Raw genomic sequence first — 288,358 nt, 5'->3', positions numbered from 1 at the left:
GTGAGGAAAAGCAATCAGTGCATGTGGGTACAATATATATTTGTTACTAGGGTAATGGTAGCATGACCATCTTGGCAGTGTGTGTTGGGGGGTTCTGTGTATGTGCGCATGTAGGCTTCTCTCTCTAGCCCTTTCCCCTGTCCTTCTGCTTTCACCTCCTGTTCGTCCCACCCTCTCTTGAATCCTTTCCTCGTATTTTTTGTTGGGCAGACTGGATGGACTGTTCAGGTCTTTATCTGCTGTCATTTACTATGTTACTAACGGGCTCATTTTCAAAGGAGAAAAACATCCAAAAAGTGACATAAGTCTGCATTTGGACGTTTTTCTCACAAAAACATCCAAATCAATATTTTTGTAACCTTTTTTTACACGTTTTTCTCTGAAGTCCGTAAGAAGTACATTTATATCTCAAAGGGGCATGTCAGGGCGTGTTCAAGGTGGGACTTGGGTGTTCCTAAGACTTAGACGTTTTTCAGCCCCCTCCCACCCCCCAAAATTGTGATTAAGAGCATTACTTGCCAGCCTCAGATGTCATACTTAGGTCCATTACAGTAGCATGCAGGTCCCTGTAGTAGTCTAGTGGTGGGTACAGTGCACTTCAGACAGGTGGACCCAGGCTCCTACCTCCCCCTACCTGTTACATTTGTGGAGGAAAATGTGAACCCTCCAAAACTCACCAGAAACCTACTGTACCCACATATAGGTACCCCCTTCACCCGTAAGGGCTATGATAGTAGTGTATAGTTGGGGGTAGTGGGTTTTGAGTGAGTTTTGGGGGGCTCAGCAAACAAGTTAAGGGAGCAATGTGTACCTGGGAGCAGTTTTTGAAGTCCCTATTGCTGTCCTGGGATGTCAGGGGGACCAGTCTACTAAAAATACTGGCTCCTCCTATATCCCAATGACTTGATTTTGTGCATTTTGTACTTGGACAGTTTTTTTTTTTCCGAAAATGGCCCAAAAAACCGCCGTCCAAATCACAAAACGTGCACAAAACAAAACACCCATAGTATTTTCGGGAAAAAAAGATAGACGTCTTTCTTTTTTGAAAATGACCTTCTTTCCTGTTCAGAATTTGGGCATTTTGTGTGAAACATCCAAATTCAGATTTAGACGTTCTATCAAAAATGCCCCTCTACGTTACTTTGCACCACTTTCCCATTGAGTCTCCTGCTATCCAACACTGCACTTTCTCCCTTCCCTGCCACCGGCTTTCATTCCCTTCCTCCCTTCTCTATTCCTCCTTTAACCATCCCTTCTCTTGTGCTCCGCTCCTCTCTTGTCCTTTCCTCTCCTCTAACTCCACTTATTCTCTAAAATCTGCACTTGTCTACTACTGCTCCTGTCTCCTTGCCAGTGGGACCCCGGGACACCTGCTGGTTTTTCTGTGCCACTGTCCTGTCCTGCCCTTCAGGGTCAAATGAAACCCTGCACCTCTGTTTGTGCATGCTCATACAAAACAAATTCATTTGTATGGACAGACTGATGAATGGACCCTCTCCAAAAGGCAATATTGCTTTAAGTGAAATGAACCTAGCAAATTGTTTTAATGACATTTCAAAATGAAAACACATCATTTCAGCAGACACTTCACCACACACACACACTGAAAAATTTTACATTCTCAGGAATCCATGGGCCTGATTTTATAACAGGATGCCTATGTGGGAAGAACAAAGAGGTATATGGTTTGTTGGTTTTAATTAATGTACTGCCTTTTATTGGGTAATGGTAAAGTGATTCACAATGGAATAGTTTAGAGATAGAAAAGAACTCCCAAAATGTAACAGAATAGTACAAAGAGCAGTGTGTTAGCTTAAAAGGCTTAAATGAAGATTTTTTGTGAGTCAATAAGAAGATGGTTCCAAGTATATATATCTAGACTTCAAATTGTAAAAACAACCCAACATGTTTTGCCATCCACAACGCTTGTACCAGGGGCAAATAATACATTAATAGTGAGTCAGATAATAGTTCAATAGCTTAGTAACTTGCAAAATTTAATATACCACCTTTCTTAGCAAATCGAAGTGGTTTATAATAAAATAATTAAAGCACAAATAGAAAAAGAATGCCATAAAATGACAGGAAAGAGCACACGTAACCAGATCTATCATTCTCCCACTCATCCACTAAGAGGCCTTTTTACAAAGGCATGCTGAAAAATGGCCTGCGGTAGTGTAGACGCGTGTTTTGGGCGCAAGCAGAATCATTTTTCAGCGCACCTGTAAAAAATACCTTTTTTAAATTTTTGCTGAAAATGGACATAAGGCAAAATGAAAATTGCCGCGCATCCATTTTGGATCTGAGAACTTACTGCCAGCCATTGACCTAGCGGAAAGGTCTCACGCGGTAACTAGGTGGTAATGGTCTACGTGTGTAAAATGCCGATTACCACCCAATTACCACCTGCATACCAGAAAATAAAAATACGTTATGGAGCGCGTATCGGACGCATGTCAAAAATGAAATTACCGCAAGGGCCATGCGGTAGCTGAGCGATAACTCAAAATTGATGAGCATTGGGTGCACGTAGGTGGCTTAGTAAAAGAGCCCCTAAAAGAACACACAGAACCAGATCTATCATTCTCCCTATCATCCACTAAAAAAGTTCAAGAAAAGTCTAAAAGACTATATTGCAGGAATCCCCTGAGCCATTATAAATTCACCTAAAAGCTTGCTGGAAAAAAAATGTTTTTAATTTCCTTTTAAATTGCTTAAAAGAAGTCTCCAACCACCACCTTTTAGCAAGTACCACTTGACATTAAAAAAAAGCCCTTAACAGAGTAGCTTTTCAAGCTTGTAGCAACGTGCCCAAGTAAATTGGTGTTGAAGTGTAGATATATATATATATTTGGACCACCTTCCTATTAAACTTCATTTGAGTCTTTTAAGCTACCACACTGCTCCTTTTGTTCTCTGCATTCTTTGCAGTGGTTACTGTCTTTTTTTTTTTCCTGGGATAGTGAAAAGCACATACACAGAAAAGGAAACAGTTAAAAAAGAAGAAGCAACTTAATCTAGGAGTGCTGTCAGTCAACTGGTTTCCAGTCATGCATCAAAGGCTTGAGAGAATAAATGGGTTTTAAGTGCAGCTTTAAATTTCTGGAAAGAAAGGTGCCTATTTCAAGCTATTTTTATAAAGACATCATTGAGATGCCTGTAAAAAATAGACTCCTAGAATCAGTCCCAGTAGCATATAAAATGCCCAGCACAAGCTCATTCCTGCATTGGAAAGGTGTAATTGTGGGCATGTATTAAATTTGAAAAAAATACATGTGTACTTCATAACTCTGCTTCACTCTGCCCTATGTTCTCACAAAATTTACACACAGATCACATGAAAAGAGATGCATTCGTTTTTCCACCATGTATGCTGTTGCAGAATTTTCTGTGTTTAAAACAGGCTATGCAGAAAACACTTTCTGAAATGATCCCCTTACAAGACAATTTTCAAACTATCAACTTGGATCAAAGTTCTTGGACACGTTTTAGTCATAGACTTTGCATTAGCTTTCAAAAGGATACATAGAGGGGCATAATTGAACGAGGATGGCCATCTCTAAGGGCACTCATCTCTAAGGATGTCCTGGCGAAGGGGCGGGGAAACTGCTATTATCAAAACAAGATGTGCGTCCATCTTTTGTTTCATTAATACGGTCGGGGATACCCAAATCTCAACATTTAGGTTGACCTTAGAGATGGTCGACCTAAATGTTGAGATGGTTGACCTTAGAGATGGTCATCCCCGGTTTTCGGCGATAATGGAAACCGAGGATGCCCATCTCAAAAATGACCAAATCCAAGGCATTTGGTCATGGGAGGAGCCAGCATTCGTACTGCACTAGTCCCCCTGACATGCCAGGACGTCAACCAGGCACCCTAGGGGGCACTGCAGTGGACTTCACAAATTGCTCCCAGGTGCATAGCTCCCTTACCTTCGGTGCTGAACCCCCCAAAACCCACTCCCCACAACTGTACACCACTACCATAGCCCTAAGGGGTGAAGGGGGGCACCTGCATATGGGTACAGTGGGTTTTGGGTGGGTTTTGGGTGGGTTTTGAAGGGCTCGCATTTACTAGCACAAGGGTAACAGGTACTACTACTCATCATTTCTATAGCGCTACTAGACGTAAACAGTGCTGTACACCTGAACATGAAGAGACAGTCCCTGCTTGACAGAGCTTACAATCTAATTAGGAGAGACAAACAGGACAAACAAGAGATAATGGAATATTAAAGTGAGGATGATAAAATAAGGGTTCTGAACAAGTGAATAAGGGTTAGGAGTTAAAAGCAGCATCAAAAAGGTGGGCTTTTAGCTTAGATTTGAAGACGGCCAGAGATGGAGCTTGAAGTACCAGCTCAGGAAGTCTATTCCAGGCATATGGTGCAGCAAGATAAAAGGAACGGAGTCTGGAGTTAGCGGTGGAGGAGATGCGTGCAGATAAGAGAGATTTACCCAGTGAACGGAGTTCCCGGGGAGGAATGTAGGGAGAGATGAGAGTGGAGAGGTATTGAGGAGCTGCAGAGTGAATGAACTTATAAGTCAATAAAAGGAGTTTGAACTGTATGCGGAAACAGATAGGAAGCCAGTGAAGTGACTTGAGGAGAGGGCTAATATGAGCATAACGACACTGGCGGAATATTAGTCGTGCAGCAGAATTTTAAATACATTGAAGAGGAGAGAGATGGCTAAGTGGGAGACCTGTGAGAAGCAAGTTGCAATAGTCTAAGCGAGAGGTGATAAGAGTGTGGATGAGGGTTCTGATAGGGGGGGGATGGGCCTGGGTCCACCTGACTGAAGTGCACTGCGCCCACTAAAACTGCTCCAAGGACCTGCATACTGCTGTGATGGAGCTGAGTATGACATTTGAGGCTGGCATAGAGGCTGGCAAAAAATATATATATATTTTATTTTTAGGGTGGGAGGGGGATGGTGACCACTGGGGGAGTAAGGGGAGGTAATCCCCGATTCTCTCCGATGGTCATCTGGACCAAGTAAAGTCGACCACATGCTCGTCAGGGACGCCCTTCTTTTTTCCATTATCGGCCGAGGACGCCCATCTCTTCAGCACGCCCCAGTCCTGCCTTCGCTACACCTCCGACATGCCCCCGTGAACCTTGGTCATCCCCACGATGGACTGCAGCTGAGGACGCCCAAAATTGGCTTTCGATTATGCCGATTTGGGCGACCCTGAGAGAAGGACGCCCATCTCCCGATTTGTGTCGGAAGATGGGCACCCTTCTCTTTCGAAAATGCTCCTGACAATGTCTTTTCCCTTTAAAACCTGCCATATTGCATTAGTTTCTTGTGTGGTAGTTTCTGTAAGGAAATTAACACATAGATTTGAAAATACGGTTTATGCATGCTTTTCTGATCCTTTTCAAAACATGTCCTTGGGAATATCTCCTCTAAATGTGTCAAAAAAATATCTGGCTATGGCAAAGAAGCATTTATCTAAAAGTGGATGATGGTTTATTCAACTGCATATGATGGACACATGGCAGCACTGGCATTACTCAGCTTCTTATTTTATTTTTTATGTGGCTGGGCACCTTTATTCTTTGACAGCTAGTCTACATGGGTAAATTGCTATTTACTTGTATAAATGGCTTTGAAACTTGTCCTCAATTTTTATTGAAAAAATATGTGGTAAACATAGGTGAACTTTAAGAGGATGGTCTGTAAATTTGGCTTTGACAAGTGGTGCTTACAGTAGATGATAATTGACTGAAATTATTGTGAAAGAACTAATGTGAAACCCTTTTTTCTTTTCTAAATATGCTGTTACATGCTTGTTTACACGTAAACAAGAGTAATCATAGCAATTATTAAAACAGAATTTTCATGACAGTCACTCAACTTTGATCTCTGGCAAACATTATATGACATTAGAACTCCACAGAGGATCAAAACTGACAGCTGACATGAAAAGCTGAATTGCAAATGTTTCTGTTGAACAAAAGGTTGATCTGTGTCTTAGGAATGGAGTGACAGTGTTCGAGCTATGCCTTTAAGTCTGGAGTTGCAAAGGTCTCAATAAGCACCAGGTCTAAATAAAAAAGGCATGGAAATTGAGGGGTCCTTTTACCAAGCTGCAGTAAAAAGGGCCCTGTGCTAGCTGGGGGGGGGGGGGGGGGGGGGGGGATAGTTTTTGCCATGCACTATAGCCCTTTTTACTGCAGCGGGTAAAAAGACCAAAATATGGCATGCAACAACCAAGAAAAAAGATCTGTAACACCAATCAAAATAGAAAAATCTAAAGTGCACACTGGTGTACTAACGGAAAATTACGGGAAATGTTGAATATACTTATTATCCTTATAATTATCTGTCTTGTTTCTCTCAAAAAAAAGTAGGAAAGGACCTCATAAATGGCCATTATCAATGATGCTAAGGCTCAAATTTGGATGTAGCCATTTGCATTATATACGGTCTAACTATAATCATAGGTCAAAAACCTCCAACCTCAAAAAAATGTTCAATAGTTACAAAAACATCAAACTTTAATTTTCCTACAAATAAACTATCAAACATATATTATGCCAAAAATCATAAAAATGAAAAAAGTGTACTTAGCTTAAGACACTGAATTGTGCTCTTTGGACGCTGCTTTATTTTTTATAGGTAGCACTTGCTCATATTTAAAAGATAATGAGGGGCATAATCGAACGTCGATGGCGAAATAGATCGCTGACGATCTATTTTGGCGGCGGCGCAACAGCTGGCCAGAACCGTATTATCGAAAAAGATGGCCAGCCATCTTTTTTTTTAATAATACGGTTTAGCCCGGCCAAATGCCAGAGTTCGCCAGGTTTGATATCACCGGTTTTGTTTTTCAGCGATAATAGAAAAAAAATGCCGGCCATCTCAAACCCGGCGGAATGGGAGGAGCTAGCATTTGTAGTGCACTGGTCCCCCTGACATGCCAGGAAACCAACCGGGAACCCTAGGGGGCACTTCTAAAAATGTTTACAAAATACACAAATAACTCCCAGGTGCATAGCTCCCTTACCTTGGGTGCTGAGCCCCCCAAATCCCCCCCAAACCCACTCCCCACAACTGTACACCATTACCATAGCCCTTATGGGTGAAGGGGGCACCTACATATGGGTACACTGGGTTTGGGGGAAGGGTTGGAGGGCTCAACACTTAGCACCACAAGTGTAACAGGTAGGGGGGATGGGCCTGGGTCTGCCTGCCTGAAGTGCACTGCACCCATTAAAAACTGCTCCAGGGACTTGCATACTGCTGTCAGGGAGCTGGGTATAACATTTGAGGCTGGCATACAGGCTGGTAAAAAAAAGGTTTTTATTTTTATTTTTTTAATTTTTTATTTATAATTTCACATATAACACATTCATTAAACATAAATGCTGGCAAAATAGGAAACAAATTACTGAGGAAAATTTACATTTTCTCTCCAAGTTTTTAGGGAGAAAAAGGGAAAGAAAAATATTTTAATACTTAGTCCACAAGTTATAGTCAAGATACAAGGTAATAATTATGAAGTAAATACAGAGCATTAATCTCTTAAACCATTAATTGAGAGGGAAGAATCTAAGGTCTCTGCCAGCGGTTTCAGCTCACCACTGGTGTACTCAAAGCACCAACACCACCGCTTTCTTTAGCAATAACAAGTTGCCTCAATTTATCCGGGTCAAAAAATACATACTGATTCCTGTTTAAAGATATATAACATCGACATGCAAATTTAAGTCTAAAGGTGCCCCCAAGAGAAAGAATTCGGGGCCGCAACCCCAAAAATGCTTTTCTTCTTTTTTGAGTTGCTTTACTAATGTCCGGGAAAACTTGAATTTTTGCACCGTAAAATTGAGCTGCAATTGATCTGAAGTACAGTCTCAGTATGTTGTTACGGTCGGATTCAAAGGCGAAAGACACAAGAAAAGTTGTACGCTCAGTGATAGCTTCTATAGAAGTTTCAAGCAATTGGGTCACATTTAGTTCTGGTTTCTCCACTGAGAGGGTTTTTACTCCGGTAATATAGTATGCTTTTATTATTGGTGGTATAGCTTCAGTAGGAATTTTTAATATGTCAGAAAAATATTTCTTCAGCATTTCTACTGGAGGTATCAAGGGCGTCCTTGGAAAATTTAGAAATCTTAGGTTATTACGTCTAAGTTGATTGTCCAGATATTCAAATTTCCTTTGAGCAATGTCTCTTTCTATAGCTATATTACCGACAGCTAGTTGTAATTTTTTAATCTCAAGTAAATTAGACTCACTTTTATCTTCCTGTACTTGCATCTTCGTTTCCAACGTCTGTTGGTATAATTTCAAGTCCTGTACTTCGGTTTTAAACAAAGAAGAAAGTTGGAGCAGGGACGTGTTCGTGGTTTGAATAACCTCCCAGAGGGACTCTACTGTTACGACCGCCGGTTTCACACTCACTCCGAGAACCGCTGGGGGAGACGCCAGGGTGAGGGAAGAGAAAGAGTTAACCTCTCTCTCCCTCCGTTGTGATGTCGTGTCCTCCGGCGTCGAGAATCCGATTGGTCCGCTATCATCCTCGCATAATCCTGAAGGAAACTCTCCAGTCGGGTCCGCTACTCCCCCCGGTCTCGGAGGGGCAGTCTGGTTGAGCGGGCTCAATGACACCGCCTCCAGCTGCACGCCAAGATCTCCAGAATGAACTGAGGATCCAACCTGGGCAGGGACCTGAGTTCCACGAGTCTGGAGTCCGAAATCTTCTAAAGTCGGCTGACGGAGCGCTAAGGTACTCACGGGGTTAGCAGCGGCTTTAACTCCCGTTTTCCCCTTTCTTTTCACCATTTTGAAAGTGAAAGAAAGCAAAATGCTGAGTGAGGCGGCTTGAGTTCCTGGAGCCTTCAGTCTACGCTCCCTCTCACGGACGCCATCTTGACAAAAGGTTTTTATTTTTATTGTTTTAGTGTGGGAGGGGGTTGGTGACCACTGGGGGAGTACAGGGAGGTCATCACCCATTCCCTCCGGTGGTCATCTGGTCAGTTGGGGCACCTTTTTGAGGCTTGGTCGTGAAAATAAAATGACCAAGTAAACCCGGCGAAATACTGCTTAACGACACTTTTTTTTCCATTATCAGCGAAAGCCGGCCATCTGGTAGCCACGTCCATGCTCGCCCATGTCCCGCCTTTGCTACGCCGCCAACACTCCCCCTTGAACTTTCGCTGGCGCGACAACGGGAAAGCGGCAATGGTGTCAAAAAAGCCACTTTTGATTATACCGATTTTGCCGCTTTTGAGAGATCGCCGGCCATCTCCCGATTTAAGTCGGAAGATGGCCGGCGATCACTTTCGAAAATAAGCCTGAATGTCTCCTGTATTTTCTCGCCAATACACAGCATTACAAGTTTTTCTCTCAAAAGTAGGCTTAGGTACCGACGGGGACCCGTTTCGCAGACTGCTTCTTCAAGAGACCTTGCTACAAAAAGATGGACTTTTGCTGTCTTCTGATTTAGTTTGTGCTGTTTTGGGAGGTTGAAGGTTTTTGACCTATGATTATAGGTAGACCATATATAATGCAAATGGCTACATCCAAATTTGAGCCTTAGCATCATTGATAATGATCATTTATGAAGTCCCTTCCTCCTTTATTTTTTAGAGAAATGATATAAAACAGATAATTATAAGGCTAAAAAGTTTGTGCAACATTTCCCATCATTTTCCATTAGTACACCAGTGTGCACTTTACACTCAAAATATGGCATGGCCGTGCAGTAAGATTTCACCTACCGTGTGGCTATGCGGGGAGGGGAGGGGAGGGGAGGGGAGAGGAACACTTAACACCACTCACTGAGGTAATGTTAAGGGCTTCTGTGCTAGCACATGGCGCTGCCCGATTACCGCTGGGTTAGCGCCATGCTAACAAATAGCCAGCTATTTTCCCTTACACGGTAATGGGTGTGCATCAGGGCTAGACCTCCTGCCGGCGTCATTGGGCAAGTGGTAGTTCTAGATTAGCATGTGGTAAGCCCATATTGGGCTTACCAGCGCTCTGTAAAAGGGCCCCTAAGTAACTTAAATGCTGTACATTAGTAACCATGAATGGGCCAGCTAACATTACCCAAAAGATCTACAAGTACTCAGGCACAGCATGAGTGACCTCCTAGAAAACAGTATGTTTTTTTTTTTTTTTTACCTCTGTGGACCTTGTAGTTACAGTGAAAGTTGGGTGTGTCAGGCATTTGTTAACATTCAGTAAGTGAGTTTCAAATAACTCTATTCCATGTAAGTTGTGATTTACTCATTGTGATGTATGCATGTTGTGCTTGTTGCAATACAGGCCTTGGATTTGAAACAACAAAAAGACATTGAGGGGAAGTTATCAATGTGGGCTACTGTTACGGTATGTTATTTTCAGGGCCAGTGTTAGGCAGGGGCAACAGGAGTGGTTGCAGAGGGGCCCACGCTCCTAAAAGCCCCACACTTAACCGAGTCAGCTTTGCAACTGGCGGCTGACCAAAAGTTAAAGCTTATTTTTTCTTTCCATCTCCCTCTCCACCTCCTTCTCTTTCCCTCCCCCTCAGTAAGCATGTTCCTCAGCACTGATGCTCTACACTCCTCCCACTGCACCAATGGCCAGCCCTTACATCTCTTTCCTCTCACTCCCCCTCACCCTTTGGTTTTGTGCTTCTCACGTTCTCAGAGGGATAGCACCATTTTATTGCCTTTTCAGCCTCACTTCCTCAAATGTGTCATGTGGATGGGCCCTGCTGTTGCACCAACTTCAGTAAATATAAAAATCCCTGACACCTCATTTGAAATCTTAAGTCCTGGATGGGAGGCCCAACCAAACTGGTCTGCACAGAGCCCCACAATTGCTGAGGCCAGCCAGGATTTTCCTCTTAACCCCAGTTATTAGTAACTGGGTCTCATTGCATAAAATAGGACCTGTGGTAACATAACACATCTTAACAGTAGCCTACTTTGATAACTACTCCCCAAAGTGGAGGGGAGTTGGGGAAGGGGGGAAGAGAAACAGACTAACTGGCAGCACAGGTGCTGAAGACAAAGACAATTTTTACTTTTCAGATATAGAAAATCACAACAGTATTCTTAAAAAGAGACTGCCTAGGTTCTGAGTAAAGGTGTGTATAGGAAAGTTTTTCCATTTCATTTTAGTTTTGGTTTCATTATTTTTCTTGTTTCATTTTAAATAGAGAGGTGTGGTAGCCGTGTTAGTCCACTCTTAAAGGTTATCAATAGAAATCAAACAAAATAAAACATGGAAAAGAAAATAAGATGATACCTTTTTTATTGGACATAACTTAATACATTTCTTGATTAGCTTTCGAAGGTTGCCCTTCTTCCTCAGATCGGAAATAAGCAAATGTGGTATCAGATAGTATATATAAGAGAAACATCAAAGCATTACTTTGACAGTCTGACAGAGTGGGAGGGTGGGGGTATGCATGGGGACATCAAAGCATTTCATTGATATTCTAACAGGATGGGTGTTGGTAGGTGAGGGGAGGGTGATAAACAGAGAAATAAACAGAGAAATACAACTTTATGGTTTATAATGGGCTAGAAAACCCAGATCCTTATTAAGTTGGGTGTCAAATATTCAATCATTCTTACTTCAAAGGTCTTACTAATCAAGAAATGTATTAAGTTATGTCCAATAAAAAAGGTATCATCTTATTTTCTTTTCCATGTTTTATTTTGTTTGATTTCTCTTGTTTCATTTAAATTTGTTTTATCATTTCCTTAAAGAAACAGTTGAACTGTCTGGACTCTAATACTACTACGGCTACCAGAATTATCATTAATTAATTATTTATTTAATTTATAGGTCACCTCCCTATACAACATGAAGAAATTTGCTGAATAAATATTCCTCCCACCCCTGACTTCCCCTGGATCATCCAACCCTTCTGTTCCTCCCATTCTCTGTCTTCTTTGGCAGCTCATATTCCCTGTCACTCCAGCTCTGCTGGCCTGGGATAAGCCATCAACATTTTGAGAAATAACGTTGACAGGGCCAAAGTGACAGAGGATCACTCCTGCCTATAGAAGATGGTAAATAGGGTAGGAGCAGGGTCTCTGGATCCATGGAATCTCAAGGAAGAGTGTGGGAGAAAGTGAGCAGAAATGAAAAGAAAAATTGTTGGTTGAAAATATATGAAAGAAAAAAAAACAAAACATGTCATTATTTCTTTTATTATGTTTTGGAAATTAAATCGGAAATGGTGTTCACATTTCCTACTCCATTTCAAATGACAGCATATCCTTAGTGCTGAAAACTTGTTAAATAAGACAGGTTAAAATAGGGAAAAGGTTTTATTCCAGTAGGTGCACTATGAAATGGCATTGATTGTACAGAGGAAAGAGCTCCTTCATTGCTGCCTTGGCCAACTAGGACTTACAGTCCAGTAATCTGCATCCTTTACTTGAGGACAAGGATTTGGGCTAAAGACTGAAGCTTCATGTCTTGTGGTTCTCTACTATTGCTTTGTGTTTTCTAATACACAACAAAAGCTAATCAAACTTTCCTTGGCCAAGGCTCAACCTTAACTCTGGTCACAGAGACAGACAGCCCTGGTAGACCTCTGTGGTGAAAACATTACATCCATATGGTAATAGGATAAGTGACTTCTAGTTTAGTTCACTGCAGTCCAAAATCCAAAAATCAGTTCAGCTTTAAAACAGCTTTCTTCTCAAGAGTTTCACCTCTGAGCACATTAAACAGCAGCACCTTTATCCAGTGTTGTTTAAAGTACTAGGTCAAAGTATTTAAGTAAAAGTAAGATAAATGCATATTTTGTTACTTAAGTAAAAGTAAAAAGTACAATGAAAATTACATTACAAATTTACTCAAGTAAAAGTAATAAAGTAACAGAATCGGATCATCACGATCATACCTAAACCTACATTACCCAAATTGCAAAGGACTTAAATACAAAACAACTTACACATCCTGCTTCTCCTACATAAGTGCACAACTATGGAATGGACTCCCAAAAGCTGTGAAAACAATCCATGACCACCTAAACTTCAGGAAATCACTAACAACCATCCTCTTCAAAAAGGCTTCCCCCACCAATCCACCATAAAGCCCCACACCCAGCAACACAGCATAACCAATGATTGTACTGGACAATATACAATCTTCATTCCCTTCGACCCTCATGGTGCCTGATACACACCTACCTCATTTAACCAGAACAAAACCTTGTATTTGTTATCAACCGACTTGGCAAACGCTTTTACGGTACTATGTAAGCCACATTGAGCCTGCAAATAGGTGGGAAAATGTGGGGTACAAATGTAATAAATAAATAAATAAAGTAAATGCCTAATATTATAATTTTGAGGGAAAAGTAAAAAGTAGTGCAACTACAAAATGTGTGTTTGTTTATTAGATATGATATACTGCTAATGGCAGTTGTGTCACAGCAGTGAACACAGTAAATTAACATCAGTTAAATTCAAATCAAACACTTAACAAAATGAAAGGAACACTGATTGAGAACCTGTGGCATGTTGCCAGTGGAAATGTCCAAATGACAGCCAACAAAAAAGTTCAGAGTCAATTGAATATCACTGTATTTTGTAACATTTTGTCAAATAGTGGCAAAATATGACAGTGCATCATCCCCTCCCCAGCTTTCACCCAGTCTTACTCTCACTTGTGTAACCCCCCCCCCAGCCTTTACCCACTCTCACTCATATAACCCCCCCCCCCCCCCAAGCTTTTACCCAGTCTCTCTCACTCATGTAACCCCCTCCTCAGCCTTTACCCAGTCTCTGTTGCTCATGCAACCCTCTCTCAGCCTTTACCCAGTGAGCCATAGGTTGGACATATCTGGTCTACAAAAACATTCTGTAATTCAAGAGGCAATATACTTGCTGGCATTTAAGACAATGAATGAATACAACTACTGTTAACATTTGTATCGTCTATGATTGAATCCACTTGTTCGCTTTTAGTAACAGTAAATTCTGAAAATGACTGTCACTCATTCGGGTGCGCTTGTGAGTCATTGTTAAACCAGCACAGCTAACAAGGCATTCAATAGCTGCACTGGCAGGAAGTGGAGTGTTCAGTCTGATAAAAAGTTCTTCAAATCAGGCCAAGCTGCAATACAGCTGATGTCATCTGGCTGGGTCTGCAGGTATTGATCAAGAGAATCTTTGTCAGAAACTTTGACTTCTTTATAGCAAAGAATGCTTCCTCATCAGCATCATCATCGTCATCGTCATCATCATCATCGTCACTATTATCTGCTTTAGAAGCAATCAAATCATGTGAAGATTGATTAGGAACCATATGAAGCAGGTGTCTGATATATTGAAGACTCTTGTCCAAAGTGCTCTGACTGTCAGTCCACACTATGCGAAACTTGGGATGCAGGATTGCTGCTGCTGCAATTGCTTCTGAATCATCAAATAAATCAGAGAAACGTTTATCAATTGCATTTATGATGGCATTCACAAGAGGCTTGCAAGTTGTTGATGCTTTCTTATCAGTGAGTATCTGATAAAGCCTGGTAATGGTTGGCAGCAAGTAGGCCATGAACATTTTCTTTTCTGATTGCAGGATGCTCAAAGATTGAGCAACAGGTTTCATTACAGAAATATAATCAACCAAGAAAGTCAACTCACCTGCAGTCAGTCTTGGAACTTGCAGTTTAGTACAAACAGCATTGAATATATCTTCACCATGCTGATGGATCAATTGAATAAGTCTCTCAATTGCCAGGTATACAGAGTTCCATCATGTCTGGCTTCGTTTCTTGAGACCCAGCCCAAATGAATCAGTTACTTTATCAGCATCCAATGGAGATTATCCGTATTTGTTCCAAAGTCCTTGGCATTTGGCAAATGCACTCCAAGGTATTTTCTTGTAGGCCAAATCACTTTCAGCTTTGTCAGCATCAGCATCAGTAGTAGACACCAGGTTTAATGTATGGCAGACACATCGCTGATGATGAGGAAGCTCATTGACATGATTTCCACTGGAGTTGAAAGTTCCATAGACATCCAATGCCTCAACTTCTTTGTCATGTAATTCATCACTTGCACTTGATTTTCATCTTCATCATCATCATCAGACTATCCAAATACAGAGAAGGCTTTCACAAAGTTGGAGCCATTATCTGTTGTTGTTCTAGCAATTTTTTGTCTGATGCAAGAATGGCAAATGTATGTGAAACCTTCAATCTTCTTAAGGCCAGACAAGCAGACTTTCTGACTCTTTATCAATCCAGTGGACAGTCACTCCAGTGTAAAATTTTCCATGGGATGACCAGCAGTCTGTTGTGGTAGAGACATATGTCTGTTCATGAAGAATTGCAAGCAGCTTCATTTTCATCTCTGCTGCAGAAGCTCAAATTTTCTGTTTCGATATGACCTGACTGATCACTGTTCTGTTTGGCTTGAGATCAGTAACCAGTTCAACACCTGCAGGCAACTCCACTATTCTCACAGGCTGTGTTTCCTGAACAGCAAAATTTAAGACAAGATGATCCACTGTTGCTTGCATGACAAGGTTTGTATTAGCAAAATGCTGTTCCAGTTTTTACTGCTTACTTCTTTGGTTTACTGAAGAATCATATTTTACTTTTTGCTTCCATGTTCTCGCATTTGCTGTTAATTTTTCATACGTTGCCAGTTGGTGAGGATGCACTCTCTGCACGTTTTTTCAAGTTTGATGCTGAATTACCAAATGCTTGACATTCTGTGTATTTTGGCGTACATAATAAGCATACGAGAATGATGCTATTTCCATCTATATTTTTCAACTTAAACATTGATGTCATATATGGTCATGGATGTTCCATATTGTCAAATGACTCTGAATCACTCATGATTAACCCGGGGGAGGAAGGATTCAAAGAGAGGTTTATAGAGTTTATGTTGTTATGTTGCTGGCAAAACTTTGTTCCAGTTTTTGCTGCTTCATTTGGTTTACTGAGAAATCATTGTTTACTTACAAAAAGCACTTGTCTGTCTGTATGATCATCCATTCGTATGCATCAGTTTGTTTGCACATGACCAAACAAAATCTATGAGTAAGGAACTGTAAGAAAAGTCAACCAATGAAGATCAGCAGAGCATAGTGTGCTATGGAGATCCCAAACCCTGCATTTGCACTTTTCAGCCCAAACTGATGCAGTGTCTGCCAGTGGGAACCCAACCCTTGCCAGCAGAAGGAAGAAGAGTTCTTGTTCTGCTGAAAGGTGAGACTCAAAGCTTTGGTGGAGAAGGTAGAGTAAGTATGAATGAGGAATGCAGAATGGAAGATAGAAAATGTGAGGGGATGTCAGAAAGATAGTGTGAGGGGAAGGGGTTTAAGGGAGAAGAGTGTGTAAAGGGATGAGACATTGAAGAAATTAGTACAAGGAGGCAGGGGAGAGGACATGAAGGGAGGGACAGGATGTTTATATGGCAAGAGGTGTGCACACACATACACTCTCCCTTCACCCTCACATACACACACACCCTCTATCCCCTGCACATACCCACTCACACTGATTCCATCCCCCCTTTCCTTGATACACACATCCATATACGCTTTCATGTTAGGTACAAATATGCATACATTACCACTCTCAAACACTCCTCATAGAGCCCCTAATACTCTAACAAGATACATTTTATCATATCTCTTACCACTGAGTCCCCCGTACAGGCAATTTTGGGTTTGTGAATGAAAGAAGGGGGAAATTCAAAACAAGAGGAGAAAAAACCCAAACACTCCCACAGGAAAAAAAAAATAGCAAAGCAAACAAAATGATTTTAAGTGGCCAAAAACTGAATTTGCTCCAGGATAGGATTAAATGAATACTTTATTGGCACATTTACAGTCCCAAATGAAAATGTATATGTTTTATAAAGACACATGTACTTTATAGGTGGGCCCAACATGGGTCGTGTTTTGGCTATCAAGCCTTCATCAGGAGTCCTCATTAGAAAACAAATTCAAAATAGAAAAACATAAGTACTGAAATAAATCAAATGCATACAATTATAAATACAATTATAGAAGCATAAAATGTATATGAAATAATGTAATTGAATTAAAAAATAGTATGGAAAAAGTGGTAAAGAAATGAATGGATATGAAATAAAAAAAATAAAAAAATAATAAATACATGAAATCCTAGCTTGTACTAACAGCTAAAAAAAAAGCTAAGTGAACTGATGAGCAGTTCTAAAGGGAACGAGTGCATCTCACATTGACCGTGATTTGTGATAAAATAAGTGATAAGCAATGACTTCTTGAAAGTACTTTCAAATATAAAATTTCTTCCACTCAACCAAGAAGTACTGTAAAGGAACTCTTCAATGACAAACAATTACCAAATCCATTATTGTGATCTCATGCATTTCTGCCTGTTGGTTCACTAAACGTTTTGAAAGATCTGGATATAATAGGTATTTTCACAGTGTAAATATTAAAGGTACAAGGTACATAGTTACATTCTATTGTAGTTGAGATGGTCTGAAATGTATTGTTATCTCTCTTACCAGAAAGGATTCTTGCCATAAAGACCAAATGTCACATATCCTTTTGTGAATAAGAACCATAAACCTTTATTTACCAGGCCATGTGAATATATTAGTGCAAGTAAGACACAATAAATAATGCAACCCCCCTTTCTTGATGGAACCTATTTACTAACTGTGCACTCAAGTCTCTTTAAAGTGAACTAATACATATTGAAGCATTTATACAGCTTAGTAAATGAAGAATTTAGTGTTTATGGTAACATAATTTATAAGGTAATGGAATCCTGATTTATTTTTATATTACTGAATTATATACATGTAAGCTGCTCTGAATGATTTGATTGATTTAATGCATTATAAAAAAATTTATGAAAAAATTATAGATTGCTCCCCAGTAATAGATTTTCAGAAGGCTTTTGACAAAGTTCCTCATTAGAGACTCCTGAGGAAATTAAAGAGTCATGGGATAGGAGGCGATGTTCTGTTGTGGATCAGGAATTAGTTATCGGACAGAAAACAGAGGGTAGTGTTAAATGGCCATTTTTATCAGTGGAGGAGATTGAATAGTGAAGTGCCACAGGGATCTATACTGGGGCTGGTGCTATTTAACATATTTATAAATGATCTAGAAATCTGAATGACAAGTGAAGTTATTAAATTTGCAGATGACACAAAACTATTCAAAGTTGTTAAAACACATGCGGACTGTTAAAAATTGCAGGAAGACCTTAAGAAACAGGAAGACTGGGCATCCAAATGGCAGATGAAGTTTAATGTGGACAAATGCAAAGTGATGCACATTGGGAAGAATAATCCGAATCATAGATACTTGATGCTAGGGTCCATTTTGAGAGTCATCCCCCAAGAAAAAGATCTAGGTGTCGTGGACAATACGCTGAAATCTGCTGCCGTGTGTAGCGGTGGCCGAAAAAGCAAACATGGTAAATAAGACCAAGAATACTATAATGCCTCTGTATCGTTCCATGGTATGACCTCACCTTAAATATTGTGCTCAATTCTGGTCACCATTTCTAAAAAAGATGTAGCGGAAATAAAAAAGGTTCAAAGACCAACCAAAATGATAAAGGGAATGGAACTCTTCTCATATGAGGAAAAGCTAAAGTTGTTGGGGCTCTTCAGCTTGGAAAAGAGATGACTGAGGGGAGATAATATTGAAGTCTACAAAATCCTGAGTGTTGTAGAACGGGTAAATGTGAATCGATTTTTTCACTCAAAGAATGATTAAGCTCTGTATCTCGTTGCCTGAGGATGTGGTAATAGCAGTTAGCATATCTCGTTTACAGTAAATAAGGTTTGGACAAGTTACTAGAGGAAAAGCCCATAGTCTGCTATTGATATAGACATGGGGAGCCACTGCTTGCCCTGGGATTGGTAGCATGGAAAGTTACTTCTATTTGGGTTTCTGCCAGGTAATTCTGACCTGGACTGGCCACTGTTGGAAACAGGATGCTAGGCTGGATGGACCATTGAGACTCTTGGCCCCAGCACACTGATTAAAATCAGTAATGATTACTATCAAGCCTAATACTTTGTAGTACAAATCCACAATGGACTCTAGGCTAACAGCTTATTGGGAGTAGAGGAGTGGCCTAGTGGTTAGAGCACCAATCTTGACATCCAGAGGTGGCCAGTTCAAATCTCACTGCTGCTCCTTATGAGCTTGGGCAAGCCATTTAACCCTCCATTGCCTCCAGTACAAAATTAGATTGTGAGCCCTCCAGGGACAAAGAAATATCCAGTCCACCTGAATGTAACTTACCTTGAGCTACTATTGAAAAATCCAAATAAACAAAACACATAGCCTTGCAGGCCAATGACTTGGTTTGAGGAAAGATAGCTGATCTATCCTTTCAATGAGGTATGAAAGGCATACAGTTTAAACCAGAGTATAGAACATCACTATGATCAGACTCAGAACTCTTGAACCAAAATCTTCTTTAATGTAATAATCAGACAAGGAAAAAATAACTTACAGTTCAGATGTGCTGGACAAGAGTTTTGCCTTGTAAACTGTGTGTACTCAACCAGCTCTCTCTCCCTGCAAGAGAGAAGCTGGGAGCAGTTCCATAACACGCTGAGTAGTAATGCTGTTTATACTTTTATACTGGTGAAATCTAATAGCGTCATAGTAGCTTGGGGGTCATACAGTATAGACAGATTCAGTTCATAGAGGAGAATGCTGCAGACTATCTCTTACAGACCCGATGGAGAGAAGGGGGGGCAACTAGCCCAGCATGTATAGAAGAACAAGGCAAGCCAATTGGAAGAGTCCCATAAGACACAGGGATCTGGGACATATGCTCAGGAAGAACCTGTCACAGAGAATTACTGAAAAGAGCTATTTTATAGGCAACAAACCTTTACGTTAAAAAAGTACATAAAATTAGGAGGAAAAGAAGGCTGCTTTGGTTCTCAAATGTAGTAGCTGATAAAAAAGGGGAAAAAGGTTAACCTTCATAATTTACAAGAAGACGAAGAAAGACGAAGACAGGCAAAAATATCTGGAAAAGCTTAGAGAAGCCGGAAAAGCTGTCAGGAAAGCAAAGATGCAAATGAAAGAAAAGATAGCCAATACAGTAAAATTAGGAGACAAGAGATTTTTTAGACATGTAAGTGATAGGAGAAAGTGCCAAAATTGCATTGAAAGGCTCAAGGGTGAAGGGGAAAATATGTAGAAGCTGATAAGGATAAAGCTGAACTGCTTAACAATTATTTCTGTTCCGTGTTCACAGATGAAGGGCTGGGGTGTCCCGTCCCGGGCCCTTACCGGGGCTCCCGCAGCGGGGGGCGAAGACCGACGGAGGCCGCGGGATCCAGGGCGGCGAAGACGAGCCGCCGACGGGGCCGGCGCTGCCGCGGGCCGCTCCGAGGCCGGCGATCCGCTGGAGCAAGCGTCGGTCTCGGAGAAGGGGATATGCCGGCCAAGATGGCGGCGCCGGCAGCGTCGTCTCCCTGCGCTGGAGCGGACCAGCGAGCCAGCCCCGCCTACTCGCGCCGGATTGGCGCATTGACGAGGAGACCCCGCCTGCCTGGCAGGCTGGCCAATCCAAGCCTCCCTTGCCTGCCTAGGCCGGGGGGATTGGCTCCAGCTGATTGAAGGGGATGGGCGGGCGGGGGATTTAAACAACGAAACGGGAAGAGTCCAGTGCTTCCGTTTCGTTCGTCAGAAGCCCTCACAGTGGATCAGAAGTGCAGCCACCTTCGGAGACTGTGTCCTCTTCAGCTAGCCGTCCTTGCTAGCCACCTTCGGAGACTGTGTCCCCTTCAGCTAGCCGTCCTTGCTAGCCACCTTCAGAGACTGTGTCCTCTTCAGCTAGCCATCCTTGCTAGCCACCTTCAGAGACTGTGTCCTCTTCAGCTAGCCGTCCTTGCTAGCCACCTTCGGAGACTGTGTCCTCTTCAGCTAGCCGTCCTTGCTAGCCACCTTCGGAGACTGTGACCTCTTCAGCTAGCCGTCCTTGCTAGCCACCTTCGGAGACTGTGTCCTCTTCAGCTAGCCGTCCTTGCTAGCCACCTTCGGAGACTGTGTCCTCTTCAGCTAGCCGTCCTTGCTAGCCACCTTCGGAGACTGTGTCCTCTTCAGCTAGCCGTCCTTGCTAGCCACCTTCAGAGACTGTGTTCCTCTTCCAGCTAGCCGTCCTTGCTAGCCACCTTCGGAGTCTGTGTCCTCTTCAAGCTAGCCGTCCTTGCTAGCCACCTCCAGAGACTGTGTTCCTCTTCCAGCTAGCCGTCCTTGCTAGCCCCCTTCAGAGACTGTGTTCCTTTTCTGCGCTAGCCGTCCTTGCTAGCTGCCCTTTAGAGACTGAGTTGCTGACTACCAGCCAGGCCGACCATCACCCCACGGTTCCAGCAGTCCTGCTGGCCGCCTGCAGCTGGGGGCTCAACCCTCGGTGAACGGCGGTCGCCGCGGGTGAAGATTCGGGGTGCGCGGCGGTCCTCGGAGGTCTTACCAGGCCTCAGGGAACCTAAGGGCTCACCAACAACCGCAACAGGACAGGAAACGGAAGCCATGAGCTCGCCTACGCAGCCCGATCTACGGGACCTGGCCAAGGTACTTCAGCAGCAGCAGGAGCAGCTGAACGCCCTGTCGGGGGCGCTCCAGAACGTATGCTCTCAACTTTCAACGCTTCAGGTACAGAACCAGGCCGCTGCGGTCCAGGGGGCCGCAGCGGCTCCCCGTTCGGGAGGGTTCCGCACGGGACCTCGGTTCCCTGAGCCGGCACGATATAATGGGGCCCCCGGAGGTTGCCGGGGGTTCCTCAATCAGTGCAACTTGGCCTTCCGGATGCAACCGGAGACATTTGCTTTGGACCAAAGTAAAGTGGGATATATCATGGGCTTATGCGAAGGGAAGGCCCTGGCCTGGGTGGCCCCACTTAACGAGCAACAGGACCCCATCTTGGATGACTATAATGAATTTCAGCGCCGGTTCCGTATGGTGTTCGACCTTCCTGGGAGACCATCTTCCGTGGCGTCGGAACTGCTGCGAATTCATCAGGGTGAGGGAACGGTGGCCGATTACGCCATTCGTTTCCGGACTTTAGCCACGGAGCTCCGTTGGAACCCGGAGTCCTTAATGGCCATCTTTACGGAAGGGTTACAAGAACGAATCAAGGACGAATTGGCAGGGCGAGAGGTACCAGGCCAATTGGACGCCCTGATTTCGCTCTGTATACGAGTAGATACCCGGTTCCAGGAGCGAGCGAGAGCCCGGGCGGAACGACAGAAGTGGGCACGGGGAACGTCCTGAACTACTAAGGGGCCGTCTCCTCGCCGTGGGAACCGGGACTCCAAGGAGAATGGGGAGGAGCCGATGGTGATGGGCCGTCAACGGCTGGCTCCTTCCGACAGGAAAAAACGCTTGTGGGACGGACTGTGCCTCTATTGTGGTGAGGCCGGACATTTTATTCGAGCCTGTCCCTCCCGGGCGGGAAACGTCTCCCCCAAGGCACCTTGAGGGGAGGGGTCTTGGGGCATTCCGCTCCCCTACCGGATTCCCTGATCACACTGCCAGTAATTCTACGGTGGCACGAGACCGCTATCCAGACCCGGGCCCTTGTGGACTCTGGGTCGGGGGGCAACTTCATCGGGCACGAACTGCTACAACAGATGGGCTGGCCCACGCTCCTGCGGTGGCCAGCGCTGCAAATAACCTCCATCCAGGGAACCACATTACCGCAGCCGGTCACAGAGATCACCTCCTTTTTGGAATTGCAGGTGGGGGAGGATCACCGGGAAGAAGTCCAATTCCTGGTACTATCCCGGACCATTCATCCAGTGGTTCTAGGATTGCCCTGGCTACGGAGTCATAGCCCTGTTATTGACTGGACCGAGGGAAGTATCCAAGCTTGGGGTAGTTCCTGTCGGGAGAACTGTTGTAAGGGCCGGACCGGCAGCTGCCCTGCATTTACTAGTATGCCCGGGGGGGGGCGCGGATAGAGCTGGGCTCCCTGCCCATGGACTATCGGGACTTTGCAGATGTGTTTTGTCCAGTGGAGGCGGAAGTTCTACCGCCTCATCGGTCGTTCGACTGTGCCATTAACTTGATGGCAGATGCCATGCCACCACGGGGCCGACTGTATACCCTGTCCCGAGGGGAGTCCAAGGCTATGCAGGAGTACATCCGGGAGAATCTGCGAAAAGGCTTCATCCGGCCCTCTACGTCCCCGGCCGGGGCCGGATTCTTTTTTGTTACTAAGAAGGATGGCTCCTTGAGGCCCTGTATCGATTATCGGGGGTTAAATGCCATCACGGTAAAGGATCGCTTTCCTCTACCGCTCATTCCCGAACTCTGACAGGCTGCAAGGAGCCCAGATGTTTACCAAGTTGGACTTACGGGGGGCCTACAACTTAGTGCGAATCCGGCGAGGGGACGAATGGAAGACGGCTTTTAACACCCACGAGGGACATTTCGAGTATTGGGTGATGCCATTTGGCCTATGTAATGCCCCTGCGGTGTTTCAGCGACTTATTAATTTTGTGCTGGAGGATTTGCTGAACTCCACGGTAATTGTTTATCTGGACGATATCTTGGTGTTTTCCCAAAACCCCGTGGAACATGTGGGTCATGTTCGCGCAGTGCTGCAGCGGTTACGACAATACCGCCTGTTTGCTAAGCTCAGCAAGTGCGCTTTTCATCAGAGGTCGTTACCATTTTTGGGACACATTCTGTTACCCGGAGGGCTACAGATGGAGCCGGACAAACTCCGGGCGATTCGAGAATGGCCACCACCGCTGGGATTGAAAGCACTGCAACGTTTTTTGGGATTCGCGAACTACTATCGCCAGTTTATTCCCCAGTATTCACAACTGATGGCGCCGTTGACAGCGCTCACTAGAAAAAACACGAAGGTCCGGGACTGGCCGCCCGAGGCGCAGGTGGCTTTTCACCAGGTAAAGGAGGCATTCAACTCAGCGTCCATTTTGTTAGCCCCGGATCCAGAAAAACCCTTTATTGTGGAAGTGGACACGTCCGCGTTGGGAGCCGGGGCGGTCCTCTCGCAAGTGAATTCCAAGGGCCGGCGCCAGCCTTGCTCTTTCTTCTCTCGTAGATTCTCCCCGGCGGAATGTAATTATACAGTAGGGGACAGAGAGCTCTTAGCATTGAAATTAGCCCTGCAGGAATGGAGACATCTGCTGGAGGGAGCGGAACATCGATTCACAGTGATCACTGACCACAAGAATCTACTGTATCTACAAGAGGCTCAACGGCTCAATCCCCGACAAGCCCGGTGGTCATTGTTTTTCGCCAGATTTCATTTTCAATTAGTTTTTCGGGCGGCTGCTCAAAATACCCCTGCGGACTCCCTCTCCAGAGCATTTGAGGTTCCAGAGGAGACTAAGGAGACCCATTCCATGTTGGATCCGGCATGCCTCAGCGCGGCCGTGGGGGAGGTGGCTCCTACGAAAGAACTAGTGCCGGCCGCTGAACAAGCGAAGGTAATGCAATGGGGGCATTCGTCCAGATGGGCGGGACATTTTGGGTATCAAAAGACTCTGCGTCTCATTACCAGACAGTATCAATGGCCTCAGATGAGGCGGGACATTCTTCAATTTGTCACCACCTGTCCTGTGTGCGCCCAGACCAAACCGGTGATCGGGACCCCCATGGGGAAGCTACAACCACTGTCCGTACCGACAGGTCCCTGGACGGAGCTTTCCATGGATTTTATCACCGACCTCCCCAGTTCCCGGGGACATACGGTGATTTGGGTGGTAATTGACCATTTTTCCCGAATGGCCCATTTCGTTCCCTTGCCGGGACTTCCTTCGGCGGTCGCATTAGCCCAACTCTTCATTCAACACATTTTTCGGCTTCATGGGCTGCCTCTTCAGATTATTAGTGACCGAGGCCCCCAATTCACCTCGCGTTTCTGGAGGGCCTTGTGTACTGCATTGGGGGTGAAGACCCATTTCTCATCAGCATACCATCCCCAAACCAATGGCATGGTCGAGAGGACGAACCAAACGTTAAAAGGGTTCCTTCGAGCATTCGTCAACAAACGCCAAGATAACTGGGTCTCCCTACTCCCTTGGGTCGAGTTTGCATATAATCACAGTGTCCACTCGGCCTCGGGAGACTCTCCATTCTTCTTGGTGTATGGACGACATCCTCGACTTCCAGCACCTTTCCCGTCTGGATCTCCGACCCCCATGGTTAATGAAACTCTGGCAGATCTGCAAAGAGTCTGGGAAACGGCCCGAGAACAACTGCAGAAGGCAGCCACCAAATACAAGGTCTTCGCAGATCGGCATCGGAAAACCGCTCCCGTCTTGCAACCAGGGCAGAAGGTATGGTTAAGCACGAAATACCTCCGGCTTCGGGTGCCCTCCCGTAGATTGGGACCTCGGTACATTGGACCCTTTGCAATCCAATCCCGACTTGGAGCTGTGACATATCGGTTGCGGCTACCTAGTACCCTGCGGGTGCATAACGCTTTCCATATTTCCTTATTGAAGAGTTTTCGAGGGTCTCGATGGCATCCTCAACGGCAGGAAACCGAAGATCTAGAAGCAGATCCCGATCCAGAGTTTGAAGTGGACGAGGTCCTGGATGCAAAAAGACAGCGAGGAAAGCTATATTACTTATTGTCCTGGAAAAATTTTGGCCCCGAAGACAACTCCTGGGAGCCCGCTGCGAATGTACATGCTCCAGAGTTGGTCAAAGCCTTCCACGCCCGGTATCCTTCCAAACCCGGGCCCAGGGAAAAGGGGGCATCCGGGGAGGATACTGTCCCGTCCCGGGCCCTTACCGGGGCTCCCGCAGCGGGGGCGAAGACTGACGGAGGCCGCGGGATCCAGGGCGGCGAAGACGAGCCGCCGACGGGGCCGGCGCTGCCGCGGGCCGCTCCGAGGCCGGCGATCCGCTGGAGCGAGCGCCGGTCTCGGAGAAGGGGATACGCCGGCCAAGATGGCGGCGCCGGCGTCGTCGTCTCCCTGCGCTGGAGTGGACCAGCGAGCCAGCCCCGCCTACTCGCGCCGGATAGGCGCATTGACGAGGAGACCCCGCCCGCCTGCCTGGCAGGCTGGCCAATCCAAGCCTCCCTTGCCTGCCTAGGCCGGGGGGATTGGCTCCAGCTGATTGAAGGGGATGGGCGGGCGGGGGATTTAAACAACGAAACGGGAAGAGTCCAGTGCTTCCGTTTCGTTCGTCAGAAGCCCTCACAGTGGATCGGAAGTGCAGCCACCTTCGGAGACTGTGTCCTCTTCAGCTAGCCGTCCTTGCTAGCCACCTTCGGAGACTGTGTCCTCTTCAGCTAGCCGTCCTTGCTAGCCACCTTCGGAGACTGTGTCCTCTTCAGCTAGCCGTCCTTGCTAGCCACCTTCAGAGACTGTGTTCCTCTTCCAGCTAGCCGTCCTTGCTAGCCACCTTTGGAGTCTGTGTCCTCTTCAAGCTAGCCGTCCTTGCTAGCCCCCTTCAGAGACTGTGTTCCTTTTCTGCGCTAGCCGTCCTTGCTAGCTGCCCTTTAGAGACTGAGTTGCTGACTACCAGCCAGGCCGACCATCACCCCGCGGTTCCAGCAGTCCTGCTGGCCGCCTGCAGCTGGGGGCTCAACCCTCGGTGAACGGCGGTTGCCGCGGGTGAAGATTCGGGGTGCGCGGCGGTCCTCGGAGGTCTTACCAGGCCTCAGGGAACCTAAGGGCTCACCAACAACCGCAACAAGACATGGGGTAGGACCGCTGAAAACAAGTGCAAATGGGAATGGATGTGTGGTACACCAGGACTGATTTTCAAAAGTCTGTGTTCATGATGAGCTAGCTAGCCTAAAAATAGACATAGTGATGGAGCCTGATGGCATACATCCAAAGGTACTAAAGGAACTCAGACTGGTGACTTTGTTGTCTGACCTCTTCATTGCTTCCTTAGAGTCTGGAGTGGTCCCGGAGGACCGGAGAAGGGAGGATGTGGTCCCTCTGCATGAGCAGAAGTAAGGAAGAAGTTAGGAATAACAGTCTGACCTCAGTGGTGAGTAAACAAATGGAAATGTCACAATGGTGACTGTTTTCTTGTCTGTGCTCGCCTCACCCTCTGGTGGCCAGAACCGGTGGCTGCTATGAACTGTCACCCATTCCAGACTTCAGCCCAGTCCAGTCCGGATCTTCCGGGCTGCCAGACTTGCTTCTCTTGTTTGTGCCTGAACAGCACCCGTAGCTGCCTTGTGATTCCTGCAGCTGAACTTCAGCAGCTGATGGGCTTTATTAATCACCTGGAAACTTCTGTGTTTGCCTTTGCATCGTCTAAGGCCCCTGGTTTGTTGGTGCTTTGTTGCACTTCTGCCTAGTCTGGTTTCTTGTTTGAGTTTCTTGTCCAGTTCTAGTTAGTCTGTATGTAGTTTAGCTTAGGTTTATTGCTTATTTCCTAGTCTTGTTTCTGGGCTGTATTCCTTGTCTAGTTTCTGTTTGTCTGTGTTCTTGCTTAGTGGCTGCTCTGCAGCTTTCAGTCCTGATTCTTGTCTGTCAGTATTTGTACCCTGTTTCAGTGGCTGCTTGGCAGCTTTCAGTTTCTGTCCTCTAGCTTGTCCATTTCCTGCCTTATGTAGTATTGTCTGTCTGTGAGTCCTAGCCCAGTTTCTTGCCTTGCTGCCCATGTATATTCCCTTTCTCTCTGACCCTCAGTCCCTGTTCAGCCTAGTGGGTATCCAGTTCCTGCCCTGTCTGGTAAGTCCTGCTGGCCGCCTGCACCCAGGGGCTCAACTCCTAAGGAACGGCGGTCAAGTGCAGGTGAAGTCAAGCTGTTTCTATCAGAGTTCTGCCTTGTCTCTGGTGTGGGGTGGTTTTGCCTGCCACTGCTGCTCCATGGCAGTGGCCCAAGGGCTCACGAACCTAGTTTCTGCCTTGAAAACCTGACAGGAAATGCTTCTAAAACAGAGAATTGTGAGGTTTCTAGAATCAAATGGATTGCAGGATCCAAGGTAGCATGGTTTCACTAGAGGCATGTCTTGTCAGACAAATCTGATTGATTTCTTTGATTAGGTGACCAAACAGCTGGATATGGGAGGGGCGCTAGATGTGGTAAACTTGGATTTTATTGGTGAAGTGTCCAGATTCTTCGCAGTACAAGCAAAGATTGTTGCGCCTTTGATGGTTCTTTTCTTTCTCAGAAAGTCAATAGTGCCCCAGGAGCATAGGTTCTTCAGTCCATTCACCAGTCATTTCTGAAGCTCCTAAGGGAACCAGGGGTCATAGAAACTGGGGAGCCAGGCGTTCTCATGCTCATTCTTAAAAATGAATGTCGATCCGAATACAAAGGGCGATGAATTCATGACCTCTCAACCAGCAAGTTCATCTTTAATTCTTTCTGCTACGCCTTGCCAGAACATAGCTACTAATGCCTCTTGATTCCAGTGTAACTCCGCAGCCAAAGACTGGAACCTAACAGTGTAGGCCCCAACAGAGAAGAATCCTTGATGTAGTCACAGAAGTTCACTGGCTGCTGAGGATAGTCTAGCTGGTTCGTCAAATACTAGCCGAAAACGCCTTAAAAAGGGGAGAGATAGAGAGAACTGGGTCTTGCTGTTCCCATAAGGGAGACACCTAGGCCAGGGCATGTCCCAATAGAAGAGAAATAATATAGGTAACCTTGATTCTATCTGAGGAGAAGTAAGCCGGTTGCATTTCAAAGAGGATAAGACACTGGTTCAGAAAACCTTGGCATGCTTGGAGGGAACCATCAAAATGTGGTGGGTTGGGTACCCATATTTCAGGGCTGGCCGCTATGGAGGCTGTGGGTACAGGAGCTAGGAGCACACATCTTGTAAAACCTCATAGAAGTGCTGAAGTTGACTATTGTTGTTGTAGGGCCTGAGCAAGGTCTGGAAGGGATGGATTGTCTAAGGAGCTGATGGCTTAGGCTTCCTGTCTTGATCCGGTCTGAAGTGGGTGTGAGCCCTTGGGCTGCCCCTCTAAGGAGCAGTGGTTGTCCAGCCAACTGGGAACTTCACCTATACCAGTTGCAGTTCCGCAGGAGTTAAGCCCTCGGGTTCATGCAACCGGCAGGACTTCAGAAGTGGCAGAGGACAAAGAACAGAACACAGGGCCAGTCAGGGTCTTGGTCAGGCGGCAAATCAGCAGTGGTCATGTCCAGTCTTGGTCAGGTGGCAATACAGCAATGGTCAGGTCTGGTCCTGGTCTTGGTCAGGCAGCAATTCATCAATGGTCAGGTCCGGTCATTGTAGAAAAAATCCTTAACTACAGAGAACAATATTGGATATTCTCACTGAGCACCATTGAGCCCAAGATTGAACCATGAGATTGAATGGATGACTTTAATCTGAGAGTGTATCTATTGGTTAATACCTTTGCAGTCCTTGACTTCTAATTGGAGCCCACCACATCAGATTATGCTAATAATCTAATATAATAATTCGCACCTCCAACGTTCTGAAGCTGACTCCGTGGCAGCGTGGCAGTGAAGCCGTGTAGTGTTCGTAATCGCCCCGCCCTTGAGGGAACTCTGTATAGTTTCCAGTCCAGGACCCCCTCCCTCCCCTCCGAGTTCCATGACCCCCCATTTTCATTCGAGTTCCACACCCCTGTACCTCCCTCCCTCCCTCCCCTTCGACTTGCAGGACGCCCCCTCCCTCCCTTCCAGGTCCACACCCCCCTCTCCTCCAACTTCCACACCCCCGCGCCTCCCTCCCTCTCTCTCTCTCTCTGCCCTCCAAGCACAACCTGTCCTCCGGCAGCCCCTCGCCTTCCTAAGTGCTGGCTGTATTTTAAAAATCCTTATCTTGGGGTGCAGCATCCACAGTGAAGGCGAGCGGCGCTTCACACTGCCTTCGCATATGTCTCAGCTTTGCCTCTGGTCCCGCCCTTCCGGAAACAGGAAATGAGGGCGGGACCAGAGGCAGAGCTGAGATGCATGCGAAGGCAGTGTGAAGCGCCGCTCGCCTTCACTGTGGACGCTGCACCACAAGGTAAGAATTTTTAAAATACAACCAGCACTTAGAAACCTGCCGGAGGACAGGTTGTGCTTGGAGGGCAGAGAGAGAGAGGGAGGGAGGCGCGGGGGTGTGGAAGTTGGAGGAGAGGGGGGGGGCGTGGACCTGGAAGGGAGGGAGGGGCATCCTGCAAGTCGAAGGGGAGGGAGGGAGGGAGGTACGGGGGTGTGGAACTCGAATGAAAATGGGGGGGCATGGAACTCGGAGGGGAGGGAGGGGGTCCTGGAACTCGAAGGGGAGAGAAGGGAGGGGATCCTGGAACTCGAAGGGGAGGGGAGGGGAGGGAGGGGGTCCTGGAACTCAAAGGGGAGGGGGAGGGGGCCTGGAACTCGGAGGGCACAGAGAGAGAGAGAGGTAGGGAGGGGGGCCTGCAGAGGGGAGAGAGATGGAGGGAGGGGGGCCCTGGATATGGGTGGATATGGGTGGATGGAGGAGAGGCCAGGGGAGAATGCAGAGGTGATGGCACATGTAGGGGGGAGGGCAAGGGACAGAGGAGAATTGCTGTACCATGATGGATGGAGGGGGCAGGGGAGAGATGCTGCACATGGATGGATGAAGGGGGCAGGGCACAGAGGACGTGTGCTGCATATGGATGAATGCAGGGGAGAAAGCATAATTGGTGCACACAGGACACACACTACACTCACTCACACAGACAGACACACACATTCTGTCTCTCTGTCAATCACACACTCTCTCTGACACACACTCTTTCTCTCTCACACATACTCACTCTCTCACACATACTCACTCACTCTCTCTTACACATACTCTCTCCTAACAGTTCCCTTAAAAACATAATTGCCATTAGAGGACAACCTTGCTAGCGCCTGTTTCATTTCTTTCAGAAACGGGCTTTTTTTACTAGTAGTATATAAGGAAGTTTGAAAAAAAACCACGGTGGCCATCTTAGAAGCTGTCACAGGAAAAAATCTGGTCAGTAAGAGATTGTTCTCTAGGCTTATATAAATAAATCTGTTGATATTAATACTATGGATGTTTATGGTTGTAGGAGACTATCTTAAAACAGCTATGAGTGAAACATGGATATTCGTGTTGGTGAAATAAGGTCTCCAACTCTGCTTGGGTGCTTTGACTGAAGCGGAAAGCTGCACCAATAAGCTGAAAAGCTAAGTACTTTCTTAAGAAAGAAGCCAACAGAGAGGTACGTCTGGCGAAGGCGCAAGCTGAAGAACAAATGGCTAGAAATGTAAGGAGGGGAGACAAAAATTTCTTCAGGTATATTAGTGAAAGGAGAATGACTAAAAAGGGAATTGTGAGACTAAAAGATACAGCGAAACGCTATGTAGATAACGATGAAGAAAAAGCCAATTTGCTAAATAGATACTTTTGTTCTGTTTTCACTGAAGAAAATCCTGGAGAAGGACCACGAGGGACTGGCAAAAGTACACCTGAGAATGGAGTGGATAAAGCACCGTTCACGGAAGAGAGTGTGTATTAACAACTTGGAAAGCTAAAAGTGGACTAAGCCATGGGACCGGACGGGATCCACCCCAGAATATTGAGGGAGCTCAGAGAGGTTCTGGCAGGTCCTCTTAAAGATTTGTTTAATAAATCCTTGGAGACGGGAGAGGTTCCGAGGGATTGGAGAACGGCGGATGTGGTCCCTCTTCACAAAAGTGGTGATAGGGAAGAAGCTGGAAACTACAGGCCAGTAAGCCTCACTTCGGTTATTGGAAAAATAATGGAAGCGATGCTGAAGGAAAGGATAGTGAATTTCCTGGAAGCCAATAAGTTGCAAGATCCGAGACAACACGATTTTAACAGAGGGAAATCGTGCCAAACAAATCTCATTGAATTCTTTGATTGGGTAACTGGAGAATTGAATCATCGACGTGCTATAGACATAATCTACTTAGATTTTAGCAAAGCTTTTGACACGGTTCCCCACAGGAGGCTCTTAAATAAACTCGATGGGCTGAAGATAGGTCCCGAAGTGGTGAACTGGATTAGGAACTGGTTGACAGACAGACGACAGAGGGTGGTGGTAAATGGAGTTCGCTCGGAGGAGGGAAAGGTGAGTAGTGGAGTGCCTCAGGGATCAGTGCTGGGGCCGATTCTGTTCAATATATTTGTGAGTGACATTGCCGAAGGGTTAGAAGGTAAAGTTTGCCTATTTGCGGATGATACTAAGATTTGCAACAGAGTGGACACCCGGGAGGGAGTGGAAAGCATGAAAAAGGATCTGAGGAAGCTAGAAGAATGGTCTAAGGTTTGGCAACTAAAATTCAATGCGAAGAAATGCAAACTGATGCACTTAGGGAGTAGAAACCCAAGAGAGACTTATGTGTTAGGCGGGGAGAGTCTGATAGGTACTGAGAGGGAGAGGGATCTTGGGGTGATAGTATCTGAGGATCTGAAGGCGACGAAACAGTGTGACAAGGCGGTGGCCGTAGCGAGAAGGTTGCTAGGCTGTATAGAGAGAGGTGTGACCAGCAGAAGAAAGGAAATGTTGATTTCCCCTGTATAAGTCATTGGTGAGGCCCCACCTGGAGTATTGTGTTCAGTTTTGGAGGCCGTATCTTGCGAATGATGTTAAAAAAATTGAAGCGGTGCAAAGAAAAGCTACGAGAATGGTACAGGATTTGCGTTCCAAGACGTATGAAGAGAGACTTGCTGACCTGAATATGTATACCCTGGAGGAAAGGAGGAATAGGGGTGATATGATACAGACGTTCAAATATTTGAAAAGTATTAATCCGCAAACAAATCTTTTCCGGAGATGGGAAGGCGGTAGAACGAGAGGACATGAAATGAGGTTGAAGTGGGGCAGACTCAGGAAAGATGTCAGGAAGTATTTTTTCACAGAGAGGGTGGTGGATGCTTGGAATGCCCTCCCGCAGGAGGTGGTGGAGATGAAAACGGTAACGGAATTCAAGCATGCGTGGGATATGCATAAAGGAATCCTGTGCAGAAGGAATGGATCCTCAGAAGCTTAGCCGAAATTGGGTGGCGGAGCAAGTGGGTGAAAGAGGGGTTGGTGGTTGGGAGGCGAGGATAGCGGAAAGCAGACTTATACGGTCTGTCCAGAGCCAGTGATGGGTGACGGGACTGGTTGTTGGGAGGCGGGAAGTACTGCTGGGCAGACTTGTACGGTCTGTGCCCTGAATAAGGCAGGTACAAATCAAGGTAAGGTATACACATATGAGTTTTGTCTTGTTGGGCAGACTGGATGGACCGTGCAGGTCTTTTTCTGCCATCATCTACTATGTTACTATGTAATTAAAGAGGTTCCTACTGCTAAATAATTCTTTAAAACTTTCTACTGAAAAAATTGAAAAAATAGAGAATATTGGGAATAAAGCATGGACTAAAAGTTTAAAAAATAAAAATGGATTAAGTGACGAGTACATGTCTCTCCGATTGAATGCCTGGCTCAAAGTCTTTAGATCTGTAAAACTGTATTTAAAGAAGTTGGGCATATACATGTGAGTGATAGATTTGCCCCTTCATGTGACTGAATGTAGATCTTGCAAAATGTGGCATCTCTGTGCAGGTTCATCCACAGATGTCAGTAAAAAAACAAAAAACAACAACAAAAGACTTTTGGACCATTTGTTCTACCCAGTTATTCTTTCCACACTGTTAAATACATATCCCAGCTGCCAGCTGTAGAAGCCTGACTTCTTCTAAGATAACAAAAACCAACTTGGATAAGGAATGATATCTTATTGGTTCTCAACCATTATAATTGGAAGAACATACAAAATACCCAAAAGGAGGAGTGGGATTAGGTATATTTAAACCAAACAAAACAAAAATTAAAATCTACTAGATTTGTGTTGATAAATATGACGACCTTTAGCAGAAACAATTTTTCATGCAAAAAAAAAGAAAATCAAATTTTTATGACAGGTTCATACATTTCTACTTGCTGTTATCAATCACTGACTTTAAAAAAAAACCTTCCTTATTTTATATAGAGGGGCATAATTGAACGAAAACGTCTATCTCCATGGGCATTTATCTCCGAGAACTGGTCCGTGAAGGGGCGGACCGAACCGTATTTTCGAAAAATATAGACGTCCATGTTTTATTCGACAATTTGTGAGCTGGGCGTTTTTGTTTTTCAGTGATAATGGAAAATGAAAGCGCCCAGCTCAAAAACGAATAAATCAAAGGCATTTGTTCATGGGAGGGGCCAGGATTCGTAATGCACTGGTCCCCCTCACATGCCAGGACACCAACCGGGCACCCTAGGGGGCACTTTTACAAAAACAAAAAAAAGGTAAAAGAGCTCCCAGGTGCATAGCACCCTTCCCTTGTGTGTTGAGCCCCCCAAATCCCCCTCAAAACCCACTGCCCACAAGTCTACACCATTACTATAGCCCTAAGGGGTGAAGGGGGGCACCTACATGTGGGTACAGTGGGTTTGGGGGGGTTGGACGACTAAGCATTAAGCAGCACAATTGTAACAGGTAGGGGGGGATGGGCCTGGGTCCACCTGCCTGAAGTCCACTGCACCCCCTAACAACTGCTCCAGGGACACGCCCCTGTCAACTTTGTACGCTTCCGTGATGGAGTGCAGTTGAAAACGTCCAAAATCGGCTTTCCATTATACCGATTTATTCGTTTTTGTGAGATAAACGTCTATCTCCCGATTTGGGTCGAAATCTAGGCATTTTTCTCTTTCAATTATAAGGTGGATAGTGTCACAATCACATATAAACTTAAATAGTGTTGAAATTGCAAACTGGGTTCCTTCAAAAATGTGGGACACAAATGTAAAAAAGAAATAAATAAAATAATATGTAATATCACTTAGCTTCAACTGGTGCAGACCTTTTTTGAGAATATCTGAGCCAGATGAAGCTAAGAGATGTGGAAGCGTATTTTCAAAGCAGTTAGACTTATAAAGTTACGTGGAGGAGCATTTTCGATGTGACGTCTAGTCCAACTTTGGATGTTTTGCTAAAAACATCCAAAATTCAAGTGGGGAATATAGCCATTGTGAAAACTGAAAAACATCTATCTCTTTTTTTAATGGCTATTTGCTAGATGTTTTTGTGCTCTGTGCATTTATCTTTTTGGTCCATTTTTGAAAAAAAATGCCCATCTGAAAAATGCACAAAATCAAACCATTGGGATGTAGGAGGAGTGAGCATTCTTAGTAGACTGGCCACACACACATCCCAGGAGAGCAATGGGGCACCCTAGGGGGCACTGCAGTAGACTTCAAATAAATGCTACCAGGTACACATCTCACTGTTGCTCCCTTATCTTGTCTGCTGAACCTCCTCAAAACCCACTGTCCCAACTGTACACCACTACAATAGCTCTTACGGGTGATGGGGGGCACCTATATGTGGGTACAGTGAGTTTCTGGTGAGTTTTGGAGGGATCACAGTTTCCACAAGTGTAACAGGTAGGGGGAGGTATAGGCCTGGGTCCACCTGTCTGCAGTGCACTACACCCAGGACTAGACTACCCCAGGGACCTGCTTGCTGTTCTAATGGACCTGAGTATAACATATGAGGCTGGCATAGAGGTGCCAAGTAATGTTTTTATTCATATTTTGGGGGGTTGGAGGAGGTTAGCGACCACTGAGGGAGAAGGGGAGCTCATCCCTGATTCCCTCCATTTAGGATACCTTTTTGTGCCTTATTCATCATAAAAGCAGGTATAGCTCAAAATGTCTTTGTTTTAGTCATGGACGGTTTCATTTTGTTCCATTATGGCTGAAAAACGTCCAAGTGCTAGGAACGCCCAGATCCCATCCTTAACACACCCCTGACATGCCCCCTTGTGATTTTAACGCAGTTCTGATGGACTTCATAGAAAAATGTCTAAAAATTGGTTTCGAAAATACCAATTTGGATGTTTTTGTGAGAAAAATGTCCAAATGCAGATTTGTGCCACTTTTTTGACATTTTTTTCTCTTTTGAAAATGAGACCCATGGAGGGGCATTTTCAAAAGGGACATCCAAGTTTTGATGAGGACATCCTCGCAAAACATCCCCATCCAGGGGCGGAAAAACCTGTATTTTCGGAACAAGATGGTCAGGGATGCCCAAATCCTGAAATTTGGTAGTCCTTAGAGATGGTTGTCCCTAGACTTGGTTGTTTCTGATTTTCGGCAATAATTGAAACCAAGGACGTCCATCTCAAAACCACCAAATGCAAGCCATTTGGTCGTGGGAGGAGCCAGAATTTCTAGTGCACTGGTTCCCCTGACATGCCAGGAGACCAACCGGGTACCCTAGGGGGCACTGCATTGGACTTCATAAATTGCTCCCAGGAACATAGATCCCTTACCTTGTGTGCTGAGCCCCCCAACCCCCCTTAAAACCCACAACTGCAAACCATTATCATAGCCTTTACAGATTATGGGGGGTACCTAGATGTGAGTACGGTGGGTGAGATGGGCCTGGGTCTGCCTGCCTGAAGTGCAATGCACCCATTAAACTGCTCCAGGGACCTGCATACTGCTGTGATGGACCTGAGTATGACATCTGAGGCTGGCGTAGAGGCTGGCAAAAAATATTTTTAAAGATGTTTTTTGAGGGTGGGAGGGGTTAGTGACCACTGGGGGAATAAGGGGAGGTCATCCCCGATTCTCTCCGGTGGTCATCTGGTCATTTCGGCCACCTTTTTGTGCCTTGGTCGTAAGAAAAACACGACCAGGTAAAGCGCCCAAGTGTTCGTCAGGGACGTCCTTGTTTCTTTCAATTATGGGTCGAGGACGTCCTAGTGTTAGGCACACCCAAGTCCCGCCTTCACTACGCCTCCGATACGCCCCCTTGAACTTTGGCCGTCCCTGCGACAGAAAGCAGTTGGGGACGTCCAAAATTGGGTTTCGATTATACCGATTTGGACGACCCTGTGAGGACGCCCATCTTCCGATTTATGTCACAAGATGGGCGTCCTTCTCTTTCGAAAGTGAGCCCATAATAGTAACCTATGGAACTTTGTAAGTCTAAGTGCTTTGGAAATGAGCCCCATTATGTATTATTGTAACAAGTTTTTGAAGGAACCCAGTTTGGATGTGAACACTATTTAAGTTTATGTGTGATTATGAAACAATCCAGTGCCAAACATAGTCATTTTTGAACCAGAAAAACATCTGTCTTCTTGGTTTGAAAATCACCTTATTTTAGATGTTTTTGTGCTCAGGGCATCTGTCACATTCACTAAACAGGAACTGGGTTTGTGAGCCCTTGGGCCACTGCCGAGGAGCAGCAGTGGCAGGAAAAAACCACCCCACACCAGAAGCAAGGCAGAACAAACGTACCGGCAAATCCAGGCAAGGTCTCTGGCGGTCAGCCAGCAAGCAGAAGACAGGTCCAGGCAAAAGTTCAAAAGGCAGGTGGCAAGCAAAACAAAGTCCAGGTCCAGGCAAGGTTCAAAAGGCAGGAAACCAGCAAACACAGAAACAGGTCCAGTCAAAGTCTCTCAGGCAGAAGTGCACAAGCACCCACGACCAGGGCCTAAGACATAATGCAAAGGCAAAGCAGCCAGGTTTCAGAATGGCTAATAAGCCCAGCAGCACCTGGAGCTCAGCTGCAACCATCACCAGGAAACTACGGGTGCTGTGTAGGTTCAATCCGAGCAAGCAAGTCTGGCAGCCCGGAAGATCCGGACCGGACTGGGCTGGGCTGAAATCTGGAATGGGTGACGGTCCACAGCAGCCACTGGTTCTGGCCACCAGAGGGCGAGGTGAGCACAGACGTAACAGCATCTTTCTTTAAGGGCCATTTTCAAACAAACAACATCCAAGGATAAAACACAGAAAAACAAGCCATTGAGATGTCTGAGGGCCAGCAATCTTACTAGATTAGCCACACAGACATCCCCAGCAGAGCAGTGAGGCAGCCTAAGGGGCACTGCAGTGAACTTCACATAAAAGGCCCCAGGTATACATCACATCATAACCCCCTTATATTAAATGGTGAGCCCTCCAGAAATAGCAAAAAATGTACTGTACCCAACTGCACATCACTACAATAGTCCTTATGCCTGCAGGTGTCACCTATATGTGGGTTCAGTAGGTATTCTGTAGTTTGGGGGGCACTCAAACTTTCCACTACAAGTGTACCAGTTAGAATGGGCTATGGGTCTGGGTCCCCTTCTCTACAGTCCACTGCACCAAACACTAGGCTACTCTAGGGACTTGCTTGTTCCTCTAACAAGAATGGCCATTATATCTACAGCTGTCATAGAGCCTGGTATGTACTGTCACTTTCACCTCTTTGGGAAGTATGAGGAGAATTAAGGGGAGGGCAGTGGCGTACCTAGGTTGGCTGCCACCTGGGGTTGGTCGCTGTTATGCCCCCCTTCCGGCACATCACCCCCTTCCCCCCAAAATGCATCACCACCCTCCCTCCCTGAAGCACATCATCCTCACCACCTGGGGGTGCAAGGAGCAGTCGCGTGGCCCATTCCCCTGCCCTGGAACAGGAAGTAATGTCAGAGGGGGCAGGGAACTTGCAGAGCAGACAGCCGTGCAACTGTTTTGTGCACCCCCTTGCTGCCTGCACCCGTGGCGGAACTCCCCCACCGCCCCACCCTTGGTACGCTAGAGGGGGAGGGTCATGCCTTTATTTATTTATTTGTTACATTTGTATCCCACATTTTCCCACCTATTTGCAGGCTCAATGTGGCTTACATAGTACCGGAAAGGCGTTTACCGATTCCGGTGTGAACAAATACAATGTGATGTAGTGGTGAGATAAGTTCATATGGCGGAGCCACAATAAGAATCGTAGAGCGGAAGAGTAGTGTTAACGTTCAGTACGTGCTTTAGTTTTCTTGTGTAGCCGAGGTCAGGCATTTAAGTTGGATCAGGAGGGTATGCCTTTTAAAACAGGATGGTTTTTAGAATTTTCCGGAAGTTTATGTGGTCGTACGTCGCTTGCAAGGCTTTTGGTAGCACGTTCCACAGTTGCGTGCTTATGTAGGAGAAGCTGGATGCATAGGTAGATTTGTATTTAAGTCCTTTATTTATTTTTATTTTATTTATTTATTACATTTGTATCCCACATTTTCCCACCTTTTTGCAGGCTCAATGTGGCTTACAATGTATCGTTCTTGGTGGTAATGGATTAGAACATAATCACTTATTGTTACATAGAGATTTTGAGTAACATGGTAGAAGTTTAAAACAGCAGATATTATAAAAATAGGTCTGTGTAAAGGTAAAGGAGATGCATGCATTTATATTTGTTGTTCTATGTGGTATGCCTTATTAAAAAGATGGGTCTTCAGTGATATTCGGAAGTTTGTTAGTTCGTAGATCTTTCTCAGGTTGTGCAGCAGTGCGTTCCATAGCTTGGCACTCAGGTAGGTAAAGTTTGCTGCATGCGTAAGTTTGTATTTTAGACCTTTGCAGTTTGGGAGATGAAGATTAAGGAATGTGAGGGCTGATCTTTTACGGCTTGGGTAGTGTAGATTTAAATATGTTCGTGATAAATCAGATGCGTTTCTGGTTGGCAAGTCGATTAAGTCTGTCATGTATCCAGGTACTTTGCTGTAGATAATTTTGTGAACCCTTGCCTCTGCTCTTAAAGGGAGTGAAGGGTGGGTGTGTTGTTTGCAATACTGTAATTGCCCAGTCCTGTTTTTACCACTCTCTATATATCTGTACAAAGCATGTTTCGTACATGTGACTTTTATCATTTCAGCCACTATTCTTGATTCCAGATATTTACAGTCTTCTAAATAATTTTTGTCATGATTCCTCTGAATTTTTCATCGACATTATGACCCCTTGGCCTTGAAGTTCCTTTCTTTTGGAAAATGTCCCCTTCCTTTGATTTATCCAAGGGTTTCAACTTATATTATTGTTTTCTATAAGATCCCACCTTTCCTTTCTTCCCTCTACTGAGTGTTCTGTGAGTATCTCAAGCCAAGCCTCTCTTTGTAGGCAGTGGCGTACCAAGAGGGGGGGGGGGCGGTGGGGGTGGTCCGCCCCGGGTGCACGCAGCTGGGGTGTGCCGCGGCGCGTGCCTGCTCCGAATTCGCTAAACTTCTTTGCTCGTTCGCTGCAGCTCCCTCTGCCCCGGAACAGGTTACTTCCTGTTCCGGGGTAGAGGGAGCTGTAGCGAACGAGCAAAGAAGTTTAGCGAATTCGGAGTAGGCGTGTGGCGCGGCACCCACCCCCCAGTGGCGTGCACCCGGGGGGGGGTCATTTCGCTGGAGGGGGGGAAGGTGTAATTTAGTGTGGGGGGGGGGGCGCATCGGCGCCCCGCCCCGGGTGCCATCCAGGCAAGGAACGCCACTGTTTGTAGGATTTGCATTGTAGATCCTTCATTAGTTCTATTGTGATTTTCTGAATTGTTTTTTTTTCATCCTTTTGATTTCCTTTGGAAGGTACAACTTCCAAAATTAGACATAGTGGGGTCTTACTAGTGACCTTTACAAGGGCAATATTAGCTCCCTTTTCTTGCTATCTTTCTTAGCAATCAAACATTAGGTTTCCTTGTCGCTTTATTACATTGATTAGCAACCTTTAGGTCATCTGAAATTATTACTCCTAGAGCTTTCTAACAGGTTCCTGTTCTTATCTAAATAATAAGTAGGAGTAGATTTTTTATTTTTTGCAAAAATCATGATTTTATACTATTTAGGTGTCTCAGTTTTTCCAAAGTACTTTTTCAATTTCTTCACTTTTTCTGGTATGTCTGCTCTGTAAGCTTTTTGTATCATCTACAAAAACACATACCCTTTGTAGAATTACTAACAAAACATATTGAAAAGAACTGATTCTAGCAGAGCCCCAGGGTATATCACTGATCACTCCATTGGCCACCTGTCTCTACCTTCTATCACAAAATTAGTTCCCCACCCAGTTTACCATTTTCTTCCCTACTCTGGTATCATCCCGCTTGTTTACTGGCCTGTTTCAGCTTTCGATCTGATATAGGAATACCTACAGCATCTGCACCAGTGTCACAAGTTGTCCCTCACCAAGCTTCTGCTATCCACCTTTTAATTCTCTCTCTGTCATGGACCCCACAAAAGCTAATAAGGATTGTTGAAATTTGTCCTGTTGCTATGCTTGAAAAGTCTGCCTTTATAAAGTGGCCTTTATGTTCTAGAAAATGTGACCTGTTAAACCTTTTCTCAGTCATTTTTTTTTCATTTCTATGTTTCTTTCCCTCAGTGCTTTTCACATTCATTTTCTGCAGTGACCCCATGGCCCCTTTTGGCTATGGCCTTATGCTCACCTTCTGTCTGCTATCCCTCCTCTTCAGTGTGAATACTATCCACTTGAGGGATTTTTATGCTGCTATGAAGGCCTGCTTGTTGTTCCTTAATATTCTTATGTTGTCTCACTGTGTTAACTGCTTTTTCCAATGTGAATCTATCATCTAGTTGTAGTTTTGCAGACTGAGGCCTCTGACCCCCACAACAAATTTCTGCCCTGAATCTTTTTTTTAATCATGGAGGGCACCTTATACCCATTGTTCAGCAAAACAATACAGAAAATTGATGAAATCATTTGCGGACTCCTTACTGTGCTGCACATGTGTAATTAAACTTTGCCCTTTCATAAATACTTTTCAACATTTTCCATTAGTTTGTCATTTCTCTTTAAAGTCTCGTTACTCAACATGAATGTCAGTAGAATACTATCTGTTTGTTTCTCCATTATAAACATCAGTATGTTGAGCTGCTCTGTTTTTTGTTTACCTTTAAACCCAGAAAGATGTAGTGCTGTTCAGATCTATGCCTTAGTAACCCCCCCCCCCCCCCCACACACACACACACACACACTCTCCCCATGGCCTTTAATTTCATAGCAAGTTTCCTTTGACAAAGCTTGAAACAGATGAGCATAGAATATGCATTATAGTGGTGTCTACATTCATTCCTCAAGGGTTGTAGATAGGTTGTATTTCTGGATTCCTAATAAATATGCACGAAGGAGATCTCTCTGCATACTACTTCTATTGTATGCAAATCCCTCTTGAATATTCATTACAGATATCCTGAAAACACTATCTATTTGCAGCCCTTGAGGAACCTTCGGTACCTTTTTTTCTAAATTTTTTAAATCCTTTCTTCTCCTTTTATATGATATTGTAAACTGCCTTATATAGGCCAAAAATCAATCATAATAACGTAGTAAATGATGGTGGATAAAGACCTGAATGGTTCATCCAGTCTACCCAACAGTCATACTCATTATCAATTTATGATTAAACCAACAATGAATGGGATTGGGACATAGACCGTAGAAGTCCACCTAGCCCTATCCTTACATTCCAACTACTGAAGTTGCTGTTGAAGCCCACTCCAGCCTATCCGAATCCATTTTGTCATTTGTGGGACACAGACCGTAAAAACGTCTGCCCGGCACTGTCCTCACATTCCAGTTACTGACGTTGCTGTCAAAGCCCTCTCCAGCCCATCCTAAACTGGATTGCCATATACAGGACACAGACTGTACAAGTTTTCCCAGTATCGGTCTTAGTTCTTCACAGCTGGAGTCGCCATCTAAGAGCCACTCAACATATTTAAGTTTCATTTTTTTACATATCATTTATTTTCTAATTAGAGATCCTTTGTGTTCATCCCACAGCATTTTGAATTCTGCCACCATTTTTGTCTCTACCTCCTCCCTCGGAAGTGCATTCCAGGAATCAACCACCCTCTCCGTGAAAAAGAATTTCCTGACCTTACTCCTAGGTCTACCACCCTGCAACCTCAATTCATGTCCTCTAGTTTTACTGTTTCTGTTTCTCTGGAAAAGATGTGTTTCTATATTAATACCTTTCAAGTATTTAAACATCTGTATCATATAATCATGAGAATAAACTAAACTAAACTTAGGCACTCCTAGTGTAAAACAACCAGGCTTAAAGGCAATGCACATGCCTAGTAGAGTTGCCTACTGGATCTAGTTTGGCCTGTCAAGGTTGACCAGTCCTGGGTTTACCCATTGGGGAAATCAAAATTACAAGTCCCTGAATGCAATAGGTTAAACCCAGGACTGGATCAACCCCATAGGTTGAATCCGGATCTAGATGACAACCATAATGCCTAGTAGTCAAAGAAATAGCAGGTAGAATAGTTGTCTATAGCCAGTAGGAAGAAAGGGTTTCCTCTGTCCTGCACAGAGCTCAGAAGAAACTGACCTATATATCAGCAGAATAGTTGGAGGCCTGAGGACAGTGAAAGTGTAGTGGATTGTAGGAATCAAAATTCTGGACCTTTTCCTTCCATAAAAAGGACAACTGGAAAAATACTCCTGCTCTCTCTATATTTTTAAAAGCAAAGCAATCCACATTTTTAAAATTTATAGTAACAAAATGCTGCATTCTTCGTAAAAGTACACATGGAGGAGCATTTTTGATATGACGTCTAAATCCAACTTTGGATGTTTTGCTGAAAACATCCAAAAATCAAGTGGCAAACATGGCCATTTTTGAACCTGAAAAATGTCTATTTTGTTGTTTCAAAAATGGCCATTTCTTAGAGGTTATTAGATGTTTGGTGCTCAGTACGTTTTATTTTGTAACCATTAAAAAAAAAAAAAAGTCCAAGGGAAAAACACACAAAAACAAGCCAGTGGGACAGTTTGGGGGGGGGGGGGGTGGGCAGCATTCTTTGTAGGCTGGCCACACAGACTTCCCAGCAGAGCAGTGGGGCACCCTAGGGGGCACTGCAGTGGACTTCACATGAAAGGTCCCAGGTAACATCTCAGGTTTTGGAGGGCTCCCCATACACTATAAGAAGGTAATGTAGTGTATGGGGAGCCCTTCAAAACCTACCAGAAACCTACTGGTCCCAACTGTACACCACTACAATAGCCCTTATACCTGTAGATGTCACCTATATAGGGGTACAAGTAGGCTCACACTTTCCACCACAAGTGTAACAGTTAAAGTGTGATATGGGCCTGGGTCCCCCTTCACTACAGTGTACTGCACTGACCATTAAGTTACTCCAGAGACCTGCTTGCTGCTGTAATAAAACTGGCTATAACAGCTGGTATGTACTGTTTTCTTTCGCATCTTTGGGGGGTGAGAGGGGGTCATGTCTTAATCTCTCCATTGGTCATCTGGTCCTTTAAGGCACCTTTTTATGACTTAGTTGTGATTGAAACAGGTCCAGACCAAAATGTCCAACTTTTAGCCCTGGACATTTGTGCTTTGTTCCATTATGGCAGAAAAACGTCCAAGTTAAATCCAGCCCCAAACACATGCACCTGGTAAAACCCGAACGTAAAGCACACATTGGTGTCTGTTTTCTGTGTCCTAAATATAATTTCATTTTTTTTTTTAGCTTGGACACTTATATTTAGATGCAGGAAACAGATGCCAATCTGTGCTTTCGACTGGGTCTGCTGTTTCTCATGACCAGCACTTAAGAGTTTGCATGGACTTCCTTCTGCTTCCAAAAGTAATCAAAACCAATAGATTTTGCAGAAAGAATCATGAGAGAAGCATGAGAATCATGAGACACCCTCTCTTCCAACACCCTATCACCTGCTCTGACCCAGCGTTATTTTTTTAATGGTAAGACACTTTTGTTTTGGGCACCCTTTTCTGAGCGTTGGGGAGGAATACAAAATGACCTCATTTACATGAGCTTGACTACATTTGCATGCTATCTGTGCTAATGCCTGTTGCGCACATTGTTTCCCACGCTAGACCCCTCTGAACATTCTGCGCAGGTAAATGCATGCACTAGCATGTCATTAATGGCCTTTAGCGCCTGCATTTACTTTTGAACATCAGAGCCCGTCACCTTGGGCAAGTCATTTCACCCTCCATTGCCTCAGGTAAAACTTAGATCTAAGCCCATTTGAGCAGGGAGTAACTATAGTATCTGAATTGTAACTGACATTGAGATTGGATCTGGAAACTAATTAAATCTGAAATTAAAATCAGTCTTCTTGGTGTGGCCTCCATTGCAGATTAACCCTTTAGTGTCCAATGTTCCCATCCATCTGTTCCCATATGGCTTATTACGGGAATATTGGACACTAAAGGGTTAAACTAGTTAAACTGGTATGGTGCCATCACCCTGTGCAAAAGGTTATAATGGTCTAGCCAGATGTGTTCTGAGCATGCTCCAGTAAGTGGCATTTTTCCCTAGACTGACTGAAATATCAGGTCTTACAGTGTTTACAAAAATAAACAATATTAGTGATATCTTCAAATTGTTAGAAAGCTTAGTCCATAGACAGGGCTTATGCAGGAGAAGACATGCTTCCACGGTTCACTCATACTTAAACCCTCAGGTCTTTCCGACAAACGTTTTGAAATAAGCATAAAGCCTAAGTGGTCTATACTGCTTGATACAAGCTGCTAGTGTCTCTGGAGCCAATCCTTGTAAAATCTTAAAGACTAAAAATAAATCATTTGTTATAAGTAGCCAATAAAGTTCCCATAAAACAGAATGAATATTTTCTTGTAATTTTGGTACCTGTAATCAATCTTGCAACAATATTTTGATCCAAATGGAATTTTTGCAATTGATATTTATATAATTCCACAAACAAAGCATTGCAATAATAGAGCTATATTATAATCCATGTATGGACTGATGTGGCCAACTCTACCTTCTCTAATAGGCATGTAGGTGATGAATATTTCATAAATAATATGCAGTGTCAAAACAGTTCTTTACTGAGAGCTAGACTTCCAAATGAGTCAGCAGTTGTTCTTGATGGCAGTCCAGCGAATCCGGCTCTCTGTACAGTACTGTAAGTTTAAGCTCCAGGGCGACTGACATCCATCCTGGACTGAATGCTACATCCATGGGGTTTTTCAACACAGCATCCTGATGTCTGAGTGCTATGAACCTGTCAGTATACCACTGAGTGATGGATAACCCAGCCTCTACTTCATTTAATTGTTCACTGCTAAATGCCCACAGGTTAAGTTCAATCTACAAAATGTTATCAGTTTCAGAAGTTAACATCAGTTAAAGGTCACATGATTATTGCTGTTGCTGCCTTGGGAATGCAGTACATATGTGAAGTCTAACATAAAACAAGATAAATTGGACTTCAACAGGAGTACTAGTCATTGAATTGCACAGCATAGACACAAGATCCAGAGATAGAAGGGAGCTTCCTAAGTAGACGGAAGCATGCTTAAGGCCTATTTCTACATCTGTAAGACCAACTTATTATCAAGAACCTCCAAATACTACCTAGCTGGTGTGTTAACTGAAAATGGAGGGTCAGGCTACCTGTTACACTGCTTCACTATAATTTATCTAACCATTCTTGTTTTGGTTTCAGGAATCTACTATGCTGCCACTGTGTCAATATGAGGGAGGCTTGATCCCTTGGGAAGGAGGTCATCGGTATATCAGGGTTCCAAAATAACTAAGGGCCTCTTTTACTAAACCATACTAGTGATTCCCAGCATGGCAATGCTGGCAAAGCCATTCACTTTGAATGGGCTTTGTCGGCATTGTCATATGGGAATTGCTACCATGGTTTGGTAAAAGAGGGAAGGGGTCAGGGCTGCACCACTGGCTAATAGAGAATCAAGGATATGAAGAACTGGAACACCAGTGTCAACCACAGGAGATGATCCAAACCTTGAATATTTGCCCACTTATATGTATTTTTGTCAATCATTAAGACAAGTATATTTGTCTGCAAGAGTCTCTTTGCCATGTTAGTATAGCAGCTGCTGTGTTTTTCTCTTGTTCGTATGCGTCATTTGTCACAACTTTTCCATCCCAATCTGTTGGGTCTTTATATATGTTTTTTATACTATTGTCACAGTTCAGAAAAGGTGAGCCCTTGGGCCATAGCTGAGTTGGTGCTACCTAGTCAACCTGAGTATTATCCAGGTCCCCACTGGCTGCAGATGAGTCACCTGGACTGGGCACAGGCCAGATGGTACTAGGTACAAGGCTCTTCTGGAGCTGTAGATAAGGCTCAACTGGAACTGAAGACTCAGCAGAAACAGGAGACAAGGCAAGGCTTGCTGGCAACAAGACAAGGTAAGTCTGTCTGGAGCTAGAGACCCAGAAGGAACTGAGGCAAGGCTGGACTGGGCCTGGAGACTTGGCAGGATCTGAGGCAAGGCTGGACTGGAGACAGGCAAGGCAATCAGGTTGGTAGGCAAGGCAAGCAGGTCAGGAGGCAAGGCAGGGCTGCTCCAAAGGCAGGTACTGGGCAAGCAAGGCTGAGACAAGACAGGAACTTGAAGCAAGGCTAGAGCTGGGAAACAGGCTGGAATGAGGAGGCAAGGCTGGAAGCAAAGAATCAGGAAGCTGCAACACACACTGGGAACAACTAGGTTACCCATTGCAAAGGCCATGAAGAAGACCCAGGACTTCCTTTAAATATCCCTTGGCAGGAAGTGAGATATCCTCCCATGTCCTGGAACTGTTGACCGCTGCCCCAAGCAAACCAGGATTGGCCAGCTCCTGAAGGGCAGTGGGAGAGCAGAGTGCACAAACTGAGGAGAGCCCCAGGGTGCCAGGAACGGGTGTGCTGACGGCCGATCACAAAGGACAGGCTGCCAAGGACCCCTAAGCCACCATAGGGCCCAGCCTTTGAAGGCAGAAGGTAAGTCTGGGCCTGAGGCATGAACACAGCAGTCATGGTAACTATTTTAAATGTAAGCACCAGAAGCTTGATTCTGTGCTGGTTAAGGTAGAGCTCATCCTTTTGGAATGGACTCCCTTTTGCCAAAATGTTGCCAAAGTCCTTTCAAATCTAAAGAAATGCTCCCTGCGCCATTATCTTATTTATACATTAAGAGTCTAGCTTGGCCTGACTCTGGGTCATGGATGTGGAAAGGGAAACACAGAAACGTACTATATTCAAAACAATTTAATGAGACAGAAATGGGTGCTGACAGTTAAATCGCTTGTTCAGGGCCATCCACTATTTTTCAGCAGCACTTAACTGGTTATCACTGCTGAAAATTAACAGTTAGCAGCTAAGTAAAAAAACAGCTATTTTTTTTAGCTTAAAGCAATCGATATTGGTGAAGAAACAGAAGGAAGAACAAAGTATATAGGGTTCAAGTACTTCAAGAAAACAAAAAGTACTCTAAACAGCCACATATACCCAGAGCCCCAATCCAAGTTCACCATTTTCTGAAACACAAGTCCCCCGGCCCCCCCACCAACCAGTCAGAATGACTACCTTCAACCAGGTTTCTGATGGCCTCTGATGATTAATAGAAAGAATTGTAAGAAACAAATCAAAAAGAAAACAATCCTCCCTCCCCTCCCTCAATATACAAGATCAGCAAGTATGTGCCATTCTTTTATATAGTATTCAAAATAAGGCTCCTCCCTCGTGGTATCATGCACTGAATGTATTTATCCCAAAACATAATGAAGTGCTTTTTGCTTTGAAAAGAACCACACGCTTCCCAAGCAAGCTGCTGATGGACTTCATTCCTCCATCGCCAATAAGCCAGCGGTTCATTAACCGTCCAGCACTGTAAGATGCTTTGCAGGCTACTAAGTAAAGTTTAAGAATCAGCAGTATCTCATCCCTTGAGTTCCCTCTGGTTAGCAAAGTCACAGGTGAGTACAAAAGGATCTTGCCAGTAAGAGTAGACACATACCGGATGATAGCAGTCCAAAACTGTCCAAACTTAGGACAAGCCCAAAGGGAGTGGAAAAAGTATTATCAGAACTCAAGCTTTTACTACATACAGGGGATTTTATACATGCAGATTTATATAGCTGTACTTGGTTAAAGTACACCCTGTGTAACATAGGAAAATAATATTCCCTAATATCTGCATTAGAAGTGAGCCCTGGAATACCTTTAGGATTATTAAGCATTCCCTAGTCCTTCAGACTGTGTCCAAGATCCTGTTCCCACCTGCGTCTAACCTCCCCCATGTTTTTGACAGCATCCAATTTGAAGAGACCCAAAGTTGAGATCTCATCCTCTGAAACAGCAAGAAAGAAAGCTCTCAATGTATCTCCCATTCGCAGACCAAGAAATTGCCAATCTAAGGAGAAAATGTAATGGTTGAGCTGGCAGTAAGCAAACGTATTTTCCCAATGGGCTCCAGTGCGCAATTGAAGAGCCTCAAGGGATAATAAGGACCTGTCTCCCATAATGATATATTCTAATAGAATAACCCCCATATTTTCCAAAGCTAAAAAGGCCACATTTTCCAGTCCAGGTACAAAGGCAACATTGCCCCTGATGGGCAATAAATTGGTGATCAAAAGATTGCCCCCCCCCCCCCCAGTAGTTGATTTAAGATTTTCCATATCTCTCTCAGGGGACACAAAAGTATACTACCACCCAAACAAAAGGGGAGCTCCTGCGCCAGGGCCTGTAGCAAAGAAAAATATGATAAGGAGCATAATACGCTTTCTCTAAATCTTGTGGGGGGGGGGGGGGTATAGCAGGCACCATCAAAAAAAACAATCTTTAATGTGTCATAACAAAGAAGGAGTATTATATTGACGTATTTTGGGGAGTCCCAAGCCACCTTGCAGCAGTTCCCCAGCAAAAAAGAGAATTTCAATTTAGGTTTGCACTTGGTCCAGCAAAATTTGAAAAACCAAGGGGTGTATGCGCTTCAGGTCTTTTTGCAGCAGTCACAATAGCAGTGTTTGTAGCAGATAAAGCCGTATATGGAAGATAATCATTCGAATAAGGCTTATTCTGCCAGACAGTGAAAGTGGGAGATCAATCCAACTATTTAAATGGTATTCCATGGCGTCCAATAATTTTTTAACATTTAGGGCTCCTTTTACCAAGCAGCGGTATAAGGGGCCTTGCAGTAGCATTTACATCTGGATTTGCCGCGCACTGAGGCCCCTTTTACTGCAGTGGGTAAAAGGCCCAAAAAAGGAAATTACCGTGCAGTAAGTAAACTTGCTGCATGGCCATTTCTGGGGAAGCCCTTACCACCACCCATTGAAGGCTCCTGCGTTAACCCAGCAGTAACTGGGGGATTACCATCGGGTAATGTCCGGTGATAAAAATACAGCTAATTTCTGGGAGTGCTGGAAATGGCGCAGGCTGGGGGCATCACTACCGCTGGCGCCAGTGTGAGGCTAGTGGTAGTGCCAGATTGCTATGTGGCAACCCTTTAGTAAAAGGGCCCCTTAAATCATAAAGGTCCCCGGTGGAAATGGGCAGATAGTTAAAGGAATGCTGAGTCCACTGTAGAGAAAACACACCATCTTACTGCCATTTCACTAAATTGGAAGATGGCAGTGCTTCCAATTTTTTGGAGATTCAAGTGGAACCCTGTATAGTCCCCATATTCCCTAAAAAGTTCCAAAAGGGCAGCTAGCGACCACTGCAGGTTAACTAAATGGACAAGAATGTCATCGGCAAAAGCCGCCACTGTAAACTGCTGTGATCCTACCACAATATCTTCTATTTCCAGATGGGAATGGATCTCCCTAATCAAAGGGTCTAACGTCAGAATAAACAGTAAGGGTGAAAGCGGATAACCCTGTCTTGTCCCTCTGCCTACAGCAATATTTTTGGATTTTAGACCATTAACCAAGATTGTAGCTTGAGGCAAAGTATAAAGTGTTTTGATCAGGGAAAGAAACCATGCAGAAACACCATAGGTGTGTAGAGTGGCATACATAAAGTCCCAATGGAGTCTACTGAATGCCTTTTTGGCATTGAAACTAATTAATAGAGATGGCCTATTTATACATTGCCAATAATCCAATGAAATCAAGATATGTCATAGGTTTTTAGAGGTCATTTTGCCTTTAACAAACTCAGCTTGGGAGTCATGAATCCCAGAGGGCAGTACTTTCACCAGCATGTTAGCCATAACCTTATCCAATAGTTTGACCTTGTAAATTAAAAGTGAGATAGGGCAGTAAGATTCTAAGACCTCAGGATCCCTTCCCAGTTTCAGAAGGTCAATGATCTGAGCCTTGTTAAGATGTGCGGGCAACAATTCCATATCCCCTACCACATTAAACACCTTAGCTAGAATTCCTACCACCTCCTCACTCACAATCTTATAAAACTTGGCCTGGAAGCCATCCAGCCCAAGGGCCTCAGCACGTGAGCTCTGCCAAATAGCCCACTCCTATTCATCTGGGGTAACCGGAGCATTAACATAGTAACATGATTTCTTTGTTTAAATAGTGTTTGGTATATATATTGTAATAAAAAAATAGATTATAAGCAGGGCTTTTTTTGAGGGGGTACTTGGGGGTACTGAGTACCGGCACCTTTTCCATTGTCTGCTAAAATTGATTCATGGTCCCCAAGTTTTAATGAAAGAGCTCAGGTTCTACACAACAATTCTGCCTTGTCATAGATTCTGTGACTGGATGCAGGGGGCCTGGTTGTTGTGGGGTGGGTCCCTCAGTGATCACCCCACCCCTGAAGGGTGGCCTGGCATTTGAGTACCGACTCCTTTTTCGCTAGAAAAAATGCACTGATTATAAGTAAAAGTTAAATTGGTATCATAGTTACTTGATGATTGTGGAGGAGTGTGGTAGCCGTGTTAGTCCACTCTTAAGGTTATCAATAGAAATCAAACAAAATAAAACATGGAAAAGAAAATAAGATGATACCTTTTTTATTGGACATAACTTAATACATTTCTTGATTAGCTTTCGAAGGTTGCCCTTCTTCGTCAGATCGGAAATAAGCAAATGTGCTAGCTGACAGTGTATATAAGTGAAAACATTTAAGCATTACTATGACAGTCTGACAGGGTGGGAGGATGGGGGTGGGTAGGAGGTATGCATGGGGACATCAAAGCATATCATTGATATTCTAACAGGATGGGTGTGGATAGGTGAGGGGTGGGGTATTTCTCTGTTGATCACCCCACCCCTCACCTATCCACACCCATCCTGTTAGAATATCAATGATATGCTTTGATGTCCCCATGCATACATCCTACCCACCCCCATCCTCCCACCCTGTCAGACTGTCATAGTAATGCTTGAATGTTTTCACTTATATACACTGTCAGCTAGCACATTTGCTTATTTCCGAACTGACGAAGAAGGGCAACCTTCGAAAGCTAATCAAGAAATGTATTAAGTTATGTCCAATAAAAAAGGTATCATCTTATTTTCTTTTCCATGTTTTATTTTGTTTGATTTCTATTGATGATTGTGGAAACAAAGTTTGGGAAATAGATCTACATTTGGGGATTTGCCAGGAAGTTGAGCAGTGGCATCGCTAGACAGAAATATTTGGAGTGGCAACAGGGAGGCAAGCCAGATTCCATACATTATAATCATCCTCTCTACACACACACCTTTAATTAAGCTACAAAAGACACTATAAGAAAGTCCCAAGGGTCTTCAATGCATAGAGAATCCCCAGCTAGTTATCAGCCACCCAGTAAAATGATCATGGTAACTGATAGCATTATTTCACAAATTCTTCCATATAGGAGTGAAATCTGAATTCCATACAAGATTGATCAGAATCCAGAGATGCCAAATCGCTCAGTCCCAGGAGGGAAATGAGATTTTAGGGCAATCCTAGTTTTCAACTTAAACCCCCAAAGCAATGTGGGATTTATAGTCCTTGATTCTACCTATTGAAAGCCATGCTGCAGGTCCTATAATGCATCATGATAGGGTTGTCAGAAAGCCAGAACTGGTCTAAAATCTCTGTGTTGGATGGGTAACTTGGCAGCTTTGAGAATCTCAGTATAAATCCTAAACTTCCAACTTCATAGCACACTCCACAGTCTCCAACAATGGAGCTAGGATCTTCCCCCATACAACTCACTATCCAAAAATAGGCAAAATTGTGGTATTATCTCAGGAACAGCTGCATAGTCTCTTTCTACTGCCAGATACTTTGTGAAATAACACAAAACCCTGCAAAGAGACACTCAGAACTTATATAGCAAACTAATCAAACCACAACGGCCCTAATTCCCGGGACTCAAACTGCAAAAATATTACCTATGAAAAGAATGCACTGTAAATATCATACTGGGTGCTTGATTACCAATATAGCTGCTATTGGAAAACTATAACAAGCTGGTTTACATATATAGTAACATAATAGATGATGACAGATAAAGACCTGTACGGTCCATCCAGTCTGTCCATCAAGATATGATAGAGGTCTATAAAATAATGAGTGGACTTGAACGGGTAGACGTGAAGCGTCTGTTTACACTTTCCAAAAATATTAGGAATAGGGGGCATGCGATGAAGCTACAAAGTAGTAAATTTAAAACAAATCAGAGACAATATTTTCTTCACTCAACATGTAATTAAACTCTGGAATTCATTGCCAGAGAATGTGGTAAAGGCGGTTAGCTTAGTAGAGTTTTAAAAAGGTTTGGACGGCTTCCTAAAGGAAAAGTCCATAGACCATTATTAAATTGGACTTGGGGGAAAATCCACTATTTCTGGGATAAGCAGTAAAAAATGTTTTGTACTTTTTAGGGATCTTGCCAGGTATTTGTGACCTGGATTGGCCACTGTTGGAAACAGGATGCTGGGCTTGATGGACTGTTGGTCTGTCCCAGTATGGCAATACGTATGTACTTATAAACTCATAGCATAAGGTATGATGAAATACTACAGATGCATATTTGATCTTGATTTGTCCTTGACATTTTCAAGGCACAGATCGTAGAAGTCTGCCCGGCACTGGCTTTGCTTTAGTCATCTAAGCACCTCTTAGCGTGTTTGTTTCCATTATTTGCATGCAGGATTCCTTTGTGTATATTCTACACATTTTTGAATTCCGTAACAGACTTCATCTCCACCACCTCCCACAAGAGGGCATTCCAGGTATCTACCATCGTCTCCATGAAAAAGTACTTCCTGACGTTATTCCTGAGTCGGCCCCCCCTGCAACCTCAGTTCATGTCCTCTAGTTTTACCACTTTTCCATCTCTGGAATAGATTTATTTGTATATTAATATCTTTCTAATATTTGAATGTCTGTATTATACCTCTCTCTGAGTGTTTTCCCTACTTGTCAGAATATCTGTTAGCCAATGAGACAACTTTCAACAAGTTGAGAAGATTCTATGTGTATGGCGGTTCATTAGGTTGTTCAGAGTGTGAATTTCTACAGTGCTTCATGAAGACATCTGGTACTAGAAGAGGGAAGATACAGAAAACAGGATAGCAAGGGTGTTCAGTGAACCTTGAAGGGATCTTTATAAACAGACCAGATCCATCTGAGTAAGACAGAAATTTCTGTTTTGTAGTTTGCAGAGAGGGAAATGTGCCTTTACACTGCAGTGGAAGATGGTGGGTGGGTGGGGAGTGTGGTAAGTACAGCTGTAGGCTATCTATAGAATTTTCTGGTACACATATAACTGAAACTAGTGTTCTAAACATAATTGAAAAAAAAAACAAAACCTGTGTGGTAACTATTTAGCCAAGGAAATATAATGTGTAGTTTTAAGTACCCTTTCAGGGGGTAATTGTTTGTGCATAAATTCTGTTATAAATACATAAAAGGCCTCTTCTACAAATTACACCATACACATGTACTTGTACATGTTCTGGGGCATAATTAGGGAGGAGCATTCTGGAATTATGAAGTATATGTGTAGGTTATAAATCGTGTAACCATACATGTCTGTATTTTAGCCACAATTTCAAAAGGTTCTTTTGAAGCTTCTTTTCTTTTTCTTTTTTTTAAATAAAGACACACGGACACTTTCTTTATAAAATTGCTTCAAAATAGGTGCCTACTTGGCCTCCTGCTAGGTGACTCATTATAAAATTATCTTCTTTATGATTTCAAACATAAGGAAAGTGCTGCTTGTTTTCTATATTGTTCTGACTTTGGCTAAGATTTATATTTCTTTGAAAAACTTGCAGTGGTATTAATCTGTTCCCCTCTATTTACTTCATTTTGGGACATCCAGTGCTGGAGTTCCTTAAGGTTTCCTCTTAAATCTGTCACAGTGTTTTGCTATGTCTGATCTAATTTACTTACCTTCAGAGAGAAATGTCTGCTTTAATGACAGGCAACTCTAGCTCTGGAGGTAATTGGGCACTTTATCTTAGTCATGGCCATCTGCCATTTTGAGATCTTGTTTCAGGCTGTTTTGACTATCTCTTCTTAATTTAGCAATTGCAAAAGCATATGTAGTGTTGATTCCTATGTTTCCACAGTCTGAGCGTAACATTATTCACAACAATAACTTTCAACAAATAAGGGGCCATCAATGAATTTTATTTGCTGTCTCAGTGTTCTGGAGTTAAATGCCTTTCCCACACAACATATTAATTAACAGAGCTTTCTCACTCAGAGAGCTTGATAAAGCATTGTCAGCCTCAGACAGAGAACAGAAACATGGCACATGGTCCGATTTTCCTTTTTCCTGTTTATACATGACTTCAGCTTCCTTCAGGAACATCTGCTTTCTGTGTTCAATTTTCATAGATTTTCTGAGGACACTACTCTTTCATTTTATATGGATGTTTTAAACCTCAAGTACATGAACTGTATCTTTCACTTGTCTGGAAGATAAATGATCTGTCAAATAGAGAAATTATAACTCATTGGCACTTTACTCACATTGCAATCATCATCATCTGTTAGTGTTCACATCTGCCCCAATCACATATGTTAGATACTACTGATAGGTTGACATTGCACCCAGTCTTATACTATGAACTTTGCTGCTGAATTTGCTAGTATTTCCAAACCACTACTACCTTTGTAGAGTCAGCTAACTGCAGGAGGAGTGGCCTAATGGTTAGCACAGTGGGTTGTGGACCTAGGGAACTGGGGTCAATTCCCTCTGCAGCTCCGTGCGACCCTGGGCAAGTCACCCAGCCTTCCATTGTCCCAGGCACAATGTACTACTTAGCAAGGGTAGACTGACCATTCGGGCAGTGCCCGAGGGCCCTGAGGCCCTAGGAGGCCCAGAGGCTCTGCCCGGTTGCCTGCCACCACCAGGAGTCCTACTTTGAAGGGCCCTGGTGGTCTATTGGCTTCTTTGGGGCAACCAGGCAGGAAAGAATCCCACTGTTTCCTGCCCACTGCTGCTAGTGTGCCTGGAACCATTGTGTTTTAAAAATGGCTGCCAAGACTCGCAAGACTGCCACAGGAAGTCTCAGCAGCCATTTTGAAAACATACCGATGCCGGCCCCAGGCACACTAGCAGCAGCAAGTAGGCAGGAAAGAGTAGGATTCTTTCCTGTTCAGCTGTCCCCGAAGAAGCCACTAGACCACCAGGGACCTCCAAGGTAGGACCTACTTGAAGAGGTCTGTAGTGTGTGGAAGGGGGGTGACAATTACAGTGGTGGGGGGTGGGCAGTGGCTGGGAGGGCCCCAATGACCCTTACTGTCCGGGGGGGGCTGACCACTGTCACTCCACCCCTGCTACTTAAATTGTGAGCCCATTAGGAACAGTGCAAGTACCTGTACAATTGTATGTAAACCACCTTGATTTGTGCTCAAAAGAGATGGTATATCAAACTGATAAACAATAACTCATCAAAAATTGCATCTGAAACTTTCAGACAGGCCATGTCTTAATTACAACTGAAATTGCAGTCTCATTATCACTGACAGAAGTCCATGCTTTTGATTTATAGCTTTAACATGATCAGGTTCTGCTTGAGATTTTACAGTGACCTAATTCCTACTGATGGCTCCAGAGCTGCCTCCCTCAGTGTCTGTTCAGCAGTAATTCATAGAACTGCTTTTGATCAAGCATGCTTACTGCAGACCTTTAAAGCGCATTTGACAGTGACACACCCATTCTGGTTATTCCTCCACATTTTGGGCCTTCAATTGTTACTGCTCAGGGGAAGCTTGCTTTTTGGTCCGACTATAAAATGCAGGCATTGAACATGTCAGCTTTGCAGTTTTGGTATGTTGCTAACAATCCGTTGGGGTTTAGTGTGCAAAAATCTCTCTTAAATTATAAGAGACTTGTTCTGAATGAACAGTATATTAAATTTTTCATAAATAAATACATTAGGGATATCCTGAAAATCTGACTGCACGGGCTTCAAGGACTGAACCTGGGTATCCATGAGATAGAGACGGGGATAAATACCTGAAGCACCTGGTGAAGGGTGGTACCAAAACACACCATAAAAGCCACCTCCCCCACACTTCCAAAGCTCCTCCCTACACACATCTACATACTCCACAAGCCTCCGTTCTCATGTCCCCTGCCTTGATATACATGTCACATGCACCCCACATATATAAACAACCCTGTCCCCCCCCAAATATCTTTACATCTTCATCTCATACTATATACACCTTCATATATCCCAACCTCACCTATCACATCCCACCACATATGAACCCACACTAACCCTCATACAGGGCTACATAGTCATCCTGTTTGATGGCTCTCCAGGGTTTCCACCCCCCCCCCCCCCCAACTCCAAATTGTTTTTAAAAGGAAGAAAAACACAAGACACACCATGCTGGGTGAGACCAGTGGTCTCTGGTAATGGCTCACTGGGTCATGCTGCTCACTCCCTGGGACATGTGGTAGAAACATTACAGTCTATCTAGATAATAATTGTTAATTCACAGATTTCTCACAGCCTTGTATAAATTTAACTATAATACTAGCTTTAGCCAGATTCTCAGGTGACAGATTCCATAGTCTAATTGTATGTTTACTGAAAAATATTTTCTTAAATTTGTTTTAAATCTGTTACTAGTTAAGTTCATGGATGGCTCTCTAGTATTATTTGATAGTATAAATAACTGTTCCCTATTGACTTGTTCCACACCACTTACAATTATATAACTCTATTATATATCCTCTTTCAGACTTCTCCAAGCTGAAGAGGCTTATAAGACTGTAACTAGTGATTGGCAAGAAGAACAGCAGCAAAAGAAAAAGTGATATTTTTAAGACATTCGGTAACTGTCAGAAAGCAACATGAAGAGGATTAACAGTAGCAAAAAAAATAAAATCATGTATTCAGTCGAGAGATATTGAGGTAGGACAGACAGCATTATGACAGCTTCATACTTCACACTCTAGTCAGCAGAAACTAATAAATGAATGAAAACATAGTAGAGCATGAAAGGTCCAGCCCATGTGACAGGAAACAGTTTAACTGACACTGCTATTGTTTTCTCATCAGAGTGATTTATGGGAAGCATACCCAGAAAGCTAGTACGAGCATTCCCAGAAGACTTTTTATCATTTACCAAGACAGAAAAATATTGTTATTCTCTTCTCTTCCCATAAGCGGAAACCAACGGTGGAAATGGGAGACAATTACAGGAGAAGTCAAATACATCTGTGGTGGTCTAGTTCATGCCTTTATTCTGAGAAAAGCACTTTTACACTTTAATGTGTAGGCAAAGTAGATTACTTAATTCATCTAGGTAGATTGTGCACGTACTGTATTGAGCCACTAAGTAAAAAGCAAATAAAAAGCCTTGAATAATTTATCATCAAAAAGAAGTAATTTGAAACATATGAAAACTTTTTTTCAACTTTTTTCTTTTTTTTTCAAAACATCACATCATTCTGAATTAGGACTTTTATTGCATTGTGTACATATCTTATATTCCATTTATTATTTTATATATGGCTCTGCTAATACCATGATTAATGATAGCAATGCACAACAAAAATACAATAAAATCTAAAACAGAAAACTAAATGACTTTATACAATTTTGCGTTTTAGAAAATTGAGTATGACAAAGTACCATCCATGTGGGAAGTCCTCTAGTGGTACTACCAGGTATAGTAGGTGGCATATTCAAAAATTCAGAACTTTCCAGAATTTGGAGGGCTCCACCTCTTAGGGAGGTAAAGTAGTAGGAGCCCCTCCCCCCCCCCCCCCCCCCCCCAAAAAAAAAATAAGGAAGGGAAATTTGAATAATATATTACAGCCCCAGGACAGTTTCTTGGCTTTGGCTTGCTAAGCTATTGTACTACTACTATGCTTTTTTGCTTTGGCTAGCCAAGCCAATATACTACAATATCTAAATAATCAAAATAAGGAGTCAGATGCAAAAAGGGGCCTCTGAAGAAAATGAGAAACAAGCGTTTTCTGATTCTAGAACAGAAGTGTTAGACGTGAGAAGAAATACCAGGAGCAGTATAGGAGAGCAAGGGACTCATTTTCAAAGTGCTTAGACTTACAACGTTCCATAGGTTACTATAATATGGATATATTTTCAAAGTGCTTAGACTTACAAAGTTCCATAATAACTTATGGAACTTTGTAAATCTAAGTGCTTTGAAAATACAACTCTGGAACTTTGTAAGCCTAAGTGCTTTGAAAATATGGCTCTATATGACCCAGAGATGAAGACTTATTCTGAAGTCTGAGACCAGTCTTCATCTGTTTAAAGATATTTGCCTGGTGTTTGAAGAGGATATAGAGAGTTACTTTATCTGGAGATGTCTGAGGTGCTGCCCTTTGGGGAGGAGTTGAGAGCCTGAGGAAGTTTTCTACCTAGAGGAGGAGACCAAGGTGATCTGTGATTTTTAATATTTTATACTCTGTCAGCTATTATTAACTTTTCACTTGTTCTAACTACTTAACGGATTTAAATTTTAATGGTTCAGAACAAAACCTGGACTGCATTGTATAATCGTTTGAAGTAAAAGCAAGTTAAATGAGTGATCTCTGGGCCCAGTGGCCTCCCAACTCTTGTTGGTCTCGACTCGTGAATCTTGTATTCCAACGGTGGTATCGCTATGTAAAACAGTTACCTCTTGATCTCATCATAAAGTATATAGAACCAGTGAGTGATCTCAGACCAAAGGGTGACATGCACTACACAATATCATCCTGGGTGGGATGAATCGGTGGTTGCAGGGGGTATGATCTTGTGTGTGGGGGGGGGGGGGGGTTGTGCCCTTTTCTTGTTTTATATTGTACCTTCCTTTGAACTTATAGGATGAGGTGTGTAATCAAATGTGATACATAAATTGATAACAAATGGCATAGGAGCACACCAAAAACAGGTCCTTAGGGGGCACAAAGAGTAATGAAGTTTTCATTACACTACAAAAACAAGGTAGTAGGATCAAAACAAATGTGGTATCTTCTGTACTATAATAAAAAGCACCTCCAACGTTCTGAAGCTGACTCCTTGGCTTCACTGAAGTGAAGGGATCGTAAGGTTCGTTACCTCCATAAAACTGTCACCATCTCTCTCGGCCCCGCCCCTGCAACTCTGATAGGTCCGCCACCCTCGACGTCAACACGTTTTGACGATCGCAATGTCATCTCGTTATGACGTCGAGGGCAGCGGACCTATCAGAGGTGTGAGGGCGGGGCCGAGAGAGATGGTTACAGATTTTGGAAGGTAAAGAAACTTACTAACCCTTCACTTCAATGAAGCCACGGAGTCAGCTTCACAACGTTACAGGTGCGTTCTCTAAAACTACACAGCTCACAAATATACAAATTAAAAATCAAAGGGTGCATAGAAGGGGGGGGAAGAGGGGGGCAATGATCCTGGAACTGGGTGGGTAGGGGCAGGGCCACGACACAGGAACTTGGAGGGGGACCAGGCGGACCCTGGAACTGGGTGGGGGGGGGGACCCTGGCACACACTCTCATTCTCACACACACACACACAATCACAGCTCCCTAATTTTCCAATTAAACATCGCAGGGTGAATGGAGGGGGGGGGGGGACAGAGGGTCAACTACCCTGGAACTGGGAGGGAGGAAGAGAAGGGGGCCAACGACCCAGGAACAGGATGGATGGGTGGGTGGGTGGGTGGGAGGGCTGACCCTGGAACTTGGAAGGGGGGCCGACCCTGGAACTTGGAAGGGGGGCCAGGCGGACCATGAAACTGGGAGGGAGGGGGAGAGGGGGGCCCCGCTGTCAGTGGTGACAATCTAGAAATGAAACAAGCAGTGTACAGCTGCACACTGAGCCAACAGCATTGAGCAGAAACCTGCTGAGATAGGAACAAGGAGTAAGGATCCCAAGCCATGGAGGACACCGGATTCTTCTGAGACCTTGAGCATGTTAACATTGGAGAGACCTGTGACTATTTCACTGTATCCCATTTCATAAGCCATGCGGTTTATTGAGCATTCTGTGTGTACAGATTGGATGAGATTGAGCAATCTTTAGGCACTGTAACATGGCAGATGGTTAAGATAGCGGAAAAGCTAGAAGATCATACTGGTAAGATCAGAGCTTTTGAAAGTAGTTGCTCCTTGCAGGCTTCATGGATGACTGGGTTACACAGTAGTACTGCTGTACATCGAAAGCTTGGAGAATAGACAATCTCTTTTCATTTCTCCTAAGGAGAAGTTTAAGATCTATTTGCTGGATATGTTTAAAATCTCAAGAGAGGCTTTGACTCTGCTTTTTAACATATTTATAAATGATCTAGAGATGGGAGTAACTAGTGAGGTAATTAAATTTGCTGAATACACAAAGAGGGGGATAATCGAACGGGGACGCCCATCTCTAAGGACGACCCTGTAAAGGGGCGGGGCAACCCGTATTATCGAAACAAGATGGACGTCCATCTTTCGTTTCAATAATACAGTCGGGGATGCCCAAATCATGAAATTTAGGTCAACCTTAGAGGTGGTTGTCCCCAGTTTTCAGCGATAATGGAAAGCGAGGACGCCCATCTCAGAAACGACCAAGTCCAAGTCATTTGGTCATGGAAGGAGCCAGCATTTGTAGTGCACTGGTCCCACTAACTAAATGGAAAAAGCCCTTCCCTTACTGATCCGGAAAGGAATGGGCATGCATGAAGGAAATTGCATGCAAATGAGCTGCTCGCTCATTTGCACACGATTTACTTCCTAAGGAGAGGAAGCGACAACAGTTGAGGATGTCCTTCCCTGCAATGGCAGTTGAGGACGTCCTTCACTGTGACAGTGTCCTTCCCTGTGGCAGTTGAGGATGTCCAAAATGTGGATGTTTGTGAGAAGGACATCCATGCCTGCAACACCCCCTTTATTTATTTGGATCACAAGTAGTAGCAGTTGGGTTTGAACCAGCCACCTTTAGATTGCAAGACCAGTGCTCTAACCATTAGACCACTCTGTTACTATACTCCATGCCTTTGAAATTTGGCCATCCCTGTGGAGTTGAGGATGTCCAAAATATTTGAAAGAAGGACGTCCATGTCTTCGTTATTTATTTGGAGCATTCTACTTACCATGTAAACTACTATGCAAGATCATAACTGTGTTACTTGCAATCCCATCACACCAAAAAGAAAAAACCAGCATAAAAATGCAGAGTTGCTGCCCCCACCCCCAGACTACCTTATAATCCTTTGTGGGCCCTGCACGTGGAACAGGTAGCATTTCAGAAAATGCTACCCTAGTGGATCTGGATTTGAGCTTTCTACCTAAGAGCCTAAATTTGGCTTCCAGAACCTCTCTCCCACATTTTCCTATGTCATTGGTACCCATATGTACCAAGACAGCCGGCTCCTCCCCAGCACTATCTAAAATCCTATCACGTCTACCAGCCACCCAGCTATTTTTATTTATTTATTTATTTATTTATTTGTTGCATTTGTATCCCACCTCTTTGCAGGCTCAAAGTGGCTTACAATACATCATGAGTAGTGGAAGAATGCTAGTAGTTGAACATTTAGTATTGCAGGATCTTGGTCAGCATGATGAAATAAACAAACAAAACAACAGAGTAATAGTATACAAGCAGATATTATAAAACAGTTCTGAATATAGATGTTGTGTATATTCACATTTGTTGATCTTTGTTGTACGCTTTGTTAAAGAGATGGGTCTTCAGTAATATGCGGAAGTTCGTTCTTTCGTAGATCGATTTCAAGCTGCGCAGTAGTGCGTTCCATAACTATGTGCTCTATATGCCTAATGATTGAATCACCAACTACAACAGCTGTCCTAACCTTTCCCTCCCGGTCAGCACTTGTAGAGATATCCTTGGTGCGAGAGGATAGTACATCCCCTGGTGGGCAGGTCCTTGCTACAGGAGTACTTTCTACTTCACCAGGGTGATGCTTTCCTTCTAGGAGACCTCCCTCCTCAAGGTAGCACAGGTGCTACCAGACTGGAGGTGGGACTTCTCTACAACATCCCTGTAGGTCTCCTCTATGTACCTCTCCGTCTCCCTCAGCTCCACCATGTCTGCTACTCTAGCCTCAACAGAACGGACACGTTCTCTGAGAGCTAGGAGCTCTTTGCATCGGGCACACACATATGACATCTCACCAACTGGGAGATAATCATACATGTGACACTCAATGCAAAAGACTGGATAGTACCCCTCTCGCTGCTGGACTGCTGACTCCATCTTAGTGTTTTTGAGTTTTTCAATAATTTAAAACTTGCTATAGTATTAAGGATATTAGCCTAATATAAAAGTGTCTTTTAGTTTATATAGTATATTGTATGGTTTATTTAGTGTTTCCTCCCTTTATTATAGTCACCCTTTCGATAAATGCAGCTACAGTAGATTTCCTTAGTGACTTCATTCCAGATAGTAGCTCAGACTTGATCACTGTCACGCCCCTCACCTTGCCGGTAATGGCACTCCCTCCGTCGGTGTAGGGCCGGGGATCCCTTCACAGCACCTCTGCCCTGCTTCCTTGCTCCATGGGGGTTGGATCCCCTTGACTGGTGTTCTGGTTGTCCATCTCTCAGCCCTTAACCTATGGGCTCTCTGCTCCACCTCCTTGGGGATTGGATCCCTGTGACTGGTGTCCTGGTTGTCCATCTCTCAGCCCTTAACCTATGGGCTCTCTGCTCCACCTCCTTGGGGATTGGATCCCTGTGACTGGTATCCTGGTTGTCCATCTCTCAGCCCTTAACCTATGGGCTCTCCCTTGCATCCTCTGCTCTTTCTCTATTGGATGCCTGGCTGATTCCCTTATTCTCCTTTTCAGCTGTTTCCAGTGAATGCCTGATGCCAGCACTATTTCTGCGGAACCCTTCCCTGCCTCAGTGCTTTGGCTTCTACTTTGGTAGGTGTTACTTGCTCTGTAGTTTGCTTCTTTTTTACTTTGTCCCTCGTTGCTGACTTTGCCTGTACCTGGATTACTCTCTTGCCTGCTGCCTGCCTATTGACATTGCCTGCACCTGGATTACTCTCTTGCCTGCTGCCTGCCTACTGACTTTGCCTGTACCTGGATTATTCTCTTGACCTGCTGCCTGCCTATTGACTTTACCTGTGCCTGGATTACTCTCTTGCCTGTTGTCTGCCTATCGACTTTGCCTGTACCTGGATTACTCTATTGCCTGCTACCTGCCTATTGACATTGCCTGTACCTGGATTACTCCCCTGCCTGCTGCCTGCCTATTGACATTGCCTGTTCCTGGATTACTCCCCTGCCTGCCTATTGACTTTGCCTGTACCTGCATCACTCTCTTGCCTGCTGCCTGCCTGGCCGATACGTTCACCACCCCACTTCCAGCTCCATCTCGTAAGTCCTGCAGGCCACCCATACCTAGGGGCTCAACCTCTGGGGAACGGTGGTCAGCGCAGGTGAAACCCCAGGTTGTCCGGCCACCAAGCAGAACCTGGTCCGAGTACCGGGCCCAGCAGTGCTCTACTTTGTACAAGGACTCACTAGTCTGACAATCATGTTATGACACTGTTTCCTAGGGGACCCAGCACTGTTACCTATTGTACTATACCCTGCACGCTATCAAGGACTAGATCTAAAATGGCTCCCCCTCTTGTTTGTTCCTGGACTACCTGCTCCAAGAAGCAGTCATTTATTACATCTAGAAATGTTATCTCCCTGGCACTCCCTGATGTAACATATTGGGGTATCACATTAAAATACTAAACAAATCTACACTCTTCCACTGTGGGTTCAAGACTGTCCAACCAAGAAAACATAGATGTGACCTCCTTGTACACGAATATCCATCAGGAGTATCTCTGGTACTTGAAGATGTTCTTTCTGTGGCTCCTCATCCACATTTGGCACCTACCACTTTTTGCTTCAGCTTAATCGGTTGACGATGGCTAAGAATTATTTTATTTTTGATGGTCATTTTTACATGCAAAAGAAAGGAGTGCCAACATGGGCCTCTTGTGCGCTTTCAATAGCCAATTTATTCATGGCATGGTTTGAGGAGAAATGGGTATATTGTTCAACATTTTTTCAATATGTGCTACATTGGTGGCACTTTATTGATGACATTTTTGTTCATATGGACAGGTACTCTGGAACAGACTGTTCTAGAGTATCTGTCCAGAAGAAAAAAAACAGCTGTTTTGTTTCCATGTTAAATAATTGTCATCCGACCATCAAAGTTGAAGCCCATTGGGATCCGAATGCTATCTCTTTTTTGGATGTGAAAAGGCAGCAGATACATATTTCAGTTTATGTGAAGATCATTGACTGAAATTTACTGCTGCATTTTTCTAGTATGCATCCTGTCCATTCGCCTTTGGGTATTCCCTTTTCTCAATTCCTGCGGGATTGTTGGATCTGCTTTGGCTGAAGAATTTAAACAACAGGTGCTTCAATTGACGAACAAGTTTTTGAGTTGTGGCTATCCGGAACATGCCCTTTATAACTCCAGAGACCTCCAGAGGTCTTATTGACTGCAAGAGAGAAAAATGTAGAATCAGACATCTTAACATTTGTGACAAAATTTTATGCTCGTACTCCACATTTAATGCAGATTATCAGAAAACACTTGGATTTATTATCAGTTCATCCTTGTTTTCAAAAATTTGATGTACTTTTTTCCTATATTTGCAACTCTAATCTAAATGATTATCTATGCCCAGTGGAGTTTTGGCAGTGTCGGAGTGAACATATAATAACTAGTAGTCACAATAACTGTGGACAGTGTTCTGTATATTCCATGATGATATCTAGTTCGGAATTCTGTGATACTCATACAGGAAGAATCTATTATCTTAAAACTTCACTACTTGCACTTTTATTTTATTTTATTTATTGCATTTGTATCCCACATTATCCCACCTCTTTGCAGGCTCAATGTGGCTTACAATTCATCATGGATACTGGAAGTAGAAGAGAATATACATTTGGTTTTACAGAGGGTTTTGGGTTACATGGTAGTGAAATACATGATAGTGTTAAAGCAAAAGATGATATAAGACATTTCTGGTTGTATTAAAGATTATACAATTACACGTGCTGATCTTTGTGATATATCTCTGTGATATATCTTGTCTTCTAGGAATGCCATCTACTTGTTGAGTTGCCCAAATGATTTGTATTATGTGAGACAGACTTCATGACCTCTGAAAATGTATTTGATTGAACATTCACGTTGTATAACAGTGGGCAAAATCATGGAACCTTTAGTGGCTCACTGTCAGGATAGGGACATGATTTTGCCTCATTTTGCTGCACTGTATTGGAGCAAATTGTGATGGGGGATCACTGTTTACAGCAAAAGGAACAACATTGGATATTTCTCCTGCAGACAGTCTCCCCTATGGATTTAAATTTTGCACTTGAATGGAAGGCTTTTCTCTGATTGGTGTCTTTCCTTGGACAGATGCATTGCCATTGGAGGAATTTTGCAATGAGATTATGTCAGAATCTAAGTTGCGTTTTTTTAGAAGGATGTTTTCTTCCCACTTTCATTCTGAGTTTGGATTGTGATGTGTCCCAGTCAGTGTGTTTTTTCCCCTGATGATGCTTTTGGGTGAAACAGGATATCCAGTTGGGAGCTAATGAATGAGATAAGTAGTATAGCGTTTCGTATTGTTTTGATGATTGCTGCTAAGTGTTTCTACTGTCAACTGGAAGAACATTTACTGCCTGCTCAGGACCTGAGACTGATTAATTGCCTTAATTATGAAAGTGGAGGTTTTTTTTTTACTAATGATTAATGTGAGCTATTAACTTATTGCAGCTGTGTGTAGCATGTTTGTAGCTCTATGCTTTCTGAGGTCTTTGTTTTCCACACGTTGTTTGAGGGGACGTGTGGTAAATGTTGGTAAAACCAAAAGTCCCCTCAAACAACGTCTCAGTGATCATAAATTCAACATCACTCACAAACGAGTGGAGGAGTGACCTAGTGGTTAGGGTGGTGGACTTTGGTCCTGAGGAACTGAGTTCAATTCCTGGCACAGGCAGCTCCTTGTGACTTTGGGCAAGTCACTTAACCCTCCATTGCCTGCTGCATTGAGCCTGCCATGAGTGGGAAAGCACAGGGTACAAATGTAACAAAAAAAACATAAAGAAGCTCCACTAGTTACTCATTGCATAGACACAACACACACATTTCCTGACTTTAAATGTTTAATTATAGACTATGTCTCCAAATCCATATGAGGAGGAGATAGGGACAAAATTCTCATCCAGACAGAACAACGTTGAATTTTCAAATTAAACATTTTAACCCTGTTGGGATCAAATAATAGCATAGAATGGAAAGCATTCTTGTAACTATTTAAAGCTTTTCAGGATTAGTCAGAAGAGCAAGAGGGCCCTTTAAATATTTACTACCTGACTCAATCTAGGCTTCTGATGAATAAACACTGAGGGTGTCTGTTTTAAATACAAGTGCCATTTTTTTTACTGTGTGCTGAGTCCTGTAGACAAAATCGGACGGGCTCTAGTCAAGGTAGGTTCTATCATCAGCATCCGCATGAAGTAATCCTTGATAAATTTTCTTAGATCCACTCTCAAATTATTATCTATCTTGTTTGTCACAGGAGACACCAGTAGCCAAGGGTTCAGCTCCTTAAGAAGCAGAAGCGAAACAGAGGCTTTCTGTAGAGCGTACCTGTAAAATCGCAGCTACAATTCAGATAAGTGGTGATCTCATCTGAGAGATTTACATCTAGACAGACATAAGATATTAGTTAGGAGGTAAAATTAGTCCGCCTTTTGGAGGTTTTTTGACTAATGAAGAGCTCAAAGTGTATTTTAGAATTACAATTAAGTAATCGATATCAGATACCCACAAACCTGCATTTTCTCCATGCACAGTGTGCACAGAGAAGGCAGAGCTACTGAAGTCTTTTCCTCCATTAAAAATAGAAACTTATAGTTGAGAGCCATTCTTGTAACATTTGGATTATTGCTATTCCTTCTATGCTGGTTTACCTTTATCTTCTCTGAAACGCTTACAGCTAGTTCAGTCTACTGCTTTCTGTCTTCTTTATAGGCCCATGCCATTTGATCATGTTACTCCTTTTTTTATGTGCTGAACACTGGTTCCCGCTTGCATCACTCATTCAATTCAAATTACTTATACTTGTTTTTAATCTCGGCTACCTAATGTGCCAGATTATCCGTCTCATTTTCTAACTCCTTATGCACGTCTTCATTCTATGAGTACTGGTTTACTTCAGATTCCACCCCATCTAGAATTCGACTCAACATTACTTGTGCCACTGCTATAAGGTGCATGGGTTCAAAACACTGGAACTATTCCTGCCTATATTAGATCTGAATCTTCTTTTGTCAAATTTAAAACTGCAATTAAAACCTCTCTGGTATATCCCTCTACTTTCTGATTGTTTGTGAGCCTGTATGTGTTTTCCCCCCTCTGGCACAGCATGATTATGATTAGTATTATGTAAACTGCTTAGAGGCCAGTTCCTGAAGTGGGCAGTATATTAAATGCTTATAAATAATAAATACAAGGAGCACTTGCTTCCCCAAAGTCAAATATTTCGTGTGTGTAACCCTGCTTCAACTAAATGCTGTAGAGGGTCCTTTTTGTGAAAGTTTATCTGTAGTTCAAAATATGTTTTCCCTGGTTTTCTCAAAATATGAGTTTTGCCACTTGCTTCCTTTTGCCATTGGACAGCAGTACAGTTTGCTATGTCTTTCCTTCCCCCTGACTCTCCTATTTCACTTTCTGTTATTCCCCAGTCTCTCACTAACTCTTTCATCTTTCTTCTCTCACCCCCTATTCAGCGTTTGCGCCCTCCCTCCTCACTCCCACCCAGCATCTGCCCCTTCCTTCCAGTGCCTGTCCTTTCTCTCTGAATCCTTCATTCAGCACCTATCCCCTTCCCTCCCCTCCTTCCTTTCAGCATCTGTCCCTTCCTGCACCCATTCCCTCTCTTGCCACTTCCATCCAGCATCTGTCCCACCTATCCCCCTCCCTTCTATCCAGCACCTGTCCCTTCTCTCTCACCTTTCCTTCCACTGTCTAAGCTCACCCCCACCACTGCTACTATTCCAGAGTAGCAGCGGAAAAACAAAGGACAGTCACTGCAGGCAGCACTGTGCAAATTTGCAGCTGTTGGCTCTGCCCCAGAGCAGGAAGTGACACTGGAGAGGCAGGGACCAGCAGCTGTGAGTCTGCACAGTGCAGCCCTGTGGTGACTGTCCTGTCTTTTGCCACTGGTCTGTTAGCAGCAGCAGCTGCCACAGTGGCGGCAAGAGGGAGGTAGGGCAGATTTTGGTGCAACTGTTGTGCAGCAGACCAGGACTGGTATACAGCTTCTACAGAGAAGTTGCATGGCCACACAGTATAGAAGGAACATTGGCATGTACTTACACATGCACAATCACACGTATTTTATTTTTTAAAATGCACATTTTTTGTAAAAGCCTTTTGTGATGTAGAATCTAACTCACACACAGAAAGTGCTTTAAGAAATTATATTTAAAGTGAATAAAAAGGGAAAATCTTTTTCAAAATTACAATAACAGTAAAATAAAGCTACAGGGCATAGAAAGATCATATATTTACATATTCTAAGGCAGTATGTGTGAGAACGTATATTGCACACAAAGGCCTGCAACTCGGGAAGAGACAGAAGCTCTCTCCTTGAAGATTTTCAAGGACAGGTCCTTCGCCTTTCCTCCAGGCAGCTCCCTGACCACCCCAACACAGGGATTCAAGGAGGTTAAAGCCAATCTGTGGTATCAATGTCCATAGGAGCCGGCTCTGTGGGTGCTTGAGCACCCCCAACTTTGAGAAAATTCCTTGTATGTGTCCAGGAAGGGGTTATTTCCAATGGGTTTAGCACCCCTAATAATTTTGAAAAGTTGCCTCCTAAGTCAATGTCTCCTAGAGGTTGATGCTTAAAACTAATGCCAGCGTTAAAAAGAATACACTAGATGTAATCTACTTAGATTTCAGCAAAACCTTTGACACGGTTCCTCATAGGAGGTTCTTGAATAAACCTGACAGGCTGAAGTTAGGACCCAAAGTGGTGAACTGGATTAGGATCTGGTTGATGGACAGATGCCAGGGTGGTAGTTAATGGAATTCACTTGGAGGAAGGAAAGGTGAGCAGTGGAGTGCCTCAAGGATCGATGCTAGGGCCGATTCTGTTCAATATATTTGTGAGTGACATTGCCGAAGGTTTAGAAGTTAAGGTCTGCCTTTTTGCGGATGATACCAAGATTTGTAATAGAATGGACACTCCGGAGGGATTGAAAAACAAGAAAAAAGGATCTGCAGAAGTTAGGAGAATGGTCTAATGTTTGGCAATTAAAATTCAATGCAAAGAAGTGCAAAGTGATGCACTTAGGGAGTAGAAATCCAAGGGAGACATATGTGCTAGGTGGTAAGAGGCTGATATACACAGACAGGGAGAGGGAGCTTGGAATGATAGTATCTGAGGATCTGAAGGTGACAAAACAGTATGACAAGGCGGTGGCCAGAGCCAGAAGGATGCTAGGCTGTACAGAGAGTGGTGTAACCAGCAGAAGAAAGGAAGTGTTGATGCTTCTGTACAAGTCATTGGTGAGGCCCCACCTGGAATATTGTGTTCAGTTTTGGAGGCTTTATCATGATAAAGATGTAAGAAGACTTGAAGAGGTCCAGAGAAAGGTGAAAAGAATGATATGGGGCTTGCGCCAAAAGACATATGAGAAGAGACTGGAAGACCTGAATATGCATACCCTAGAGGAGAGGAGGAACAGGGGAGATATGATACAGACGTTTAAATACTTAAAAAGGTATTAATATAGAAACAAATATTATGCAGAGAAGGGAAAGTGGTAAAACTATAGGACATGAATTGAGGTTCCGGGGTGGTAAACTTAGGAGTAAAGTCAGAAAATTCTTTTTCATGGAGAGGGTGGTGGATGCCTGGAATGACCTCCTGACGGAGGTGGTGGGGAAAAAAATCTGGCGGAATTCAAAAAGGCATGGGATGAACACAGAAGATCTCCAATTAGAAAATAAACAATATGAAAAACAAAACTTAAAGGGCTGCATATGTGTTTGTATGTCAAGTGGTGCTTGGATGGCAACTCTGGCTGCATCAACTAAAACTGGTGCTGGGCTGGGTTGTACTGTCTGAGTCCCGCATATAGCGATCCGGTTTAGGGTGGGCCGGAGAGAGCTTCGACGGAAACTCCAGTGGTTTGGAACATGAGGACAGTGCCGGAAAGACTTTGACGGGTCTTTGTCCCGCAAATGACAAGACGGATTTGGAAAGGTTAGAATGGGCTTTGATGGCAACTCCAGTAGCTGGAACATAAGGACAGAGCCGGGTGGATTTCTAAACTTCAGGAAGCACATGACAAAGTACCGCCAAGCCTTAACAGCAAACAAAAAACAGTATTTCTCTCAATGCAGTGCACAGGCTGCCAATTCAACCAAGCAGCTGTTCAGTATAGTAAACAGCCTACTGCAACCCCCACAACAAAACCAGCCTGCCCAGTCTAAACTGAACTGCAATGATTTTGCTGCATACTTTGCCAACAAGATTAAAAGTCTCCACCAGGATTTACAGGCAATCCCACCCTGTGCCCAACCAGTCAAACAGGGAATGCACAAACTCTCCCCCTCCTAACAGAGATAGATGGAACACTTTTAACCTAATGATAGAGGAGAGCCTTGACAAAATCCTAAGAGACCTTCAACCAACTATCTGCTCCTTTGATCCCTACCCATCAAAGATAGTGCAGCAGGCAAGTATGGGCCTTATAGAAGGCGCCACACAAAAATTGTGAACACCTCTCTTTCTAATGGGCAATTACCAACAGCATTAAAAAGGCCAGTGGTTCGCCCTCTGCTGAAGAAAAGCAACCTTGACCAGGACAAACTTGAAAGTTACAGGCCAGTATCCAACATCCCGTTTCTAGGGAAACTCTTAGAACAAACAGTCTGTGTTCAACTTAATGAATGGCTAGAAAAGAGTAACTGGCTAGATCCATGTCAATCTGGATTCAGACCTGTTTATGGAACAGAAACGGTCCTCGTATCCCTGCTAGATGATCTTCACAGAAACCGAGACAAGGGATTTGCCTCGATGTTAGTACTGCTAGATTTCTCAGCAGCTTTTGACACTGTGGATCATGATATCTTGCTAGCACGACTGACAGAAACAGGTATCAATGGAACAGTACTTGCCTGGTTCAGATCCTATCTATCAGACAGGCAACAATCCATAATGATTGGCAGCAACTCATCACCACCATGGACTCTGACCTGCGGGGGATCGATACTGTCACCTGTTCAATATCTACCTCAAGCCTTTAGCTGAGCTGATTCGGTCAATGGACACTCAGTTCTACATCTATGCGGATGATGTGCAGCTACTCATACCCATTGAACCTGACTTACCCACAGCCTTGAATAAACTGATCACTTGTCTAACATCAATTCAAGAATGGGCTACACACAACAAACTTTGCCTGAACCCAAGTAAAACTGAGCTTCTCTGGGTCCCTAACACAAGTGGATACATACCTGACATCAAAATCCCTTTTGGGAAGTATGAACTCCCCCTCAAATCACAAGTCAGGAACCTTGGAATAGTGGCATACCAAGGGGGGGGGGCGGTGGGGGTGGTCCGCCACGGGGGCACGCCGCTGGGGGGTGCCACGGCACGCGCCTGCTCCTCCGAGTTCGCTAAACTTCGTTCGTTCGCTGCAGCTCCCTCTGCCCCGGAACAGGTGTTCCGGGGCAGAGGGAGCTGCAGCGAACTAAGTTTAGTGAACTCAGAGGAGCAGGCGCGCGCCGCGGCACCCCCCCAAGTGGCATGCACCTGGGGGGGGTGTCATTTCGCTGGAGGGGGGGAGATGTCATCTAGCAGGGGGGGCGCGCTGCACCCAGGGGGGGGCGCATCGGCGCTCCGCCCCGGGTGCCATCCAGGCCAGAAACACCACTGCCTTGGAATACAGTTAGATTCAACACTTACTCTGATTCCCCAAATCCAAGCAACTTTCAAGAGCAGCTTCTACTATTTGCGACAGCTATACTGCCTCTCTCCTTACATCGAGAAGGTAAATCTTATCACAGTTGTGCATGCCATGGTAACATCAAGACTGGATTACTGCAATGCACTATACAATGGTCTGACTACAAAGGGCCTGCACCAGCTCCAGTTGATTCAGAATGCAGCAGCAAGACTCATAGAAGGTTGCAGGCGACATGACCACATCACACCATTTTTGCAAAAACTTCATTGGCTACCAGTACAATACAGGGCTAAATTTAAAACTCTATGTCTGATCTTCAAGGCCCTGAAAGGAAATGGCCCCGAGTATCTGAAGGATAGGATGATCCGCCACACACCGCCAAGGACACTAAGGTCCTCCCAAGGACTTTCACTAACTACACCCTCTCCAAAAGACATTACATGATGTGATACCCACAAGCGAGCCATCTCCGGAGTAGCCCCCACACTCTGGAATGCATTGCCTGAAAGGCTCCCCTTAACACAAGACTACCTCTACTTCAGGAAGCAGGTGAAAGCTTGGCTCTTCAACCAAGCCTTTAATGGAAGAAGTAACTAACTTGTTAGTCTCACTCACACACACAAGGATTGACTTGGGCTGCACATACTGCAGCGGGACATGTTTATCCACTCCTGCCCTAGCTGAGATATTTAATCATCTCTCTGACCTCACGTGCAACTTTCTTCAAATCAATCACCTTACTTTCTAATTCTTCCTACTTTCTTACTCATCTATGTTACAACTTTGCCTTACCCTTTACTACCAATTATAATGTTCTAGTACATATCATGTTGTCATTGCAAGTAGTATCAATTCAATACTTTGTATTGTTGTTCGAATATTTTTACTGCTCTAATTGCCTCCTGCTCATGTTTGATCTATTCTTACTGTACACCGCCTTGAGTGAATTTCTTCAAAAAGGTGGTAAATAAATCCTAATAAATAAATATGGTCTATGTCCCTGAAAAAACAAAGAAAGACCATGGCCAAGTAAATAATATCTCGTCCATTGTTGATTTAAATCTTGAATTGATAATGAATGTGACTGTTGGGCAGACTGGATGGACCATTCAGGTCTTTATCTGCCGTCACTTACTATGTTAAGTTGTGCACAAAATGCTCAAAGGGCTTGAGTGTGGATGTTAAAATTACACTAAACATTGCCTCAAGTGCATTTAATTGATGCAAATAAGGTCAGGTAGTATTCCTTCCCAATGCACAAATGAAGTGTTATAATGCACAGAAGGAAATAATGACCAATAATGCCTAAAATGTTCTGCCAGGTCAGGGCATCGGAGGTGGTTTTCAGAAGATTTCTTGTCAATTTTTCATCTTCTTCAGCAAGTGGAACCAACCTTGTGCACAAGCCAAACTAAAACTGAAAGTGAAAGCATACATTGGTGCCTATTTTTCTGTGTTTAAATATGATCCTTTCAAAAATTTAAAGTACAAACAATTTTTGAAAGGCTCAAATTTAAAAGCACAGACAAACAGCACTGATGTGTGCTTGCACTTCCGGGTTTGTCTAAGCACACGCATAAGAGCGATGCTTACTGTAAACCCTTTGTGCATATGTGCCAACACAATCCTCCCCTTGCTTTCAGTTTGTTAGCACCAATTAACCGCACATACCATTTGTATAAGATTTCTTTTGAGCACTGCTTAGCTATTTTTCATCACTTTTGCGCTATGGACTTTTGCACTGCGGGCTTTAGCGCCTGGCTTTGAGCATCAGCCTCCTAGCGTGGTGAGGCAAACTGGAAGAAGCAGACACTCAACACAACACCCTCCCCCTCCATCCCTATTTGGTATCACTCCTTCTCTATCTTAAACCAAATTCTCCAGCTCCAATCCAGTATCTCTCTCTCATTCTCAAACTCTCTACCCCAACGTCCCACCTTCCAACTAGAGAGCTGCAAAGGGTTAGAAATTTCACGCATCCCTGCTAGAGTCCAGCCCATCCCCATAAGTAATCTCCTCCACCCCCACCTATACCCATAACCTTTAGAAGTAAATATTTCATGTAATTATCCAGCTTATTTTCGAAGGAGATCGCCAGCCATTTTCTGACACAAATCGTGAGATGGCCGGAGATCTCCTGAACCCGGCCAAAATCGGCTTTCCATTATATCGATTTGGCTGGAGCCAACTGCTTTCCGTTGCGGAGCCGACCAAATCTCAAGGGGGCGTGTCGGTAGGGTAGCGAAGGCAGGACGGGGGCGTGCTCACGAGATGGCTGGCTTCGCCCGATAATGGAAAAAAGAAAGCCGGCCTTGACGAACATTTCGCTGGCTTCGCTTGTTCCCTTTTCTTTCAGGACCAAGCTTCAAAAAGGTGCCCCAACTGACCAAATGAGCACCAGAGGGAATCGGGGATGACCTCCCCTTACTCCCCCAGTGGTCACCAATCCCCTCCCACCCAAAAAAAAAATATATATATATTGTTTTGCCAGCCTCTATGCCAGCCTCAAATGTCATACCCACCTCCCTGACAGCAGTATGCAGGTCCCTGGAGCAGTATTTAGTGGATGCAGTGCACTTCAGGCAGGTGGACCCAGGCCCATCCCCCCTACCTGTTACACTTGTTGTGGTAAATGTTAAGCCCTCCAAAACCCACTGTACCGACATGTAGGTGCCCCCCTTCATCCCTAAGGGCTAAGGTAGTGGTGTACAGTTGTAGGGAGTGGGTTTTGGGGAGGATATGGGGGGGGGGGCTCAGCACCCAAGGTAAGGGAGCTATTCACCTGGGAGCTATTTTTCAAGTCCACTGTAGTGCCCCCTAGGGTGCCCGGTTGGTGTCCTGGCATGTCAGGGGGACCAGTGCACTACAAATGCTGGCTCTTCCCACAACCAAATGCCTTGGATTTGGCCGGGTTTGAGATCGCCGGCATTAGTTTCCATTATCGGCGAAAACCGATGCCGGCCATCTCAAACTCGGCCATCTTTGACATTTGGCTGGTCCCAACCGTATTATCGAAACGAAAGATGGCCGGCCATCTTTTTCGATAATACGGTTCGGGACTGCTGTTTGCGGCGCCGGCCAAATAGATGGCCGGCCATCTATTTGGCCGGTGCTGTTCGATTATGCCCCTCCACATTACTGAAATACATTAAAGGCTCTGGCAGAGACTCATTTATGAAGTATGCATTCTTCCCAATTAATATTTCCAAATAAGCAAAGGCACTTTATTAAATTTGGAAATATTAATTCAGAAGAATATATACTTTGCAAATGTGTCTCTGCCAGAGTCTCTAATGTATTTTGTTCAATCTAATTCTCCCTGATATTGAATTACTTTAAACCACATATTTAATTTGATTTCACTCATTTTCACTACATTAAAAATATAGAGATCTTCATGCAAGCAACACAGATAATACATACAGTGGGGGAAATAAGTATTTGATCCCTTGCTGATTTTGTAAGTTTGCCCACTGACAAAGACATGAGCAGCCCATAATTGAAGGGTAGGTTATTGGTAACAGTGAGAGATAGCACATCACAAATTAAATCCGGAAAATCACATTGTGGAAAGTATATGAATTTATTTGCATTCTGCAGAGGGAAATAAGTATTTAATCCCTCTGGCAAACAAGACCTAATACTTGGTGGCAAAACCCTTGTTGGCAAGCACAGCGGTCAGACGTCTTCTGTAGTTGATGATGAGGTTTGCACACATGTCAGGAGGAATTTTGGTCCACTCCTCTTTGCAGATCATCTCTAAATCATTAAGAGTTCTGGGCTGTCGCTTGGCAACTCGCAGCTTCAGCTCCCTCCATAAGTTTTCAATGGGATTAAGGTCTGGTGACTGGCTAGGCCACTCCATGACCCTAATGTGCTTCTTCCTGAGCCACTCCTTTGTTGCCTTGGCTGTATGTTTTGGGTCATTGTCGTGCTGGAAGACCCAGCCACGACCCATTTTTAAGGCCCTGGCGGAGGGAAGGAGGTTGTCACTCAGAATTGTACGGTACATGGCCCCATCCATTCTCCCATTGATGCGGTGAAGTAGTCCTGTGCCCTTAGCAGAGAAACACCCCCAAAACATAACATTTCCACCTCCATGCTTGACAGTGGGGACGGTGTTCTTTGGGTCATAGGCAGCATTTCTCTTCCTCCAAACACGGCGAGTTGAGTTCATGCCAAAGAGCTCAATTTTTGTCTCATCTGACCACAGCACCTTCTCCCAATCACTCTCGGCATCATCCACGTGTTCACTGGCAAACTTCAGACGGGCCGTCACATGTGCCTTCCGGAGCAGGGGGACCTTGTGGGCACTGCAGGATTGCAATCCGTTATGTCGTAATGTGTTACCAATGGTTTTCGTGGTGACAGTGGTCCCAGCTGCCTTGAGATCATTGACAAGTTCCCCCCTTGTAGTTGTAGGCTGATTTCTAACCTTCCTCATGATCAAGGATACCCCACGAGGTGAGATCTTGCGTGGAGCCCCAGATCTTTGTCGATTGACAGTCATTTTGTACTTCTTCCATTTTCTTACTATGGCACCAACAGTTGTCTCCTTCTCGCCCAGCGTCTTACTGATGGTTTTGTAGCCCATTCCAGCCTTGTGCAGGTGTATGATCTTGTCCCTGACATCCTTAGACAGCTCCTTGCTCTTGGCCATTTTGTAGAGGTTAGAGTCTGACTGATTCACTGAGTCTGTGGACAGGTGTCTTTCATACAGGTGACCATTGCCGACAGCTGTCTGTCATGCAGGTAACGAGTTGATTTGGAGCATCTACCTGGTCTGTAGGGGCCAGATCTCTTACTGGTTGGTGGGGGATCAAATACTTATTTCCCTCTGCAGAATGCAAATAAATTCATATACTTTCCACAATGTGATTTTCCGGATTTAATTTGTGATGTGCTATCTCTCACTGTTACCAATAACCTACCCTTCAATTATGGGCTGCTCATGTCTTTGTCAGTGGGCAAACTTACAAAATCAGCAAGGGATCAAATACTTATTTCCCCCACTGTATATAGAGAACATTCAAAAGAGAAAAGTGGAAGAAAAATTAAGTCACTGTCAGGCTTATTTTCGAAAGAGAAGGGCGCCCATCTTCTGACACAAATCGGGAGATGGGCGTCCTTCTCTCAGGGTCGCCCAAATCGGCATAATCGAAAGCCGATTTTGGGCGTCCTCAACTGCTTCCCATCGCGGGGATGACCAAAGTTCACAGGGGCATGTTGGCACCGTAGCGAAGGCAGGACTGGGGCATGATTAAGAGATGGGCGTCCTCGGCCAATAATGGAAAAAAGAAGGGCGTCCCTGACCAGCACTTGGCCGACTTTACTTAGTCCATTTTTTCTTGCCACCAAGCCGTGAAAAGGTGCCCGAACTGACCAAATGAGCACCGCAGGGTATTGGGGATGACCTCCCCTTACTCTCCCAGTGGTCACCAACTGCCTACTACCCCAAAAAAAACTTTAAAAAACTCTTTTGCCAGCCTCTATGCCAGCCTCATATGTCATACCCAGCTCCATGACAGCAGTATGCAGGTCCCTGGAGCAGTTTTAGTGGGTGCAGTGCACTTCAGGCAGGCGGACCCAGGCCCATCCCCCCTACCTGTTACACTTGTGGTGGTAAATGTGAGCCCTCCAAAACCCATCCAAAACCCACTGTACCCACATGTAGGTGCCCCCCTTCACCCCTAAGGGCTATGGTAATGGTGTACAGTTGTAGGGAATGGGTTTTTTTTTTTTGGGGGGGGGGGTGGGCGACTCAGCACCCACGGTAAGGGAGCTATGCACTTAGGAGCAATTTGTGAAGTTCACTTCAGTGCCCCCTAGGGTGCCCGATTGGTGTCCTGGCACTACCAATTCTGGCTCCTCCCATGACCAAAGGGCTTTGATTTGGTCATTTTTGAGATGGGTGTCCTCGGTTTCCTTTATGGCTGAAAACCGGGGACAACCATCTCTAAGGTCGACCGTCTCAACCTTTAGGTCGACCATCTCTAAGGTCGACCTAAATGTTGAGATTTGGGCATCCACGACCGTATTATCGAAACAAAAGATGGACGCCCATCTTGTTTCGATAATACGGGTTTCCCCGCCCCTTCGCGGGGCCGTCCTGCGAGGACGCCCTCATGAAAACTTGGGTGCCCCATTCAATTATGCCCCTCCATGTAGCACAACTACTTAAAGAGAACATGGCGTACCAGAATCCTACACAAAAATGGAGGAACAACTACCACCAACAGAACCTGGCACTGTTTTTGCCTTTATAAATTCATTTTACTGTTACTATTATTATTTTATAAATTATTTCTTTCTGTATCAGTAGCTTTTATCTTTATGCTCATATTCAGTGATTCCATTAACTTAGATTGCTACACTCATCATACATGGATAAAGTGGTGCGATTACCCATTAGTCAATTTTAAGTATAGAAACAGACTTTAATAAATAAAAACAAACAAACCAAAAGAATAAAGGAATACTTTCTTTTTAATTGAACTAATTTAATCCATATAAGTGGTAACTTTGTCACCATTCATGCATACACGGTAGATCTTTTATTTAGTTAGCTTAAGTTATATTCCGAGCAGCTTAATTTCATGCTCTACCAATAAGGTTCTGAAATCTTCTCTGTTCCCAGTAGCTTTGACCTTCCTTCTCTCTTCTGCAATGCTGATGGTTGAGTTGAAAATCCAGATAATGGAGGAAGCAAATAGGAAAGGTCACATGTGAGAAACCTACACCCATGTGAAGAGGGCACGGCCAACATTCATGGCCTGCAAGACAACAGTTCGTGGGAGCAATGGCCAGAAACTGTATGACCAGCCAGCAATACGTGATCAGTGGAAAGAATATACAGAGGAGTTATATGAAGGTGAACAACAGATCCATCTGATAGAGAAGGATGAGACACTGGAGCTGGAGCCAAATATTTTGAAGAAAGAAGTAATGTGGGCAATGAAGCAATTAGCCAACCGAAATCCCCCGGGAATTGATGGTATACCAACTGAACTGCTCAAGCCCATACCAGTTGCAGCATTAACAACATTATGCCAATGTATATGGAACACATGTGAGCGGCCAAAAGAATGGAAAAGATCAGTTTTCATCTCAACTCCAAAGAAGGGAGAAACAAAGGACTGCACAAATTACCACACCATAGCTCTGATACCACATGCATGCAGGAAGATCATTCAACAGCGCTTGAGTATAACCATCGACAGGGAGTTGTCAGATGTGAAAGCTGGCTTCAGGAAAGGCAGAAGCAGTCATGATCATATTGCCAACCTTCGATGGATTATGGAAAAAGCAAGGGAGTACCAGAAAAATCTCTATATGTGTTTTATCGATTATTCAAAGGCATTTGATGTGCTTGAGCACAACAAGCTCTGGATCTGCCTGAAGGAGATGGGCACACCACCACACCTGATTGAACTCATAAGATCACTCTATCAAGATCAAGAAGTTACAGTCTAAACACCATATGGAGACACAGATTGGTTCAAGTTTGGAAAGGGCACACGACAGCGATGCATCCTGTCACCAGTAGCTTTCAACATGTATGCTGAAACTGTCACGCGACAGTGCAATCATCTTTCCAATAGCAACATATGGCTGAGAATCTTGGATGCTAAGAAAGACAGACAGGCGAAAAATTGATGCATTTGAATTATAGTGCTGGAGATGACTGTAACACATCCCATGAAAAGCCATAATAACAAACCAAGCAGTTCTGGAACATATCAAACCAAAAATATCACTGGAGGCCAAGGTAGCAAAACAAAAGCTCTCCTATTTTGGTCACATAATGCGAAGCAAGTCCCTCGAAAAAGACACCATGCTTGAAATGGTTATTGGCAAAAGAAAAAGAGGCTGCCCAAGAATTCACTGGATAGATACTATCAAACAAGATACTGGAATGAACATAGCAAACTGAAAGAAGCTGTGAGAGATCAGAAGGCATGTCAAACACTGATCCATAGAGTTACCGAGAGCCATACTCAACTGACTGGATGAGGAAGGAAGGACCTATAACCTAGCTGGCCCCAGGTCTGCCTTTAATTATACCTCCAAGTCTATACATACGTTATGCATACAATTATTTGTAAAACTGGTGCAAATAAAATAAAAAAAGAAGAAAATAACTCCCAAGGCATTATTTTAACACTTCACTTTAGAGGCAAGTGGGCATTCCAAGGAGGTTGAAGAAATCAGGAGAAAGGTTGACGTCAAAAAGTTTAAGCCAATTAGGTTAGTCTCTGTTTCCCCTTCCTTGCGCAGCCATCATCTAGTACACTCAAAACAAAGCAAGCAAACCTATGAGTTGCTGCTGCATTCTCTTTGTCGTTCTTTATTGTTGGTAGCATTTTTATTTAATCTCACTTATATTTTCAAACATGATGGCTTGTGCAGCATATGGATGTGCACAGAGGACATATTGGTTTCACCGGTTAGAGTACTAATTTGTTCTACATTTTAAATCTTTGTGTCATTTGGAGGGACTGGCTATAGGGATTCCCTGTATTCGTACAGAGATGTTTTCCCCTAAAGGGCCACCAAAACAGACATCATGTTATGAAAATCTGGTGTTTAACGATCAGACTTACAGTTTAGAAGTACAATGAAAAAAAAACCCATTAATTAGGTTGAAACTGGGAGCATTTAACATCTTTTTTTTTTCCTGTGTATTCATCAAAAGAAAAAGATGGCAGGTCGGAATACGCTCCTTTTAGTTTTGTGGAATGCAGTGGATTATTATAAAAATGCACTTGCTTTTTTTAATTACTACTGTTTCACAGATATGTATTGAATAATGAGGTAGGGGATTCCTTCATGCAGAAGTTCTATCCAGAGACAGTCTAAATGTGCCAATGTCCTGTTCAGCACACTATTAGCTGTCAAGTTCATACAAAGCTAATTATGTTAAATAGAAAATAAATCTGTTGGCTCAGGCTGCTTACTATGTGAATAGTTCTACCCCCTTTCCTTCAATTCATCTCTAAATGTCTACCTTTACTATTTTCAGTTCTTGCCTCTCTCCTTATTTTAGATTGTAAGATGCCCAGAAGGTCTCCCATAAGGCAGGATAGTAAATAACTAATAATAAACTTGAATATTCCATCACTGTTTCATTATTGATACCAAGTATTACATATTAAGAGCATTTGCTATAAACTTTCTTTTAATTAATTTATCCAGTCCTTACATGCACATAGTTTTGCTTTTTAAACCCAAAGGTGAATCATAAGGGTGACTGAACAATTAGGTATAAACTGTATTGTTGTTTGTGGGGTTTTCTTTTTCTTTTTTTTACATCTGTACATCTGCTGTCTGGAATTTTGGAAGATGGAAATGAGAAAATAAAAATTAAATTTTGGATGTACTCTGTAAAAGTTGTTTATTTTTGCAATGTGTGTATGCATGCCTGTTCTGGTGTATGCATTTGATAATATTTGAATAACTGTCTATATGGCTATGATTTCTGAACATGCGGCATTATTAAAGGACAAACTTTTAAATGCCTAGCTGGGTATATATGGTAATCTCATCTTTGTTAAATGTTTCAGACATATTCGTGTACTTGCTCCTATGATATAACTGAATTCTATTATTCTCTCACTGTATTTTCAAATGTAAGCCAAATTGAACCAGAGTTTGCTTGGGATAATGTGGGATATAAATGTTTTTGTTTTTAAATCCTTTATCCTCCACCTTTTAAGACACTGCCTATCCTGCTGGATGGTGATGAAACAATGAAAGCAAGTTTGGTCCAGTGAAGACTAACTCAAAATAACCTGTTGCTTAGCTGAGTCCTAGTATTACCACATTGAAAATGCGACTATACCATGCCTCTGTGGTTATGTTCCACTAATAAGTTAAACAATTAACTAGCTATCTTGAAAGGATTATATAACTGTTGGATGCATGACAAGGGACACACACATACACTTATTTATTCAATATCACAATTCTTCATGTACAGCCAGAAACAACCTTTAAGGGTGGATAGTGTTCACAATGAGCTCCTTTTAGTATCGACCAGATAGAAGAGCGAAGCGTTTTCCGTTTTGGCACACTATCAGGCTCATTTTCAAAGCACTTAGCCTCCCAAAGTTCCATAGAAACCTATGGAACGTAGCCTCCCAAAGTGCTTTGAAAATATGCTATAAGTCATCTCAAGAACAAAATATAAGAAAACCGATAGACTGCATTAGAGGCTTATAGTCCATTTAGTTATGTTTAAAAAAGAGGTCTGCCTGAAACAAAATATTTTTTATTTTGACTTATAAAACCACTTGCTCCTTAAACATGTTCAAAAAAAGAATAATCCATTTGTATATCTAAAAGGTAAACTTCTAGAAACTGATGATGTGATTCAGGGGCGTAGCTACATGGGGCCACAGGGGCCTGGCCCCCCCAGATTTGGCCCTAGCCCCCACCAACCCTTTCGACCCCCCTTCCCGCCGCCACTAACTCTACCCCACCACCGAGTAACTGTGCTGGCGGGGCTCCCCAACCCCCGCCAGCCGAAGTCCTCTTCAGCCGGTCTCCGGGCTGGCGCATTGCTGCAGCTGATGTGGAAGACTAGGATTCTGTTTTTTCTGTGTGAGTCGTCCTGACGTCCTGAGTTGCACGTTCAACTTGCAGGACGTCAGGACGACTCACACAGAAGTAACAGAATCCTAGGCTTCCACATCAGCTGCAGCAACGCGCCGGCCTGGATACCGGCTGAGGACTTCGGTTGGCAAGGGTTGGGGATCCCCACCAGCACAGGTACCTGACGGCGGCGGCGAGAAGGGGGGGGTCGAAAGGGGAGGGGCACAAGGGGTCAAAGGTGGCAGGGGGGTCCGCAGCGCTGGGGGGGGGGGGGCTAAAATGTGCCCCCTCACCTCACGCTCTGGCTCCCCCTCCCGCCAAAGTCTGGCTACGCCCCTGAATGTGTCCCAATGAGAGTATAATTTTACTTCCATTTAATTTCAATATATCCCATCTTTATAACACCAGACTTACCAAGGCAGATTACAACACCAATGAAGAAGAACCCATCAAGAAACAGGATATCCTCAGTGATATTTCGCCATCTGCATTCTATAGAACAGTATAGAAAATGTGCACACAAAATACAGAGTCTATAACTGCTGTTTCTACCAGCTATAATAATTTTTTAAGCTGTTTTAGTGAGATTCAATTTTTATATTTCATATTTATAGCAGTGGCGTAGCCAAGGGTGAGCCTGAGTGGGCCCAGGCCCACCTACTTTAGGCTCAGGCCCACCCAGTAGCAGCACACCTACGAAGTGTCTAGCTGGAATTCCCAAGCCCCACCAGCTGAAAATTCCTGTCCTTCCCTCTGATGTATTCCTGCCTATGCGGAAACAGGAAGTTGCATCAGAGGGAAGGCTGTGGAACCAACATGAGCAGTGTGTATTATTTGCTGCTTGTTGCCAGTGAAAATCTGCTATTTAAAAGGTATGCGGGGGAGGGGGGATGTTTGAGAGACCATATGGCATGCAGGTGAGAGAGGGAGAGGTCAAATCACTTGTGGGACAGGGCGGAGTTCTTCTGCCCACCCATCTTGGGCCCAGGCCCACCCAAAATTGGGTGTCTGGCTACGCCCCTGATTTATAGCTACATACGGAGTGGAGGAGTAGCCTAGTGGTTAGTGCAGTGGACTTTGATCCTAGGGAACTGAGCTCGATTCCCAATGTAGCTCCTTGACTCTGGGCAAATCATCTAATCCTCCATTACCCCTAGAACAAAATAAGTACCTGAATACATATAAACCGCTTTGAATGTAGTTGCAAAAAACCTCAGAAAGGTGGTATATCATTTCTCTTCCCTTTGGAATAAATGAAAAAGCTGTGAATAAACCAAAAACTTTTGTCCTCCACCTTTTAAGGCATTGCCTATCCAACTGGAACAGCTTTAGACTTTTTACAGATGGACCACGCATTTATATATATTTTTTTCCAAATCTTTTGCTATCCATTTTGTTTTGGGTGAACTAAAGCTCCGCCTACTGCCGGCAAGCCCCGCCTACTGGCTTCACCCGTATAATGGACTAGATAGGAACTGTTTTCTTCAACTTCCTTGGGTATGGCCGACCTCCACACACCTGCAGCGTCTGGCTGCACCGTGCACATGGAGGGCACCACACCACCCGCATACGCCAGTACTAGAGCAGGTGATTTCTGACGCTGCTGGTCTGTGTGTGAGACCGGCTGCATCAGCCCGGGCAGAGAGTAAATGAGGTTGCGCTGAATTATTGAAGGGAGGAAGACGCGGTACGGACGTCTTGGAGAACTGTGGGTAGGTTGGTGGACACTGAGAGGCTCGTCGTGACACTAAGAGCAAATCCCGTTTCAGTGCAGCGCTATTCTTCCAACTTGTCTTTGAGATCGCGCGCGACCAAAGGAGGTTTAACCTCCTTGCTCGCGACAAACCCCACAGCTTCCCTTTTCCAGTCTGACCGCCGCTGTCGTCCCGCTTACCGGAAACAGGAAGTTGTGTCGGACTGGCAGACGGGACGCCTCAGAGAGGGAGAGAGAGAAGTTGTGTCATAGGGGACGGGGCACCGGAGAAGGAAAGCTGCGGGATTGTTGGTGGGCAACCTCTGGTATGAGTTTGATGGTGGGGTACCGGATCGCGGACAGTGAGGAGAGGGGGGAAATATGCTAGACCGAAGAGAGCGGGAGAGATGGCAGACTGGTCCTTGAATGGTGTGAGGAGAGCTGTTCGGTGTGTGTGTGGGTAACTGAATGCTTGTGTCACAAGCCTAGTGCGTGCGACTTGCTATCTTTGCTTTCAAACTGCAAACCTCTGCATCACCAGAATACTAGATATTTAGGGGTCTTTTTAACTAAGCTGTGGCAGAAAGGGGCCTTTGGTGCCCTTAGATGGGGGCTTTCCCACACACTAAAGCCATTTTTATTCTAGCAAAATAGTCAAGTTTCAGTTTTTGTTCTAATGGCTATGTGCAAATGTCAGCATTAGCGTGTGGCTATTAAAAGTAATTGCTATGTGAGCTCTGACTGCTACCCATTTGGTAGGTGGTAAGGGTTCACATGCTAATACTGTGTTAATCGGTGTGCGATAACATAGATATACTGATTAAAGCAGAGATACCCCTCTCTGCAAGTGGGCATGCCGCCTTCAAAAAAAAATTACACAATATTAGCCTGTGGGTAGTATGTGCAGATTCCAAACTTACTGCAGGATGCTTGAGTGTGCCCCATGGTAAACCATTTTAATCTGTGGTAAGGGACTCCTTAGTACCTTATTTGTAGGGATAAAGGTTTGGGGTGACATGATTACATGAACTGAATAATCTAGCTGTTTGCGTTCAAGCTTTGTTTTTCTGTGTATTAAATTGAGGGCAAGGAGGGATTAAATGTCAGCTTGTTTCTTGCCTTGAAGAAAACTAGTAGCAAGAAGTGTAAACTTTTCTTAAATGAGCTTCATTGGTTTAGGACCTGTAATTGACCTCCCATAGCAACTCAGGGTTTATTATAGACAATTTTATTCTTTACGGACTCAAGTTTGGGGCATAGAAAAGTATCTGAAAAAGAGACATTTGCCAGTAGGAGGGGAAGGGGTTTATTATTTATTCACCAGTTTTAATGATAAAACAATAAAAGTATATGGTTTGGAAAGGGTGAATGTTTTGAAAAGGTAATAGGAAGCCCCTCTGCATCCTCTTAGGATAACCACTGTACAGACTGACAAAAGGTAATATCAGCCTTATTTCAGTGTGGGAATAAGACAAGCAGATCAGGGATAGGTCCAAAACATTCTTTATTGAAGAATCATAAAAGTGCCCAACACAGGCCGTGTTTCGCCCACAAGGGCTGCATCAGGGACTATATATTGATCAACATAAACTAAATAGTGTATATGGTGGTGACAACCAAATATGATTGGGAGTATATAGATGGTAGTATCAAAGAGATAAAAACCAGCGCAATATCTATTGCAAGGAGCTGTACTAAAGAGTGGTGGAAAATTAGCATACGCTATAATCTTTCTGGAGAAAGCTGCCAAGTGAAGTGTCAAAGCAAGAGAACGAAGTACCATGGATGCTGGTGAGACATCTATTGTAGCTCTTTGCAAGAAGTGTTGCGTACTTCTGTGCTAGGATTAGTGATGGGCATTTTTATGATTCTTCAATAAAGAATGTTTTGGACCTATTGTTGATCTGCTTGTCTTATTCCCACATTGGAGTTTGCAGATCACTTTCCTTGTTGTTTTTTGGGACCATCTCTGCTTAGCTGTATTTCTGTTACATGAATTTTTAAATTCTGTGTTATTCTCTTTAATGCACACCCATGGAACAGTAGCAGAAACTTAATTGACCATTGTTTATTTACACGTATACCACTCCCCAACTGTGTGAAGCTCAGGCAGAGCTTTAATGTATAAATGAACATAAAATTTAATACATGTATTATAGAAAAAGGAGAAACAATAATAAAGGAAAAAAATTAAAATACTGAGTATTGTTAAGGATACATACATAATCTAAGTATGATATTAAAATCCCTCGTGAGAACTATGCACATCCCCCTAACATCACAAGTCAGGAATTTGTGGATACCACAAAATTCGTTTGTGATTTGTCTTTTACTTTTAACATATAAGTTCAGGCATCCTTCAAAAACTTTTGTCACCTGTGGCAATTATAACATCACTGTACCTTCAGTGGGCTTTACCCTCCAGCCAGCAGGTGGAGGCAGAACAAGCCTGCTTGATTTCCCTCTATGCACTGGTATAGCTGTGGAGCTTGTCGGTATTATTCTGTCTCCCACAGGCTGAAGATACTCTGGCAAAGCAGACTGACTAGAGTGCCTGCTTTGCATTTCAGGGGCGCAGGACACTAGGCGGTTCTTTCTTGAATATTTTTAACTAGCTGAGAATAACCCTTCCCAAGACCCCATGCGGTGTGAGGCCAGCCACAATTCTCTTAGGTCATCCTGTCTAATATCAACAACATTATTTGGGGGAGAAACACATGTGCACACAGGAATAAAAGGGGAGAAGGCAGCAGGAACTCTTTCATGCTGTTGTAGGCCCTGGAGGACTCTGGAGGCAGGAGCATTCCCCATGGTAGGGCTTCTGGGGGCAGATTAGTGCTTGTTTAGTGCAGGCGGGTACTGCCTGTGGAGTGACATGTAAATGGGTAGCTGCATATATGCAGCAGCAGGCCTCAGTAGAGCCCCTGCTGGCCCATTCAGGGCATCCAGTCTGAGGTTGAAGGGCTTTTCTGCTTTTAAGTGGTGTGCAGATTTTTTGGGAGGGAAAGCCTTCTGGGAAACCGAGGCAGGCAAAAATGTGGTCGGTAGCTCAACTTAATCTGTGCCTGGATTAGAGGCTGGATGACTGAAAGTTTAAAAGTACAAATAAAACTTAACCCTGCTGAGATCCAGGATCTTCCTTCTCTCGTTCCTCCTCCCAGACTTAACTTGCTGGGATTGAGAAGTTTTCTTCTTGTGCTGCCACATATTCATACTGACTTCTTCCAGATCAGTTTCTTAGTTTGAATCTAGGTGTATAATTAGTTTAACTTGGATGTTGCTGGGACTACCAGCTCAGCATAAATCCTATACTGGATCTAGGGCATTGAGCACCTACAAGAATTTGTCTCAAACACCAAAGAATTAGTTTTAAACCAGTTCTAAAGATTGGTATGTTCTGTACATAGAAATATAGGACAATGAAGGCAGATAAAGACCATATGGCATATCCAGTCTGCCCATCCATGCATCTACTCTCCCTATTACTCCCTTAGAGATCCAGTGTACTTGTTCCAAAATGTTTTTGTCTCCACCACCTCCACCGGGAGGATATTCCACGAATTCACCACCCTTTCCTTGAAGGGTACAGCATAGCTGTACCTAAGTTATAGAATTTTTTGCCTTTCAATATTAGATGTAATACTTGCTTTCAGTATTGTAAACCATCCTGAGCTAACAGTTGAGATGGTTTATAAAAATTCTGTTTGTTATATTTATATTGTATTATTACAGTTCAGCCTGACCGCTATTCACAAAAAACCTTCAATTTGATTTATTATTTTATTATTTGCACCCCACATTTTCCCACCTATTTGCAGGCTCAATGTGGCTTACATAGTACCGTCAAAGGCGTTTGCCCAGTCGGTGGATAACAAATACAAAGTTGTATAGTGATCGTATGAGGTATAAGTGGAGGGTCGGAATGGATGAAGATTGCGTGTTGTCCTGTTCGATCATAGTCATGCTGTGTTGGTAGGTGAAGAAGGTTACGTGGGGTTGTTGAGGTAGGCCTTTTTAAAGAGGTTGATTTTTACTGATTTCCTGAAGTTCAAGTGGTTGTGGATTGTTTTCACAGCTTTTGGGAGTCCATTCCATAGTTGTGCGCTTATGTAGGAGAAGCCGGATGCGTAAGTTGTTTTGTATTTCAGTCCTTTGCAATTTGGGTACTGTAGGTTTAGGTAGGATCTTGATGATCTGACTTTGTTTCTTATTGGTAAGTCTATGAGGTCTGTCATGTATTCTGGGACTACGCCATATATGATTTTGTGGACTAAGGTGCAGATTTTGAAGATGATCCGTTCTTTGATTGGGAGCCAGTGCAACTTTTCTCGGATGGGTTTGGCACTTACGAAGCGTGTTTTGCTGAACATCAGCATGGCTGCTGTATTTTGGGCGGCCTGGAGTTTTTTTATGAGTTGTTCTTTGCAGCCCGCGTAGATTCCATTGCAGTAATCTGCATGGTTTAGGACCATTGATTGTATTAGGTATTGAAAAGTTGCTCTTGGGAAGAAAGATTTTAATCGTTTGAGCTTCCACATTGAATAGAACATTTTCTTTGTTACAGAGTTTACTTGGCTCTTGAGGGTAAGGTTGTGATCGAGTGTGACACCGAGTATTTTCAAACTGTCCGAGGTAGGGAGGGTATGTCCTGGAGTATTTATGGTTGTGGGTTTGTATTTGTTATATGGGGAGGAGAGGATGAGGCAGTATTTTTTTTCGGTGGTCAGTTTCAGTTGGAATGAGTTTGCCCAGGAGTCCATGATGTTCAAACTATCGTTGATTTTGTTGGTTATTTCTGTCAGATCATGTCTGAAGGGGATGTATATTGTAACATCATCTGCGTAAATGAATGGGTTAAGGCCTCGGTTGGATAAGGACTGTGCCAGTGGAATCATCATCATGTTGAAGAGTATTGGTGATAATGGTGATCCTTGAGGTACTCCGCAGACTGATTTCCACGGTGGTGATATGTTTTGACTTTGATTTTACTTGATAAGTTCTGGTGGTTAGAAAGCCTTTGATCCAGTTAAGTACGTTTCCTTCAATCCCGAAGTGGCCTAGTATTCTTAGTAGTATGTTGTGGTTTACCATGTCGAATGCGCTTGACATGTTGAACTGGAGGAGGAGTATGCTTTTGCCTGTAGCAATCTCCTGCTTGAATTTGGGCCAGGAGGGTGATTAGGACAGTTTCACTGCTATGGTGGGATCGGAATCCTGATTGTGAATTATGTAGTATTGAGAACTTGTCCAGGTATTCCGTAAGCTGTTTAGTCACGAAGCTCTCCATCATTTTTACTACTAATGGAATAGATGCAACTGGGTGGTAATTGGTGATATCGTTTGTGCTTTTCTTGGCGTCTTTTGGTATTGGGGTGAGTAGGATGTTGTCATGTTCCTCAGGGAAGAGACCTTTTTGTAACATGAAGTTTAGATGGGATGTAAGGTTTGCTATGAAGCGGTCTGGGGCAGACTTGAGTAGATGACTGGGACATGTATCCAGTGGGTCTTGTTGAACCTGTGAGTCGCTTGTGTAACTGATTAGGTGTTGAGGAGAATACATGTTGTCCAAATGCGGTCAGCTGGGTATCCTTCGGAGAATGGGTCCAGATCGTTGAAGAAGATTTCGATGTCGGTATTGGGTTGAGGAAGTGTGCTGCATAGTTTTATTATTTTTCGTTAAGGTAGTTAGCAAGTTTGTCTGCGGGTGGGATGTCTGTGTTGGTTGATTTATACTTGTCATCATTTTACATTTTTCCCATAGTTTATACATTTTACATTTTGTAGCATGCTCCCAGGTATGGTATTTGCTTCTGTTCATCAGTTCCAGCACTTTATGAGACAGGACCCACCCCTTTTATATTTTCACCTTTTAGTTCTTTGAAATTTTATCCCATTTCCTGTTAGCCCTCCATTAATTATCCTATCCTTAATTTCTTTTACCTCCCACCCGCATTTGTTGCTTTATAAACCATTAATTGCTCCCAAAGTACTTCCCATTCTTTTTCCCTCCCTTGCACTTTCACCACCAGTCTCTCCAGTTACGTAGTCTGTCTAATTTATTGGTGCCATCTATTGTTTCCAGTTAGCAATTAACATTCACTTCACCAACAGAAAAAAATGAATAAGCCTTCTCTTATTCAATCACATTTGCTAAGGTACTTTCATATACCTAAGTAACTTTCTGGAATAATTTAGTGGCACTCAGCATTTTGTTATTTTCTGTGTTTAAAATCCTCAAGCCCCCTCCCCCTACCACCTTAACAACACATCCACAGCTATACAGAACCTGCTCTGAAGAATTGTGTAAGCGACAGTTTCTTGTACAATAATGATATAGGTGCAGAAAGGGATCCTAAGACTTGGAGCAAAGGGTACATGCCTATAGCAGGCCTTCTCAAAAGTGTTCGGGGTTGTTTGATGTCCAACATGTCCTAGCTCACAAATAGGATCTGTGTATTTTAGGGGAAGGACTCTGTTTCTGAACCACAGAAAGGCTTCAGAAAAGCATTTTAATAGGATGGAAGAGAGAATGTAGTCCTTGCCCATAGGTATGACTGAGGCTATCACTCATCTTGTTGCCCGTGTTAAATTAAGGCCAGCTGGCCCTTTGCGAAGATCCAAGATGGCGGCGCCCTGTTAAGACGCTGTGCTTCGCGTTCCTTTGGAAAAAAAAAAAAAATGCCTAAACGAAGAGGAAGAGTAGTGGCTAGAGCCTCCCCGCTACCTTCCCCATTACCTGGTCCTATCGATCGTTTTTTGCGACCACAGGGAGTTGGTTTAAACGGCGGAATGCCTCCAGTAGGGAACGCCGGCGAAAGGGAGAATTCGGCTTCCCCTGGTTTCGACATCACTTTGAGCCCCGCAGCACGCACCCCTCCTCCCCAACCGATTGGCGCTAGCTCCTTCCTCTCAGAATCGACAGGGTCGCCCCAAGTGGGATTCATGGGCCCAGAAGAGCGTCGACAGGAGGTTCTTGTTACAGCAGAGGAAGGAGCGGAGGGCATTTTGCCCATAGAATCGCCACGGATAGAAGGTCGAGAGACTGAGGGAATGGGCGAGACTCGTGGGCATTTTTCTGAAAGGTATGAACTTCCAGCAGCATTAGTGGTCAAACCAAGAGAAGTAACACTGGATGCATTATGGGACTTGGTTTCAACCCTGGGACAAACTTTTATAGCACAGATTAATGAAGTTAAACCGAGAGTAAAATCTCTGGAAAATGACTTAAAAAAAAAAGAGGAAGAAATTAAGGCTCTGAATGATAAAATTGGAAATATTGATCAAAGAATTGTGAATTGCGAAACAATGCAACCAGCAATGGTAAAAGACTTGACAAGCCTCAGGCAGAGAATGGAGATATTTGATAATTACACCAAAAATCATAACCTGAGATTTGTTAACTTTCCAAGAGTGTTAAATGTCGCTCCTCTTGAGATGCTGAAACGTTATTTACGTGATATTTTGAATATTCCTGACCAGAATCTGCCACCATTTTCACATGCATATTATATACCAGGGAAGGACTTAAATCCAATTACTGAAAATCCAATAGATGTTTCTCTCATGCTTGAGACTTCTGATACTGAGCTAGCAACGGCAGCCACTTTAGTGGTTGCGGTTGCCTTATTACCGGACAAAAATTGGATATTCCGTTTGTTTTTCCGTAATAAAGATAAACCTTTTTTAGGTTTTAAGATATTGCTTTTTCCTGATGTCTCTAAGGAGACAAGACGACGGAGGAAACAATTTTTGATCCTCAAGCCTGAAGTATTGCACTTGGGGGGTACCTTCTTTTTAAGATACCCCTGCAAGTGCATAATAAGACTTGGGGAAAAGAAATATATATTTACAGAACCTGCCCATCTGTCGGCGCTTCTAGCCTCAGTGAAAAATGGAAAAGCGTCATAGATAAATAAGACACTAACTTCACTTAACAGAGTTGTTTAATCCTGAATGTTTATCCTTCTTTATATTGTTCTCCATATTTTCTGAATTCTTGGATCTCATTTTATGGACTTGAGTGTTAATTTTTCCTAAAATGAATGTATTTCAATTCCTTTTTGTTTTATAAGTAATCTCCTAAGTAACAAACACTTTTCCAAGCAAGTTGTTTCTTGTAAAATTTCAAATGAATAATTAATAAATATAAATAAAAAAAAAAAAAAAAAAAAAAAAATTAAGGCCAGCTGATCTCTGATGGTAATAGGTGAAGGCTAGCAGTTATTGATGCTGGCTCCATGTTGTGCAAGACTTGGGATTATCTGCCTTTTCAGTGTTCAGGTGTGTCTCATTTTGTTGTTCTGGATCTGGGCAACAGTACAGATGAAGGGGATAGTCTGTGGACAATTCCAAGGCCCTGGGGCCATACACACTCTAGACTTACCTTTCTATCTGCTCCAGTAGAGGGTAATACTTTCTGGATGGCATGAGGCAAACACATCTCTTATCGCTGAGGCTAGTAACCTTGTGGCTTGGTACAGGGATGAGAACTTTCTCCATAGAAAAACTGGGCCACACATATCTTGATTATCTATAATAGATTACTTCCTCAGTTCCCTAAAAGTGCAGTGTGCTGTGCTGTCCTGCTAAATAGAGCATATATTGGGAACATTTCTGATGGCTCAAAATGGTTTCATGAGGGTTTTTTTTTTTTGAGAGGAGTACTGCACATGATTAGATCTCCAATGTGAATGTATCGCAGAAAGGACTGAAATAAATAAAATAAAAATAACTCAGGAGTCATGCTTGTTAGAATTAAAGACTTTTTGACATCCTCCTTGAGTCATCCTCACTTTATTCTCATTGCTTGATTTATCCTTGCCATTTTTAGGGCATAGACCATAGAAGTCTGCCCAGCACTGGCCTTGTTCTAAAATTTTTGAAGTTGTTGTCATAGCCCCCGAAAAGCTCCACTCCGGCTAATCCAAATCTAATTCAGCCTCCCATCAGAGCCCAGACCATAGAAGTCAGCCCAGCACTGGCTTTCCTGTCTAATCTCCCCTAATCTTCTTTGTATCTGATCCTTCTAAACAGGATTCCTTACAGTTTTTTTCTCCTCCACATCCCATGGGAGGGCATTCCAGGCATCTACCACCCTCAGTGAAAAAGTACTTCCTGACATCATTCCTGAGTCTTCCCTCTTTCAACTTAAATTCATGCCTTCTACTTCTATTACCTTCTTGTCTCTGAAAAGGTTTGTTTGCAAATTAATAACTTTCAAATATTTGCACATCTGTATCCTATCACCCCTGTTTCTCCTTTACTCCAGGATATACATGTTTAGGTCAGCATGTTTGTCGCTTTTCTATGAACCACTTCAAGTCTTTTTACATCCTTGGCAAGATAAGACCTCCAAAACTGAACACAGTACTCCAAGTGGAGACTTGTCCACTTTCCTTTTGGTTATACCCCTCTCTACGCAGCCTAGCATCCTTCTGGCCACGGCCACCTCTTTGTCGCACTGTTTCATCACCTTGAGATCTTTGGACACCATTACCCTAAGGTCCCTCTCCTGAACCAAGCTTACCAATCTCTTTCCTCCTATTTAGTACATCTGTCTTGTATTTCTGCACTCCAAGTGCATCACTCTGCACTTCTTGGCATTACATTTTAACTACTACACTGCCACAGGGGAATTTTTACTTTACCCGGAGTACAAATATACTCAATATATAACACTTTAAAGCACTCCTTGCAAACATATATTCTGTTTAACAATTTTTTATTTTTTATGTGTACTCACACCCAATAATAAACAGTTTATTGCAAAACTCCTTTCATGCGTCCAGCACACGTTCACAGTCATTCAAGTTTCCACCTTACTCCCTCTCAATCATATCATTCAATAGTAAACCAACGTTGTTGCCTATCAACTGATACACATATATTATCTGTCCAGGATCATAAATGCTCTCATCTGAGTCAATTAAACACATGAAAACCCTCGCAAGACTCTATGTATAGTCTCTCAAAGATACAACGTTGACTATATCCTCTGTGCAACAATGTACCCAAAAAAAGCTGTTACGGCTGCCAAAATGAATGGAAGTTGGGTGAAAGAACTATAACTTCCTTTCCCAATGAAATGGCTATTCATCACCAAACAACGCTGTTTCGGACGGAAGAAGGCTACTGGAATAACCATTCATGTTCATTCACCATCTCTTCCTTAGCGCTTACTGGTCCTCAATGCAAGACTGCATTTCGATATAACCTTCTTCAGGAGAACCAATCATACACTCTGTGAATAAACATATAACAACTTCTAACATACACATATATATTTTGCCAAATAAACTTATCATTATCATTGTTAATACCTCTTTACATTACTCTAGGCTGCTTACCATCAGGACTGCTATCCCCAACCGGGTTACCGGATGTTACATCAGAACGTTATGCCGTGCTAAACCATGCACGGTTTAAATATCCCTACAAACTCCGCCCCTTACACAACGTCATATGATATTACAACCACTCAACCTCAAGATTTAAACCCCGAGGGGCTACGGTATTCCACTGGAAAATATAACGTTGTTCAAAATTGAATAGTTGAGCGGTGACATCTCCTCCCCGTTGTGGAGGTGCAATTTGTATTAACGCCAAACATCTGAGATCATCAATATTGTGATTTTGACTTATCCAATGGGACACAAGGGGGTTGTCTTTTTTATTTTGATTCCTCAGATTACTAATATGTTCTGCCAACCTATTTTTCAATGTCCTTTTAGTATGGCCAATGTAGTAGTTCAAACAAGGACATATAATACAGTATACCACTCTCTCGCTGTTGCAAGAGGTGGTAGACTGAAGATAAAAATAGCGATTGGAACTTGGGATCTTAATACAATTTGTGATAACAGCGTATTTGCAATATACGCTGTTATACACACCTACCACAAGGGGAGAGTAGTTCTTTTTAATAATTCATCTAGATTTGATTTACAGCGATACGCCACTTTGGGGTTCTCTTGAAACTCTGAATGGACAGAAAACACATGCCAGAATTTGTGAATCACTTGCTCAATTCTTAGTGTATAATGGGAAAACGGCAGGACACATGCTAAAGGTCTGACCATCGATGTGTGTTTGGGGGACAATAACCAAGCCCTATGGGCGTACCGTGCTCTTTTATATGTTTTTTTAATAATCTTTTGCGGATTCCCACGTTGCCTGAACCGTCTACTCATATCCTCTGCTTGAATCTTAAACTCATTCAATGATGAGCACAGACGTCTCAATCTCAAAAATTGTCCGACAGGAACACCCTGTTACATTATACCAGCCATCATCATGAGGCTTTGAAGAAGGGTGTTCCTGTCGGTAGATTTTCTAAAAATCGTAGTTGACAATGTCCCCCCGCTCGTGTTCTATTAATTTTAATGTCCAAGAATTCAATTTCAGTTGTAGACATGCATGATGTAAATTTAACATGGGGATCCGCTACATTAAGGGTAGTAATAAATGTGTTTAATTCATCTTTCAATCCTCGCCAAAATAAAATCACATCATCTATATAACTCCTCCACAACACAACCTTGTTGTATTGGGAAGAGGTATATACATGGCTGGTTTCAAAGTCCATCATATAAAGACAGGCCAGGGAGGGCGCGATAGAGACCCCCATGGCCACCTTCGCCTTTTTGAACATAAAACTTATTCTGGAATTCAAAATAATTATTACATATGACCCATGCTAACAACTGTCGTAGGGCCCCAATTTTTAATTTAGACATAGTCGTACGATCTAAATACTCACATGCCACCTGTATAACTTTATCTTGTGGTAAATTGGTATAGAGAACTATTACATCTAATCCCACCATCAAGATGTCTCCCTCATCATTATCGGCCATTTCAACATGATCAAGCATCTGCATAAAGTCAGTGGAATCACGGACATAGGACTCAGCCCGACTAACGAATGGATGAAGGAATTTATGAATAAATTTGGACAGGGGCTCCAACACGGAGTCCCTGGTGCACACAATCGGATGCCCCGGGGGGGGGGGGGGGGGTCCACTGTCGATTTATGGACTTTAGGAGCAAAGTATAAATACGGTATTTTTGGATTAGGGTGACACAAATATCTTTGTTCCTTAATAGTCGGAATGCCATCCATAACAACTTTATCAACATACTCTGTGATAAATTTCTTTAATTCATCAGTAGGATCATAACTTATCTGATCATAATACGCCTCCTGGGAAAGTTGTCTGAACCCTTCAACTATATACTTGTTCGTGTCCATAACCACAGTTTACCCTCCCTTATCGGTTCTCAAAATTGTGAGCTGTTCATTATTAGCCAGCTGATGGAAACTGCGGCGTTGAGCAGCCGATAGATTATTCCCATGCATCACTTGTCTCATTTCAATCTTACTAAGTTCATTCAAAACTAGTTTCTGGAACGCCATTATGGATGAGTCCGGTGGGCCAGGGGGAACCCATTTTGATTTAAGTCCCGCAGGAGGCAATACAACAAGGTTGTGTTGTGGAGGAGGTATATAGATGATGTGATTTTGTTTTGGCGAGGATCGAAAGATGAATTTAAACACATTTATTACTACCCTTAATGTAGCTGATCCCCATGTTAAATTTATGTCACGCATGTCTACAACTGAAATTGAATTCTTGTACATTAAAATTAATAGAACACGAGCGGGGACATTGTCAACTACGATGTTTAGAAAATCTTGCGAGACTGTCACTTGAATCTCAGCAGCCACCAGGATGCATTGTGGTATGTTTGGGGAGGGTGCCCTGAAGCTGGGGGGGGGGGGGCGGGGAGGGTAGGCCTGCCTTCTCTTTTGCGGGAACCCTGCAGGACCTCAAGAGGATCCCTACAGTAACTGCAGGATTCCTGCTAACCCCGTTCCTGTGCTGCTGTCTAGTACAGAACCGAGCAAGGGATCACTGCATGTTCAGCCTCACTTGAGTTGTTTTCTTCAGTCAATAACAGTACTATATGAAACAGAAATCAAGATAGCAGAGCCCCATGTCTCAAGAGAGCAGAACTTCAACTGGATCCAAGAGTGAGAGTAAAAATAAAGAAAATGCTGTAAATGAACAAGCAGGACTACAGTAGGTGTATATATGGTACTGCATAAAACTCATTGTGCACAAGAATCTTACTATGGTTCCATTTCTTCAAAAGCATGGTCTCGGATCAAAACATCTTTAATGTTCACTTTCTTTAGCACTTCCTTTCTGCAAAACGTTTTCCTCTTTCGACTGGCCAAAAATTGCTGCCATGCTATAAAAAGCAAGGTCTCAGCTCAAAATGTTTTCAGTGATTTCCCTCGCCGCACAAGTGGGGTCCCAGATCCAAAATTATGGTTCCCTTGCATAGAACCATGGTCTTCAAAAAAAAAAAAAAAAAAAAGTTCTTTCGCTGCAAAAGCAGGGTCCCAGATCCAAAAATTCATGTATAGAAGCATGGGCTCAAATCACAAACAGGAAAAGAAGCCATGCTCTTCTTAACTCGGATGAGGGGTGCATGAAGTAGTATCAGCTGCAAAGTATGGTTCCCTTGCAGAGAAGCATGGTCTCAGCTCAAACATGGCTCATAGATGACTTCCTTGAAGCGTGTGAAGCCGTAAAGAGGAAGAGGAGCCGTGTGCTTCTTAATTTCAACACAATTACATCACCGGGTTGGGGGGGGGGGGTTCTGTTGGATATGCTGAATGGTCAGATTAGCGAAGGTCGCATAATCGAGACTACTGTATCTCTAAAAACTCTCACCAACATCTCTGTTTTATTGATGCAACAGTGTACTGCCTTTATTTCCTGAAATGCCAGCAGCTTGCAGAAATAAAGGATGTTTTCAGCGAGATTAGTCTTCAGGTGTCAACTGGTGTGCCAAGGTTATACAGCAGCAACAAGCCCTGTCCCTGGAGCACTTTTAGTGGGTACTGCAGTGCACTTCAGGCAGGCAGACCCAGGCCCACCCCCCACCTGTAACACTTGTGGTGGTAAATGGGAGGCCTCTGAAACCCACTGTACCCACATGTAGATGCCCCCTTCACCCCTAAGAGCTATGGCAGTGTTGTACATTTGTCCCTCCCACGACCAAATGGCTTGGATTAGGACGTTTCTGAGCTGGACGTTTTTATTTTCCATTATCGCTAAAGACTGAAGTAGTCTTCTAATGGTCACCATTTTAAGGTTAGCAGATGCAGTGGTGGCAGGATCAGAAGCATACATATTCGGAACCTGGAGAGCCTTAGTTATATAGGAAGGTGACTCCTCCTTATGAAACACCCACACTGCAGTGGGATCATCAGATTCCTGACCTGCTGAGCAGAAATGCCTTCCGGCATAGCCTCATGCTGTCCTCTGGCTGGTCACAAGAAAAGGGATCCGGTTTTGAGAGCCACGATTGCTGTTGACTGAGATGTAATTTCTTTGACTGGCCTCTATATGGGACAGTTTCTCCCATTGCGGGTGGCTGGCTTCCTTCCAGATCGCAGTTGACTTCCTTTTCTGAGTCCCGCCTGGCTTCCATGGCTACCCTTTGCAGTTGGTCCTCTTGCCTGCCATGGATGGCTTTTGCAGATCATACATTTAATCTGCTGTTCTTACCTTGCTAGGCTTTGCAGGCTTGGGGTGGCAGCGCTAGGTATTCCAGACTTGACGTGGCAGCGCATGTAGCCGCAGCCTATGGAGCATCGCTTCAGTCTGCTAAGGTTGTAGTACCCCGCCCCACTTGAGGACTGCTTTGGTACATCCCACAAGTCTCTGGATTGATCTGTGGGACACTATGGAAGGTAACATTAGTCTTTACCTGATCATTTTGTTTCCGTTAGTCCCAACAGATCAATCCAGAGGCCTGCCCTTTGTTGTTCTGTGCTGAGTGTCTTCTTCTTTAAATTTCTTAGCTACTTGCATAATAGCAGAGGCAAGGGAATGGAAGGGGTGGCAGAGAGAGACTAGAGGCTTGGATATGAGGCTACAGGCAAGCACAATAAATACAAAGATTGAAATAAAGCACCAGTGTAAACAAAAGGAAATAAAAAGATAAGTCTGTAATGAATTTGTTTCTTGATTCTGATTTATGAGATATTATACATAAATAGATTTCCCCAGATTGTGTGTGTGTGATATTTGCCACATCCAACATATATATGAATGTGTGTTTTGTAGTTTGGTGAGTTCTCTTAACCAAAACTGGGTCTCTAGAAAACTGTATTGTCTGCAAATTATTGTATTTTCATTGGATCATCATAGGATTTACTAGAAGGATGCTCAAAGGCTTTGGAGATAATGGTCCTGTGTAATCTTTAAAGATCAGAATTTAGATGTGTTTGTATATGATATTGGTTGAACAACAGGTATTACACAATATGCAAAGACTCTCTAGCTCGGTGGTTCCCATACCTGGTCCTGCAGGTACCCCAGCCAGTCAGGTTTTCAGGATATACACAAGGAATATTCATGAGAGATATTTGCATGCTCTATTTCCACTGCATACAAATCTCTCTCTTGCATATTCATTGTGGATATTTGAAATTCTGACCGACTAGGATGCCTCCAGGATCAGGTTTGGGAACCACTGCTCTAGCTATTCTGTTCTTCATAACTGCCTGGTCTGATTTAATGAATATTTCTTGCGAGTTTGCGTTATCATTTGCATGTGCAAGATTTTTTTTATGCCCCATAGTCTTCTCAACTATGGTCTGTTAACATGTAATTATCACCTAACAGCTAAACAGCATGATTATATCCTGATGGAATAATGCAGCAGTAATTGAGTTCCTAATTGAATTGTTTTGTTCATGATGGATTGTAAAATAAGACTGAAATTAATGACTCAGTCTGGCAATTAAACCTCCACTAGATTTATGTATGTTTTTCAAGTGTCATGGATATGCGTGCAAGCATAATTTCCTGTAGGTTGAAGATGGCAGTAATATGAAAAATTGTAAGGCAGTATTGTTTTCTAGTCGGAATCCACTTTTGAGTTTATGCTATTGTAAAATCACTTTTGTTTTTACAATCTTACAAGTTAATGTAAAAAACTGTGTTACAAACTTATGCTAGGTTTTTTTAAAACACAGATTATTTAGTGTTAACTTTTAACTTTCCAATAAATGAATAATATATACAAAAGTCATTGAAATAAAATTTAAAAAAATCCTGAAGTAATAGTTGTGGTTTTTTTTTAAACAGCATGTACTCTTTATTCTCCGAGGACAAGCAGGCTCTAATATTCTTACATGTGGGTCGCCCTCCGCGACGGCCCAGGAGACCGGAACTTTTTAGAAAAAAACAGAAGTTTGTAGAATGCTCCATTGCGCGGGCCCGAGCGCACCGCGCATGCGGCTTCCCGCCAGCGACGCGAGCCTGACCTGACTAGTTCTTTTTCCGTGACCCGAGATAGTTGTGCTTGCTGCTACTCCCTTGTGTTTTTGGCTCAGGAGAACCGCTTATCTTCGTGTTTTCACACCCTTTTTCTTCATTTTTATTTCCTTAGATAAATTTTTAAAAAAAAAGGTTTCTTTCCCTTATTTTTTTTAGATTTTACTCTTTTTTTTTTTTTTTTAAGTTTCCTTTCTTTTTTCGTTGCGGCAGCCCTTAGGCTGCTCGGCCGCGTCTTTTCCCTTTTTTTGTGCCTTTTTATTTGGCACAATCGAGCCTTTTGATTTCGTGGATGCTATTTTCCCCGCCCATGTCATCGAAGACTCCCAGCGGCTTCAGGCGTTGTACTTGCTGCAACCGGACCATCTTGAGCACGCATGGTGTCTTCAGTGTCTTGGGCCCGACCATTTTCCAACTTCTTGTCAGCTGTGCAAATTGATGAAAAAGCGGACCCAAGTGACTCGAGAGGCTCAGCGTGAGAAGCTTTTTTCTCAGCGGTCCGGTCTTTCGACGTCGACATCGGCACCGAGGGCATTGACATCGGCATCAGCATCATCGTTGACGCCGGAAGCGCAGGTAATGGCTGCCGAGAGACTGCATCGAGCTGGGAGCAGTGAGGCATCGAGTGGGTCTTCACCTATCTCGGGGCCTCCTGCTATGCAGGTCCCCTGAGACCGACCTTTGTCGGGGTCGGCCCCGAGGAGACGTGTGGATTCCACGTCATCCTCATCGGTACCGAGGAGTCTTGATGACGGGCGTCGAGCGAAGGCGAAGAAGCATCGTCATTGATCTCCTTCCAAGCATGGTACCGAGAGCTCCGGGGAGCCGAGGGAGTTGGCATCCGAGAAGCGTTGGTGCTGGGAGGATCGCTCACCCGTCATTCAGGAGGTGCCGATGCGTCGGTCATCCGGCAGCCTGGTACCGGCTCTCGAGCCCCCTCAGATTCTGCCACCGACTCCTGTACCAGCCCCACAGACTTTTCCGATGGCAGCTCTCGACGAGCGCATCCGGGCCCTTCTTCCAGAGCTTCTAGAAGGGTTGCTTCGTCAGTCGGCCTCGGTGTTGGGGGTGTTTGTGCCTCCCGTACCGACTGCAGAGACGGCATCTGGCCAATCACCTGTGAGGAGGTCCCCGCCCTCGGTGCCGCTTGCCACCTGGGTCGACTCGACGTCAGTGGAGGAAGCTTCACCAGAGTCCAGGCAGGGGTCGATTTCTCGACATCCCCCACGAGGTCACCGATCCTCGACGCTTCGGGCTGCTCTTAGGGAGCTTTTGTCCGATACCAAAGAGGAGCACTTGTGGGAAGCAGAGGAAGACCCCAGGTACTTTTCGGAGGAAGTGTCTTGTGGGCTTCCCTCTGATCCTACTCCACCCATTGAAGTTAGGATGTCTCCACCTGAGAGTCTTCCTTTTTCATCCTTTGTGCGGGAAATGTCTAAGGACATTCCATTCCCTATGGAGGTTGTGGATTATCCTTCTCCACCTGCAGAGGTTGCAACGGCCCCCCTGCACAATACACTCAGGGAAGTGCTGATGCGGAATTGGTCTTCCCCCTCTTTCTAATCCAGTGGTTCCCAGGAAGTCCGAGTCCCAGTACAGAATCCATGGAGAGCCTGTAATGGTGAAGGCCCAACTTCCTCACTATTCCATGGTGGTGGACTCTGCTCTCAGAAGAACCAAGAGTACTATGCCTCAGCACCCCTGGGCAGAGAGTCTAGGATCTTGGATTCTTTTGGGAGGAGAACATAGGCCGCAGTGCTCGCTACCAAGATCCAAACATACCAGCTCTAGACGAGCATTCACTTACGGAACTTGGTGAGGCAGCTGTCCAGTTTAATTGAAGCACTTCCTCTGGAGCTTGCTGAACCTTTTCATCAGGTGGTCAGGCAGCAGAAGGCGTGTTGCAAATTTCTTGGCAGAGGGTCTTACGACACTTTTGATGTGGCATCCCGAGTAGCTGCTCAAGGTATGGTGATGCGCAGACTGTCATGGCTGTGTGTCTCTGACCTGGATCAGAAGATCCAGCAGCGAATGGCGGATGTTTCTTGCTGGGGGATAATCTCTTTGGAGAAAAAGTAGAGGATAAGGTTGATCAGATGAAAAAGCATCATAATGCCATGGATTCTCTCTCCTGCCGGGCGTCTTCTGCTACTGCCTCCTCATCCAGGAGGTTTTTTAGAGGGAGGAGGAGTGCTCCCTATTCCTACAGTAGGCATAGGTACACACCTGCCTCTCGGCAGCCGGTTCAGGCTCAGTCCCAGCATGTGCGTTCTCGTCAACGCCGTGCACTAAAGGCCCCTAGGACTCCCCAGCAAAAGCAAGGGACGGGCTTTTGACTGGCTCCAGTGCAGCATAGCCGCAGTAACAGTGTCCGTACCGGGCGACTTGCCTGTCGGGGGGAGGTTGATATTTTTTCACCAAAAGTGGCCTCTTATAACTTCCGACAAGTGGGTTCTTAAAATAGTCCGGTTAGGATACACACTCAATCTGGCATTCAAACCTCCAGATTGTCCACCGGAAGCTCAATCCTTCAGCTCCCAGCACAAGCAGGTACTTGCAGAGGAACTCTCCGCCCTTCTAAAGGCCAATGCGGTCGAACCCGTTCCACCAGGGGAAGAAGGGCTGGGATTCTATTCGAGGTACTTTCTTGTGCAAAAGAAAACAGGGGGTATGCATCCCATCCTAGACCTAAGAGCCCTGAACAAATTCCTAGTCCGAGAAAAGTTCAGGATGGTTTCCCTGGGCACCTTTCTTCCCATGATTCAGGAAAACAATTGGCTATGCTCTCTGGACTTAAAGGATGCCTATACTCACATCTCGGTACCTTCGATTTCGTCTGGGATCTCAGCACTTTCAGTACTGTGTACTGCCCTTTAGCCTAGCATCTGTGCCCAGGGTCTTCACAAAGTGCTTGGCAGTTGTCGCAGCATCACTACGCAGACTGGGAGTGCATGTGTTCCCTTATCTCGACAATTGGCTGGTGAAGAACACTTCGGAGGCCGGGGTTCTACGGTCTATGCAGATGACTATTCAACTGCTGGAGCTACTGGGGTTTGTAATTATCCCAAGTCCCATCTTGTTCCAGTGCAGAAATTGGAGTTCATTGGAGCTCTGTTGGATACACAGACGTCTCGAGCTTATCTTCCCCAGGCAAGGGCAGACAATCTTCTGGCCCTAGTGTCCTTGGCTCGAGGGTCTCAACAGATCACAGCTTGGCAGATGTTGAGACTTTTAGGGCACATGGCCTCCACAATTCATGTGACTCCCATGGCACGCCTACATATGAGATCAGCTCAATGAACCCTAGCTTCTCAGTGGTCCCAGGCCACAGGGGATCTAGAGGATGTAATCCATCTCTCCACCGAGTTTTGCAGCTCCCTTCAGTGGTGGACCATTCGATCCAATTTGACCTTGGAACGTCCATTCCAAATTCCTCAGCCACAAAAAGTGCTGACGACGGATGCGTCCCTCCTGGGGTGGGGACCTCATGTAGATGGACTTCACACTCAAGGAGTTTAGTCCTTTCAGGAAAAGAGTCTTCAGATCAACTTCCTGAAATTGCGAGTGATCTGGAACACTCTCAAGACTTTCAGAGATCAGCTGTCCAACCAGATCATCCTAATTCAGACAGACAATCAGGTTGCTATGCATTACACCAACAAGCAGGGGGGCACCGGATCTCACCCTCTGTGTCAGGAAGCCGTCAGGATGTGGCTTTGGGCCCACCATCACGGTATGTTTCTCCAGGCCACATATCTGGCAGGTGTAAACAACAGTCTGGCCGACAGGCTGAGCAGGATAATGCAACCTCACGAGTGGTCACTAAACATGGACGTTGTCCACAAGATCTTCCAAGCGTGGGGCACCCCCTCGGTGGATCTTTATGCCACTCAGACCAATCACAAAGTCCCTCAGTTCTGTTCTAGACTCCAGGCCCACGGCAGACTAGCGTCAGATGCTTTTCTTCTTCATTGGGGGACAGGCCTTCTGTATGCTTATCCTCGCATACCTCTATTAGGGAAAACTCTGCTGAAACTCAGGCAAGACCGCGGAACCATGATTCTGATTGCACCTTTCTGGCCCCGTCAGATCTGGTTTCCTCTTCTCCTGGAGTTGTCCTCCGAAGAATCGTGGAGGTTGGAGTGTTTTCCGACCCTCATCACCCAGAATGAGGGGTCGCTTCTATATCCCAGCCTCCAGTCTCTGGCTCTCATGACCTGGATGTTGAGAGCTTAGAAGTTGCCTCTTTAGGCTTTTCAGAGGGTGTCTCCCGAGTCTTGCTTGTTTCCACGAAAAAGTGTTATTCTTTTAAATGGAGGAGGTTTGCCGTCTGGTGTGACAGCAAGGCCCTAGATCCTTTTTCTTGTCCTACACGGACCCTGCTTGAATACCTTCTACACTTATCAGAGTCAAGACCAACTCCGTAAGAGTTCATCTTAGTGCAATTAGTGCTTACCATCAATGTGTAGAAGGTCATCCTACCTCTAGACAGCCTTTAGTTGTTTTCTTCATGAGAGGTTTACTTTTGTCAAAGCCCCCAGTTAAACCTCCACCAGTGTCATGGGATCTCAACGTCGTTCTCACCCAGCTGATGAAAGCTCCTTTTGAGCCACTGAATTCCTGCCATCTGAAGTACTTGACCTGGAAGGTAATTTTCTTGGTGACTGTTAACTTCAGCTTGTAGAGTCAGTGAGCTCCAAGCCTTGGTAGTACATTTTGTATAAAAAATAAAAATTGTCCATATTTATATTATTTATATTGTGGAAGATGAATAAAATATAGAAGGAAATGTGATAAATTTAGTACTCATCTGAAACAGTTCTGCCCAAAATTTTCAAGCAGCCCTTCTTTAATTTATGGAATATATTTTGTCTGAGCTTCAGAAAGTTGGCTGGAGAAGATTTTAGCATATTGAATCCAGACCATAGTCACATTTTGTTTTCCTGAATATTATTTTTAAATATACATTTTTCTTGACTGCCATTTTCAAGGATACTCTTTAATTGCCAAAATTAATCATTACATTTAGTCATTAAACAAAAAAGAGACTTGGTGATTTGCTGTATTTTAAATGTGTTAGATTTGATCTCATATTCTCTGTACAGCAAGTATGGGATGCAGCTACTTTGGTTTTCAGTAAACTATCAAGGTATAATAATAGGAAGGGAGAGACTTTCCACCACAAATTGAAAAATCATTTGTAATTTTGTTTAAAAACAAATATAGTATGTGTAGTATAGTTGGTAAGGAGTTCTTTATTTCTTTTGTTTCTATTTATCTAGATTTTCATGTTTCTCTTTTTAGTGATGGGTCAGGAAGCTGGCAAGTCTGCCTGGCCCAAACCAGCAGGAGGCTATCAGACGATCACAGGGCGGAGATATGGAAGAAGGCATGCTTATGTCAGCTTTCGACCTACTACATCAAATCAAGATAGAATACCAAGTCAGTACAACCAAAAGACTGAAGGTTGCAAATGTTGAAAATACTGTGTGTGTGTGTGTTAGTATTTTAATGAAATTGATCCACTGCATTTTCACTATTTGTACATAAAAATCCAAAAAACAGACTAGCATTGAGCTTCTGGTATTGTTCTGTTCTCTGATTTAAATAGCGCTTTCTGATTCTGTAATATTTCAGTAATTCTGCATTTTAAAGAGTCGTGCTAAGGAGATGAGAAGTTTGCCAAAAATAAAGAGGCATTCTACTGGTGATTCCAGCCATTTAATTGCTACTATTTCCCCTTTGGTAAAACCTGCAAAGATAGCCCTCAATATTTGAGATGCATGGCATAAAAGATTCGAGTTTTTCCATAACCAATATGGCTTGGGATTTACGACATAAGACTTGCACAAACTAGAGAGATGAAGTGGTGGTTGGAGCGCCTTGAAAAATTGGAACAGTCTTTAGTTAATTGTCAGTATGTTCAGGTATGCTGCACCACAAAATAGAAACTTTAGAGAATACTGCAAGATATTTAAATTTTATAGGTGATTAACTTTTCATAAATCCCCCTCTGTAAGATTGTGGATTCTATGATTTTTCCCCTCCAACTAAGGCTTATTTTATTCCTGCTAAATAGGGAAGTGCACAGCAGGTGCCAGCACGTGAAGCCAAATTACCAACAGATAGCTTGGATCTTACAGGCTTTCTAGAATGTTCTAAAGTGGGGGAGTCCAACAGAGGCACTCTCCTTATTATACATTTGTATTTCCTCAAGATTGAAAAACAGATGCCGTACAAGTTCTCTGTTATAGATCCAAATTATTCCTGTGGTTCAAATGTGAATATTTCCTAATTTGTGTAGGAATACACAAGATAGCAGGAAAAAAAATTGCATTTCATGAGGCAAGAGGTTTTGTCAATTTGAGGTCAATTTAAATTGCACTTAACTTTAAATGTATAATAATCTTGTCTGCTAATAACTGACTCAAATCAGTAGAAATTTCTATAAGGCGCTAAAACTTTGGAGCTGCTTAGCAGAACATAAGATTTATGCTGTTTATCATTAGGTTTTTTTTTTTGTCCCATCCTGTCTCCTCCCCCCATTTTTTTTTTAAATTCAGTATTTGCGATTTGGTTGTAACTCTTCATTTACTTTTGTCCATGTCCTTTATCATTGTCTTGTTCCATGGCTTTTTTTGGTGGTCTCATATTATGGAGTACTTGATATGCTTTGGCATGTGTTAAGTTGAGAGGGGAAGGGAGAAAGTAGATTCTCCGAGGACAAGCAGACTGAACATCATCACGCATGGGTCGTCGTCTGTGATGGCCCAGGAGCTCCGGAATTTAAAGAAAAAACTTTAAAAGCTTCTAGAAGCAGCGCGACGGGCGCGGGGACAACGCACCGCGCATGTGCGAGTGACTTCCCACCCGCGATGCCCGCGCTCGTCCCTCAGTTTCCTTTTCTCCGCTTCACAGAGAGGGGTTGTTTTTCTGCCACTCCTCACGTTTTTGTGGCCAAGGAGATGTTTTTTCGTCGCGTTTACGCGCTCCGAGTTCTGTGTCTTTTCCTTTATTGTTTTAAAACAAAATTTTTTTTTTTTTAAATCCTTATTTTCATAGTTTTTCTAAGTTTCCTTTCTCCTTCGGTCGCGGCCGCTTTTAGGTCGCCCGTTCGCATGGCCTTTTCGTTGGCACCATCGAATCAGATTTTTCGATCGCTATTTTTCCTCCCATGTCATCGAGGACTCCCAGCGGCTTCAAACGCTGTTCCCACTGCAACCGGACCATCTCGTCGACCGATACTCACGCTTGGTGTCTCCAGTGCCTCGGGCCCGACCATTTGCCAGCTTTGTTTAAGCTTTGCAAATTGATGAAAAAAGGACCCAGGTGGCTCGAGAGGCTCAGCTCGAGAAGCTTTTTCCAGATCGGTCCGGTCCTTCGACGTCAGCGTCAACATCAGTACCGAGGTCGACGGCATTGAGATCGGCGTCGAGGGAAGCAGCATCGAGAGTCCAGGTAATGGCTGCCGAGAGACCTGTTACAGCTGAGAGCAGCGAGGCATCGAGTGGCCACCCGTCTCGAGGCCTACTGCTATGCAGGCCCCCTGGGACCACCCTGAGTCGGACCCGGCCCCGAGGAGGCGTGAGGATTCCACGTCCTCCTCATCGGTACCGAGGAGTGTCGATGACGGGCGTCGGGCAAAGGCTAAGAAGCATCGCCATCGATCTCCTTCCCGTCACGGTACTGAGAGCTCCGGGGAGCCGAGGGAGTCAGCACCCGAAAAGCGTCGGCGCCGGGAGGATCGCTCACCCTCCATTCAGGAGGTGCCAACGTGTCGGTCATCTGGCAGCCAGGTACCGGCTCTCGAACCTCATCTGATTCTGGCACCGACTCCTTTACCGGTCCCACAGCTTGTTCCAATGGCAGCCCTCGATGAGTGTCTCCGGGCCATGCGTCCAGGTCTTCTGGAAGGGATGATGCGTCCTTCTGCCTCGGTACCGCAGGTGCTTGCGCCTCCGGTACCTACTGCTGAGACTACGTCTGGCCCATCTCCTGCGCGGAGGTCCCCGGCCTCGGTACCGCTTGTGGTGCCTGAGCTGGCTGCCACCCGGGTGGACTCTCCGTCGACGTCGGTGGAGGAAGCTTCGCCGGAGTCCAGGCCAAGGTCCACTTCTCGACGCTCTTCACAAGGACATCGATCCTCGAGGTCGAGACAGGCTCGGGTTCGGGCTGCTCTTCGAGAGCTCTTGTCCGACACCGAACAGGAACACTCATGGGGAGAGGAGGAAGACCCCAGTTATTTTTCGGAGGAAAATTCTCAGGGGCTTTCTTCTGATCCCACTCCAACTATAGAGGTTAGGCAATCTCCACCTGAGTGTCTCTCCTTTTCATCTTTTGTGCGGGAAATGTCTAGGAACATTCCTTTTCCCATGGAGGCTGTGGATGAGCCCAGGGCTGAGATGTTCGAGGTCCTGGATTATCCTTCTCCGCCAAAAGAGGTTGCAACGGCCCCCTTGCACAATACACTCCAGGAAGTGATGTTGCGGAACTGGTCTTGCCCTCTATCTAATTCAGTGGTCAACAAGAAGTCCGAGTCCCAGTACAGAGTCCACAGTGAGCCTGTGATGGTGAAGGCCCAACTTCCTCACGATTCCATGGCGGTGGACTCTGCTCTCAGAAGATCCAAGAGTACTAGGGACTATGCTTCGGCGCCCCCGGGCAGAGAGTCTAGGACCTTGGATTCTTTTGGGAGGCGTACGTATCAGGCCGGAATGCTCACGGCCAAAATTCAAACATACCAGCTGTACAGCGTCCACTTACGGAACGCGATAAAGCAACTGTCCAGTTTGGTTGAAGTTCTTCCTCCTGAGCTTGTCGAGCCTTTTCCCCAGGTGGTCAGGCAGCAGAAGGCGTGTCGCAAATTCCTGGCCAGGGGAGCTTTTGATTCTTTTGATGCTGCATCCAGGGCGGCTGCTCAAGTTATCGTGATGCGCAGACTCTCCTGGCTGCATGTCTCGGACCTGGATCAGAAGACCCAGCACCGTATGGCGGATGTTTCTTGTTGGGGGGACAATCTTCTTGGAGAGAAGGTTGAGGATATGGTTGATTCCCTCAAGAAGCACCATGATGCTATGGACTCTCTTGCCCGCCGGACGCCTTCTGATACTACCTCCTCTTCTAGGAGGTTTTTTGGAGGGAGGAGGAGTGCGCCCTACTCCTCTAATAGGCGTAGGTATAATCCTGCTTCCCGACAGCCTGTTCAGGCTCGCCCCCAGCAAGCTCGCTCTCGTCAGCAGCGTGCGCCTCAGGCCCCTCCAGCTTCCCAGCAAAAGCAGGGGACAGGCTTTTGACTGGCTCCGGAGCAGCATAGCCGACATCAAAGTGTCTGTACCGGATGATCTTCCTGTAGGAGGGAGGCCTATATTTTTTCACCAAAGGTGGCCTCTGATAACCTCCGACAGGTGGGTTCTCCAAATAGTCCGGTCTGGATACGCTCTCAATCTGGAATCAGTACCTCCAAATTGCCCACCGGGAGCTCAATCCTTCAGTTCCCAGCACAGGTAGGTACTTGCAGAGGAACTCTCCGCCTTTCTCAGCACCAATGCAGTCGAGCCCGTTCCACCAGGGCAGGAAGGGCTGGGATTCTATTCCAGGTACTTTCTTGTGCAAAAGAAAACAGGGGGGATGCGTCCCATCCTAGACCTCAGAGGCCTGAATAAATTCCTGGTTCGAGAAAAGTTCAGGATGCCTTCTCTGGGCACCCTCCTTCCCATGATTCAGGAAAACGATTGGCTATGCTCTCTGGACTTAAAGGACGCCTACACTCACATCTCGGTGCTTCCAAGTCACAGGCAGTACCTCCGATTTCGCCTGGGAACTCAGCATTTTCAGTATTGTGTACTGCCCTTTGGTCTCGCATCTGTACCCAGAGAATTTACAAAGTGCTTGGCAGTTGTCGCAGCATCGCTACGCAGACTGGGAGTGCATGGTTTCCCTTATCTCGATGATTGACTGGTGAAGAACACCTCGGAGGCAGGGGCTCTACAATCCATGCGGATCACTATTCAACTGCTCAAATTTCTGGGGTTTGTAATCAATTATCCCAAGTCCCATCTGGTCCCCGTACAGAAATTAGAGTTCATAGGAGCTCTGTTGAACACACAGACATCTCGGGCCTATCTACCCCAGGCAAGGGCAGACAACCTTCTGACCCTAGTGTCCTCGGCTCGAGCGTCTCAACAGATCACAGCTCGGCAGATGTTGAGACTTCTGGGCCATATGGCCTCCACAGTTCATGTGACTCCCATGGCACGTCTACACATGAGATCGGCCCAGTGGACTCTAGCTTCCCCGTGGTGTCAAGCTACGGGGGATCTAGAGGATGTCATCCATCTCTCCACCGACTTCCGCAATTCCCTGCACTGATGGACCATTCGCTCCAATCTGGTCTTGGGACGCCCATTCCAAATTCCTCAGCCCCAAAAAGTGCTGACGACGGATGCATCCCTTCTAGGGTGGGGAGCTCATGTCGATGGGCTCCACACTCAAGGAGTTTGGTCCTTCCAGGAAACGCATCTTCAGATCAATCTCCTGGAATTACGGGCGATCTGGAATGCACTGAAGACTTTCAGAGATCGGCTGTCCTATCAAATTATCTTAATTCAGACAGACAATCAGGTTGCCATGTATTACACGAACAAGCAGGGGAGCACCGGATCTCGCCCTCTGTGTCAGGAGGCCGTCAAGATGTGGCTTTGGGCACGCCAACATGGAATGCTTCTCCAGGCTACATATCTAGCAGGCATAAACAACAGTCTGGCCGAAAGGTTGAGCAGGATAATGCAACCTCACGAATGGTCTTTGAACATGGACATTGTCCACAAGATCTTCCGAGCGTGGGGCACCCCCTCGGTGGATCTTTTTGCCAGTCAGTACAATCACAAAGTTCCTCAGTTCTGTTCCAGACTTAAGGCCCACGGCAGGCTAGCGTCAGATGCCTTTCTCCTTCATTGGGGGACGGGTCTCCTGTATGCGTATCCTCCTATTCCTTTAGTGGGGAAAACTCTGCTGAAACTCAGGCAAGACTGCGGAACCATGATTCTGATAGCACCTTTCTGGCCTCGTCAGATTTGGTTCCCTCTTCTTCTAGACTTGTCCTCAGAAGAACCGTGAAGATTGTGTAACATGGTGTCAGAATTATTGAGCAGATTGTGCTGAATCAGATACAAATATATATATATATATAGCAATACAAAATACAGCTTTAAAAATATATATATTTGAAGATGCAACAGGAACTGGCTTTCATTCCAAAACTCTCTTTCCCCATCCCTTTTTCTGGGGACTTTTGATAGCAGGGATAGTCAATTACAAACACTTAACAAAGACAAAAGAGAGATATATAGCTTCCTCTGCCCTCCCACCTAACAAAAACTTGACTAAGGTGGGTACCTGAATGCTCCATCCAGACATCTCCAAAGACCCAAGAGACAGAAGGTCTGGAGACCCCATTGAAAACAAAGAACTCAGAGGAAAAGCATAAACAAAACATTTGCCTGTCATCAAAGGTATACCTGCCCCCTCCCATCATCTATCAGACAAATGGACGCCAGGACATCTGCAGAAAGGAGAGACTTATAATGTGACCATGTGAACAGACTACAATAACCATAATGCCTTGCAAAATATCCAGGACATGCACACACCATGCTTCTCTGCTAACATTATAAAAGACCTGAAAACAGCCCAGCTCGCTCTCTTGGGACCTGCCTCCTCTTGGGACCTGCTGCTCTCTTTGGGGTCTGCTGATGCCTTACTACTACTACTACTACTACTACTACTACTACTATTTAGCATTTCTATAGCGCTACAAGGCATACGCAGCGCTGCACAAACATAGAAGAAAGACAGTCCCTGCTCAAAGAGCTTACAATCTAATAGACAAAAAATAAATAAAGTAAGCAAATCAAATCAATTAATGTGGACGGGAAGGAAGAGAGTAGGGTAGGTGGAGGCGAGTGGTTACAAGTGGTTACGAGTCAAAAGCAATGTTAAAGAGGTGGGCTTTCAGTCTAGATTTAAAGGTGGCCAAGGATGGGGCAAGACGTAGGGGCTCAGGAAGTTTATTCCAGGCGTAGGGTGCAGCGAGACAGAAGGCGCGAAGTCTGGAGTTGGCAGTAGTGGAGAAGGGAACAGATAAGAAGGATTTATCCATGGAGCGGAGTGCACGGGAAGGGGTGTAGGGAAGGACGAGTGTGGAGAGATACTGGGGAGCAGCAGAGTGAATACATTTATAGGTTAGTAGAAGAAGTTTGAACAGGATGCGAAAACGGATAGGGAGCCAGTGAAGGATCTTGAGGAGAGGGGTAGTATGAGTAAAGCGACCCTGGCGGAAGATGAGACGGGCAGCAGAGTTTTGAACCGACTGGAGAGGGGAGAGGTGACTAAGTGGGAGGCCAGCAAGAAGCAGATTGCAGTAGTCTAAACGAGAGGTGACAAGGGTGTGGATGAGGGTTTTGGTAGAGTGCTCGGAAAGAAAGGGGCGGATTTTACGGATGTTGTAAAGAAAGAAATGACAGGTCTTGGCAATCTGCTGGATATGAGCAGAGAAGGAGAGAGACGAGTCAAAGATGACCCCAAGGTTTCGAGCTGAGGAGACAGGGAGAATGAGAGAGCCATCAACAGAAATAGAAAACGGGGGGAGCGGGGAGGTGGGTTTGGGGGGGAAAATGAGAAGCTCGGTTTTGGTCATATTTAATTTCAGGTGGCGTTGAGACATCCAGACAGCGATGTCAGACAAGCACGCTGAAACTTTGGTTTGGATGCAAGGTGAGATATCAGGGGTAGAAAGGTAGATTTGGGAGTCATCAGCATAGAGATGGTAGGAAAAGCCATGGGATGAGATTAATGAGCCAAGGGAAGAAGTGTAGATAGAAAAGAGGAGGGGACCAAGAACAGAACCCTGAGGTACGCCGACAGGCAGAGGGATAGAAGTAGAAGAGGATCCACCAGAGTGAACACTAAAGGTGTGGAGGGAGAGGTAGGAAGAGAACCAGGAAAGGACAGAGCCCTGGAATCCAAGTGAGGACAGGGTATCGAGAAGTATGCTGTGATCGACAGTGTCAAACGCAGCGGAAAGATCAAGAAGAATGAGGATGGAATATTGACCTCTGGATTTAGCCAGTAATAGGTCATTGGAGACTTTAGTAAGCGCAGTTTCGGTTGAGTGGAGAGGGCGAAAACCAGATTGTAGTGGGTCAAGAATAGCATGTGAGGAGAGAAAATCAAGGCAGCGGCGGTGAACAGCACGCTCAAGTAATTTGGAGAGAAAAGGAAGGAGGGAGATGGGTCGGTAATTAGAGGGACAAGTAGGGTCGAGTGAAGGCTTCTTAAGGAGAGGTGTGACCACAGCATGTTTAAAGGCAGCAGGGACAGTCGCAGTGGAAAGTGAGAGGTTGAGAATGTGACAGATAAAAGGAATAAGAGTAGGAGAGATGGCATTAAGAAGGTGGGTGGGAATGGGATCAGAGGAACAGGTGCTACATTTTGAGGAAGAAAGGAGAAGTGTAGTTTCCTCAATAGTAACTTCAGGAAAGGAGGAAAGGGAATGAGGGGAAGGAGAGAGAGGGGAACGGACTAGTGGAGGGAGAGCTGGTGAGGTAGAGAAAGCAAGGTTTATCTTTTGAACCTTGTTGTGAAAGAATTCAGCAAGGGTCTGAGGAGATAATGAAGGGGGAGTTGGGGGAGGGGCACCTTGAGGAGAGAGTTCAATGTGGCGAAGAGAAGTCGAGGATTAGAGCCAAGAGAGTTGGTCAGTTGGATATAATAATCCTGTTTGGCACGTAAAAGAGCAGATTGGAAGGAGGTCAGCATGAACTTAAAGTGTAAGAAATCAGCAAGGGCCCCAGATTTCCGCCAGAGGCTCCTGACCATGTGCTCATCAATCAGCTGGACCACAGCATGCTTGTAACAAGGACTCTGGACCACAGCATGCTTGTAACAAGGACTGTAAGTTAACCTACCTGTTACTTTGTTCTATTTTATGCACAAATTCTCTGTTCTAAGATCCTTTTAAAAGCTATCTCTCGTTTGTAACCTTATTTATATGATTGCATTAATCATATTGTAAAATAATAAACCGTTTGAATCTAAATATATAGTGTTCTTGTCCTTTAGACCTGGTAATGCGGGTTAATGCAATCCAATAAGTACACTTAATTCCTTTTATTCTTGAATCGTTCTTACCTTGTGGGTAAGTGGTGGAAAAATTTTAGCGAGTGCTCTTAAAATATTCCCCTGCTCTTTGTTCTTAAATATCATATTAGGACTGTGACAATTTTGTAACATTTTTAATGGATATTAAGAACATTTAAATTATTTCCGGTAACAATTGGACTGTTTTCTGAACCTCATCACTCAGAACGAGGGGTCGCTTCTACATCCCAGCCTCCAGTCTCTGGCTCTCACGGCCTGGATGTTGAGAGCTTAGAAGTTGCCTCTTTAGGCCTCTCAGAGAGTGTCTCCCGAGTCTTGCTTGCTTCCAGGAAAGATTCCACGAAAAGGAGTTATGGTTTTAAATGAAGGAGGTTTGCTGTCTGGTGTGACAGCAAGGCCCTAGACCCTTTCTCTTGTCCTACACGGACCCTGCTTGAGTACCTTCTACACCTATCGGAGTCTGGTCTTAAGACTAACTCAGTAAGAGTTCACCTTAGTGCAATCAGTGCTTATCATCACCGTGTAGAAGGTCAGCCTGTCTCTGGACAGCCTTTAGTTGTTCGTTTTATGAGAGGTTTGCTTTTGTCAAAGCCCCCTGTCAAACCTCCACCAGTGTCATGGGATCTAATTGTCGTTCTCACCCAGCTGATGAAAGCTCCTTTTGAGCCACTGAATTCCTGCCATCTGAAGTACCTGACCTTGAAGGTCATTTTCTTGGTGGCTGTTACTTCAGCTCGTAGAGTCAGTGAGCTCCAAGCCCTGGTAGTTCATGCTCCCTACATTAAATTTCATCATAACAGGGTAGTCCTCCGCACTCATCCTAAGTTCCTGCCGAAGGTGGTGTCAGAGTTCCATCTGAACCAGTCAATTGTCTTGCCAGCATTCTTTCCCTGTCTGCATACCCGCCCTGGTGAGGACAAATTGCATACCTTGGACTGTAAGAGAGCATTGGCCTGTTACGTGGAGCAGACGAAGCCCTATAGACAGTCCGCCCAGTTGTTTGTTTCTTTTAATCCCAATAGGATGGGGGTTGCCATCGGAAAACGCACAATCTCCAATTGGCTAGCAGATTGCATTTCCTTCACTTACACCCAAGCTGGGTTGACTTTGGAGGGCCATGTCACGGCTCATAATGTCAGAGCCATGGCTGCGTCAGTGGCTCATCTAAAGTCAGCTTCTATTGAAGAGATTTGCAAGGCTGCGATGTGGTCATCAGTCCACACATTCACATCTCACTACTGCCTACAGCAGGATACCCGACGCGACAGTTGGTTTGGGTAGTCGGTGTTGCAGAATCTGTTTGGGTTTTAGAATCCAACTCCACCCTCCTAGGCCCATTTCTGTTCTGTTCCAGGCTGCACTCTCACTTAGTTGTGTTTGTTTTCAGGTCAATCTCAGTTATGTCCTCGCCGTTGCGAGGCCAGTTGACCATTGTTCATTGTTTTGAGTGAGACTGGGTGCTAGGGATACCCCATGCGTGATGATGTCCAGCCTGCTTGTCCTCGGAGAAAATGAAGATACTTACCTGTAGCAGGTATTCTCTGAGGACAGCAGGCTGGACATCATCACAACCCTTCCTCCTCCCCTTTGGAGTTGTTCTTTTCTTTTTTGCTTGTTATATAACTGAGGGAAGTGCACGGGCGTTGCGGGCGGGAAGTCACTCGCGTATGCGTGGTGCGTTGTCCCCGTGCCCATCGCACAGTGATGGGGGCGGGGACAGATCCCACGGGACGGGGACAAACTTTGTCCCCATGTCATTTTCTACTTTGAAGCCTGTTAATGAACTGGACTGTTGTTTATGTTTGAGTGATGCAGACAATGATATTTTGATTTTTTGGAAAAACAAGCAAACATGTTGGCCACAACTAGCAAATTTGCATGGGGGATGCTGTACATCCTGCTACCAACATATTTTCTAAGAAGATATCTTCTATTGCAGGAAGGACTGTGGAAGGAAGACAGGAGAGCTAGACTGAATCCTGAGATTGTTGATGACTTCTTATTCATCCACAAATTAAAAAATCATAACAGTACTTCATAGGGCATATTTCTCCCCTCTAGGGTACATAGAACGGGTTGTATTTTGTACCCCTGGCTATTTTAACAGGGTGGATTAGGATTCTTTGGAGTAGTAGAAATCAGCTATTGTTGGGGTTGGAAGGGTAGAGAGTGGTGGTGAGGAGGGTTATTATACCTGCTCACTGTTATTATTGGTTTCTATTTGTAATTTATATACAATAGTTGCACAGCATATTCCTTTTTATATTTTAATAAAAAGATAGAAATATAAAGTTTATTTATTTATTTAGCACATTTATACCCCACCTTTTCCCACATGTGTGCAGGCTCAAAGTGGCTTACAATGTACTGATAAGGCTATTGCCAGACCAGTGGTAATTCAAATACAAATAAATTAGATGAGAGAGAAGGGACAGGGTAAAAAGAGATAAAGAGAAGGGAAAAAAGAGTCCAAAATGGTCCATGGAGATGGAATTCTGAAGGACTGTAGGTTCGAGGCTTCTGCAGATGAGGACAGATCCCATGGGGACGGGGCGGGGACAAATACAGAACCTGCGGGGATGGGGTGAGGATGGAGACAGAACTCACGGGAACGGGAAACTAGACCTATGGAATAGAATACCCTTAAGTGGTCAATATACTTAAATGAAAGATAGCACCATAAAAATAGATGAGCAAAAAAAAAAAATTTTTTTAACCCAGTATTTTTATAATTGTCTTCACTAAGCAGCTTCTAGAGTACAACATGTATACCACACATCTACCAAAACAAGCTGCCTTTCTTTTTTAGGCACATTAGATCTGCATTTACTATTCTAGTACTTTACACAGCAGTCAACCTGGATATTGTCTGCTTCTCAGAAAGTGTGATAGATCATCCTAAAACTTGAAATCACAGTTAATGTGGTCTCCGGGTCCTACTTCCTCACCCTGTTAATTAAGGTCCTTTGTCAGTCTTCTGCTGGTATTGGGTAATAGGTAATGAAATATAGTAGCACAATATCTTCAGTGGAACTGTTCAGCACGCATTTTAGAGGCTTTGCATTTTCTTAGCGTTGAGGTATCCTACACCACCAATGACACTAGCAACATTTATGGTGACTTCCTACATTTTGAGTTTCATAGTTGCCATTTTAAGCAGATATACTATTTAGTATGGGTCTGCTAGTGCCAGCTTAGGCACTCAGAAACTTTCAAATAAGCAACAGAACTGTTCATATGGTCTTCACTTTATGCAGAGCTATTTCTTTTCTTAATCTAATATTTTGTCTTTTATTTTTAATATATATATCTTGCTGCAAACCATTTTGAATGGAACTGTTCCAATAAAATAAAAAATAAAACTGCATAAATAAATGTATTTTGAGCATGCTTTTAGTTTCCAATGTGATGATTTTCTAAGGATTTTGGATAATTTCAGGATTGCTCAGTGGAGGTAGAATTGACACTTATGCATATGCCATTGCAAGTTCAAAAAGTATTGCAGGATCTGTTTGTCTTCTCTGAAGATGGCGAGAAAAGGGGCAGGTAAAGCATGACCCAGTAATTCTGCAAGTACTAGAATATCCAGGTTGTAATCAACAAGATACAGCTAGAATTTTCAGGAGGGGACTTTTTTGACCAGTTTTTAATTTTGATTTTGTATTCCAAAGCAGTGTAGCAATTGCAATTCCTGATTATTATTTTTTTTTTTTTTACCCATTGAAATCAGTGCATTAGGATGTAGAGGCTGACCAAAGTTTGGTTATTGATCCAAAATCGGTTCAGAATCCATATTCAGTCTTGTTTCAGCTGAACGTGCCAGTGTACTTTTGGCTGAAACTGAAACTTAGTACTGTCCCATAGTTCCCTTGTTCCCTCCCCCCCTGAACAGAAATAGCCCCCTCCTGAGTCCACTGTCTCCCAGGCCTGTCTTAGAATTGCTGGTGGTTTATTGGTGTAGTTGGGACTGGAGCTGATACCCTGTCCAATTTTAAAATGGCTGCCACAACCTCTAGCATTTTTCTCACAAAACTGCCACTAGAAGTCACAGCAGCTATTTTGACAATGGAGTCAGCATGGGCAACAGCATCCAGGGATCACGCCTGCCCTCACTAGACCATCAGTGATTGTAAGGTAGGCCTGGGGGGATCCATGGGTGGGTGGCTACATCCACTAACTCGTCCTATTTTATGCAGTGAAATGTAGTTACTAATAACTAGGGTTAACAGTAAAATAGCAGGTCTTAACAATAGCCCATATTGATAGCTCCCTGCCCTTAAAGCTTTAATGGTAGCATGTGTTAATAACTTTCCCCTAAATGCTTAACTTCTTACATACCATCTACTGTATACTGGATCAAAATTATTCTCTAAATAAAAACTACACTGGTTGTGACTGGACCTATCAAATATAACCACATAGTTTATTAATACGGTCTATTTAGGTGGTATCAGTCTGCATTTTTTTAAAGTTCTGACTGTCTCCATTTAAATTAGCTCTGAATATTAAATGCTAGGCCATGTTCGGAACGTAAGACCTTTGAAGTCAGAATGATCAAATATTTTGACACCAAACAGGACTTAACAAAGATCTGGGACATCTTGGGAAAGGCTGTCAGGTTTTGGGGTCATGGCTGAGATGGTGGGCCGGACATGTTGGGATGGGGAGCAGGAGGGTGGGGTTATGTTGTGTAGAAGGTCTTTGGGGAGGGGGAGGCACATGGATAATGACAGGCCAGGATCCAGATGCTGTGCAGATGCTGGCTGATCTCCTGTGCCAGCACCTGCACAGCAAAAGGGACAGAATTAATATTTTTTTGCAGGCCTTATCTACTAGTTTAGCTATGTGGGCACTGGCACTGATTATAGCTGTCGCCCACACCACAACTCCTGCCTCCTCTCCAATTCTACTTCTGGAATGGCCCCACTCCTGCCCAGATCAGAGATTCCACAAGGTTGCCCATTTAAGTGCTGCTGAATATTGTCATCTCATCCGCTGAGCAGAATTTAAATGGTCAGGAGCCTCTTCTGCCAGATTAAATCACTTTGTTTACATTATGTCACCAAAAGATCAGTCCGGACTAGTGGGTTATGCCCATTTGCAAACACCGCTATCGCCAAAACCGCAGTGCTGACACAGTGCAGCGCTTCAACTTTTCATACATGCCGTCGATGCAAAACAGCCGTGATGCGGCAAGACACCTTTTAATTATTTCATTAAGCACCGCGCTCCGGGGAGAAAGAGCAGAGAGGACAACCGAGGAACACAAGAGTAAAACCAGAGACCTGGCGCTCAGAAAGCTGTGTAAAGCAGCAAAAGAGCTTATTCCTCTCCCTTTATTTATTTATTTATTTTTAGAAACGGCTGCCTCTCCCAGCCTAGCTGCTCTTCCCTCGAAGAGACCTAGGCGCTATGCTCACAGCAGAAGGGATGCTGCAGATAGGGAGGACTTGGGGGGGAGGGACCCGGCCACCTGGGTGTAGCACCCCCGAGGCTGCAGTAGATCCCCTCAGACCTCAGCCTCAACACAGCAGGTTTACCGAAACCAAATGCACAGAAGGGCATTGAGTTAATACAGAATACTACTCACTGAGAAAAAATGCTCACAGAAGAGAAAAGACAGAGAGACTGAAGGGCTCACAACCTTCCACCTGGTGGAGACTGAGATTACTGGATCTTTCTATGCCTGGCTAGGGCTCTTATTGGCTCTTTCTGATGAGCCAGTATTCTCAGTCTCCATCTGCTGGAAGGCGTGCACAACCCATCAGTCACAATCTGGGCTGGTCCGGAGGGACTAAAGGAAAGCAAATTAGCAGGTAAGGCCTAATTTCTCCTATCCACTGGTAAAACATTTTACCCGTGGATAGGGATAGCCCTCTGTTTTATTTTTCATTTATTTCTTTACACAACCTTGCCTATTCCATATCTAATGCGGTACTGTTCAGACATGTAATTTGCCTTAATATAGGGAGCCCAGGGTCAAGAATATAATTGGATCAGTTCATTCTTGGCCTTCATATTTCTCATCTTAACATTTAACCTTTAACATCCTTTCCAGGTGTGCAGCCATGAATTCTGACCTCTAGCACCCATAGTTTGTCAATCTTACTTAAGCGTCCTAATCAGAGCCACGCCAATTCAGAAATAGTCAATGTCTCCCATGCAGGGCAAGCCTACCCACTAGGCATACTGGGTGGTACTAGCACTTAGTCTGTAACATCTCTCCTTCCCACCCCAAAGCAGGAAGTTTGGAGGGACACGAGAGCCAGCAAATGCATTGCCTATGTGTGGATGCTTAATCTATAGATATTAACTACCGCGTTGCTGCTGCAGAGGAAGGGAGGTTAAGACACTGACATCTCGCAAGGCAGAGGTGGAGGGAGGGAAGGAAGGAAGGGACAAGAGAGGCTGGAAACCACATTAGTGGGGTGGTGGAGCTGTGGGAAGAGAGATGCTGGAGGCAAAGAGGAAGGAAGTTGGGAAAGAGATCCTAGACACTGTGGGAGGGGAAGGGGGAGTAGGGAATAGAACGAGACAGATGCTGGTCACCTTGAGGAGAGGAGTGTGTAGGGAAGGAGAGAGATGCTAGGCACCAGGAAGGAGGACCTTGAGGTTCACCTTGGTGGGGATAGAGGTGCGCACAACTGAGGGTTCACCTAAGGGCATTAGATACTCTGTGCTAGCTCTGCACCCATGCTTGAGTAGTGATGATACTACTTGAGTAGCATTCTCAGCCTTAGCGCTGTGGTGGAGTTGGAGCAATCTCTCTGGTCATTCACCTCCCTTGGTGCTTGACAGAGTTCTGCTGATGTTGCAACTGTCCTAAAATTAACATGATTTGAAAACATATGGTAGTTTATAGTTACCGATTTAAGATGATTGTTCTAAAACTGTTTATATCACTGTAAATCTCTTATTGAAAAATCACCCCAGTGTGCTGTAGGTTCTTTTTTCTTTTGCTTCATATATGCCTCTCCTTCTGGCAGCAATTAATTAAATAAGCTATTTCTGCATACTTCTCTGCCTCCTCCCCCCTCCCATTTATAAACACAGAGGACAGTCGAGCAAAACTGCTTGACAATGTAGTTTCCATTTAGCTTTGCTGTCTTGAATTTAAATGTTGTGAACTCCTGGTCCTTTGGAACTGTTTAATAATTGTGAATATCACCAACTCAGAGAGTAATTAATGTTTCCAATTTTGATATTTCTGTCTCTGTCCTTTTTCTTTTCTAGTTTCCCAACATGATTCCAGTGTGTCTTTTCACAACATTTGTCCTGCTTTGACTGATGACCCTTCCTTAGAAAGTGCAAAACTTGAAACCCCTCTATGTATGGGTGCTATAAATGAGAAAGGCGCTTCCCCATTTTCTGTGCTACAAAAAAATGTAAAAGGCCAGCAGACGTCTAGGATGAACTCTATTCCTGATAACATAACTGAGGACTGTGAGAAAGCTACATCGAATGAATGTATTGAACTTCACAATCAAAATGGAGTTACTTATGTAAATATTGACTCGTATGAGCCTGAGAGCAATGAAGGGGAAGATAGTAGTCCATCTGATCTCTTGTCTATAGCAGAAGAGGCTGGTAAACTTCAGAAAACACTTGATAGCATGCTGTTCAAGTTGGAGAAAGAAGTGATATCTCTCAATGGTTTGCAGTCTCATCTGTCCACACTGAGCCATGATGAGTCCAGGTCTGGTGCAGAAGAGAAGATACCAGTGCCTTTAACTACATCTTCTAATCTTGGTATGGACTCGGTCCAACAGAATAACAAGAGAATAGTTCCAAAGAGAATATCTGGCAATGAAGAAGAAACGGTGGTGGAAATTAAATCAAATAGCTCAAACTGTGAAATACAGCAAACACATACCAAAGCTGATGTAGCAGTCTGGACTCCTGTGGAGATTTGTAATGAACTTAATACTACTGACTACAGGGTCGAGAAAGATAATGAGTTAGTAGTCAGGCCTAAGGTTAGGAAGCAAATAAGCCGAAGTCACTTGGACAAAAAGAAACTCCGTACAGGTGAGGAAGCGGAAAAGGACAGCACAATAAGCAGGGCAGAAAATGCTGAGATACAGTGGGGAAGTCCTGAATGCATCCGCCAACATAACAAAGAAAAGATGCATACTAATATTTTCTTTGAACCAAAGGACTATGACAATGCTCAAAAGGAAGCAAAAAATAAGGAGAAACAATATCTAACTTTGCAAGAAGAAAAGTCTTTTGTAGATGATAGCAGCTTTTGGGAAGATTTTGAAGACCATAGCAGACATTTTTCAGATTCAAACAAGGATGAAGACAGGTGAGGTTTCTTTACTTCTGCTGTGTTTATGGGACTATACAGCACCCTTACGATGAAAACATATTTATTTTATTGCATTTGTATCCCACATTTTCCCACCTGTTTGCAGACTCAATGTGGCTTACAGAGTTTGGTTGTGACATAATCATTCCATGATATCAGGTACAATTAGTAATGTACAAAGATTAGGTGAGGGAAGAGAGAAGGAAGGTGTTAGGCAAGATATATGGTGGACTGTAATAATTGGGTGAGTTGGTGAGGTAATTTTGTAAGGCTATGGGTTCTCTTTGTAGGCCTTGTTGAATAGATGTGTCTTCAGAGATTTACGGAAGTTAGTTATGTCATCAATAGCTTTCAGGGCTGTAGGTAATGCATTCCACAATTGCGTACTCATGTAATAGAAGGCGGTGGCGTGTATCAGCTTGTATTTTAGTCCTTTACAGCTGGGGAAGTGCAGATTGAGAAATTTGCGGGATGATCATATGGCGTTTCTGGGAGGCAGGTCCACAAGGTTTAGTATGTAGATTGGGGCATCTGCGTGAATGATTTTGTGTACAATCGTGTAGATCTTGAATGCAACTCGTTCCTTGAGTGGGAGCCAGTGAAGTTTCTCTCTTAGGGGTTTTGCATTTTCATATTTGGTTTTTCCAAATATGAGTCTGGTGGCGGTATTCTGGGCTGTTTGGAGTTTTTTGATAGTCTGTTCTTTGCAGCCAGCGTACAGTGCATTACAGTAGTCCAGATGACTTATTACCATTGACTGTACCAAGGTACAGAAGATATATCTCGGGAAGAAAGGTTTTACTCTTTTGAGTTTCCACATGGCGTGGAACATCTTTTTCGTTGTGTTCTTCACGTGAGTATCGAGTGTGAGGTTTCGGTCGACGGTGACTCCAAGAATTTTTAGGTTTTGTGCGACTGGGAGAGAACAGTTATAACATTCAAAAATGGGTGATTGATAAATTTCATTGAAGGGTGGGGAATATATTCTGATGCCTATGATAAAAAGTATACTTTTCCTGTTGTTAAAGTAACAGTTGTGAGTTCATAACATAGTGTTTCAGCCAAAACTAAGTAACACAACTGCAGCGTTTGCATTGTGTGCCTAATACTTCATTATTATTCAGCCCTAAAAGATTGGTGTCTGTGTGTTTTTTGTTTTGTTTTGTTTTTAAGTTGGAAAGAGGTTGCATGATGAAAAGTATTTTCCATTATTCTTAGTGGCGATCTTCAGCATATGAACTAAAATCAAGCAATAAAAAACATTCTTTCACTGACCACATTTCACCATAGAAAACATGATACTGTACTACCTTTATTAAAATATCAGAAAAAGATATTTCCAAAGCTTAGGCAGACAGGAGAAGGTGGAAGCTGGTTTATAAAAGTCAGAGAGAACTTGGAGAAGAGATGGACAGGTGAAAGAGGCTGGACAGATTCTGAAGTGAGAAGAAAGTTGAGAAGCTTTCCTTAGCGTATTTATGCAGCATATTCATAGAACAAGCAGTCATCCGTTGAACTGACTTTCCCTGTCATCTAGGTGAATTTTAATCTCAATCAATCTCTCACGTGTGTGTGTATATTTATTTTTTGCTTTGTGCCCTGCAGTTTGATTACGTTCACTGAATTGTTGATTTCAGTGTTGTTTGCATTTTAGATTTTGAATTGCAGCCTATTATACCTTTTATGACAGTGCACCCGTTTTGATATTAATAGCGTAACTCTGCAATTCATAGGGTCTTTCGACTAAAATGTGTTAAAATTTTGCACTTAGCTATACTAATGGCCAAAATCAGCTTTTGGCACCTGCAAAGACTCTTCATTAAGGTGCTGACTACATCCTCCATATTTCTCATACATGTAACACAGAGACCCTACGCATTTACTGCAATACAGATATCATGGATACACTTATTCTCCAAGGACAAGGAGAGCATTAATTCTCACAAGTGGGTAATGCAGCGCTACGTTGCCCGATCTGGGCTTTGTGACAAGCCAAAAGATCTTTTGTAGCGTGTGAGTGCCTTCCCGCCTACCGCTTGGGCGCAGTTACCGCTGTTCTTTTTTTACCACGGTGAGAAGAAGACTGCATTTGTGACTTCTGTTCATGCCCAGTCTGAAGAGCTTATTTTTTGGTGCCTTTTGGCATGTTTTCAGCGTTTTTTTCGCTGTGCCTTTTCAGGCATTTGTTTTCCCTCTTCTTTCCTTAGTTTAATTTTTCCAATTTTTAAGTTTCCTTTATTTCCGTCCACTAGGCCGTGTTTAGGCCTGATCTCCGGTCGGGTCTTTCCCCTTTTTTTCCTGATGTCTTGCCCCTTTTTTCAGCAGCAGCATGTCTTTTGATTTAGCATTGCAAGTTTTTCCATCCATGTCCTCTAAAGCTCCCAGTGGCTTTAAACCCTGAACCCAGTGCAATTGGACGATCTGACATGGACACCCACTTTGGTGTCTTCAGTGTGTAGGGCCCGATCATAGCCCTACTAATTGTGTCCTTTGTCTTCGTATGAAGAAAAGGACTCAACTATCCAGAGATGCTCAATGAGAGAAGATTTTTGGAGCCAAGTCCGGGCCCTTGAAGTTGGCGTTGGAGACAGCACCAGCATTGAGAGCATCGGTCCCTATTGCTGCCTCGAGGCCCAGAGACACTGGGAAGCAATAGTGCATCGAGTGGTTCTCCACCTGTCTCGACTCCGACTGCCGAACAGGGTTCCCAGGACAGGCCAGTGTCGAACCTGACCTTGAGGCAACATAAGGCTTTGATGTTCTCGTCGGCACCGAGGAGTCTTGACACCAAACTTCAAGCAAAGGCCAAGAAGCATCGGCGCTGGTTGTCGTAGTCGCATGGTGCCAGGAGCTCTGGAGTGTTGAGGGACTCGGCACCTGAGAAGTGTTGGCGCAGGGAGGATCGCTCCCCCTCTGTCCAGGAGGTGCCAGTGTATCTGTCTCCAGGCAGCCAGGACCTGACTCCCATCTCAGCCCCATCAGTTCCGCAGCCTGTCTTGGATCTGATGCCCCAGTCTTTCCCAGTGTTGGCCCTCAATGAGTGTATCTGGGCCTTGCTCCCTGAGCTGCTGAATGGCATCTTGCATTGGTGTTTGTGCCTACTGTCCAGCCCGCTGTGGCCCCGCCTGGCCCTCAGCCTGCGGTGTGGCTTCTGGTGTCTACTGCCAACCAGGTTGGTACCCCTTCGACGTCTGTGAAGGAAGCTTTGCTGGAGTCGAGGTGGGAGCAGACTGCTCGATGCCCCTCTCAGGGATATGGTTCCTGCATATCGAGGTAGGCTCGGTCTCAGCCCTCACACGAGGAGTTTTTGACTGACATTGATGAGAAATGCTCCTGGGAGTCAGAGGAGGATTCACAGTACTTTCAGAGGATGAGTTCTATGGCATCCCCTCTGAACCCTCCCCTCCACTTGAAAGGAGAAACTCTCCTCCGTAGAGCCTTTTGTTCCCTTCTTTTGTAATGGAAATGATGGAGGCTATTCCATTTTGTTTGGAAGTGGAGGATGAGCCCAGGGCTAAGATGCTTGAGGAGAAGTCCTCGATAGGAACTGGAAGTCCCCTCTGTTGGTCCCTGTTGTCCCCAAGAAGATTGACACCCAATACTGGATCCACAGTACACCTGGTTTTGATAGGCCTCAGTTGCCTCACAATTCCATGGTGGTGGTGTCCGCTCTCAAAAGAGCCAGGAGTTCTAGAGACTATGCCTTGGCACCCACTGGCAGAGAAGCTAGGATCTTGGACTCTTGTTTGGAAGAAGTGTTCCAGTCCTCAATGCTTGTGTCCCGTATAGAATTGTATCAGCTCTTTACAGGCATCTACTTGCAGGACTTGTGTGCAAGTTGATGAACTTGGCACTCTCCCCCACCGGAGCAGGCCGAGTCAGTGCGCCAGTTGGCTAAACAGCAGAAGGTTTATCAAATTCTTAGCCAGGGGTGCTTATGACACTTTTGGCGTGGCTTCAAAGTATAGTAATGCACAGTGTCTCATGGCTGCATGTTTCTTACTTGGAACAGACGGTTCAGCAGAGGTTGGCGGATGCCCCATGCTGGGGGGGGGGGGGGGGGGTGAACCTTTTTGGTGACAAGGTTGAGGAGGTCGCTGACTAAATCAAAAAGCATACTGATACCATCTCTTCTCTCTCTTCAGCTGGGCACCTTCTGCATAATCCTCCTCAGCTAGGAGGTCTTTTGGCAAATCGAAGAGGGGTACCTTCTCACAGAGAAGTAGGTATGTCACTTCTTCTTGCCAGCCTGCTCAGGCTCAACTCCAGCGTGCTCGTTCTTGTGCACCTAAGGCCCCCATGCTACTTCCTAGTCTAAGCAAGGGGCAAGCTTTTGACAGGCTCCAGCAGAGCATAGACGCTGTCAAAGTGACTATACAGAATGACCTGCTGGTCAGGAGGAGGCTGAAGTTTTTCCATGGAAGGTGGCTCCTTATAACCTCCGACTGGTAGTCCGTCTTAGATACAAGCTAAATTGGCTTTTGAAAATCTTCAAATTGCACACTGAGACCTCATTACTTCAGCTCTCAGCACAAGCAGGTACTTGTAAAGGATCTCTCCGCCCTTCTGCTGGCCCATGTGGTCGAACCCATTCCATCAGGGAAGGAAGGGCGGGTATTCTATTCCAGGTACTTTCTCGTACAAAAGAAAACAGGGGATGTGTTCCATCCTAGACCTAAGAACCCTGAACAAATTCCTGGTCAAAGAAAAGTTCAGGATGGTTTCCGTGGGCACCCTTCTCCCTATGATACAGGAAAACAATTGGCTATGCTCTCTGGACTTAAAGGTTGCATATACTCACATTCTGATACTTCCAGCCCACCAGAAGTATCTTCAGTTTCTGCTGGGAACACATCAGTAACAGTACTGCGTGTTGCCTTTTGGCCTTGCGTCAGCTCCCAGGCTATTTACCAAATGTCTAGCGGTAGTAGGAGCATCGCTACGCAGTCTGGGAGTCCATGTGTTCCGTTACCTTGACGATTGGCTGGTAAAGAGCACATCTGAGGACGATGCTCAGGAGTCCATGTGGAGAACTATTCAGGTGCTAGAACTACTAGGGTTCATTATAAAGTACCCCATGTCCCATCTTCACCCTGTACAACAATTGGAATTCATTGGAGCCCTGCTCGATACGCAGAAAGTTCAAGCCCTCCTCCCAGGACCAAGGGCGGACACTCTAGTTGCATGAGCCTCTCAGCAGGTCATGGCGCAGCAGATGTTGAGTTTGTTAGGTCATATGGCTTCCACAGTTTGTGACACCCATTACATGCCTTCACATGAGATCAGCCCAATGGACCCTAGCCTCCCAGTGGTAACAGGCTATGGGAGAGCTGACAGATGTCATCCGAGTGTCTCCAGACTTTGTTCACTCTGCTCTGGTGGACTATTTGATCCAATTTGACCCTGAGACTTCCATTCCAAATTCCTCAGCCACAAAAAGTGCTGACGACGGATGCATCTCTCCTAGGTAGGGGAGCTCATGTAGGTGGGCTTCACACTCAGATAGCATGGTTCCTCCAGAAAACATGTCTTTAGATTAATCTTCTGGAGCTCCAGGCAATCTGTAACGCTCTAAAGGCTTTCAGAGATCGGCTGTCCAACCAAATTGTGCTCATTCAACCAGACAACTAGGTTGCCATATATTACACCAACAAGCAGGGGGGCACCGGATCACTCCTTCTTGTGTCAAGCCGTCCGGATGTGGCGTTGGGCTCGCCAACATGTTTTGGAGGCCGTATCTTGCTAAGGATGTAGAAAGAATTGAAGTGGTACAAAGAAAAGCTACGAGAATGGTATGGGATTTGCATTACAAGACGTATGAGGAGAGTTTTGCTGACCTGAACATGTATACCCTGGAGGAAAGGAGAAACAGGGGTGATATGATACAGACGTTCAAATATTTGAAAAGTATTACTCTTCAAACAAACCTTTTCCGTAGATGGGAAGGCGGTAGAACTAGAGGACATGAAATGAGATTGAAGGGGGGCAGACTCAAGAAAAATGTCAGGAAGTATTTTTTCACGGAGAGAGTGGTGGATACTTGGAATGCTCTCCTGCAGGAGGTGGTGGAGATGAAAACGGTAACGGAATTCAAAAATGCGTGGGATAAACATAAAGGAATCCTGTTCATAAGGAATGGATCCTTAGAAGCTTAGCAGAGATTGGGTGGCAGAGCCGGTGGTGGGAGGCGGGGCTAGTGCTGGGCAGACTTCTATGGTCTGTGCCCTGAAATGGCAGTTACAAATCAAGGTCAGGTATACACATAAAGTAGCACATATGAGTTTATCTTGTTGGGCAGACTGGATGGACTGTGCAGGTCTTTCTGTGCTGTCATCTACTATGTTACTATGGGGCTCGTTTTCAAAGCACTTAGACTTACAAAGTTGCATAGGTTACTATGGAACTTTGTAAGTCTAAGTGCTTTGAAATACGCCTCCATGTTACTATGTTCTTCAGGCCACTTACCTGGTGGGCACAAACAGCCTGGCTGACAGACTGAGCAGGGTTATGCAACCGCATGAGTGGTCTGTCAGTATGGGTATAGCTTGTGAGATCTTCCGAGCGTGGGGCACCCCCTCGGTGGATCTCTTTGCCACTCAGCTGAATCACAGAGTTCCTCAGTTCTGCTCTAGGCTTCAGGCCCACGACAGACTAGTCCCCCAATGCAGATGCCTTCCTTCTGCATTGGGGGACAGGTCTGCTTTATGTATATCCTCCCATTCCTCTTGTGGGGAAGACTCTGCTGAAACTCAAGCAAGATTACAGGACCATGATCTTAATCGCGCCTTACTGGCCTCTGCAGATCTGGTTCCCTCCTCTTCTGTAGTTATCTTCCAAAGAACCCTGGAGATTTCGGACCCTCATCATGCAAAACGAGGGATCTCTTCTGCATTCTGCCTTGAGAAGGATACCCGACGTGACAGTCGGTTTGGGCAGACAGTGTTTCAGAATCTGTTTGAGGTCTAGAATCCAAATCCATCCTTCCCCCACCCAAGGCCCGTTTTAGTCTGTTCCAGGCTGCACACTCACTCAATTAGTTTGTATGTAGTTTCAGGTTGATCTGAGTTATGTCCTTGCCATTGCGAGGCCCAGTTGGCCAATTGTGAAGAAACAGTGTTTTAAGCCTGTAAAATGTATTGGATGTTTTCCTGCATTATGTTCTGAAGTATATTTTTCCTATTTGGCCAACAGGTGGTGTTTGCTGTAAAATTGTTATAGAGAACTGAGTGTTTTTTCTTTAGTTTGACACAAACGAAGCAAGAAGCAGTATATATTTGAAACCTTGTTGACTGGGCTCTGATTGGCATGGAGTTTGAAATTACCCAGCAGTTGTTGCTGGTTGTTACTTTGGTCTTAGCCTGGGAGGAAGAAAGACAGATCTCTTTGCTGATGCTCGGTGAATTATATGTCTTGACCTTCCCAGGTACTATTTAGACAGTATACAGATGTTTAGTTAGTGTTATAATTGATTCATATTTCAGTTACCTGTTATTGTTTGCTATTTGCACTATTTTGTTCCACTGTTCAATATTTTTAAAGAGAATAAACATAATTATTTGTTCGCCCTGTTTGCCTGGACTGATAAAGAATCCTGGTGGTTTGTGTGTTTGGTCAGTGAGTGCTTTCTGAGAACTGTGGGACCACTGGGAGTGTTGCTCCAGTAACCTAGAAATCACTGGGGATAATTGCAGAGTGGGAGACTCGCCCAGAGGTGGTTGTGACCCAGTCGGTGGGAAGAGGGTGCTAGAGTAGAGCATGAGCAGCAGGTGCAGGCGGACCTGAGCTATGCTGGGGATAGACCTTCTAAGTGGCTGCTGGATAACCCCATGTGGGTGGCTAGGCATTTTGTGACACCAGTGTTTGTTTTCTGTAAACCTGGGTGCTAGGGATACCCCACTTGTGAGAATTAATGCTCTGGTTGCCTCGGAGAAAGCGAAGTTAGTTACCTGTAGCAAGTATTCTCCGTAGGCAGCAGGGCTTATATTCTCACAAACCTTCCCACGTCCCTTAGGAGTTGTCCCCTATTTGAAAATGTTTTCTTGCTGTAATGTTTAAGTGCGGTAACTGCGCCCAAGTGGTGGGCAGGAAGGCAGCCACGCAAGCTCTGTGGATTGTGTTTTGCGCTCCACAAAAACTCTTTTGGCTTGTCATAAAAGCTCGGACCGGGCATCGTGACACCATGTTATCACTTGTGAGAATATAAGCCCCGCTGTCCTCTTTTGGCTTGTTATAAAGCCCAGACTGGCCAACCTGGCACCACGTTACCCACTTGTGAAAATATAAGCCCTGTTGTCCTTGGAGAATACCTGCTACAGGTAAGTAACTTTGGTACATCACCATACTGCATGTTAGATATAAAGCATTCCTGCCTATTTCCCTCCCCATGCCACATTTATCAGTTGACATGAGAATTAGTGTCAAGCCACTACATTAAACATGTGCGCATGCAATAACAGTATATTATCTGGTTAGCACTAGGGCTGCATTTTAATCGCAGTTAGCTCCGCGATTAATGCACTTAGCATCGCGTGTGATTTGATAAATTAATTGCGATTTAAAAAATTGTCTTTGCTTGCATTAAAGGTCTCCTGTCTCCTCTAAACATCTCTTCTGCTCTCTTCCACTCCCAACTCCTGTTGTCAGTGCAATCTGGCATCTTCCCCTCCCCCCAGTGCCTATCTACCTTAAAGGTAGTCTTCTGTTGATCTTTGCCAGCAGCAGCGTTGCACATATATGCTGCCTCTGACCTACTCCAAAGCTTTTCTGACTTGTCCTGCCCATACAGAAACAGGAAGTGATGTCAGAGGAGGCAGGCCAGAGGGAAAGCTTTGAAACAGGAGATAGGCAGCATATGTGCAACACTGCCACTTCTGAAGACCACCTTTAAGGTAGACTGGCAGGGGGGATTGAGTGGACGGGGGCAGGTGTTGGTCCTTGAGTGGGGGGAGGGGAGTGAACTGCAGACCCATGAGCAGAACTGGAGGGGCCACTGATGGAAACTGTGTCCAAGGCAGTGAGCTCCAACAGCCATGCAAAAAGCTTGGTGCTACTCCTCACCAAGCTTGTGTTGCTGCTCATGGGGGTGGAGGGAGGAGAAGAGAGAGAGATAATGGACATGGGGGAAGAGGAGAGAGAGAGGAAAGGAAGAGATGTTGGATTTGGGGGTGGGAGGGAAGGTGATTATCAGCCCTTTAGGGAAAGGGGATGGGATTTGATATACCGCCTTTCTGTGGTTACGATCAAATTGGTTTGCATATTATATGCAGGTACTTATTTTGTACCTTGGGCAATGGAGGATTAAATGACTTGCTGAGAGTCAGAAGACACTGCAATGGGAAATAAATAAATTTAAAGGTATTTTATTTATGTATTTTGTGATTAATCGTGATAAAGAATTTTAATTGAAATGCAGCCCTAGTCAATACACTTTAGTGAAAGGGGTTCTTAGAGAAAGGGATACTTAGAGTTAAAAACTTGTGTTGCATTGTCAATTCTATAAAATAACCAAATATCTCTTACTATTTGGTGAAAGTAATTTTATGGAGTAAAAAATTACCTCTGAAGTTCCATACGTTACTGGGGAACTTGTAAGTGTAAGTGTGTTGAAAATGAGCCCCAATGTCTTTGACCATGTTTTATTTTGGGTGCTATATTCCTAAACATCACATTTTTACTCGTTTGGAGGAGTACAGTTAATATATGCTGCTAAGTAGCTTGAAAATATTGAACATTTAGGGCCTCTTATCAAACTGCATTAGCGTTCTCCGGTGTGGTAATGCTGACAAAGCCCATTCTCTTTTTATGGGCTTCATCTGCATTGCCGCGCTGGAAACCGCTAGCGCGGCTTGATAAGAGGCTCTTAATTTTTGCTTTAAAAAGCCTCTGATGAAGAACTGCATACCTATTGTCATTTGTCATGATTTTTCCATGATAAGCTATCAGTCTTCTGAAGTGTGAGACTAAAGAAAAAGGTTTCATATTTAATAGTTCAGTAAATCCTTTTATACTGATGTTGAAAGGAAAGTGTGTGAAAATCAGTAAAAGTGTTTTATTAATATTTTTGACCCAGCTCTTCGGTTCTTTTTGGCTTTCAGCTTAATCTGAAACTGCTTCCACTGGAGTACAGCACTATGCACTTTCATTCACAGTCAGCCAGGACTTTTCCGGTTTTCCCTGTTCTTAAATTCTCGTCCCTTGCCATATAGCGCTGCCATTGCAACAGTAGTGCTTGTTTAGATCCTCAGGCTACAGTTCCTCCAAAGTCTAGTATGTGTTCATCTTGCAATTGGCCATTAGGTGTTGCTGTTTTTGTGACTATTGAGACTATAACCTCTTTACTCAACTGGAATTTGCCACAATTAGGACTGTATCATGATGGGAGCTTCCATTCGGGGGGGGGGGGGGGGGGGGGGGGGGAGTTATTAACATAGGCTACTGTTAAGTCAGATTATTTTAGCCTAAGGTCTCATTTTATGCAATGAGATCTTGTGCTAAAATAATCTGACTTAAAATTAGCCTATGTTGATAACTTCCTCCTTTAGTTTACTAAGGTTTTCCCACATGCTCTGTTTTCTCACACCCCTCAGTAACAAACTTGCATCTTCAGTGTTCATATACTCAGATAGCATTGACATTTAGATTTAGATCTCTTTGATTTTCTTTTCTTTTAAGTACTTCATTACATTTGTTTAAAAAATACCAATTTGTGTCTTACTGCTAACAAGTGCATCCACTTTGATTCAATACCTGAATCAATACCCATGCTGTGATGTTTGAAATGTGTTTATGTAGTAGTAGAATATGATATGGGGATGGGGACATGTGATTAACCACGGGAATGGGGACAAGCTTTGTTCCTGTGTCTAAAAGCTTGAGACTGTCCTTAAACAGACTGTTACAACTAGATAGAATGGCATCTATAAAATTCTAGTATTATATGTAAAAACTTAACACATATTAGACAACTGGCAACTGAATTCAATGATGCTCAAAACTGCAGAGGCTGCTTTTGGATTTAAATGAAACACTGTTAAATGACATTATTATTTATGTCTTTTCTCTGCCTTTGATGTGGCAACAAAAGTCTTGTCTACTGACTAGACTCTTACCATTCAAATATTTGACAGGTAATAATATACAAAGAAAATCCCTTTCCAGAGACATGAATTTGGTAGAATGAGAAGATATGCCTATAGTTTGCAGGGGGACTAGTTTGCAGGGGGACTAACTCAAGAATAATGTCAGGAAGTACTTTTTTCACAGAGAGGTTGATAGATACCTGGAATGCCCTCCAGCAGGGTGTAGTAGAGATAAAAACAGTAACTGAATTCAAAAATGCATGGAATAAACACAAAGGAATCCTGTATGGAAGGCATGGAACCAACAAGCTTAACGGTGATTAGATGGCAGCACCAGTAATTGAGAAGTAAAGCCAGTCCTAGGCAGACATCTATGCCTAGGACTGTGTCCTGATCATGACTGGACAGATTCAGCTTCAGTAGTAGGCCAGTGCCGGATAGACTTTTTCAGTCTGTACCCTCATCATGGCTGCACGCGTTCAGCTTCAGTAGTTGGAGAACAAGGCCAGTGTCGGGCAGACTTCTATGGTCAGTGCCCTGGAAATGGCAAGGACAAAACAAGATCATATATGCATATGTAGTATTGCGTCATACTTTATGCTATGAGTTTATCTTGGGCAGAATGGACTGTACGAGTATTTATCTTCGGTCATCTACTATGTGTTATATCTGCAGCGTCCTTCCATCACGTGCTCAGTTGTTCAAGCATCTTACTGTTACTGCAACAGATTCATCCATTGTTGCTGGCATCAAGAAGCATTTCCAACACTTATTGACACTAATGGGCTCATTTTCGAAAGAGAAAGACGTCCATCTTTCTACATAAATCGGAATATGGGAGTCCTTCTCCCAGAGACGTCCAAATCAGTATAATCGAAACCCGATTTTGGACGTCTCCAACTGCAGTCCATCGCAAGGACGTCCAAAGTTCAAGGGAGCGTGTCGGAGGCGTAGCGAAGGCGGGACTTGGGCGTGCCTAACACTTGTATGTCTTTGACCCATAATCGAAAAAAACAAGGACGTCCCTGACGAACACTTGGATGTTTTCACCAGGACATGTTTTTATTATGAATAAAACTCACTTTCTGGCAAAATGTCTAATATTTATACTGGATCCAAAATAGTATAACATCCAAAGCTTCTTAGCATCCAGTTAAAGTGTTCTTTACACAAGTATATATCATTCACTGCTACTTTGATTTTCTGTTCAACATTTCTCTACATATGAGAAGATTTATAAGCAGTCTTGATGGATTTTTAAGTGACCTCAGTGATGCTCACCGCCCTCCACCCTTACAGGATTTACGTGGCGATATCACAAGCATCAGCCTCTTCACAGGTTCACTTTTCAAACATTACTTCAAATACAAATAAATTATTTCAATAATTATTGATTGATTTACTTATCTTTTCAAGACTCTATTTAGTCGGACCCAGGGGTTCTACTGTCCGACATCCACATTTAGCAGATGACGAGGACAGGTTCTATTCCCACAAATTACCCTTTGACACTCATCCTACAATCTTTACTAGCACCAGCTCTGCAAACTTTCTTATCAGCAAAGATGGTGACGCCGTCTTACAGCCTTATTCAAATATCCTAAATTCAATGACGTATTTAGTCCTGCCCTCATGACTCCCTGGACTCTCATAGGTTAAATCAAAGACGCCCAGTCTAGCTCAGCATTCAGCCCCATAGGTATAACTGTTTGTAACCAAAATATATACCATTTCTCTCTAAAATTTAAAAGCTTTGCATCTGAACCACCCTCCCTCTTTTTTTTCTATACGTTCGACAAGTCTCCAATGTATATCTTCCACTTTATGCTGCTTTTGCAGCCAATGATCAGCCAGTGCTACTCTTCAAAAGATTTTTCACAAACTGCAATGTAAGATATTTTTTCTGGATCATCCAACCTCTATAGATATATCCATGTTTAAGCCATCTTCCAAATGGTACCCACCGGGTCCTGTTAACCCGGTGATTCTAACCTTTAGAGAACTAGTCCTTCAGGACTTGGAGAGATCTAAAAAAATGCTGGCACCCTAGGAAAGTAAAGAACAACCTAACTGGGAGACAATGGGAGGCATTGGAAAGTTTGTCTAAGGAGTCATCTGTGATTGTCACAAGAGCAGACAAAGGAGGAGCCACTGTACTCTGGGGTAAACAACAATATCTGGAGGAGGCGAAGCAACAATTGAGTGATCAGATAGCATATAGACTATTGACTATAGATCCTATGGAAGGTCTACAAACCAGAATTAAAGAACTAGTTACTGAAGCAATTAAAATCAATATGCTGACAGCTAAGGAAGGAAGATTTCTAATTGAGGAAAATCCACAGACTCCTAAGATCTATTTTCTTCCAAAAATACATAAATGGATGATTTCTCCACCTGGACGCCCAATTGTGTCAACAAAATCATCAGTTCTTGAACCATTGTCTATTTTTATTGATTTATTTTTAAAAGAGCATGTATCTGAGATGGCCTCTTACATCAAGGATTCCTCTCATTTTTTGAGACAATTGGAACCGTTGGAAAATATAACCACTGATATGTGGTTGGTCACTCTGGACATCGTATCATTGTATACGAAGATCCCTCAGGCAGGGGCCTTACAAGTCATCAAAGAGACAGTGGAATCTCGTTTGGGTGCTCAGCGGATCTCCTCAGAATTTATTCTCTCACTAGCTGAATTGGTTATATGCAACAACTATTTCTGGTTTAATGATAACTTTTACCTCCAGACTCAGGGTGTAGCGATGGGGGCGACTCTAGCCCCCTCAGTGGCCACCTTGTATATTGCACAAATGGAGTCACAATGGATATATCCCTCTCAACAGTTTAAGTCTGTACGTTTATGGAAGCGCTTCCTAGATGATGTCTTTTTCATATGGACAGAATCTAAGCCAGCTTTGGAAGATTTTATTAGTTGGCTTAACACGTTGGACTCTAACATTTCTTTTACTATGTCTGCGAATACTACAGCGATTGAATTTTTAGATCTATGGATCTATAAAGATGGAGATAGATTACATACCTCTTTATATAGGAAGCCATTGAGTAAAAATACTCTGCTACAATTTGGTAGCTTCCATCCGAACCATCTAAAATATAACTTACCTGTAAGCCAGTTTTTGAGGGTTAGAAGAGTATACTCTTCTCTTATGGAATTTAAACAACATGCAAAGGAATTAAAATGCAGATTTGCAGAAAGAGGCTATCCAAGATCTGCTATTAAAAAAGCATACCTTAGAGCGATATTTGCCCAACGATCCCTGTTATTACAAGAAGGGAGAAGAGAAGAGGCAGACTGTCTAACATGCGTGTTACCGTTTAATGATACGAGTCAAAAAACAGCTCAAATTATAAGGAATCACTGGCACATTCTTCAGCTATATCCCTGTTTTTCAGAGCTTCCCCTGATATCTTGTACCAGGGGCAAAACATTGGGTGAACACAGGAATAAGTTTATGAGTCCAGTTACCAATGTTAAAGATACGGGTTACCAAAAAAGTTATGGGCACTGTCAATGGTGCTCATTGGCAATTATAGGTAATGTGTGGGTTCCACCAGCGAGAGCTAAAACTATAAGAAGTATGTCTGTGATGGACTGTGATAGCCGTAATGTTATCTATGCTATCACATGTCCTTGTGATCTCATATATATTGGAAGAAGTGCTCGTCCCATTAAAGTATAGTTGAATGAGCATAAATCTCGGATAAATACTCAAAATATACAGGCATCACTGGTTGATCATTGGCTGCAAAAGCAGCATAAAGTGGAGGATATACGTTGGAGAATTGTCGAACGTACAGAAAAAAAGAGGGAGGGTGGTTCAGATGCAAAGCTTTTAAATTTTAGAGAGCAATGCTATATATTTTGGTTACAAACAGTTATACCTATGGGGCTGAATGCTGAGGTAGACTGGGCGTCTTTGATTTAACCTATGAGAGTCCGGGGAGTCATGGGGGCAGGACTAAATACATCATTGAATTTAGGATATTTGAATGAGTCTGTAAGATGCCGTCGCCATCTTTGCTGATAAGAAAGTTTGCAGAGCTGGCGCTAGTAAAGATCGCAGGGTGAGTGTCAAAGGGTAATTTGTGGGAATAGAATTTGTCCTCGTCATCTGCTAAATGTGGATGTCTGGGGAAGATAAGATTGCTAATATATAACTATTTCTGTTGTTATAGGGGTGTGTCCTTGAGGCAGCTCGCTTGTCGAGCGAAACATGTCGGACAGTAGAGCCCCTGGGTCCTACTAAATAGAGTCTTGAAAAGATAAGTAAATCAATAATTATTGAAAGAATTTATTTGTATTTGAAGTAATGTTTGAAAAGTGAACCTGTGATATCGCCACGTAAATCCTGTAAGGGTGGAGGGCGGTGAGCATCACTGAGGTCACTTAAAAATCCATCAAGACTGCTTTATTACGAATAAGGCACAAAAAGGTGCCCGAAATGACCAGTTGACCACCTGAGAGAATCGGGGATGACTTCCCATTACTCCCCCAGTGGTCACTAACCCCCTCCCACCCTCAAGAAACATATTTAAAAATATGTCGTGCCAGGCTCAGATGTCATACTCAGGTCCATGACAGCGCATGCAGGTCCCAGGAGCAGTTTTAGTGGGTACTGCAGTGCACTTCAGACAAGCAAGCCCAGGCCCATTACCCCCCCCCCCCCCCACCTGTTACATTTGTGGAGGAAACAGTGAGCTCTCCAAAACCCACCACAAACCCACTGTACCCATATATAGGTGCCCCCTTCACCCGTAAGGGCTGTGGTAGTGCTGTACGGTTGTGGGTTTTGGGGGGGGGGGGGCTCAGCACACAAGGTAAGGGAGCTATGTTCCTGGGAGCATTTTATGAAGTCCACTGCAGTGCCCCCTAGGGTGCCAGGTTGGTGTCCTGCCATGTCAGGGGGACCAGTGCACTACAAATGCTGGTTGCTTCCATGCCCAAGTGGCTTGCATTTGGACGTTTTTGACATGGTCATCTTTGGTTTCGAAAATCGCCGAAAGTCAGAAACGTCCAAATCTAGGGATGTCCAAAATTAAGGATTTGGATGTCTCTAACGGTATTTTCGAAACGAAAGATAGACGTCCGTCTTGTTTCGAAAATAGGGGTTTCCCCGCCCCTGGATTTCACTTTTTTACAAGGACGTCCAAATCACAACTTGGACGTTTCTTTCGAAAATGCCCCTCTTAGTCTTCTTTTGGTTCTCTTCTACACTCTTGTCTGAAAGACAGTCCAATTATCTTCCTAGATGATGTAAACACAGGCAACTGAATCTTTGAGAAGGTTGTACCAAAACCAGATTGTAATGGAAGGCTCAAGTCCATGAACATCACTCCCATGGCATGTCTCCACTTGAGAGTGGCCCACTGAATCTTAGCTTCCCAGTGATCTCAGGTAACAGGGAACCTAACGGATGTCATTTGCATTCCTCCAAAACTGACTCAGGCCCTTCTCTGTTGGACAATTGGGTCTAATTTTAGCCTGGGACTTCATTCCAAATTCCACTACCTTGAAAGATGTTGACAACGGGTACATCCAACCTGGGGTGGGGAGCTCATTTAGATGCGCTTCACACTCAGGGTCAGTGGTCTGCTCAGGAGGTTCAGCTCCACATCAATCTTCTCAAGCTCTGGGCCATTTGGAATGCCCTAAAGGCTTTCAGAGATTGACTTCAGAACCAAATTGTCCTCATTCAAATAGACAACCAGGTTATGATGTTCTGTGTCAACATCAGGAGGTTATGGGTTCTTTACCCCTTGTGGCAGTGTGGGCATGTGGCAGTGGACTCTGCTTCACGATATGAACCTCCATGATATTTATCTGCCCGGCAAGAACAACTGCTGGTGGACAGACTGAGCAAGGTAATGCAGCCGCATGAGTAGTCTCTCAACATGGGCATAGCCTGCAAGATGTTCCAAGAGAAGGGCACCCCCTTGATGGATCTTTTCACCACTCATCTGAACAACAGAGTCCCTCAGTTTTGCTCCAGACTCAAACCACACGGCAGACTATTGTCAGATGCCTTTATCCTGTATTGGAGGTGAGGACTTCTGTATGCGAATCCTCCCATGGCTCTCATGGAGAAGACTTTACTGAAACTCAAGCAAGATCAGTGAACTATAGTTCTAATCACTCATTACTGGCCATGGCAGATTTGGTTCCCTTTTCTTCTGGCGTTGTCCTCTGAAGATCTGTGGAGATTGGACCAGGGGCATATCTGAGGTTTGGCTGTAGGGGGGGCAGGGGCTAGAGTGAGGGGGCACATTATAGCCCCACTGGGCCGCCGCCCCCCCCCCCCCACCGCCGTCAACCCTCCCCACCTACTGCCGGCGCCATCACCTACCCCCGAGGTCCGCTTCCTCCTGCTGGTTCCTTTAAAAATATTACTTCAGCTGGCGTGGGACCCCAACCCCCGCCAACCCAGCCGAGGTCTTGTTTTAAGTTCTTCTTCCTCGTGCTGTTGAAAGCTGCAGCCTGCATCCCTTCCAGTTTCGGACGGAGTCTGACGTCGCAGCACGTTGACGGTTGTGCTCCAGGTCCTAGCTCATCCACCATATACTAAGTTTTATCACAAAAGAGTAGTCCTCTGCATACACCCTTTCTTCCTGTTAGAGTACCATCTTAACTAGTCAGTTGTTCTACCAACATTTTTTCCATATCCAGTTGCCCATCCAGGTGAAAGTGTAAGCATAAATTAGACTGCAACGAGCCATAGCTGGAGTGGTCTGAAGCCCATAGACAGTCCTCCCAGCTTTTCATTGCATTTGACCCCAACAGATTGGGGGTGGCCATCAGCAAATGCACACTTCAAATTGGATAGAAGATCGCATCTCCTATGTTTATGCCTAAACTGGCCTGACTCTTGAGGGCCATGTCACGGTTCACAATTTCAAAACCATGGCTGCATCAGTTGCCCACTTGAGATCAGCCTCCAAAGAGGAGATTTGCAAGCCTGCAACATAGTGTTCAGTCCACACATTCACATCCCACTACTGTCTGGATCAGGATACCTGATGTGACATTTGGTTCGGTGAGGCAGTTCTGCAGAATTTGTTTGGTGTCTAGAATCCAACTTTCCCCTCGGCCTGGTTTTTATTCTGTTCCAGGCTGTACCCCCAGCTAGCTAGCCAGTATATAGTAACAGATTGAAGTTTTAGTCTCAATGTTTTGAGACTCCATTATCCTAGCTTTCTTGTTTTCGGTGAGCCTGGTAGCTAGGGATTCCCATATGTGAGAATAGGAATGTCTGTTTGTCCTTTGTGAAAGCAAGGATACTTACTGTAGCAGGTGTTCTCCAAGGACAGCAGGCCAATTATTCTCACATACCCTCCAAACTCCCCTATGAGTTGAGTTTAATTATAGGCTTTTTGCTTTTTCACCTGACTGGAGGACCCACACTCGTGTGTCGGGCGGGAAGGCACCTCCGTGTGTATGGTGGGATACTGCTAGAATTTTGTACTGTACTCACTAGTTTGCGTACTGGGCTCCATCGGATGACATCACCCAGATGTGAGAATAATCAGCCTGCTGTCCTCGGAGAACACCAGCTTCAGCTAAGTATCTTTGCTTTTCGTTCCCGCTAGGGCATTCAGAGCAGGTTGTATTTTGTCCCCCTGGACATTTTAACAGGGTGGGTTTGGGTGTTGGAAGGGTAGAGGGTGGCATGAGAGGTTTTCAGTTGCTGTTTGTTATTGTTTTCTATTTGTGAGTTATAAACAGTTGTACAAAATATTCTTCCCTTTTATACTTTAAATTTAAATATAAAATCATGAATGTTCGAGTCTAATGCATATGTAGATAGAACCTATGGGAATGGGACGGGGCAAACTTTGTCGCCATGTCATTCTCTATGTAGTAGTACTGTTGCTTAAAGTGTCATATGACAGCTTTCATAACATTGAGGCATCCTCATTTAATTGGTGCTCACGTCATTAATTGAGGCAAAGAGGTCTAGAGAAATAGGATATGGCTTGATTAAAAATGAGTTCTAACATAGTTGAAGTCTTGCAAATGGTATTACTGTCCCAAACTTTCAGTCTTTTTGTTTCCTCATTTTTCTTTGTGCTACTATACTCCCAGTATATGATTGTGAATCCAGCAACTTGTGTCATCTGTTGTTCTCTCATCATTTGATTTTAATTCAATTTTTCCACCCAGCTCTGAACACAGTGATGGAGAATGGTTAGCCTCCTTGCCTTCATATACTGCTGCTGAAAAAGATCATTCCTCTGGTGATGAAAGCTGGGAAACTCTACCAGGAAAAGAGGAGCAAGAGCCTGAGCTTCAGAGCAACAGCAGTAGTCTAGAGGAAGAGAATTCAGACTTCAGTTTCCAAGCAGAGTATGTAACCTAGCTTGCTTGTTATACAATAAGCTTTATTACAGTAGTGTTCAATATGTGTATTATTTGAGGCTGACTTTTTATAGTTTTTGGATTATTTATTCATTTATATTCCACATAAAAACAAGTAGATTATATAACATCCATAAATACAAAATCATATATCAACACAAAATAAAGACTGTATGAAAGAGATACCCAGGGCAGTAATGGTGTCACTGGAGCCACTCTGATTCTAAATTTTATTGTTGACTCTACACGGCAGCGTTTCAGCAAGTGCCTGCATCAGGGGTCCTTGTTTTTCAAATGTTAGTAAACACGATGGACCCGATATTCTGCTGGTGGCAGGAATTGCTTTTGCTGTCCACTGCTAGCGTTAAACCTGGATATTCAATGCTGGGCCATTTCCAGCGACTGGAATTGAATGTCCAGGTTTTTGTTGTTTTTTTTTAAACTGCTACAAAGTTAACCAGCTATGCCGATTGTCACGAAACGCCTAGCCCACCCGGCTGGGGTTACCCCACAGCCACTTAGAGGGCCTATCCTCAGCATAGCTCAGGTCAGCCTGCACCTTCCGCTTTTGCTCTACACTAGCACCCTCTTCCCACCGACTGGGTCACAACTGCCTCTGGGCGAGTCTCCCACTCTCTAATTATCCCCAGTGATTTCTATGTTACTGGAGCCACACTCTCAGCAGTCCCACAGTTCCCAGAAAGCACTCACAGACCCAACACACAAACCACCAGGATTCTTTACCAGTCCAGACAGGCAGAACGAACAAACAGTTGATCCATTTGGGAGGCAACAATTGTGTTCTCAGAACGTGGAGCAGTGGACAAAAAATGTGGAAATAGTAAACAGTAATAGGTAACTGAAAAAATGGATCAGTTAAAAAACTAACTAAACATTTGCATACTTCCTAGAAAGTTCCTGGGGAGATCTAGACATATATAGCTGTTCGGTTATCAAATATAACTGTTTTTGTTACAGGGCTTTAGCAAAGAGCTCTCTCTCTCTCTCTTTCTTCTCACTACAGGCAGTTTGTGTGAACTAAACGAAAGAGAAATCAGTCCTCTGTAACAGCTTTAAGCATAAACATGCACCATCTGCTGGCCAAATAGGAGAAATACACTTCAGAGCATAATCAAAGCAGGAAAATATCAAATACATTTTATAGGCTTAAAACACACTGTTTTTTCACACAGATAGTCAGCACTAATCACCAATATTGGGTGCTCTTTGGTCTTTGTTGGAAGAGCCTTGATCCATTTCTCACTTTTCTGCTTTGTGCTTCCCATGAGATTCTGGTGTTCTTTCCACATCCATGGTTTGTCTGCACGCACTTGCCCAAACATGGCTGTTTTTGAGTAAACAATAAAATTTATAACCAGAGTGTGGCTCCAGTGACGACATTATCTCATAAGTACATAAGTAGTGCCATACTGGGAAAGACCAAAGGTCCATCTAGCCCAGCATCCTGTCACCGACAGTGGCCAATCCAGGTCAAGGGCACCTGGCACGCTCCCCAAACGTAAAAACATTCCAGACAAGTTATACCTAAAAATGCGGAATTTTTCCAAGTCCATTTAATAGCGGTCTATGGACTTGTCCTTTAGGAATCTATCTAACCCCTTTTTAAACTCCGTCAAGCTAACCGCCCGTACCACGTTCTCCGGCAACGAATTCCAGAGTCTAATTACACGTTGGGTGAAGAAAAATTTTCTCCGATTCGTTTTAAATTTACCACACTGTAGCTTCAACTCATGCCCTCTAGTCCTAGTATTTTTGGATAGCGTGAACAGTCGCTTCACATCCACCCGATCCATTCCACTCATTATTTTATACACTTCTATCATATCTCCCCTCAGCCGTCTCTTCTCCAAGCTGAAAAGCCCTAGCCTTCTCAGCCTCTCTTCATAGGAAAGTCGTCCCATCCCCACTATCATTTTCGTCGCCCTTCGCTGTACCTTTTCCAATTCTACTATATCTTTTTTGAGATACGGAGACCAGTACTGAACACAATACTCCAGGTGCGGTCGCACCATGGAGCGATACAACGGCATTATAACATCCGCACACCTGGACTCCATACCCTTCCTAATAACACCCAACATTCTATTTGCTTTCCTAGCCGCAGCAGCACACTGAGCAGAAGGTTTCAGCGTATCATCGACGACGACACCCAGATCCCTTTCTTGATCCGTAACTCCTAACGCGGAACCTTGCAAGACGTAGCTATAATTCGGGTTCCTCTTACCCACATGCATCACTTTGCACTTGTCAACATTGAACTTCATCTGCCACTTGCACGCCCATTCTCCCAGTCTCGCAAGGTCCTCCTGTAATCGTTCACATTCCTCCTGCGACTTGACGACCCTGAATAATTTTGTGTCATCGGCGAATTTAATTACCTCACTAGTTATTCCCATCTCTAGGTCATTTATAAATACATTAAAAAGCAACGGACCCAGCACAGACCCCTGCGGGACTCCACTAACTACCCTCCTCCACTGAGAATACTGGCCACGCAATCCTACTCTCTGCTTCCTATCTTTCAACCAGTTCTTAATCCATAATAATACCCTACCTCCGATTCCATGACTCTGCAATTTCTTCAGGAGTCTTTCATGCGGCACTTTGTCAAACGCCTTCTGAAAATCCAGATATACAATATCAACCGGCTCCCCATTGTCCACATGTTTGCTTACCCCCTCAAAAAAATGCATTAGATTGGTGAGGCAAGACTTCCCTTCACTAAATCCGTGCTGACTTTGTCTCATCAGTCCATGTTTTTGTATATGCTCTGCAATTTTATTCTTAATAATAGCCTCCACCATCTTGTCCGGCACCGACGTCAGACTCACTGGTCTATAATTTCCCGGATCTCCTCTGGAACCCTTCTTAAAAATCGGAGTAACATTGGCTACCCTCCAGTCTTCCGGTACTACACTCGATTTTAGGGACAGATTGCATATTTCTAACAGTAGCTCCGCAAGTTCATTTTTTAGTTCTATTAATACTCTGGGATGAATACCATCAGGTCCCGGTGATTTACTACTCTTCAGCTTGCTGAACTGACCCATTACATCCTCCAAGGTTACAGAGAATTTGTTTAGTTTCTCCGACTCCCCCGCTTCAAATATTCTTTCCGGCACCGGTGTCCCCCCCAAATCCTCCTCGGTGAAGACCGAAGCAAAGAATTCATTTAATTTCTCCGCTACGGCTTTGTCCTCCTTGATCGCCCCTTTAACACCATTTTCGTCCAGCGGCCCAATCGACGCTTTGGCCGGTTTCCTGCTTTTAATGTATCTAAAAAAATTTTTACTATGTATTTTTGCTTCCAACGCTAATTTCTTCTCAAAGTCCTTTTTTGCCCTCCTTATCTCCGCTTTGCATTTGGCTTGGCATTCCTTATGATCTATCCTGTTACTTTCAGTTGGTTCTCTTCTCCACTTTCTGAAGGATTGTTTTTTGGCTCTAATGATTTCCTTTATCTTACTGTTTAGCCACGCCGGCTGACGTTTAGTCTTTTTTCCCTTTTTTCTAATAAGTGGAATATATTTGTCCTGAACCTCCAGGATGGTGTTTTTAAACAGCATCCACGCCTGATGCAAGTTTTTTACTCTGCGAGCTGCTCCTTTCAGTCTTTTTTTCACCATTTTTCTCATTTTGTCGTAATCACCTTTTCTATAGTTAAACGCTAGCGTACTTGATTTCCTAGTTTCACTTCCTTCAATGCCAATATCAAAACCGATCATATTATGATCACTGTTATCAAGCGGCCCTCGTATCGTTACCCCCTGCACTAGATCATGAGCACCACTAAGGACTAAGTCTAGTATTTTTCCTTCTCTTGTCGGCTCCTGAACTAGCTGTTCCATGAAGCTGTCCTTGATTTCATCAAGAAATCTTATGTCCCTTGCGTGTACAGATGTTACATTAACCCAGTCTATATGCGGGTAATTGAAATCCCCCATTATTATTGTGTTGCCCAGTTTGTTTGGCAGTATCCACTTCAGCTGTTTGTTTTCTGCAAAACATTTTTGTGCTTCTCCTGTTACTCTTCTGTTTGTTTTGTAAGCCACCTAGAACTGTTCATCTATTTTATTTATTAGGATTTATTTACCACCTTTTTAAGGAATTCCCTCAAACATAGGCAATATATGGTTACAGCAGTGGAATTATTCAAATAACAGTACAGGGTATGGCATAGAATTCTACATTCTAGTGGCAACACAATATGTAATAAAACATTTGATTAGGCAGCATAGGGTATAAACAAAGATGGAACATATTGAGGCATATTTTCAAAGCACTTAGCCTTCCAAAGTTCCATAGGGTTCTATGGAACTTTGGAAGGCTAAGTGCTTTGAAAATATGCCTCTATAGATATCTAAGATAGAGTAATAGGAGTTAGAAATAAGGGGACTAATTTAAAGAAAGTTTATGTGAAATCAGAAAGGTGTTTGAATATTATCTGAGCTAGGGTAGGAGTGGATAAACATGTCCTGCTATAGTATATACAGCCTGTGTATGACTAGCATGTTAGTTACTACGTCTGTTAAAGGCCTGGTTGAAGAGCCAAGCTTTCACCTGCTTCCTGAAGTAGAGAGAGTCTTATGTTTAAGTGGAGTCTTTCAGGGAGTGCATTCCAGAGTATGTGGGCTACTTTGGAGAAGGCTCGCTGGCAGATATCACATCATGTGATGCCCTTTGAAGAGGTTGTGATTAGGAATACTCCTTGGGAGGAGTGACCTTGGAGGTGCCTAGAGATCCTGTTCTTCAAGTACTGTGGATTGTGTGGCATAAATTTGTTTTTATTTAATAAATACCTATTATTTTCCAGTGAACAGCATATATGGTGTTGTGTAGAAAAAGGTTTAACGTTGCTGGAGATTGAACATCCTTCAGTTTAAGATTCTTGTCAATCTTACTAATCTTGAGGTTATTGGTTGTCATCCATCACCCCAAAATCTCCCTTCTGATCAGTAATCATCAGTTTCCAAGTTTTGTATTTAGGATTTATGCCTCCAAATGTTATTTCTTCGACTACAAGCATTTGTGTTCAGCGTCCTCCTGCTATTTTTCTGTGGCTTGCTTACAGTTGGTACAGGCACATCTACCCTGTTACTCAAAAGTAGACTAGTGAGCTCCTTATTTTTGTGATTTTTTTTTTCTCCTCCACAATCTTCATTTGCATGTTATAGATGAGTGCTTGAATCATTTGCCTTCCATCCACCAACAATTCCTAATTTTAAGTGCTTGTCCACCTTTACTCTCAATTTCTCACTTAGCATTATTTTTTCCCTCACAGAAAGTTGTAGGCTTGTTACTACAGTATAACCTTACACAAAGTCTGTTTCTAGATAGGCAGTTAGTCCCCAAGTGAATTCTAACATTAAGATCAGAATCCTCTCTTTCTTCTACAATAATACTAAGAATATAAGTATATTTCCATGCAAAAATCTCATGTCAGACAAGAAGCAGCCAGGAGGAATAACCAGTGGCTGACAAGTAAAATGTTTATTAAAAAAAGCTACCTTTGGTAATAAAAGTGTGCTTATACTGTCCTACAGTGTAGACATAGTAGTGAATGCCTAATATGTTTCGGCATCAGACAGCCTGCATCAGAAGCACATTTGGTCTTTATTATGGGGAAAATGTGACACATCTACAAACGATAAAACAAATCGGAACATGTACACAAAATAAAATCCATAATACAAAATGTAAAATATAAATAATGGCTAACATTCATAAAGAGTGGGAACATACACATTGAAAGTAAAGCACTCAAGATGTTAAAAAACAATGCAAAAATTTTATAATAAAAATTATAAAGGAAAAGAAAAATAAGACAGGTAATACAATAAATAGGATATTCGGAGTGTAAATGTTACTTGCACAGGACTCCTTGAAGCCAGTTTGAGTGGTTCCAAAAAGAATCACAGATCTTTTACAGTGTAAAATTGGACAGCATCAGTTCTCAAAAAGGTAAATAGAACGCATCAATGTGTATAAATAAAATCTAAAAATAAAACTTTTGGGGTCCTATAGTATGTACCAAAAGATGACCGTAGGGATACATACATATAAACTAGTTTGCCAGCAAATCTCACCAAATCCCATAGTGGAGCAGACATGGAGAAAACATTTATACTTGTCAGAACCTAATGGCACAGGTCTCACTAAAGCAAAACAAGTCCAAGCCAGCAAATTGCACATGAGTATTCAAAAAATTAAATTTAAAGGATTAAATGGTACAAATCTCACATATGGCATACTATCCAGGCGGCTACAGGGGAAAGCTGTCTCTAACAGATCAAAATTGCACTGCAAAAGAACAAAAAAATAAAACTTAGGTAAAATATTTTCATTTAGAAATTATTAAGCAGAGGGAGGAGATGATATGTAGCATGGAGACAATTAAAATCACTAAAGAAAAACATTTTAAAAAATTGTGATTTTTTTAAAGGGGCAGTAACTGCATTATTTGCTTTGAAAGCCAGTATATTAAAACTAATAATTCATAACCATGGAAACAAAGTAAAAATACATAAAGGAATTGAAAAACATTAATTCTTAACCTTCTAAAATCAGTTAAAAACACTTGTTTTGTTGATACTAGCTAAGAAAAGCTTAATTGTATAAGGGCAAAAACAGCAGCATGGGGTCAAATTAAAAAAAAAAACAACTGAAAAAAGCTCAAAAACTGTTACGGTAATTTCATTTTTTAAAAAGAGGGCCCTCTAAAAAAAAAATAAATATGATGAATACTAAAAGAAATAAAAAATAACAAAACAACCTACAATCAACTAAATGGAAAAAGCAAGAGAAATAAAGTAAAATAAAAAAACTAGGGTATTTGAGGCAGGAACTCAATGTAAGAATGCATCTATAAGGAGTACAGCAAAGGGCACAAGGATCTACAGCAAATAAATTCAGCTTTGCCGAATAAGAACTGTTAGTAGAACATTTTTCTTATTTTTATTAAAAATATCTACACAAGTACATAAGTATTGCCATACTGGGACAGACCAAAGGTCCATCAAGCCCAGCATTCTGTTTCCCACAGTGGCCAATCCAGGTCACAAATACCTGGCAAGATCCTCAAAAAGTACAAAATATTTTTATGCTGCTTATCCTAGAAATAGTGGATTTTCCCCAAGTCCAATTTAATAATGGTCTATGGACTTTTCCTTTAGGAAGCCGTCCAAACCTTTTTTTTAAACTCTGCTAAGCTAACCGCCGTTACTACATTCTCTGGCGACGAATTCCAGAGTTTAATTACACATTGAGTGAAAAATACTTTTCTCCAAGTCGTTTTAAATTTACTACTTTGTAGCTTCATCGCATGCCCCCTAGTCCTAGTATTTTTGGAAAGCGTAAACAAACGCCTCACGTCTACCCGTTCCACTCCACTCATTATTTTATAGACCTCTATCATATCTCCCCTCAGCCATCTTTTCTCCAAGCTAAAGAGCCCTAGCTGTCTTTTCTCCAAGCTGAAGAGCCATAGCCGCTTTAGCCTTTCCTCATAGGGAAGTCATCCCATCCCCTTTATCATTTTCGTCACCCTTCTCTGCACCTTTTCTGATTCCACTATATCTTTTTTGAGATGCAGCGACCAGAATTGAAGACAATATTCGAGGTGCAGTCGCACTATGGAGCGATGCAAAGACATTATAACGTCCTCATTTTGTTTTCCTATTAATACCTAACATTCTATTTGCTTTCTTAGCTGCAGCAGCACACTGAGTAGAAGGTTTCAACGTATGATCAACGACGACACCTAGATCCCTTTCTTGGTCGGTGACTCCTAACGTGGAACCTTGCATGACGTAACCATAATTCGGGTTCCTCTTTCCCATGTGCATTACTTTGCACTTGCACACATTAAACGTCATTTGCCATTTAGACCACCAGTCTCCCAGTCTCGTAAGGTCCTCTTGTAATTAGCTGTTGATCAAGTTAAACCCCTAAAAACTTGAAGTGAACTAGAGCAACAAGTTAACCACAGACCGTTGGGACAAATGAGAAATTTAAGAACTAACCTGTAATCTGTGATGTCACTGTTTTAGATGGATTAACGATTAGATGGTTCTCTTGGAGCCAAATGATGTCTGCATACAGACAGCATAGCTTAGAAACCTCAGAATAAGTGATCAGAAGAATATATCATCAGTGTAGTAATATGCACTATTACCATAGTTTTGTATTGGCATAGTGAGGGGACTAAGAAAGATGTTGAACAACAACAGGACCAACATCGAGTCTTGTGATGACTATGCTGCAGACTTTGTGGAATAGAAGTGGAGGAAGTTTGTGCAACAGTAAAATTTCCCCTACTGAGAAAAGATGGAAACCATTAGAATACTGTACCTGTAATACTGATGTCAGACAATCTGGATAAAAATTGTAATCCACTAAATCAAATGCAGCAGATAAATCAAGAGAAATTGCTAAAGAAATTTTTCCTCCATCAAAAGCACAGTTCAACTCGCTCTTTAGGGCTGTTAAAGTGTCTCAGCTCTATGTCGTGGTTGTAAGCCAGATTGGCATGCATTCAGAACAGACAGCATTCCATGTGTGGAAGTTGCTAGTTCGGATAAGTAGCGTAAATTGAAAACAGGATGATAGTTTGAGGCCTCATATGGGTCCAGAGTAGTTTTTTTTAAATAGCGAATATACAAGTTAAGATTTCCAGGAGGTAGGGAGTGCCTCAGTAGATAGACTAGTGTTTATAAGTCACTTTGCCAGAGGAATCTGGTCGTGTTGAGCAATTCAGAACCAAGTTGCTGGAATGGGGTCTAGTGGGCAGACCCAACCAGATGAGGTCAGTCTTTAAGAGAAGAAACAGTAGCCAAGTTAAGAGGACCAGGACTGAGAAAATGTAGGTGGAACTAGCTACATTATAGTGCTTTTATATGCACTGTGAAAGGGGGAATGGCAAATTGTGTATTGGTTGCTATTATCAGGATTTCTAAAACCCTATCTCACAAATTATACAAATCCAAGTTCTATTGCTCTGGGAGCTGACAAGTAAGGAAATGAGCCAATTATTAAAAAAAAAAAAAAAATAAAGACTATTTACATGCAAGTGAAACAATGCAAATGTGAGAACATGAATGACTAAGAATTATATGCAAATGCAAGATAATTCAGGAAAATAAAAGGCAAAGATTCTTATCAGATAATTAGTCAGCGTAAATGCACATTAAACCCTGGGGTCAGACCCTAAAATCAGGGTTAGCAATTATAGAGCTGGCATACAATCTTGATGTAGATTAGGTTAGCGGGTGATGTCAGTACCAACAGTGCTACAGCCGAGAGTGTGGCTGGTAGAAACCTGAATGGTAGTAATTCAGGCAGAATGGAAAATCCAGCTCCCTCTTCTTGGTTTCTAGAGCTTCTTTATACAGTTCTGATGGAGGCATTGTCCTTGAAGATAAGCAAGCTCCTCCCTATGTTGTGAACATTCATAAGAACATAAGAGTAGCCATACTGGGTCAGACCAATGGTCCATCTAGCCCAGTATCCTGTTTTCCAAACAATGGCCAAGCCAGGTCGCAAGTACTTGGGAGAAACTCAAATCATGGCAACATGCCATACTACAAATCCCAGAACAAGCAGTTGCTTCCCATGTCTGTCTTAATAGCAGACCATGGACGTTTCCTCCAGCAATTTGTCCAAACCTTTTTTTAAATCCAGATACACTAACTGCTGTTACCACATCCTCCAGCAAAGAGTTCCAGAGCTTAACTATTCGTTGAGTGAAAAAATATTTCCTCCTGTTTGTTTTAAAAGTATTTCCATACAACTTCCTCGAGTGTCCTAGTCTTTGTACTTTTGGAATGAGTAAAAAATCGATTTACTTTACTCATTCTACACCACTCAGGATTTTGTAGATCTCAATCGTATCTCCCTTCATCCATCTCTTTTCCAAGCTGAAGAGCCCTGACTCTTTAGCCTTTTCTCATTTGAGAGGAGTTCCATCCTCTTTATCATTTTGGTTGCTCTTCTTTGAACCTTTTCTAATTTCCCCTATACCTATTTTTGAGATAGGTGACCAGAACAGAACTTATGACCCTGAAGATGCATTTCTTGGAATTCAGGAAAGTACCCAAACTCAGGCACCGATACATAGGCACTAAAGTGGCTAGGTTAGTCTGACCTGGTGTACATGTCATTGAGCAAAAATGATTGGTGATCGCATTAGGCAAGTAGTTCATAAGCAATTCCTTCTTGTTGAAGTAGGACCTTTGGTAAAATCAGGGCATAGTTCATGCTTTATTGATGCATAGCTTGAAGTATCCGGTACTGAAATTACCAAGCTCTTCTTGTAGTTATATAGGCAGGGGCCTTGCCCCTACAAAAGGGAACACAATTCAATTAAGGAAGTCTTATTTGTATATTAGAAGGTTGATATAGCATGAAGAATAGACTTGGGAGAGGGAGGCAGAAGCACCATACAAGAAGATATTGAGGGTGGGAGCAGACTCTACTGTAGTTTAGATACTTAGTATGAAAAAAGGGGCAAACTTTTCTGCAAGGAGAGATGGGGGCAGAGGACCCCTCTGCCCTAAAGAAGTTAGGTCTGAAAAGATTGCAGAAAATTTCTTTTGACTATTGACAGAATTGGTGATCAAAATATAGTATAGTAAGATTTTTTTTTTTTGCCTTCTTGATTTTTGAGTGAAAAAAATCTGTAACATTCTTTGTAGTAGATGAGACTCAGGAGCTTTGTGTTTCTACCAAAGTCTTTGACTATTCATGGTTTGATATTTTAGGTGTTGCAGGCCATTTTGGTGCAGGGTTTGAGTTGTGGGAGTAGAGAGAAGGGGCAGGGAGAGGAGAAAGCAAGTGGGTAATGGGGTTTATTTTGATTTCAAAATAGAATCCCAAAGGGTTTTTCTTAACCCTATGCCCCCTTGTTTGAGAGCTTCCATGCTTGAGACTTTTATCTCATTCTGTTACAGTGTATCTCTGTTTAAAAAAGATTTGATCGAGTTCCTGAAGAAAAAACCATGATCTGCTATTGAGGTAGACATGGGGAAGCCACTGTTTGTCCTTGGATTGGTAGTATTGTTACTATTTGGGTTTTTGCCAGGTAGTTGTGACCTGGATTGGCCACTGTTGAAAACAGGATGCTAGGCTAGATGGACCATTGATCTGACACAGTATGGCTATTCTTATGTTGTTATATGGTTCAGAGTAGTTTCGTCATTGCCTGCTGCCTGTACTCCATGATTGAAGTTTCCATAAAAGTGTCCTTCAATCTCGCAGCAATGGAAGAAGCAGGGGTATTTCCTGCTTGGTAAGCATGCAGCTTGCCATTTCTGTTCATCTTAGCCAAAAAGACAAAATATGAGGTAGGAGCCACTTACAATTATTAAAGCCAATCAGGTCTACTATCACTATGGTTCTCAGGATCAATACTTGGCTTTGAAAATAAGCCTAAGCCCCCCATGCTTTCTGTTGTTTCCTTCAGTCTTCTCTTCACAGATTATTTGGCAGTTTTTGCACATATATTTTCTCAGGCTCTGTGCTCAGAAGAGAATGCTTGTTAGGTGTCTTTTGGATCATCTTGGATTGATGACAGTTTTTCATAGGCCACCATTTGTCTGTTACCTGCTAGGATGTGATTTAACTTCAGAGGAATTTCTTTTACGGTACACTTATTTTTTATATAATATATGTTAATGACAATGATACTGTGCAACATGGACTTTTCAGTATGATTAGAGATTTTTTCTAAGGCTCATATCTTTCTGCTGAAACATGGATTGAACTCCTTCATAACTGTCCTTCACAAATCCTCTATATTTCTGTTGTGTATATTCCAAGTTTGTTGGTTACACAAACCAAAATCGTTAGTCATGTTTTTATATATTAAGTATGGAACATATTTTTGGTGGATTTTTTTGTTTTGTTTTTTAATTCTGCATGACTAAATTGCTGTTGTGAAGGTTTGTAGCCACATTCCCTTTGTACATGTTCTTTATTGTACTGATGACATTTAAGTGGCTCTCTTATAAACATATTTATATTATTTAAGCCAATAAGGGCTCGTTTTATGAAGCGGTGCTACCTGTTAGAGTGCACTGAATGCAGTGAAGCCCATTCAATTCCCATGGGCTTCTTCACATTCAGCGCACACTAATCAGTAGTACCGCTTTTTAAATGCACCCCTAAAACTCTCCAATCTTGAGGTATATGTTCATGTACACGTGACTTTTTAAATGTTTTACAATTTTTGACATCTATTTTGTACGGTTGGTAATTTTACAAAATGCATATAACAATACAACTTTTATCACACAATTTGCAACCTGAATAATTAAATTGCTTTACTAATCTTTTTAGAAGTGACAAAATGTTCTATATAATCCCTAAAATTTCTAATGAAACAATGAAAACTTCATTGACTAAATTGTAATCTTATGTTCCACTAAGGATCTTGCACTTTTTTTTCTGTGCTAGTATTAAAAATAATCTAAGGTGCTATGCCTGCTGATTCTCAAAATAGCTGTGGTGGCTTACGAAAGAAAAAGCTGATACTCTATTGCTATGACAATACAATTGGCTTGTAGCCATCACAGTGCAAGCTCTCTGACCTTGTAAACTTGCTGACTGTAATTGCTTTTCATCACTGAAATGCCTGTGAGGTCTCTTTGACATGTTATCAAGTACTGTGAATTGTGTTTAGCTAATTTCACACAACTGTAACGGATAGAGGAGTTGTCTCACTAGTCTACATCTTTCCATTTCTAGTCTGTGTTCTTTTAGTCTATATTTGGAGAGATTCTGTCTATGTTTTGCTTGTATGACTGAGATAATTTATTCTACTAGTGAATAGGTTGTATAATCTGTAGCAGTCAGCTAGTTCTGCTTTAATCTGCATCTCTCAATAAGTGATATATTGGTGTTCAAGGGCACATTTCAGTGTTTGCATTGCTTCCTTTCATAGGTTAGTTTGGGTTAGTTTAATGTGGTAGACCTCCTATATATGCAAGGGGTTTTTGGTTTGTTTTTTTCCTCAGTGCCTAGTTGTGGAGCTTGTATTATTGTCTCTTATAGCTCTAATTTAATTTGAAGATTTCTTTTTTGTATAATGAGTGAGGACATTCAAGAGAAGTAAGACTTGTTGTTGGCAGTGTTTCTGTGGACATGAAGCCTGTTTTTGCAGAAATAGAGGTATTTAGCATCTTTTGGGCTTCTGTCTCATTCTGTATAGTTTGGGGTTAATGATAGACCCCAGACCTCATGCCCATATAAGAAGATTGGTTGAATGATGCATTAGTTTCACAGTAGTTTTTACAAGGTGAAGGGAGGGCTGTATTTTTCCGGAGGTTGCTTGTTGCATAGAATGCTCTTACCCTCATGTTTACTAAGCCGTGCGCTAATGCTGATACTGCCCATTCACTTTCAGTGGGTTATGCCAGCATTGTTGCGTGGCTTAGTAAACAAGGGGGTTAATGTATTGGTGAATTCCCTGATGCACACAATCTTAGGTCAAGATATGAATATGGTCAACTTCTTATTTAATTAAGAAGTTGAAATTTGTGTTGGTGATTTTTGACCTTTCCACACCCATCCTGTTAGAATATCAGTGAAATGCTTTGATGTCCCCATGCATACCTCCTACCCACCCCCATCCTCCCACCCTGTCAGACTGTCATAGTAATGCTTGAATGTTTTCACTTATATACACTGTCAGCTAGCACATTTGCTTATTTCCGATCTGACGAAGAAGGGCAACCTTCGAAAGCTAATCAAGAAATGTATTAAGTTATGTCCAATAAAAAAGGTATCATCTTATTTTCTTTTCCATGTTTTATTTTGTTTGATTTCTATTGATGACCTTTGTGGAAAATCATAATTTTTGTCTTTTACTGATTTACTTATAGGGCCTATTATTTGCATTAGCTCTCATGTTTAAGTTTTTTAGGGTAGGGACAGAATGACCAGATCATCTGCATATAACAGGCTTTTGATTTCTGACTTGCTTAGTTTTTAGGACTGAGAATCCTTCCAGTCCATGGTGGGATCAGTCCTGCAGTATAAACCGCTCAGATGTCATGGCGTATTCCACACTAGAAAGTACCTGTGTTGTTTGATTTTTTTTTTTTTTGTGTGTGTCCGCTGAGTAGTAAAGTATCAAAATTGGGGTTACAAATAACAGAGATAAAGACTATAAAAGTTTGGAGGGGAAGCTTTGATTTTTCAAAGTTGCGTACTATAGGATCAGTAAAATAGTACTATGCAATTTTTTTTCAGCTTTGATGTTTTTCATGTTCTGCAACCTAAAAACTGCAGGTACCTAAAGTAGGGTATGTGATTTCAGGTGTTAATTACTTTTTCTCTGAGGACAAGCAGACTGCTTGTTCTCACACTTGGGTTGATGTCCACGTCGGCCCAGGATCAGAAGTTTTGCTAGCAAAACTCTTCCAGAGTCTTCTGGTTTGCAGTGCGCGGACCAGTTTCCCGCCCGTCGTGTGAGTAAGGACCTCAGTAGTTTTTTTTCTCCGCATCTGAGGTGACACGTTTTTTTTTCCCGCTGTGTTCCTCTCGGCCCAGGAAAGAGTCTGTGCGTGATTGCTTCCTTTTTCTTCTTTTTTGTTAGTCTTTATACAAAATTAAAAAAAAAAAAGTAGAGTTCCCTTTATTTTCACTCCTAGACACACAGCAGGCACGAGCCTATCTCCCAGTGCCGAGGGTGGACGCTCAAGTTGCACTCACCATTTGGATTCGAGCCAGCCAGTAGGTCACTGCTTGGCAGAGTTTGAGGTTTCTAGGCCACATGGCCTCCATGGTGCATGTCACACCCATGACATTTCTTCACATGAGACTGGCTCTGTGGACCTTAGCTTTCCAGTCATATCAGGCCTCTGGGAACCTAACAGATGTCATTGAGTGACACTGGAGTTGGTTCAGTCCCTTCGCTGGTGTTCAATTTGAATCAATTTGACTGTTGAACTGCCATTCCAAATTGCTCAGCCTCAGAAAGTGCTGATAACTGCTGCATCCCACATGGGGTGGGAGCTCACATAGATGGGCTTCACACCCATGATGCTTGATCAGCTCAGGAATCTGGTCTTCAGATCAGCTTCCTGGAGCTATGGGCAATCTGGAATGCTCTAAAGACTTTCAGAGATCAGCTGTTCTATCAAATTGTATTCATTCAAATGGACAATCAGATTGCAGTGTATTACACCAACAAGAAGGTGGTACCGGATTATACCCTGTATGTCAGGAGGCCATTCAGATGTGGTACTGGGCTGTCCAGCACAGGATAGTTCTCAGGGACAAACACGTAGTAGGCAAATCCATCACCCTGGCCAACAGACTGAGCAGGGTCATGCAACCACACAGGTGGTCACTTGGTACGAGTTCCAAGCATGGGGAAACCCCTCAGTGGATTTCTTTTCCACTCCGCTCAACTGCAAAGTCCCTCAGTACTGTTCCAGGATCAGGGCACATGACAGACTAGCATCAGATGCCTTCCTCCTTCATTAGGGGAATGATCTTCTGTATGCGTATCCTCCCATACCTCTCATGGGGAAGATCTCGCTGAAACTCAAAGAAGACAGCGGAACCATGATTCAGATCACCCCTTATTGGTCCAGGCAGATCTGGTTCCCTCTTCTTCTGGTGTTATACTCCGAAGAAACTTGGAGATTGGAGTGTTTTCCAACTCATCAAGCAGAACGAGGGGTCTTTTCTGCATCCCAATCTCCAGTCCCTGGCCCTCACATCCTGGATGTTGAGAACTTAAAATTTGCTTTCTTGCAACTTCCATAGGGTGTCTCCAAGATCTTGCTGGTTGCTCAGATTTAGTTTACTTATTCATGACATTTCTGAGACACACATCTTTCTTACAAGAAATGTTTAAGGAAATAGGCTCAAATAGATTATGCTATGCTGTTTCTTGTATCCTGTGGTATTTGCTTAATATACAGCTGTAGTCTGAAAGAGAAATATTCTGAGTGCTGCCTCTGTAGTTTTGTTAGTTCTAATAGAGTGGGATTAAAAGATAAGGCGTCTTGTGAAGAACTATAAAAGCATACTGCTTTTTTTTTTAATTGCATTGTTTATGAATGACTATAAATCTTACTACATAGATAGGCTTTAACTATGGACAATGATAGAAATGTGTTCAGTTTTCACACTTATTTTTGTAATGGCATTTCATTTGGTCTGATTTTCTTAATGTTTACAACATAGGGAACAAACATCTTTGGAAGAAGGGGAAATTCCTTGGCTGCAATATCATGAAGAAATTGAAAGCAGCAGTGATGAGGAAAATGATGCAGTTAGTCATTTTGTGCACCCAGGATTTTTCATGTTGGATGGAAACAATAACCTGGAGGATGACTCGAGCATGAGCGAAGATTTGGATGTGGAGTGGAGGTATATATTTATTTGCAATAGGTCTCTACTAACTTTGCTAGCATCATTTTAGCCTTCCCCCACCCCCGCCTCTACCTCCAATCTAATATAATAAAACGCACCGTGAACGTTCTAATGAGGACAACGTTCTGAAGCCATCTGACGTGAGTCCCTGGCTGTAGGGTTCGTGGCGTTCGTGGTGTGAAGCCACCCAGCCGTCTCTGCCCCGCCCTCCGCGTCTAAACAAACAAATCCGGAAGCGAAGCGTCAGGGAAGGAGGCGGCGCTCCCGACGTCTAGCCTTCCCTTCGCTGTGTTCCGCCTTCAAAAAAAGGAGGAACACAGCGAAGGGAAAGCTAGACGTCAGGAGCGCCGCCTCCTTCCTGACGCTTCGCTGCAGGAAACGCCACGGAGGTAAAGTAAAAAGAATAAAAAAAACAAAAAAGGGATGCATGGATGCGAAGGGGGGGGGAGAAGAGGGCGGGCCAGGCTGGGACATGGGAGAGAGAGGAGCATGGATGCGAGGGGGGGCCATGGAAGGGATAGAGGGGACTTGCTGGAAAAGGATGAATGGAGGCAGCAGGGGACAGAGGAGCATGGATTGGGAGGGCAGGGCTCAGGGAAAGAGGGAAATTGCTGAAAAGGGATGAATGGAGGGGGCAAGGGACAGAGGAGCATGGATGGGCATGGATTGGGAGGGCAGGACTCAGGGAGAGAGGGAAATTGCTGGATAGGGATGAATAGAGGGGACAGATGGGCATGGATGGATATGGATTGCAGGGCAGGCCTCAGGCAGAGAGGGCAATTGCTGGATAGGGATGAATGGAGGGGCCAGGTGACAGAGGAGCATGGATGGGCATGGATTAGAAGGGCAGGACTCAGGGAGAGGGGAATTGCTGGATAGGGATGAATGGAGGGGACAGATGGGCATGGATGGATATGGATTGCAGGGCAGGCCTCAGGCAGAGAGGGGAAATGCAGGATAGGGATGAATGGAGGGGGCAGGTGACAGAGAAACATGGATGGCCATGGATTGGGAGGGCAGGGCTCAGGGAGAGACTCACTCTCTCTCTCACACACTCACACTTTCACTCTGACTCTCAAACAGTCACTCTCACATACACTCTCCCAAACATACACACTCCGAGGAAAACCTTGCTAGCGCCCGTTTCATTTGTGTCAGAAACGGGCCTTTTTTACTAGTAGTACAATAATTAACAAAGTTTGGCTTCATAAGTATATGTTGCATCAGATACTTTATAAGAAGGAATCTTATGACTTGTATGAATGTGCTAGAGTGTGTTGTCCTATCAGTGCTAGCTCTTTGTTAATTTAGTGTTTCAAAAATATGAAAAAAAATATACACAAGTGCTATCATGTATATTGAGGCAGATTTTTATGTTTCAACGTTTTTATTGATGACATTCACAGGATACACATTTCACATTCTAAATAAAACATGGAGAGGGGAATTCACATCTCCAAGTCAGGAGGTTTGGAATTCCCATACTGTTTTTGGTTTGTTTGTTTGTTTGTTTGTTTGTTTTGGGGGGGGGTACAAGAGTCTCTACAAAACATAAAGCCTCTTGTAATATAAGAACAGGGCTTCACTTCCAAGCTCCTCCATGTCTAAATGGAGCAGTAATTACAGAAAACTGCACATGGAGGAAAAAAAATACCCCTACTTTTCCCCTCCTGCTAAGTGTGGGAGCGGCATTTATCCAAATCGGCAGCGGCCCCCTTCTCCACCACCTGGTGCCCCCAGCCTCCTTCCACTTTAATTGCCTCCTTTCCCCTCCTCAATGGCAACCCCACCACTGGTGTGGGCAAGTACCTCTCAGGAAGGCCCCTCTCCTGCATTGCAGATCACCTCATAAGGTCCCCACTCCTGACTCCAGCACAAGCCTTACTCAATCCTGCCGCGATGCTCCTCTGATACACAATCACCGCCAGTATCTCCCACTGCTGCCCCACTAGACTCCGGGGACCTTTGGTAAGGCTGGGGTTGGGATGGACCTTTTTTAAGGTGATTTGTGATGTGGAAGACATCATGTGGTGGGTGCTGGCCCACATAAGGAGGGGGGATTGCTATGGAGAGGAGTAAACTCCTTTGGGGAGTTTACCTATGGGGGGGAGGGTTGCTGTTGGAGAGGGGGTTGTCGGAATGGGGGAAGGAGGCTGATGCAAGTGGAGGGTCCTAATCTCCAGGTGTTGACCTGGTATTGGGTAGGCTTCTGCTTTTGGGGATGGTCCGAGGGACTCAGATGGGGGGTGATGATGGGGATCATGGACTTCAGAGAGGGTGATTAGAGGGGCCCTGGACATTGGGGATTTACAGCTGCTTCTACAGCAGTCACTTATACTTACCTCAGGACAGGTGTAAATTCCGGTTTGTTTTTTCATTACAAATGTGAATTCCATATGTGAAATAATGCGCTTATGTATTGTAGGCCCTCCCTGACAATTCCCTTTCCCTACCCTACTTATGTCCTCGTGTCATCTAGATTTAGCTTCCCCACATGTGAATGGCCCTATTCTGAAATGGCATTTAACTTCTGGGCTTCTCCATACATTTAAATGCTGCCTTTCACGTGTGGGGATGCTTCTAAAACTAGTGCCTTAACAAAAGATGACCAGTAATATAAAAGTATGTTATCCTTTAGTTGGATTTCATTTGAAGTGTTTAGGACTTTTCATGGTTATATTTTAGAAGTTTATCCTCTTCAGTTGATACATTATGAGTAATTTTATGAAAGCTTTTTCCACATATCAAGCCTATTCTACATGCAGAAAACGGCTTTTATAAAATTGCTTGTGTAAAAAGTAAATTCACAGAAAGAGCATGCCTACCTTTTACATAATGTCAGTGTTCCTGAGGACTTAGTTTGGATGGAGTTGCATGTATTTAGGTGGGTACACCTACACCTTTACATCTTTTTCAAAGCAGGTATATAGTTGTGTGTGGGCATTTGCTGTTTTCAATGAGCCTATCTTACAAATGTCTTTTTAAAATAGGTTTGGACTTCCACATTGGTGTTCTGTTATAAAATTACCACCATAAGCTTTATTTCTAAACTTTTTTCTTTTGCATAGATACAGTATGGGAGAAAATTGTTAATATTTTATATTAAATATTGAGATGGCAGCCTCTAATCGTAGAAGTTTGCCTGGCATTTAAACTAAGGCCAGTTCAAGCAGACGTCTATGGTCTGTGTCCTGTGTATGACCAGACAGATTAGGATGTGCTGGAGAAGGGCTTACAGGCAACTCCAGTAGTTGAGACATAAGGACAGTGCCGGGTGGGCTTACATGGTCTGTGTCCCAAAAATGGCAGAAAGAGATCAGGAACAAGTATAAATATTTTATACCACATTCATTGTAGGTTTAATCATAAAATGATAACGAGTGTGACAGACTGGCTGGGATCATCCAGTATCTGTCATAAGTACGTAAGTATTGCCATACTGGGAAAGACCAAAGGTCCCTCAAGCCCAGCATCCTCTTTCCAACAGTGGCCAATCCAGGTCACAAATACCTGGCAAGATCCCAAAAAAGTACAAAATATTTTATACTGCTTATCCCAGAAATAGTGGATTTTCCCCAAATCCATTTAATAATGGTCTATGGACTTTTCCTTTAGGAAGCCGTCCAAACCTTTTTTAAACTCTGCTAAGCTAACCGCCTTTACCACATTCTCTGGGAACGAATTCCAGAGTTTAATTACATGTTGAGTGAAGAAACATTTTCTCCAATTCGTTTTAAATTTACTACATTGTAACTTCATCACATGCCCCCTAGTCCTAGTATTTTGGAAAGCGTAAACAGACGCTTCACATCTACCCGTTCAACTCCACTCATTATTTTATAGACCTCTATCATATCTCCCCTCAGCTGCCTCAGACCTCTATCATATCTCCCCTCTATTTATATCTCACTAAATTTCTAGAAAGGATTATTAAATGGACTTGGGGAAAATCCACTATTTCTGGGATAAGCAGTATAAAATGGATTTCGGCCCCAATTTTCACCATTGGATATAGGTGCTCTATAGCGCTCCATGGGCCCGTGTTAGGGTTAATGGGGGCTATTCCGACCAATAGGTGTCCCCTTGTTGCCCCTCCTGTTCGATTTACTAGTAGAGCCCCTGGCTGCTTATATTAGACACTGCCCCAATATCCACGGGATCCCTGTTGGGAAAGAAGAATTTAAAATCTCCCAGTTTGCAGACGACATTCTGCTTCTGCTTACACTTAGCCACTGGAATCCAAGACTACTTTAACTGCTTTGCTTACTAGATATGGTAGTATGTCAGGCTTTAAAATGAATGCCACCAAGTCTGAGCTTTTAAATGCTAACTTCCCCTTTGAAATGGTCTTGTCTTTTGAAGAGCACATTTCCTTTTGTTTGGGCCTCAGCCTTTATTCAGTACTTGGTTGTGAAGACTCGGCAGATCTGAAAAAGTTCTAATTGTTAAATTATGGGAAGGTAATCCCTGATTTAATGCTATGCTTTGATAGATGGCAGAAACTGCATCATACCTAGATGGGAGTTCTTCCCAAACTGCTGTAACTGTGTCAAACCTTACCAATTAGTATTCCCAAATCACAACTTGCTGCTTTGGATAGGAAGATGTTCTTGTTCATTTAGAGAAAGTGTCTACCTAGAGTTGCTAGGACCATCTTGACTCATCGTGGAGCAGCAGGGGGCCAAGGGGTACCTAACTTTAAGATGTATTTTTATGCAACCCAAGTGAAATCCTTGCTGGACTGGTATGAATGTCGCCCTGAACTGTGGATTCGGGTGGAAAGAACATATTTTCACAAGCTTTACTGGTCTAATCTGTTATGGCACCACAGGGCCGGTGCTAGGGTTTCTAGCCCCCCCCCCCCTCCCCCATGGCTTATTAGTCGGCGCCCCCCTACCTATCCAGCATCTTCTCTCTCTTCTCACAACCAACACCCCTCCTCCCATCTAGCACCTTTGCTCTCCCCTTCCCAGGGGCAGCAGAATGCATTTTTGTTTGGGGGCATCCAAGCTCTTCCCCCAGTTTCACCTTCAGTTCCTAAGTTCCCACACCAGTTTACATTTATTCAATTTTTTATAACTCACATGCACCCTAATTCTATAACATTCTGCTATAGTTAGGCACCATTTGTATATGTTATAGAATACTAACGTTTACACACATGCAATGTGTATGTATGTAAATGCTAAAGCACTATTCTGTAATTTACACACACCTACATTTAACTGCATCAATGCCGACTTAAGCTAGTATTCTCTATCTTGGTGCACAGATGCCATTATAGAATTGATGCTTAGCGTTCAGGATTAGTATACCCAAAGAATTGCCCCCTTAGAATGTAATTATTTATTTACATGGAGCATTCCCATATCAACCAATAAAACTTGCAGGAACAGGCACAGAGCAGAAGTACAATTACAAAAAACATTCTGTTCAAACTCTGGTGTCACATGAATGAGAGAAATAAACTCCTCCACTACCAGACACTGAGAACTAACACAAAACCTTGCAAATAGACACTGAAGCTGCACTAACCCTACCTGTGAAAGTCAGCACTGAAAATATTCTAGAACACCAGAATACCTCCAATTGGAAAAAGAACACCTGAACACAGAATCTACGTGTTAAAGTAATCCTTCTCTGTGATTACAAAAGGAAAACACACACCGTAACCTAGTAAAAAAAAAAAAAAAGAGAGAGAGACTACAGATTAGAAACAAATACCTAGACAAAAATGAAATTGAAAACCCAGAAACCAGATTATGAACATTGAAAAACTGAGAAAAGAGAAGTTCTGAGAGAAGAGGACATTTCTCTGGTAAGTGAACATTATTTTGCTTTGTGCTTTGGGAACTTAAAAATTGGGTTTTAAAGGAGGAATTGTAGGTTAGTGATAGAATAAAAATATAAAGAAGGAAACATTATCAATTAATCTCCATACTCTATTCCCCCTAGTTTTAAAACTTGAACTTTGTACCACAGCATTAACAGATATCCTTTAACAGGCACTGCAGGACCTAGTTTAGTTTTCATCCCACCCGCCCACTTCTAGCACAACTCTTCATTTATAGTCAGTAATTAGGAGAACAAGCAAGGAGTTCTCTTACAGAGTTTTAAATACAATTAATTATCTTCTAAGAAGAACACTAAATAAATCACACAGAGGGGCATTTTCGAAAGGGATGTCCAAGTTTTGATTTGGACGTCCTTGCAAAACGGCCAGATCCAGGGGCGGGGAAACCCGTATTTTCGAAACAAGATGGACGTCCACCTTTCTTTTCGAAAATACCATCAGCGACATCCAAATCCTTAAATTTGGTCATCCCTAGATTTGGACGTCCTTAGACATGGACGTTTCTGATTTTCGGCGATTTTCGAAACCAAAGACGTCCATGTCACGGGAGGAGCCAGCATTTGTAGTTCACTGGTCCCCCTGACATGCCAGGACACCAGCCGGGCACCCTAGGGGGCACTGCAGTGGTCTTCATAAATTGCTCCCAGGAACATAGCTACTACTACTTCTACTTATCATTTCTATAGCGCTACTAGACATACGCAGTGCTGTACACTTGAACATGAAGAGACAGTCCCTGCTCGACAGAGCTTACAATCTAATTAGGACAGACAAACAGGACAAACAAGAGATAAGGGAATATTAAAGTGAGGATGATAAAATAAGGGTTCTGAACAAGTGAATAAGGGTTAGGAGTTAAAAGCAGCATCAAAAGGTGGGCTTTTAGCTTAGATTTGAAGACGGCCAGAGATGGAGCTTGACGTACCAGCTCAGGAAGTCTATTCCAGGCATATGGTGCAGCAAGATAAAAGGAACGGAGTCTGGAGTTAGCGGGGGAGGAGAAGGGTGCAGATAAGAGAAATTTACCCAGTGAACGGAGTTCCCGGGGAGGAATGTAGGGAGAGGAGAGTGGCGAGGTACTGAGGAGCTGCAGAGTGAATGAACTTATAAGTCAGTAAGAGGAGTTTGAGCTATATGCAGAAACGGATAGGAAGCCAGTGAAATGACTTGAGGAGAGGGCTAATATGAGCATAACGACACTGGCGGAATATTAGTCGTGCAGCAGAATTTTGAACAGATTGAAGAGGAGAGAGATGGCTAAGTGGGAGACCTGTAAGAAGCAAGTTGCAATAGTCTAAGCGAGAGGTGATAAGAGTGTGGATGAGGGTTCTAGTAGTGTGCTCAGAAAGGAAAGGGCGAATTTTGCTGATATTATAAAGAAAGAAACGACAGGTTTTAGCAGTCTGCTGAATATGTGCAGAGAAGGAGAGGGAGGAGTCAAAGATGACCCCAAGGTTACGAGCTGATGAGACAGAATGAGAGTGTTATCCACAGACTAGAGAATGAGGGAGGAGGAGAGGTTGGTTAGGGGGAAAAATAAGAAGCTCAGTCTTGGTCATGTTTAGTTTCAGATGGCGCTGAGACATCCAGGCAGCAATGTCAGACAGGCAGGCTGATACTTTGGCCTGGATTTCGGCTGAGATTTCTGGTGTGGAGAGGTAGATCTGGGAGTCATCAGCGAAAAGATGATACTGAAAACCATGGGTTGAGATCAGAGTACCAAGGGAAGAAGTATAGATGGAGAAAAGAAGAGGTCTCAGGACAGATCCCTGAGGTACACCAACTGATAGTGGGATAGAAGTAGAGGAGGATCCACTAGAGTATACACTAAAGGTTCGCTGGGAGAGATAAGAAGAAAACCAGGAAAGAACAGAGCCCTGAAATCCAAGTGAGGACAGCGTATCAAGAAGTAGGCTGTGATCACAGTGTCCAAAAGCAGCAGATAGATCGAGAAGGATGAGGATAGAATAGAGACCTTTGGATCTGGCCAGGAACAGATCATTGGAGACTTTAGCAAGCGCTGTTCCAGTTGAATGAAGGGGGCGAAAGCCAGATTGAAGTGAATCAAGAATAGCTTGAGATGAAAGAAAGTCAAGGCAACACCGGTGAACAGCACGTTCAAGTATCTTGGATAGGAAAGGGAGGAGGGAGATGGGGCGATAGTTGGAAGGACAGGTAGGGTCCAATGAAGGTTTTTTAAGGAGTGATATGACTACGGCATGTTTGAAGGCATCAAGAACAGTCGCAGTGGACAGTGAAAGATTGAGGATATGACAGATAAAAGGGATGACACTAGGAGTGATAATGTTAAGTAAATGGGTGGAAACAGGATCAGAAGAACAGGTGGTTAGTTTCAAGGAGGAGATAAGATGTGTAGTTTCCTCTTCAGTGATTTCAAAAAAGGAAGAAAAGGAGGCAGGGGTTGGAGGGTTGAGAGAATGGACTAAGGGAAGGAGAGGTGGAGGTGACCTGGTTGAGAATTCAAGTTTAATCTTGTGAACCTTATCATGAAAGTACTCAGCCAGAGTCTGGGAGGAAAGTGAAGGAGGAGTTGGAGGTGAAGTCACTTTAAGGAGAGAGTTCAGTGTGGCAAAAGACGTTGAGGGTTTGAACTAAGAGAATTTGTCAACTGGATGTAATAGTCCTGTTTGGCGAGTAAAAGAGCAGACTGGAAGGAGGTCAGCAAGAATTTGAAATGTATGAAGGCAGCATGGGCACGGGATTTCAGCCAAAGGCGTTCGGCAGAGCAGGCACAGGAACATAGGTAGCGGATTCTAGAGGTCAGCCAAGGCTGGGGTTTGGTACGTTTTACAGAATGGGGACGGGAGGAGCGAGAGTATCCAGAGCAGACAAGAGATTTGAAACACTGGAGGATAGAGTAGAAGGATCAATAGCCTGAAGATTCCTAAATGTATTGGTTAAGATTGGACGGGACTGGGGAGGAGGGTGTTTAAGTGTGAAAGTTATCAGATGATGGTCAGAGAGGGAAGAGTTGAGGCACAGAAACTGGAGAGTGAGCAGTTTGAGAAGAGGATAAGATCAAGACAGTGGCCATTCTGGGGAGTGGGGGCAGTGGAGCACAGTTGAAGATTGAAAGAGGATGTTAAAGCAAGAAACTGAGAAGCATAATAGTCAGAGGGATCATTAACATGAATGTTAGTCAGAGGGATCATTAACATGAATGTTAAAATCCTCAAGAATGAGGGAAGGAGATGAAGGTTCAAGAAAGAAGGAAAGCCAGGCATCAAAGTCGGTGAGAAAGGAAGAAAGGGACTTATCAGGGGGTCGATAAATGACTGCTACTTGGAGAGGCAGAGGAGTGGAGGAGTGGCCTAGTGGTTAGGGTGGTGGACTTTGGTCCTGGGGACCTGAGAAACTGAGTTTGATTCCCACTTCAGGCACAGCTCCTTGTGGGCAAGTCACTTTACCCTCCATTGCCCCATGTAAGCCGAATTGAGCCTGCCATGAGTGGGAAAGCGCGGGGTACAAATGTAACAAAAAAAAATGGATGGAGTGGATTTCGAAGGAAGAAAAACAGTGAGACTGAGGTGGAAGAAGAGGTTGAAATCTACAAGAGGATGAAAGTAGTAGCCCGACACCACCTCCATGGCCAACCGGGCGAGGAGTATGGGAGAAAAGATAACCTCCATGGCACAGGGCCGCGATTGAAGCAGAGTCTTTAGAGTAAAGCCAAGTTTCAGTTAGGGCAAGCACATGGAGAGTACAAGAGATAAAGAGGTCATGAATGTAGAAAAGTTTGTTACGGAAAGTTTGTTACAGACAGAGTGGGCTTTCCACAGAGCACAAGAGAAAGGCAGGGAAGAAGGTGGGAGGAGAGGAACAGAAATTAGATTGGCAATATCACAGTGTGACCTGCACAAAGAGGATGACAGCTGATGTGGAGGACCAGGATTGGGATTAATGTCCCCAGCAGAGAGCAGGAGAAGGAGCAAGAGAGTACAGAGAAGAGTAGGAGAAGTATGACAGCGACGAAGGTGAGATGTACTCAGAAAGGAGATGGATGAAAGGAAGGAAGGAAATGTTCAAGGTTGAGAGCTGAGAAAAAGGAAGAGGAAAAAAGAGATGGTGAGATGATGAACACAGAGGATGGACAGTGTGTTCCTGCAGTGTACAGTGGTTTCAGATGGAGAAACAGTTTAGGAAGGGACAGTACCAAGAAGGAAAAGTGTACTGAAGCCATAAGTAGTAACTGGCAGAAAAATAAATGTAAAGAGAAAATGCCCCGGCACGCGGCTCCTAGAGTGGAGGCCCTGAGTGGATCGGAGTGGACCTGGGAGTCACCCCGGAGAAGGCTGTAAGGATATGCAGATGAGCTGCAAGTCCTCCACAGCAGCTGAAAGGCAGCCGGTGTTAGAGCTGGGCACCTCTCGTCCAAGGAAAGGCTTACCAGGGGTTAGGCCAAAGCCAGCATTCCTCCCCCTGAGGGTCGCCTGATCTTGGCCAAAAAGCACCTGGAAACCCTTACCTTGTGTGCTGAGCCCCCCCCCCCCCCCAAAAAAAAAAACCCACTACCCCCAACTGTACACCACTACCATAGCCCTTACGGGTGAAGGGGGGCACCTATATGTGGGTACAGTGGGTTTCTGGTGGGTTTTGGAGGGCTCGCGGTTTCCTCCACAAACGTAAAAGGTAGGAGGGGATGGGGCTGGGTCCACCTGTCTGAAGTGCACTGCACCCACTAAAACTGCTCCAGGGACCTGCATACTGCTGTCATGGACCTGAGTATGATATCTGAGGCTGGTGCCAAATATTTTGAAAGATGTTTGTTGAGGGTGGGAAGGGGTTAGTGGCTACTGGGAGAGTAAGGGGAGGTCTTCCCTGATTCCCTCCAGTGGACATCTGGTCATTTCGGGCACCTTTTTGTGCCTTAGTCGTAAGAAAAACAGGTCCGGTTGAAAACGTCCAAGTGCTCGTCAGGGACGTCCTTGTTTTTTTCTATTATGGGTCAAGGATGTCCAAGTGTCAGGCATGGCCAAGTCCTGCCTTCGCTACGCCTCCGACACGTCCCCTTGAACTTTGTCCATCCTTGAGATGGAGTGCCGTTGAAGACGTCCTAAATGAAGCTTCGATTATACCGATTTGGTCATCCCAGCGAGAAAGACATCCATCTTCCAATTTATGTCGAAATATGGACGTCCGTCTCTTTTGAAAATGAGCCCGACAGTATACCATATAAACTAAAGACATTTTTATATTAGGCTAATATTTTTAATACCTTTGTAAGTTTTAATTTTATTGAAAAACTCAAAAATACTAAGATGGTGTAGTAGCGAAAGGGGTGCTATCCAGTCTTTTGCATTGAGTGTCACATGTATGATTATCTCCTAGTTGGTGAGCGATTATATGTGTGTGCCCGATGCAAAGAGCTCTTAGCACTCAGAGAACAGGTCCGTTCTCTTGAGGCTAGAGTAGCAGACTTGGTGGAGCTGAGGGAGACAGAGAGGTACATAGAGGAGACCTACAGGGATGTTGTAGAGAAGTCCCACCTCCAGTCTGGTAGCCCCTGTGCTGCCTTAGAGGAGGGAGTGTGGGGATGACCAAAGTTCCCAGGGGCGTGTCGGAAGCGTAGCGAAGGCGGGACTTGGGCGTGCCTAACACATGGGCGTCCTCAACCCATAATGGGAAAAAAAGGACGTCCCTGATGAACACTTGGACGACTTTACCTGGTCCTTTTTTTTCTTCTTACGACCAAGCCACAAAAAGGTGCCCGAACTGACCAGATGACCTCCCCTTACTCCCCCAACTAACCCCCTCCCACCCTCAAGAAAGAATTAAAAAAATTTTTTTTGCCAGCCTCTATGCCAGCCTCAAATATCATACCCAGCTCCATGACAGCAGTATGCGGGGGTCTGGAGCAGTTTTAGTGGATGCAGTGCACTTCAGGCAGGCGGACCCAGGCCCATCCCCCCCCCCCCCCCCCCCCACCTGTTACACTTGTGGTGGTAAATGTGAGCCCTTCAAAACCCACCAGAAACCCTCTGAACCCACATCTAGGTGCCCCCATTTCACCCATAAAGGCTATGGTAGTGGTGTACAATTGTGGGGAGTGGGTTTTGGGGGGCTCAGCACACAAGGTAAGGGAGCTATGTACCTGGGAGCTTTTTCTGAAGTCCACTGCAGTGCCCCCTAGGGTGCCCGGTTGGTGGCCTGGTATGTCAGGGGGACCAGTGCACTACAAATGCTGGCTCCTCCCATGACCAAAGGGCTTGCATTTGGTCGTTTCTGAGATGGGCGTCCTTGGTTTCCATTATCACCGAAAATCAGAAACGAAATCTAAGGACGACCTAAATGTCAAGATTATAAAAAATAATATTATAGAACACGTACACAAACATGGTTTAATGAGACAGAGTCAGCATGGCTTCAGCCGAGGGAAGTCTTGCCGCACCAATTTGCTTCATTCCTTTGAAGGCGTGAATAAACATGTGGATAAAGATGATTCGGTTGATGTAATGTATCTAGATTTTCAGAAAGCTTTTGATCAAGTTCCTCACGAGAGACTCCTGAGAAAATTAGAGTCATGGAATAGGAGGCAAGGTTCTGGTGTGGATTAGGAATTGCTTATTGGACAGAAACAGAGGGTAGGTTTAAATGGTCAGTTCTCTCAATGAAGGAGAGTGAACAGTGGAGCACCTCGGGGTACTGGGACCGGTACTGTTTAACATATTTGTAAATGATATAGAAATCGAAACAACGAGTTAGGTGATCACATTTTCAGATGATACAAAACTATTCAAGGTTGTTAAAACATGTGGACTGTGAAGTATCACAGGAAGACATTAGGAAATTGGAAGACTGGGCGTCCAAATGGCAGATGAAATTTAATGTGGACAAATGCAAGGTGATGCACATTGGAAAGAATAATCCAAATCACAGTTACCTGATGCTAGGGTCCACTTTGGGGGTCAGCGCTCAAGAAAAAGATCTGGGTGTTGTCATAGATAATATGCTGAAATCTTCTGCTCAGTGTGTGGCAGCGGCCAAAAAAGCAAACAGGATACTAGGAATTATTAGGAAAGGGATGGTGAATAAGACTGAAGATACTATATAATGCCTTTGTATCGTTCCATGGTACGTCCGCACCTTGAGTATTGTGTTCAGTTCTGGTCGCCGTATCTCAAAAAAGATATAGCGGAATTAGAAAAGGTTCAAAGAAGAGCGACTAAAATGATAAAGGGGATGGAACCCTTCTCATATGACGAAAGGCTAAAGAGGTTAGGGCTCTTCAGTTTGGAAAAGATATGGCTGAGGGGAGATATAATTGAGGTCTACAAAATCCTTAATGGTGTTGAACGAATTGATTTTTTTACTTGTTCCAAAAGTACAAAGACTAGTGGACACTCGAGTAAGTTACATGCATGGAAATACTTTTAAAACAAATAGGAGGAAGTATTTTTTTACTCAACAAATAGTTAAACTCTGGAACTGTTTGCCGGAGGAGGTGTTAACAGCGGTTAGGGTATCTGGGTTTAAAAAAGGTTTGGACAAATTCCTGGAGGAAAAGTCCATAGTCTGCTTTTGAGACAGATATGAGGAAGCAACTGCTTGCCCTGGGATTTGTATTATGGAGTGTTGCCATGATTTGGTTTCTGCCAGGTACTTGTGACCTGGCTTGGCAACTGTTTTGGAAAATAGGATACTGGGCTAGATGGACAATTGGTCTGACCCAGTATGGCTACTCTTATGTACTTATGTAACATTGCCACCTTCCCACCCCATCTCTTTCTTGTCCTAAATTCTCCATTTAATATCTGTCCATGTATGATTAAATTGTTTCCAACGAGCCACTAGAGGGGCTGTTTCAACTGATGTATTTATATAGGATTTATGCTCATTGAGCCAGCTTTTAACTGATCTGCTCGAACTCTGTGTATATACTAATTGACCCAGGCACCACTGCTAATCCAGTCTCTTGTATGTTAAAATTTCTCCTGTAGTTCTTCCCCTAGTAAAAGTAATTAGCGGGAGATCTTGCCAATCTTTATGAGTAGACAATACCTTGCCATGCTTAGATATTAAGGCTACAGTTTGTGAAATATGATTGGTGTAAGGAAACACCGCTACCAGTCGGGACTCATCAGTTTCAGAATTATAACAATTCTTGTCGGTGTGCAAACTTTGCTCTCAAAAACACTTTTTTTATGATGCAGTTTTAATAAATTAGTATGGTGTTGGGGGATATTTATTGTTTTAGCTATATTTATTGTTTTAGCTATGTATTCCCACTGATGAAATTGATGCTCCACTACTGATATAATTTGGTTCAAGCTTGGTAAATAGGCAGTGCTGCTTAGTCAAATGTACTAGTCATCTATTCTGAGAGCCTGCTGTAATGATCTCACAGTACCCATGCACCGCTAATTATTCAGCTAAACCTTGTACCAACCTCAGTAAGAAAGACACATGTGCTCATTTTCAAAGGAGATGGACCTGCCAAATTTGCCCCCCAAAATGTACATCTGCCCCAAATGTCCAAATTTACGATTTTGGAAAGGCAGAATTTGGATGAACTACATTGCCTTGTGTCCAAATAACAAGTAGGCGTGTCAAGGGTGTGTTTTGGATGGGACTAAGGAGACCCCAAAATTAGGTTGTCCAACAGTGATAATCAAATGGGAAGGAACGTTCAAGTCTAAAAATAAGTATGTTTATTTAGACCTGTTTCAGTTATGTCCAAGGTACAAAAAGGTGCTCTGATTTGAGCGCTGACTACTGGAGGATTAAATCATGACCCCTCATGAATCCCCTAGTGGTTACTGTCCCACTTCCTCACCCCCTAAAAGTGACACCGGAAAGGCAAATGAGTCTCCCTAACATCAGGTATTATGGACATTCTGAATACAGCTGCAAGCAGGTCTGAAGGGTAGCCTAGTGGATCATAAATCAGGGGACCCAGGTCTAAATCCAACGTCAAACTCTTAAAAAAAAAAATCTTTAAATTGTGAGCCCTACAGAAACTGATGTAACTATTATGGCGTTCATAATTTGGACGTTTTATTTTGGTACATGGTGTTCATTTTGGACATTTCTCACATATTTCCAAACAGTAAATCCTGATGTTTTTCCTGTTTGAAAATGGCTTATAAGTAAGACATCCCTATTCTGACCTGGATGTTTTTTTCAAAAATGCCCCTCATAGTGTCTAAAATTAAGTTTTTATTGCAGCAGGTAAAAAATAACAGGCCACTTACAGGATGCAGCCTGGAGAGTAAGGAGAGAAAATGATTCTAGCTGAGAGTAGTGACTCTGCTGCTGCTATAGTAGGTGCTGGAACTGTGATAGAGAGTTTGTAACACGATGGTAAAAAGAAGGGGTACTCTGATGAAGGGAAAAGAGAACAATTGGAGCTGTTCATAGGAGCTCAGATGAAGCCTTAAGTTCTTTTTTTCTTCTTTTGGAAGCACACAATAGGAGGGGGGCAGGAGTTACCCAGCAGACAGCAAGGCAGAAGCTTGACCAATAAGTAGGACCCATGTGCAAAGGAGAGCAGGGATCACCTGCCTAAAAGGGAGCCAATAACAGCAGAATTACAAATTAGAGGAAGTATGACAAATCTAGTAGTTTACAATACAACTGAATTTGATATGTAAATGACATAGGGGTTATTTTACTACTAAGGTGTGCTAATAGATTTAGTTCAGCTAAAGGCCATTCAGCCCATAGGTATGTAATGGGCTGCATGGCATTTAGCACACACTAATTGTTAGCGCACCTTAATAAAAGGACCCCATAATATTCACACACATAAATGGGACAAAACACCTGCTTCTTTGTGCTTTGGGTGTAGGGAACAGGATAGGAAGGGTGATGCTGGAGTGCACTGAGCAAAGCAAAGGAGTGCTAATCTGCTCTGTAATCTAGTTTCTGTCTTTCTGCCTTTCTCTCATTGTTTCCAAGGAACAGGAGGGAAAAAATCACTATTCTCACTTGTTTAGGTCTGAACCATCTCTAACCCACTGTAGACAGTGCTTCCTTTTTATTTATTTATTTTTTGACAACCTGTTTACTTCCTCTAACAGTCAAATAAGCCCTGGCACATCCCCAAATTCTTCCATGGGTGGTAGTTGTCAGTGAATTTGATAATTCTGTGACTTTTTTTTATTATTTATTTATAACAGATTTAAATTAACATCCAAAGAAACAACTTTGAAATAAGACAGAGGTTACAGGAAATATCAATATATACAAGGAAATATCATCAATAAACTTTCACCCACTATATTTTGGGAAACAAGAAGGAAAATATAATCTAAGGAAATAAAACTAATGAAGAAGCTGCAGAGTTTTATAACAGCTGGTTCAGGATACTCATGGGATTTAACCAATCACAGCTGATAGGTCTCTTGCTAACAAAGATTCCACTAGCTCTTTAGGATCATAGAAAGGTAATTTAATCCTACTATAGGCTACAAAATATCCACATAAAAGATTTTAACAAAGATAAGATAATACCACCAACGTAAGAATCTCTGGTTTAAAAGACCAAGAAGTTCCTGGCTGGGATCAGTCTAAGAACTCTAATATGTGATCCCCAAAACTGCTCAATTATATATCTGATATACTGTCTTGAAGCTGCATTATGGATCTGTCCAAATGCAAAGGTGACAAGAGTAGTTCTTCCTCTTATAGGCTCCATGAAAGACTCCATAAAGTAATTTAAATTCATGGAGCCTCCCACACTTTTTGCAAACCCGCTGATCTCAAAATCCCTGCTGAAGACACAGTAAGATCTTACAGTCTACACAGCTACATCTCCAAACATTCAGCTCTTGCAGCTTGCTGATTCTGTGCTTGAATGTGGTCAAACACAGCACAGAAATATTTATTTGTTGCATTTGTATCTCACATTTTCCCACCTTTTTGCAGGCTCAATGTGGCTTACAGTATGCCGTAGTGGCGATCGCCATTTCCGGAATGAGAAATACACAGTAGTATTGCATTAAGTACATAGATGGTAGAGTAAATTATAGATTAAATTAGATAATCAGTTCATTTCTGTGTGAGAAATAAGGTGGTAGTGTGTTAACGTTCATTAGTGATAGAGTTACTGAAGCAGTCAGGTATAGAGAGTTCGGTTTTGTCTTGTTCTAGAAGAGTTTCGTTGTCTGGTATTTAGGATGGATCATTGTGGTGTGCCTTTTTGAACAGGTTGGTTTTTAGTAATTTTCGGAAGATTGTTGTTATGTAGCTTAGTTGAAATTATATACTCCACTTCTTCCCCCAATAATAGAGGGAGATACAACTTGACACAGCCCTGACACAGCCAAGCCCATACTTTGCCCTGCTGGGATCAAGCACTTAGAAAAACTGCAGAGAAAAGCACTTCTGGGTTATGGCGGAGCAGGATAGCCAGATTCAGCAACACCCCCAACCAAACTTTGTCCCACGAAGCCATCGGGACCACCCAAAGGCACCAGAATGTCTTGAGGCTTCACTCCTCCAGATTGGAAGGCTGCTTGAACCATCTGGGACAGCTCAGTGGGTCCGGGAGGATAAGGCCACAGCTTTGCCTTTCTTTCCCCATAGAGAGCAACAAAAACTCAGAACCACAGTAGAGCTCTGCACCAGCAACTCCTTCCAGACTCCATCTTGGTTCCTGATAATGTTTGTCTCTTAGATTGCATTCATTGTATGTATGAATTTTGCTAACTGCATTGGGATTTCTGATAGCACCATATGGTAACCTGGACTTTGGTAGTGTACGCTGATTCTGTTGAGAACACTCTTTTTATGGATGTATTGGTGCAGACTATATCAAATTCTTGATCACCTCCTGCTTTTTAGTGAGCTACATTGACTTCAGGTATGAACTATCTCTAGTTGATTTTATCTGGAAGATTCTATTCTGAATCTGTATTAGCGTCAAAATTAGAATATGTTGAGATTTCTGATAGAACCTTATTCCTCAGTGGTACTTCTACACCTGTGCACCTAGATACAGTTAAATAATGCAGTATACATGATGGAGATTTATTTTTGGCTTCAGGAATTTCACCAAGTTCAGGCACAATGCTGAAGAACTGTATGTTGGATTTCTGTGCAAGATATATTCCAATGTCTCATCCATAGTGTAATAGAAAGATAAAGTGCTGCCAATTATACTGGTCATCATATCTGCAAACCCTATTTGTGTCACGTCTTTGTAATTTAATATCTTATGATATGTATAAATCAGCTTGTGTATGCATCACTGGAGCCACTATAATTACAAAAAAGAACTTGTGCTGAATTCCTCAGAGCATTCTTTTATTACATTCAAGGCTACAGGGCAGCCTTATATGTTTTTTTAATAAAATATTCAGAATGATAATTATGAATATAGAAATCCTTCAGCTTGCAGTGCTCTAGGGTTTGTTTTTATTACAGTATTTGTCAAAGGACGTCACTGTGTATAGTGTAAAGTTATATATGTATATATCAGGAGAGATAGATGACTCTTGGCCGCAGAGATGATGTTGGGCTGCTACTCTCAGTCTCTTGTAGATTTAAACCTCTTCTTCCATCTCATTCTCACTGCTTTTCTTCCTTCAAAGTCCACTCTGTCCTTTTATTGACTCCTCTATTTCTCTGGGTAGCAGTCATTTATCGACTCCCTGATAAGTCCCTTTTTTCCTTTCTCACTTACTTTGATTCCTGGCTTGCCATCTTTCTTGAACCTCCTTCTCTCATGCCTGAGGATTTTAACATTCATGCTGATGACCCCTCTGACTCTTATGCCTCTCAGTTTCTCGCTTTAACATCCGATTTCAGTCTTCAGCTGTGCTCCAGTTCCCCTACTCACCAGAATGGCCACTGTCTTGATTTTGTCTTCTCCAACTGCTCACTCAGCAATTTCTGCACCTCAGTTCTTCCCCTCTCTATCACCCTCCTTCCTAGTCCCATCTAATCTCCACCAATACATTTAAGAATATTCAGACTATTGACCCTTGCACTCTTTTCACATCCTTCTTTTCAATCACTATTATCCAAGTATGTCAATGAGGCTCTCTTTTCCTGTAATTCTATTCTCTCTTCTGCTCTGGATACTCATGCTCCTCCTATTCCCCCTTTTGTAAAGTGTACCACACCCAAGCCTTGGCTGATCTGTAGAATCCACTACCTACATTCCTATGCCTGATCTACTGAAGAACTTTAGCTAAAATCCCGTGGCCATTCTGACTTCATATATTTTAGGTTCTTGCTGACCTCCTTTCAGTCTGCTCTTTCACTTGCCTAACAAGATTATTACATCCATTTGACAAACTCTCTTGGATCAAACCCTCAGAAAGTGAATAGGGGGAGAAAGTGAAGGCACTCCGAGTAGAGTTTTCAGTGTGTCAACATCTCTTTGACACACTGAAAACTCTACTCGGAGTGCCTTCACTTTCTCCCCCTATTCACTTTCTGAGGACTTCCATGGCAAGGTTCACAAGTTTAACCTTGAGTTCTCAACCAAGTCACTCCCACCTCTCTTTTCCCCAGTCCATTCTGTCAAACCTCCGTCATCCCCTGCCACCTTTTCTTCCTTTTCTGAAATCACTGAAGAGGAAACTGCACGTTTTATTTCCTCTTCCAAACTGACGATCTGTTCCTCTGGTCTGTCCCACCTATCTAGTCATCACTTTATCTTACTGTCATCCCTTATGTCCTCAATCTTTTACTTCAGGCACAATCAAGGCACAGACCATAGAAGTCTGTCCCGTACTGTCTGCTTGCCAATTGCAAGTGTTGCTACCCAGTCTCTGCTAAGCTTTTTTGGATCGATTCCTTCTAAACAGGATTCCTACATATTTATCCCAAGCATTTTACGGTTTTCATCTCCACTACCTGCTGCGGTAGGACATTCCAAGTATCCACCATCCTCTTGATGAAAAAACACTTCCTGACATTATTTCTGAGTCTTCCTCCCGTCAACCTCAATTCATTTCCTCTAGTTCTACCACCTTCCCGTTTCTGGAAAAGTTTTGTTTGCGGATTAATACCTGTCAAATATTTGAACGTCTGTATCATATTTATGTATTTTATTTATTTCTTACATTTGTACCCCACATTTTCCCACCTATTTGAAGGCTCAATGTGGCTTACATAGTACTGTAAAGGCGTTCGCCAAATCAGTTAATAACAAATACAGTGTTATATTGTGGTCGAATGAGATAGGTGTGTATCAGGCACCATGAGGGTCGAAGGGAATAAAGATTGTATATTGTCCTGTACGATCTTTGGTTATGCGGTGTTACTGGGTCTGGGGGATTATGGTCGATCGGTGGGGTAAGCCTTTTTGAAGAGATTGGTTTTTAGTGATTTCCTGAAGTTTAGGTGGTCATGGATTGATTTCACAGCTTTTGGTTCTCATTTCTTCCAGGGTATACATGTTCAAGTCATCAGGTCTCTCCTCATACGTCTTACTATGCAAAATGCATACCATTTTCATCGCTTTTCTTTGAGCCGCTTCCAGTCTTTTTACATCCTTAGGAAGATACGGCCTCCAAAACTGCACACAATATTCCAAGTGGGGCCTCACCAACTACTTGTACAGGAGCATCAACACCTCCTTTCTTCTACTGATTATACTCCTCTCTATGCAGCCTAGCATCCTTCTGGCCGTGGCCACCTCCTTGTTGCATTGTTTCGTCGCCTTGAGATCCTCAAGACACCATCACTCCAAGGTCCCTCTCCTGAGCTAAGCTTATCAACCTCTCCCCTCATATCTGGTATATCTTTTGGATTTTTACACCCCAAGTGCATCACTCAGCATTTCTTCGCATTAAATTTTAACTTCCCAGACCCTTGACCATTCTTCCAACGTTTGGGGATCCCTCCACTCTATTGGCTATCTTTGTTTTGTCCGCAAAAAGGTAAACTTTCCCTTCTAACCCTCCAGCAATGTCTCTCACAAATATATTAACCCATTAGTGCGCAATGTTCCCAAATGGGAACAAATCAATTGAGTAAAGAAGGTTGAGCTACAGATATGATTATGTGACAGTGTATTAACCAGCAAGAGAAAAAATGATTGCAGATTTCTGGTTGAAGAATTGGTCCAAGACAAATAAGGATGGTGCCTGTAGAAAAGGAGTGATACTCCTATCAAGTGAAATCATTCTTTCCTTTAGCAAAAATTTGTTTAGAACGCTTTTCACTGCTGATCTTAGAGGGAGGATATTGAGGCGTTTGAAGAAGTACAGCATGTACTTCTAAGTGATGGTTCAAATAAAGACCATGAAAAATTATGCCTCATGTGGCACCATAATGCTGAACCTTTGGAAGATAGGCTAGTATAAGCTATTGATTGTTTCAGAGTGGGATATGAATATCTTGCTGTCTTAGTCATTCTCTGTTTTGTGGAAAATATAGTTGATTTGAAATGTAAAGATCCATTTTCTTTACATTTTTTAAATTTTACAATGTATATTAGAAGCTTTTTTTCTTAATTCATTTGAATTTGTGCTAAATAAGGACTATACATATCACAGAAATATTGTGAAAGAGAAACCACTAACTGGTTCATTACTCTCTTTATTTTTAGAGAAATCATGTTATTTATGTATTTATTTTATTTTCTTTATTTATTTATCACATTTATACCCCACATTTTCCCACTTAATTGCAGGCTCAATGTGGCTTACACAGTACTGTGGAGGCAAGCTCCGGTTCAGTAGAAAACAAATACACAATAGAGAAGTAGTCATAAAAAGTATCATGTGTTTAAAGCACAAAGGTTTAAAGAAGGGATGGTTATAAGTGTCCAGTATGGTCCATGGTTTTGTTGTGTTGCAGGATGTAGGCATTTAAGTTGGATCCGGGGGGTATGCCTTCTTGAACAAGATGGTTTTCAGTGACTTCCTGAAGTTAAGATGGTTGTGAATTGTTTTCACAGCTTTAGGCAGTGCGTTCCATAGTTGTGTACTTATATAAGAGAAGCTGGATGCATAAGTTGATTTATATTTGAGACCATTGCAGTTTGGATAATGTAAATTTAAATAAGTTCGGGATAGTCTGGTTCTATTTCTGGATGGCAAATTTATTAGGTTCCAGCTATAATAGAAATCAGGGACAAGTTTCCACTCAGGATCATCCAATATATATAAACATTTGGAAACTCAAACATAGGTAAGCAATCTCATTGTTGAATCAGGAGGATAAACCTCAAAAAGCACCTTTCCTCACTAGTGAAGCGGGCAAAAGGGCTAGGGCTTCTTCATCATCGGAAAAAACCTCCTGGGAATTTTAATTTCAAGCATTCATCAAAAGTTCATTACTTAATTGATTTAAAGTGTTTGAAAAAATAGAGAAGGTACAAAAAAATAGAGAAGGTACTTAGCTTCTCCGCTCCAACCAAAATCTTCTCTAGGGCTCCTCCGTAATTAGAACTGTGGTTAATGTTAACCTCCATTTCGCCACAGCTGCTTCAGAACCTCCGGTCTAATAATACTCAGTTCAGACTGCCGACGGACACATGAAGGGTTCGACATGTATCCTGGAACTTCGCCGTAAATAATTTTGTGGACCAGGGTGCAGAGAAGGTAATACGTTCTTTGGTGGGAAGCCAATGTAATTTTTCACGAAGGGGTTTGGCACTTTCAAATCTTGATTTACCGAACATCAATCTGGCTGCTGTGTTCTGGGTGGTCTGGAGTTTCTTAGTAAGTAGTTATTTACATCCTGCATAAATTCTGTTGCAGCAATCTAAGTGGCTTAATACCATTGATTGTATTAGATTGCGAAGTACATCTCTCGGGAAGAAAGGTTTTATACGTTTAAGTTTCCACATTGAGTGGAACATTTTCTTTGTGGTGGAATTTACTTGGCTTTCAAGTGTCAGGTTGCGATCAATTATAACGCAGAGTATTTTTAGGCTATCTGAGATAGGGAGGGTGTGGTCTGGGGTGTTTAAGGTTGAGGTTTAAACTTATTGTGTTGAGATGAAAGGATGAGGCAATGAGTTTTTTTCATTGTTCAGCTTCAATTGGAATGAGTTTACCCATGAGTCCATTGTGTTCAAACCAATCTTGATTGCATTGGTGATTTCTGTCAGGTCGTGTCTGAAAGGAATATAAATTGTGACATCATCTGCATAGATGAACGGGTTAAGGCCTAGATTGGATAAGGACTTGGCCAGTGGAATCATCATTATGTTGAAGAGTTTTGGTGATAGCGGTGATCCTTGAGGGACTCCGCAGTCTGCTTTCCACAGTGATGATACGCTTGAATTCGATTTTACTTGATATGTTCTAGAGGTTAGAAAACCCTTAATCCAGCTAAGTATATTTCCACCTATCCCAAAGTAGTCAAGAAGATTTAGTAGAATATTATGGTTTACCGTGTCGAATTGAAGGAGAAGTATATTTTTACCTGCTGCTATTTCCTGCTTGAATTTGGCCAGAAGAGTGACTAGTACAGTTTCAGTGCTATGAAGGGGGCAAAAACCTGATTGTGACTTGTGTAATATAGAGAACTTGTCCAGGTAGTTCGTAAGCTGTTAGTCACCATGCTCTCCATCAGCTTAACTACTAATGGGATAGAAGCAAACAACGTTCCAACAGAGAACCATAGTGAAATCACTGTTTCAAATATAAGATTATTGGAACCACTGCTAGTGCCTGCAACTCTCCACCCCCACCCCCTCCCCTCCTCAGCTGTGTGAGAGAACAACATCACAAAGGCATGATTTCCATTAATTTAGAATCTGGCTGCTGGTTGCAGGGTAAACCAAAAGCGTTCCTAACACCATTTGGATCTCTTCCCTTTATCTGATGTTATATCTGTGATATCCAAATGTTCCATTGAGAGCAGTGTAATCATCTGTGAGCACCAACTTTGTGGTGTAGTTGGAATGGTTTCTCACCAATACAGTAGAATAACCTTCTTTACTATGAGTATCAAATGACAAAGATAGCCCTTAAATCCTGGGGCCACTGGAGCAGATAATCCATAATCCTGAAACAGAAGGAGAGGAGACGATCGAATGGGACGTTGCCATTGTGTCGCTGTTGCTGTCTCCCGGAGAATTGTCGTCCAAAATGTTGAGATCTGAGGGCAGCTCCAGAAAATATGGCCCAATGTTGCAGGACTATGATCCTCAGGGGGAGGAATGCTGGCTTCGGCCTAACCCCTGATAAGCCTTTCCTCGGCTGAGAGGTGCCCAGCTCTACCACCGGCTGCCTTTCAGCTGCTGTGGAGGACTTGCAGCTCATCTGCATATCCTTTGCAACCTTCTCCGGGGTGACTCCCAGGTCCACTTCGATCCACTCAGGACCTCCACTCTAGGTGCCTAGCACTCCCACCAGGTGCTGTGGAGGACGTGCAGCCCTTCTGTATGTCCTCAAAGCTGTATCCGGGGGTGATTCCCAGGTTCACCCCGATCTTCCCAGGGCCCTCGCTCCAGGTGCCCAGGGTTTCCAGGTGCTTTTTGGCTAGGATCAGGTGACCCTCGGGGAGGAATGCTGGCTTCAGCCTAACACCTGGTAAGCCTTTCCTCGGCTGAGAGGTGCCAGCTCTACGACCGGCTGCCTTTCAGCTGCTGTGGAGGACTTGCAGCTCATCTGCATATCCTTTATAGCCTTCTCCAGGGTGACTCCCAGGTCAACTCTGATCCACTCAGGGCCTCGGCTTTAGGTGCCGCGCACTGGGGCATTTTTGTCTTTACATTTATTTTTCTGCCAGTTGCTACTTATGGCTCCAGTACACTTTTCTTCTTGGTATTGTCCCTTCCTAATCTGTTTCTCCATCTGAAACCACTGTACACTGCAGGAAACCATTGTCCACCCTCTGTATTCATCATCTCACCATCTCTTTTTTCCTCTTTCTTTTTCTTAGCTCTCAACCTTGAACATTTCCTTCCTTCCATTCATCCATCTCCTTTCTATCTGAGTACATCTCGCCTTCGTCGCTGTCATCATACCTCTCCTACTCTTCTCCGTACTCTCTTGCTCCTTCTCCTGCTCTCCGCTACTACTTTCACCCTCTTGCAGATTTCAACCTCTTCTTCCACCTCAGTCTCACTGTTTTTCTTCCTTCGAAGTCCACTCCGTCCATCTATTTGCTCCTCTACCTCTCCGAGTAGCAGTCATTTATTGACCCCCTAATAAGTCCCTTTCTTCCTTTCTCACTGACTTTGATGCCTGGCTTTCCTTTTTTCTTGAACCTTCATCTCCTTCCCTCATTCTTGGGGATTTTAACATTCATGCTAATGATCCCTCTGACTCTTATGCTTCTCAGTTTCTTGCTTTAACATCCTCTTTCAATCTTCAACTGTGCTCCACTGCCCCCACTCACCAGAATGGCCACTGTCTTGATCTTATCCTCTTCTCAAACTGCTCATTCTCCAGTTTCTGTGCCTCAACTCTTCCCCTCTCTGACCATCATCTGATAACTGTCACACTTGAACACCCTCCTCCCCAGTCCCGTCCAATCTTAACCAATACATTTAGGAATCTGCAGGCTATTGACCCTTCTACTCTGTCTTCCAGTGTTTCAAATCTCTTCTCTACCACTATGTTATCCAAGCCTGTCAATGAGGCTGTCCCTTCCTATAATACTATTCTCTCGTCTGCTCTGGATACTCTCACTCCTCCCATTCCCCGTTCTGTACAATGTACCAAACCCCAGCCTTGGCTGACCTCTAGAATCCGCTACCTACGTTCCTGTGCCCGCTCTGCCGAACGCCTTTGGCTGAAATCCTGTGCCCATGCTGACTTCATACATTTCAAATTCTTGCTGACCTCCTTCCAGTTTGCTCTTTTACTTGCCAAACAGGACTATTACATCCAGTTGACAAATTCTCTTGGCTCAAACCCTCAACGACTCTTTGCCACACTGAACTCTCTCCTCAAAGTGCCTTCACTCCCCCCCCCCCCCCCCCCCAAGACTCTGGCTGAGTACTTCCATGATAAGTTTCACAAGATTAAACTTGAATTCTCTACCAGGTCACCTCCACCTCTCCTTCCCTTAGTCCATTCTCTCAGCCCTCCAACCCTTGCCTCCTTTTCTTCCTTTTCTGAACTCACTGAAGAGGAAACCACACATCTTATCTCCTCCTCAAAACTAATTACTTGTTCCTCTGATCCTGTTCCCACCCATTTACTTAACACTATCTCTCCTACTTTCATCCCTTTTATCTATCATATCCTCAATCATTCACTGTCCAATGCGACTGTTCCTGGTGCCTTCAAACATGCCGTAGTCGCATCACTCCTTAAAAAACCTTCATTGGACCCTACCTGTCCTTCCAACTATCGCCCCATCTCCCTCCTCCCATTCCTATCCAAGATACTTGAACGTGCTGTTCATCGGCGTTGCCTTGACTTTCTTTCATCTCAAGCTATTCTTGATCCACTTCAATCTGGCTTTCGTCCCCTTCATTCGACTGAAACAGCGCTTGCTAAAGTCTCCAGTGATCTGTTCATGGCCAGATCCAAAGGTCTCTATTCTATCCTCATCCTTCTCGATCTATCTGCTGCTTTTGACACTGTTGATCACAGCCTACTCCTTGATACGCTGTCCTCACTTGGATTTCAGGGCTCTGTTCTTTCTTGGTTTTCTTCTTATCTCTGCCAGCGTACCTTTAGTGTATACTCTAGTGGATCCTCCTCTACTTCTATCCCACTATCAGTTGGTGTACCTCAGGGATCTGTCCTGGGACCTCTTCTTTTCTCCATCTATACTTCTTCCCTTGGTACTCTGATCTCATCCCATGGTTTTCAGTATCGTCTTTATGCTGATGACTCCCAGATCTACTTCTCCACACCAGAAATCTCAGCCGAAATCCAGGCCAAAGTATCAGCCTGCCTGTCTGACATTGCTGCCTGGATGTCTCAGCGCCATCTGAAACTAAACATGACCAAGACTGAGCTTCTTATTTTTCCCCCTAAACCAACCTCTCCTCCTCCCTCATTCTCTAGTCTGTGGATAACACTCTCATCCTTTCTTTCTCATTAGCTCTTAACCTTGGGGTCATCTTTGACTTCTCCCTCTCCTTCTCTGCACATATTCAGCAGACTGCTAAAACCTGTCGTTTCTTTCTCTATAATATCAGCAAAATTCACCCTTTCCTTTCTGAGCACACTCCTAGAACCCTCATCCACACGCTTATCACCTCTCGCTTAGACTATTGCAACTTGCTTCTTACAGGTCTCCCACTTAGCCATCTCTCTCCTCTTCAATCTGTTCAAAATTCTGCTGCATGACTTATATTTTGCCAGTGTCGTTATGCTATTAGCCCTCTCCTCAAGTCATTTCACTGGCTTCCTATCCGTTTCTGCATATAGTTCAAACTCCTCTTACTGACTTATAAGTGCATTCACTCTGCAGCTCCTCAGTACCTCGCCACTCTCCTCTCCCTACATTCCTGCCCAGGAACTTCATTCACTGGGTAAATCTCTCTTATCTGCACCCTTCTCCTCCACCTCTAACTCCAGACTCCGTTCCTTTTATCTTGCTGCACCATATGCCTGGAATAGACTTCCTGAGCCGGTACGTCAAGCTCCATCTCTGGCCGTCTTCAAATCTAAGCTAAAAGCCCACCTTTTGATGCTGCTTTTAACTCCTAACCCTTATTCACTTGTTCAGAACCCTTATTTTATCATCCTCACTTTAATATTCCCTTATCTCTTGTTTGTCCTGTTTGTCTGTCCTAATTAGATTGTAAACTCTGTCGAGCAGGGACTGTCTCTTCATGTTCAAGTGTACAGTGCTACGTAAGTAGTAGTAGTAATTTAGTGCAAGCTGCGATGGGCGTAAAAGCCGCCTGTTGTGCTCAATGTGGCGAATAATATAATCATAAAATTTATACTGTAGCTCACACAGTGTGGCACTAGATGTAGAATGGTACACTAAGAGCAATGCATCCTGGAGCACCTGTCATTAGATGGATACCGTTAGGTCCTCAGACCACTGATATGCTTATCTAGCATAGTTCTGGTCGAGGCACCAGGGATTGCAAGTTGAGAGTGAGGGCTTCATTCAAAGTCTCTTGAACATTCTCACACAACTCTGTCCATGACAGCTTCAACATAGTGTTGAAGCTGCATATATGCAAAATAAATATTCTGTGACACAGAATATTTAGCAAACTCCCGTCCTTAGTAAGTAATTGGGATAGATAGTGTATTCTCAAAGCTCTCAAATCTCTCCAATGAGTAAAGACTGCAGAGTCAGTACCTGCAATCAAATCTGAGTTATTCCTAAGAGCTAAATATGGTGTCACTGCCGCAGAGAAACAGTGTCTCCTGCAAATCCAGCACCATGCAGCCCGCACCACCTTCAGAAATGGATTGTAATGGAGAAAAGGGGGAGTGTGGGCTGGTATGATATGGATCTGCCACCTAAATTGAGTATTTGAGTACAGATTTGCTTCCAGTGGTGTCACAGAAAAGTCACACTTTCTCCTGTACCAATCATTTATGTGTCTTGTAATACATGCCACATTCCAGTAGCATATACTTAAAAAAGGGAAATGGGACTCGATATACCGCCTTTCTGTGTTTTTTGCAACTACATTCAAAACAGTTTACATAGTATATACAGGTACTTATTTGAACCTGGGGCAATAGAGGGTTAAGTGGCTTGCCCAGAGTCACAAGCAGCTAGAGTGGGAATGAAACCCAGTTCCCCAGGATTAAAGTCCACTGTACTAACCACTAGGCCACTCCACTCTGGGCCCAATCCACATGATACTTGGGTTTCTGCTATAGGTAAACTTGAAGAATTCTAGGTAGCTCTTGCTCCTCCCACACCTTCAAATACAGCGGGAGCATTGTAGAATATACATCATTTGGAAGCAGGAACCATGTTAAACAAGGCAGTGCTTCCCAAAAGAGAAATAGGGTATCCGCACCATAACCCCAGCATCTGCCTGGTAAGGGACATCAGTGGCTGTATGTTGCAAGTGTAGAACTCAGAAAATTTAGAAGGAACGAGCACCCCTAGTTACTTTATACTGCACTCTGACCAATTAAAAGGGAACTCTCCTTGCCAATTATTTCGTACTCCTGGGAAAGATGGAAGAGCTTAAGATTTGGTCATGCTAAGTTTAAAGGCTGAAAGCTGTCTATATTCTTTCACTAAAGTGAGAAGCACTGGGAGAGAGGTATGTGGTTGTATGATAGTTAAGAGCAGATCATCTGCAGAGGCTAAAACCTTGAAACCCTTACTTTGTATCTCCACCCCCCAACCTGTCCCATATTCCTGATTATGCACAAAAAGGTTCTAGAGTGAGGTGGAAAAGCAGCGGGGACCGAGGACAGCCTTTCCAGGTACCACAATAAAGAGGAAAGACCTCTGTTCTAATCCCATTCACCAGCAATCCCATTTCCACCACTCAGAAATGCCAACATAAGACAAAGTCTGAAATAAAAATCACCATAGTACCTTATCAAAGGCCTGTTCTGCATCAGGAGTATACTGCTGTTACGGTATTCTGTTCTGAGATGGGAAAGGAGGGTTTGGTCTCCAAACATTACTCAAAAATGTATTAAAATTAGTCCAATACAGATGTTACCTTATTTCCATTTTCTGTATTTATTAACACAGCTGCAACACTACTTTATACTAAACTAAAAATAAAATTCATTTTTCCTACCTTTGTTGTCTGGCCATTTACTGTTTCTAATTGTGTTGGTCTCAGTCTCTTGTTTCTTCTTTCCTCGATCTTAACTCTCCCCCACTTTCCACCCAGCATCCACCCCCTCTCTCCCTTTTCCATCCAGCATCTGCCCCCCTCTTCCCCTTTCCTTCCAGCGTCTATTTTCTCCATCCATGTGTAGTTTTTCTCTTTTCCCTTTCTCTCATCTCAGTCAGTATGCATCTCATTCCCCTTTCTTACCTCCCCTCCATCCATATGCATCTCCTTCCTCTCCCTTCCTTCTCCTCCATCCATGTCCAGCATTTCTCCTCGTTCTCTGCCCCTCCATCCATGTTCATCTCACTTCCTCTCTCTTCCCTCCCCTCCATCTTTGTCCAGCATTTCTCCTCTCCCTCCATGTGCATCTACTTCCTCTGTCTTTCCTCCACTCCATGTCCAGTCCAGCATTTCTCCTTTCTCCCCTGCCCTCCATCCATGTGCATTTCCTTCCTGTCTTCCCTCTCCTCCATACATGTCCAGCATTTCTCCTGCCCTCCCCTCCATGTACAGCAAATCTCCTCTCTCCCCTCCATCCATCCATGTCCAGCAAGTCTCCTCTTCCTGCCCTCTCCTCCATCCATATCCAGCAATTCTCCTCTCTCCCCTGCCCTCCCCTCCATGTCCAGCGATTTCTTCTCTCTGCCCTCCATCGATCCATATCCAGCAAGTCTCTTCTCTCCCCTGCCCTCCCCTCCATCGATCCATGTCCAGCAAGTCTCCTCTCTCCCCTGCCCTCCCCTTTATTCATGTCCAGCAAGTCTTCTCTCTCCCCTGCCCTCTCCTCCATTCATATCCAGCAAGTCTCCTCTCTCCCCTGCCCTCTCCTCCATTCATATCCAGCAAGTCTCCTCTCTCCCCTGCCCTCTCCTCCATTCATGTCCAGCAAATCTCCTCTCTCCCCTGCCCTCTTCTCCATTCATGTCCAGCAAGTCTCCTCTTTCCCCTGCCCTCCCCTCTCATCCATGTCCAGTGAATTCTCCTCTCTCCCCTGCCCTCCCCTCTTATCCATGTCCAGCGAATTCTCCTCTCTCCCCTGCCCTCCCCTCTCATCCACGTCCAGCGAATTCTCCTTTCTCCCCTCCCCTCTCATCCATGTCCTGCGAATTCTCCTCTCTCCCCTGCCCTCCCCTCTCATCCATGTCCAGCGAATTCTCCTCTCTCCCCTCCCTTCACCTCCCCTCCATGTCCAGTAACTCTGACTGCACTTGCATGTTTTTTTTCCTTCCGATTTTTGCTCTCTGCATGGGTCCCGCGCAGCACCAACTAAACTAAAATTGCTCGGGGGACCTGCATACTGCTGTCATGGAGCTAGGTATGGTATTTGAGGCTGACATAGAGGCTGGAAAAAATATTTAAACAGTTTGTTTTTTAGGGTGGGAGGGGGTTAGTGACCACTGGGGGAGACAGGGGAGATCATCCCCGATTCCCTCCGGTGGTCATCTGGTCAGTTTGGGCACTTTTTGGAAGCTTGGTCGTGAAAAAAACAGGACCAACTTTGTGTGGACTAAATGCTCGTCGGGGACGTCTTGCTTCTTTCCATTATCAGGCGCGGAGGTCCATCTGTTAACCACGCCCCGGAACGCCCCTGTCCTGCCTTCGCTACCGTTCGGCCACGCCCCTGAGAATTTCACCCCTCCCCGTGACGGAAAGCAGTTGGGGCCGTCCAAATTCAGCTTTCGATTATACCTGTTTTTGAGACGGACGTCCATCTCCCGATTTGTGTCGGAAGATGGGCGTCCATCTCTTTCGAAAATAAGCTGGATTGGCTTCTAGAAAGTTGACTATATTTTCCTTCAGCTGTGACTCCATTATTTTTCCTTTCACCGACATGAGGCATACTGGCCTGTAATTTCTCACTTCTTCCCTATCTCCAAGCCAATGGAACCTCTTCCGTCTCTAAAGGTCTATTCCATAGTTTCCCACAGATCAATTCAGAGACTTGTGGGTTATGTCCCTCTGCCAGCAGGTGGAGATAGAGAGAACTTCGGAGGTTCAGTATATGTGGCCATATGCAGCCAGCTTAACCTCAGTATTCTCTCTAGCAGGTGGAGGGTATATAACGTGCAGCTCTGGTTTGATCTGGCTTCTGGCCCGTTCCTCAGGTTCAGTAGAGCCTGGATAGGGGTTGAGGTTCCCTGTTTTGAGATTTTAGGTTATACCTGATGGGGCCAGGTTCCTCCCTTCCTCCACTGCCATCCCCCTCGGTCTCCTTTAGCTGCCCTTGAGCTTTCTGCCTTAATTGTTGGTCTCCAGCTAGCTCTCCTGCCTCCTGAAAAAAAAAAAGAGAAGATAATCAGCTGTGGAGAGTGGTATACTCTAAAGAGTACACAAAAAAGGACCATGCAAGGGAGCTCTGTGTGGTGCTAGGACCAGCGCTTGGGAGGGGGAGTTTCTGTCAGAGGGCTTCTCCCATATCGACATCTGAAGCTGCGAAGTGCTGCTCCTGGTGTGGGAGCTGGAGAGCAGCGTCAGGAGGATATGAGGCCTGTGTGCACCAAGTCACACTGGGTTCACCACGTTCGGCGGTGGGGACAGCCTGAATTTGGGTGAACAATTGGAGGTGTTGGATCCTGTTTTGGTGGGAACCTCGGGCCTTGCTTTGGCACAATTTTTTCTTTGCCTCAGAGTTTGGCTTCACATGTGGCAGTGGAGCAGCTGCAATGTGTGCAGTTTCCTGCCCTGGAGGGGTCAGGTTCGGGGGGGGGGGAGCCATCTGTGTGTGCAGGGGGGATGGTGTCCCATTTTCTCAGGAATTTGTGATTTTAATGCATAAAGCCTTTTTCCTGAAGCACTCGGGGGCACCCCAGCTCTCTGAATTTTCTCCTGCACCTGAAGCAGTTCCCTTTCAGCAGCTGCCTTTGCTCAAGAGACCGTGGTTTGGGTCTCTTACTGATTTGGATGCGGTGTCAGTTCTCTCGGACACAGATGACAATCTTCTCTCTGGAGATTCCCCTCCTGAGGCCTCGGATGTTTGGAAGAAGGGGAACTGCTGCTACTGGAGGAGGAGGATGACCCCATGGTGGCACATCTTTTTCATAAAGACGAACGTCCCTTCCTTATTGTCCAGCCACTTGTAGTTTTAAATATTTCTTCTCCTGTATCTGCGGTTGGACCCCCGAGCACCTCTTCTATAATGTCAGGGACTAAAAGCCCCCCCCCCCCCCAAAAAAAAAAAAAAATTGTTCCACATTCATGAGGCTATGGAATACACCAGAGGGTGTCATGGGTGATGTCGTGCCTTTACACTCTCCCTGAATTGGATTTGAAGTCCTTGAAGACTCCCCATGGTGGATTCTATGATCACAGTGGTCTCTAAAAAGACCACTCTTCTGGTGGAGGGGGGGGGGCACGGCGCCCAACTAGTCTTCCTCTCTGTGAATCCCCCCACCCAATATTCATCCAGTTTCTTTTTGCACTTTGTCTCTCCCATTCATACCAGTCTCAACCACCTCTCCATGTTGTCAGCCATTTGCTGTATCCTCCCCTTAGCCCTCAGATACCCTCATCTCTGGTCATACCACCAGTCTGTCACCCCTCCCTCAACTACACCTTCAAACTCTAGCCACCCTTCATCTTGGTGGCTGTGCTGTTTCTGGTACCTAAAAAAAGAAGAAACAGTGAGGAAAAACCAAAGAGGATGACGCAGAAGTCTTTATTGAGGATATTGACATCGACCCGACACAGCCGTGTTTCTGCCCGAAGGCCTGCCTCAGGGGTTTTGGTAAATCTGATATTGCAGTATACACTGGAGAAATTTAATACACGGATCTGGCAAATAAAGTCCTTCGTTGATCCTCTATCTTGTTGAACCGCCAAGTAACAACTTGTTTTGCACTGTTTCTGTTACCATCAGAGCAGCTGTTCATTCTGATCCACCACTACACCCGCTCTCAGTGAGGTTGAACTATGCAGTGTCTGAATATATGTGAAGACCATGAGATCAACATGAGTTGCACCAGGCAACTTAAACTTACTGAGAATCATGTGAGGACTCAAAAGAATGGCAGATCTGGTACAGATGGTAGCAGTAGTGATAGCTGCAACAGTGCATGAAAATCCTGGGTGCCTTTGAAGTTTCTGGGTGTCAGGGTGACTGGATGCTTGGGTTTTATCAAAGCCTTTTCTTGTGCATATATAAATTAGTATTAATTTAATGGCAGTATGTTTTATAGCATCAGGATTATTTATTAAAAAGCACATAATTAAGAATTGAGAGTTTTAAAATGTACAAACTGAAACATGGCAGTAAGTTTTTTTTTAACAGTGCATTTTTTTGTTTCCAGGTTGCTTGATGAATTTGGTGATGGACTAGGAGTTGCACAAGCTATTTCTTATGTGGATCCTCAGTTTCTTACCTATATGGCTCTTGAAGAGCGCTTGACACAGGCCATGGAGGTACTAGAAATATTTCATTTTATCTAGTTTTAAATGTTTTGTCTCAGATAGAAGTTGGTTGAAAAAATTTGAACATTTTTATATTGAATTGACCTTATGGGTGTTTAAACTTTTGTATAAAAGAATGAAAGTGTAGAAAAGGCTCAAAATAATCATTTCTTATCCATGCCAGACCAGTCCAGATGAATGGGTTATGTCCCCTGCCAGCAGATAGAGCCAGAGAAAAGGGGATATTGCCCTCCTCCTTTACACGGGGGCTGGTGCTGCCTTCAGCTACTCGCTGTTCTCTGCAGCAGATGCTGTAGACATGTGGCCTGGTGTATAGGCTGGGTAGGCTACTACCAGGAAGGCTGTATGCCCAGATGCCTAGTGACCAATAAATCAAATCCCACAATCTCTGGTAACAGTCAAATTCATATACTAGAACCAGGACAATTAGCTGTAACATAGGCATAGGTAACAAAGTCCAACTATCTGCTGAAATTCAGTATAAACTATATGATCTACTATAATAAAACACAGCCTCAACGTTCTGAGGACACTGACGTCACTGAAGTCACTCACACACCGGTTCGTGGTTTCATGGTGGTGAAGCCACCACAACATCTTCATGCCCCGCCCTCGCGTCACACGTGATGACGTCGAGGGCAGAACACGAAAACAAATTTACGCACGGGGAGGAGTAGGGAAACACGCTCCGCGTGTTTCCCTACTCCTCCCCTTCCAACAAATCCCAGCCGCCGCTGACGTGCACATGAACCCCGCCCCTTTCGCCACATAGCCCCGCCCACGGTAGCACACGCTTAGCCTCACCAACCTCCCTCCCTCCCTGTCACCTCCCCTCCCCTTACGCGTGTCTCCCTGGTGGTCTTGAGGTACCTGTTCCGTCGGCCCAGGAAAGAAAGAGCCCCCTCTTTCCTCCCGTAGCGGTGGCTTCCTTGCTGCATGGTGTGGGAATCCGGATCTCAACGTTTCAAAGTGGCCGCCGAGAGGTCAAGCTGCCTCGCGAGACTTCAACTCTCGGCGGCCATTTTGAAATGCCGAGAGCCGGACTCCCACACCATGCAGCAAGGAAGCCACCGCTACGGGAGGAAAGAGGGGGCTCTTTCTTTCCTGGGCCGACGGAACAGGTACCGGAAGGGGAGGGGAAGGGAGTCCTGTGCCCGCTAGCGCCCATTTCATCGGCGCCAGAAACAGGCCATTTTTACTAGTCTTTAATATTTTAAGAGTGCCCTCAGACAAATATCCACTTTTTCAGGCAATACTGGTTTATGCCAAGTGGTGTAGCACTTCTTTCATCGGGCTACTCTTGGTTTTTTTGTATAACGTGCTATTGCCTATGTGATAAATACTAATCGTGCATTAAATAAATCAAAACGTGAACTTAGCTTTTAAAAGTGATATCAATACAAGGCTTCACTCTTCAATAAGAGGCTTCACTCTTCTCAGGTCTCTATATTCGACCCATCAGCTGGCTTCCCCTGAGAACGCCCGACACCGCGGGTTTCAGAAAATCTTTCTTCAGGGACTTGGGTTAAAGCCATCCATAAACTTGCTGTTGAGCCACTCTTAAAATATTAAAGATCATATAGCTTATACTGAATTTCAGCAGATAATTGGACTTTGTTACCTCTGCCTATGTTACAGCCCAGATGCCTAGTGAAGCATGAATCGAGTCCAGGGACCACTATAGGCAGCAATCCGTTGGTGCTGATTTTTCTCCTTTCTTGGGGCTAGGATTGGCAGAGCCTGGTCCATAGAGCACAGGGGTGCTAAACCTAGTGGTGCTGAGTCCCTCCCACCTTGGGAGCAGACTAGAGGACTAGGATTAGCAGAGGCTGGCCCACAAAAGCTAAGGGTGCTAAATTTGGTGGTGCTGGGTCCTTTCTGCTGCCCACCTTCTGCTCTTTGTGGCAGTTAATGGCTGCAGTGCCTACTGTCCTCCATTAATGTTGCGAGGGGAGTCAGAGGTATCCTGAGTTTTGGCCCTTTAAACTTTTTGAAAAGGGGGGGGGGGGCAGATTTCAGTGCAGCCTCTTCCCAGCCTGAGTCTTGGTGTTCTCTGCTGGTGTATCAAATTGAAACTCGGTCAAGGAGTCTGGTGATCACATTCCCCTTCCCTATTGCCCTACTTGTTTCCAGTAGGTCTAGGGAAAAATGGAGGTGACACTTCAGGTAAGTCATGGCAGTTCAGTGTGTTAGCTGGTGCGTTATGGCCTGGCCTGGGAACAAGCAGGTACCAGCTAGGTGAGTGTAATCCACTTTCCCTTCACTTGCTTTCACTATATCTGGAAATAATAAAGGGAGGTGACACGCTGCAGCTAAGTTATAGCAGTGCAGCATGTCAGCTGGTCACCACCTAGAATGTACAGATAGTGCAGTTTAAAAATATTTTAAATAAATAAAATTTTAAATAAATACATTTTGACCTGGCTTTGGAGTAGGCAAACAAACAGGCAACAAGTGGGTGGATGCAATATTTATAGGTCTAGCACCTAGCCAAAAGCAAAGCTGGAGAGGTTGCCCAGATTGAACTGTGGCCTGTGCAATATGCATGGAATAAGAGCTGGTCAGCGCTGCTGTTTTGATGGGATCACCAGCATTGTTATTCCTGCTTTATTCCAAAAATACATAAGTAAAGCATACCAGGCCCTTTAGTCTTCTCCTTTCCCTGTGATAAATGGTGAAGGCTATATATATCTACCATCAGGCATGGCAGTGCCTGCACAGCTTTAGTTCTCTACTGAGTTAATATATCAGCAGGTGGTATCACATGCATATCAAGAGTTCTCTTTCCTTCTAACTCCCTCCCAGCTTGGGGAGCAATAGTGGGCACAACATGCAGGTCCAGCTCTCTGTCCCTCCTCTTCTCAGAGGCTTGTAAAGCCAGATGAGGCTTGGGATACATGAAAAATTTCTGCAGCCTAAAAATTAAATAAATAAATAAATAAAATCCTTAGTGATCTGCTTCAGCAGCACTTTCAGGTTCCACTTTGAGCTCTTCCTAGTCTTCATTTGTGTCCCTTCATAGAAGGAACCACAGTTTGATTTTGGCAGTATTTGGGGTGCTAGATCATTGCACTGACTGCTCCAGATTTGGCTATTTCATAAAGCCTTCCCTGACATGCTTTAATCTACTAGTTCAGGCCCAGACACTTTGACCTCTGCCTTTTCTTTTCTCTCCCACTCTCGTTCTCATTGTCTCATGGCACTTTATTGTTGTCCTATGCTTACAATTTTGTTTGTTTTTGTCTTTTGATATCTGTCTTAGTAGATGGATTAGTTAATTGCTTGTTGTGTGTTCTGCTTTGCCACAATTTCTGAACCCTGCCATAATGTACTTCAAATGTGTAGGTAACAAATCGTACAAATTAAAAAAAAAATTAAAAATGTCAGCTCTGAGCAGTTTTTGTGTGTCTCAGTCTGCTGGCAGAGGGGGACATAACCCACTAGCCTGTACTGGTCTAGCAGGACTCAAGAAAAATAAATTAACAGAAGTCCAAATTTCTGTTTTTCATTGAAGTGTATTTCACCTTTATTTATCTACTTTTCAGGTTATGTTTTAGAATCTAATAAAACAATTATGATAAAGTAACTGAAGCATAGTTAGAAGGAACTTCCAAATAAGTTACCTTTAAGTGGGCTACTTCAATAACATTTTAAAATTAAATGCGATAGAAAATTATATTTTCAGTTTGCTAAACTCAGCCCTAATATTTAAGGGGCCCTTTTACTAAAGCTTAGCGTATGCTAATGGGCATTAGCATGCGCTATGTGCCAAGTGGTCCACAGTTGCAGCATTTAGTGCATGCTAACATCCTTTAGTGCACTAAGCTTTAGTAAAAGGGCCCCTAAAATTTGTTTTCAGGCCTTTTACATTCTCAAGCAATATGGTATCAAAATACTAAGCTCTAAAGTTAATGTGAAAAACATCGGCGAGTAGAGCACATGTGCCAGTGTTTTCGGAAGTAGTTGGTGAATGAAGGCAGAGCCCATACCAGTTTTGTTCTCTTGAAGATGCCCGGAGAGGTGAAACATGGACACCATGTCGGGAACATTTGGGAAAATCAACATCTGAAGAACCAGAGAACATTGGGACAATGTCCCACTTAGAGGTGGGACAAGCACGGTTTTAATATCACGAGCACGGGGAAGATCGGAGGAATAGGACTCTCATTAATTGCACAACATCTTACAGCCAAGAAAGACAATGAGAATATAGCCTGCAGTTAAGTACATTTCTTTAAGATCTAAAATTATATGCAATATACAGTTAGATGGCACAACGATCTATTGAACTTTAACAACTACAATAGAGGGGAGGATTTAGGCAGGACCCAGTGCAATGATGGTGGCACAGTGTATTACATAACAAGAGGGCCTCCAGTCAACAATGGTGTAATGCACTTATCTGATCGCTCACATAATTTAATAAAAAGGTTTAGTAAAAATTGTTAATGGAAAAGATTCTTGTAAAGCTTTATATTGAACAATAGTAGGTTTCTGTGATTGAAGATAAATTAACACAAGCCTAAGAAACCGAAAGGAAGTATACCCTATCTGTAATTAGCACTTAAAATGTAATGCCAAGAAGCGCAGAGTGATGCACTTGGGGAGTAGAAACCCAAAAGAGAGAGATACCGGATAGGAGGGGAGAGATTAGTAAGCTCAACTCAGAAGAGAGACCTTGGGATGATGGTGTCTGAGGATCTGAAGGTGAAGAAACAGTGTGACAAGGCAGCAGCCGTGGCCAGAAGGATGCTAGGCTGCATAACCAGCAACAGAAAGGAAGTGTTGATGCCCCTCTACAGGTCGTTGGTATGACCCCACTTGGAGTATTGTGTTCAGTTTTGGAGGCTGAGTGTTGTAAAGATGTAAAAAGACTGGAAGCGGTGCAATGAAAAGCAACAAAAATGGTATGGGATTTGCGTTGCAAACCGTACAAGGAGTGACTTGCTGACCTGAACATGTATACCATGGAGGAAAGGAGAAACAGGGGTGACATGATACAGACGTTCAAATAATTGAATGGTACTAATCCGCAAACAAACCTTTTCCAGAGCTGGGAAGGCAATAGAACTTGAGGACAAGAACTGAGGTTGAAGGGGGGCAGACTCGGGAGTAATGTCAGTATACATGGAATGCCCTCCCGCAGGAGGTGGTGGAGATGAAAACGGTAACAGAATTCAAACATGCGTGGGATAAACACAAAAGAATTCAGTTTAGAAGGAATGGATCTGTGGAATCTTAGCGGAGATTGGGTGGCAACACCAGTAATTGGGAAGCAAAACCAGTGCTGGGCAGACTTCTGCTCTCTGTGCCCTGATCGTGACTGAATAGATATGGATGGGTCGGAGTGTAAATTTTAAGGGGCTTTGATGTTAACTTCTGAACTTTTATTACAAGAACAGTGCTGGGCAGACTTCTGTGGTCTCTGCCCTGAAAATGGCAAGGGTATGCATACCATGTATAATGAGTTTATCTTGTTGGGCAGACTGGATGGACCATACAGGTCTTTATCTGCCGTCATAGACTATGTTACTATGTAAGGGCTTCTTTTACTAAGCCACTTATCACCATGTGAAGAAGTAAACTACTACTTTAGTTAATCAACCAAATTTAATTGATAATTAGATTCAGCTGATTAAAACAGGCTTAATTACAGCCAGCCCTGTTGAATCTAAACCGCACTATATATTTATTTATTTATGTAGATTTGCTCACACCTTTTTCAGTAGTAGCTCAAGGTGAATTACATTCAGGTACACTGGATATTTCTCTGTCCCAGGAGGGCTCACAATCTAAGTTTGTACCTGAGGCAATGGGATCACAAGGAGCAGCAGTGGGATTTGAACCAGTCACCTCTGGATTGCAAGACCGGTGCCACTCCTCCACTCTGAATCTTGCCATGTGAGTGAAGTAGTCACCACAAAGTTTCTATAAGAGTACAAGGCCATAATAAAAGGAATTCCAGAATAGATTAAAAAAAAAAAGTTGTTAAAATACATCAGTCTGGAATGGGTTACAAAGCTGGCGCAAGCAGTTATTTTTAGGGGGCAATTACTTTTTCACATGGGTCATATGGATGTTGGATAACTTTGGGGTCCTTGTAGTAAAGTTAACAAATGCTAACGGATGCTAGTGAGCGCTATGTGCCATGTTGCCTATAGGTATAAAATAGGATGTGCAGCATTTAGTTCACACTAATATCCATTAGCGTGGGTTAAACTTCAGTAAAAGGGCTCCAAAGTTTTCCAACATCCATGTATTTCAACAACCTTTTTTTCTCATCTCTTCTGGAATTTTCTTTGATCATGACATTATGCTGTTGTAGAAGCTTCGTGGTGACTGCTTCACTCTCATGATACGATTCAGTATGTAGTGAGGTTTAAATTTTGCAGGGCTAGCTGAACAGTTCAATCAGCTGAATCTAATTCTCAATTAAATTTGGTCAATTTGGTTGATTAAAAACTTAGTTACTTTTTCACATGGGTGATATGGGTGTTAGATAAATTACTTCATTTAAGGAACAAAGTTATAAACTGTGTCTAATACAATATTACGTTTTGTTTGACGATCAGAAATCATTTTGCTTTGACACGTGCCATAATAGGGGAAATCAGGAAGGGGGTAAACTTTCACATTACTATGACATTAGAGCATTGAGGACTGGGTGATGATTCCTTACTTGCAAAAAGTTTTGTTATTTGGGTTTTGTTTTATGTTTTTTTAACTAAAAGTTCTCAGCATTCTTACTAAGAATTGTTTGGAGTTCTGGCACTTGCTATAATTACTACTACTACTACTACTACTTAACATTTCTAGAGCGCTACTAGGGTTACGCAGCGCTGTACAAATTAACAATTAAGGACGGTCCCTGCTCGGAAGAGCTTACAATCTAAAGGACGAAATGTCAAGTTGGGGTAGATAAGTTTTCTGAGAAGAGGTGTAGTGATTAGGAGCCGAAGGCGACATTGAATTCAGAAATAAGAGCAGGTATTCACATAAACATAGTGCCTACAACTGTCTTTTTTTGTTCTGAAAGAAAGGGGAAAAAGAGGTCTGATTTCCAAAAATGCACTTAAGATCTTTGTTGCAACTACAGCGCAGTTTATTGGGCTTCAGCATGCAACCACCCTGTGCAAGAAAGGGATTATAGCTGGTGCAAATAGTTACTGTGAAAGCTGTACTGTGAATTTCAGAAGTAAAATTGTCTAACAGTATTGTTTTCCAGGGGCATTTCTTCCAAAGTGCTAACATGCCTGCTTCATATGGGAGAAAATTTACCAGATAGTGAAGGGTGGAGGCAGAAAATATTGCTGTTGAACATGACATACATGATCTTTTGAGTTAACTAGGTAACAAAATGATTAAGGATATTCCTTTAAGAAGACAGCAGATGGCGAGGAAATGATAATCTTGCAAGTTTTTCTGTCACTGAATAAAGAATAATACATTTTCTCTTAGACTGCTCTGGCTCATTTAGAATCCCTTGCAGTTGACGTGGAACAGGCTCATCCCCCAGCCAGTAGAGAAAGCATAGACAGTCTCCCACAGATCATCGTTGCTGACGATCACAATGGTAAGAAAAAAAATGCAAAGGAATCACTAAAATGTAATACTTGAATAAATAATACCTCAGCCTAATTTTTTTTTAATACCAATAGAAATTTGAGTTGTTAAAATAAGCAGTAAGGTATGTCCATTTGTATTTATTTCTTATGAAATAGCATTTTGCAGCATTCTTATTTACGTGCAATGAACTGCTTCTCCTGCTCTGATTTAATTTTTAAGTATCTCTAATACAGTGATCTTTGATATTTTTCAAATAGGGGCACACTGGCAAAGAGACCGGTGTGAGAGCCAGAACTATTGCCAGGCAAAGTGGCAGAGGCCAAGTGCTCAGTGCAATGAAACAAAAGGAGGTCACCCTGCATGAATATTTAGTTTATTTGAAAACTTATCATTCCACATTACATCCATAATCAAGGGGAAAACAAAGTAGTTTACATTTGTATTAGTATAATACTAAGGGAAAAGGAAAAAAACTATCCAAAAGAAAGAAAGAAAACCAAAGTAAAAGTAGAAAGAAAAAATGCTTCATCTAGTTGTTCAAGTATACTCTGATCCATATGTGTAACTAAAATGGTCTGATTCCATAGACTTGTTCTCTCCCTGAGCCTGTCTTGTCTCCCCCAACATACTCGTTCCCAACCCTGTCCTTTAGCCAGTCCCAACTCCCATCGTCCTCTCACCTGTCTATCCAGGCCAGATATCCAATTAGTTGTATGCCCCCTTACTTTCAAGAATCTTGCTGCTGGTTCAGCTATGCTGTTTGTTTTCTTTCACCATCATGTGGTTCTAGGTGAGTTCGGCCATGCAGTATCCAAATTCTTTCATAGTTCACATAGTCTCTTGAAAATAACATGGTGTTTAGACCCTGCATGGCTCAAATTCACTGACAGCTGTGTAGTTCCAAGGCAAGGCAAAACAACAGTTCTGGAACCTGTGCTGCAAGCTTTAAAAAAAAATGGGAAGAGTGTGTATATTGAGGGTAAAGGGTCATGCATCTGCACTTATTTTCAAGTGAGAGGGGCACCACTAGCCCCCAGGCATTGCAATGAAGAGTACTGCTCTAATGCACATTAACACTGTAGAAGTTTTATTTTTATGCAATTAATATTCGGTCAGCCAAGTGACTGAAATTCACATTTGTAAATTCACTGTGCCGATTAAGATCATGAAAGCCGTACAGGACAGAACAAACAGATAGATGAAGAAATGTTTACAGGAATGAGAAAAGCTGGTAAATTAGACAACAGTATAATAATGGGTGATTTCAATTACCCCAATATTGACTGGATAAATGTTGCATCAGGGAGCGCTTGGAAGATAAAATTCCTAGACATAATAAATGACTGATTCTTGGAGCAACTGGTCCAGAAATCGACAAGAGGGGGAGCTATTTTAGATCTAGCTCTTAGTGGAATACAGTACATAGTACGAGAGATAATGGTGTTGAGTCTGCTGGGAAACGGTGATCATAACATGATCAAATTTGAACTAATATCTGAAGTTATAAAGGAAAAGGTAACAGCATTTAATTTTCAAAAGGGTAACTACGATAAAATGAGGAAAATAGTTAAAAAGAAACTAAAAGGATCAACTGCAAAGGTTAGGACTTTAAATCAAGTATGGATGTTGTTTAAAAATACCATCTTGGAAGCCCAGACCAGATGTATTCCACATATTTACAAAGGTGGAAAGAAGCGCAAACGACAGCCAGCATGGTTAAAAGGTGAAGTGAAAGATGCTATTAGATTCAAAAGAACATCCTTCAAAGAATGGAAGAAGAACCCAATTGAAGAAAATAAGAAGCAACATAAGCAGAGGCAAAAATATAAGCAGAAGCAAAAACTCAGTAACTTTTTTTCAGGTACATCAGAAGCAGAAAGCCTGTGAGGGACTCCGTGGGACCGTTAGATCAAGAATGAGCAAAAGGGGCACTCGGGAAGGACAAGGCCGTAGCAGAGAGACTGAATGAATTCTTTGCTTCGGTCTTTACAGAAGAAGATGTAAGAGTTCTCCCAATACCAGAAATGGTTTTCAAGGGTGATGATGTGGAGGAACTGAAAGAAATCTTGGTGAACCTAGAAGACATACTTAGCCAAATCAACAAATTAAAGAGTAGTAAACTACCTGGACCAGATGGCATGCACCCTAGACCAGGGATCGACAAACCCCAGGTGCCAGGTCGCCATGGTGACTAAATTCAGACCTAGCACCTAAGGTTAGCAGGCCGTGACGCTGTTTTTTTTTTTGTTTTTTTAAATCACAGCCATGTTTTTTTTTTTCTTTTCTCCCCTCATGCTGCATTTCTCCCTCCCTCTTCGAGTGTGAGTCAGCAGTTCTCCTGACACACGCATACCCCCCCGTGGGTCCAGACACCTCTTCCACTTCTTTCCATGCTCAGAGGTGCTTCAAACCTGTCTTCTTGTTGCAACAGCAATCAACACATGCTGTCTGCAGCTGACTCTGGAACCTTTCCTTTCCTCTGCACGTTTCCCCCTGCTGATGCAATTTCCTGTTTATGTAGGGTCCGGACGTGGCAGAGGGAAGGTTCCCGGGCCAACTGCAGACAGCATGTATTGATCGCTGCTGCAGCAAGGAGATGGGTTTGAAGTGCCACGGGGCATGGGAAGAAGCAGGAGAGATATTTGGACCCATGGGGAGAGGGGCAAGGCTGCTAACTCGCACTTGGGAGGAGGGAGCAAGGAGACAGGTTTGAAACGCTGCAGGGCTTGGCAGGGAGAGAGAGAGAGCTGCTGGATTTGGGGGGGGGGGGGGAGGCAGGAGAGTTGTTGGACACAGAGGGGGAGGGGCAGGAGAGATTTTAGACTGGAAGGGGACAAAAGAAATCTAGACCTGCATGAGGAGGGGGAGATGAACTACCAGGAGGGGACTGTGAAGGGGAGATGCCAAGCCATCCACAGGGGTTGTGATGAACTACCAGGGTGCAACCGGGTAGAGAGGGGCAGATGCCAAATTACCCAGGACGATCCAGAGAGAGGGGGGAGGGGAGATGCCATAGTGGGAAGAGATGTGGGAGATGTTGGACTTACAAAGGTAGGGACATATGCTGCATTGGGTACTGGAGAGGTGGAAAGAGAATGGGAGATAGAATGATACTGACCTGTGGTAGGATGGAGGGAAGATAAGGGAGAAATTCTGGACACAGGGTGAAGGGTAGAGAGGCGAGAGAGAGATAGTGGACCACGTTGGAAGAATAGGAAAGATGCCGGGCCGTGTTGAGCAGGAAGGATAGAGAGTAAAAAAAAAACTGGACATGGAGAGGAATAGGGACACATGGGAGAGCGATAGTCTATAGCAGACACAGGGTCCGGCCACCAGGGGGCAAAGTGAGTACAGACATGGAAAACAGTCACAATCGTGACAAGAGTAAAGGAATTTGGATCTACCTCATACCTTTCTCAGTAGTTCAAAGTGACACTTACCCTTCAGCACCTTGTTTAAGAATTGCCCTTCACATTTGTACCTGAGTCAATGAAGGTTAAGTGATCTCCCCCAGATCACAGGGAGCAGCAGTGGGATTTGAACCCAGCTTCCTTGGTTTTCAGCTTGCTGCTCTAACCATTAGGGTCAGATATTGCTGGCCCAGATTTCTTTTAATAGTTTGGATCTCAGTGGTTTCTTAGGGGGGTTGGATACAGAGTAGGCAGTAATCTCATACCTTTACTTACTTGATACTGGATCCATGCGTAAAATGATTGCTAAAAACGCTTAAAGAAAAGGATTGATGAAAACAGAAGAACAAAGTCCCTTGCACAAATCAAGAAAGCAAACAAAGAAAAGGATTACACTGTTTATGAACTGATAGTTAAGAATATTTTTAGATATTTCCAAAGGAATATAGAAGAGAATGAGGGAGTTCCTAATTTTTATATCTGGAGTTTTGTAACTGGGAGAGCCAGTGGAGGCCCTACCATTAGGCCACCTGAGGCAGGGGCCTCAAGCGGCACTCGTTAGGAGTGGCATCTATGCCCACCAGGCTCTGACATCGCCCCCCTGCCCTTCCTTCTCCGAATTTACCTTCTTTTCTTGCTTTCCAAAAGTCAAGGCAGCAGCAGTTTCCATATGCTACCAACCCCTTCTCTTACGAACTACTTCTCTGACATACTGCCTGTTTCCTCGGAGGCGGGGCTGGCTGCAGTAGAGAGAAGGAGCCGGCGGCAGGGCAGCCTATGGGAACTACTGCCACCCCAACTTTCGGAAAGCCAGAAAAGAAGGTAATTTTAGGGAAGTGGGGGAGATGTTAGGCTGGGGGAGACGGATCCAATGGGCAGATCGGAGCCGGGGGGGGGGTGACAGACCATCCCCTCGCCTCAGGCAGCAGACTGTTTTGGGCTGCCCCTGGGGAGAGCTTTCTGAGATAAAACTGCTTGATGAAGTATCATAGTTAAGTGCATATTATTAGATCCACCTCAATTTGTGTACTTGAACAAAATGTTTTTGGATAGTAAGAGTGTCTTGCTCTAGCAATGGCCCTGCTCATAGTCCTTCCTTTTAGGTCTTCGTAGAAAACTCACTGTTATTGTATTGCTATAAATTCAATAAATAAAATGTTATATAGATATAGTGCAGATACATTGTCATTTTATATCTATATATAGCATCCAGTAGTACTTTTTTGGCCGATATTCAAAAGGATTAATGTGTTTCACTAAACATATAAACCCTCGATCTGTGAATTTTCAGTGACACTATCCGTCCCACTGCTATCTGGATAATTCCAGGCGCAGAGTTGACGTTTCATCTATGGATAGCCAGTGATATCAGCTGCTATACATATTGCTGTATGGATAAATTTAGGCCAGGAAAAAGGCTGTCCTAGATTTGTCCATACAGCTATAAGGATAGCAGCTAAATATCACTTTGCCTATAAGGGCACTTACCACTATTTCTGGAGATAGCGCTGTATATACATAAAATATTTAAGTACTATGAAAAACACTGATGCTGGCATTTTAATATTAACATTATTTGCATTTGATTAACTGGAATGTATCCTTTCCCAAGTTTTGAGGCTCCGAAGTAATAGCAGAAATCTGGCCAATGTGAGTGTTATAGATTTGTGTCTGAGAGTACAGCAAAACCTCTTCCAACTACACATAGTAGAAGCTGAAAGACAGTAGTCACACACAGCTTAAGTTTAATTTATTAATGGTAGAGCAGCAGATAAAATGTATGCATGCATTTTATTTTGTGAAAAAGAAAAGCTAATATGTATTTAAAAATAAAGCCCCTAAAAGCAGATAACACTGAAAGAAGCTGGAAATGTCCCCAAGTAAAATTTGCTCCTGCAGTATCCTGTGCTATGTTAAAGAAACATTTTATTCAGTTAACCTAATCATTTGCAGTGAAGTATGCTGTTCTGTTTGCAGGAGGTGGGGGGGGGGGCACACTTTCTTTTTCAGGTCAGTAATACAGTAACATCTTCCCTAGTAGTTTGTATAAAAGTAAATGGTTTTACTTGCTCATGCAAACAAAACCAGCCACCAGCCAAAGTGTTAACAGAGAAATGCTTTAGGGCCTGGCCCCCATTTTTTTCTAGCCCTCAAAAAAGGGGGATGGGGGTTTGGGAGGCTTTAATGGGATGGGATATGGGAAGGGAGGGGGGAATTATGAGACCTTGCTAATGTACTGAAGAGCCACAGTATAACATTTGTCATCAGTATTCCCATTGTTTAACTGTTACTGTTGTAAAAATACAAAAATAAAGCTTTAATCACGGGGGGGGGGGGGGGGTCTCAAAAATGAAAAAGAAGCATTAAGCAACGTGAATTGCAGGTGAAACATTTTTAAATCTGAAACCAAATATTATCCAATTTATTTGCTAAAACTCAAATTCTTTTACTTAACCAAGCTGCTTTCCCTGAGGTCAATCTTCATCATGTTCCATGTTGCAAATGGTTTATATTTTTGCTGCAATTTGAAACACATCACTGTGTAAGTCACACAGAGGTGATGATTTATGTTTCTAAACCTGAAGGTCAGGAGCAATGCTGTGCCATATGTTGCAGTGAGTACGTGAAAGATGAAATAATTACAGAACTTCCCTGCCGCCATCTCTTTCATAAACCTTGTGTGACACTCTGGTTACAAAAGGTAAGCCCTACTTTTATTTGCCTTTTTGTGTTTTTAAAGCATACCAGTTCAAAACAGAATAATATATGGTAAAATGAGTTTGGCAATGAAAGTACCTGTTTTCTTACTGCAATAGATCTTTGTAGTTCTTTCTAACAACAAGAAGAAGAAGAAAAAATCCTTGATTGTCAAGACAGCAAATGGAATAATGAAAACAAGGGTTTATTTTCTGCTTTCCAACCCAATGGATGTTGGAAAGAATTAAATACAAAAGAGGTCAATAATATCTGTCTAGGGGCAAAACAGTGAAATGTATCATTTAGGGAATGCCTCCCTTCAAATTTGTCTCTGTTCTCTACTTTCCCAAAGCTCAATACTACCCTCTTGCAACTGTCCATCACCCCACAAATTGTTACTGCCTCCAAAAAATTGTCCTTTCCATCCTGCAAAATGCTCGCCGGAACGGCATGTTTCTTCAAGCCACGTATCTGGCAGGCGTAAACAACAGTCTGGCCGACAGATTGAGCAGGATAATGCAACCTCATGAGTGGTCGCTCAGTTCCTCAGTGGTACGCGAGATCTTCCAAGTGTGGGGCACCCCCTTGGTGGATCTCTTTGCCACTCAAGTCAATCACAAGGTCCCTCAGTTCTGTTCCAGACTTCAGGCCCACGGCCGGCTAGCATTGGATGCCTTTCTCCTGGTTTGGGCGGAAGGCCTCCCATATGCTTATCCTCCCATACCTTTGGTGGGGAAGACTTTGCTGAAACTCAAGCAAGATCGAGGCACCATGATCTTGATCGCTCCCTTCTGGCCCGCGTCAGATATGGTTCCCTCTTCTTCTGGAATTGTCCTCCGAAGAACTGTGGAGATTGGAGTGTTTTCCGACCCGCATTACTCAGAACGAGGGGGCACTTCTGCATCCCAACCTCCAGTCCCTGGCTCTCACGACTTGGATGTTGAGGGCGTAGATTTTGCCTCTTTGGGTCTCTCTGAGGGTGTCTCCCGTGTCTTGCTTGCTTCCAGGAAAGATTCCACTAAGAAGAGTTACTTTTTTTCTCTGGAGGAGGTTTGCCGTCTGGTGTGACAGCAAGGCCCTAAGGCTTCGCTCTTGTCCTACACAGACCCTGCTTGAATACCTTCTGCACTTGTCCGAGTCTGGTCTTAAAACCAACTCTGTAAGGGTTCATCTTAGTGCGATTAGTGCATACCATTACCGTGTGGAAGGTAAGCCGATCTCGGGACAGCCTTTAGTTGTTCGCTTCATGAGAGGTTTGCTTTTGTCAAAGCCCCCCATCAAACCTCCTACAGTGTCATGGGATCTCAATGTCATTCTCACCCAGCTGATGAAACCTCCATTTGAGCCACTGAATTCCTGCCATCTGAAGTACTTGACTTGGAAGGTCATTTTCTTGGTAGCAGTCACTTCAGCTCGCAGAAACAGTGAGCTTCAAGCCTTGGTAGCTCATGCTCCTTATACTAAATTTCAACATAACAGAGTAGTCTTCCGCACTCACCCTAAGTTCTTGCCGAAGGTGGTGTCAGAGTTCCATCTGAACCAGTCAATTGTCTTGCCAACATTCTTTCCCCGTCCTCATACCCGCCCTGCTGAACGTCAGCTGCACACATTGGACTGCAAGCGAGCATTGGCCTTCTATCTGGAGCGGACACAGCCCCACAGACAGTCCGCCCAAATGTTTTCTTTTGATCCCAACAGAAGGGGAGTGGCTGTCGGGAAATGCACCTTATCTAATTGGCTAGCAGATTGCATTTCTTTCACTTACGCCCAGGCTGGGCTGACTCTTGAGGGTCATGTCACGGCTCATAGTGTTAGAGCCATGGCGACGTCAGTGGCCCACTTGAAGTCAGCGACTATTGAAGAGATTTGCAAGGCTGCGACGTGGTCATCTGTCCACACATTCACATCTCATTACTGCCTTCAGCAGGATACCCAACGCGACAGTCGGTTCGGGCAGTCGGTGCTGCAGAATCTGTTCGGGGTTTAGAATCCAACTCCACCCCCCCATGCCCATTTTTATTCTGTTCCAGGCTGCACTCTCAGTTAGTTGAAGAAGTTAGGTCAATCTCAGTTATTTCCTCGCCGTTGCGAGGCCCAATTGACCAATGTTTGTTGTTTTGAGTGAGCCTGGGGGCTAGGCATACCCCATTCGTGAGAACAAGCAGCCTGCTTGTCCTCTGAGAAAGCGAAAGCTACATACCTGTAGAAGGTATTCTCCGAGGACAGCAGGCAGATTGTTCTCACCTACCCGCCCGCCTCCCCTTTGGAGTTGTGTCTTCCCTTGTCTTTGCTATTTACTGGACTGGCGAACACGCTCGCGTTGGGGCAGGAAGACGGTCGCGCATGCGCACTTTGCATGCACACGCGAGGGCTAGCAAACGTTGTTGCTAGTGAAGATCTCCGATCGGAGGGGCTGCCGTGGACGTCACCCATTCGTGAGAACAATTAGCCTGCTGTCCTCGGAGAATACTTTCTACAGGCATGTAGCTTTCGCTTTATAAAAATTTCCACTATTTTGCCCAGTACCGACTTCAGGCTTACTGGTCTATTATTTCCTGGATCACCCCCTAGAACCCTTTTTAAAAATCGGCGTCACATTGGCCACCTTCCAGTCTTCAGGTACTACGGGCGATTTTAACGACAGGTTACATATTACTAACAGCAGATCAGCAATTTCATGCTTGAGTTCTTTGAGTACCCTTGGATGTATGCCATCTGGTCCAGGTGATTTACTACTCTTTAATTTGTCAATTTGGCTCAGTACATCTTCCAGGTTCACTGAGGTTTCTTTCAATTCCTCCACATCATCACCCTTGAAAACCATTTCTGGTACAGTCAGATCTCTTACATCTTCTTCCCTGAGGACAGAAGTAAAGAATTCATTCAGTTTCTCCACTATGGCCTTGTCCTCCCTAGGTGTCCCTTTTGCTCCTTCGTGATCTAACGGTCCCATGAATTCTCTCGCAGGCGTTCTGCTTCTGATGTACCTGAAAAAGTTGTTACTGTGAGTTTTAGCCTCTACTGCAAGTTTCTCTTCATACTCTCTTTTAGCCTTCTTTATTAATGCTTTGTATCTGACTTGCCAGTGCTTATGTTGCTTCTTATTTTCTTCACTTGGGTCCTTTTTCCATTCTTTGAAGGACAATCTTTTGGCTGTAATGGCCTCTTTTACTTCACCTTTTAACCATGTTGGCTGACGTTTTATCGTCTTTCCACCTTTGCAAATACGTGGAATGCTTCTGGACTGGGCTTCCAATATGTTATTTTTTAATAACGTCCATGCCTGATTTAGTGTCCTGACTTTTGCAGCCAATCCTTTTAGTTTCTTTTTAACCATTTTCCTCATTTTATTATAGTCACCCTTTCGAAAATTAAATGCAGCTACAGTAGATTTCTTTTGTGGGTTTATCCCAGATAGTACCTCAAACTTGATCATATTATGATCACTGTTTCCCAGGTGACCCAACACCGCCACCTTTCACACTATGCCCTGCATGCCACCAAGGACCAGATCCAAAATGGCTTCCCCTCTTGTTAGTTCTTAGACCAGCTGTTCCAAGGAGCAGTCGTTTATTACATCTAGAAATTGTATCTCCCTGGCACTCCCTGATGTAACATTTATCCAGTCAAAATCGGGGTAATTGAAATCACCCATTATTATAGTGTTGCCCAATTTGCCAACTTTCTGGATCTCTGCCCAAAGTATAGTGGTGCACAGACTCTCCTGCTATGTGTCTCTGACTTGGAACCTGCAGTTCAGCAGATGTTGGCGGATGCCCCGTGCTGGGGTGGTAACCTTTTTGGAGAAAAGATTAAGGAGTTCGCAGACCAAATCAAGAAACATACTGATACCATTACTTCTCTCTCCCACTAGGCACTCTTCTGTATCTGCCTTCTTTTCTAGGAGGACTTTTGGCAAGTCAAGAAGGGGTACCTATTACTCGTAAAGGCATAGGTACTCCACCTCCTCTGAGCTGCCTTCTCAGTTTCAACCCCAGCGTGCTCGTTCGCATCAACAGTGTACACCTAAGGCTCCCGCTGCTCCCTAGTCAAAGCAAGGGGTGAGCTTTTGACTGGCTTCAGTAGAGCATAACCACTGTTCCAGTGTCCATGCTGGATGACCTACTGGTCGAAGGGAGGTTGAATTCTTTTCATGGAAGTTGGTCCCTTGTAACTTCTGACCCGTGGGTTTTTCAGATAGGCTAGGATATGCCCTCAATTTGTCATCAGAAACTTCCAAATTGCCCACTGAGAGCTCATTCCTTCAGTTCTCAGCACAAGCAGGTATTTGCAGAGGAACTCTCAGCCCTTCTGAAGTTCCATGCGGTCGAGCCAGTTCCATCAAGGGAGGAAGGGTGGGGAATCTATTCCAGGTACTTCCTTTTGCAAAAGGAGACAGATCCTAGATCTAAGGGCCCTGAACAAATTCCTGGTCAAAGAAAAGTTCAGGATGGTTTCCCAGGGCACCCTTCTCCCCATGATTCAGGAATATGATTGACTATGCTGTCTGGACTTATGCATACACACACATCCCGATACTTCCAGGCCCTCGGAAGTATCTTTGATTTCTGTTGGGAACACAGCACTTCCAGTACCATGTGTTGCCATTTGGCCTTGTGTCAGCTCCCAGGGTATTTACCAAATGTCTAGCGGTAGTCTATATTTTCCCTTATCTCGATGATTGGCTGGTGAAGTGCATGTCGGAGGACAGTGCTCGAGAGTCCATGCAGTGGACTCTTCAGGTGCTCGAGTTACTAGGGTTCATTTTAAACTATTCCAAGTCCCATCTTCGCCCTGCCAAGCAATTAGAATTCATTGGAGCCTTGCTCGATATGCAGAAGATTCGAGCCTTCCTCTCGGGGCCAAAGGCGGATTCTCTAGTCGCACTAGCATCTCAGGTTCACATCTCTCCGCAGGTCACAGCTCGGCAAATGTTGAGGTTGTTTGGACAAATGGCATCCATGGTTTATGTGATGCCCATGACACGTCTTCACAAGAGAACTGCTCAGTGGACCCTAGCTTCTTAGTAGTGTCAAGCCACCGGGAGCCTAGTAGATGTCATCCGTATGTCCCCTGGAGCTGACTCGCTTCCTGTTGTGGTGGACCATTTGATCCAATTTGACTCTGGGTCTCCCATTCCAAATTCCTCAGCATCAGAAAGTGCTGACAATGGATGCATCTTGCCTCGGTTGAGGAGCCCATATAGATGGGCTTCACACTCAAGGTGCTTGGTCTGCCCAGGAAACGGATCACAAGATCAATCTCCTGGAGCTTCGGGATATTTGGAACATTCTAAAGGCTTTCCGAGTTCAGCTGTCTCACCACATTTTACTCATTCAAACATACAATTAGGTTGTAGTGTATTACACCAACAAGCAAGGGGACACTGGATCACACCCACTGTGTCAGGAGCCCTTTTGGATATGGCATTGGGTTCTCTGGCATGGTACGGGCAAAAACAGCCTGGCCGACAGACTGAACAGGGTCATGCAACCGCATGAGTTGTCTCTCAACATGGGTGTTGCCCGCAAGATCTTCCAAACGTGGGGCACCCCCTCGGTGGATCTCTTTGCCATTCACATAAATCACAAAGTCCCTCAGTTCTGTTTTCAGGCTCCAGGCCCACGGCAGACTAACGTGAGATGCCTTCCTCCTTCATTGGGGACAGAACTTCTGTATGCGTATTCTCTCATACCTCTTGTGGGGAAGACTTTGTTGAAACTCAAGCAAGACCACTGGACCATGATCTTGATGGCTCCTTACTGACCTTGACAGATCTGGTTCCCTCTTCTTCTGGAGTTATCCTCCGAGGAACCGTGAAGATTGGAGTGTTTTCTGACCTTCATCACACAGAACGAGGGGTCTTTTCTTCATCGCAACCTCCAGTCTCTAGCCCTCACAGCCTGGATATTGAAAGCCTAGAATTTGCTTCCTAGGGTCTGCCAGTGGTTGTCTCCCAGGTCTTGTTGGCTTCCAGCAAAGATTCCACTAATAGGTGTTACTCTTTTAAATGGAGGAGAATAAGTTGCAAGATCCGAGACAACATGGTTTCACCAAAGGGAAATCGTGCCAAACGAATCTCATTGAATTCTTTGACTGGGTGACAGGAGAATTAAATCAAGGGCGTGCTATGGACATCATGTACTTAGATTTCAGCAAGGCTTTTGACACGGTTCCCCACAGGAAGCTCTTGAATAAACTAGACGGCCTGAAGATAGGACCCGAAGTGGTGAACTGGATTAGGAACTGGTTGACGGACAGACGCCAGAGGGTGGTGGTGAATGGAGTTCACTCGGAGGAGGGAAAGGTGAGTAGTGGAGTGCCTCAGGGATCGGTGCTGGGGCCGATTCTGTTCAATATATTTGTGAGTGACATTGCCGAAGGGTTACAAGGTAAAGTTTGCCTTTTTGCGGATGACACCAAGATTTCCAACAGAGTGGACACCCCGGAGGGAGTGGAAAACATGAAAAAAGATCTGAAGAAGCTAGAAGAATGGTCTAACATTTGGCAATTAAAATTCAATGCGAAGAAATGCAAAGCGATGCACTTAGGGAGTAGAAATCCAAGGGAGACGTATGTGTTAGGCGGGGAGAGTCTGATAGGCACGGACGGGGAGAGGGATCTTGGGGTGATAGTATCTGAGGATCTGAAGGCGACGAAACAGTGTGACAAGGTGGTGGCCGTAGCTAGAAGATTGCTAGGCTGTATAGAGAGAGGAGTGACCAGCAGAAGAAAGGAGGTTTTAATGCCCCTGTATAAGACGTTGGTGAGGCCCCACCTGGAGTATTGTGTTCAGTTTTGGAGGCCGTATCTTGCGAAGGATGTTAAAAAAATGGAAGCGGTGCAAAGGAAAGCTACAAGGATGGTATGGGATTTACGTTCCAAGACGTATGAAGAGAGGCTTGCTGACCTGAAAATGTACACCCTGGAGGAAAGGAGGAACAGGGGTGATATGATACAGACGTTCAAATATTTGAAAGGTATTAATCTGCAAACAAATCTTTTCCAGAGATGGGAAGGCGGTAGAACGAGAGGACATGAAATGAGATTGAAGGGGGGCAGACTCAGGAAAGATGTCAGGAAGTATTTTTTTCACGGAGAGGGTGGTGGACGCTTGGAATGCCCTCCCACGGGAGGTGGTGGAGATGAAAACGGTAACGGAGTTCAAACATGCGTGGGATATGCATAGAGGAATCCTGTGCAGAAGAAATGGATCCTCAGAAGCTTAGCTGAAATTGGGTGGCAGAGCAGGTGGGGGGAAGAGGGGGTGGTGGTTGGGAGGCGAGGATAGGGGAGGGCAGACTTGTACGGTCTGTACCAGAGCCGGTGATGGGAGGCGGGACTGGTGGTTGGGAGGCGGGAAATACTGCTGGGCAGACTTATATGGTCTGTGCCCTGAAAAGGACAGGTCCAAATTCAAGGTAAGGTATACACATATGAGTTTGTCTTGGGCAGACTGGATGGACCATGCAGGTCTTTTTCTGCCGTCATCTACTATGTTACTATGTTACTATGAGGACAAAGCCCTAGATCCCCATTTCATGTCCTACACACACCCTGCTTGAATATCTTCTGCACCTTTCCGAGTGTGGTCTCAAGACCAGGATTCACCTCAGTGCAGTTAATGCTTATCAACATGTAGAGGGTAAATCCAACTCTGGACAGCCTTTAGTTGTTTGCTTCATGAGAGGTTTTCTCTTGTCGGAGCCCCCTGTCAGACCTCCACATGTCATAGAACCTCAACATCATTCTCACGAAGCTGATGAAAGCTCCTTTCAAACTACTGGATTGCTGTTACCTGAAGTACTTGACCTTGAAGGTCATTTACTTGGTGGCTGTTAATTCAGCTTGCAGGATCAGTGAGCTTCAGGCCTTGGTGGTGGATACACCTTACACTAAGCTTCATCACAACAGAATAGTCCTCTGCGCGCACCCTAAGGCTGTGTTGAAGTTCTGTCTGAACCATTTGATTGTCTTGCCAATATTCTTTCTCTGTCCTCATGCCTATCCTGGCAACTGCGCCTTGCATACCTTAGACTGCAAGCGAGCATTGGCCTGTTGCATGGATCGGACTAAGCCCCAAAGACAGTCCGCCCAACTTTTTGTTTCTTTAATTCCAACAGGATAGGTGTCACGATTGGGAAACGCAGAATCTCGAATTGGCTTGCAGATTGCATTTCTTTCACTTATGCCCATGTCAAGGCTAATAATGTCAGAGCCATGGCTGCATTGGTAGTCCACTTGCGGTCAGCCTCTATTGAAGAAATTTGCAAGGCTGCAACTTGGTCTTCTGTTCACACATTCACATTGCACTACTGCCTTAAGCAAGATACCCGACGCGACAGTCGTTTTGGATGGACAGTATTGCAGAATCTCTTTGGGACAGAATCCAACTCCACCCCCCTAGACCTGTTTTCTTCTGTTCCAGGCTGCACTCTCATATAATTAGTAGCTAGGGATTCCCCATATGTGAGATTACATAGGCCTGCTTGTTCTCTGAGAAAGTGAAGATATTACCTGTAGCAGGTATTCTCCGAGGACAGCAGTCCTTATATTCTTTTGCAACCCTCCCACCTCCCCTTGGAGTTGTCTCCTTTTGGCTTTTTGTCACATCTGCTGTAGTATTGTACTGCGGTAACCATGCCCTCGCAGCGGGTAGGATGGCACTCGCACTCCACAGAGCTCTTTTCAGCTTGTCATAAGCTCTAGACCTGGCAACACGGGAACGCATTACCCATATGTGAGAATATAAGGCCTGCTGTCTTTGGAGAATACCTGCTACAGGTAAGTACTTCCGCTTTTCCTGTACTCCATCATCCTTCCCTCCTCCCACACATGCAATCTTAGTCATTAGCCTTACTTACGGACAAGTGTATGTCTTAGGTTTTCATGTCCCGAGGCTTATCCATCTGAATACCGAAAAGTATAATTGAATGTGTATTTAGAGAACCGCCTTAACCATAAAAGAAGGTTAAAAAATGGATACAGTAAAACAGTAATTCATTTAGATCTATATTTACAGCTTTCATTTGGTAAAGCTGTGAACTCTGGCATGGCTTTCATAATGCTCTTCAGTTCCCTTACCTGCTGGCAGCATAAACTTTATTCTCTTGCCAGTAGCTGGGGTAGTACAGTGGTTTCTGCAGTTTTCTAGTGCTGCCTGCACTTTGGAATCCTGTCACATAAAACTCCCTGAAAAATACTTAAAATAGCAACTGTGTAACAAGAAGGGATACTAATAAAAAGTAATTAGCTAATTCAGATCTGCTTTATTAAAACATGAGAACATAAGTACATAAGTATTGCCATACTGGGAAAGACCAAAGGTCCATCAAGCCCAGCATCCTGTTTCCAACAGTGGCCAATCCAGGTCACAAATACCTGGCAAGATCCCAAAATATTTTACACTGCTTATCCCAGAAATAGTGGATTTTCCCCAAGTCCATGTAAAACTTCAACTGCGCATTTCTAATTCATAGAAATATGTAGGTAGATAAAGACTATATGTCCTATCCAGTCTGCCCATCTATTCCATCTGCTTTCCCTATCACTCTCTTAGACATCCTGTTTACTTGTCCCAAGCTCTCTTAAATTCAGAAACTGTTTTAATCTCCACTACTTCCACCAGAGGCCATTCCATGAATTCACGACCCTTTCCATGAAGAAGTGTTTCCCCAGGTTGCTTCTGAGTCTATCCCCTTTCACCTTCATCCTATCCCCCTCATTCCAGAGCTTCCTTTTCAATTGAGAGACTCACGTCTTGTGCACATGTCACATAGGTATTTAAATGTCTCTATCATGTCTCCCCTCTCCTGCATTTCCAAAGTATACATATTGAGACTTTTAAGTCTGTTCCCATATGCTTTATGAAGAAGACTAGTGACCATTTTAGTAGCCACCCTCTGGAGGTTCACAAACATCTCAGCACTGTAGATTAAACCAATGAGAACTCAATGGAATAGGAGGAGTAGCCTAATGGTAGTGGAGTGGACTGAGAACCTGAGGAGCTGGGTTCAATTCCAACTAAAGCTGCTTGTGATCCTGGACAAGTTATTTAACCCTCCATTGCCCTAGGTACAATAAATTGTGAGCCCACTAGGGACAGAGAAAGTACCTGAATATAGTATGTAAACTGCTTTGGTTGTACCACAGAAACGTGGTGTATCAAATCCATTACACGTTACCCTAATTTCCCTCCCACTCCTCGCTTGAAAACTGGGTATGTTTTTTAAACTGAAAACCACAGATTTGACCCAGAGATTGAAGAGTAGGGTTTCCAAGTTTTCCCTTTTCCCTGCTGAAATTATTTACCTCTGCTGAGCAGGGTCTGGAGAAAGAGAAAGAAAGCAATGATGCAGCTGCTTTTCCTCCTCTGTGGCCCAGGGTCTGACTTGCTTTATGAACCACATTATACTATCCTTCATAATTCGTATAGCTTCTTGCAGTAGGGAAATGAAGAATCCTTGATCACAACTGCTGCTGTTCTCTTTCTGTGCACCCTGATCAGTAATGATATGTAGTTGTAAGATAGGGTCCTTACAAGCCAATTCAAGAAGGGATGACTTCAGTCCTTGGCTCCTGTGGGTTACATTGGAAACAGCTTTAACCTTTAGTCCTCATAGACCACATCAAAAAGGGGGTAGCTGTATTCTTCATTACCCTGGCCTATAGGAGATGTGAGCGAGAGACTGAAAGGAACCAGGGAGTGGACTATAAGTGCCAGGATTATGAGGGATGTTAGTGTTGCATTTTTTGTAGTTGTTTGGCTAGAGAGAATATTACAAGGCTTGTAAACAAATTAACTATAAATTTTACCCAGCACTAGTGCTTGTACCATGAAAACACTGAGAAATACTGATTTTTTAGTACCCTCAAAGAAAATCCTAAGTAGTTATTTTTTTTTTTTTTTTGTTACATTTGTACCCCGCGCTTTCCCACTCATGGCAGGCTCAATGCGGCAGGCAATGGAGGGTTAAGTGACTTGCCCAGAGTCACAAGGAGCTGCCTGTGCCGGGAATCAAACTTAGTTCCTCAGTTCCCCAGGACCAAAGTCCACCACCCTAACCACTAGGCCACTCCTCCAGTTAGAAAATAAACACCTAAATTTGCAATTTATAAACATCTAAAATCAGAAGCTCATAACCAACAATCCTGCCCATAAAACATTAGTGTGAATAATGCCCAATATCATAGTTGATGACACTGTCATTTTATTCCAAAATGAATTGTAGAAAAATACATCCATTATGTAGATTTGCAACTGTTTTTTATTTTGCATACATAAATAATAGTTACATAATATAAATTAACTAGTAAAAAAGGCCCGTTTCAGTAGGCAATGAAACGGGTGCTAGCAAGGTAATCCCCCACCCTCCCTCGCTGTCTCGCTCTGTCCCCTCCGAGACCCATGCCTCCCTCCCTCCTTTCCTTCCTTCCTTCCGAGTTCCAGACCCCCCCTCCCTCCCTTCCAGGCCCCCTCACGCCCCTCCCACCGTGTTACAGACTCCCTCTCCCTCTGATTTCAACACCCCCCCCCCCTCCGCGTTACTGCCCCCTGGACCTCCCTGCCGCGACCCTCTCGACCCCCCCCCCTTTCCGCAGAAAACCCTCCCCCGCCGCCGTCACTTACCTGTGCTGACGGGGGACCCCGACAGCCAAAGTCCTCTTCGGCGCCAGCGTTGCTTGCTGAATGGGCTGATCAAGTTTCTGTGCGTGCGTCTGATGTCAGACACATGCACAGAAACTTGATCAGATCATTCAGCAAGCAACGCCGTGGCAGCTGAGAAGAGGACTTCGGCTGTCGGGGGTTGGGGTCCCCCGTCAGCACAGGTACGCGACGGAGTTGGCTCGCGCTACTATGTTGTGATTGGGCAATGTCGCTGCTGACGCACCCGGAAGTGGGAGACGTCATCATTTCAGGAGATGGATGCAGAAGCACGAATGCCTCAAGGCTTATGTCCACGCAGTCAGCTTCAGAACGTTGGAGGTGCGTTTTATTATATAGGATATGTACATAGTAGATAGAAGATGATTTATATTCTCCCTCAAGTTTAGTTCCTAAACTGTAGCAGTGCCACTTTTTCTTTTAAGGTATAGCTCTGGGTTGCTGTGTTGTGGCTTTTGTCATATTATGTTTACTGTATAATCCTCTTAAAAGGGATCTCATATGGGAATAGAAATCCTGAGTTTGCTTCTTTCATTACCTTCAGAAACCCATTACCCTACAGATGAGAACTATAAAACCACATACCATATCCCTTATGACAAATATGCAAAAGGTTTTTGGTTTAGGAAATTTATCATTTACCAATCTATAATGTGAAGTTCCATAATAGTAGTAATAACACCAGATTGTGACATGAACTTTTTTTTTTTTTTAAGTCGGGAACATGCCCAGTGTGCCGCCATGTATTTGCACCCATTCTCCCAGAAGCAGCAGCTGCAGCTACGTCCTTCCTATCCGATCATGACATTCCACCTTCAGTCCGTGGTGATGCAGGAGCACGATGAAAGAAGACATAATGCCACTAGAATACAAGTGGAAGGTTTTCCTCAGTTTGGGAACTACAATGTGAAAGAAAACATTTATATGTGAGAATATATATTATATATATAATGCTATATGTAGTATATATTGCAATTTAGAATGACAGGCCTGTCTAAACAGTATTTAGGTTTACAAGTGTAGCTACACTTTTCAGAAACTCAGTCATAAAACTAATCTGCATTGGTTTTCTACAGTAGAATATATTGCTATAACCTGTAATGCATCTGACGCTTGTTATTGGGTTAAATTCGTCAAAGTTATTTACATGGCACATTGTGTTGAGGTTCTTGCAACTGCAGTGCAGTTAGAGCTTAAAGTTATGCTTATAAATTTGTTATGTGTAATATAAATGATCTGTTAGTTTTTGTTAAAAGTAGTGCCACTGAGTGACTTTGTAATTGCTCTCATATTTGCATCAAATGTAAAGACATTTCTGTGATTACAGCAGTAGTTTAAAAAAATGTTTTCAAAGAAATAAAGGCATAATGGAACACAAATTTCCGAAGTTATTTCCATTAAAATCTCCATATTTTGTAGCTGACAAGCCCCGATCATGTATTAAACATTCTCATGGACTGCTCATAATTTCATTTTATTGGCTATGGTTTCTTTTAATGGTGGGAACCATAACAGTGAGTAATTTTTCTAAAAATGATGGGTTTATTTAATTCCTAGGTTGAGAAGTTTCTGTGATTTGTACAATGAAGTTTTGAATGACTAGTCTGTCTCTTTCTAACAGTAATCAATACAGAGGCCTAGTTCCAAGCTATAGAAAAGCAAGTTGGCAATCCACAAAACCAAGTCGTTTTTTTTTTCCTCCTCTGTCAACAAACAAAATGTAGTCAGGCACATAAATGGGTGATATCATTGTACAGTGCTGGTTCACAGTTCCCAGTGCTCAGAGCTAATGTAAAAGTTTGAGCATATAGCTCTGCCTCATACTGCTACTTAGTTTTACTTTTTTCAGTGAAAACAAAGCTCTTTTCACGTTTTGAAGAGTTTCTTCTCCTATGGTATTCTAACATTTTTTAATCATCATCTGTTTAAGAAAAAAAGTTAAAATGTTATTTAAAACATTTTCAACTTTCCTATGGACCTTGGGGCAGATCAAATCAGGGTTTTGCTGTCCACAGTGTGGAAGAAAGAACCAGAACTTTGACACACAATTCACATATCAATTTGGGCTTAGAACATAACGGATTGCATACAAGCACTGTGGAAGAATATCTCCGTGAGTCTAAAAGGATCCCCTCAATCCTCTTTGTCACCACTTGGAAGCAGAAAAGAAGCTTCTGCATGTGCAGAACGAGGAGTAATGATCCACATTTGAACAGAAATCAGCCGACACTTCACATTGAAGTAGATCCTTCTCTATGGATATTGCTTCTGCTCCCCTATGCAGTAACTTCAAAAGTCTGATTGTGAAAGGGGCAGCATTATGGATCTGGCTCAGTACAAATCTCAGCTCAGACTTTTTGACCTAATGCATAGATGTCTTTGGCACAGTCACAGAAGTCTGAGCACAAAGCATCTCCTAAGGCCTAAGCTAGTAGAGAAGTGCTGTCATCTTAGTACATAAGATACACAGGGCTCTTAAGTCTAAGCACAAGCAGACACGCATCCTACTGTGCTTCCTATGCAAGCCTTGGCAAGGGTGCAGCACTGAAATACACTCCTCACCATCAGTGCAGACAGACGTACGTCTATTTAGTCCTACGCAGTGCAACATTTTCCTCTATGCAGAGTTATCCAGTGCAAACATCATCTTCACTAATTATAGCACAAGCCTCAATGTTATCTTATCTTTTCACTCTTGAGCGGTGATGTTTGTGGCATCAACTCCAGTACTAATCATGGTGGCAGTACTTTCAAACCTAATAGCTGAATGTTGACTATTAAGTTCAAATATAAACTACTGAAGTTGAAAATCTCTATACCAGTCCAAATAACAGAAATATTAATTTATTGGTACCAACATTCCACCCATTGAAAGAAGAGTATACCTTTAAAATTGGTCATAAATAAATCAGCCACTGCTGAGGCAACCGAATCCCCCATGGGCACTCCTGACTGCTATTGACATTTGATTGTCAAACACAAAATGATTATATTGCAATGCAAAGGTAAACTGTTCCACCAGAAATCTTCAATGCTTCCAGTTGGGGGATGCAAGTGTACAATAATTGCACATCCCGTGGCACCATCAATAAAAAATAAATTGTATCTTTTAAATACAATGGGACCCTCTCAATTAAAGACTGAAGGAAACATTCCACATATTTTAAAATTCTTTCTATACTGTATCCTAAAGATCATATAGCAAGGGATGCACTAGCAATAAACTGAATTTGCCCCCCTCTTTTAACCATCTATCCCTCTAATAGCAAAGACCCTGCACAAATTTTAGAGGACAGCACCGTATCTTTTATTGCACTGCACTGAACTAATGGGTCCTGATTTCCTTTTCTCAGAATATTTTCTATTGTTTTTTCATGCAGGCTCCAATCCTTTCCAAATTTGGAAATTCAGAAGGTGGACTTCCTTCTGTATCCAAACATCAAGTGACTGGCTCTAACTTCATGAAAATTGATTGGTGCCTAATTGTGCCCCTAGCCTTACCATTTCAATTTAAAGACATCTTGGTGGCAGCCAGAAAACCTTGATGGTGATGATGTACATATGCATTTAAATAGAAAAGATTTTCAGTCTAGTGTTTTCACTAATGGTCAAAGTGTCTTTCATTGTCCACCAAATACCTTATTGCTATATCTATACCCTCTTTATTGCCTAAGACTGCAATGCCCTCTATCAGAGTACATCTCGCAGTGATCTCAACCTTTCCTTGTCATCATGGATAACCCTCAATACAGAAGTCTCCTGTGTCGTGAGATCTTAATGATGTCCTTACATCTCTTATTAAATTGCCATTTGAGCTTATAGAATCCTTTTCTCAAGAATCTATCTTGATAAGTACGCTTTCTAGTAGCAGTTGCTGTGGCCAAAAGAACTGGTGAATTTTGAAGCATTAGTCACATTGTAACCTTACACTCAGTTTCATAACAATAAAGTTGTACTATATACTCATTCTAAATTCATGCCAGATGTCACTTTCAAGCGAAAGGAGAATAGTGCAGTTTATTTTTTATCCTAATTGCATAAATATCACTTTTAAGAAGTCCCTCCACACTCTGGACTGAACAAAGTATATCAAAGTCAGTGAAGCCGTTTGACACTGCAATTTCAAGGGTCTTGGGTTGGAAGGAGACAAGTGGACTCTAGCTAATTGGGTTGCTTCCTAGATTCAATTCTGTTATTTATTGGTTTAGCCTAATAATGAATAAAGGTAAATGCAAGGTTCCACATAATAGATCATACCCCAAAGAATAGATCATACCGCAAGTGAATCTCAGGCATTATAAAGAGGATTATACATATATATATATATAGTGCTATAATTTAAAAAAACTTTTATGGGACAATATTTTGTGGGATTGTTCACTTCACTTTAATATGAAGGTATTTCACCTTAAGTTGCAAGGCTTTAATCTAGCTAATGTGAATGTGTTGGACTGTACAAAGCATTATATATATTTATAAGCAGGTTTTTAAAAAAATAATTGTACAAAATATACATGTATTATTGGTCTGTTATCCTGTTTCTAATGTCTGTTTTATGTATTTAAAACAATCTATATTCTAAACAAGACATATTGTCTTTGTTGGTTTACAGTATATATCTACAATTGATACAAACAATGAAACATATTCACAGCTAAAAGGCAAAAGGACTAAAATTCAATCATCAAAATTAAATACCTCAGCAAACAAATGTTTATACTTTCTGAAAAAACAAGAAAAATCTGTCACATCTCATATCAGGTGGTAAAGAATTCACAATGATGGGAGCTACAATTGAGAAAATCTTTCATGAATTATTAACTAACAACGGTGACGAACAAACAGTCCCAAACCAGAAAGTGTATTGTAGATTCTGGTAAGCAAGACATCATGAATTGTGTTTCGGCCTCTAGGCCTTCATCAGGAGCCTGTAACAAACACTTGATTTAATCTGTAAGTGGTTTCACTGGTATAAACACGCTGAAACACACTGGCTGAGAGAGACTGATTAAGGTACACCTCAAGCTTTATTGAGCATGCAATATGCCACTGTTGCACATGTAGCGCTTGTAACAATTCTGGACACAACAGAGACTCCTGATGAAGGCCTAGTGGCCGAACACAATTTGTGTTGAGTCTTACCAACCAGTAAAGAATCTACACCACATTTTCTGGTTTGAGGCTGGTTATTCGTCACCTTTGCTGCTGTTGCATCTGTTTGCTTGAAGCAAAGGTTTATTGTTCTTTGTGTTCCTAGTTATCTAACAGTACCAACATGAATTACTTCAACAAGACTATATGAGTCTGAAGGAACCATCTGACATCAACAATGAACACTGCAAAGACCTCTTTTTGTTCTTGAATATATATTTCTGTAACCTAATTTCTTCTCTACTGTTAATTAATTTTTAAATGCTATCACTACTGTAGCTCTTTTGAAATCTGATTATACTAGACAGCATATGAAAAAGAACTATTTTATACTTTGCTTCATAACTTTCATTTGACACTACTGCTTGGACCACTCCTAAATCAACCAGTACTGAGTAGAGAAGTACTGACCTACCAGTGTTTGTGGTCTATGTAACTTTCACATCATCATTTGATCAGGCCACTCCTCAACAGTGGACAATATACACTCCTTCCACTCTCTTCCCTGTGTTTATGTCCTTCTCTCAACCTTCTAGTCCTTAGTCTCCTTTTCACTTTTCATCTCCCTACTGGCTTTTCCCATCTTCCTCCCATTGACCTCTATTCACATCTCCTTCCCAGTTTTTCTATCCCCCTCCTCATGTTTCACCCACTTCCTAGCTCTCCCATTTCCATCCTCTGTACTTGTTCTCTCATCCCCTCATCAGCCCCAGCTCGATCGCTGTCTCTCCTTCCTTCCCATGCCTCCAGGCCATTCTTACCCTATACCCCATGTCCTATTGCCTCTTCCACCATCTTTTTAACCCCATTTCCACCTTCACACAATCTCTTCAGAGACCCATCCCCTTCCTCCCATACCTCTCATCCCTTTTCAGTGCTCTCATCCTCTCCAGTCTTCCAGGTCAATCATAGTATGTCTCAAAATTCCCCCAAACTTCATCCCCTTTTTTTTGCCCTCTTCTCCATTTCACACCCTCACTCATTCCCCAAACCCATCAACACACCCCTAATCATACTTAACCAATGCCAAGTAAGAACATCCCTCAAAATTCCCATGCCATCTGTCCTATCTATAATTCCCTTCTCTGCTCCCCAAGTACCATCCATCTTCTGATCTGTCCCCCTTCTATTCTCATCCCATCCATCTTCTGCTTTCCAATGTCTCCAGTCCATTTGACATTTCTTCTTTCTTCATGTCCACCGTCATTCCTTCTGTATTCTTATCTGTCATGTCCAGCATCTCCCTTCTGTGTTTCTGTCCCTATTTCCCTCATGTTCAGTATCTACCCTCTGTGTCATAATCCCTCCCCTGTCCAGTTTCTCTCCTCCTCTCTTCCCTTTCTGCTGTACTCCCCCGCTCCCCAGCCAGCACTTCCTCTCTGAACCCTGACCCTTCCGTACCACATCTATCTCTGGCTCCAGCATCTTTCCTACTCTCCCCAACCCATCCCATCTTTCTTTTTCCCTTTGGACAATGCCTCCCATCCCAGGATCTCTCTGTTTCTCCCATAGGTCCAGCTTCTCTTCCCCCATCTGAGCTTTCTCTTTCATGTTCCCCTTCCCCCTTCCTGTGGTCTGGTGACATCTTTCTCCCTATGCCCTATGCAATGGGGAAACTCTTTTACATTACATCCTCCCTCCCCTGCCATCTGCAGTGTAGCACCTCTCTCTCCCTCCACTTAGCATGGGGTCCACTATTTCTCTCCCTGGTCCCCCCCCCCCAAATGTGTTTTTTTTATTTCAAATCATTTTTATTGTTAATAGAAACATAACAAACAGTGCCGCAGAATATAGGTGCATTAATTGAATAACCTTGTAAGACATATACATAAGTCAAGCAATAACGCTGCAATATAAAAGCAAAGATTTGTAATATGTAAAGGAACAAACAATGAATATCAGGGAAAGATGAACCAAAGACAAAAAGGGTACAAATCCCAGTTTCCAGAAGACCAGGAAGGGAAGTGCTATCTCAATCCATTAAGTTTCGGAGTATTCAAGCTATCTATATATAATATATAAGGGGGAAAGCTGTAGATAATAAACATAATGAGGAGTAAGCCATCCAAGCAAGTTAATTTATGAAGGTGGAGAAGACCAAAGAGGGTGACCAAAAGTGAGTATATCTCCAAGGCTGACGCTTCTGTTGCCAAACTAGCATTTCTATTCTGGCTACCCACCAAACTTAATCCAAGCAAAAGTATTGTAAAGGTAAGATTGAGCTTTTCCATTTTTCTACAACACAAAGCTAGCAATTAGCAGTAATTGTCTAACCAAGTCTAAATGATCAAAGGACATTAAATGCTGAAGAATGAAGGCAGGATCTAATGGAATTGCTTTTTGAACTAAAGAAGGGTAGTTATTTGGGTTCCCCAGGGGTCTGTGCTGGGACCGCTGCTTTTTAACATATTTATAAATGACCTAAAGATGGGAGTAACTAATGAGGTAATTAAATTTGCTGATGACACAAAGGTATTCAAAGTCGTTAAATCGTGGGAGGATTGCAAAAAATTACAAGAGGACCTTATGAGACTGGGCGCCTAATGGCAGATGACGTTAATGTAAGCAAGTGCAAAGTGATGCATGTGGGAAAGAGGAACCCGAATTATAGCTATGTCATGCATGGTTCCACGTTAGGAGTCGTCGTCGATACGTTGAAACCTTGCGTTCAGTGTGCTGCTGTGACTAAGAAAGCAAATAGAATGTAGGTATTATTAGGAAAAGAATGGAAAACAAAATGAGGACGTTATAATGCCTTTGTATCGCTCCATGGTGCGACCGCACCTCGAATATTGTGTTCAATTCTGGTCGCCGCATCTCAAAAAAGATATAGTGGAATTAGAAAAGGTGCAGAGAAGGGCGACGAAAATGATAAAGGGGATGGGATGATTTCCCTATGAGGAAAGGCTAACGCGGCTAGGGCTCTTCAGCTTGGAGAAAAGGCGGCTGAGGGGAAATATGATAGAGGTCTATAAAATAATGAGTGGAGTTGAAGGGGTAGATGTGAAGCATCTGTTTATGCTTTCCAAAAATACTAGGACTAGGGGGCATGCGATGAAGCTACAAAGTAGTACATTTGAAACGAATCGGAAAAAATATTTCTTCACTCAATGTGTAATTAAACTCTGACATTCGTTGCCAGAGAATGTGGTAAAGGCGGTTAGCTTAGCAGAGTTTAAAAAAGGTTTGGACGGCTTCCTAAAGGAAAAGTCCATAGACCATTATTAAATTGGACTTGGAGAAAATATTTCTGGGATAAGCAGCATAAAATGTTTTGTACTTTTTTGGGGATCTTGCCAGGTATTTGTGACCTAGATTGGCCACTGTTGGAAACAGGATGATGGACTTGATGGACCTTTGGTCTGTCCCAGTATGGCAATACTTATGTACTTATTGAGATGTATGAAGTTATCATTTTCCAAAAAGATTGAACATGTAAACATTTCCACCACATATGTGCCATATCTCCTGGGGTTGGACATCTGCCACTTATGCAGCCATTGTGGTGTAAGATAGGAGGAGGAATATAGGATCCTCAGTTGCGTATTAACCAATGTTGATGACATGGATGAGTGAAAGCAGTAGGACCAAACCATAGGCCAAAAAATAGGTGTCACTATGGGGTAGCAAGCACCACCCCAGAAAAATAACTTGAAACCCATCATTACCTGTCTGCCTGCCCCCCCCCCCCCCCTCAAGTGGGGTCCGCTATCTCTCTCCCTTCCTGGTCCCCTTCCCTCCCATGCGCTGCAGTCCCCGAAACTCTTCCTTCTGCAGCATCCCACCTATGAAGGAACAGGAAGTTGTAGCAGAGAGAAGGCTTCCGGGGCCAGCCGAAGGCAGCATGCTTTCATTGCTGATGCTGCCTGTGGCCTGGAAGAAGTTAGGACTGCAGTGCACATGAGGAGACCGGGAAGGGAGAGAGATGGCAGACTCTATAGTGGGGATGATGCCAGACAGGTAGGGCTGCTTTAACCAGCCGTGAGGCCCTGGGCAAACTTTTAGAGATGACCCCCACCCCCGCCCCAAGACCATCGGCACATCTGCCTTAGCCCCTTGTCAGCCAAGTTGCTTTCCCCTGAAACAAATGAGACATAAAAGCACTGAGCCACTGTCTAGAATAGATCATGCTACTGACGACTCTGCCAGTTCTGCACCTTAAAAATAGGGTTCATATCGAAGCAGATCGGCAGAGTCATCAGTTATGCATCCTAGACAGCAGCTCCACACCAAATACTTTTTTTATTTTCTGGCATGAGATGCTTATCTGGGGCAGAGAGTAGGAATGCTTGTGCTAATCGGGTAGCGCAGGCACATTACTGCATGTTACCTGATTAGCACGGAAATAGCATGGGAGCCCATACCGCCTTCTAAATAGGTGGCAGTAAGGGCTCCCAGAGGTAATGATCACATGCTAATGGGGAAATTATTTAAAAAAAAAAAACAAATGCAGCCATTTTATTGCCATGCTAAAAGTTACTGCAAAGCAGGTTATTTTGTAACCAGTGGCGTACCAAGGGGGGGGAGGGCGGTCCGCCTTGGGTGCATGCCGCTGGGGGGGTGCCGCGCGCCTGTCTGCTCCGCTCGTTCCATGCTCCCTCTGCCCCGGAACAGTTTACTTCCTGTTCCGGGGCAGAGGGAGCATGGAATGAGCGAAGCAGGCAGGCACGCGGCACCCCCCCCCCCCCAACAGGTAAAAATGCACCCGGGGTGGTGTGTCCTTTCACCGGGGGTGAGGGGGGTCGCGCTGCACCTGGGGGGTGTCCTTTTGCCGGAGGTGGGGGGGCGCATCGGTGATCCGCCCCAGGTGCCAGCCACCCTAGGAACGCCACTGTTTGTAACGTGGCTTAGTAAAAGCACCCTTAGTATTTACAGTGTGTTTTTATATTTGCATATTTATATGTTTTTGAGACCCCTGATGCAAGCACCTGCTGAAACATGGACCATGGCAGGTCCATAATAAACTATGTCTTCATTCCTCTTCTTGTGACCAACTGCATGCCTTTGGCATGGTACTATATTTGTGTTACAGTTGCCCCTCTGTTGCCCACTGTAGTCAATCATGCTCATGTGGTTGTTCATTTATTTGTGGTTATTTTATTCATTGTATAGTTACGACCCCTGAGGAAGGCTCATTGCCGAAACATGGTCCATGTTGGGTCTGGACTGTTTATGCAACTTTCATTAGAGAATAAAACCTTTTACATTTTGAAGATATTGGACCTCTGAAGTTCTTGGAACTTTTTGTTTCTTTCCACTTTGTGTTGGTTTGTTTGACTACTGTGGAAGTAGTCACCCCTCTTTCTGATTTGATGAAAGTATTCATTACTTTTTGACTCTTTAATTGTTCTTTCATGTTGAAAATGCTGCTTATGTTAGATCAATGAAACAAACTATTTAATATATTTTGAATTGTATTTTTTAGAAAGCTGAATGCCAAAAATAAATAAATAAATAAGTACAAGGGTCTGAACACTGCAAGGCAAATATGTTCCTAAAGGAGAGAAGAGACTTGGGGGATATGATAGACATAGTCAAGAACATAAAAAATATTAGGATGCAAGAAATAATCATTTTATATTAAAAAGGAAGTTCTTGAAAAAAAAAAAAAAGGGGTCATGATATGATCCTCCAAGGGAGTAGACTCACAAGCAACATCAGAAAGTATTTTTTTTTCACAGAAAAAGGGTGGTACATGTTGGAATGACTTCCCAGAGTTGATTTCAAGAAAGCATGAATAAGTACAGAGGATACTCAGTTCCATAGGATCAAAGAGATGTCAGACGCAAGACTAGCACATTGTATTTCAAGTACCTAACCCCTACTTAAATAATTCATCAAGTGCTGGGGCTGTCAGTATAAATGTTAAGGTGAGTAATACCAAATGCTGTAATAGAAAACACAAGTAACCATTGCTGACTGGAAGGCCTCAATGATAGAATTAACTTGCATGGCAGACCCAGTGCTTCTGTGGCAGTGCTGTATAGAAGCTCCCAGTTCAGGCCCAAGTTTGTTGTTTGTTTGTTTATTTATTTAGGAAGGGGTGGTTATTAACTGCCTTTATGATGAAATTCACCTAAGGCAGTGTACAACAAGTATAGCTTGTATTAAGAGCATGACAACAGTAAAATGACCAAATATAGGGAGGGGAGGGGTGCTTATGAGTACCACAGGAGGTGGCTGCCTGATTGAAGGTCTCCGTGAGGATTGTAACTAACATTGTCCTATATACATCGTTACTGTAACTAACATTGTTCTATACTCCCCCTACTCAAATTTTAATTGAGAGGAAAATGAAGCTATGACCTCAAATTAATAAAGTAGACCAGCTGAGTAAACTGTAGTGGAGGAGTGGCCTAGTGGTTAGAGCATTGGGCTTGACATCCAGCGGTGGCTAGTTCAAATCCCACTGCTGCTGCTTGTGATCTTGGGTAAGTCACTTAACCCTCCACTGTCTCAGGGACCAACTTTGTTTGTGAGCCAAACAGGGAAGTATTCAGTGTATGTGGAGCTACTATTGAAAAGGTATGAGCAAAACCTGAATTAAAAACAAATGCAGGGTAGCCTTACTGTATTGCTAATGTTTATGCTCCAAATGTAGAGTTTTTCCAAAATGTAGCTATTCAGGTGCCACTTCCTTTATTATGGGAGGAGACTATAACCAGCCATTAGGCCTTATTCTGAATAGACATCCCCTTATGGAGGAAGACAACTAAATTAAATCTCCAGTAACTTTGATGCAAAAAAGTTTATTGGACCCATGGCGCTTACTTAATGGCACTTAATTAGGATATTAGAAACTATACTATTATTCCCTACTTCACCAATCTTATTTGCATATTACAGTCTCTGACCATATGGATATATCCCTCGAATTTCAAAGTACAAGAATAGAACCAACAGATCAGCTGTGGAGATTTAATTCCAATTTAGTAAAGAGATCTGAATTTTGTACCCTTACCAGAGGCCATGGAGGATATTTAACATTTTAAAGAAGATACTCCCATAGCACTTCAGTTGGATGCATTCAAGGCGACCCTTAGAAGTGTGATAATAAACTATGTTGCAGGATTAAATAAGGAGAGGGGAAATGAGTTTAGGATTCTAAAGACTTAAATAGCTGAACTGGAGCCCAGACATGGCCACAAGGAATATACAATATTTATATTATTAATAAAACAAAGGAAAAGATACATTTTTATTGGACTAATTTAATATGTTTGACACATTTTCGAAAGCACAGCATTCTTCTTTAGGTTAGTTATGAGCAAAAGATGCTAGTGTATATATAGAGAGAAAGAAAGAGAGAGAGAGAGAGAGAAACACAAAAAGCAATACAGTGACAATCTCAGGGAAGGTGCAATGGGGGATGGATTGACAAGGAGAAGCAAGAAAAAGTAGATGGGTAATCAGAAGGTAATAAAATAGAATAATTATGTGAATTATAATGTGATAGGAAACCCAGATCCTTGTTGTCTTGTCTGGTGGGTGCCGAAATATTTCATCATTTTAACTTCAAAGTTGTTTTAAGGTTACCTTTTACTATTCTGACCATAAGATCATTGAAACAGTGTCCAGGTTTTGAAAAATGCTTGCCCACAGAGGCATCACCTTTATTTGCTGTGTCAGTTGATTCTTGTCTTTAGCATTTGTCCTGGCCCACCAATATAGCACCCTTCTTCGTATTTTCTGCATTGAATAATATATACAACGTTTGAGGAGGAGCATAAGTAGGATGTTTTTATGTTGAATGCTTTTCCCACTTGGGAAATGGTGAGGTCCTATAATTGAGCTGGCTCAATTTGCTATATAGCAAGGAGTATTACCTTGAAAGTGGATTAGCACAGCAACCACACTACTTTCTTAAAGTATCATCATAGTTCTATCCTTTGCTAACAAGCCGGGGTGTCTTTGTTCCTACATAAAACACAATAGATATATTTATAGCCCACCTAGGTTTTAGGCAGGCTATAAATATAAATAAATATGCAGAATGCAATAAGAGTAGTCACCTTCTAGCTCAGAACTTAACGAAGAGATCCCAAAGGCGAAGGATCTCTCCTTTAAATACAACAGGGAATGTTAAGATCCATAGTATATAGACAAAGATATTATTAGCCAGTTCTACCAATATTATCTGTCATTATATACTAATGAAGCGGTTTATGATAAGGGCAAATTAACACACCTCTCAATTGCAACATCCCATTTGGTTTGATAGGGATCAAAGGTTTCTTGATACACTATGAAAGAAGAAATTAAAGAGGCCATTCTCACATTGCCATTGTGCAACACTCCAAGATTACTCTGAATTTCTCGCAACAGCAAAACCCTCAGGCTCCTTTACAGAGGCACTGGTGGTGGTATTAGAAATAAACAGGATGCGATGGCATACAACTACAGAATTATAGACTGATTTCATTAAGCAATATGGATGCTAAGATCTGCAAAAACTTGGCATCTCATTTGCAACCAATGTTAGATATGATAATACATAGGGATCAAGTGAGCTTTATACATGGCAGGATTTCTACTTGCCTATTATGTAATATGCCATTAGCTAAAACATTAGATGAGCCTGGAGTAGCAATCTCACTTGATGCCTAAGGGACATTTGATCGGGTTGAATGGGGCTATCTTTTCCATGTCTGTAAATGTTTTGGACTAAGTAATCAATACCTTAAATTGTAACAGTATTATATGTATATTATGGGTACTACTATTACTACTACTACTTATCATTTCTATAATGCTAGTTATGAACTATGAAATATGAACCATGGTTAAGACCTGTAAAAGCAGGCCTTGAATATCTCTCTTAGTTGACCTCTTTTACTGAATCAGAGCTCATGATCTGCTAGCACCTAAGAAAACACTATAAACTTAGTTGTCCACCCTAGAGCGGAGTCAAAAGAGGTAAAGGCCATAAATCGTGAGGCCCAGGAACTTATGATCTGATAAGACATTCCTATGGGCCTGGGAAAGGTGCAATTATGGATGAACAGAAGAATGTGAGATTTAGTGACGTGGGATAGATGGTGTGAATAGAAGACAGAATGATTTCTCAGGAAGATAAGTGCTAAAGCCTTGCTTAACACAAAAGGTATAAAAACAGCTGTATCAGAGCATTACGTTGGGGGGAGAAGCAGAGGTAGACTACATGTTTGGGTCCCCTGCGCCCCCCCATTGAGAAACTAAGAATTGTATTAATATACTTGATAAGTGAATAAAATATACTTTCTCATATGCCCTTAGTATTGGTTTCTTTTACTCCTTCCAGTAGAGAATGGCTGGTTTATGCTAATTTGGGAGGAGATACAAGCAGCCTAAAAACATATACCAACTCCCTTAGCTAGGCTATATGTAAATGGACATATATCAGACCCTTTTCCCTTATCTAGAGGTACAAGCCAATACTGCCCTTTATCCTCACTCCTTTTAAATGCTGTATTGGAGTCACTGGTATGAATCATTTGGCAGCACTTGAATATTCAAGACTTTCAATTTGAGGGCATTGTATGCAAGTTATCATGCTATGCAAATGATTCATTGATATATATGATATGTCTATACCAGTGATACTCAATATACTGAATTCCATAACAGGCATTTATTATCAGTAGAGAGCCTGCTTTCTCACAACTCTCTGAATATAAATGAAATAAAAACTGAGATAAAAGCCCTTAGCTGCCTGAACACTAAGGAAGATGTCTCCAAATTAGCTTTCAAATGGTTGTCAAGGGACTGTGGTTCTGTTCATCTTTAGAAGATATATTATGTAGAGAAACTACCAAAAATGGTCTGAGAATTATTGAATACTAGGAAAAAAAGGCCCGTTTCTGAAACTAATGAAACGGGCGCTAGCAAGGTGTTTTCTCACAGTGTGTATGTCTGAAAGAGTGTGTGTGAGAGTGACTGTATGAGAGAGAGAGAGAGAGAGAGAGTGAGTGAATATGCGAGTGTGTGTGTGTGTGTGACAGAGAGAGAGTGAATATGCGAGTGTGTGTGTGTGTGACAGAGAAAGAGTGAGACTGGGTTCAAGTGTGTGTGTGATAGAGAGAGTGTGTGTGAGAATGAGAGTGTGTGCCGGCAGGTTCCCCCCCTCCCCTCCCCTCCCCTCACGCCCTCCCAGTTCCTGGGTCGTCCATCCGTCCGAGTTCCAGGGTCGTTGTCACTCTCCCCTTCCCCCCCTCTTCCAGGGTCGTCCCTACCTCCCAGTTCCAGGTTTGGTCCCTACCTCCCAGTTCCATGTTTGGTCCCTCGCTCCCTACCTCCCAGTTCCAGGTCCCCCACTCCCTCCCTCAGAGTTTCATGATGCCCCCTCCCTCCCTCAGAGTTTCATGATGCCCTCTCCCTCTCTCCCTTCCTCCCTGTTTCAGGGTTCCCCCCTCCCTTGCAGTTCCAGGGTCCTCTCTCCCTCCCAGTTCCAGAGTCCTCCCTGACTTCTCTCCCTTTCTCCTACATTGCCCTCCCATTCAGCATCTCTCCCCACCAACCCCATGTCCACCATCACTCGCTTTCTGTTCCCATCCATGCTCCTCCCCCTGAGGCCTCCGGTCGCCCCTGCCCCCGAGATCGCCGATCACCGTTCTTCCCCTCCCGTCTTACCGCTGTTTCAAAGTGCTGTACGCAGCAGGCCAGCCCAGCAGTTCGCTTCCTTTCGTGTCTTCTTCCCTCCCTGTGTCCTGCCCTCGTGTGACGTAACTTGCGCAAGGGCGGGACACAGGGAGGGAAGAAGACCCGAAGAGAAGCGATGTGGTGGACTGCTGCATGCAGAAGTTTGACAGGTATTTTAGAGGCAGTGTTCCTTCAATGCAGGGGGCATGGGCCATTGTTAGACTGGGGGGGGGTGGCTGGAGCAGTGAACTCGTGGGCGGAGTGGTGACCTGGGTGGGTTAGCGAGCGACCTGGGGGGGTAGCAGCATTGTGGAAGGCTGGGTGTGAGTCTGTTTCCCTGGCTGGGGGCTGTTTTTGTGAGTGGCAGCGGGAGTGCCTGGGTCGCTGTTTGCTTGGGGTGGTGGTGCAGGGTGGTATTGGTGGCTACCTGGGGTGGGTGTAGGGGTGAGGTGTGTGGCGACCTTGGGGGGGGGGCGTTGTGAAGTGCGGATACTATGCCTCCTACCTTCCAAAATGCCTCCTACCTTCCAAAACACACCTCTAATGCGATTGGGTGAGTGTGATTGCTCCGCCCCCGACATCATAACGTTTGATGCATGGGCGGGGCAGACACTCATGGAGCAAAAAAGTGGTCTCAGCCACCTCACTTTAGAACGTTGGGAAAGTGAGGCTTCATTAGAACATTGGAGGTGCGTTTTATATAGAGAGATGTGGTCTCCATTGCATTTAGAAGCAGTACAAATAATAATTGCCCTTGAAATAAAGTGCATGCTGACCATGTTACCTGTCCTGTTCACTGCTAAATTATGTAAATGCAAGCCTCCACATATAGCCTTATATAAACTTATGGCATCTAAACTAAGTTAGGGGCTCAATTTGGGTTCTGGCTTCAAATTCATGAGCTGGTTAACCCACATCACTAGTTGATACTAAAACAAGCAATTGCTAAACAGATTCTGCTCTAGGTATTCCCTAGTATGTCCCTGCCTATGGCTGCAAGCAACATTATCCTGATATTAAAAGTGCATCCTCATGTGCCAAGAAAATCATTGGGGATTCTGCTTACTCTGTTTGCTTACCTGATGGTATTTCCCATAAAAAGAACAGACCCTAAGAGTGAGCACAAGATCTGGTGGATTAATGGCTCCTGAACTACAATTCCATCTTCATAATTCTGCCATGTTTCCAGCTCCCTGGCAGACTCTTGAGCCAGGAACAACATCGGGGCTTCTGATGTCATTCAGGCAGTACCCTGAGGATGACAGGACAGGCAGGATATTACAGAAAACGGGTAACCTAAAAAACCCTCTTCTTAACAATAGTCCGGAGCTGAACTGAAAAATTACTGCTCCAATTTAGAAAGACCTTCCCATAGCTTAATTATAACACTCCAACCTTCCCTGAAATTCTTCTTTCTATAACTATCTGATAGCTCTCTTTGTTATCCTTGATTTGTAACACCAACTGTATTGTTGTTATCCTTGACCTTTGTAACACCAATTGTATCTTTTACCCTGGAATGGCAATGCCATAACAGGTTTATGTAAGCCACATTGAGCCTGCAAATAGGTGGGAAAATGTGGGATACAAGTGCAATAAATAAATAAATAAATAAATGTTAGGTAATAAATTAATTGGATTTTGAGTAATGTAAGCAAAAGATAACTTCATGCAGTTGCCATGGTTGGTGATCTGGATTGTTGATGCTTCTTGCAGGTTGCTGTTCAATTTGGGGATTGGTGTCTGTCTGTGGGCAGGTGGCTCTCGTGTTGGAGACGGTGCATGTTCACAGAGTTTCTGCCAGCAGTTTTTTGGTGTGCAACAATTTTCAAGTGTGAGATTGCTGAGCTTCTTGGTGGCACATGAAGGGCATGCCAGGGGCGAGTGTTTCAGGGGTTCTCGATGTTATGTGGAGATGTGTAGTATCTTTGAGGCATGGCTGTCAAATCAAAGAACCAGTGTTCCAGGTGTTCTCCGATGTGCATCAGATGATGCTGGTCTGGTGATAGGTAGATGAAGGAGCCTGGAGTCAGTGGTGGGGTGATGTATCAGGAGCCTTCGTTGTTGAGTGGACGTGGGTAGTGTCATTTGGTATGGAGTGGTTCCTTCTGAGTTGTGTGGGTGGCTATTCTCTAGGCAATCAATCAAAGTCTTCTTAGGATGGAAGGGCTGGATTCATCGGGAACATAGATGGGGTTGATGGTATAAGATGAAAGAGCTCTTATCTCTCAGAGTGATGGTATAAGGTGTATGAGCTCTAATCTCTCAGGGCAACTGATAATCACAATCTCTCTGGTGCTTTTGTCTTGCACAAATCCAGCCATATTCTGGATTTGCGCGTGCAACTTAATTAATTAATAAGCCAGTCAGTGCTGATAATTGCCACTTAACAAGCAATTATTGACACTAATTGGAATGAATTAAAATTTATGCACACAACAGTATAAGTGTATTCTATAAAGTGATGCAAGTAAATTCTAAGTCACATAGTTGAAAAGGGGGTGTGACCATGGGTGTGGAATGGGCGGGTTATGCGCATTTCTAAAATCTGTGTGCATGGTTATAGAATACACCCGGTTCACGCCTAACTGAGGCATCGGCTTTTACACCAAGTTTTACTTGGTGTAACTGCCTAAATTTAGTCATGCAGACGGGTGCTCGGTATCTACTATAAACCACATGGAAATTTAGGCTTATTCTATAAAGTATTTTGTTTCTGTGCCAATTTTTTTTAGGCGTTATATATAGAATCCTAGTCCTAAGGGCTTACCCCCAGATTCTATATAGGTGGTCTAATGTTGGGTGCCCACACTTTCATCATGGATCCCAGATGTGTGCATAAACTAATTAGTCAATTAAGTGCAAAAATCAATTATTGGAGTTAATTGGAATTAATTGACACCAATTTGGATTTGTGCACACATCTGCCCTAGTCACTATTCTATAACATCCATGCCTAAATTTCATAGTGCGCAACTCAAAACAGGGTGTGGCCATGGCAGGGGCATGGAAGGTCAGGGGCATTCCCAGGAATTAGGCGTAGTACATAAGTACATAAGTATTGCCATACTGGGAAAGACCAAAGGTCCATCGAGCCCAGCTTCCTATTTCCAACAGTGGCCAATCCAGGTCACAGATACTCGGCAAGATCCCAAAAATGTACAAAACATTTTAGACTGCTTATCCCAGAAATAGTGGATTTTCCCCAAGTCCATTTAATAATGGTCTATGGACTTTTCCTTTAGGAAGCCGTCCAAACCTTTTTAAAACTCTGCTAAGCTAACTGCCTTTACCACATTCTCTGGCAACGAATTTCAGAGTTTAATTACACGTTGAGTGAAGAAACATTTTCTCCGATTTGTTTTAAATTTACTACATTGTAGCTTCATCGCATGCCCCCTAGTCCTAGTATTTTTGGAAAGCGTGAACAGACACTTCACATCTACCAGTTCAACTCCACTCATTTTATAGACCTCTATCATATCTCCCCTCAGCCGCCTTTTCTCCAAGCTGAAGAGCCCTAGCCGCTTTAGCCTTTCCTCATAGGGAAGTCGTCCCATCCCCTTTATCATTTTCGTCACCCTTCTCTGCACCTTTTCTAATTCCACTATATCTTTTTTGAGATGCGGCGACCAGAATTGAACACAATATTCGAGGTGTGGTCGCACCATGGAGCAATACAAGGGCATTATAAAATCTTCATTTTTGTTTTCCATTCCTTTCCTAATAATACCTTACATTCTATTTGCTTTCTTAGCTGCACACTGAGCAGAAGGTTTCAACGTATCATCAACGTGTTATAGAATACTCAGATTTGAGCACCCAACTGCCATCAGTTGGGCACAAGGATCTACACTAGGTTTCAGCAGGCGTAAGTCTTCGTGTCCAAAGTTGGTTGCGAGAATCTGTTTTAAGCACTATTTTATAAAGGCTGCATAGCACTATGCAACCTTTATAGAATTGGCACCTAGGGCGGATCTTAGTGGCACCTAACTTTGGGCACCATTTACTGAATCTGACCCTTTAATGCTCTTTAGTAAAAGGAGCCCAAAGCTACATTCTTTTGAGACAATGGAAACAAATAGAGACAAGGATGAGTTCTTTATTCAAATACTAGTAAAAAAGGCCCATTTCTGACACAAATGAAATGGGCTCTAGCAAGGTTTTCCTCGGAGTATGTATGTTTGAGAGAGTGTGTGTGAGAGTGACTCTGTGAGAAAGAGAGAGAGTGAATGTGCGAGTGTGTGTGTGTGACAGAGAGTGAGACTGGGTGCGAGTGTGTCTGTGAGAGAGAGAGTGTGTGTGTGAGAATGAGAGTGTGTGCCCTCCCTCCCTCCCAGTTCCAGGGTCCTCCCTCCCTCCCTCCCTCTGTTCAAGTGCCAGGGTCATCCCCTCCCTCCCAGTTCCAGGGTTGTCCCCTCCCTCCCTCCGAGTTTCAGGGTCCCCCCCTCCTAGACCTATGCACTACATGACACGAAGACCCGAACCTTAGAGTGAAACAGAAAATGACGCTCTACAGTTTCCAAAGAGTTGCAATATTTCTGCAGATGGCAAGAGGACCTAGAATAAAGGCAGCGTGGTTGGTTCCTGGGTTAGTCTAGTTGAATGCACGGAAATAAAGGTTAATGTAGTAACCTTTCTTTTCCTGAGAGGAGGCCTGAACAGGAAATTCCGCGCACAGCGACATCACCGCGGACGTCATAACAGAAAGGCCTTTTCCACCACACCTCGCCACTACTCCCGATCCCCAGCTACAAAGAAACTCCCCGACCCCGACCGCGCATCTGCGGAGGACCCGTCACCTGGCTCAGCCCCGCCCCCAGGGGCCGTGGATTCTCAGATGCTGCCCCATCTCCTCCTCCATCACACGGCAATTCAGAGACACCCCCCGCCCCCTCCGTCCGGATGAGTGCATTCATTGCTGATGCAGAGGCACTCGCGGTCACCTCACCTTGGAGCGGAGGTGGGAATTGGGAGGTGCCGCTCCGCCCCCTTTGGCTTAGAGGGGTGGGATTCCCGTCCCTCTCGCTCTGGAGGCGGAGATTCGGAAGCACCGTCCAGCCTGTCCCGGAGTGCTGGGTGTTGGGGCGGAGCCTGCTGACGTCAGCCTATGTTATGGAGCCTAGCAGACCAACTCCGAAGTCACGAACACAGGCAGCAAGACCAAAAGAACTTTGGAGGAGAGAATTATTATATAGGATATACTGTTCAGAATGTGTGTTGGTGTATTTATGGGAACATTAGGCTATCCTATAATTTAGGGTACATAAAAGTATTCGTTGAAGTACAAAAAGACAAAATTTGATCAAAAGAATTTATGAAGCATAGCTTTTGGTTAAGAAACCCTTTGTAAAGAATAATACTTAATAGACTGCATTCTTTACAAATGTTAACAAAGCAGTTTTAGCCCATCCCATAGGAAACCACCATCATTGCCTTGCATCTATTTGTGCGGACAGTGAAAAAGGCACAGATTTAATATACATGCATTTAAAAATTAACCGCTGTATTCTATATATCGCACCTAGCATTCTTCGCCAGTATCCAAGCGTATTCTATAACAACATGCATAACTAAATTGGCTTGACAAGCCAATCAGCATTTTTAACAGTACTTAACAAGCAGTAATGAACACTAATTGGCAATAATTAGAATTTACGTGCATAACTCGCTAAGTGTATTCTGTAGCACAGAGCGCCTAAATTCTAATGCATGGAGCCAAAAAGGGGTGTGGTTATAGGTGGGGAAATGGGCGTTTTGTGGGTGTTCCAAATTTACAAGTACTGTTATATAATATGACCCTCTGCACCTAAATCTATGTGCTGGTATTTACACCACGTTTCCCTTGATGTCAATGGATGCGCGTAATTCTAGGTGCTAGGATATCAACTAAGCATATTCTATATACCACACCTAAATTTAGGCACCACTTATAGAATAAGCTTAGGTGAAAATTTATTGTGCACGGATTTTTCAGACACCATAAATACAATCTAGCCCTAAATGTGTGCATGCTATGTTTCTCCCTTGATGTAAACACCTACAAAAATGTTTCTTCTAACCTTACAAAATATATACATTCTACAGAAATTATTGCATGCTTTCAGCCAAGAAGAGGAAGGCAATTTTCAAATAGGCTTTTTATCTGGATAAATGGTTTTAAGAATTATCCTTCCAAAGACTATCAAAATAAAATTGAGTACTTGAGATTCTCAGACCACACAGGTTCCTTCAGCTATATGCCAACCAATCCTATGTTGTCATGGATCAGCTGAACTGACTGCAAAATTGCATTTCCAGCTTAAAATTCTGGATAAATCTGTGTAGTATCCTCAGCCAACCTCTCATGTTTGCAGCCAACCCCATTTTGAGCTATTAAAACTCCTGCTACCAATTACTGACTTTTTCTTCAATTTTCTCACAACTGGTATTGCTTTGAGTGACTTCAAAATGCTTATATAACCTAGGGATAGGCAGCCAGAAAATGTTTATTTCAGATTGTTTCCAAGAATGTTAATTTTATTTATTTTCATTTGGAAGCAACATTGTTGAGTGTGTGCTCTTTTAAAAAGTGTGCACTATTTGCAAAAAGGGTGCACTCTTTTCCTGATGGTACGCCCATTCAAGTCATTGTGAATGAGCTTACCACTGCAAAAGTGTGTGTATGTGTTTAGGAGTGGCCTAGTGGTTAGAGCACTGGTCTTGTAATCCAGAGGTGGCAGATTCAAATCCCACTGCTGCTACTTGTGATGTTGGGTGAGTTACTTTATCCTCCATTGCCTCAGGTACAAACTTAGATTGTGAGCCCTCCTGGGACAGAGAAATATCCAGTGTATCTGAATGTAGCTCACCTTGAGCTACTACTGAAAAAGGTATGAGCAAAATCTAAATAAATGTGTGTGCTATTCACACAATCAGGTATCTTCCATCTTGAGTAGAGAGGTGTGTTAGGCCACTTTTAAAGGTAATCAATAGAAATAAAACAAAATGTGGAAAAGAAAATAAGATGATACCTTTTTTATTGGACATAACAGTGTTCTGGCTTTGTGAAGTGCTATCCCACAGGCATGACATCTTTGTTTGCACTGGCATTTTTCATATGATGTCTATGTAATATTATATCTCTTCTTTAGTATCTGACTTGTCAATTTTTTGGACACCACAGTCTCAATCAGTGATGGCTATATACAAACATCCATATACAAGAAACCCACAGACAAATGCAGCTTCCTCCACAACTCCAGCTTCCACCCTTCACATACAAAAAGATCCATTATTTACAGCCAAGCCACAAGATACCACCGTATCTGCTCTGACCCAGGGGACAGTGACAGACACCTTGAAACCCTGACTGCATCCTTCGAACAGAAAGGCTACAACCCCAAAACAATCTCCAAGAATATTGCCTCCTCCCTCAAAACACCCAGGGAAAATCTGCTACAGTACAAAGAAAAAAAAGCCACAGACAGAATCCCCCTTATAGTGACATACAACCCAGAGCTGGAAAATTAAGAAAAATCATGAGAGATCTGCAGCCTCTACTCCAGGAGGATGAATTACTGAAAGAGATATTCCCATCCCCACCATTGCTGGCTTTCCGACAGCCACCCAACTTAAAACACAAGCTAATTAAAAGTAAGCTCCCAACACAGACTTAAAAAGAAAAGAATGGCACACATCCTTGCAATATATCCAGCTGCAAACTATGCCAAAGTATCTCACAGGACCCCACGATCATTCACAAAGGAAAAATATTCAATATTAAGGAATCTTTCACATGCTCATCTTCCAATGTGGTATATATCATTCAGTGTAAAAAGTGCGATGAAGGCTGCTACATTGGAGAAACAAGTCAGATGCTAAAGAAGAGATTTAATTTACATAGACATCACATGAAAAATGCCAGTACAAACAAAGATGTCATGCCTGTGGAGCAGCACTTTACAAAACCAGAACACTGTACCAGTAATCTCACGGTAAGGATCCTGAAAGGGAACTTTAAAACAATACAGGAATGTAAGACCTTTGAAGTCAAAATGATTAAATATTTTGACACCCACCAGACAGGACTTAACAAAGATCTGGATTTTCTAGCCCATTACAAAGCATAAAATTGTATTGCTTTGTAAACTGTAGTGTTCTCCTGCCTCCCTGACTCTCACCTACCCACCCCCATCCTGTTAGACTGTCACTGAAATGCTTTGATGTTTCACTTATATATACTGTCATCTACCAACATTTGCTTATTTCCGATCTGACGAAGAAGGGCAACCTTGGAAAGCTAATCAAGAAATGTATTAATTTATGTCCAATAAAAAGGGTATCATCTTATTTTCTTTTCCATGTTTTATTTTGTTTTATTTCTATTGATTACACACAATCAGGAAAATAATGCATCCTCTGTGCAAATAATGCACTCTCTTTGAAAAGAGCATGCACTGTTATCAGCAAATGAAAAAATATAAAATGTGGGGGGGGGGGGGGGAGGGTTCTGCTTGTTTTATTTGTTGATGATGTGGAAAGGAAAGGGGGATGGAAATTGATATACTGCCTTTCTGTGTTTACACAGTGGTTTATCTAATATCTACAGGTACTTATTTTGTTCCTGGGGTAATGGAGGGTTAAGTAACTTGCCCAGTGTCACAAGGAGCTACAGTGGGAACTGAACCCAGTTCTTCTGGTTCTCAAGTCACAATATGAACCATTAGGCTACTCCTCCATTCTTTGACATTCTCCATGCCATTGCAAATGACAGCCGATCCTTAATATAACAAAAGCCCTTGATGCTCAGCAGAGATAAAGTAAAATCATAATATGATACTGGGTGAGGGGGAGAACCTCAGCAGGAGCATGTCATTCCCTCAGACCACCATCAAACAACCTTTATGATATATTTTCTTTCAATAGTCCTTTCATTTTCTTTTGGATTTTACTTTTTCCTTTCTTTTTATGTCTCGTACCTCTTCTGTGTGCATAGAGAGGAAAAGTTAATGGTGTTATCGATTCTGCTGACTCCTCTCATTTCTGGTAAAACTCCCTCTGCTTAAGTTACTGGCATAAAATTGTTTGCTGGCTTCGTGCAACACAGTGAAGAATTTTCTGTTTTCTATCCCAGCTAGCAGATGCCCTGCATAAGAGCTTCCTGCTTTTGTGTTAAGAGTTAGAAAAGCAATGCCAGTTCTTAATGTTTTTATTCTAGCCCCCAGCTAGCTGAGCCAAGAACTAAACTTGAGATCATTCTTACCTTGCACATCTCTTTTTTTTTCTCTTTCTCTCTCTCTCTCTGTTTTGCTTTTTCCAGCTATTGGCTCATTTTGAATTGAACAGCTGGTGTACACAGAGGGGAGAAGCTTTCTAAAGCACAATAAGAACGTTTTTAAAAAAATATCTAAATAGTTAGGTCTCCCTGGCAGAATGTTCAGACCCCTGACTTTAATTGATATGATATTGTGAACCCAATAACAATTTTCTCCCACCACAAGCACCTACCTGATTACATCAAGGGTATTATAATCAGCAGATGTCTGACACACAGTTTGCATTACCAGAAAGATGGTTGCAATGAATCAAAATTAGGCATATTTTGAGAAAAATGACCAAGATCTGGAAGTTTAAGCAGGTGCCAACTGATATTCAGTGCTAGTTTCTGCAAATGTAACTAAACTTAGGGGTCCTTTTACCAAGCTGCAGTAAAAGGACCCCTCTGGTGGCATCAGCACATGGGTTTGCCACACACTGAGGACCCCTTTTACCACAATGGGTAAAAGGATTTATTTTAAAAGAAGGACATGGCCATGCGGTTGCCACGTGGCCATTTCCTGGGGGAGCCCTTACCAACCCCTATTTAGGAGGCGGTAAGGGTTCCTGCTCTAACCTGGCAGTACCCAGGCAGCTCGGTTACTGCCGGGTAAACCCCAGTGCAAAAAAAAATCAAATGGCACATGGTGGGGGGGCAGGAGCTACTGCCGGGTTCCTGCGGTAGCCTGCCGGTAGTGGCGAATTGGCGTGCGGCAAGCCCATGGTAGACTTGCCGCGCCTTTGTAAATGGGTCCCTTAGACAGGACCAATTTTTGTGCAGACTGAAAATTCGCCAGAGCCTGCCTGTCTGCCCTATAAACAGACAGTGCCATGGCAGTCAGAGGGGACTTCAGCAGCACTGCTCGGTTAAGTATCACTGAATATCCCTTCCTGGGTAGCTACTACTACTGCTAATCACTTTTATAGCGCTACGAGGCATACGCAGCGCTGTACACCATACACATAAAGACAGTCCCTGCCAATCAGCTTGTGACAGTTAATTGAATATGCAATTTGAAAGTAATTTAAAACATACACTTTCGGTTGTCCCTAAACTCTGCAACTGTCCAAACCCACAGAGACGCAATTTTTTGATGCTGGAGAAACTAAGAGAAGATAGATCTTCATATATGTGTGCCAAGGGATATTAGAATGGATAAATAATTACTATCAGTATTCATAGCAACCAAACGTGTGTCTACTGTTTTAATCCCTAATGCACATATGAGCCCAAACATGGCCATCTCAGTTTTATCAATTAAAATTGTATTGCTTTATGAATCATTGACTGTTAACGTGGTCAGATTAAATTAGCTTGTACTATTGTTATTTTGTTTTTGGCTTTCTTGTGGATTGTAATACCTGGCCTCTTTGTACCTACGTATACTCTTCTATGCCAACAATAGCTGAAACGTTGGTACTTTGTTTCTGACCATTTAGACAGATATTGTCCTAAAGCTGAAATCCTCAGTAATTTCTATTTTCATTTTAAGTTGCTTTATACTGTGCTCCAGATCCATTATTGAACAACGGCAGAGTATTTTAGCTTTTAACAATGCCAAGCCTGATTAATAACCAGTAGGAGCCAATGATTGCTTGGTGGGACTGAAATGAGAAACCTGCTGGGTAAAAAATTTACAATGAAGGGAGTAGTTTGTCTTGTAAATTGAGTAACAGCATTCTGCAGTGACCTGTTAATGTAGAAGATGATCTCTGTGAAAGAGGAGATAAGATTTATTGCACCAGGATAGAATTTTCTCAGCCTAACAAAAATATGAATTCAGTACCTATTGCTCAGTGCAACTCAGAGGTGAAAAAAAAAACTATATTTATAATTTGTTCATAAAAAGCAATACAAAAATTTTAAATGCTTGTCTAACACAATGGTGCAATTTGATTTAAAACATATCGAAAGCTGATCAACAGATGTATTAAGTTAGTCCAATAAAAAAGGTATCATCTTATTTTCTTTTCTCTGTTTTGATTTATTTCTATTTATTGCAAAGAGTCGCCACACTAAAGGTCTATCTAGTTCAGTACCTAGTTTCTAACAGTGGCCATTCCAGGTCACAAGTACCTGACAGAATCTCAAAAAGCAGCCAGATTCCATGGTACTTACCATACAGGGGTAAGCAGTAGCTTTCCCCAAGTCTACCTTAATACTTGTCTTCCAGGAATTTGCACAAACCTATTTTAAGCACAGCTACAATAACTGCTTTCACCACATCCTTCGACAAAAGTTCCAGAGCATTGAGTGAAAATTTATTTTCTATTTGTTTTAAATGTACTATCACCAAAAGTCTTAACTACATTGTAGATTCCGTATAACACAGACATTGAGATTCAAGATATTTGACTATGTTATAAGTGAATTCATATTATATTTGGTCTACAGTGTAATATGGGGTCCAACCTCTGACCACATTATAAATGATCCCACATTATATCGAGCTGTATTATATGAGATCTACAGTGTTCAGAGGTCTACCATGAGTCAACATGATTAGCAGTAGTGTGACCAGCAAGGCACCACCAATGACAACAGGAAGACGGAACTTATAGTAGAGAAACTATTCATAATGCTCGACACGGCACCGTGTTTTGGCTAAGTGCCCACCTCAGGGGCCTAAAATAAACAAATACATAAAAAATGATACATTGAAAATCAACACATAAAAAAATAAAAATAAAAAAAAGAATGTGAACCTTAACCTAAAAATACACGTGTATATACAGTGGGGGAAATAAGTATTTGATCCCTTGCTGATTTTGTAAGTTTGCCCACTGACAAAGACATGAGCAGCCCATAATTGAAGGGTAGGTTATTGGTAACAGTGAGAGATAGCACATCACAAATTAAATCCGGAAAATCACATTGTGGAAAGTATATGAATTTATTTGCATTCTGCAGAGGGAAATAAGTATTTGATCCCCCACCAACCAGTAAGAGATCTGGCCCCTACAGACCAGGTAGATGCTCCAAATCAACTCGTTACCTGCATGACAGACAGCTGTCGGCAATGGTCACCTGTATGAAAGACACCTGTCCACAGACTCAGTGAATCAGTCAGACTCTAACCTCTACAAAATGGCCAAGAGCAAGGAGCTGTCTAAGGATGTCAGGGACAAGATCATACACCTGCACAAGGCTGGAATGGGCTACAAAACCATCAGTAAGACGCTGGGCGAGAAGGAGACAACTGTTGGTGCCATAGTAAGAAAATGGAAGAAGTACAAAATGACTGTCAATCGACAAAGATCTGGGGCTCCACGCAAAATCTCACCTCGTGGGGTATCCTTGATCATGAGGAAGGTTAGAAATCAGCCTACAACTACAAGGGGGGAACTTGTCAATGATCTCAAGGCAGCTGGGACCACTGTCACCACGAAAACCATTGGTAACACATTACGACATAACGGATTGCAATCCTGCAGTGCCCGCAAGATCCCCCTGCTCTGGAAGGCACATGTGACGGCCCATCTGAAGTTTGCCAGTGAACACCTGGATGATGCCGAGAGTGATTGGGAGAAGGTGCTGTGGTCAGATGAGACAAAAATTGAGCTCTTTGGCATGAACTCAACTCGCCGTGTTTGGAGGAAGAGAAATGCTGCCTATGACCCAAAGAACACCGTCCCCACTGTCAAGCATGGAGGTGGAAATGTTATGTTTTGGGGGTGTTTCTCTGCTAAGGGCACAGGACTACTTCACCGCATCAATGGGAGAATGGATGGGGCCATGTACCGTACAATTCTGAGTGACAACCTCCTTCCCTCCGCCAGGGCCTTAAAAATGGGTCGTGGCTGGGTCTTCCAGCACGACAATGACCCAAAACATACAGCCAAGGCAACAAAGGAGTGGCTCAGGAAGAAGCACATTAGGGTCATGGAGTGGCCTAGCCAGTCACCAGACCTTAATCCCATTGAAAACTTATGGAGGGAGCTGAAGCTGCGAGTTGCCAAGCGACAGCCCAGAACTCTTAATGATTTAGAGATGATCTGCAAAGAGGAGTGGACCAAAATTCCTCCTGACATGTGTGCAAACCTCATCATCAACTACAGAAGACGTCTGACCGCTGTGCTTGCCAACAAGGGTTTTGCCACCAAGTATTAGGTCTTGTTTGCCAGAGGGATTAAATACTTATTTCCCTCTGCAGAATGCAAATAAATTCATATACTTTCCACAATGTGATTTTCCGGATTTAATTTGTGATGTGCTATCTCTCACTGTTACCAATAACCTACCCTTCAATTATGGGCTGCTCATGTCTTTGTCAGTGGGCAAACTTACAAAATCAGCAAGGGATCAAATACTTATTTCCCCCACTGTATATGTAAATAAGAACAATGAAGCAATTATCTAAAAAAGCAAAAATGCAAATATACCTGTATGCAGTTACATAAAAATAAAGGGACAGAGACAAAATGTACATGTAGCAAATATAACATATGGGATATGGAATACAACAATCTCATTTAGAAAAGAAGTGTAAGATATATGTTGTCTAAAAAAGGAACAGAAAACACCATGTTTCTTAAGGAAAACGTTTATGTCATAAATACCATTGAATGTGAAACGAATATTTGCATTTTTGCTTTTTTAGATAATTGCTTCATTGTTCTTATTTACATATATATACATATATTTTTAAGTTCAAGTTCACATTCTGTTTTTTATTTTTATTTACTTCTTAAATATTGATTTTCAATGTATCATTTTTAATGTATTTATTTTAGGCCCCAGAGGCAGACACTTAGCTGAAACATGGTGCCGTGTCGGGCATTATGAATAACCTCTACTATAAGCTCTGTCTTCCTGTTGTCATTGGTGGTGCCTTGCTGGTCACACTACTCCTTTGTTTGGACTACTATACGTAGTGGACCACAGTCTTCTGCTTCTGCAGTTCTCTTTCTCAACATGATTAGTGCCATGATGGCACTTAACAAAAACAACAGTGTATTTTCATAACAGACGATATCAACAATAACATCTAATATCCTCTTTTTCTTCAGAGGCAGCATACAGTTGGAAAATTGCAATGTAACTTTCTTTCACAGTAACCACAAAGTTGACCCTGGAGACTTTACTCTGCTCACGATTCCTAGACTAGGGATTGCTAAGCTTTTGGAATGGGGGCCACAGCAAGCCTTTCAAACCATAAGGAACGCTGCAGGATTGTATTACAATCATTGCCAAACCAGGAAGATTAAACTTCCTGGTAAAAAAAATATACTTTGAAGAACTGCTTCTATCACCTGCGGCAGCTATGAAATCTCTCTCCGTATGTCAAAAAGATAAGTCTGACCACAGTGGTCCACGTTATGATAATGTTGTGATTGTACTCTTGTAACACCCTGTACATTGGCCAAACCCAGTAAGAGTTTGTATTTGCTCCAACTAATTCAGAATGCTGCAGCATGACTAATAGAGGCCTGCAAGCAGCACATCACATCCAACTTGAAGAAACTGCAAAAACTGCACCGGTTGCTAGTATGTTACAGGGCCAAATTTAAAACTCTTATCTTTGATTTTCAAGATCATCAGACAAAATGGAGTATAGTAGCTAAAGAATAAGTTAGTACTCGCCAGTGAGCCTTCTCAGGAGTAGCCCCCACACTCTGGAACTTACTCCCAGAGGGACCTATGCGTAACTGAAGACTAGCTGTTCCAGGACTAGGTGAAAGCCTGACTCTCTCCCAAGCCTTTAATTCATGTGATGATTGACTATCTGCTCACTTCACACCTGGACTAGTTTGCCACACATCTTATAGCCAAGATCAGTTCCTCATACCTTATTGAACTATACATATAATTTGCCTTCAATTTAGCCACCCAACTATTTACCACGATCTTCCCAGCTTGTCTGCCTGTATGTTTCAACTGCACTCAACCCCTCAGTTGCCTATTAAGATGTTTCATTGTATTGGACTGATGTTATTTGATCATTCTAATGCATTCAGGTGTGACATTTGTTTTGTGTGGACATCATGTTTATCATACCTACGCTATCTGAATATTCCAGTGCATGCCTATTAAGGAGTTTCATATGTATTGTGCTGACATTGTGAAAATCATATCTATGTTATGAGAATGCGCTTTCCATGCTGCCTGTTATGATGTATCATTTAAACTCTGCTGACATCTATCATTTATTTATTTTAAAAACTTGTAATCTGTTTCAAAATTAAGCGGCTTCTTTGAAAGCATACATAAAATATCAAAATAAACAAAATACAGTCCCCCAAATTCTATATAGGGCACCTTACATCATGTGCGCTAATTTGGCCACATGGTCAAATTGTGCACACAACTTAATTAATAAGTCAATCAGTGCCAGTAATTGGTACTGCCAGGGTCGCTTTACTCATACTACCCCTCTCCTCAAGTCGCTTCACTGGCTCCCTATCCGTTTTCACATCCTGTTCAAACTTCTTCTACTAATCTATAAATGTACTCACTCTGCTGCTCCCCAGTATCTCTCCACACTCGTCCTTCCCTACACCCCTTCCCGTGCACTCCGCTCCATGGATAAATCCTTCTTATCTGTTCCCTTCTCCACTACTGCCAACTCCAGACTTCGCGCCTTCTGTCTCGCTGCAACCTACGCCTGGAATAAACTTCCTGAGCCCCTACGTCTTGCCCCATCCTTGGCCACCTTTAAATCTAGACTGAAAGCCCACCTCTTTAACATTGCTTTTGACTCGTAACCACTTGTAACCACTTGCCTCCACCTACCCTCCTCTCCTCCTTCCTGTACACATTAATTGATTTGATTTGCTTACTTTATTTTTTGTCTATTAGATTGTAAGCTCTTTGAGCAGGGACTGTCTTTCTTCTACGTTTGTGCAGCGCTGCGTATGCCTTGTAGCGCTATAGAAATGCTAAATAGTAGTAGTAGTAGTAGTAGGTACTTAAAAACTGTCATGAAACACCTAGCCACCCGCCTGGGGTTACCTCACGGCCACTTAGAAGGTCTATCCCCAGCACAGCTCAGGTCCGCCTGCACCTGCTGCTTGTGCTCTACTCTAGTATTTTCCTCCCACTGACTGGGTCACAACCACCTCTGGGTGAGTCTCCCACTCTCCAATTATCCACAGTTGTATCTAGGTTACTGGAGCCACACTCCCAGTGTTACCACAGTTCCCAGAAAGCACTCACAGATCCAACACACAAACTACCAGGATTCTTTATTAGTCCAGACAGGCAGATCGAACAAACAATTGTGTTTATTCTCATAAAAATATTGAATAGTGGAACAAAAATGTGCAAATAGCAAACAGTAACAAGTAACTGAAAAATAGATCAATTAGCAAACTAACTAAACATCTATGTACTGTCTAAACAGTACCTGGAAAGATCAGGACATATAGCTGTTCACAGAGCCTTAGCAAAGAGATCTGTCTCTCTCTTTTTCCAGGCTGACTGAAGCAACAGCCAGCCACTGCTGGGTAATTTTTAAAACTCCAGGCCAACCAGAGCCCAGAACAATCAAGTTTCAAATAAAAACTGGTTACATCACTACAGGCACTTCCTATTATCTGTGAGCCAAATAAAAGAAAGAGAAGTCAGTCCTCTGTAACAGCTTTAAGCATAAACGTGCACCATCTGCTGGACAAACAGGACAAATACACCTCAGACATATTTAAGACAGGAAAATATCCAATATATTTTACAGGCTTAAAACACACTGTTTCTACAACCAATTAATGGCACTAATTGGCTTTAGTTAGAATGTACACGCACAACTTTCTAGGCACATTCTACAATCTGGTGTGCATAAATTCTAATGCAGGCAGTTGTAAAGGGGGTGTGGCCATAGGGGTTGAATGGGTGAGTTGTGGGCATTGCAAAAAACTATGTGCACTATTATGAAATAAATCTGATCTGTACCTAGCTCAGGTGCAGGTATTTAGGCCTGGTTTTAGGGGGTCTAAATGGGTGCACTTAAATTTTAGTAGCAAAAAATGGCACGTGAGCATATTCTATAAACTATATCTAACTTTAGATGTGATTAATAGAATTACGCTAATCACATGGGCCAGTGGTGTAGCCAGAGCTGATGTTTTGGGTGGGTCCAGAGCTAATATGGGTGGACACTATCCAGCTTATTTTCGAAAGAGAAAGACACCCATATTTCGACCCAAATCGAGAGATGGGCGCCTTTCTCTCACGGGCGCCTAAATCGGTATAATCGAAAGCCGATTTTGGGCGCCTCCAACTGCAGTCTGTTGCGGGAACGGATAAAGTTGATGGGGGCGTGTCGGAGGCGTGGTGAAGGCGGGACTGGGGCGTTTTTATCAGCTGAGGAGAGATGGGTGCGCTCAGCCGATAATGGAAAAAAGAAGGGCGCCAGAAGCGAGAATTTGGGTCACTTTTTTTGGACCCATTTTTTTCACGAACAAGTCCCCCAAAAGTACCCCAACTGCCCAGATGACCACCAGAGGGAATCGGGGATGACCTCCCCTGACTCCCCCAGTGGTCACTAACCCCCTCCCACCAAAAAAAAAGAACTTTCAAAACTTTTTTTTGCCAGCCTGTATGCCAGCCTCAAATGTCATACCCAGCTCCATCACAGCAGTATGCAGGTCCCTGGAGCAGTTTTTAGTGGGTGCAGTGGACTTCAGGCAGGTGGACCCAGGCCCATCCCCCCCTACCTGTTACACTTGTGCTGGTAAGTAGGAGCCCTCCAAACCGCCCCAAAAACCCACTGTACCCACATCTAGGTGTCCCCCTTCACCCATAAGTGCTATGGTAATGGTGTAGACTTGTGGGCAGTGGGTTTTGGGGGGGATTTGGGGGGCTCAGCATCCAAGGTAAGGGAGCTATGGACTTGGGAGGTATTTTAATTTTTTTTTAATTGTTACAAGTGCCCCCTAGGGTGCCCAGTTGGTGTCCTGGCATGTGAGGGGGACCAGTGCACTATGAATCCTGGCCCCTCCCACGACCAAATGCCTTGGAGTTGTTCGTTTTTGAGCTGGGCGGCTTCGGTTTCCATTATCGCTGAAAACCGATACCGCCCAGCTCAAATCCGCCCAAATCCAATGCATTTGCCCGGCATCAACCGTATTATCGAAACAAAAGATGGACTCCCATCTTTTTCGAAAATACGGTCTGTGCCGCCCCTTCGCGGACCCGTCCTTGGAGATAGTCGCCCATGGAGATGGGCGTCTGCGTTCGATTATGCCCCTCTATGTATATATAGGCATGAGTAGTGTTTCTTGGGATACTCCTAAATAATGCCTTTATAGTGCACTTGATGGATTTTTAATATACAGTCTGGCCAACAGCTGTCCCTAAATCAACATAAACCACATACATATTCGGAACCTATGTGGCAAACCTTAACACCACCAGTTCTGAACACTCAAATACCAATAACTGCACCTTTAAAAAGGCAGCAGTGAATATACACAATAGCAGTACATATCCCATTGAAAAGCCAGACAAGTCAGTCAGACTAATATAGATCCCCCCACACACCACATGCTAGCAGAATCTCTTTCCTCAGTCACAGGCAGAACACAGATCAACCACCATTAATTGCAGAATAAAGGACCAAAATTTTGAAATTGTCCTTTAGCCCGGCATCAGCCCTACCCTGCCCTACCCTCCAACACTCCATCCCTGTAGCCCATCATTGGCCCTACCCTTCCCTTCCTAGCCCCCCAATCAGGAATCTGCCCTACACTTCTCTACCCCCCACTCCTCCCAGTAGCCTAGCGTCATCCCTGCCCTGCCCCCTACCTGTACCCCCAAGTCTGACATCTCCCCTGCCCTTCACAATCTCTCTCTCCCCCCCATCTTGATGCACACCAGCATTAAATATAAAACCTTTCTTTCTTAAACACGTCCTGAGTACTACAGAACCCACCCCATCCAAAAACCCACCATTTATATTTAATGTTGGTGGATTTCTGGGTGGGAGTGAGCTCTGCAATGCCCAGGTTTAAAAAAAAGAGTTTTATATTTAAATATTTTTTTAAACCTGAGTAATGCAGAACCCACCAGCAACACACATAGTAAAACAGTTTTTCTGTCACAGCGCTGGAGGCTTCCATGTGGGTGCACCCTGCTGTGCAGACTAACCGGCGCTTATGAAGACAAGTACCGATTGGCAGATCAGAGAGACAGGTACTAATTTTTGAGTCAGAGAGACAAGACAGGTACCGATTGGTGGGTCAAAGATACTGTGAGTGTGTTGCAAGAACTTGATAATTATGGGCCTTGGAAATATTTGCTGATACAGGTCGCTTGGCGATGCGATGCGCGCGATCAATGTCTAGGATAACTTACAGGTTGATATTTAATAATTTAGACAAAAGGTTGCAAGAATGCTGAAATATAGTCACCTTCCAGGTTTTCAGGGACACCTAAAAAGCGCAAGTTGTTTGTGTGAAGCCGTTTCGCAGGCAGCGCTTCCTTCGCGTCTGCCCTGCGTGCATTGCAGAAGAAGGAAATCGTTTCGTTGTCTTCGGGCCTTCCCCACTGTGTCCTGCCCACATGGAAGGAGGGCGGGACACAGTGATGGAAGGCCCGAAGATGACGAGGCGATTTCCTTCTTTTGCCATGCACGCAGGGCAGACGCGAAGGAAGCGCTGCCTGCAAAATGGCTTCACAGATTTTTTTTAAATGCCTGATTTTCCGAGCGCTGACTGGGTGAGCCTGAGTTGTGATTGGGTGGGCCTGTGCCTACCCAGGCCCACCCGTAGCTGCGCCCCTGGCATGGGCAATTTATAGAATCTGCCCCAATGTAAGCAAATAGACGGATATGCTGCTGCACTCATACCCTATTATTATTTATATTATATGATTGTTCTATTGTGCTGTTTAATATGTATATTTCTGATACTGTATCATGTTAGTTCAATTTTTAGGATTCAATATGCCATTTCCAAGTTTATCTTATTGATTGTATTAATTCTTAAGTTTGATCATTTCACTATTGTATTATGCTGTTTAACAAAATTGTAAGTTTTATGTCAAGTTGTACATGTTGGACACCACCTTGAGTGAATCTCATTATAAAGGAGGTTAATAAATCCTAATAAATAAACAAAAATACCGCCACTGCTGGTATATTTTAATATACTGACATTCAGTAGGATGGTGCAAACCGCTATAGGCTGCTATTATTGGTGGTATATCAATTTTAATAAATATAAACATAATAGGCTAGATTCTATATAAGGCATCAAAAAAATCCATGCAGAAAACATTTGCACCTAAGCGTATTCTATAAGCTGCGTCTAGATTTAGGAGTAGTGCAAGACGGACTGCAGGAGAAAAATCAAGGCACATGCTGAAAAGCCAATAAAGCGACAAAGCAGGAAAAAGACTGTCCAGGCTGCGCTAAAAGCTGCTTAAAAAGCAAGTCAAAATTGAAAATGAGCACATTGTAAAACCTGGGAGGTGTAATGTGTCTACTGTATTACTGTATTATATTTGAGTGGATTCTATTGTATTACAAACAACTTTCAAGACACTTGTGGGACAAAGGAGCCATTAAGGCATCCAGAATAGGAGAAAGTTGAGGAGAAAATGTTTGGAGAGATTACAGAGAACTCCAGGGAACATTAAAAAAATCCTAACAGGAAAATCCATGGGAAATGTTAGGCAAGAAAAAGAGAAAGTTCAGTATCCAATATGGGAGAAATAAAGTTATATAAAGTTAAAGGATTACAGAGTTCATATAGAAAATTCTTAAAGCTCCCCTGAAACAGAAAATAAAAGTTCATCATTGCAATTGTAAACTGAGTGAATTAAGGAAATGTTCAGAGTTTTAGACATAGCAGAAGCAGAAGATTAAGAATATAGCCTGTACCTCAGAGCAAAGCAGCAATTAATCAGATGAATGGGTAAAGTACTATTATTTTTCAGAGTCACAAGATGAGGAATTATAAATAGAAGAGCAGCTGGTGACTCCTTAGGAAACAATATTGTTTAAAACTGAACACATGGATGCTTTAATATCAGACTATATGAAAGATCTCTCTGAAGCAGCAAAAAATAAAAAAAAGTTTATGTGGTTAGTTATGTATGAAGAGCCTCCTAGTTGTTCTAAAAGGTTAATAGGTGACCTTTTTATGCCACCAATTTTTCTAGGTAAGAACATAAGTGTTGCCATACTGGGACAGACCAAAGGTCCATCAAGCCCAGTATCCTGTTTCCAACAGTGGCCAATCCAGGTCATAAGTACCTGGCAAGATCCCAAAAGAGTAAAACAGATTTTATGCTGCTTATTTTAGAAATAAGCAGTAGATTTTCCCAGGCCCATCAGAGTATAGGCTTTTCTTTTAGTAAATTACCAAAACCTTTTTAAAATCCTGCTAAGTTAACTGCTCTTATTACATTCTCTGGCAAATAATTCCAGAGTTTAATTACACATTGAGTGAAGAAATATTTTCCCCAGTTTGTTTTAAATTTACTACTTAGTAGCTTCATTGCATGCCCTCTAGTTCTAGTATTTTTGGAAAGAGAAAACAAACGATTCACTTCTAAACGTTCCACTCCACTCAGTATTTTATAGACCTCTATCATATCTCTCCTCAGCTGTCTCTTCTGCAAGCTGCCCTAGCTACTTTAGCCTTTCCTCATATGGATATTGTACCATCCTCTTTGTCATTTTCGGTGCCCTTCTCTGTACCTTTTTCTAATGGTAATAATAGGAGGCAACTTCAAAATGGAGGGAAAACCGAGTGCCAGAAATAGCACAGAGACAGATTCCTGTCTTTGGAAAAGCTACTGCACCACACAGTGCTTGAAACCTTTGGCTGGCCATACCATGGTAGCCCGCATCCAGTCTCCAGGAGCTATGATGTTTTTGACTGATGCTGGAAAATATTAGATTCCTTTTACTTAGGTGATCAGAAGGGAGAGATGTCTCAACATAAGAGCACAGAAAATATGAATTGTGACTTGCTATTTTTTACTCTGCACCATTATTTATTTAAGTTGCTAAGCTCTTAATGTGTGGTTAGCGTGCAAGGACAGGCTATCGGTATTTGCGGTATTTTGTCTGTTTACACATGCTAAACTGCGAGGTAATAATTTTTTACAAATATTTTAGGAGGGGGCATGTTTGTGTTAACCAGCTAGTATGTTATGATTAGAGTGCACTAACTTACATAACATATACATAGTAGATGACAGCAGAAAAAGACCTGCACAGTCCATCCAGTCTGCCCAACAAGACAACTCATGTGTGCTACTTTTGTGTATACCCTACTTTGATTTGTACCTGTGCTCTTCAGGGCACAGACCGTATAAGTCTGCCCAGCACTAGCCCCGCCTCCCAACCACCAGCCCCGCCTCCCAACCACCGGCTCTGGCACTTATTAATGTGTAGGAACACTTAGTCCATAGTCTGCTTTTGAGATAGCCATGGAGAAGCCACTGGCTCCCTGGGACTGGTCGAATGGAATGTTGCTACTATTTGGGTTTCTGCCAGGTACTTGTGACCTGGATTGGCCACTGTTGGAAACAGGATGCTGGGCTAGATGGACCATTGTTCTGATCCGGTATGGCTATTCTTATCTTCTTATGTTCTCCTGCATTAAGCTTTTGCTGGTCTTGCATGCTAATGGCAATATTTGAGAATGACCTGCAAAAAAACAAAAAGGAAAAGCCCCTAAGAATAGGAAGCGCTTAATTTGCAGTCTATGTGCAGGAAATTCCTGTGTTAAACTGTGTCAGCTGGAAATTATAGCATATTTTAGTAAAAGGGCCCCTTATTTATTTTTTTGTTGTTTATTAACATTCTGTATATTGCTTTGGTTACTGAAGGGTGATCAATCAAACTAGTAAATAAACATAAACACAAAGATAATTTTTTTATCAAATTTCTATTTGCCTTAATTATTTAAGGCCTTTAAGTAAACTTTCATGATTCAGAACAAAACTCAGGTTTGCGGGGACTAAACACAATAACCAGACCTCGCTAGAGAGCTGGTAAAGAGAAGGAAGTATAACTATGACAAATAATGGTATTTTAGTACTCTGGGATTAGATCGCAAACTTCCCACTTATGAAATCCAAATTCAGAACAGTCCAAATTGTAAACACTGAGAGGAAAGGACATAAGGCTTAGATATTAGAAAAATAGAAAACTTTTTTATTAAAGATAATGGCAACGAATGTAATCAGAGACAATCTTAGACAGAGTTACCCACAATGATATAATCCTGTCCAAGGGGAGGTGGCTGTTAGACTGAGCAGTCTACTAAGAGGGGCTCAGTTCGAGATTGCTGGATAGAAGAAAGCTGTATTCATGGGTGAAGTACTCCACAGTGCTGGATGGAAGGGGCCATCTGACTGATTTGCATAGGTCTGGGCCCAGGAGGAAGGTCTAATTTGCATGTTGCCAAAAGCCTGCTAGCCAAGGTTGTTTTGTTGTCTGAATAGCCTAAGGGCCTAAAGAAATACCAGAACTCATAGTTGCTCAAGGAAAGGAGGGTCCTACCCAAAGGAGAGCCTGAGAGGGAGTTGTCGAGTGTGCCTGAGGGCTATTGACTGAGACCTTGGTCAAAATCAAGGCCACGTTTCATTGCTGTTGGCAGGTGGTGGTGCCTCTGGCAAAGGAGCTTAGCATTTACCACAGAGCAGTTTGGCTCTCTCCAAAGTGACATGGCTAGGTACTCTGAAAGACAGTACACCACTAGCATATTATTTCTTAATCAATATGAGCCTCAACAACCCCAGGAAAAGGCATACATTTTTACAAGATACAACCCCATAGGGCACTCTCTCATTGGCTCAGTGGCAGATTGTAAAAACCACAGTGGGGAAACAACTCCCAAAAGGAGAAAAAACACTGCTAGAATAAACTAACTGCCATTAATAAAGAAATTTTTTTTTTCAAATATGGCTACTACTTTACTCAGTTTTCATAATGAAAGCATAGACAACAGTTTCAAAGACCCGAGCTGTGCCTCAATATATATAGTATTAAATGCATGCACTTAGCTTCCTTTGTTATCTTCAACTGTAAATGTCCTCAGCAAGTTAGAAGCATTTGTGGTATAATATCAATAGGTCATCATTTTTTGAACAGATTATAGCTTTATTCATCTTACTTATCATACTCCATACACTAGATATTAAATTCAACTTGAGTAATTTTTACCTCTCCTGAAAACCTGTATCTATCTCCAAATTGAATTCCTCCACCACTGAGTCTTTCTCCTGCATTTCTTCTTTCTTCTCAGTTGATTTTTGTTCCTTCTTTTATCATGCTGTCTTGTGTTTCTGGAACTTTTCTTTCCAACACCAACTTTTCTATCACAGATACCTTCCCTGTTACCTCATGCAAATACTGTGGCTACTGTGGCACCCCTCCCTCTGCACTCCATGTTGAATCCCACCCCCTCTCTTTCCTTTTCTTCAGCTTCACTCAGCTGTTTTAAAACATCCTTACTTAGGTACAGTTCTTCAGTTTCCAGTCAGGGATCTTACCTTGGTGTTGCCTTTTGCATTTTTTCCTTCAATATTTTACTTCTTTCCTCCATTTTCTGGTCAGCTCTTTGTGTACCCGCTGCATTCAAATACAGCATTTATAGCATAATTGTAAAAGAACATTATCTCCTTTTTATCTTCATAACTCTACCTAACAATTTTTAGTCCTTTCAACTTTTTCTTTAGTGCTGTGGTTTATCTCCTGCTGCAGTGGGTCCACGAACAAGCTTACCATGGTCTATGGCTGTACCTGGGATGTTATCGTCTCCTGAATGCTTTGCACTATCACTACCAACATCCTTAGCCCTAGTGCATAAGCTAAGGGTGGGAATCTTTTTATCATAGCCAATATGTAGCCTTTTTCTTCCTAATATACTTTTACAGTAGTGTTGCTCTACTGAGATTTGGTATAGATGTTCTGCAACAGGGTCATCATGTAAAGATACTCTACAAGGTTTGGGGAGAAAAGTATTCCTTCACATGAGAAATACACAGCAATTCACCAGATCCATGAGTTATTATTCTTTTCAGAACATGTAAAGACTTACTTGTTTAAAAATGTTCTGTTACAATTTTCCTTTTTTTTTTCTTTTTTGTTACCCACTTTGAACCTTTTTGGGAGTTGGCAGAATACAAAAGCCACATTACATTACAATTATTTGTTACATTCCCTTAGTTTGGTTTGTGGCGCCAGTGTGAGTTTATTCTTGTTTTTAGCATCTCGCCCTTCTCCCCAATATAACACCCTTATTCACATTTTCTGCATTGAATAATACATACAAAATTTGAGAAACAGTATGAGTAAGATCCCTTTATGTTAAATATATTTCCCATGTGGTAACTGTGGTGTCATATGATATGTGCTGGCACAATTTGCTATTTGTTATATTGCAAGGACTTGTGCCGTTCTCTTCTTTATGGGCTTCTGTTGGGAATTTGCTTCACTGATTTTTGCTCCAGATTTGGTGGCTGATGGAAGGCTAGCATTGATGGTGTTGGGAATCTCTCTCATTTAGGGGCCTTTTCACTAAGCTGCAGTAGGTTCTAACATCCTTAATGCAGACAAAAAAATGGAGTACTGCAGGATGCATTCTGTCATTCTGTGGTAACTTTAAAACCTGCATATGCTAATTGTGCACTAAGTGCCTCTTTTGCCAAACCATGCTAACGATTCACTTTGAATGGCTTTCGTCGGCATTGCCACGCAGGAATCGCTAGCATGGTTTGGTAAAAGAGGCCCTAAAAACTTTTTCTTTTCCTTTTTTTTTTTTTTGAAGGGGCATGTCGGGACAGAGAGTGGGTGTTCCTATGCTAACCAGTTGGCATATCTACATTACCATGTGCTAACTGGCCAGTACACGGGTAATAGAGGATCCCTTACCACCTACAAAATGTGTGGTGGTATGTGCTCAAGCGGTAATTTTTAAAAAATGGCCATGGACTAATAGCAGCATTAGAACACGGCCATTAATGCCAAAAACAAACATTTAAAAAAACCATTTTTACAGCTGTGATAAAAATGGCCTTAGCATGTGGGAAAGACCTGCGTAAGGGCACGTTAAGGCCATGTTTTACCACAGCTTAGTAAAAGGCCCCTTAGTAATTCATCCTCCTGGAGTAGTGGCTGTAGATCTTTAATAATTTTTCTCAGTTTTCCAGCTCTGGATTGCATATCACTATAAGAGGGACCCTCTCTATGGGTTTGTTTGTTTGTTTTGTACTGCAGTAAGTGGGTGTTTTAAGTAAAGAGACTATATTTCTGGACATCATTTTGGGTTGTAGCCTTTCGCTTTTAATGATTCAGTCAGGATTTTAAGGTGTTTGTCTCTTGGGTCGGAGCATATATGATGGTATCATGTGTCTTGCCTATGTATAATAGACTTTTTTTGTATATAAAAGGTGGAGCGGGAATTATTTATTTATTAGGATTTATTTTTGGAGGTTGCTGCATCTGTCTGTTGGTTTCTTGTATATAGATATTTGTATATACCCATTATTGATAGAAGCTGTGGTGTCTAGAATGTTGTCAAAGAAGTGAGGTCTGAAAAACAATACCAAGGAATTCAAGAATTGTCCTTAAAACTTCTATTTATCTGAAGATTTTAAAAAAACATTTGCAGCTGAAGAAGCATGACGCAACATGGCCATGTTTGCACTGAACTGCCTGCATCAGGAGTCCAATGCACTAAAATATTCACCACGTTCTCCGGCAACAAATTCCAGAGTTTAATTATGCGTTGGGTGAAGAAACATTTTCTCCAATTTGTTTTAAATTTACTACACTGTAGTTTCATCGCATGCCCCCTAGTCCTAGTATTTTTGGAAAGCGTGAATAGACGCTTCACATCCACCTGTTCCACTCCACTCATTATTTTATATACCTCTATCATGTCTCCCCTCAGCCGTCTCTTCTCCAGGCTGAAAAGCCCTAGCCTCCTTAGTCTTTCTTCATAGGGAAGCCGTCCATCCCATTCAGTGTATTATCGACGATGACACCCAGATCCCTTTCTTGGTCCGTAACTCCTAATGTGGACCCTTGCATGACGAAGCTATAATTCGGGTTCTTTTTTCCCACATGCATCACTGAGGTCACTCGAGTAAAAGGCTATTGGAACTGCTGATGAATTGGATATAATTGATGATTCATTGAAGAAATAATTGAACTGGCAGTGTTTGAGATATATCAAATGAAAAAGTGAGGTTGATAGAATTTAAACTGGATGTTAAGAAGTATTGTGGTTATATTATTGACTCCAGTATAAAAAGTAGATAGTGTGTCAATAATTGAGCTTTATAATGAATAAGGCACAAAAGGTGCCCTAAATGTCCAAATGACCACTGGAGGGAATCAGGGATGACCTTTCCTTACTCCCCCAGTGGTCACTATCCCCCTCCTATCTCCAAAAATGTGATTTAAAACATTACTTGTCAGCCTCTATACCAGCCTCAGATGTTATGCTCAGGTCCATTAGAACAGCATGCATGTCCTTGGAGTAGTCTAGTGGTGGATGCAGTGCACTGCAGACTGGTGAACCCAGGCCCATACCTCCCCCTACTTGTTACACTTGTGGAGGAAACTGTGAGCCCTGCAAAATTCACCAGAAACCCACAGTACCCACATATAGGTGCGCCCTTCACCCGTAAGTACAGTTGGGGATAGTGGGTTTTGGGGAGGGGGGGGGCTCATCAGACAAGATAAGGGAGCAATGGTGAGATGAGTACCTGGGAGCATTTTATGAAGTCTACTGCAGTACCCGTTAGGGTGCCCTATTGATTTCCTGGGATGTTTGGGGGACTAGTCTACTAAAAATGCTGGCTCCTCCTACATCCCAATGGCTTGATTTTGTGCGTTTTGCACATGGACATCCAAATCACAAAACCTTGGTCAAACCAGTATTTTTGAAAAAAAAAATGTTATTTTTTGAAAATGACCTTCTTTCCTATTCAGATTTTTGAAGTTTTTTTGTAAAATGTCCAAAGTCGGACTTAGACATATTGAAAATGCCCCTCAGTGTCTGTCTGGGTATTGCTGACATATGGATCAGTTCTGCTGAGATGTAGTGAAGAAATATTGGAAAGCAACGATGAATGTGACTTGGTTTAGTTTTGAATCACATTTTATTTGTTGGACAAATTACATGAAATAACTGAATACAACACCAAACAAAGCTTTGTTTCTTTTCAGTGCATCACTGTTCACACCAAATGTAATAAAACTATAACATTCCTTTATATGTCAGATGCAATCATTATACAGTGATTTCACATGTTAGTGTAATAGATCAAGACTTTTTGGAGTTCTTGAACATTTTAATTTCCCAAGTAATGCCAGAGAAAGATGTTATTTCATTTGTACTGCCAAAGAAAGCTGTTATTTCATCCTGTGACTTACACAAGAAACAGCTCACAAAATCCAATGTTTGAAAAGCCAGAACAAGATGTCAATGAACAACTGCTCCATGATAATAGAACTTGAAACTGTGTCAGAAATTGCTAGAAAATACAGAGAAACATCTCCTACTGAATGTGGTATGATACTCTACAGTCAGATGTAAGACAACTTGCACAGAGCTCTCTAAGAGCAGGTGATAATTTTATAAATATTTAACCATGTACAGTATTGTGATATTCAAGAGGCTCCACTCAGGCAGGATAAGCAGTTTGATAGTAAATCTGACTCCTTTTCTTAGAAAACCCAGAAGAACCCTGCCCTCTAGTCACTCCCCGGAAGCCCCAGAGTCAGTCCATAGGGGTGGGCCAAGATGCAGAGTTAGCCCACGCCTTCCTTCGCTCACTAAACAATTCAACAGGGATTTACCTCAAGGTTGGGAGAAGGAGGGACCAGCATGGACTAACAAGGGGAGAGGTCAGTATGGGCTAACAAGAAACCCGAGGTGAGAGCTGAGGGGGAGAAGATGTAATGGGCAGATCAAGCAGAGCTACCTATTCCTAAAGATGAAAGAAACGATGGAGATTGCCACAGAATAAATTGTGCCAGCAGGTCAGTGCTTGAAACTGTCTGAAAGATTTCTTTCTTCACACTATCCCAGCGGGTGGTACTGGGTGTTTGTAATTGCCGGTTAGAGGGTGGAGGGACAGACTCAGGGGTAGATGCACTAACAAAAACGTTAAAGCCCTTCCCTTACCGATTCCTTAGCGAATCGGTAAAAAACGGGCATGCATCAAGGAAATTGCATGCAAATGAGCTGCTCGCTGCTAGCACATTTGCATGCGATTTCCTTCCAAGCCAGTCGGCCAGCTGAGCATGCGCAGAGCAGCCAAGCATTATGCTGGCTGCTCTGCGCATGCCAAGGACGTCCTTTATGGACGTCCTTCACTCAAAAAACAACAACAAAAAGGACTTCCCTGACGAGCAGGACGGGCTTTTCTTCAAACTCATCAGGGTGCCTGAAAGGTAGAGAGAGACATGCTCACACTTCCGATGTTCTCTTAGCTTCTGTTGTGAAGAGTGTGAAGCCCTCCTTAGGCACAGCTCCCTCCTCCAGGTCTCTCTCAGCCAATCACAGCGCATTTAGGTGTCACTGGTGTCAGCTAAAAGCGCTGTGATTGGCTGAGAGGCCGTGGGGTGGGGAAAATGCGTATTGGATTTCCATGTTTATTTTTTTGCATAAGTTTTTCTCATTTAAAAGTCTTGCCCTAACAGTTTTCTTTCCATGCCTTCCTTCGCTCTTTAATCCAAGTTTTCATGTGGATTTAAAACTTGATGTGCAGAATGAAATAGCCGATATAAGAGCTGTATCCCCCCCCCCCCCTTCCCGAACCTTGGATTTATGAGCTAGAAAACAGAGAATCATGGGTGAAATGTATATTTTCTTAACATTTTCCATTGTTTCCATCGTTAAAAAAGCACGGCACTGGGTTTGCCGTTCTCTCTGCACTTTAAGGGTTTTCAAATGTTAGCTTCAGATGAAAAATCAGCCCCGATGAGAAGGGAGCTTCTTTTTTTAGAGGTAAGGAAAATGCCGGTGGCCTCCCCCACCCCCGATTTGTCAGAGCAACTCTCTATGCAAATTCAATGGACATAACTGTTTAAAACAGATCAGTCACAGCATCCAGAAAAAAAAATCCCTAGCTCCTTTTAATTACGATTCCCTCACAGCAGCCCCAACAAGAGGTGCAGACTTCCCGTTAGGTTTTCCACGGTAAGGGGATTGGAAAACAGTAGTTCATCTCATTATAATACGAATTATACACATTATAATACTAATTTGCTAATCTGCATTCCGTTTTCGTTAGCTGCTACTGTGATGCAAGGGAGGTAAAATTCCTTGATGAAATCAAGGACAGCTTTATGGAGCAGCTGGTACAGGAACCAAGGAGAGAAGGAAAAATTCTAGACCTACTCCTTAGTAGAGCGCATGATCTGGTGTGGGAGGTAATGGTGCTGGGGCCGCTTGATAACAGTGATCATAATATGATCGGATTTGATATTAGCTTTGAAGTAAGTATACGTAAGAAATCAAATACGTTAGCGTGTAACTTTTAAAAAGGAAACTGTGATAAAATGAGAAGAACGGTGAAAAGAAAACTTAGAGGAGCAACTGCGAGGGTTCAAAAACACCATTCTGGAAGCCCAGGCCAAATATATTCTGCGTATTAAAAAAGGAGGACAGAAGACCAAACGACAGCCGGCGTGGTTAAATAGTGAGGTGAAGGAAGCTATTAGAGCTAAAAGAAAATCCTTCAGAAAATGGAAGAAGGAACTGACTGAAAATAATAAGAAATGGCATAAGGAATGTCAAGTCAAATGCAAAACACTGATAAGGAAAGCTAAGAGGGACTTCGAAAAAAAGATTGCGTTGGATGCAAAAACACATAGTAAAAATTTTTTTAGTTCTATTAAAAGCAGGAAGCCAGCAAAAGAATTGGTTGGACCGCTAGATGACCAAGGAGTAAAGGAGAGATCAGGGAAGACAAAGCCGTAGCGGAGAGATTAAATGAATTCTTTGCTTCGGTCTTCACCGAGGAAGATTTGGGTGCTGGAAATGGTATTCGAAGCTGACGTGTCGGAGAAACTTAATGAATTCTCTGTAACCCTGGAGGATGTAATGGGGCAGTTCTACAAACTGAAGAGTAGCAAATCTCCTGGACCGGATGGTATTCATCCCAAAGTACTGATAGAACTGAAAAATGAGCTTGCGGAGCTATTGTTAGAAATATGTAATTTATCCTTAAAATCGAGCATGGTACTGGAAGATTGGAGGGTGGCCAATGTAACGCCAATTTTTAAAAAGGTTCCAGAGGAGATCTGGGAAATTATAGACCGGTGAGTCTGACATCGGTGCCGGGTAAAATGGTAGAGACTATTATTAAGAACAAAATTACAGAGCATATTCAAAAGCATGGATTAATGAGACAAACCAGCTTATTTTTGAAAGAGAAAGACGCCCATATTTCGACCCAAATCAGGAGATGGGCGCCTTTCTCTCATGGGCGCCCAAGTCTGTATAATCGAAAGATGATTTTGGGCACCTCCAACTGCAGTCTGTTGCGGGAACGGACAAAGTTGACGGGGGCATGACGGAGGCGTGGTGAAGGCAGGACTTGGGCGTGTTTATCGGCCGAGGAGAGATGGGCGCACTCGGCCGATAATGGAAAAAAGAAGGGAGCCAGAAGCGAGAATTTGGGTCACTTTTTTTGGACCCTTTTTTTTTCCACGAACAAGTCCCCCAAAAGTGCCCCAACTGCCCAGATGACCACCGGAGGGAATCGGGGATGACCTCCCCTGACTCCCCCAGTGGTCACTAACCCCTTCCCACCAAAAAAAAGAACTTTAAAAACTTTTTTCCAGCCTGTATGCCAGCCTCAAATGTCATACCCAGCTCCATCACAGCAGTATGCAGGTCCCTGGAGCAGTTGTTAGTGGGTGCAGTGGACTTCAGGCAGGTGGGCCCAGGCCCATCCCCCCTACCTGTTACACTTGTGCTGCTAAATGGGAGCGCTCCAAACCACCCCCAAAACCCACTGTACCCACATCTAGGTGCCCCCTTCAGCCAATAAGATCACCTGGCTGTGAAGTACAGAATTATATTACCAAATCATGGTTCTGCTGACCAGGTGTCCTTCTTTTTCAGACCAGACTATTCTGTTACTATGGTCCAGACTGTCATAGGAGCCAGATCTGTGGGTGGTTGAGCACACCGAATAGAGAAGAAGTTTGTTCTCTATTGGGTGTGCTCAAGCACCCACAGATCTGGCTCGTATGACAGTCTAGACCATAGTAACAGAATAGTCTGGTCTGAAAAAGAAGGAAACCTGGCCAGCAGAACCATGATTTGGTAATATAATTCTGCACTTCACAGCCAGGTGATCACATTACACACTTATCGGGATTTATATTCACTACCAATATATGTGGTTTTCCATTAAGGAACAGCTACTATGTACAGGGAGAGGTAATTTCTGTAGAGTTTAGTACCCCCAATAATTTTGAAAATTTGGCTCCTTGTGCAAACTGTGTTTGTGTCAGCAGCAATCTTTCCTAAAATAAAACAGCTTGAAAAGTTGTAGACCTGGTCTAAAATGCAGGCATCATGGGGATAATTTTAAAAGGCATTTCTATAAGTTAAAGCAGTATTTTACATATAGAAATAGCCTGTTATTAAATTGCCCAAAGAACATATGTGGAAGCTAATAAGAAGCATTCTGAGGGGCAGGGTTAGGGAGGGACTTAGGTATTTTATAAGAATGCCTGTAACAGGGCTTCCCAAACTGGGGGTTGTAACATCAAATGGGGTCATGAAAATCTCTTTTGGGGTCACAACCTGGGTGGGCCCTCCATAACACCATCATTGTCCTGGGCCCCCAGGGGTTCCCACACTTTCTGTGCCTGTGTCAGCAGGGTTGCAGCCACAGAAAGACTGATAAGCGCTGGTCTAGAAAATGAACCAGGATATTTGCATGTACTAAACAGCAGGTGTAAATGCAGGTACTTTGTGCAGAGTAATTTTCAAAGGGTAACTGTGCACATGCTTTCCTTAAAAAACTGGTATATGATATGTGAATATCTGCCACACAAGTTAGGTGACCTGTTACAAAACCACCCTCTATGTTAACAGAATGGCACTGGTTTTACACCAATGTAATAGCGCAGGCTGCTCAAAGCAGTCAGGATCCATTTAAAACATTTCTGTCATGTCTGTGCCAGAGATAAGTGCCAGTTCAACTGAACTGAGTTCTTCTGTTTCTGTACTATTAAGAAGCAGCTCTACAGCTAGCAGATCCACAACATTAAGAAGTCATTGCCAAGAGAGTGATTAAATGACCCCTCTCTCTCTCTTATGAAAATAATATGCAACAAATCCAAAAATTGTTTTGAGGAGAAAATCCAGGCCCTGTAAGCACAAAGAATTCTTTAAAGGCAGGCACTACAAATGCTGACATGATCACTGCTCTGTTGTAAACAACTGAGTCACCAAAGCTTCACAACCCACACTGTCCTCATCTTGAATGCATCATATCTGCAATGTGCCTAGTCCTCGCTGGAGCTCAGGTCTCTGGCACCAAAATGCAACAAACCAGGTTTAGAGTTGTATTTATTTATTTTTTTGTGTGGTTGCACAAGATTCAATTTGGCAAGAGTCAGCGTAGTACATCATATAAAAATGTATAACAAGTGTACTGGGAGCCAATAAATGTGTTTTCTATATAGAGAATTTGATATGACTGAAGGTAACTGCCATATCTAATAATGTATATAGATTCTATGTAATCTATTCACTTTAATCAAGATTTGTAATAAAGCATAAGAATAGCCATAATGGGTCAGACCAATGGTCTATCTAGCCCAGTATCCTGTTTCCAACAGTGGTCAATCCAGGTCACAAGTACCTGGCAGAAACCCAAATATGAGCAATATTCTATGCTACCAACACCAGGGCAAGCAGTGGCTTCCCCCATGTCTGTCTCAATACCAGACTGTGGACGTTTCCTCCAGGAGCTTGTTCAAACTTTTTTTAAACTCAGATATGTTATCCGCTGTTACCACATCCTCCGGCAATGAGTTCCAGAGCTTAACTATTCGCTGAGTGAAAAAATATTTCCTCCTATTTGTTTTAAAAGTATTTCCATGTAACTTCATTGAGTGTCCCCTAGTCTTTCTACTTTTTACAAGAGTAAAAAGTCGATTCACTTCTACTCATTCTTCACCACGCAGGATTTTGTAAACCTCAATCATATCTCACCTCAGGCGTCTTTTTTTTCCAAGCTGAAGAGCCCTAACTTCTTTAGCCTTTCCTCATATGAGAGAAGCTTGATCTCCTTTATCATTTTGGTTGCTCTTCTTTGAACTTTTCTAATTACGCTATATCTCGTTTGAGATATGGCAACCAGCTTTGAGATGGCAATATCTTTCCACCCCAGGAGCTCTGGGCTGTTCATGCGTTGCTTAATGGTCCCAGGGGAGTGGGGTGATAACCCCACCCATCTCCCTCAACACTTTGCATATCCTCTGGGACAAATTGCTCTCCCTCAAGTCTCCCCCAATCTCAAATCAGAATAACCCTCCCTTTTCCCGCCAACACAAAGCACATCTCTCCAAAAAACCTCCCAGGCAAATACCAGGGTTTCTCTGGTGTCTATTGGTGTCAGTTGACCCCTAGTGGCAGTCTTGCAGTACTGCTACTACTACTACTTGACATTTCTAAAGCGCTACTAGGGTTACGCAGCGCTGTACAATTTAACATAGAAGGACAGTCCCTGCTCAAAGGAGCTTACAATCTAAAGGACAAATGTACAGTCAGTCAAATAGGGGCAGTCAAATTGGGGCAGTCTAGATTTCCTGAAAGGTATAAAGGTTAGGTGCCGAAAGCAACATTGAAGAGGTGGGCTTTGAGCAAAGATTTGAAGATGGGTAGGGAGGGGGCTTGGCGTAAGGGCTCAGGAAGTTTATTCCAAGCATAGGGTGAGGCGAGACAGAATGAGCGGAGTCTGGAGTTGGCGTTGGTGGAGAAGGGTATTGAGAGGAGGGATTTGTCCTGTGAGTGGAGGTTACGGGCGGGAACGTAAGGGGAAATGAGGGTAGAGAGGTAATGAGGGGCTGCAGACTGAGTGCATTTGTAGGTAAGAAGGAGAAGCTTGAACTGTATGCGGTATCTGATTGGTATCTGATTGGAAGCCAGTGAAGATTGCTAAGGGTGAAGCTGCCAAATAGAGGGCCCTGTTTACTAAGCCGCGCTGTACGAGTGCTAAAACTTAGCACGCACTAACGATAGAGACACTCACTATGGGTGTCTCTATCATTAGCATGCACTAATTTTTAGTGCACGCTAGAAAGCTTGTGCACCTACAGAGCGGCTTAGTAAACAGTTTAAGCCCAGCAGTAGTACCGCAAGACTGGCATTATTTTGAATCTGGCGCATAGACAGACAAAATACTTGCAACAAACTGCTTTTGTGAAGTGCAGGTACAGGAGTCTTGTTTATGTACAGAGATATGCTTGAGCAGTATAAAAATATTTCATTTGATTTCGCGCAGAAAACTGCACGGGAAGAGAAGCTATTGAAAACAACTACTCAGAGGGAATATATATAAGCTACTATGAGCCTAGTACTGGATTTAGCATGAAAACAAAATGGATGGCTGACCATTTCTGCTGTAAATAAGGTTGATGAAATTTTACAAATGCCACCCATGAGAATATATGAAGTGATCATTTTTTGTGCTATGTATAATCACAATACCTTATTCATGTCTGCATGACACCCTGCACTCTTCAAGGCTCTGATGCTAAAGAAAAACTTAATGGAGGGTTAGTTAATCTCTGTGACAGATCAGAAGCAAAAGCATAACACACCCCACCTTCCATTTAAATGTTACCATTTTTTTATTTTGGCCACTAATTTTTTTAAAGCTCCGTGACACTGGATGGCCTCATGGCCTTTCTCACTACTTCCACTTTGTTAGGCAGTGGCTCAAGTCCTTCTTTGGGAACATAAATGCCCCAGGTATTCAACCCCTGTTTTACAAACCATGCATTTCTCTTTTTATTAGCTGCAGTCCCACTTTAGTCAATTTGGCTAGGACCTCTCTGATTTGGGACACTTGTTCTTGAGACATCCATGTGGCAAAGATGTACTGCTGATTGTTTTGATAGTTTATGGAAATATATTTGTGTGTCTTGTCTTTTTTTTGGGGGGGGGGGGGGGGAATTTTATGTATGTTCTTATGTAATCCACTAAGAACTTTGAATTAAGCAGAATAAAAGTATTTAAATAAATAAAACAAATAGCACAATACACTCATTAGCTCCCGCTCCCCCCCCCCCCCCCCCCCCAGATTTGGTTCATAAAATGCTGAAACACTGCAGAGGCCTATAAACTAATAGACCCCTTTTTGAGCATTAATGACCAGCATCTTCCACACCTCTAGGGCTAACTTGAGCTGTTGGTATGCCTGCATAGGTCAGTCTTCGAATACATCCCTTCCAGCAGGTCAAGCAAATCCAGGTGCCTGAGTAAGGGAAATGACCCCCTCAATAACTGGGTTCACATCTATTTTTTATCCTCTGCACAGCCAAATACAATCAACTGGCTTGAGCACACTTAGCAGGGGTACCACCAGTCCCTATAAGGTACTGGCTGGATCACGTCTCCTTGTTCGGTATTCTAACTAGGCTGGTGCCTGATCTTTGAAAGGTAGCATAAAGCACTGGCTTACTTTTACAGAAACTTAGAATGGCCATTTTCTTTAGCACTGTGCCTTAAACCCCTTCAATTCTTTTCTTTCTCTATAAACACCTCTTTAAATTCCTGAAACAAAGCAATATAACATAAGAACATAAGAATAGCCATACTGGATCAGACCAGGGGTCCATCTAACCCAGTATCTAGTTTCCAACAGTGGCCAATCCAGGTCATGTGCACCTGGCAGAAAGCTAAATGGTAGCAACATTCCATGCTACCAATCCTAGGACAAGCAGTGGCTTCTCCATGTCTATCTCAATGGACTTTTCCTCCAGGAACTTGTCCAACCTTTCTTAAACCCAGATACACTAACTGCTTTTACCGCATCCTCCGTTAATGAATTCTAGAGCTTAGCTATTTTTTGAGTAAAAAATATTTCCTTCTATTTGTTTTAAATGTATCTCTATGTAATTTCATTGAGTGTCCCCCTGGTCTTTGTACTTTTTGAAAGACTGAAAAATCGATTCATTTTTATCTATTCTACACCACTCAAGATTTTGTAGACCTCAATCATATCTCTCCTCAACTGTCTCTTTTCCAAGCTGAAGAGCCCTAACCTCTTTAGCCTTCCTTCACATGAGAGGAGTTACATCCCTTTTATCATTTTGGACATTCCACTTTGAACGTTTTCTAATTCCACTATATCTTTTTTGAGATATGGCGACCAAAATTGAAGACATGGTGAGGCTGCATCATGGACCGATACAGAGGTATTATAATATTTTAGGTTTTATTTACCATCCCTTTCCTAATTCCTAGCATCCTGTTTGCTTTTTTGGCCGCCAACACACATTTCAGTGTACTAGGCAGAATAAGTTCCCGCCAGCCCAGCCCCACACAGCCCTAAGAATACCCCATGAGAGGCACTTGAGCACGGTCAGCTCAGAGAGTAGTATAGCCAGAGTTCAATGTTTAGTTGGGCCTGGAAGTGGACTGGGTGGGCACAGGTCTTGCATTTCCTCTCCACCCGCTACCCTCCTTCTCCCCCCCCCCCCCCCCCCCCCACTGAACTGTTTCAAACCCAGGGCATTTGGCAGTGTTCTTCCAGATGCTGACAGCCCCCTGCACATGGTCAGTTCTGGTCATTTTTACTGCCCTGAAGCGCCGTTCTCTCTCCAGCACTGGTGATTTCCATAGCCAGCCTTCTGCCAGCGTGTGTCGTCGGGGCCTCTCCTCAGGCGTGCGTCCCACCTTTGCGGAAAACAGGAAGTTGCAGAGTAGGCGGGACGCGCCTGAGAAGAGGCCCCGATGACGCATGCTGGCAGAAGGCTGGCTATGGGAATCGCTGGTGCTGGAGGAAGAACGGTGCTCAGGGCAGTAAAAGTGAGCAGACCACGCGGACGGGGAGAGCGGGCAGAAGAGGCAGGAAAAGATTGGAGCCTCGCTTGGGAGAGCTACGCCACTGGTTGGGTTGGGGCTAGTTAGGGTGGGTGGGCCTGGAGCAAAAGTGTCTGAGCCCGTCCAGGCCCGCCCGTGGCTACGCCCCTGACTCAGATAAGGGAAGCTTTACCCACTGCTCCGAGTATTCTGCTCAAACATCCATGTAGCCTCACAGCATCACTTCATGGCCATTAAGGGGATAATTTGAGAGTCACTTTTGCATGTATGTGGTTACATCCATGCGTTTATGATCTCATAATATACTGTTATATATGCTTACAAATGTTGGACTAAAACATTATAATATTCAATACACTACCACGAGGTTTCGTGGATAGTTGGTCATGAACTATAGAAAACTGAGTCCTAAAACTAGCGCTCATTGTACATAAGATACAGTGTTACCTTGAATTAATTCAGTATATAAGACAATTTTACAAATCTGTCATCATTGTGTAGAGTATGGCATGCTATGACTGAATGGTGCGAGTGATTGTGAGTTCCGAGGAATGCGGCATTTATGAGCACATACATGATTTAATAAATAATTTAAAAACGATTAATGATGTAAGGAGTGCTTTGTAAGCGTATATAATAGTGTAATTTGCATTCTGGTGATAGATAACCTGCATAGTTACAATTGCTCATAATATACCAACATAAAAGTATGCACCATGACATGATGTTCATATTTTTGCCAGTAGATGTATGCAGGGGTGAAGTTTGAGGAAAGTATGGATGGAGTTATTTATTTTATTTCATAAGTTCACAATTATGTGATAAGATTATAAAATATAGGAATTTATATGGGTATGTGAACAATCAAGACACATTTACTGCTACTCAAGAACAGTGTAACTGTCTCTATCTCCAAGGTAGGCACAATTTCTGCTGCTTACATAGGGGTCCTTTTACTAAGGTGTGCTGAAAAATGGCCTGCGTTGGTGTAGACACGTGTATTGGATGCGCACAGCTCCATTTTTCGGCAAACCTACTTAAAAAGGTCTTTTTGGGTTTGGCTGAAAATGGACATGCAGCGAAATAAAAATTGGCGCGCGTCCATTTTGGGCCTGAGACCGTACCACCACCCATTGTCTTGGTGGTAAAGTCTCACGTGTTAACCGGGCAGTAATCGTCAGCACGCGTACACTGCCAATTACTGCCCGGTTAGTGCCACACACTGGAAATTTTCCGGCGCGCATAGTGGACACACGTAAAAAATGAAATTACTGCCTGGGCTATGCGGTAGCTGGGCAGTAGTTCTAAATTGGTACACGTTGGGTGTGCATAGGCACCTACGCAGCTTAGTAAAAGGGCTCCAAGGCTATGTGTCATTACAAAATAGTACCTAAGAAGTAGGCAGCTAAGCACTCTACTATAAAATTACCATCCACTTGTCTTTACAATTCATGGTGTTAATTATTATTATTATTATTAATATTTGTATAGCGCTACCAGACACACGCAGCGCTGAACACCTGACATAGAGAGACAGTCCCTGCTCAATAGAGCTTACATTTCAGTTCTTCCAGGTTGCCCCAGCATTGGAACAAGATTGTTGTGATACCTGTAATTCAAGCTCCTGCGTCTACTACTACTACTACTACTATTAAGCATTTCTATAGCGCTACAAGGCGTACGCAGTGCTGCACAAACATAGAAGAAAGACAGTCCCTGCTCAAAGAGCTTACAATCTAATAGACAAAAAATAAAGTAAGCAAATCAAATCAATTAATGTGTATAGGAAGGAGGAGAGGAGGTTACAAGTGGTTACAAGTGGTTACGAGTCAAAAGCAATATTAAAGAGGTGGGCTGTCAGTCTAGATTTAAAGGTGGCAAAGGATGGGGCAAGACGTAGGGGCTCAGGAAGTTTATTCCAAGTGTAGGGTGCAGTGAGACAGAAGGCGCAAAGTCTGGAGTTGGCAGTAGTGGAGAAGGGAACAGATAAGAAGGATTTATCCATGGAGCGGAGTGCACGGGAAGGGGTGTAGGTGTATTTTCACTTTGTTAACATTCATACTGTATACAATTGTATGTACCACATAGGTTCCACCACCACCACCACCACCAACAACAACCCTGACTCCTTATCATTAGGTGGCATGAGTGAGAACAGCTCACATCCTCCTGGATCAGACAATGAGCCCTATGTGTTTTCTCAGGTTCAAGGGCTTGAAAGTGGGTGGGCTTGGTAGCATGCCTGCCTAGGCATTGTCTCTGATGGAATTCTCCTTTTTCTTAACCTGGCAATACCTCGAGGTAGGGGAGAGACAGCAAACATGGCTATGGAAGCACCCCTCCAGTTACAAAAGTAACACATTGATTCAATTGTATTGCAAGCTTGGAGTTCCACAGCAGCACCAATGAGCTGCCTTCTCGTTTAATGGAACAGGATACCCCATGTCAACAGACTGATGGCTGATGGTATAAACTGCCCCTCTTTTTCTTGTCTTGATTTTGAAGGGGAAAGTCACCTGAGATGAGCCTGGGTTGCCACAAAATACAAGCCATATCTTAGGTGTTGAACCATGGCAGAACAAACCATATCAAGGGTGTTGTACTTCAGCAGAAAAGAAACATCACTTGCAATTCATCACTGGCTTCTTCTGAAACCAACTGTTCTACCAGACTTCTCTCCAAACTTGCGGAGGCTTGCCAGTCAGATCTTTCAGTGCTGCTATAAAGTCAACCATCTTCTCTCATGCAGCCTATTGCCTCTGATCAAACTAATATTTAAAAGCCAGGATGTTTTGTTGTATTTAAAATGGCTTTGCAGGGTCTCACATTTGTACTTTAGTGGCATCTTATCTGATGAGTGAGGGACCAATACATTTATCAACACCATCATATCTGACAATCTTAAGAAAACCAAACAGGTAGAAAAAGGAACAGTAAAAGCCAGAAAAATGCTTAGATGCATAGGGAGAGAAATGGCCAACAGAAAAAAGTGATAGCGCCTCTATGTAAGTCTCTGTTGAGACCTCATTTAGAGTACTGTGTACAGTTCTGGACATAACACCTTGAAAAAGATATAAATAAGATGAAGCTGATCTAGAGGACAGACTTTATTTATTTATTTGTTAAATTTGTATCCCACATTTTCCCACCTATTTGCAGGTTCAATGTGGCTTGCATAGTACCGTAGCATAAACCGCTACTAAACGGACTTGGAAAAAATCCAAAACTCCAGGAATAACATGTATAGAATGTTTGTACATTTGGGAAGCTTGCCAGGTGCCCTTGGCCTGGATTGGCCGCTGTCATGGACAAGATGCTGGACTTGATGGACCCTTGGTCTTTTCCCAGTATGGCATTACTTATGTACTTATGTACTTATGTAGCGGCGTTCGCCAGTTCCGGTCTGAACAAATACAAAGTGTACATAAGGACAAGGTGTGGTTGTGGTAGAGTGGGGATCGTATATAGTAGATACATTGGGGGAACATTAGGTAGGAAGAGGGAGAGTTGGGGTGAATCCATTGCGTTCTTGGTGTTGTTGTCTAGCTGGTATTCTTGTTCTTATGTTGGGTCGGTGGGGTATGCTTTTTGGAACAGGTTTGTTTTTAGTTTTTTCCGGAACTTTAGGTGGTCGCACATTGTTTTTACTATTTTTGGTAGTGCGTTCCATAGTTGTGCACTTAAAGATCTCAGTATCTATACACGTAACAGGGAGTAAAAGAATCCACTTAATTATTAATGTAAGTGTACAGCAGTATCGGAGATTAAATAGGCTTCTGGTGATATGTGTATCTTTGTAGCTTTAGGGATACCACCTATCCTTGGTAGCAATTTAAGATGTATAAGTGAGGGGTTTTTATGCAAAATGTATTCCATTAGAAATAAAGGAGGAGAAATTGAGATTTTGGTAATGTCATTTAAGTGGGACAAAGGATACAGAACCAAGGAGAGACGTTCTTGGACTACATAAAAACAGAGAAAAAGGCAGCAGATAAAGACTAAATAGCCTATCCAGTCTGCCCATTCATACCAACTACTAATCCCTGCTATCCTGTCTTCTCCCTTAGAGATCCTTTGATCTTGTCAGTGGCGTTCCTGGGGGGGCTGACACCCGGGGCGGATCGCCGATGCGCCCCACCCCCCAGGTGCAGTGCCCCCCCCCCCGGAACAGCGCAACGCCCCCCCAGCAAAAGAACTCCCCGGGTGCAGCGCGATCCCCCGGCGAAAGACCCCCCCCCCCGGGTGCACACCGCTGGGAGGGGGGTGCCGCGCACCTGCCAGCTCTTCGTTTTCATGCTCCCTCTGCCCCGGAACAGGTTACTTCCTGTTCCAAGGCAAAGGGAGCATGAAAACGAAGAGTCGACAGGCGCGCGGCACCCCCCCCAGCAGCGTGCACCCGGGGTGGACTGCCCCCACCGCCCCCCCCCCCTTGGTACGCCACTGGATCTTGTCTCAAGCTTTCTTTAGTTCAGTTACTGTCTTCATCTCCACCACCTCCACCAGGAGGCCGCTCCAAAGTATTACCACCCTTTGCCTGAAGAAGTACGTTTCTAGGTTTCTCCTGAGTCTGTCCTCTTTCACCTTCATCCTATGCCTCTTCATTCCAGAGTTTCCTGTCAATTGAAAGACTTGACTCCTGTGCATTTATGCCACTGAGGTATTTAAACATTTCTATTATATCTCCCCTCTCCTGCCTTTCTTCAAAAGTATACATATTGAGATCTTCTGTCCCCATACGCTTTATGTCAAAGACCACTGACCATTTAAGTAGCTGCCCTCTGGACTGGCTCCATCCTCTTTATATCTTTTTAAGGTGCAGTCGCCAGAACTGGGGCACTTATTCAGATAGCAGGTGCCACTACCTAGATAAGTGTCTTTGAGTATCAGACCGGTAGCATAATTATCCAGCAGGGAACAAGGACAGAGACAGGGAAGAAATACCCCAGGCCACCTGAGTTGCCCCCATTGAGTCAATTAGAGAACAATTTATATGAGTATCACACACAGCCAGTTAAGACCAGGCTGAGCTGCAATCCTAGGGAAACATTACATATTTGGCACATGTAAGAATAGAGGCCACCATAAAAATCCTCTATTAATGCTTTCCATGCCCCCCACCACTGTTTCCTCTAAGCTGAGTGGAAATCCTCCAACTGCATTGCAGCCAGTGGAGGGTGATGCTTCAATATTGTGTTTTCAATCACTAGGGCCAGGCAGATTCCCCAGAGTCCTGTGGAGCTTGACTGGCCCTTATTTTTGAAACTGTGATAGTGAAACAGCACCTCCCCCCCAGTGGAAGGACTATAGGTGGAGGACTCCCACTCAGCTTAGAGCAGGGGTTCTTAACCCAGTTCTCAAGATACACCCAGCTATTCAGGTTTTTAGGATGCCCGCAATGAATAAGCATGAGCTAGATTTGCATATATTGAAGGCAGTGCATGCAAATCTAGCTCATGCATATTCATTGGGGATATCCTGAAAACTAGAATGGCTAGGTGTGTCCCAAGCACTGGATTGAGAATCCCTGGCTTAGAGGGAACAGTGCCCCTCACTGACCTGGCCATAAGGATAAGGGGTCTTTTTACTAAGGTGCACTGAAAAATGGCCTGCAGTAGTGTAGATGCGTGTAAGGCACCTGTAAAAAATGCCTTTTTAAAAACTTTTGCCGAAAATGGATGTGCGGCAAAATGAAAATTGCCGCACGTTCATTTTCAGTCTGAGACCTTACCACCAGCAATTGACCTAGCGGTAAAGTCTCACGCGGTAACTGGACAGTAATAACCTATGCATTGCAAATGCCACTTGATGCGCATAGCTGACGCATGCCAGAAAATAAAAAATATTTTTGGACGCGCGTAGTGGACGCACCCCAAAAATGAAATTACAGCAAGGGCCACGTGGTAGCCAAGCGGTAACTTGGAATTGGCATACGTTGGGCGCGCGTAGGCGCTTATGCAGCTTAGTAAAAGGGCCCCTAAGTCACCAAAACCTATCTGCACTGCGCAGCGGCATACCAAGGGCGGGGTGGTAGGGGCAGTCTGCCCCAGGTGCATGCCACTGGAGGTGTGCAGAGAGCAGCTGTGCGCCTGTTGGCTCCGCTGTTTCCCTGCTCCCTCTGTCCCAGAACAGGTTACTTCCTGTTCCGGGGCAGAGGGAGCAGGAAGCCAGCAGAGCCAAGAGCTGCGTGGCTGCTCCCAGCAGCCAAGAATGCACCCAGGGGGTTGATGCGCTGGGGGGGGGGGGTGACATTGCACCGGGGGGGGGGGAGGTGTCATGCTGCACCTGGGGGGGGGGTGCACATCAGCGATCCACCCCAGGTGGCAGCCGACCTAGGATCATCACTGGCACTGCGGATCCTCAGGAGTAACTATGAATCCAGTGACTACCACTGGCTCCTGGTCATACATTCAGTCCTATGGGCAGTACTTCAAAATAAACATAGATGTTAAAACAAGATAACCCAGGCAATCTGCTGCATTTTTATACATGCAGTCAACGTTACAGCACCTGCTTGCTTTGTCTGTTAATATGCACTAGGCATTCAGGCATAGTGTTATATATAAGAGAGCTGTGAAATGTCAACCCTGAGAAGCGATGGCACTAGAAACAGATGGCATAGTCACTTAAACATGATATCTTGTCAAGTTTAGTAGAAACAATGTCTTTGATGTATTTCCTTGTTTCCTTTTCTACATGAATATATTTATTTGAAATGCTGGCAAACAACAGCAGCATAAGAATAATGGTGTTTGGCAAAGGGCTAATGATACTCCTACAACTAAATGATGCTTTCCAAAACTCAGAATTTTCTGTGTGCTTGTCAGACACTACTGTACCTCTGCAAGTGATAATGTTAGGATGCCGATGAAGCTGGCACAGATATAAGGCAAACCAAGCAACAAAGAAAAGGATCAACTCTACACTACTCTAACAGGCAACACAGTGAAGTAGGATAACGCAATTGGCCTTCCAAATAACATCCAACAGAAGACTCCAAGGATGGAGTCAAAAATCTTTTAACATACTCCTCTGTATATTACTTGCAAAGAAGCACTGCATATATCAACGAATGTGCATAAAAATGTCCAGCAGACTAGACACCACAAAATGCCTTTGGATTTGAACAACTGAATCACATGTTGGCGTCTAGCCTGCTGGATGTTTTTTTATGCACGTTCTTTGACATACAACAGAAAACAGAGCAGACCCAGAGTCCAGGAAAATCTTTATTAAAATAGACCTATGGTGATAGAGGTCTATAAAATAATGAGTGGAGTGGAATGGGTAGACGTGAATCATTTGTTTACTCTTTCCAAAAATACTAGGACTAGGGGGCATACGATGAACTACAAAGTAGTAAATTTAATACAAATCGGAAAAACTTTTTCTTCACTCAATGTGTAATTAAACTCTTGAACTCATTACCAGAGAATGTGGTAAAGGCGGTTAGCTTGGCACAGTTTAAAAAGAGCCTGGACGGCTTCCTAAAGGAATAGTCCATAGACCATTATTAAATTGACTTAGGGAAAATCCACTGCTTATTTCTGGGGTAAGCAGCATAAAATGTATTGAGTTTTCTGGGATCTTGCCAGGTATTTGTGACCTGAATTGGCCACTGTTGGAAACAGGATGCTGGGCTTGATGGACCTTTGGTCTGTCCCAGCGTGACAATACTTATGTACTTATCATCGAGGGGTAGGCCTCTCTCTGATTGGAAGCACATGGGCAGTACTGGTATCTAGGTGCCTTTAAAGCTGTCTTCTCCGAGGTGCGCTGTTCCCAGACTCGTTTCCGGAATCGGATATCTATCATATTGCAGAGACCAATAAGGTCATCAAATCTTCTAGCTTCATCGCATGCCCCCTAGTCCCATGCAGGTGGATAGCTCTCCCCTCTCTGTACAAGAGCAAAAGAGGTGTTGGACCCTTAATCTATGTCTGTATTGTGGCAAGAGTGGACACTATGCACTAAAGTGCCCAAATAAGTCTGGATCCTTGAACCTAGATCTGGATGTGGGCACAGCTCCGGGATCACCCTTGGGGACCCTTCACACCCAATTCCTAGTTCCAGCAGTGCTTGATCCGGATCAAGGATAGAAGCGTACTGAGGTTTTCCTGGATTCTGGAGCAGGCCAAACCTTTATAGAGGAGTCAGTCCTGCATTTCAAAATCCCTACCCAAGATTTGTCCAAGACCATTCTGGTCTCCTCAGTCTATGGTAACGGTCAAGGACACCTGAAAGTCTGAACTGTTCCAGTGCGCCTGTGTATTGGTGACCACAGGGTGTCATGGTCGGTGGCAGCAACGTCCATGCCTTGCTAGTCTGTGCCCTGTTCCTCCTTCTAAACCTTCTAAAATTACCTGCAGTTCCAGTTAGTGACCTGTGAGGTCACTATAGAGTGGTGGAGGCCTAGCTGGTGATGTCATCAGCACTGAGCACTTCTTAAGCTGGCTTCTGAGCTTGCTCAGTGTTCTGGCAATTATCCTTGATTAGGCCCAGGTCTGCCTGGGGCTCTGCTAGTTCCAACTCTGTTTCTTTGCAAGGCCATGGCCTGAAGCTTTGCCCCAATGGAAGTCTGCCTTCAAACCAGGTAGTCCTGAGAGGTAAAGCTTTGCTACAGCTTTCTCCTTATGTTGGGTTCCAGTGGAAGTCTGCCTTCAAGCCTGGTAGTCCTGAGAGATAAAGCTTTGCTATAGCTTTCACCTTAGGCTGTGCTCATGTGAAGCCTGCTTTCAAGTCTGGTAGTCCTAAGGAGTACAAGCTTTGCCTTCAGCTTTCACCTTTGCTTTGGCCCAGTGAAGCCTGCCTGCCAAGTCTGTGAGTCCAGAGCTTTCTGTGCCTCCGCTGAGTTTCCTGTCGCCCATAGTGAGTCTTTGGTCGCAGTATGCAGCGAGTGGCTTTGTGCTGTGTTTGGGGCTGTGAGGGCTGGATGATGGAGAGTGCTACAGGTGCATGTCTTGAGGCATCTCTGGACGAGGGAGCGGTGCTTGGAGTGCGGAGGGGTCCACTTGGGCTGTTCCTGGCCCTCGGTTGCTCTGCTGGGCCGTTTAGTCTTCTGCCTTGGGAGCATCGACTCAGGTTTGGCTTCTTCACCTTGCTTGCCTTGAAAGCGTCTGCTAGGGCTTTGTTGATTTATCTTGCCTGCCTTGGGAGCATTCAGCTCAGGCACCTCAGTGACTGTTTGCTTGTCTTGGGTGACATCCCTAGTCTTCTGTGAGCAGAGTGATCCGCTCTCGCCTCTACCTGCAGTGCAGGTCCTTAAGAGACTTTTTCTTTTTCCTTTGTTTTGCTTCTGCTCCACTCTGGTTTTGAGGGAGCTTGCCGCGGTTGTTCAGCGGCTCATCTGAGTGCACTGACAGAATGAACCCTTTCCTTAACCATTAGTGGTGTTACCTCTGTCAGCCAAGTATTGCCTGTTTGTCTTTAACCCACAAGGGCAGACCCTTTGCCTAGTGTATTGTGTTCTACTGTGTGTCACATGTTTGCATTGCTCTGCTAGTATTGAGATGTGCAGCTAGGCTGCTTGTGTTTGATTTCCCCATACAGTTAGGCTGTTCAACTTTACCCTTCCTGTATACTTTATGCTTTGCGTTGTTTCCGCTAGTATTGAGATGCGCAGCTAGGCTGTTTATGTTTGATTTCCCTATACAGCAAGGCTGTTCTACTTTACCTTATTCTATGTTTTATGTTTGCTTTGCTTCAGCTAGGTTACTGTATAGCTAGGCTGCCTGTTTTCCTTTCTGTGCCATTTGGCTACCCTTTTAGCATTGTGTTTTTTGCTACTAATAAAGCTGCCTCAGTTCATCTCCACTTGTGGTCCAGTCCAGTTCTTGGGAGTACTTTTTAGTTCTGAGGGGACTTGGTCTACCCAGAGGTGGTTGAATGATTCTCACGCAGCCACCTCAGGGCCAAGGGCTCACAAACGTCACACAGGGAGGATATCACAATATATGTTCTCCAGACATCCGATAAGCCCATCGTCTTGGGTTTGCCCTGGCTACAGAAAAACAACCCAACTTTAGACTGGGAGAGAGAGGCAAGATTACGGTTTGGAGTGACACCTGTAAACAACATTGCTTGGATTCTGAGTTGTCTGCTGTCACCTTAGCCACCCTAGTCTTCCTAATGTTCTGCCCCGGACCAGTGGATGTTGGACCAAGGCCTGCCCTGAGCAGCAAGTGGAGACAAGTTCCCCATGATAAAAGAGCAAAGATGATATGGATCTCCAGGGAGGGAAGCTCCTACATAGTAAGCCCTCTTCACTTTCTGCATCCAAGATTAAGGCCTTGCTAGGGGTTGTCCTAAGAAACCTCCTCAAGCTCCAATGTCGTGTACTGTGCCTGAAGAACCAGACACTAGATATGGAGCCAAGGACGTCCCTGATTTCAGGGGGACCCATGATCTTGAGGACAGCCCATGGCAGTCCACTGGCGGCTGTTCTACTCCAGCCATCTTCTCTAGCTCCAGTTCTGTCTGCCATATCCAATCCTGTCTACAAGCTGTAGCTTTGCCTTTAAACCCCAATCCTGCGGACCATGTTCATGGTCCAAAGCTCATCAGCAGGTTCCATCGAGTGATTTCTCATAGACTCAAGGTGGAACTGAAGGTGAGAAGGTACTGTCAAAGCCATGGGCCATGCCCAAGCGTCCAAACTCACCTTTTTCTTCCTGTGGTCAGGCTCCGTGGCTTCTCCAGACTGCCTCCCTGGCACTACGTTCCTCCAGCACCGATGCCCCTGCTTCCTGTTTTCCAAGCCTCATTCCAGAGATTATTCAACCCCTCACTGTGGTGATCCACCATTCTAGCCTCAGTCTCATGTCCCAGTATTCTAGTCTCTCTAGTGCCCTTACTGTGTACTTCAGTGCATTCCAAGCCTCATTCCAGGGCACCAGAGATTGTGACATTATTAGTGAGGGACTTTATAAGGAACCATGGGACTCTCATGCACTGCCTTCACACAAGGCTTCCTGCCTAGTTGTGCATGCCCAATCTTGTGTTTCTCCTATTTGGATTTGCCCTGCTTGTCTCCAGTTCCAGCCCCACTTATCTTCAGTTCCAGTTCCAGCCCCGCTCGTCCTCGGCTCTAGTTTCAGCCTCTCCTGCTCCAGCCCTGTCTCGCCTGATTTCTGCCTTAGTGCTCTGACCTGTTCGGGTGGTTCTCCTGACGCTAGCCAGTATCTGCCGGCGGTCCAAGGGCTCACCTTCCCTACGATCATGACAATTTGGAAGGCCAGTTGTGTTACCCTACTTCGCTGTGTTGACATATACAAGACAAACATAGATTTATATACAGTAGCAACCTGCCTGTTCAGTGTCCATACACAAGAGGGCTTGCACTGATTGCAGCCCCATGTCCTAGAAGAAGTTTAAAAAAATGACATAATGAAAGCTTGACTGTAAAATGTATGGGTATATAAAATCTACCCTCCATAAAAAAAAAGTGTGTTTTCTGTACCAAGATTTATCTATTTATTTAAAACATTGATATCCCACCAAATCATCACATGTTCTAAGTGGGTTTAATAATCATATATGCATAGGAGGTCTGAATATTTGGAAAACCAGATGAAGAAGAGCATCTTAAGATTTCAGAATTTTCCAAAGTCCCCAATAATTGCTCCTGTTAAAATGGTACACAAATATTTAAGAGAAATTCTGAAATTTCTACCAGAGACATTGAGGGGCATTTTTGATATGACATCTATATCCTATTTTGAACATTTTTGCAGAAAACATCCAAACATCCAGTAGTGAACATGGCCATTTTCACACCAGAATAATGTCCAACTTTTTGTTTTGAAAATGGCCATTTGCTAGATGTTTTTGTGCCCTTTTCAGAAAAAAAATGTCCATGAGAAAAAAAACAAAAACAAGCCATTGGGGTGTATGGAGGGCAAGCAGTCTTTGTAGACTGGCCACAAAAACAACCCAGCAGAGCAGTGGGACACTAGGGGGCACTGCAGTGGACTTTACATAAAAGGTCTCAGGTACACATCTCACTGTTACTGCCTCAAATTGTATGGTGAGCCCTCCAAAACCCACCCAAAACCTACTGTGCCCAATTACTCACCACTACAATAACCCTTATGACTGCAGGTGTCACCTATATGTGGGTACGGTAGGTTTTGGGTGGGTTTTGGAGAGCTCACACTTTCCACCTCAAGTGTAACAGTTAGAGTGTGATATGGGCTTCTATGCTACTCCACGGACCTGCTTACTACACTAATAGGACTGCCCATAACATCTGAAGCTGTCGTAGAGGCTGGTATATACTGTTTCCTTTACATCTTTGGGGGGGGGGGCAGGAGGGGGTCAGTGACCACTGGGGGAGTAAGGGGGTCATGCTTTAATCCTGCCAGTCATCTAGGGCACCTTTTTGTGACTTAAGTTGTGATAGAAACAGGTCTAGACCAAAACATCTAACTTTTAGCCCCGGATGTTTATGCTTCGTTCCATTATGCCAGAAAACGTTCAAGTTTTGGGAACACCCAAATCCTGCCCCCCAATGCACCCTCATGTGATTTGGAATCAAGTCCATCTGCTGCTTTCTGCTGCTTTTTGGATGTTATTCTGTTTTGAAAATGAGCCCCTTTACTTGTCCACAACAAGGAAGAGGCTAATTGAAATTTGACAGAATTTTTGGAATCCTCTTTAGAAGTTATTACTGAAAGAATGACTTTAATAGAGACTTTTGCACTGGAGACTGACTGGATTGTGGTTTTGAAAGCTTACGTTTGTATGATGGATGATTTTTCTTAGGGTCCAAAATTAGAATATTTCCTGATATTTCTAGAGCAACTCAGAAGCGATGCCAGGAATTCTTGGCATTGCAACCCAGAGCATTGGCTCTGGATCTGAGTTTTGTACTCTGTTTTCCATGGTAAATCATATATGTTTATTGGCCCTAAGCAGTTGTTGGACTTTTGAGGTTTAGAGACAAAGTTAGAGTATCTAAAAGATTCTTAGGCTGTTAAGCTGGCTACCAAAACTCTTCAGAAAGTGGTGTCTGCAAATTATTAATGAAATTCTGATTAATGATATTTTCTATATTCTTGGCCTATATTATAGTGGATGAATGTTTGGAATAGTTTTCACTGACATTTGTTATTTCCTCTGATACTTCTATTTCTCTGTATCACAGATTTTTATTTTTATTTACAGTCTTTTTGAAGGAATTCACTCAAGGCAGTTTACAGTAAGAGTAAATTAAACATGAGCAATAGACAATTACAGCAGTAAAAATATTCAGGGGTTCTTTTACAAAGGCGCACTGAAAAATGGCTTTTGGTAGTGTAGGCGCGGGTTTTGGGTGCGCGACAATCCTTTTTTTTAGCGTGCCTGTAAAAAAGGCCTCTTTAAAATTTTTGCCGAAAATGGACATGTGGCAAAATGAAAATTGCTGCGTGTCCATTTTGGGTCTGAGACATTACCGCCAGCCATTGACTTAGCGGTAAACACTCACATGGTAGCCGGGCGGCAATGACATTCTCGCACCAAATGCCACTTGGCGCACGTCCGAAAATAAAAAAATATTTATTGGATACACGCAAAAATGAAGAGTCATGCGGTAGTCGGATGGTAACTCTATTTTGGCATGTGTTGGGCACGCATAGACGCTTAAGTGGCTTAGTAAAAGGACCCCTCAAATAGCAATACAAAGTATGGCATAGTACACTACTTACAATGCCAACACAATATGTAATAGAACATTTTAATTGACAGTGTAGGGTATACGCAAAGATTGCTTTTCTTGTGATTATGTATTCTTTTGCAAAAGAAAAAAAATCCAGATACATTAGCCGTGCGGCATTGTTGACACAGCCCATTCTGATACTTTTATAACTTAGGAACATCTTCCCCTTTAAAAGTTGTCTTGCTGCGGGTGAAATTATTATTTTCATAGTTCCACTACTATTCTATCAAAGACAATTCCCATAATTACAATGATTGTTCCAGAGACCTTGTGAACTAGATTTAAATACAGGGATGTCACATGCCTTTCTGAAGATCACATAGTTTAGTGAATAGGAAAATCACAGCATTCTCTAGCCATAAGTACTACACAGTCACTTATTGGATTTATTTGACAAACTAGCTAAATTACTCAATGTTGCTCAGGAAATCTAATAACAAATGGTGGACATCTTAGAAAATGGTCAAACAAAATCAAATAAACTTGTATAAATATATTAGATCACATTTTTATTGCTAACCATTGCGATATACAATGTTTTTTTCTTGTTCCAGAGCAAACATAAAATTTTTTTTCCAGTTTCAGATCTTCAGCTTGCTACAGAAAGGGTTCCTTTTACTAAGCTGTGGTAAAAAGTGGCCTTAGTGTGCCCTTTTGCGGATCTTTCCTGTGCACTGAGGCCATTTTTACTGCAGCCATAAAAATCTTTTTTTCTATTTTTTCCATTAATTTCAATGTGCCAATGTTGCTATTAGCACATAGTAACATAGTAGATGATGGCAGACAAAGACCTCTATTTATTTCTTTAAAATTTCTATTGTGCCTACACTAGCAAGATCACAAATCCAACATACATAATAATACGCAAAAACAATAACTGACTCTGAAATACACAATAGTCAAAAGTGACAGACAAAATCAGTCCCATGCATGTTCAAACAAATATGTCTTCAACAACTTTCTGAATTGAGCCCTACCACTACACAGTCTCAACTAACCTGGTAACTTGTTTCAAATTTGCGGACCCACTATTGAGAATGCAGTATTCCTTGTGTTGGCATATCCCACCATTTGCAATTTATCATTCTTCAGTCTGCGCAAAAAGATAAACTCATAGCATAAGATATGATGTGATACTACATATGCATACTTGATCTTGATTTGTCCTTAACATTTTCAGGGCCCAGACTACAGAAGTCTGCCCAACACTAGACAGTCTCCAACTACTGAAGCTGTCATCGAATCCCCACTCCAGCCCATCCAAATCTCTCCAGTCACGATCGGGGCGCAGACCGTAGAAGTCTGTTCAACACTGGCCTATCTGTCCATCCACGATTAGGGCACAGACTGTAAAAATCTGCCCGGACATTGGCCTTCTTCTCCAACTATTGAAGCTGAATCTGTCCAGCCAGGGCACAAAGTTGGATCATCTTGCGGGCAAGATGGTGGAGGCTATTATTAAGAATAAAATTGCAGAGCATATACAAAAACATGGACTGATGAGACAAAGTCAGCACGGATTTAGTGAAGGGAAGTCTTGCCTCACCAATCTAATGCATTTTTTTGAGGGGGTAAGCAAACATGTGGACAATGGGGAGCCGGTTGAT

General features: G+C 43.4%; 2 protein-coding genes across 7 annotated transcripts; both read left to right on the top strand.

Moving 5' to 3' along the window:
* Window positions 1–79,585: 79,585 nt before the first annotated feature.
* LOC115461893 lies at window positions 79,586–80,290 on the top strand. Its single transcript, XM_030191951.1, has one exon. It carries the CDS (start codon window positions 79,586–79,588, stop codon window positions 80,288–80,290), a length of 705 nt encoding a protein of 234 aa, XP_030047811.1.
* Window positions 80,291–84,919: 4,629 nt separating this feature from the next.
* On the top strand, window positions 84,920–220,397 carry PJA2 (praja ring finger ubiquitin ligase 2). Of its 6 annotated transcripts, none has more exons than XM_030193457.1 (9): window positions 84,925–84,997; window positions 106,766–106,927; window positions 122,852–123,926; window positions 143,190–143,372; window positions 159,600–159,785; window positions 193,546–193,657; window positions 201,125–201,239; window positions 207,228–207,343; window positions 219,721–220,397. In XM_030193457.1, exons 1-9 carry the CDS (start codon window positions 84,955–84,957, stop codon window positions 219,847–219,849), a joined length of 2,121 nt encoding a protein of 706 aa, XP_030049317.1. In that variant the 5' UTR covers window positions 84,925–84,954; the 3' UTR covers window positions 219,850–220,397. The 6 variants fall into 6 exon arrangements, with proteins under 6 accessions (XP_030049322.1, XP_030049317.1, XP_030049318.1 ...); XM_030193458.1 differs by having other exon boundaries at window positions 84,927–84,997; window positions 106,766–106,903; XM_030193460.1 differs by lacking the exon at window positions 84,925–84,997 and adding an exon at window positions 85,006–85,122.
* The last annotated feature ends 67,961 nt before the right edge of the window (window positions 220,398–288,358 follow it).

Source organism: Microcaecilia unicolor, chromosome 2, assembly GCF_901765095.1.
Source record: "Microcaecilia unicolor chromosome 2, aMicUni1.1, whole genome shotgun sequence".
In the NCBI taxonomy this organism is placed as follows: domain Eukaryota; kingdom Metazoa; phylum Chordata; class Amphibia; order Gymnophiona; family Siphonopidae; genus Microcaecilia; species Microcaecilia unicolor.
Note: the sequence above shows the minus strand (reverse complement) of the source record. Positions and strands in the feature narration are given on the sequence as shown.

Bases quoted from the DNA above. Each gene is read 5' to 3' on its own strand.
- LOC115461893 (XM_030191951.1), top strand. From the start codon at position 79,586: ATGGCCTGCAAGACAACAGTTCGTGGGAGCAATGGCCAGAAACTGTAT.
- PJA2 (XM_030193457.1), top strand. From the start codon at position 84,955: ATGGAGGGCACCACACCACCCGCATACGCCAGTACTAGAGCAG. The intron at 84,998-106,765 runs GTGATTTCTGAC...TTCTCTTTTTAG, and splicing joins ATACGCCAGTACTAGAGCAG to TGATGGGTCAGGAAGCTGGC. The intron at 143,373-159,599 runs GTATGTAACCTA...TTTACAACATAG, and splicing joins GACTTCAGTTTCCAAGCAGA to GGAACAAACATCTTTGGAAG.